General features: G+C 40.7%; 2 protein-coding genes and 1 long non-coding RNA gene across 8 annotated transcripts in view; 1 reads left to right on the forward strand and 2 right to left on the reverse strand.

Annotated features, from left to right (window-relative positions):
• Positions 1-47,421, reverse strand: part of POU6F2 (POU class 6 homeobox 2) — a 399,971-nt gene extending 352,550 nt beyond the window's left edge. For 2 of the 3 annotated variants that reach the window (XM_075921735.1, XM_075921733.1), the window contains exon 1: positions 47,320-47,421. The gene's annotated coding sequence lies outside the window, so the exon portion shown is untranslated. Of the gene's footprint in view, positions 1-28,106; positions 28,149-47,319 lie in introns of those variants that run through there. The other variant, XM_075921734.1, reaches the window with a different exon arrangement.
• A 37,338-nt stretch (positions 47,422-84,759) lies between these two features.
• LOC142827265 (uncharacterized) lies at positions 84,760-86,641 on the reverse strand. 2 transcript variants are annotated; one of them, XR_012901873.1, is made up of 3 exons: positions 86,521-86,606; positions 86,080-86,245; positions 84,760-84,988 (listed from the first exon to the last, which is right to left on the reverse strand). It is a non-coding gene; the product is annotated as an uncharacterized LOC142827265 (long non-coding RNA). The 2 variants fall into 2 exon arrangements; XR_012901872.1 differs by lacking the exon at positions 86,080-86,245 and having other exon boundaries at positions 86,521-86,641.
• On the forward strand, positions 86,074-237,972 carry VPS41 (VPS41 subunit of HOPS complex). Of its 3 annotated transcripts, XM_025185171.2 has the most exons (30): positions 86,130-86,165; positions 97,638-97,676; positions 116,680-116,724; positions 117,126-117,233; positions 119,760-119,837; positions 141,854-141,928; positions 151,554-151,616; positions 152,312-152,377; positions 167,171-167,290; positions 172,913-173,059; positions 174,171-174,237; positions 178,685-178,782; positions 180,360-180,489; positions 186,490-186,605; positions 190,161-190,217; positions 192,414-192,475; positions 194,375-194,456; positions 201,557-201,649; positions 203,643-203,770; positions 205,030-205,174; positions 206,645-206,686; positions 206,804-206,854; positions 208,153-208,290; positions 211,976-212,030; positions 214,147-214,287; positions 215,974-216,110; positions 233,216-233,315; positions 233,966-234,010; positions 235,287-235,366; positions 237,483-237,972. In XM_025185171.2, the coding sequence occupies exons 1-30, from the start codon at positions 86,145-86,147 to the stop codon at positions 237,561-237,563; spliced, it is 2,610 nt and encodes an 869-aa protein (XP_025040956.1). In that variant the 5' UTR covers positions 86,130-86,144; the 3' UTR covers positions 237,564-237,972. The 3 variants fall into 3 exon arrangements, with proteins under 3 accessions (XP_006124136.1, XP_025040956.1, XP_075777851.1); XM_006124074.4 differs by lacking the exon at positions 116,680-116,724 and having other exon boundaries at positions 86,074-86,165; XM_075921736.1 differs by lacking the exons at positions 178,685-178,782; positions 180,360-180,489.
• The last annotated feature ends 5,821 nt before the right edge of the window (positions 237,973-243,793 follow it).

Raw genomic sequence — 243,793 nt, forward strand, 5'->3', positions numbered from 1 at the left:
CCAGCCAATCAGGAGCTTGGGAAGACTATAAGAGAAGCTGCAGGAACAGATACAGCTCAATTGCAGCCCAGACCTGGAAGGAAGAAGGTCGGAGGGGGCGGGGGGTGGCTGGCAGAACCAGGGACAGTTTAGAGTGGGGAGCTGGTCAGGACACTGTCTCCTGGACGAGAAGCCCTGGAAGCACCACTCTTACGAGGTGGGGAAAGAGACTGGATTGGACTCAGACTCTAAAGAACGTACCAGCCTGGGCCTCTGTTAGGCTATGTCTAGACTGCAAGCCTCTTTCGAAAGAGAGCGTCTAGACTGCACGCGGAACTTTCGAAAAAGCAAGCCGCTTTTTCGAAAGAAAGCACCCAGTGAGTCTGGATGCTCTCTTTCGAAGAAGCCCTATTTACATTCAAGAACGCCTTCTTTCGAAAGAGCACTTTCGAAAGAAGGCGTTCTTCCTCGTGAAATGAGGTTTATCACTGTCGAAAGAAAAGCCGCGTTCTTTCGATTTAATTTCGAAAGAACGCGGCTGCAGTCTAGACGCAGGTGAAGTTTTTTCGAAAAAAGGCTACTTTTTTCGAAAAAACCCTTGAGTCTGGACACAGCCTTTGAGGAGTACCCCACAAGGGCATTGTGAATGCACACAAGGCTGTGACACTCAGCCAGAGGGCTGAGTAGCCATAAGATTTTTAAGACTAAGGCAGTGCAGGAACCCGCACTCAGCTGAATGGGGAGCAATCACAGGAGATGAATGCCCACCTTGTTACAAAAACATACATGAAATAAATTGAAGAGCATTTAAGGGGAATTAAGTGTTTCCAACTGAAGCCCTTTGAATCCAATAACAAGAGTGTCATGAACTCTAGAAATAAAAAAGGCTGACTATAAACTAAATGAAACTGACCCGCTTTATTTTGTTGACCAACCAACCACGGCTAAGATAGGCAGATAGCATAAAAGGGTAGCATGCAGCTCCTGACAGGAATTTATTTTCAATGCATAAGAGGTATGTGAAGAATGGCCTTGAAAATGAACACAGCATCATGCCGCACTTCCAAATTATTTTATGCAGAAGCCTGACAAATCTTTTTAACCTTTAGGGCCATGTTCCACCCCAGCTCCATACATGGGACTCCCATTAATATGAATGGGAAGTACACACAAAGAGCAGGAATAGAATACAGCCTTCAACATCTTTTAGTATTTTAAAAAAATGTCAATAAGTTTATTTAATCCATCAGTCTGGCAGACTCAGGCATTAGCTTCCATTATAGTGCTGTCAGTGCTTGGTCGAGCCTAAAAACCTTCAAGCTTAAGCAAGTCTTGACACACCATAGGAGAGGAAGCTCAAGACAGCCCACTGCACAAAGTAAATATTCGTTTAAAAACACGAAAGAAAAAACAATTACTCATCCTTGTAACTGTTGTTCTTCAAGATGTATTGCTCATATCTATTCCAACTGAGGTGTATGCACAACTGCTGGAAAGTTTTTACCCTAGCTGCTACATGTTGGGTCGGCATTGGAGCCCTCCAGAATGATGCTGGTGCAATGACCTATAGATGATCCTGCTCACCCAACAGCCTCTCAGTTCCTTGACTACTGCAACAGTGGGGAAGCAGGGTGGGTATGGAATAGATATAAGCAACAGGTCTTGAAGAACAGCAGTTACAAAGGCGAGTAACCGGTTTTTCTTCTTCGAGTGCTTGCTCATAGGTTTTCCAGTTGAGGCGATTCACAAGCCTTACCTAGGAGGAGGGGTCAGAGTCAATGTGTAGCTGATGCATGTACTGTGTCCCCAAAGACCGCATCATGTCTGGACTGTTACACAATAGTATAGTGAAATGTGGAAGATATGGACAAAGGACCCCATTGAAGCCCTGCAGATGAACATGAGCCAGAATAGCAGCCAAAGAGGCCTGTATCCATGTGGAGTGTGTCACGAGAGGCACTAGGTAGCAGTGGCAACAAGACCTTAGCAAGGTTATAGTGTAACTGCCACCAGGTGGATTTAAACCTGGGACCTCAGGAGCTTAGTATAGGAACCACTACAGTTTGAGCTATAAAGCCAGCTGGCTCTCAAGCTGGGCTGTAGAGATCTCTTGTTCTTACCTCTTGCTGAGCTCTAAGTGCCACTGCATGGGACAGTGAACCACACTATGTATGTGGGTGATAATAGCACATGAGGCTGCACACGGTGATCCATGAGGAGATGCACTGTGGGGAAACTGACAGACCCTTTCTCCAGTTCCTCACTGCCACGAATAGCTGTGACGATTTCTAAAAGGGCTTAGTTCTATCAATGCAGAATGTGAAAGCTCACCTGACGTCCAGGGAGTACAGCCTCTGCTGCTGTAGGCTTTGAGATTTGGGATATAAAAATCGGAAGGAAAATGTCCTGTCCTGTGTGGAAGGAAGAGAACACTTTTGGGAGTAAAGCTGGGTGAAGGCAAAGTTGAACCTCATCTTTATGGAGCACAGTATATGGAGGCGCTGACATGAAGGCATGGAGTTCTGACACCCATCTGGTGGAGGAAATGGTGATGAGAAAAGCCACCTGCCATTAAAGGCAGAGTAATATGCAAATCACTAGAGGCTCACAGGGAGGACTGGTGAGCGCTGAAAGGACCAGGTTGAGATCCCAAGCAGGGACTGGGTGCTGGACCAGCGAGTGGAGCTAATCATACCTTTGAGGAAGCACCTGACCAGGATGCTCATGAAGATGAAGTGACCAGCCTCTCCCAGGTGAGAGAGGCTAAAATAACTGCCAGGTGAACCTTTGACAAAGAGGCTGCCAGATCCTGGTGTTTCAAGGAGACCAGGTATTCCAACACAATAGGAATAAAAGCTGATAAGGGTGCCAGGTTATGTTGGCTGCACCAACAGGAAAATCACTTCCACTTTGCTAGGTATGTCAGCCAAATGGAAGGCTTCCTACTGCTAAGGAGGATGTGACAGACCTGCTTGGAGCAGGCTAGTTCGATGAGGTTCAGCCTCAGAGACACCATGCCATGAGCTGGAGAAAATGTAGGTCTGAATGGTAGAGGTGACCATGGTCCTGGATGATAAAGTCTGGGAGCAGAGGACATGGAATTGGCGGCCAAACCAACAGGCTCACAAGGGTGGGGTACCAATGTTGGCATGCCCAAGCTGGAGCAACCATAAGGACATTCACCCTGTCCCTGTGAATCTAGAGGAGCACCTTGTGGACCAGCAGGAATGCAGGGAAGGCGTGCAGCAATCCAGTCCACCAGAGGATCAGGAATGGATCCACTAAGGACCTCAGGCTGAAGCCTCTAATGAGCAGAACTGTGGGTATTTCAGATTGTCCCAGGTGGTAAATAGATCTATCTCAGGAAATGCCTATGCTTGGAAAAGTGCAGAAGACATCAGGCCCAACTGACTACTCAGCTAGGAAGTGTCTGCTGAGGCGGTGGTCCACCAGATGATTTTGAACCCCCAGAAAAAAAAAAGACACCTCCAAGTGAATAGAGTGGACTATGCACAAGTCCCACAGATAAAGGGCTTTTTTGCAAAAAGGGGAGACAACCTCATTCCACCCTGTTTGTTGTTGTAATACATGGAGATCAAGCTGTCCATCATGACTGCTACACATCAACTCTGAAGGTGAGGGAGGAGGGCCAGACACGAAGCAAACTGCCTGAAGTCTGTGTATTTTTATATGGAGGGACAACTCATCTGCCCACATTCCTTGAGTGGTGAGGTCCCCAAGGTGAGCACCACAGCCCAGAGAGGACACATCCATGACCAGGGATATTGTGAGCTGAGGGACTAGAAATGGAATGTTGATCAGTTCTGACGAATGACTGAGCCACCAGCCAAGAGCGTGAGTGACTTGGCGAGGTGCTGTGAGCACCATATCTATACGGTCCTGCCCCGGGCAATATGTGGAAGCCAGCCAAGACTGGAACAGCCGCAGATGGATCCTGGTGAATGGGGTGGGATACCTGGCTGGTCGAGGAGGTGACACAGGCTGTTCCTGGTCCAGAAGCAGAGGTTGACTGTCCATCACCTTGGGGACCCTGGACTGAGAAGGGATGGAGGCAGTGGAGGCACTGTGCCCTCATCCTGGTGAAATGTCCATGGGATCCAAAACTGTGGCAGCCACAGCTGAGCACACAGATCTCCAGGTAGGCTACTACCTGTATGTTGTTGAGCGGTCCAAAGCCACCAAGGCTCCCCTCTAGGAAGGTGAGGGTGAGCCCAAACGGGACATCCATAGTGGAGCCGTGCCAGGTCACACTAGGTGGTTGGGGGAATAACCATGAATGGTGCTGACTGCGAGGAGGTAGCCTACTGCGAGAGCAAGACTGGTGCCAGGAATATCCTGTCGAGGGCCAGTGCCAAGATGAAGATGCACGCTCCAAGGAGTGGCAACGAGACAAGGATCCACACTCCGTGGGATGGTGCCAGACCTCTGTGTGGTGCCAAGAAGAACCCCTTTATGATGGAGAATAGTGCCGAGACAAGAGTCAATGTCAGCGGTGCCCAGATGAGACAGAACTTTAGAGACAACTCTACCTTTCAGAAACAGGTAGTGAACAGTGATCCCTCTATGGTGTGCGGCAACACAGCTTCACAGGTGATTAATCAGTCTCGCCTAGTCAGAGGTTCAGGACTCTGTGCATGGAGCTGACTGACTGGGCGGGGCTGATTAATCACCTGTGAAGTTGTGCTGCTTCACACCTTTGAGGGAACATGGCTAGCAAAGCACATTTTGTTGGTGGGGGACCCTTCTGTAAATATCAATGCTTGCTCCAATGGCTCAGGCACCAGTTTTCATGGAAATATAATCTCTGGAAGGTAAGTAGGGAATTATAAAGGTGCCTCTCCACTGCAATTACTACCTACTGCTCATGCTCTGTGCCTTTCCTTAGCAGTTTGGCCATCTGTTCCTTTTGTCAGTGTGGGCGTAAACTGTGCTTTAAGAAGGTCATTTATATTGGTGGGGTTTCATTTTTCCAAGCTATTATGGAAGAACCCAATCCTGCAATGTGCTGGGCATCCTCAATTTCCACTAAGGTTGCAGTAAGAGCTCAACATCTTTCAAGACCATGAGTTTATTTTTTCCTGGATTAGGGTACTAGACCAGTAGATTAGGACCAGAAACAATATCTGAGCCTACAAACCTCTGAGCCATATCAAAGTGACCCATCTAATTCAATTCTGCACACCCCTGCTGCACACCCACACTTCTTTTTATTTTAATATGATGCTACAGATGTTCAATTAAACAACTTTCATGAGGAAAGTCTACAGGATTAAGTTAATCTATGGGCAAAGAAAGATATTTTCCTGATATCCATATTGTGTGTCTGCAGAAAATTCTTAGTTAGCTACCCTTCACTCATGAGGCAGTATAAGCTGCTTATGATAATCCTACAGTTATTTCTTTAAGTTAAATCTTTAGACTTTGCGGACTGCTCTGGGGCTGGGGGGAGGAGGGGAAGGAAATGCACAAACAACGCAACCTGAGTACACAAATTAAGGACAAAAATTGATAGTACATGTAAAGTGCAACTAGAACTCCTACAGCACACCCAGGGTATGTCTACACTACCCCGCTGGTTCGAACTAGCGGGGTAATGTATGCATACCGCACTTGCAAATGAAGCCCAGGATTTGAATTTCCCGGGCTTCATTTGCATAAGTCGGCCGTACGAGGCGTACAGACAGTGCGGAATGGCTTGCTAGTTCGAACTATCTAACCCGTGCCGCGTGTAGCCGCGCGGCACGGGGTTCGAACAAGCCGGCATTTAAAAATGGCGCCAGCCGGTTTATGCAAATGAAGCCCGGGAAATTCAAATCCCGGGCTTCATTTGCAAGTGCGGTATGCCTACATTACCACCCTAGTTCGAACTAGGGTGGTGGTGTAGACATACCCCCACAGAGTTCAGTTGTAAAAAGAATGAAATTATGCCTTGACCTCTGCAAGGATATAAAATTGGTATCCTCAACCACACAAATGATCCACAGGTATCCATATCTACATCTGCAGCTGCACCTGCAGATATAAAGTGGATGTCCAGAAATTTGCAAGGTTCTAGATAAAAAATTTGTATCCACATCCACATCTGTATCTGCAAAAATGACCCATGGATATCCACAGATTTGCAGGGCTCTAATTATGCCAAGTAGATACTTCTTTGCCTTCACTTACATCACAGTCACTTGTTTTACAATTTGAACTAACACAGTTGCAAACTAAAGATGCTTATATGACAGCTTTTGTCAATTGCACAATGCTTAGTAATATATGTGCCGAAATAAAAAAATCCATTAACACCATATACTCAGGGACCAAATTAATTTTGCATCTGGTAAGTTAGGTTCAGAGAAGAGGGAAATACCAGTCACTCCAGATAAAAAATACTCTACTGATATTTGGTAACACAAAACATCTAGTTTTTAGAGAACAGTAAAGGTGGCAAAGAGATTTCGCTACTGGTGGGGAAATTTATAATAATTTTAAAATAAACAAAATCAAAACAAAAACAGGATGTGCCCAAAAGAACGACAGGCCTAGAGAAGAATATGTTTTTTGAAGGTGGCACATGAAATGACAGGAAAGGGAACTGTGGTATGATGAAGCAGAATTTGGGCTGGAGTTCTGTTTATCCTCTCCCATGGAGCCAATCAAAGAAACAAGACTTTAGAGCCCAGTTCTGTATGATTTTGCATATTCAAACTTCCTACAGACTCCAAAAGGTGTTGTGGGTTCAAAAAGGTGCAAGATTGGGGCCTGCAGCTGACCGTTTCTTCGTGATTTTTTTCCCTGCAGTTTAGATACTAATTAGGCAACAACCTGTTATAATTGTTTCCCTGTGTTCCTGTCACTCTTGGAGAATAAATAAATGTTAATTAGATTGAGGACCACTCTTTTTAGCAACTCCTCATTTGGTGCTTGATCCCTAAGGGTATGTCTACACAGCAAAGTTATTTTGAAATAACAGCCGTTATTTCAAAATAACTATACTAGCATCTACACAGCGCTTATTTCGAATTTGGTAAACCTCATTCCACGACGAATAATGCCAAATTTGAAATAGCTATTTTGAAAAAAGTGCGGTGTAGAACTTATATCAAAATAGGGGGCTTCGAGCCTTCAGGGTGCTCTGGTGGCCACTCCAGCCTCAACCAAGAACACTTTTCTCCCTCCCGCTCCCTGGAGCCCTTAAAGGTGTAGACTCTGGCCACAGTGCCTGTGCCAGCTCCAAGCCTGCCAGTAGTCACTGCCCCGACCCAAAACATGAGCCAGCAAGCCACTGGCAGCCAGCCCCCCACCGCTCCCCAGGAGCAGTCTGCCAGCTCCCAGGAGCCTGCCACGGCTCAGAGAAGGCGGGTGCCTTCCTGGTCCAGGGTGGAGATCATGGACCTGTTTCAGGTTTGGGGGGGGGGGGATGCTCCCAACGTCCATGATCTCCACACTAGAAGGAGGAATGCAGCCGTCTATGGCAGGATAACTTCCAGCCTGGCCACCAAAGGCAACATGCAAACCCAGGAGCAGGTCTGCAAGAAAATCAAGTTGGTCTGGCAAGACCCCCCAACCCTGAACCCTGAACTTCCCCTCCTCCTCCTTCCCCTTGCTTCCCCCTGCCAGCTCCCTCCTCCCAGATTTCGCTCTCCCATCCTTTCTCTTCCCCCTCCCACCTCCTTTCCCCAGTCTCACCAGAGTTTCATTCCCTCCCCCACAGTTTTGTTAAATAAAGAGAGTTTGTGTTCATGAAAATGTGTATTTTATTTGACATCAGGAAGGAGGGTTAGGGAGGGATAAGTGGGGCACCCAGTGGGGCACACCAGGGAGGCTCTTAGTGCTCCTCAGGTTCTCCTGGATACTGACAGCCCCCCAACGGACTTCCCGGATGGCAGCCTGCAGAAAGTGCAGCCAGGCTCCATATTGCAGAGGGCTGTGGTGTCCTGACTGAAGGTAACCAGAGCACGCAGAGACAAAATGCTTTGCTGTTTCTCATCGAGATAGGCAAGCAAGCAGGGAGACCTGAGAACTGGCTGTCCAGGGTAGGAGTGAGGGGTCCCTTTAAGCACAGGCCTCAGATAGCCTCAGGCAGCAGCCACACAAAGTAACTCCTGACCTGATGCCCTGCTGGACCTAGTTCCGTCCTGCCTTAAATGCGATTCTGCATCCACTCAGTGTGGATGTGCTATTTTGAAATAGTAAAATGCTATTTTGAAATGCATTGTGTGTAGACGTGTTATTTCGAAATAACTTATTTTGAATTAACTATTTTGAAATAAGATATTTTGAAATAAAACTGTAGTGTAGACATACCCTAACTGTGAGAGAATCAGGCCAATTATTTCAGAATACAGGCATGATGTCCTGTAAAGAAAATAATATTCTTCCGATGTTTTTATGAATGGTTAAAGCTACCTCTGAATGAAAATTCATATGCTGGGATAAAAAGCAATGTAGTGATGCTATTCTCCCATTTTCACACAGTAAAACTGTGATTACCTCTTTTTCTCTTCATGAAATAAAATACTACTACACTAGGGTCAATGTACAGTAGCTTTAGCATATACAAGTGAAACTGGGCGAATAATTCAACTCCCATAATAACATTCAAAATAAAATACATCTAGACAAAAGGCCTAGTTTTCCTACTGATTTGTGCTATGGTGGAAAACAGTTGTCTGCTACATTAGTGAGAAATAACAACTTCAGACAGTCAGACACATGCTGAAATGTTTCAGTTGAAATCAAACTCTGAGAAATTTTTAAATGTTTTCAACACATCAGCATGGAGCATCGACCTAGTTGGAATCACTTAGATCTAAAGCAAATGCACTGATTGTTTTCACAGCATGCTTTTCTTCTTCAAGCTGCAACAGGCAGACTGGCAACTGCTGTTCCAAAAGGTTTTCAGCCCCCTGCCTTGGTTTGCTGTAGCCTGTGACACGATCAATACCAGGGTTAGATGGCAGAGGAAGCTAAGGAAAGATTATGAAGATGAGGCGAGTGACAGAATTATCTTACGGGATTTGTTCTCTCTCTCTCACCTTGAAACTCAGTCGCAGACAAAGATGGAAAACCATCAGAGCACAAAAATCAAGAGAGGTGGGGGAAGGTCTTTGTGTCATCTGTACAGATGGCATTTAACAATGTATTTTAAGTATGCAATGTTAATCAGACATTTGCAGGAAAGGAAGCAAATCTGGCAGGCATATGGGTGTTGAAACAGCTTTTCTGTCATTGTTTAGAATTAGCATATGTAGGGGGAAAGTTCACAATGAAAAAACTGGAGATTTCATTTGTAATCCTTTAACTTCACAGGCTGGGCATCCATTTTTAGGCATCTATGCTACCACCTATCCTGTGGATTAGCAGGAAGCTTCAAAATCAGGGCAACCTCTCACCCTCCCATAGTAGTAACGCATAATATCAGAAAGTTGCCAATTGTTGTGATTAATATATCACTGCATTGAATGCTGTAAATTAGATTATGGTGTTATAAAGCTCTTAACAATATTCAGCTAATTAGGTATCACTTCAATAACTAAACATTTTAACTGTAACCCTGCCAATTTAAACATTGGACATCCTATGGCAACAAGTCAGGTTCCAGGACCCTGCATGGAAGTATGATGCTATTTTTTGGCTTTAAACCAGCACTGATTTACAAGTCCCTTAGAGTATGTCTACACTACAGCGCTAATTCGAACTTAGTTCTAATTAGTTAATTCAAACTAAGCTAATTCGAAATAGCGCAGCTAGACTTAAAAACTAGTTCGAATTAGCGTTTTGCTAATTCGAACTAGCATGTCCACACAGAGTGGACCCTGAACAGAGGTTAAGGATGGCCGGAAGCAGTGCTGGCAGGGCATCAGATGAGGACTTAGAGCGTGGAGATGCTGTCTCAGGCTAGCCGAGGGCTGTGCTTAAAGGAACCCGACCCCCACCCCGGACAGACAGTTTTCAGGGTTCCCCGCTTGCAAAGCAGTCCTGGCTTGGAGTGCCCTGAGTGCCCACACGCAGAACATCACAGCACTCGGCCATCAGCCCGGCTGCACTTGCCACAGGCTGCCATCCAGGGGGAGGGGGCAATCGGGGGGCTGCAGGAGAGCTTCCACCCCCAGAAGCCCATAGAGCCAGCCCAGTCCTCCCCATCGGGGGCACGTACCCCATTCCTCCCTCACCTCCTTCCACTTACCCTTCCCTAGCCCCCCTTCCTGATGTACAAAATAAAGAAAATGTGTGTTCAAAAATAGAATCGCTCTTTATTGAACAAAACTGGGGGAGACTGGGAAAAGGAGGTGGGAGAGGGGAAGAGAGAGGGTGGGAGAGGGGAAGTCAACTAAAATGATCAGAGGTTTGGAACAGGTCCCATATGAAGAGAGGCTAAAGAGACTGGGACTTCAGCTTAGAAAAGAAGAGACTGAGGGGGGAGATGACAGAGGTCTATAAAAGCGTCAGTGGTGTGGAGAGGGTGCATACAGAAAAGTTCTTAATTAGTTCCCATAATAAAAGGGCTAGAGGACACCAAAGGAAATGAATGGGTAGCAGGCTTCAAACTAATAACAGAAAGTTGTTCTTCACAAAGCAAAGAGTCAACCTGTGGAACTCCTTGCTGCAGGAGGCTGTGAAGGCTAGAACTAGAACAGAGTTTAAAGGGAACTTAGAGAAAGTCATGGAAGTTGGGTCCATGGAGTGCTATTAGCCAGGGGGTAGGAATGGTGTCCCAGGCCAAAGTTTGTGGAAGGCTGGAGAGGGATGGCACGAGACAAATGGCTTGGTCACTGTTTTTGGTCCTTCCAAAGTGTTGGCCGCTGTTGGCAGACAGGCTACTGGGCTAGATGGGCCTTTGGTCTGACCCAGTACAGCCATTCTAAGCTCAGGGCTCAGGGTCGGGGGTCTCACTGGACCACCTTGATTTTCATGCAAACCTGCTCCTGGGTGGCCAGGCTGGCAGCTCTCCTGCCCTAGACGGCCACTTTCCTGTGCCTAGTGCAGATGTCCACGACAAGGTCCACGATGTCTGCACTGGACCAGGCGGGTGCCTGCCTCTTGTGGACCAGGGCAGGATCCCGGGAGCCGCCAGCCTGGTCCCAGGAAGGGGGGAGGACTGGGGTGTATCGGGTGGCTGGCTCGAGCCGTGCCAGGTGGAGAGTCTGCTGGCTGGGTGCTGGCAGGCTTGCACCTGGCATGGGCACCATAGCCAGCCCGTGCCCCTCTAAGGGGTCCGGGGCCGGGAGGGGGGCAGTAGAGTTTTCCTGCTGTTGGCCAGAGTGGCCACCAGGGAAAGCTGGGGAGGGCTAGCCTCCCACTAGCTCGAATTAAGGGGCTACACACCCCTTAATTCGAACTAGTAAGTTCGAACTAGGCTTAGTCCTCGTGGAATGAGGTTTACCTAGTTTGAACTAAGTGCTCCGCTAGTTCGAATTAAGTTCGAACTAGCAAAGCGCTAGTGTAGCGCCTATCAAAGTTCATTCAAACTAACATCTGTTAGTTCAAATTAACTTTGTAGTGTAGACATACCCTTAGACTCAGTTCATATTTCTGTTTTAGCATGGGATAAAATAGAAGATTAATTTGAGAACAAAACTTTTTGCTTTTTTAATAACACTATACTGTTATCTCAGGTTATGTCTACACTTCAGTGTTATTTTGAAAGATTTAATTTTGAAATAGTTATTTCAAAATAGCTTATTTTGAAATAATGCGTTTTCACACAAAATGCATTTTGAAATAGCTTTTTGCTATTTCAAAATAGCGTGTCCACACTGGATGGATGCTGAATCGCATTTAAGGCTGGCTGGAACCAGGTCCGGCAGGGCAACAGGTCAGGAGTTACTTTATGTGGCTGCTTCCTGAGGCTGAGGCCTGCGCTTAAAGGGACCCCCCCTGGACAGCCAATTTTCAGGTTTCCCTGCTTGCTTGCCTACCTTGATGAGGGACAGCAAAGCATTTTGTCCCTGTGTGCTCTGGTTGCCCTCACTCGGGACACCACAGCCCTCTGCAACATGGAGTCAGAGCTGCCCCTGGGCACTCTGGTGTTTCTCTTGGACATCATTCCACTTACCCCTTCCTAACCCCCCCTTCCTGATGTCAAATAAAATACATGTATTTTCATGAACACAAACTCTCTTTATTTAACAAAACTGGGCGGGGGGGTGGTACCAACTTGATTTGGTCTTGCTAGACCAACTTGATTTTCATGGGAACCTGCTCCAGGGTTCACATGTGGCCTTTGGTGGCCAAGTTGGCAGCTATCCTGCCATAGATGGCCACGTTCCTCCATCTAGTGCGGAGATCATGAACATTGGGAGCATCCCCCCCAAACCTGAATAAGGTCCATGATCTCCACCCTGAACCAGGAAGGTGCCCGCCTGCTCCGAGCCCTGGCAGGTTCCTGGGAGCTGGCAGACTGCTCCTGGGGAGCGGTGGAGGGCTGGCTGCCAGTGGCTTGCTGGCTCATGTTTTGGGGCCACTGGGTCAGGGGCAGTGACTGCTGGCTCTGGGCCCGCAGGCTTGGAGCTGGTACAGGCACTGTGGCCAGAGTCTACCCCTTTAAGGGCTCCGGGAAGGCGGGGAGGTAGACAGGGAGAGGAGAGTTCTTTGTTGAGGCCAGAGTGGCCATCAGGGCACCCTGGGAAGGCTGGAGGCCCTCTATTTCGAAATAATTGTCTACACAGCACTTATTTTGAAATAGCAATTTCAAAATTGGCATTATTCCTCATGGAATGACGTTTACCAATTTCAAAATAACTCCTCTGCTATTTTGATTTAATTTCAAAATAACGGAATGGCTGTGAAGACGCTAGGATAGTTATTTCGAAATAATGACTGTTATTTCAAAATTATTTTGCTGTGTAGACATACCCTCAGTGCTCAGCAGCACTAGTATCTAGTTTCCTGTAGAAACCAGAAGTAAGAGGAGGACAGAATGCTTAGTCTTCTCTAAGTGGCCTGTTCACAAGACATGCCCTAGTAGTCACAAAATTAATACCAGAGTTCACATTACGGGCATTTCTTTACTAAATGCTTAACCTTTCATGTACTATATACAAATTTGACTTTTTTTTTTTTAATTGGAGGTATAATTAATGACGGGGGACCAATTCTCCACTTCATTATCACTGCTATAGCCATTTACCTTTAGTCAAGGAGGTGTAATGTGCTATCAATTCAGAATAGGGGGGCTGCAGGTGTACAGGACAACCATCTGCGTAGTAATATCTTACAGTTGTTTCCATTCCAATGGACTCCGGAATTTTAGTAGTAGCTATTGAAGTCAGAGAACACTGATCCCAACCATAATCTTTGATAACTCTGACCAGCAAGTTAGTCGCTTACCACCCTACTTCTGAGATTCATCCAGGTTGTACCAAACCGAGCATTTGAAGGATGGAAAAACAGCACATTTAAACTCTTTTGGGGTGCATTTACACAGCACAATTATTTCAAGATAACTAGTGTTATTTTGGAATAACAATGAGAGCATCTACGCAGCCATTCCATTATTCTGAAATAATGGGCAGCTTATTCCGAAATCTGTAAACCTCATTCTACAAGGAATAACGTCTATTCTGAAATAGCCATTTTGAAATAAGGTGTGTGTAGACACTCCACTGCTACTATTTTGAAATAGCCCCTCACCAGCCCCTCATCAGGGCCATTCTAAGTTATTCCTCCCCATTGCCTCCTGGAGGTCTAAATTGAGATAGCACAGCACAGCACAGCACATCTACATTAGGGAAGCCTGTCTTGGACTATTTTTGAGGCTTCCCTCTAGTGTAGATGTGCTACTTCGAAATAAGCTATTTTGGAATAACTATTCCAGAATAGCTTATTTCCAAATAAGCGTTCAGTGTAGATGTACCCTTGATGTTCAGTATTAAGAGAGGAAGTGAAGATAATTAAAGCAGCTGGGAGAATTTAGGTAAGAAAACCATAGTTACTTTTAAATTAAAAATTCACTAACCTGTCTGTTAAGAAAAAGTGACGGATTTTTTTAAATGACCACAAGTGATCAAAATTTCAGTTTTCTGTCTCTCCAGAAAACAGCACCGCCATCAGCACCATGTAACATAGACCCATTCTGGTATCTCAGCTCAATGTTGACTTGAGGGGAAGAGTGCAAATTAACTTCCACCACTTCCTGCAGCTGTTGAGCGTTCCTTAGAAGTAACCAGTCCATGGAAAGCACTGATCAAACACAACCCTGTCTTGCTTGAGAGATGCAATAATTCAACATTATATGACTGTATTTAGTCAATTACTTGTTATTTCTAACAGTAAAGCAATTATTCAAAACACATATTACCATGTGTTAACGGACCGAGTTCCGTCCCTACCCTCAAGCTGAGTGAACAATGTGACTGCAGAAGCAAATAGCATTTTATTTTTGGCTTGGTGTGTTGCTATGGTAGGAAGAGATTAGCTAGATGGAAAGAGTGGTGGAGGGCCCTGGCCGTCTTGATGGGAGAGGCATGAGAGGTTGAAGCAAACAAACGGTCAGTCATCACAGGCAAGTATATTCAGAGTGAAAATTGCAAAGAAAGCAGATTGACGGCATCAAGCAGTCCCTACTTCATCTGCCTTCTGCATCTGCTGTGCCAGCTTCAGTCTTTGACTCTCCTCTCTGCAGTTTCTCCCCACCGTTGCCAACTCCCCCCCCCCCCCCCCAATTGCCTCATGGCTGAGGAAGGATAGAACCACAGGTGCCCTAGCATCCTCCTAGAGATAAGTCTGCCCCACACAATTTTAGACCCAGGAGTGCTGGGAAGATGGTGGCCCCAGTCAGTCTCCATTTTGCCTCCTCTCCAGTTGAGCCATATCTGCTTGAACTAATCTCTACAGCTGCTAAACCAACTTCAAATGCCTCCTAGGTTTTGGCTTCTCAAAAGCAACAGCACAATTCAAATCTCAACCTAAAGTACGATTTCCCTGAGCCTGGCTGCTCCTAAGATTTCCTCTGTTAGGCCATCTTTTACCCACTTTTCATCCTAGCTGGAGCTAAATAAATCCATCTAGCATCATGACTTGACAGTAATTATGTGAATTTTGAATGTTTGGTTTTAGCACCTGAACCTAAAAACTAAAACCATCTACCCCTTCCCAGCATCTTAGCATCTGCCATACTCCTACGCTGCCATATTTGAAATGAACCACAATGAGGGTTTAAAATGCTATTCTCTGTACACTAATTATTCTCATTTGCAAAACACTCAGAAAATCACCCAACATTCTGCCTTTTGTCTTATATTTACAGATCATCTGGCTGCTAGAGGCCTGTTGTCAAATTGCCATCCGCACTTCAAAATGCTCCTGATGTGAGACAGAAAACACAAAATATTTATTCAACTCATGGTTTTGAGGGCTTTTCTTTTGGGGAGGAAGTACCCTACAGACTAGTCTGTCACTTGACAGTATTGTTCATGATCTGGCAATATGTTTGGTAATTGTGTCAAACTGACACTTGAGATTTCAATTAATCCCTTCTCAAAGTAAGAAGCAAGTTTCACACATGCCAGAGCCTTTTCTTTCTTAAATTGCACTTAGATGTTTTGAGATATTTTTATAAAAACCACCATTTTTTTAAATCCACAATGTAGCATGTAGATGACAGACTCAAGCTGAAATTTATGCTAACATTTAAAGACATCTGAGTACCACTTTACATGAGATTGATATATAAAAACAACATACTGAGAACATGAAATCACATTGTCATGTAAGAAATAAACATGTCTATATTCAGTACAGTACTCCTTTGCTATGCAGCACGTTCAGATACCAGACACAAAATACATAGTCCATGAAGGGACACCGAGTGAAATCCAATCCTGTGCAAAGAACGAGCACAAGACCTATGAACCACTTGAGTCCTGCTGAAGGCCTCAAAATGTGACCGGGGGCTTTAGTGATATATTGTCCCACTGCACAGGGAAGAATTTCACCCTCAATAATCAAGAATAAAGGTTATAATGTATTGTTCAGCTGTTTCTAACCTGATTATGACTACGGTCTAAGTATTGTTTGCAATTACACAAAGTCAATACACTTTAAGCAGTCCATTGTAAAATAGTGAAATCCATACAATAACTTGACCAGTAAGAGACAATACCTGAAGAGAATTATAAATAGAACACTTTAGTTAATATTTTGTCCTTCCTTTTACCACTCTGAAGAGATTTATTAAATTGATAAACTGTGTCTAATTTTTGTCACCATCTCTATCTTTAAATATGTTATTTTTGTCCTCAGTCTGCTTGTTATGAATCATTACACATCCTAGCAAACCCGGTATCAGAAAATCAACACCTTCAATTTCACACTGCAGCTTTTGCCTAAAAGTATGAACAGCAAAATATATAATAGCATCTGCTTTTGGCAACTGATAAAAACAAAGAAACTTTCTAGAAAATGTGCTGCGTCTGCCTTCAGTACTCTTTCAGCTGAAGAACTCTTGTTTAAAAAAAAAAGGGGGGGGGGTATTTTCCATTTCCCAGGGTAAAACTTTGGAAATTAACTTAGCGGTTTCTACTCTAGGGCCAAGATTTTGAAAAGTGGCTGGTAATTTTGGGAGTTTAAAGTTGAGTGCCCTACTCCAGACCCTTTAAAAACTGTGTTTTGGAGGTGAGGCATTCATCACATTCTGAAAATCGGGTCTCAGCACACGAAAATGAAGACACTTTAAACACTAGTCATGGCTGGGAAAATCTTGGCCCAAATCTATAATCTTTCCTCAGTCTTGCTAGCATTGTAGGAAAAACAGGGTGAACTTCATTCTCAAGTATGGCAGTGGGATTATTTGCAACATACCCCAGTAATATTCAGCTCTCACAAGAGACAACATAGATTAGGCCATGAAAAAAAAAACAATTTAAATGACAATGACATCTTCTGTAAGGCTTTGTCTGCCCTGCAGGGTTTTTGCACAAGAAGCTTTTTGCAGAAGAGATTTCAGCAAAAACTGCATCCATACCTCAAAAGCAAATCGCAAAAGCAATGTGGACACTCTTGTACAAGAAAGCTCTGATGGCCATTCTGTTAATGGCCGTCATCAGAGCACCTATGCTTTTTCTGATAGGCTCTTTTTGCGCAAGAAAACTCTGCAGAGCGTCCACACATGCCTTTTTGTGCAAAAATGAATTATTCCTCGTGGGGAGAGGAATAACTCTACCGGCAAAAGTCCTCTGTCCTGTCGATGTACTGTATTTTTCTTGCGTAAAAACGTGCTTGAGGTATGGATGCTCCGATGCTTTTTGCGCAAAAGCCTTGTAGCGTAGACAGTCTCAGTGCTTAGGGTGGGGAGCTTCCAAAGGAGGTGGGAGGAGTTAAGGGATCTTTAATCCCTTCTCTTCACACAATGCACGGCCAATCTGAGGAACTTTTTGCCAAGAGTGAAGCCTAAGGGTGTGTCTAGACTACATGCCTCCTTCGACGGAGGCATGTAGATTAGCCAGATCGGAAGAGGGAAATGAAGCCGCGATTAAAATAATCGCGGCTTCATTTAAATTTAAATGGCTGCCCCGATCTGCCGATCAGCTGTTTGTCGGCAGATCGGGGCAGTCTGGACACCTGGTTTCACGAGGCTTACCTGTGCCGATGAAGAAAGGCTTCTTTGTCGGCGCATCGCGTCCAGACTGCCCCGATCTGCCGACAAACAGCTGATCGGCAGATCGGGGCAGCCATTTAAATTTAAATGAAGCCGCGATTATTTTAATCGCGGCTTCATTTCCCTCTTCCGATCTGGCTAATCTACATGCCTCCGTCGAAGGAGGCATGTAGTCTAGACACACCCTAAGACTATAACAGGGTCAGAAAAGGTTCATTCATGAAGGATAGCTCCATCCCCGGCTATTGGCCATGATGGACAAGGATGGTGTCCCTTGCATCTGTTTGTCAGAGGCTGGAAATGGGTGATAGGGGATGGATCACTTGATGATTCCCTCTTCTGTTCATTCCCTCTGAGGACCTGGCATTGGTCACTGTCAGGATACTGGGATAGATGGATCTTTGGTCTGACCCAGTATGTTGTTATCTTACCATCTATTCATCTTATGGACATAATATGGTGCTAAAGCATTTGTATTTTGTTAATTTAATGTGAGTTAAGTATTTTAAGGAAGACTTCAACATACCTTTTATCATGTCATTATGAATGTTTAAAGCAAAATATTAATGGTCAAGAAAATCAGGGATATAAGAAATATTAGTGATTATTTTCCTAGAAAAGGCACAGGTCTGCCTTTTGGCTCTGCCTTACTAGAAGTACTGATCCTAGCTTCTTCAATTTGTGTTGTTCTAAAGGAAGCTATAGTACGTAGTGTACAGAATTATTGAACACGGGCAACTTTTAGGATCACTTGTCTGGATGCAGTGCCTGCAGAGAGCAAGTTTTCAGAGAGACAATGCTGTTTTTTTTTCTTAAAAAAGAACCTTGAATACATGTAACACAAAGTTCATTGGAATACACATTATTTTGGAGTGTTCAGGAATTTTATTTTGGGGGCAAATTTCAAAGGCAAGATATTTTCTACCGAAACGCTAGTGAATACTTTTCATTCCTTGATAGAACTATCTAAATCTAAGACTTGAACTTCAAATTTAGTCATTTCTCAAAGTTAGAAGATTTAAATATAGTATGTTGGTTGGTACTGTCTCTTTATTTGTGCCAGTAAAGCCAAAATAAGATGTGTTGAGACCTCATTTAGACTTTTATAGTAATTGACATTTGTCTTCTAGAGTTTCATAGGAAGCTTTTTTACAAATTTCTCTGTTAACTCCTACTACCATGACCAAAAATGTAGCAGTAGACAATATATATGTACAGATAAGAATGATCCTGGTATAATTACAAGTCTGTTTGGTGAAAATTACCTCTTAAATCATAGGAGATGATTTCTAAAATCTCAGTGCATCTAGTGCATGCTTGCTGAACAACTGAGTCAAGCAAAATTGCTCTTTATGATTTCAGAAGTATGAGAGGGAACTTGTGAAGTGAACTTAATCTAGTACCATAGTCACTGCACAATGTTAGATCATTCTCTACTTAAGATTTGAAAAATGAATTTAAAACTCAGTTTAATTTTTTTTTTAATCGAGTTAAAAATTATTTGCTCAGATAAAACTTCTTCAGCTAACTCAATGCACCAATACTTATGACTTGGGATAAAGGTCATTCTCCATCTCTGCAACAACAATGAAAAAAATTACAAAATATATATTCAAAGCTAGCTAAACCTCAGCTGAAAAAAAAAGTCTGGCTTTTCTGAGTCCTTTGTGTCTTGAGAGGTGTGACTTAGAGGCTATAAGCACCAATAAAGTTTGTCTGTCTTCCTCTCTCGAGACTTATATACTGACAGAATCTCAGCATCTCAGATGGTACATATAATGTCTTTTGACTTGTCTGGCTGGTCCTACAGGACTAACTAGAGTAAACTCATGTATATCTGTTGCATCTTCCATTGAAATGAGTGTGCTATATCTGTTTATTCCAATAAACATTTATATTTATTAGCGTTACCCATTCCATTGTGCCAGTAGATTTACACTCAGGTTGACCTGGTCTGGTTCCTGACAGCTACTTCATTTACCATGAGGCAGGGGGTTGGGGAGAGGGAAGAGAGGAAGGCTACATGAATATGTGGTGGATTCTGGGGGGGAGGGCTCCCCACTTATGGGGCTTGATTCTGTAACCTGTAGGGGGCAAAGGGAGCAAGTGAGCAGAAAGCAACATCAAACCCCATAAGCGGGGAGTCCCTCCCCATAATTCCCCCCCACACACAGTCTTCATCCTCACACACTAGGGCGTCTTTGCCACCTACAACAGCAGTACCCACTGAGTGCATGCACAAAAAGAACACAAGCCCTAGGAATAGGTGCTAGCGCATGAGCAACGATATTAGTCCTAAAAGGCATCGCCCCTTTCACATGCACAGTGAGAATGAGAGGGGCTGCAGTGCATACTTATTGGTTGGTGACCTACAAGGTTTTTTTTAAGGGTGGAGTCTCCAATAGGTATATTTTCCCCGCCTCCTGCACACTGGGAGGACTCCACCCAGGCGTCCTTGCCGTCCGAGGGAAGGAAAATGTTTAAGTACATTAAAAGCAGGAAGCCAAGTAAACAAAACAGTGGGTCCCCTAGACGAATGAGATACAAAAGAAGCAATCAAGGACGATAAAGCCATTGCGGAGAAACTAAATGATTTCTTTGCTTCAGTCTTCACGGCTGAGGATGTTAGGGAGATTCCCAAATCTGCACCGTCCTTTGTGGATAATGAATCTGAGGAGCTGTCCTGGACTGAAGTGTCATTAGAGGAGGTTTTGAAACAAATAGAAAAACTTAATGTTAACAAAATCACCAGGACCGGATGGCATTCATCCAAAGGTTCTAAAAGAACTCAAATGGGAAATTGCAGAACTATTATCTGTGGTTTGTAACCTATCCTTTAAATCGGCTTCCGTTCCTAATGACTGGAAGATAGCAAACTTGATACCAATATTTTAAAAGGGCTCTAAAGGTGATCCTGGCAATTACAGACCAGTAAGTCTAACTTCAGTATCGGGCAAATTAGTCAAAACAATAGTAAAGAATAAAATTGTCAGGCATGTAGAAGAACATAATTTATTGGACAAAAGCCAACATGGTTTCTGTAAAGGAAAATCATGTCTTACTAATCTATTAGACTACGTCTAGACTGGCATGATTTTCCGTAAATGCTTTTAATGGAAAAGTTTTTCCGTTAAAAGCATTTGCGGAAAAGAGCATCTAGATTGGCCTGGACGCTTTTGCGCAAAAGCACTTTTTTGCGGAAAAGCGCCCGTGCCAATCTAGACGCGGTTTTGCTCAAGAAAGCCCCGATCGCCATTTTTGCCATCGGGGCTTTTTTGCACAAAACAGTTTTTAGATGTCTACACTGGCCCTCTTGCGCAAATACATGCTTTTGCGGAAAAACTTGCCAGTCTAAACGGAGCCTCAGAGTTCTTTGAAGGGGTTAACAAACATGCAGACAAGGGGGATCCAGTAGATATAGTATACTTAGATTTTCAGAAAGCCTTTGACAAGGTCCCTTACCAAAGGCTCTTGTGTAAATTACATTGTCATAAGATAAGAAGGAAGGTCCTTTCATAGATTGTTTCCTATCTTTTAACGAGTTCTCAAAGGGTAGGAATAAATGGTAAATTTTCAGAATGGAGAGGGGTAACTAGTGGTGTCCCCCAAGGGTCAGTCCTGGGAGCAATCCTGTTCAACTTATTCATAAATCATCTTGAGAAAGGGGTAAGCAGTGAGGTGGTAAAGTTTGCAGATTATATTAAACTGTTTAAGATAGTCAAGACAGAAGCAAACTGTGAAGAACTTCAAAAAGATCTCACCAAACTGCGCGACTGGGGAACAAAATGGCAAATGAAATTTAATGTGGATAAGTGTAGCCAGACAGGAACCCCCCTTGGAACATCCATTTTTGCTTGCCTGGAGCATACAGGGCACACAGAGCAGAAGGCCCAGGCTGTGTGACCGTGAATGGCTGTAAACAGAGATATGCCAATTGCAGACCAAGAGGCTGCCGAGGAGTGCCCTTGACTTAATTCCATATTGATACAAAAACACAGCCATCCGCGGGGGGAGGAATCTCTCGCCCAGTAAAAAATGTCTAGTACTCACAATTTAGTTCTTTCTCTTGCAAGTGTAAATTAACTTGAAACTTGCTTGTAAGAACTGGCGCCACAAAACGGACCAGTACAATTTGGCATCTTAAGATAAGAAAGAAGATACGGGCTCCCAGGGGTATAAAGATGGGTCCAGAAGCACATTTACTCTGAGCGTCAATCTACCATCTATCTGCTGGTCGGGTTAGGTGTTTGATCTCCCGAGGTTCCAAGGGGACGCCCACCTTGTATTCATCTTTCCTAGGAATTGAGAGACCGGCCCTGGCCTGACACGCTGGAGTTGAGAAGCGCAAAAGGGGGTAAAAATTGTACCTGGATGTGGTCCTTTGTCTTAAGTGTACACATAGACTTAGAGCTCTTTAAAGATTAAGCTGTCACTTGGTACCATTATTTCTATTTTCTATCTTTATTTTCTTTGTAACTATTTTTTTTTTAAATCTATATTTGCTAGCAGTTAAGAAAGAGAGCAATAGCCATTGTAACCATATGCTTTTATAAGTCTTTTTAATAAACCTGTAACTGTTTAAGTTTTTAACCTGACTCCTTCAGTTGCTGTAACAGAACCAAGCACAATTTAAAAGAACTTCAGCCGGTCATAAGGGACAGGTATAGGAAGAGCTTGGGTGTTTGGATTTGTGTCACTCCCAGGTGACAGATCCGTTGGGACATCTCTCAGTCTTTCCCAGACTGCCCACTGAGAAGGGATTCTGCATCCTAGCAGCTAAAATCTGAGGTGTAATAAGCTCTTCCTATAAAGGGGCGTCTGTTGGCCTGCTGGCTACCCTCTGCGACGGGACCCCAGTCCTAGCAGTAAAGACACAGACGTTAAACCTTTTCTTGGAAACACACACACACACACACACACACACTTCCCTGACCATCAGCTGACAATAAGTATAAAGTAATGCACATTGGAAAAAATAACCCCAACTATACGTACAGTATAATGGGGGCTAATTTGGCTACAATAAATCAGGAAAGATCTTGGAGTTATTGTGGATAGTTCTCTGAAAACTTCCACACAGTGTGCAGTGGCAGTCAAAAAGGCAAATAGGATGTTAGGAATTATTAAGAATGGGATAGAAAATAAGACACAGAATATCTTACTCCCCCTGTATAAAACTATGGTACTCCCACATCTTGAATACTGTTTACAGATGTGGTCTCTTCACCTCAAAAAAGATATTTTGGCCTTGGAAAAGGTTCAGAAAAGGACAACTAAAATGATTAGGGGTTTGGGACTGGTCCCATATGAAGAGAGGCTAAAGCAACTGGGACTTTTCAGCTTAGAAAAGAGGAGACTGAGGGGGGATATGATAGAGGTCTATAAAATCATGAGTGGTGTGGAGAGGGTGAATAAAGAAAAGTTAGTAGTTCCCATAATAGAAGAACTAGAGGACACCAAATGAAATTAATGGGTAGCAGGTTTAAAACTAATAAAAGAAAGTTCTTCTTCACATAGCACGTAGTCAACCTGTGGAACTCCTTGCCAGAGGAGGCTGTGAAGGCTAGAACTATAACAGAGTTTAAAGAGAAGCTAGATAATTTCATGGAGGTTAGGTCCATAAAAAGCCAGGGAATAGAAATGGTGTCTCTGGCCTCTGTTTGTCAGAGGCTGGAGATGGATGGCACGAGACAAATTGTTTGATCATTGTCTTTGGTCCCTCCCCTCTGGGGCACCTGGTGCTGGCCACTGTCGGCAGACAGGCTACTGGGCTAGATGGACCTTTGGTCTGACCCAGTACGGCCATTCTTATGTTAAGGAACTTTCAATAAGCCTCGCCCCATGTTTAAATTACCTTGCTCCCCCCCTTTGGTGTTGCACGTACACAGTGTGCATCAGGTGGGGAGGTAAAGAACCAGTACTCATCGTGGATGCGCACTGTGGCTACCTTGCCCTGGGAGGCGTGGAGTTTCCCTTTGGCCCCGTCCTCCAACTATGCACCTCACACTCGGAAGCGCCTTCATAGTGACGCAAGCTTGAGTGGGGGCATGCACAGTCAGGATCCAGCCTACCAGGGTGAGCACTTGGGCTGCTGGAAAAGCAGGAGATATATATGGGAGGGCTGAGGGGAGGAGAGCCTGCTGGGAGGAGTAATAGGGCTGGGGGGTTGGAGGGAAGGGGCAATGGGGTATGGGGGACTGGCATCTGGCATTTCTAGAAACTTCTCAAGTCTTCCAGTATATTCTCAAATGTTCTCTGTGACAGATGGTGTAACGGACACCTCTCCTTTTTATAATAATTAAAATGTTAATCACATCTCAGATATTAGAATAACTAAAACACTGATCCCAACAAAGTGTTGTGTTCAAGCTGATAAGGAAAATTATGTACCTAGAGCCTGGAAAAAATGAAGGCAAGACTATTCTATGAAGTCCACTAGACTGCTGGGCCAGCTTAATTTCCCTGTTCACAGTTTAGCTTGTGGACTAGTCAAGTACTTGTATAAATTTAAATATATGAGCAATCCCACTGACATCTATGGATCTGCTCACATGCCCCAAAATTATCATGTGCTTAAATGCTTTGCTGGATTAGGCTTTGGGTACTATAGTAGTTATTGAAAAACATTAGATATCCCCAGTGAAACATCTACATAGATGTTCTTCATGCTCATAATGCATTATCTTCACGTGTTGAAACTTTTTCTCAAGCACAAGTTCCCGTCAAACAAGGGAAAGCTCACACTTTTCATAGAAAATACATACCTCAAATGTAAAACATATAATGCTCTGAACATCGGACCATTTTTCTAGTGACCGTTTAGATTTTTTTCCCCTTTTTATTTCCCCTTTTCTCTATTTCCCTCCCAATTTCAGTCAGAAACAGTGTAACCAATCGATATGTAACTGGTCAGGTGATTTTATTTTATGGGTTTTTAAACTAAAGAGAACTTCATTACAGAAAATGGTATTGTAAGGAAACATATTTGACAGCTGAAATCCACATAGTTTAGGACATTCAAAAGTGATGGTACTCACAACAACAAAAACTCACCCAATGCTGCGCACGCACATACAAATCAGCACAAAGATGAACTACATATTCAGTAGTTCAAAATGCTAGGTTTTTGCCCTGTCATGGGATTCTGACTTTTTAAAACATCGATAAGGATGGAGACAAAAATCAGAACTGCAGCCTTGAGATTTACAAGATCTTTTTCCAGGAATCCCCTACCACAAATTGCTATAAATTGGCCAGATAAATTTTTCTCTTTCATATGAAACAGGACTTCAAATGGATTGGTGTGGGGTTGGGGGGGGGGGGGGGGGGGGGAAGAAGAGTGTCCCCCAACTACTGTTTATCTAGAAAGTGTCCACAGGCCCTGTTGAATGCTGGAATGAATCACAGAATTTCCCTCTTCCCAAGATTCCCAGAATAAACCATGGAATCAGATGATGAAATCTGAAAAATGTTAATAGAAGATGCTATTGGGATCCAGTCTTATGTAAGGGCCTCTGAACCCCTTCAATATGGTAAATCAAATCTCTTTGAAGTTAGCCAATGTTCCTCTGGTGGAAGAATCCACATTTTTGTCTATTACTTTGTGGTAGTGGTAGTAGTAACTTTTCAATGTCACTAGATCCTAACATATATAAGTATCAATAAAACATAAATATTAAACAAATATTTAATTAACAGAGCTGGAACCAATATATCCAACAGTACAGGCGTATTAATGCCACAGTTAATGTAAAATATGTCTGTAAACCATAGCTGCTACAACATGAAAAGTGAAAGGGGACAAGAAAAAAACCCCACATGCTGTGGGAACTGAGCACCACAAATAATGAGTATCTTAGAAAATTCTGTTCTTTATGTTACACCATTTGGATTAATTAATATGCAGTTCTATGGAGTTGTAAAGTTCTCTATGGCTTTAATCCTACACTGAGATCCACTAGAGCAGATCCCCACAGAGCACCGCCCCCCTTGATAGCATAGAATTTCTACATTAGTACTTACTGTAGATTCTTTGGGTGAAATCCTGGCACCACTAAGTCAATGACAAAAATCCCATTGACTTCAGTGAGACCAGTATTTTACCCTTAGTTCAGAGCCTTAGGGAAAGGCTTACCTTAGTTTTCAGCTTGACAGCCCATTAGATTTGGATAAATGCACTGTAGTGTATTTATAGAAGTAAATTTCCAGTATGGTGTCCTTTTATACAGTAAGGTGGTATTTTACTCTGTTATTCATGTAACGCAGTCAGTTCAAATTTGTTTAAAAAGAGCAATGCATTATTTCTAGCTAGATGAAATCAGGACTTTTTTAGAACATTCAGAGACTCCAAGGAAACAGCTGAGTCTCTCAGATATAGCACAGGTAACTTGTGAATAAAACAGGCAGCTATTGCTAAAACAATAATTAATTAATTAACCAAGCACGGGCTTGATCCAAAATCCATTAAAACTCCCCGTGGACTTAAATAGTTTTGGATTACACCCAGGCTGTGTCTTGACTGGCCAGTTTTTCCAGAAAATCAGCCACTTTTCCGGAAAAACTTGCCAGCTGTCTACACTGGCCGCTTGAATTTCCACAAAAGCACTGACTTCCTACTGTAAGAAATCATTGCTTTTTGCAGAAATACTATGCTGCTCCCGTTTGGGCAAAAGTCCCTTTACACTGGTCCTTTTGCGCAAGACAGCTGAGATTTGTTTTGCGCAAAAAAGCCCCGATGGCAAAAATGCCCCGATCGCAAAAATGGCAATCGGGGCTTTTTTGCGCAAAAGTGTATCTAGATTGGCCACGGACGCTTTTCCACAAAAAGTGCTTTTGCGGAAAAGCTTCCATGCCAATCTAGACGCTCTTTTCCGAAAATGCTTTTAACGGAAAAGTTTTCCGTTAAAAGCATTTCCGGAAAATCATGCCAGTCTAGATGTAGCCCCATAATATTAATAGACTGTGTTCAGGGTAACAGTCTGTATTTGGGGGCAAAGTTTTCATATGATTAACAACAGTGAAATGTCAGACTGTCTATTAAATTTGTAATGATTGGTTTAATCACACCTTTCTTTTTAAATGTGATGGGCATGATTTGAATAAGTTAAAAAGATTACACACCACTTTTTACCCTAATATTGGCTTCTTTCATCAGCCATGATTTGTGAATACAGTAAGGTGAACTTTTCTACCATGAAAGTGTGATTTGCAGAATTTTTTTTTCCAAACTACAATGGGACTCCCATGTGAATTTCAAAATTAGGGTTGCTAGCTAGTACTGCTGTCTGAGTCAAATTCAAAGTTGGAATTGTCACACATAGTTTAAACCTTTGTTTCTAAGGTTTCCACCCATGTGTGGAATATTTTTTTGTGTGTGCTGAGGCATGTGTAAGTCACAGGTCATGTTCAGGGACCCCTTTATCCTGCCTCTCCCAGGGTGAGGGGAACTTGGGCCTGCCACCCTGCCACCCCAGGCCAGTGCCCTATCCCTTAGTCCACACCAAAACCTGCCCCAACACCTCACCTTCAGGGGACCCTTTATCCTGCCTTTCCCAGGGTGGGTGGGACTTAAATCTGCCACCCTACCATCCCCAGGTTAGTACCCTAGCCCATGCCAGAACCCACTGTAACTACCACTGGGTGGATTTGAACCTGGGACCTCTGGAGCTGAGTATAGGAGCCGCTACCCTCTGAGCTAAAAGCCAGTTAGCTCCCAGCCCCTGCTGTAGAGGTCTCTTGATCTTAACTGTTGCTGTGGTCTAGGTACTACTTGCATTGCTCAATACCCACACTAGGTGTGTGGTTTACACCACCTCAACTTCTGGGTGCCTTGGAAGCCAAAGATCAAGGATTTGACCCCTGCCCTCAACCACTGTGGACCTGGCAACCTTGAGACATTGGGGGGAGGGCAGAATGTAAGGAGGTTTTCAGGTTCCTCCAGTGGCACAGCAGATAAGTTACCTACCTTAGGAACCAGAGGTCACACATTTGAGCTCCAACCTCAACCAATGGTGGACCTGGCAACCTTGGGACAGAGAATGGATAATGGGGGGCCCAGAATGTAGTTGGATAAGGTATTCCTCACTTCTTGTCTTAGCCTATTGTGTAAAACTGCTGTGTGCTATCAAATGTTTGCATTGTTCCACCTCAGTGGTGGATGAAATGATCCTTGTATGTCATGATTGTAAAACACTTTGGAATACATATCTACAGTTAAAAGATGGAAAACATTACATCAATGGGTTATATCATTATCCAGATGATCTAAAAATGAGATTCTGATCAACAAGTAATGGCAATAGTTAAACTAACACATCTTATAGTCTATCTCTTCAGAATCCAGCCATATTGGCTGTGTGAGATTCAAACTACTTGATACAACTCAGTAAATTATGGATGAGATTTTCAAGAGCACTCAATGTTTGCCTAATTCTACTTCTATTGAAGTCAATGGGAATTTTGCAATTGACATCAGAGGAAGCAGAGTTAGGCCAGTGCTCAGTGCTTTTCAAAATCCTACCTTTCATCATCATTTCTTTTTATTTCAAAGTCTTCATGATGCTGTTGAGAAAAATAAAAAAAGATGAAGATTCCATTTTAGTACAATGTGGTACAGAAATTTCATTTTTTGTTCATCCTTTTATAAACAATTATATAAACAATGGTTTCATCTGTGGTACAATCTCCCCTTTACTCTAAAGGACCTCCAGATCCTATTCAAATGCAACATTGAAAATCTCCAGAGAAGTTTTTAAATTCTTCAGTGGAAAGACAGATCCATCTTTTGCCCTCCCCCACAAAAATACTTAAACTGCACCCTGTAGAACCATCTTCATATTTAACATGGATTTTGTGTATCAGATTTAGGAAACTACAACTGGAATCTCTCAAATCCAGGACTCTCTGGTCTGGCAACATCTGTGGTCTGGAACAGCCATGGATGTTACAGGTCCAAAGAGATCCGGAGGCTGGGAGTGGGAGCCAGCTAGGAGAATGCAGGGGCTGGGGAGTCCTGGCTGAGCCAACAGCAGCTGAGCTAGGGAACCCCCAGAAGGGTCAGGCAGCAGCAGGGGAGCCGCCAGTGTCAGCAGGGCTGGGCAGCCAGGAAGCCCTTGTGGCAGTGGGGCCTGCTGGTATTAGCAGCTAGCTGGTCCCAGACAGGAAACCTGGGAAACCCCAGGCAGCCGTGGGACTAGGCAGTGGCCAAGGAGCCCTGGCTCTGGCTGGGAAATGCCCGTTAGCAATGGGGCCCCAGCAGGGAATCCCCTAGTGGAAGAGGGGCCAGGGTGGATGGGAGGATGGGGGACGGAAGCAGGGTAGGCAGCAGGGGGAAGCCCTAGCTGGCCAACGTTGGGGGGCAGTGACAGGGCAGGGAGCCTGAGTGGAGCAGCCAGCATGGGAGAAATGACCTCCACTGGTCCACCAAATTCCCTGGTCTGGGACTGCTCAGGTCTCAGGGGTTCCAGACCAGAGAGGTCCAACCTGTAGCCACAGAGAAAAAACACACTCGAGTAATGGTGCAGATTCTGGCCCTAAAACTGTCACATCTTTAGAACTGAATATCTGATGGTTTTAATTTGTATCACACCCCGTACATTGCTTGCACTTCAGAATCAATTATTTCTCTTCTTCAAACATCACAACTTTAACCTTGTTTTCATGGGGCGTTCAGTATTTTCAGAATGTCCATTGTTTACTATATTAAATCAGAGTAGGAATCTCTCTGTCAATAAGGATCCTAGCTGCAAAATTAAATGCCATCACATCGTCTCTCTCTCACCTCATCATTTTTTTCAAAATATTAGAGATATTTTGTTCATTATTTTGTGTCTCCACTATGTATCATAATTAGCTAAGAGAGACACTGAATTGAGAACAGCAGGCATTGCAATTTATGTACTTCAAGAGTTAATTTCTTAATGTTAGTTGTGGCATTACATAGTTACAGTAAATCAACAAACATAGTAATCATGGCAGACCCATATTTTACAATAAACTCAGCATGGATGGACCCCTGCCTGCCACTACATTGCATCTAGGCCTTACAAATATTTACAGGGAAGACAGAATTGACAGTCTCCTTTCTGCTGAACTCTGCAGGATTTAAAAGGTCCCATCATCATGTTTGAGTTTTCAGATTAAATAGTGTCAATGAATAAACGTATAGGGCCAAATCCTACTAAAATCAATAAGAGTTTTACCACTGATTTCAACAGGACTGGGGTGTAGCCAATAATCTAATGTTAACTTTGAATATGATGGTAGTTGGTGGTAGATGTGCAGTATGTGGCACAAGTTCCTAGTTTCAAAAGGGTGGGAAAAGGGAACTCCCATGGCATTTGGTGAATACAATGCATAAAAGGCTCAATTTTTGTCTCCATTTGACATCTATAGTGGCTGCGCCTGAGCACTTGAGTAGAAACCTGAGCCTGCAGCATGTAAGTAATACAATTACATGAACCTTAATAGGACATCCATTCCTTCCACCTGCACTGAAGCAGGAGGTATATATGGGAGAGTGTTGCCTACACAACTCATTTTTCACATTCCACTTGTATTCATGGTGAGAAAAGAGATGTATTAAGTACATTTCAATATGGTTAAACAAATCACAAATCTTCTTCCCAGATCATTTTTTGAGGGACACACAAGTGGGTGGCTAGGAAAAATACGTAATCTCCCAACCTCTGTGAGGCTGTGTCCAGACTCAGGGGTTTTTTCGAAAAAGGTAGCCTTTTTTCGAAAAAACTTCCCCTGAGTCCAGACTCAAGCCGCGTTCTTTCGAAATTAATTCGAAAGAACGCGGCTTTTCTTTCGATGGCGGTAAACCTCAATTTACGAGGAAGAACGCCTTCTTTCGAAAGTTCCTCTTTCGAAAGAAGGCGTTCTTCAATGTAAATAGGGCTTCTTCGAAAGAGAGCATCCAGACTCACTGGATGCTTTCTTTCGAAAAAGCAAGCCGCTTTTTCAAAATTTCTCCGTGCAGTCCAGACGCTCTCTTTCGAAAGAGGCTCTTTCGAAAGAGTCTTGCAGTCTAGACATAGCCTGAGGGACTTGCCCAATGCAGTGAATACCTAAAATAATAAGCAGCCCTGCTCCACAAAGTCTGAGGCTGGGTCCCTCCCCTGGGGTATCCACCAGCCCTGCCCTGGGTGCTCCCTTCCTGGTGCTTTTCTGGACCCCTCTTGCTGTCTCAGATTTATTTAAAATATCCTGGGGATCCACAGCATCACCACTAGCAGTGCAGCAGGGCTAGAATGACTTTCTGCCACCAGCTCTGCATGGCTTCTAGTGTGTCCTTGTGTCCCTGCAAGAAAGGAGAAGGGAGTGTTTCCAGATGCTGCCTCCCACTGCAAGTGCCCCAGTGGACAACTGGAAACTGCAGTGGTGTTGCCTGCAGGCAGCTGCTCATGGAAACCTGTCTGCCTGCCTCCCATCTGGATGCTGCAGGTGAAGTGCCCCACACCTCCTCCCCCCATCCTTTCCCTCTGTAATGGGTCTAGGACAGCAACATAGCCTCCCGCTGACCCAGAAGAAGAAGGGCCCTCTAAGACCCGTTGGTGGGTGGGTCCAGCCTCACTTAGCCCTGCCCACAGGAAGCTGTTGGGTGGGACTAGGAGTATAAAATCTGAGAGCTCAGTCAGCGCCCAGCAGCCAAACAGTCCAGATGCTTGGTCCCAGCTCTTGCAGTGAAGGGCTCAGACACACTGCACCCAATAGAAGGACTGGGTTGAGCCACCAGGACCCCTGCTGGCCCCCGATGCCTGGCCTGCTGAGATTGCTGCCATGGCCTGGAGACACACTGAGTCCTTCGGTACTCCCACCAGGCCCCGAATACTGGACCGGTCCACCTGGGCCCCTGCCTGAGCTGGAATCTATGGACACCCTGCTAGCCCCTCTGTCGCCAGCTGCCCCTGAGGAGCAGCACCTGAGCCTGGTAGACCCCCCAGGGGGAACTGGGAAGCAGCCCAGTGACAGCCAACCCCGGGTGGCTGAGGAGATGAAGGTTGGATGGACACTGCTTGGATCTGCACTGATCCACAAACCTAGCAGCCCGGATCCCTGCCAACCCTGTAGCTGCAGTGCTGCCACTGTCAGGGCACTGAGCCGGGATGCAGTGGAGTGGGTGGGCCTGTGTCTTCCCCCCCCCCCCCCCACCACCTCTTTGCATGGGTGGCATGTTCCCCCTGTGAGGCAAAAAAAAAAACAAACCCTGTGCTTGTTTGCTCTCCGCCAGTGCTGAGACCCAACCTCGGCTTGGCTGGGACCCAGCCGAAGCTCTAAACTATTGAGCTGCTTGTGTAAAACACTTGTCCATCAGCCCTGCCGTGACCCAGGGCTGGGCCTTATAAACAAGTTACTGTGCAAACTTGTTGGCAACTGTGGCACTGCAAGTGCCCTCTGGTGGGGCACTCTAGGGAGTCAGTGTGGCTTCCCGCTGCCATTGGACCCTTTACAGCCTCTTTGCACATCTCAGTCCTTCAGAGACCCTGAACTTCTTCTTCCCCCCAAATTTCCCTGCATCTCTTTCAAGCCCCCAGACTTCCTAAATCCTTCCCCCAAACTCCTGTTACCAAACTCCATCCCAGAGCCTGTACCCCAGACCCCCACTCTCACATAAACTCCCTTCCCAGAGTCTACATTCCCATCTCCACCCAAACGCCATCCCAGATCCTGCGCCCTAACTCCTGCCCCAGTTCAGAACCTGTACCTAGCATACAAATTCCCTCCCAGAACCTGCATCCTCCCTCATCCAAACTTCATCCCAAAGCCTTAGAAGGGAGTTGGAGGGGTGGGGGGGGGGGGGGGGGAGTAAATGATACAGGCACCAGGCATTCTGGATACTCCCAAAATTTCTGCAAACCTACCAGCCCTAACTAAAATGGCTCTGACTAAGCGAAAGCAAGTGTCTTTTACTAAAGCAATTTCAAAAGACTCATTAAGTCACATCAGGAGGGGAATGAGTAACACAGCCAGCTATGCCTTTGCTAACAGAATAATTCTGGAAATAAGTCACCTTTAAGAACTGCTTACATAGAGTAAGTTATACAAAATTAAAAATATTTTAAATGGTAGCATCCCTGATTTCTGCCACCTGAAATGTTACACTGACCTATCATTTATTAAGGCAGAATAAAGGAATTTAAGAGATTAACATTTGGCACTGGCAGTCCTTAGAATTTTGCACAAAACAAAACTGAGGAAGAATGGTAAGAGCAAGTTCTGATGTTACACCTGCATTTCTGTTAGCTGTCATTCTTTACATAGCTCACAATTAGGCTAGGTGCTCTAGAGACACTTGTTAAGATAGATCCCTGTGACAAAATTTAACACTGACACTGAACAGACAAAGATGCAGAGAAAGGATATAACACATGTACATGTTTGTATAATCCTTAGCCCATTTCCCCTATTTTAGTCTCATCCAATCTTTCAAATCAGCCTAATCTTGATAGTTAGTCCCACTTTTTCTCCATCTTATGCCAGGCCAGCACCTGTTAAACACATAACTAATATGCTGTAATAAAACAATAGACGACTTTATTCCTTTAAAAAAAATCAACCTTCATACTTTCCAATTTTAGTTAAGGCACCCCTCCCCATGACTCACACTCCCGGCCTTTCTAATCACTCCTCCATTCACATAGCAAGTCTATCTCTATGCTGTCCTCTTCCCATTCCCTTTCAGTCAATTACTACCTTCCCTGTGCACACTTCTCCACCCCCCCCCCCCCCCAACTAAGCAGTACATGCTAGTAATCTGTTTGTTCCCTTTCAGTATCATGACATATTCCTATAAAATTATGCATAGATTAGAATTGCAATTGCAAATAACATTGGGTGGAGAAAGCTAAGTACGTTTCTTAGAAAATTACCCCCAAGAAAGTGGAAATTGGTAGAGTGTCAGAATAAAAGTGGCTTAGTGCTGTTGAAAGCAGCAATTATATCTGTAAAAAAAAAATCAACTGAAAATAATTCAATGTTTTTCTGCATAGCCTGAAACTTTCAACATTGCTCCTTACCTTCAAAGTAAAGTCAACATAAAGAGTGATACTATACTTGGAAAAATGAAGGACCTGGTCCTGAAACACTTTTGCAACTGCATAAATAACTATGCAAAAGCCACGGCAGTGAAGAATCAAGCCATCAATCCTTACTCATGCAAACTCTTACTGAAATAGATTAAAGTTTTCTGATGAAGGACTGAATAATGACTGTTACTTTCAGTATACAATGGTCACTCTTATAAACTCCCCAGTTCCCTTAGATACCATGGTAAGGGATCACATTAGAAGACAGATAAAATACAGAGAGTTACCTAAGTGTTGGCAAATACTTGAGTCTTATCTATTCATGTAAGCAAAAGTGGAAAAGTTTTGAGGTCAACCACTGGAGCAAAAACAGAGTATCTAACAAGCGCATTTGAAAACCACTGATACAATGCCATAATATTCTCTTTCCTATTACACATAAAAACTAATGAAATGCTACCTTTAACATTGCTTATGCAGCCTTCCATAGGAATCCTATTTCATTCAGCTCACTCAAGCAACTGTGCTCCCACGATCAACAATTCAATATTTTGTTTTCTCTTCATTGTTCAACATGGGGCCACATATCTGGTTTGTTGCCCACTGTCCAAATGCTGCTCTAAAACCATGGGCTTTTCCAAGGGGCTCAACACTAGTATCTGAGCACTTCATAAATATTAATAAATTAATATTCACATCGTCCCTGTAAGACAAGGGTGTATTCTTATTCAAATTTTACAGATTTGGAGCTGAGGCAGTTAAGAGGAGAAGAGTCAGAGAAGCAGAGGAGTTAAGGCTGGGTGCCCAACTTGAGATGCCTAGGACTTGATTTTATACTGTACTTCGCAATACATATGTTCAAAGCAAAGTTGCTACTCAGTCTGCCAGTTGCAATGTGCCCTGCAGCTAATAATCAGAGAACTCCAGTTCCTGAGTTCCTCAGAGATGTCTCACTATAGTGCCCAGTCCCTCTCTCTGGACATTCACAGAAATTGCTAAATTTGCTGCCTCCAGAGAGAGGGCATACACCAGCCTGCTAGGTTAGCGGAGGATTCACTCTTTCCTTGAATAGAATAGTACTTACTACACTTCTGCAAATCAGGCCTCATATCATGCACTTAGAAAATGAGGCACACCCAATTAATGATCACCTGTGAAAAGTATGATTTAAGTGACTTGCCCAGAATCCCATAAGAATTATGTGGCACAGACAGATGGAATCTAGTTCCCCAGGGCAACCTTCAGTTGCTTTAACCATGAAACTCTTCTTTCTCTTCCTGCAATGCATGTCCTCATTCAGTATACACACTTCAAATTCTATGACAAATTGGAGCAGGGATCCTACAGACAACAGTATCCTTAACTACACAACCTTGATTCATCCCCAAAGGAATAAAACAGGATTCAGGTGGGAAAAAATGTGAACCTGTATTAAAAGAATATATCAGAAGGCTCATTCAGAAAATGGTTATAGAAACAGTGGGCTGGAGTGTCAATCTTGAGATGGAGCAGGTTCAGAGTGGATGGAATCTTCAGGGAATTTAGCTACTAAATCTAAGAGGTCTCTACTGAGCATGCGCAAAACCCATTTTTCAAAGGCTTATAATTTGTCCAAATTTTGGTGGATTGTGACAAGCTAAAGATACATCCCTGACAAAAGGAGACCATTCTTCCAATTATGAAGTTCCTACTCCAAAGAATGGGGATGTTAAAAAGTCACCAGAATTTTTTAATATGGGCAAAACAATCTATTTTCCTTCTATCTTTTGGTTTTGAAATTTTCCAAAATAATTCAATTTGGGGCAGATACTTTGCCAAATTTTAACGGCCTGCACTGATGTATTACATGCCAAGTTATATGGAACTGAAAACAAGATCTTATAATGGGAAATATCAGGCAACCTGAATACTAGGTGGTGCTAGATGCCTGTAATTTTCTTCCAGGCTGCAGAGAACATGAGCACTGTGAAGGCAGTGTACTCAAAATGCCAAAGAGATTTTCATAGCACTCTGTAGAAACCCTTAAGCCTCATATAAGCAGAAGCACTCAATAGTTCCAGAGGGAGCCATGCCTGTTGGAAAGAGGTTTATCATAACAGAGAAAGAAGGATATGTAGGGAGCTTTTAAAAGTTTCAAAAACATGCAACCCTAAAAAATTAGATACTTCAATACTTTTTCTAACTTTTTCTAACTTGTGTCTGAATTTTAAAATATTAACATTCTCAAAGGGGTAACCATGTTAAGTTGTAACTTCAAAACCAATGAGTAGTCTTGTGGCACCTTAGGGTATGTCTACACTTGCACCCTAGTTCAAATTAGGGATGCAAATATAGGCAGTCGAAATCAATGAAGCGGGGATTTAAATATCCTGTGCTTCATTAGCATGATCTCGCTGGCACGTTACTCCAAGCAACAGCTGTTTCGAAACGCTGACATAGCCTCTGGGTATGTCTACATTCGCGGCTTCTTGCACGAGTAATATGCAAATGAGGCTAAGCGTGGAATATCGCTGAGCCTCATTTGCATACCTGATGAGCCACCATTTTTTTCAGAAGAGGCTCTTGCGCAAGAAGGAGCATCTACACTGCCCCTTCTTGTGTAAGACAAACCCTCTTGCGCAATGCCGTTACACCTATTACTTTTCAGGAAGAACGGCATTGCGCAAGAGGGTTTTTCTTGCGCAAGAAGGGGCAGTGTAGATGCTCCTTCTTGCACAAGAGCCTCTTCTGAAAAAAATGGCGGCTCATCAGGTATGCAAATGAGGCTCAGCGATATTCCACGCTTAGCCTCATTTGTATATTACTCGCGCAAGAAGCCGCGAGTGTAGACATAGCCCAAGGCTGCGTCTAGACTGGCAGGTTTTTCTGCAAAAGCAGCTGCTTTTGCGGAAAAACTTGCCAGCTGTCTACACTGGCCGCTTGAATTTCTGCAAGAACACCGATGATCTCATGTAAGATTGTCAGTGTTCTTGCAGAAATACTATGCTGCTCCCGTTCGGGCAAAAGCCCTCTTACGCAAATGCTGTTGTGCAAGAGGGCCAGTGTAGACAACGCAGTATTGTTTTGCGCAAAAATGTCCCGATCGCAAAAATGGCGATTGGGGCTTTCTTGTGCAAAACCGCGTCTAGATTGGCACGGAAGCTTTTCCACAAAAAGTGCTTTTGCGGAAAAGTGTCCATGCCAATCTAGACGCTCTTTTCCGCAAATGCTTTTAACGGAAAAACTTTTCCGTTAAAAGCATTTGCGGAAAATCATGCCAGTCTAGATGTAGCCTTAGAGCTTAACAAAAATATATAGCATCATGAGCTTTTGAGGGTAAAACACACTTCTTCAGATGAGCTGGAGTGGAAACAACAGAAGGCTAGTTATTTATAACATAAAAAAGTGCCTGTCAATTGTAGGACCAGTGCTAATGAGGCTAATTAAGTGGGCTGGAAGTGTCCCATTCTTAGCTTTTGATGTAAAAATGCAGTGTTAAAGGCAGGGGAGAAAATCTGAACATTAACAGAATAATGCACTTGTAACATAGACTTTCATCTATTCTCTTAGTCTTTGTCTACACAGCAGCATTATTTTGGAGTAACTGACGTTATTCTGAAACAACAAAGTGGGTTTACACAGCAAGCCTGTTATTTTGAAATAATTTCGAAATAGTGGGCTTCTTACTCTGACTCTTGTACCCCTCATTTTGAGTGAAAGAAGAGTGTTCTTCAACTTCCTGCTGTGTAGACAGAGCCAAAATCTAAATTAAGCTATTTCAACTTTAGCTACACAATTGACGTAGCTCAAGTTGCGGAGCTTAATTCTACTTTCGCCCTACTGTGTAGACGTGCCCTTAGGGAACAACACTGAAGTCTGAGGGTTAAAAAAATGTAACCAATTACATCATTGGAATCTCAGTAGGCAGCTCAAAAACATACTAGTTTTACAATCCAAATGCATTTGATTGAGAATTATCAAACTGTTAAATTTAATGAATGGGTATAGCACTTCACGCACTTCTTCCTTCTTGCTGGGCTGTTTGTGGGTCATATCCTCCAGTCCATAATAAATTAGTCCTCTGGGCTTCTTGCCTGAGGGCTTGTCTACACAGAGGGGCAATGCATATGACAGGGGTGTGATTTTTTGGAACACAGTAACTGGTCCATGTAGATCCTGTTGGTGCTTACTAAAGTGCCTTCTAATGTTAAAATGAACTAGGGAAATCACACTCCTGTAATGAGCATTGACTGACTTATGTAGACAAGCCATAAGTAAGGACTGCAGAATTTGACCCTGTTAGTGTAAAGATTAGTATTGGTCATGTTTACACCAGTGTAACTCAATTAACTTCAATGGAGTTACTCCTTATTTACATCAGCAAAACTGGGATCAGAAACAGACCCTTAAAATATACTTCCATCATATACTTTATAAAAAAAACTGTCCTTCATTTTTCCTTTTCTCTTGGAAAATGAAAAACAAAACAAAACCTGTCTTTTGTTTTATTAACTCCCAAAGTAAAAATCTAGGTACATAGTCTAATAAACTTCCAGTAATTTCTGTAGTGAAGGACGTCATGGTGTATAGTAAATCAACAAATTCTCTCAACGCACTCAGTGCACTTCTTAATTTAATAGAAGAGATCATGTGGCTCCATAAAAAGAGAAAGAAATGCTACAGTGGCCTTTTATGAAAGAGTCAAAGTATGCCTCATAATACAATCTATAGCTGGATATAACATTTTAAATAAATAAAAGATTATTTAAAGATTTAGAAAACACTTGATTACAGAGTGTAAAAGCTGAGATCGAATATGGTATCAGATCCTGAACAGAAGAGAACAAAGGTTTTCAGCAGATTCATAGTGCTTATTCTCACTGTTAGTTGAAGTGTCTTATAAAGCAATAATTCCCTAATTCTGCAACTACCTTTTCTCAGAATCCATTGTGAGTTTAATAGTAAGCTGGGAGAAATGATTGCAGGGATGACCTTTGAATCTTTTAATTTTCGTATTTGTGCACTTAAAATCTAGATGTTATATTTTTGGAACATCAAAAATAAATTATCCCAAACTCTATGCCGAATTGCACTAGGTTTGAAGACCACATTGTGCACCCAGTTGTGTGTGTGCATATTCGACTGAGGCAAATTTGGCTCCCAGGCCTCAGTCACGCACTGTATGGCTTTACTCATGTGAGAAATCCCCTGATGCCATTGCAATTGTTTGTGGGACTAGGGTGTGTCTACACTGCACCGTTTTTCTGGAATAACGGCTGTTATTCCGGAAAAACAATACTAGTGTCCACACTGCAACTGTGTTATTTTGACAAAGTCGAAAGAACGGATGGCTGTTTCCGACGGCAGTAAACCTCATTCCATGAGGATTAAGCCCTTTTCCGAAAAAGCTTTTTTGGAAGAGGGGGGCTGTGTCTACAGTGGCCCCTATTCCGTAATAGGGATGCAAATGTAGCACTTTGCAATAGGCAAATCCGTGGGGGATTTAAATATCCTCTGCGGCATTTGCATTAACATGGCTGCCGCTTTTTTCCGGCTTGTAGATAAGCCGGAGAAAAGCGCCAGTCTGGACGCGATCCTCCAGAAAATAAGCTCTTTTCCGGAGGATCAAGTAGGAATAAGAGATCCTCCGGAAAAGAGCTTATTTTCCGGAGGATCGCGTCCAGACTGGCGCTTTTCTCCGGCTTATCTACAAGCCGGAAAAAAGCGGCAGCCATGTTAATGCAAATGCCGCGGGGGATATTTAAATCCCCCGCGGATTTGCCTATTGCAAAGTGCTACATTTGCATCCCTATTATGGAATAGGGGCCAATGTAGACACAGCTGGGGTGTGTAGACGGTCCACTGCTGCTATGTCAAAACAGCTCTTCACCATGGCCATTCTAAAGTTATTCCTTCCCAGCGCCTCCTGAGGCTCTAAGTTGAGAGCACATCCACATTAGGGAAGCCTGCCTCGGTCTAATTTTGAAGCTTCCCAGCAGTGTGGATGCTTTATTTTAATATAAGTTTTTCCAGAAGATATCTTCCAGAAAAGCTTATTCTGAAAGAAGCTTTCAATGTAGACGTATCCTTACACACATGAATAAGTATGTGCAGGATCATCGCCTAAATAAGTAGCATCACAGAAAGCAACAGCCAACTTACTGATTAGAAAACAGAATATACTGCTTATGAACTCATTCTAAAGTATATTTCTTTGTGCACAGTGAAATGTTTGCAGGGTTGAGCAATGTTCAAAGGTTTCAGATCCAGGCTGAAGATCTAAAATCAGCACTGCTGATATTTTTTGTGCACAAAGAAATTCTTGCTTTTTTTGGTAGGTGTATGGGGCAGGTAAATCCTGCATTCAACCCTGGTGGAAAAAACCCTGTTACCTTTTTTCATGTGTGACCTTGGGCATTATACCCCACAAACCATCATTTCTGCCTACCATTCAACCAGCATCTTGTCAAATCTGGCTGCAAGATTAAGTTTCCTGATTCTGAATTCAATATTGCAACCCTAAGGATATAAGAACCAAGCTGGAACATTCTGTTTTTTTAAAAAATGGATAAAATTGTTTCAGCTCTGAGACCACAGTTTGCCCTGACTATAATGATAAATCATCATGAACGACACTAAGTGAAATGAGTTTGATGTTCTCTGCTTTAGTCATCTATGTTAGAAGCCATTTTTACATTTGCCACAACTTTCAACCTTTACTCCAAAGAACTGAAGGAGTCTTGTTTGCAGGCATTATTTCTGCTTTGTATAATCCACCTGAAGAATGTGAAGCATGTTTTGTGTGTAGAGCAGGATGGACGTACCATGGAGAAGGTAAAACATTTTGCAGTACTTGTGTTTCCCCTACAGCAGCTTAATATTCAAGTACTAACCACGCCTCTTTTTGAGAGGGTTTCCTTTAAGTACAAAAAACATTTGAAATGTGTAATCCAAAATGTATTTGATGGAAGCAGTGAATGAAATAGTATGTGGTTGGTTTTTAATTTTTTTTCCCCATCTTTTGTTTAAGGACTTGTCTCTTTTTGGAATACCACTTGCTGGTGTGATCTATTCCTGCAGTTACAAGTGGACAGTATTGGGTAGGTAGTACAAGTGCCATCAACAGGACCAATCACATGATTCAAATTATACAAATTTGCCAGATCAAGACTTTTTACTTCCAAACTGACTGCAGATGGCTTTAGTGAAGCAAAAGAAAAGCTATCATTGATATTAACAGGAGCAGGACTTCATAGTAAATCCTCTCTCGCAGGAGCAACTCACATGAGTTTGCAGTACAGCAATGGGTCTGCTCATGTGAGTAAGGGTTTGCAATATATAGCTGTAAAGCCCCAACCCTGCAAACATGCACATGTTTCATGCTATGCCCAGGAGTAGTCCCAATGGAGTCAATGAGTTTACTCATGAGAGTAAAATTAAGACAGTGCCTAAGGGCTTGCAGGTTCAAGACTTAATTTAGGAAAGAAACTGTATAAAATACATGAATAGTGCCTATATCTTTAATAAGCAATTTCACATAAAGTTCATTGCACTAAGAAGATTCATGTATACCAATGGACTGAAAAAAGAGTGTTTTGAGGCATAAAGCTTTCCCTCCCCCTGCCACTGTCACTTTCAAAATAGCGAGGAATTTAGAACAGTCTCTTGATCTTCAAAATTTTCTTTTGATCTCACAGTTAGATAAAACTCTCCTATGCAACAGCATTACCAGTCAGAGTATCAGTAGCAAATATCAACAGCTAATCTCTCTCTTTTGAAGACACAGTCCTACATATCACAGAGGTTTCAAAGCCAGCGATAAAACAAAAAGCCTGAAGCTATAGTCCATTTACCTGTAACCCTGACATTCATAAAAAATAGAAATGTTCAAGAGCCTTAAATTACTTTCTTTAATCCTAATAGTCACCTCTAATTATACATCAGTTTGTACTGTAATTATTTAGCTGACATTTAAATCAGACTTCCCTTAATTTATGAACAATGACAATAGATAGCCAGGGCTTTCTTCTGCATACTGTTATTCTTGTGAGTACAACCACTGTTGCATAGAATTAGTTTAACAAATATGGATTACTCACATATGTAAGGATGTGGGTCCCAACACAGCAGCACATATAAACACATTTTTAACTTAAAGCATGTGTTGAATTCCCATTGACTTCAATGAGAGCTATGCTCATTCGTAAGCCAAATCAAAACCCCTCAGGGTATGTCTACACATAGGGTTGACAGATGTCCTGTATTCACTGAGACAATCTGGTATTCTCATCCCCCATCCAGTTAAAAAAAAAAAAAACAGAAAATACCGGACATGTAAAATGTCCAGTATTTCCTATTTCCCTCGGATGGAAGCTCGGTGGGGACAATTTTCCCCTGCCGCATCTGGCCATTTAAAGGCACAGCACTTTTTTTTCCCCCCCTCTCAACAACTTTGGTCTCCCCCCCCCCCACAGAACTTTTTCCCCGGTGTGTGTTTGGTTTTTTTGGGTGGGAGGGAGGGTGTTTGATATTTTTGGTTAAACCATCTGGCAATCCTATCCATACAGCAGCGTTATTTCAGAATAACGCCAGTTATTCCAAAACAACAAAGAGCATGTCTACACCAATGTTTCTCAACTAGTGGTACAAGTACCCTTAGGGGTACTCGAGAGAAGTGTGGGGGGAGGGGGTACGTCAACACAACTGAAATTTAGAGAACTGAATTTTTGTTTTAAGTTTTACAGTGCTGTATTTTTGTACTTTTTAATACCCAAAAATTTCATCACCCGCCTGGCTACAATTAAGTTGTTTAAACAAATGTGTTGCAATGGTAGAAAAAATTGTCTGAAAACTGTAGGTACTGGGGGTGTATGTGTATGTACACACACACACACACACACACACACACACAAATATAATTTTATTAAAAAAAAGGTTGAGAAACACTGGTCTCAAGCCTTTATTTCAAAATAACGTGGAGCTGGACGACTTCTTACTCCAATTCATGGTAACCCTTATTTTATGAGGAGTAAGGGAAGTCGAGGGAAGAGTGTTTTTCCTTCAACTTACTGCTGTGTAGACAGTGCCAAAAGCCGAATTAAGCTATTTCAACTTAAGCTATACAGTTGACATAGGTGAAGTTGTGTAGCTTAATTCAACTTTAGCCCTGCTGTGTAGATGTACCCTCAGAGTGAGACCCCCAGAACTGATAGGGAAAAACAGCTGTTGTAATTATAAAGTAATAAGTGTTACAAACAGGCACCAACTAGAGAAGTACTTTACCAGCACAAAGTTATTTACCATGCCCTTCTGTTGGTTTGGAAATGCTATAGACATTTGTCTTCAACTGTCTTATTTCCTTCAATTTGGGTTTCAGTCCAGATCAGAGGCAAAAAAATAAATGCCTTGTTATAGCTACAGGTCATTGAAAGATAAGAGGCTCAACACAGTCACTTACATGTACTATACATAGGAAAAGTGGCCCAGACTGGTATTTAGTTTATCAGGCTAGAATCAAGGAACCACAGCAAAGGTACTTGAATGTAAATGCATTGCCAGAAGATAAACATCTATACAACTGAAGGATTGTAGCACGCCCAGCAATTTAAAGGTCATATCCTGTGCATTATTTTTCTTTGCATTTAAAATAATGGTGAATGTGTGCACTTTAAATCACTGCTCTTTAAACATTTGACTTCCTACATGGGTTCAATCTCCAAGTAATAGGCTAGACACCACAACACAAGATGAAAAGTAGAGAAAAAGAAATGCACAATGAGAAAAAATTCTAAGAACAGCTCTAGAGAGCTGATATTAATTAAAAAGCTGATTTTGGTGTGAAAGTAGGAAAATTTTCAACATGAAAATTATAAAAATCCATCTTTTGTACTGTAAAAGGAAAAGTCAACAGTGAAACGCATTCTTTTGCTGGAATCCAGGACGTGGACCAAAGAATTTACATATATAAAATTAACTAGATCTGAACTCCTCTACAACAAATATTTATACTGTAAAATATTAGAGCCACATTCCGCCATCTCCTTACAATAATAATTCTTAAGGACACAATGTACTGGAGAGCATATAAAAGTGTGTGTTTCTGTGGAGATGTAATGCTTCATTATCACAGTACCGGGCTGTTAATAAATATTAAAAATATGTTTGTAGACATGATTCCTTCTGTTTACATTGTTTTCAGCATTACTGATTTAATGTCTGCATGTCCATAAGCGTCTTACTTGCTCTCTCTCCAACTACAGAACTCAGCTTCTGATAGCCATATAGGACAAGGAGGTCTCACTCCTGTAAGCAGACAGTAGGTCAAATAGTTTACTCATGCAAATAGTCCAATGGGACTAAATTTGCTCGAGGGAATAAGATTTAGTCCAAAATGTTAAAAAGAGGACTTAATTCCTAAAATGTATTTAATATAAGTTTATAATGCTTAAATGTATAAGATAACTTTATTAATCCAAATAAAATTGAGTCCTTCAGATTAGAAATTGGCATGTGCATTTCAACAGCAACAGCTTCTATGTAAGAGTGCTCAAGGAACTGTTTAAGGCATGTTCAAGACAAACTAAAAAAAACACATATCCTCTTCACTGGTTAAAAATTAGCCTGTGGGAACACTAAAACCAAACCTCACTAAGTTGGACACTTAGATCAATCTTGTAAAAAAGTGAGTCACTGAAAGGAGTGACTTCTTTTCCACGGTACCTATAAAGTAATTACAAACAAACTGAAAAGCCAAAGAAGACTCAGCTATGCTGTACAATGTACGAGATATTAACTTCATAAATTGGTCTTCTGAGCTAAAGTCTCCATGGAAAAAGAGCATATGTTTACTCTTGTATAATCAACATTTTGTTAGATTATGAGACCATATGGGAGGATATAACTGAAATATATAAACATGGTTGATGTAAGGCAACCCAAACCTACTAATAATATTGACAAGCTCTTGCCTATTTGAAGAAGGTTTTCACCTAATTTACTTCATCTGCTTTTATTACCATCTAATTTCATATCCCTCTGTTCTACTATCTTTCAAAAAAAGGGGGGGGGGGAATAGAAATGTGCAGCCAGCCTGGGCCCTCAGGCCTCTGGATCAAGATGGCAGGCTGGCCTTCGTTCCCCTGGGGACAGCAAAGCCAGAAGGGTGATTGGACACTGTGACCTGTCTGCATGAGATGAGACAAAAACAGGAGGGCTGTAATGCTGATGAACTAACCTGTCATTCACAGGCTCAGGTCTGCAACAACAACAAAAGGTGCTGTGAACGCACAATGTAGATAGATTTAGCATAACTAATTAAATGATGACACAGTTAGTAACCAGTTTCAGTTCTCTCAGAGTAAAGGGAGGGGGGACAAGGCTGGTTCAGAATATACTTAAATGAACATGTAAAAGCACATACTTTTAAATTGCTACTATGGTTCAGCATGTGAAGAAGATAGCTGTCAAAGATCAGGGTTTGATTCCTAGCACTCCAGTTATGAATCAAAATCACAATGAGCAATGAGCTTCTAGATCTTGACATACTAGGCAAGGAGGTTGTTCTTCAGAGTACCTGCCTGTTTAATTGCTTGCTTGGGGGAGGAAAAATCCAGAGGGAAGGAATATGAGCAATTTTAGGAGCCAGTACACCCAGCTACAGATAATGATTAGCACTGCAATATTATGCCTAAAATTGCCATTACCAGTGGGAGCCACAGTGGGCACTGGAGCTTGGAGATAGAAGAAATCAAGATAAATAAAGTGGGAATGCATTTAATAATAACTAGCACTCCTTGCAGTCCACAGACTTGTACTCGAAGTATAAATTAGTGTTTCTCATCTGTATTTGTGTAGAGATGTACACACAGATTGCATTCTTAATTATGGGTGTTCACACTCCATAAGTAGCAATTAAGAAGGTATTTAAAACTAGAGCTGCCAAAACAGAATTTGATTCTCAAAGCTAGAGAGAAATATTGTTCCAAAATGAAAAGATGTAATGCTAAACATGTCTTTAAAGTTATAATTTTGGGGCCTTGAAAGTTAACAAGAACAACTTTTTCCAGCACTATGGTGGCAGCAAATGAAAGGGTGTGTGTGTTTAAATACTGGTATGTATAGAATATTCATAGCTTTATTATTTATTTATAATAAAGGCTATACATGAAATTTGGGAGAGATTTTATCAAATCTAGGGCATGTCATTTGCTAGTTATTTTCTCTTATCAGCTGAATGTTTTAAACCCAAGGGAAAATTATTTCTATTTTCTTTAGTATGAACTAATTATGATTTTTGAGCCCTAATTATCAAATAAACATTTTTTAACAAACTGATTCAGCATTTTTAATCAAAGGGTAAATCTTTTTAAATATTTAGCAGTTTATTTCACATTAACATGTAGTTGTTCATAAAACATTGAAGAAAAGAACAACTAAAATATACTTGGAATACTGTATGTATATGTACACACAAGTGTATATACGTATATATGTGTGTCTATGACATACATCTACACATACATATTCAAAAATGCTTGAAAAACATAACTCACACATAAGCTGTATAAGTAACTCGATTCACAATACTCTTGAATTAACAAAAAAAAGGAAGCTTGTTCCTAAAATTGTACAATATATTATTCTTTTAAGTGCATGCTTTCGTTATTGATTTATGGGAACTGACATACAAACTACACCATAAATATTTTTTCAGGCATTTGCCTAACTTTGTTTTTAATTGAGGAAAATTGAACGTTACAGACAAAATAAACAGGATCATAATCATTCCATTGTCAAAAATTACTTTCAAATATATAGTAAGCATTAAATAAAATATAGCTAACTTATACCTGAAAAAAGTTACATTAAAGACGATACTGCAGCTATAACAAGCTTTGCTATTCAAGCTTTCATGTTACATTTTCTGTCAAGTACATATGTAAATCCTTATTGTTACATTTACTTTAATACCATAAAATATATGCATTTAACACTGAACAAGTTGTCATAAAAAGGTGGCTAACTCTCTCCAAAATATATTTTTTCAGGCAAATTTATGCTACCAAAAATGTCACTTTTTAAGTGCCTAATAGAAAGCTGTTAATGTTTGGGAGGATTTTTAATAAAAAATGTATCTCTTTTTAAAATATTTAAAGCAATATGAGACTCTAGTATACATGGTATTAAGTAGCTGACATTTTCCATCTAAAAACACATTACTGCATACAATGGTATTAATAAGCCATATGATTTGAGAGACTTCAGGGCTTTGCTGAAATTTAGTTGAAAATAGTGAAATGTGTGTTTTTTCCACCACTGTATTAATATAGAGGGAACACAAATATTATGTCATCACTTTAGTAGCATGTGTTCCTTTTACTGAAACATATGCAAAAAAACCCCAAACTTTTTAGAGTTAATAAATAGCCTTTACAAGAGACTGATTTATAAGTCAATGGTTAATGAGAAAGTGTTGAGTACTTAAAATTGTTAGCAAAAAATCAGACACCCTTTTTCCACTCATATTGCACTCCTAGGGAAACAGCCCTTCCTATGCCACTATAATTTCTTTCACCACCACTTCAGATTATTTATTGGAAAGCAAATGAAAAGACAATGATTCTTCTCTCTTCTGTTTAAGCTCAAAACCCACCATTTAAAACACACACATAAAACTACAGACTTATCAGAAATCACAAAACAGAAAGAGAAGGACTCACTGACCCATTTGGAAGACAAAGACGACAAAACGGAAAAGCTCTAAAAATCAGCTTGTGAGGCCTCAGAGAGATATTCTTCTGGCATTTCATCACAGCAGCCCCAGACCAGTTCACTTCCCTGGATACAGGGAGGGTGAACTAAATAGAGCTGTTTATTAAAGCTGTTGTGCTGGATTGCATTAGGAAGCATGAGCAGACCACCTGGACCTTTCAGATTGTGGCAGTGTTTAATTTGCAGGCTGCCCCTCTGCAGCAGCAAAGACTACTACATTTACCAAGCTCAATCACACATTATCTGGGTTAGGAGTAAAAGCAAAAAAAAAAAAAAAAAAAAAAAAAAAAAATCCACAGCTTCCAATACAAAAATACAGAACATATAGAAATAATGAATAGCATTAGACATATGAAGCAACTCCTTAGTAAATATAACACTTTCACACTTCACTTCTACTTCAGCATATTTAGACAAAATACAAAGGTAAATTAATAAATAAATATTGGCAAAGCTCAGACTAAATTATAAACTGGGATTATTAAAGCAAAGCATGACATTTTTAGGTTTAACTACTGATTCCCTGGCCAGATTAATAAGGTTTGTTGCCTTTCTCACTTTCAGCACTGCACTTGCTGGTAGCTGAAGATACAGATAGAAAGATGGTACTGTAAATATGAATTATGTGAATCATATGGTTAGACCCTTGTGGAAAAAAAATAAAAGGGGAGTTGAGAAATGGCTGACTCCATACCTGACCAATTACAGCTTGCATGGTCCCTGTGTCCTGCTGAGCTGAAAGATCGCAATCCATCATATGTAGTCTTTGAAAAGGAGAATGGGGGTTTCTGGCATGCATCTGTCAATCAACTTCTGCACTCACAACCATCACCAAAAGCAAAGGAAAAAAGTCAAGCTGCTCCACCAAATAGGATGAAATAGTCATGTGACCTTCAGCACACTCACACACATACATACTTCCATATAACGTATGAATTTTCTGCAGATATGAAATGACATTGACAAATACCCAATACCAAGTAAATAAAGTGAGACAAACAGCTACTCACCAAAGACAAAACACTTGCTGTAATCTTCTGCCTAAAGATTTGATAAACCTAAGAGGTATTTTAAACTGATGCTTTCTTTTTAAGCCTAAACTTTCCAGATAATGTGATATAATTTTATATAGGCATACAGTGGTCAGAACTTTAACCCTTTGAGTTCTCTCTCTCTTTTTTATTTCTCTCTCCCTTCCTCTTATGTGGAGTTGACTGATTTCCTGATTTCTTTAAGTTTCTTTTTTGTCAAAGTGAACAGTCTTGCTGTGTCTCTTATGTCCATATATAAGTAATCTGAAACCCCTAAAAATGAGAAGAAGAAGAAAGGGGGGCTGTGAAACTACTGCCCTTAACTAAAAGCTTAAAATAGTCCTCATTGCATCCTACCATAACCCATTGAACATTTGCTGATTGGAAATACATATTTAAGTATGTTTGTGTGAACTGTGATGAGCACTAAAAATATAAAATATTCAAAGTATGTAAATCCTACTCACAGAATCCTTTCCATTTTGAAGGTTAGCAGAGTTTTGGTTCATTCACTGCTCCACTGAACTGACATAAAATGTTGTTACTTATGATGGCAAACATTACCATTTTTTCTAATGGAAGCAGTTTGTTTCATATATCTTCCCTTCTAAGTTAAGATTTGCAAGAATTTCCAAGACTGTTTTTTTTTCTTGTCAAAATATATCAGGCACTTGTCTCCAAAAGCTGAGTGTTATGAACAACACGTTACAGCATTGATTGCTGATGTATTATTGGCCAGTGATTGCTGAAGGGTGACATTAATGTAACCCAGTAGCAGTTTAACCCTTTGTTAATCAATACAAACATCTGGGATTATATTAAAATAACAGTCCTTACGTATTTTTGCAGTATTACCATTCAACATAAATATTAGCTTCATCTTTTTGTCCTCTTTCTAAAATTCCAGTTACATTGCTAGCATAAATATGCTCATTTTGAATAACTGTCAGAGTAAAAAGCAGTACCAACACCCGCACCTAATATTTGATTCATACTTTTTCTAATTTAAAGAAGATTCTTACTTGTTTTTTGGAAATAAATGTTTATTTTTCAAAATGTTGACCTAAGCATTACTAATGTCACTTATGCCTTTAAGGGAAATCACTTGGAAATTTACAAAGTAAAGTTGCTATCAAAAACCACACATATGATCATGAAAGATGAAAATGGCATAAATAGCACACTTTTTTCTTGCTTTTTGCTGAATTTGCTGGTCTAATTATTTAAACAATTTAAAATTGAAACTCCATCCACCAGGAATGCTTAAAACTAAATAGCATGTCAGTTTTGAAGATTTATGAAAAGGTAGAGGGTGGGAGACAGAAGAAACCAATGTCAATTTGATTTCACATTTTCCAGTTTCTCTATTACAGTTAATTTTAAATTATTCAATAAAAATTTAAGAAAAGTTTTGCTGCATATTTCAAAGAAAATGTCAAAGACACAAACAAAAAAGAATGTCCACTTTGGTACACAAAAAGTCAAAAAATGCAGCTACGACAACAAAAATATGGGACAAAAACGTCTTCCGATCAAAGACTATAAGATACGTGCAATATTTAACATGGAAACTTCCCTCCTTGGAACTGGTAAGGAGCACTTGAAATGGTAATTTCAATATCTGCTCTGCATTTCATTTCTAAACGTAATTAAAATGCACTATTTGCATTTTAATCTTATCTCTTCTTTATCCATTGAAGAAAACTCATAAATTAATACCCTGGGTTGCCTTTCAGTCTAGAATTTACCACTGTTTCATTCTTCAGGATGATTCTTTACAAATAATTATTGTTGTAAAGGGCATAATCATCATCAATATAATCCAGGTAAATAAAACATGCCACGTGTCCACTCTGATACCTCCATTGCACTCATTCTTACAGCTTCACTGTGCACCTACAGGCCCTGCCCTGGTCATGCCCAGACACTTGTAGAAGGCATTTCCCCCTCTTCTTCTTGTTTATGGAGGGAAGGGGAATAGTTTCTCCCCAACTGCAATTCTCTTTTCTTCTCAACATAGTAACATAACTCTATGCTACAGATCAAACTGAAGCAAAAAAACAAGTGAGGGAATAAGGTAGTTCATGGTGTAGTACAAATTTTAACTGAGGAGCAAAACTTAAGGTGGTATTAGCTGCCCAAGAATGATTTAAGACACCCATCTTTGCAAAAAAAATTTTTTTGAAGGACAAAAATGACAAGCACTGCAATGCTGTGATATGATACCACTACCTGTTGTGTTGTTTATATAAGGGTAAATTCTATTCCCCTTTATAACTTTTTAATGACGCTGATATCAGTGGAATTCCCAGGGTATAACTGAGAAAACAATTTGTTTCCTTATAGTATGATGACAATGCATTATTTACGTATTTGTACTGCACCTGACATGAAGGCAACCCAACCTGGATTGGCACTTTTGCAATATAAACAATTAACACATAAATAATAGTAATGACTCACACAGGGGACATATTCCTTTACATTAATATAATTCAAAAAGCAAAATCCTGCTGTCAGTTATACAGGTGTAAATCCAACGTGACCATTCACTTTCCTTACATCAGTGTAACTGAAAGCAGAATTTAGCCCATCAGATTTTTCAGCACAGACTCTATGTACACGATAGAGCCATGAAATCTAGGGCAAGCAGTACCTCCCCCAAGGTACAGTTATAATTGACTTTATTTTTCTTCTTTCAAAGTTTATTTCCTTTTGTCTTCTTGTAAATTTCCTTCTCTTATTCAGGTGAAACAATCAGAAAATTTAAAAATTATTTAAAATGAGCAGTAATGCTGCTATTGAATATCTACTAGACAAATGTTTCTGAGTATATATCCTGAACTCATTGACACCTATTCATGACTGACACAGCATTGATCTAACACTATACCTTCTTCCACATGAACAGATGTGAATACAAATACAAATTAAAAAGATACAGCAGTAGAATGCCACTTTTCTTAAAATGACCAAAATACATTAGAGGCAAATGTATTTCTACTGTTCAAAAGTTATTATTGTTTCCCCTGCCCTCCCTTGAAATGGGAACTGCTAGTGGGAATGGGAATGGGAATAGCTAATGGGAATAGCTACACAGACTGAAAAGTTGTCTAGTTTCACTGTAGTCTCTTTAAGCCTCTACTGAAATGCTAACTCAGAACTTCTTACAGAAGTTCTCCTTAGAGAATCAAAATAGTAGATACCTCATGCTTCTTACAGCAGCAGTACACTAGGGGAACTATTTTCTCTCTGTCTGCCATTATGGAGCTCAACATTGTCAAAAAACACTGTGCTGCCATTAGAACACTAGGCCTTTACTCACCAGAGCTAATAGGTTAAATACATAGAGCTCAGTTTGGCACTGTTGAAAGTAAACCTGATTAATGCTAAATTTTCAGTGGATCTCAGTATAGCCTGGGATGCAAAACTTATACTGTAGCTTGCGTTTGGCCTTTCATGGATCTGTATTTGTAGATGTAGCTGCTCTTATTTAAATTTAATCTTCATATTTGCAGGGGCTCAGAGTAGACTTTTTATCTGCATCTGTCAGTTTGGTACCCTTTCTTTGTGCTACTTCACCATGCCTCATTTTCCCTTTTTACAGTTGTGTGTATTTCTGATTAATCCACATAGCACCTCTCCCTGACCAGTACTGGGGGTAGGCGGAACTCCCAGCACAAGAAAGAAAATACTTGTCCCCTTTAAGTATTGTAACTCCACCCCTCCTTGTGGGAACTCAGCCTATTTGTGGGTACAAGGAAGAGAAGAGGGGGCTTTGTGGACTGACTGAACAGAAAGGTGAGACGTAAGACTATTGGCCCCTGCATGCCACAGGGAAAGCATAGGGAAGAAAATTCTCCAGCTCCTTTGGAGTTTTTGGGCTTTGCTATTGGCATCATGCCACAGGTCGAACCTTTCTAGTCGCATTCTCTGGTCCAGCAACATCCATGGTCCAGCATGATTTTGTTAGCTGAATATCGGCTTATCATGGGTGTGGCAAGCTTCCTGCAGTCCCATAAAGTTCGTTTACAGCCACCAGTCCTGGCTCTCAGTGTTCTGTGCTGTTATTTTGCTCTAATTTACCCCTAAATGTCTTCTCAGGACCCAGTAAGCAGTGGAAGTGTTGGTAATGCTGCTAGACCAGTAGTTCCCAAACTTTCTGGCATCAAGACCCCCTTTTTGATTTTTGAAAAACCCTCCCTTCCCCCCCCCCCCCTCCAAATAGCAGCAAAACCTGTTGAGCAAAAAAAAAAAAGGAAAAAAGGAACTGAACAGGGCAGCAAAACTTGATGGGGGGGAGGCTGGGTCGCTTCATGCCGCTCCCCCCACCCCCCCGGGGAGTTCTTCATACGCCCCTCCAGTTTGGGAACCCATGTGTTAGACCTTCCACGGTCTGGCAAATTCTCTGGTTCAGCACTGGTGAGCTCCAGAGGGTGTCGGACTAAAGAGGTTTAACTTGTAATAGCCTTTTGGGGACTAAGACTTCTTAGACTGGGCTGGGCAGAATAGGGTTTTTGCCTTCTTTTCAGCATATCAAACTAATGGACAGATTAGGCTGTTAAACTTATTTTTTTCAGCTTGGCAAGTGCACATTGCAGGTGTTCACTGAATTACAGGCTCTGTTCCCTGATAAACTGGAATTGAAAGCAAATTAGGAGATGACATCCCATAAGGAAGACAAGGGCTCGTGGTAGGATAGAGTGACCAGATTTCCCAATTTATATAGGCACCTGTTCCCCTCCAGCACCATCCTAATTTTTCAGACTTGCTATTTGGTCACGCTAATGATGGGATCCTGAAGCCTCCTTCAGCGAGAAGACATACCCTTCTCCTCCAGCCCCTTATCCTGAGAAGAGAGCAATAGATCTTAAACAAAAGTAGTGGGACCAGGCGATGGGGGCTGACAATAGCCTTCCACCTGGTGGAACAGGCTGCAAAGGAAGGATCACCTGCATTGGATGAGTTATTGCTGGTTTGTTCCCAGGTATGTTACTTAACCCATATTCCAGGCATCTTGCTTTTCTTCCTGTTGTGTTTGGGACAATGCTCCTTTTAGCCCTTTCTTTACTTGAAATAATAAAGACCACAAAAGAAAACACGATTTACATTGTATGAGGAATTAGCAACACGTGGCTGAAACAACAGGTTGACTGAAACAACAGGACTCAAGCAACTCAGCCAACCTATGAACAAGCAAAAATGATTCCTATTGTTCATATAATGATTCCTGATATTAGTTTTATAAATGAATTTGTGACTGATATAATCACCTGACCAATATTTACTGTACTAATTTTGTAGAAACAGTTCCCATTCTGTACTCTCCCAAAACCATGAGAGGGGACTGGAAATCTTTTGCTAAAAAGGAAAATAGTAATAACTGTCAAACATAGACATCTCTGTCTCTAACTTTCTCCTAATGGACATAATGTTGTGATTATATCAATGCACATATGGGGAAGTAGATGTGGTTTTGCAGTGTGCTTGACTGGAATAATCAAGAATAATATAAAAAAACCCACACCTCATATAGTTACAAATTGGCAACCCATGACATTAGAGTATTTTATCTCACAACAGACAAGTGCTTCCTGGATAGTTAAATTACATAGTTTGCTCATACACTTTAAATCCTACTAAATATCCACTATGTATTATGCAACATCAGGTCTGAGCAGCTGACAAGTTAGACAAGTTAAACTAAAGCTATGTTAATATATTGAAATATGAATTCTGTAATATAACTAATTGTTTTGGTATCATTTGTCAGTGGGGTGACCTGTAGATTATATACCTTTGCACCTAGTGAGGTGTTTCATAGAATCATAGAACTGGAAGGAAGCTCAAGAGGTCATCAAGTCCAGTCCCCTGCACTAACGGCAGGACCAAGCACCATCTAGATCAGAGGTCTCTGACTCCCACCCCACCAGCCATTCCTGGCCAGAGCAGTTGTGCAATCCAGCCTGGGAGCTCCAGTGGGCTGAGGAGCAGCGGGAGGGATGCCTGTTTCCATTCCCCAAGTTCCACCCTTTTCCTCTGGCATTTATCCGTATTTTACCTCAAGCCATTTCTCCAGTTTGTCCAGATCATTTTGAATTATAATCCTGCTAGAAGACTTACTCGGCATTGCTTGGGTCCTTCAGGGCAAGTGGCTAGAGGTGTGGGGGGTGAAGGAGTCAGGACATGGACTTAGAGATATGGGGGGGGGGCTCAGGGCAGGAGGGTTGGAGTGTGGTAGTGTAGAAGTCAGGGTTGAAGGCTGAGGAGGGGCTCAAGGTAGGGTGGAGGTGCAGAAGACAGGGCAGGGGGTTGGGAAGTGGGGGCAGGGCTTACCCACTGGCTTCTCCTTGGGGGAGGATCATACAGCTTGACTACCAGCTTATCCCTGGGATCAGCCCAGAGTTGCTGGGGAAGCTGAACAGCCTGCCCACTGGCTTCTCCCCAGGGCCAGGGTCACATGGCCTGCCCACCAGCACTTCCCTGGAGACAGCCCTGAGTGGTAGGGCCAACACAGCCCACCTGCCAGCTGCTTCCCAGGGCCAGTTCAGGCCGGCCTGGGCCATGCTGCCAGCCAGCAGCTGCTTGGTATTTGCTGCCTCCCTATGGTCATTCAGAAGTATAACCGTCTTCTGTGCTTGCTGACCCCTGTGGTCATTCAGGATTATCATTGTCACTGCTATCACACCCCTCCCTTGCCATTTGATGGGAAACAGTCACATTTCATGCACATCCAATTGGCCTGGTACAACCAAACCCAGACCTTGCCTTAAGTTAGGATCAGAGGAGGCTGCATACTGAATTTGGTGGTCCTACCTCTTACCATTTAGGAGGAGTTCTGGAACAAACGGACTCATAGATGGACATACAGACAGGTGCACAATGTCTCTCCAATATATAATAGATCCTTACAAGCTCTTGCAACCCCTCCTGGCTTGGCATCATCCACAAACTTCATAAGTCTGCTCTGTATGCTATTATCTGAATCCCATGTGATAATGTATCAGATGCCTCACTAAAGTCAAGATACGCCACATCTGTTGCTTCCCCCTTATCTACAATGCTTGTTTACCCTGTCAAAGAAAGCTACCAGGGTGGTTTGACATGATTTGCTCTTGAAAAATCCATGCTGACTGTTACTTATCACCTTATATCTCCTAGATGTTTGCAAATTGATTCCTTAATTATTTGCTTAATTATCCTTTCTAGTACAGAAGTTAAGCTGATTGGACAATAATTTCCTGGGTTGTCCCTTTTTACAGATGGGCACTATACTTTCCCATTCCCAATCTTGTAACTCTCTCTTATATATCCCACAACTTTTCAAAAATTATAGCTAATGGTTCAAATATCTCCTCAGTCAGTTCCTTGAGTATTCTAGCATGTATTTCATCAGCTCCTGGTAAACAGAAGACATCTAAATTGATTAAGTAATTTTTAACTTATTCTTTCAACATTTCCACTTTTGAACCTCCCACATTTCACTGGCATTCACTGTGTTAGGTTTCCAGTCATCACCAGCTTTCTTGGGCTATGTCTAGACTGCAAGCCTCTTTCAAAAGAGGCTCTTTCGAAAGATACTTTCGAAAGAGCCTCTTTCGAAAGAGAGCGTCTAGACTGCACGCGGAACTTTCGAAAGAGCAAGCCGCTTTTTCGAAAGAAAGCACCCAGTGAGTCTGGATACTTTCTTTCGAAGAAGCCCTATTTACATTCAAGAACACCTTCTTTCGAAAGAAACACTTTCGAAAGAAGGTGTTCTTCCTCGTGAAATTAGGTTTACCGCCGTCGAAAGAAAAGCTGCGTTCTTTCGATTTAATTTTGAAAGAACGCGGCTGCAGTCTAGACGCAGGTGAAGTTTTTTCGGAAAAAGGCTACTTTTCCCGAAAAAAACCCCTGAGTCTGGACACAGCCTTGGTGAAAACTGAAACAAAGAAGTCACTAAGCACCTTTGCCATTTCCGCATTTTCTGTCATCGTTTTTCCCTCTTTACTGGAATAACAGGTTTACCTTCTCCTTTCCCTTCCTCTTTCTTCTAATATATTTGTGGAAAGTTATTAGTATTCTGCATGTTTCTGTGCTTTTAAAAATGTATAAATATAAAGAATATTGATCTTAATGTCTGTCATTGTTGGAGTACTCTTCGGAAGGTCACAGTGAGGTAGCGACATCACACTATCTAGCCTCCAGTAAACCTATAATAAATTAACCTACAATAAATAACAAAGGTGACTTAGCAACTTTCCTGCAGACCTAGCCATCATAAGAACGGCCAAACTGGGTCAGACCAAAGGTCCATCTAGCCCAGTATCCTGTCTTCCAACAGTGGCCATTGCCAGATGCCCCAGAGGGAGTGAAAAGAAGAGGGAATCATCAAGCAATCCCTCTCCTATCACCCATTCCCAGCCTCTGATGGAGGCTAACACCACCATTTCTATCCATCCTAGCTAATAGTCCCTGATGGACATAACCTCTATGAATTTATCTAGTTCTTTCTTGAATTTATCTAGTTCTGGTCTTCACAACCTCCTCTGGGAAGTAGTTCCACAGGCCAACCATGCGCTGTGTGAAGAAAAACTTCCTTTTGTTTGTTTTAAACCTGCTACCCATTAATTTCATTTGGTGACCCCTAGTTCTTACGTTATGGGAACAAGTAAATAACTTTTCCTTATTCACTTTTTCCACATTAGTCATGATATTTTAGACCTCTACCATATCCCCCCTTAGTCTCTTCTTTTCTAAGATGAAAAGTCCCAGTCTTTTTAATCTCTCTTTCTATGACACCCGTTTCAAACCCTTAATCATTTTTGTTGCCCTTTTCGGAACCTTTTCCAACCTTTTGAGACGAGCTAATCACATCTGTACACAGTATTCAAGATGTGGGCGTACTATGGTTTTATATAGAGGCAATAAGATGTTCTCTGTCTTATTCTCCATCTTTTTTTTAATGATTCCTAACATTCTGTTTGCTTGACTGCTGCTGCACATTGAGTGGATGTTTTCATCCACTATCCACAATGACTCCAAGATCACTCTTGAGTAGTTATAGCTAAATTAGTCCCCATAAAATTGTATGTATAGTTGGGATTTTTTTTCCAATGTCTATTACTTTACATTTATCAACATTAAATTTCGTTTGCAATTTTGTTGCCCAATCACTTAGTTTGGTGAGATCTTTTTGAAGCTCTTCACAGTCTGCTTTGGTCTTAACTATCTTGAGCAGTTTTGTATCATCTTCGAATTTTGCCACCTCATTGATCACCCCTTTCTCTAGATCATTGATAAATAAGTTAAATAGGATCGGTCTCAGTATGGACCCTTGGAGGACACCACTAGTTACTTCTCTCCATTCTGAGAACTGACCATTTATTCCTACCCCTTGTTTCCTGTCGTTTAACCAGGTATCAATCCATGAGAGGACCTTCCCTCTTATCCCATGAAAACTAACTTTACTTAAGAGCCTTTGGTGAGGGACCTTGTCAGTTGGCCCATCCATACGGCAGTTTGTGGCAACTGCTTTGAGCCCCATGCATTGGGGAACCCTGTGAGGCCTCGGGCGGCCTCCCCCACCACCCAACACCAATGGTGTCAGGAGCCATGGGAAAGTGGTGGAAGGATGGAGCAGGGGTGGGGCTTGGTGAAGGGGTACAATGGGGTGGGTGAAGGGCAGAAGCAGGGTGTCCTGGGCCCCACTCCCTCCTAGGAATGGCCCTGAGCCCAGGAATGAATAGGACTCCTCCCTGAACTACAGTACATTCAATTAAGATGGTTGAACCAAAGCCAAACAGATTTACATCTTTTCAACAGAATTACTAGTAGTCTGCTAAATCATTGTTTATTAAGGACCAGGCCTTTGTTCCTTCCACTCAACCTGAATAAACAGACAATCCTCTGTAATACTTGGCAGAAACTGAAAATGCATCTGGGAACACAATAATAATGCAAACTAACAATACTACAAACTCTTCATAACCACTCTTGGTCACCTCTGTGCTACCATTACATAAGCTAGTAGATCTATATAACTGCAGTTTCTCTGCATATATCCCTATCTTATCAAAGAGTCACACATATCAATCCCAATCCTCTGTATGACTTTATCTAGTTCTTCCCCTGTGCAATAAGCACCTACCACAGATACTTCAGACAAAACAATAACAATTGTGCATTGTTAACCATCTGAAGTAATAGAAATAAAATGTCTGAAGCAGAATGCAGACACAAGATAAATACCCCCAGATTTTTAAAAAACCTAATGTTACAACTCTAACCTATTTACATCAAAGTGTTTTCACTGGTGGGATACTGAAAGTTTCAAAGGTGTTGTCCTATATAACATCAAACCCTATTACTATTCAGCAAGGGAGAAGCTTTTTTCTTAAAATCAGGGGACTTTTTAAGAAGTGCCTGAAGAAAAAGGCTAATGTTTTGTGCACAAGCAGACGAAAAAATATCTCGGAGGAAAATGTTAGCCTCAAATTAATTTCTGTCAGATTTGATTGAAAATTCACACATATCTGTCCATTTGAGGTTTGTGACCTGACTATGCTTGAATGAGATTTGGTAATCAAATTGAGAGTCCTATATCACATTATATCCATTTCACTTTAGGTAGGAGATAGCAGTACAAATGCATAACAAATAAGAATGCAATAAGAACAAATAGATTTGGTAATATGTGTTTCTACATACATAAATACACACACACACACACACACACACACACACACACACACACACACACACATATATTACTGTGCAGCTTTAATTGTTTAACTGATTGACATAATGTCTATATTTACCAATAAAAATAAAAATAACTCAAAGATAAATGTTTTGCTAAGGTCATACAGGTTGTTCCACTGTTAACATGTATCAGAATGTATTCCCCACTACAAACTATCAAAACTAGAACACAGAGCCCAATTCTTCATTTCTTGTGCACCAGTTTTAAAAGTTTTAGGAACCTAGCTAATGCAGGATCAGTCCCCAGATCTCTTATTCGGTTTAACTAAATACTATTATATATCTGTCAGTTTAGAAAACAAGTGGAAATTCATGTTTTTCATTATACCTGCCCCCAGAAAAACAAAACAATTTCAAGGGTATTTTCTCCATTAAAAAAGCTCCCCAAACCCTACTTCTTACATTGGAAATATGGAGTGAGCAGCTTCAAATATGGAGTGAGCAGCTTTAAAACACCTCATATTTTAGAATCAAGTACCCCATCACTGAGGCAATAGGGGAAGGAGAAGAACGGCACCTGTTTCGTACTGATAGCTCAGAAAAGCCCTACTACCAACCTCCAACCAGTTATTAAACCTTCCTTGATTTTCCCCTTATCCTCATACAGACCTCTGCTCTCTTCCTGGATAGTTTCCTAACCCTCTCTAATTTTCTCTGCTCCTTAGTTCACTCAGTGTAAAAAGTTTGGTATTTGTCACATTTTCCAATCATAACTAGTAACAAGTCATCTTCCTGCTCTACTCCAGGGCTGCATCTAGACTGACAAGTTTTTCCACAAAGGCAACTACTTTTGCGGAAAAACCTGCCAGCTGTCTACTTTGGCCACTTGAATTTCCTCAAGAACACTGACGATCTCATGTAAAATTGTCAGTGTTCTTGTGGAAATACTATGCTGCTCCCGTTCGGGCAAAAGCCCTCTTCCGCAAATGCTTTTGCACAAGAGGGCCAGTGTAGACAATGCAGTATTGTTTTGCGCAAAAAAGCCCCGATCGCGAAAATGGCGATCGGGACTTTCTTGTGCAAAACTGCATCTAGATTGGCACGGATGCTTTTCCGCAAAAAGTGCTTTTGTGGAAAAGCATCCCTGCCAATCTAGATGCTCTTTTCCGCAAATGCTTTTAATGCAAAAACTTTTCCATTAAAAGCATTTGTGGAAAATCATGCCAGTCTAGATTTAGCCCAGAAGTCCTGATTATGGAAATCTGCCTGAGACCTCCACACACCTGACTATACAGGGCTCAACAAAATCCACAGCTGCCCTGGAAGATCTAATTAAAACTGCAAAAACCTAGCTCCTTAGCTCTGGGGGAGGCATAAGGATCTTGTGCAAAAAAAGGTTTTTGCGCAAAACAGCCATGGCCATACGGCCACACGGCATGTTTTTGTGCAAATGATGCATGACAAAATGCTAATCAGCACTTCATTTGCATTGCCTCTTCCATTAAAAGCTATAATGTAGACAAAGCCCTTGTGAAATGAGGGTTTCAGGAGTTGGAGGAAGAAGTCCTCCAGCTTGACATTATTTCAAAATAAAGGCTTGTAGTGTAGACGCACACTATGTTATTCCGGAATAATGCTGCTGTGCAGACGTGCCCTAGGGTTATTTTTATACTGCATTTAAAAATCTGTGGCTGGTCAGTGCCCCTGACTCAGGCTCCTGGGGCTTGCACTAAGTGGTTGTTTAATTATAGTGCAGATGTTCATGTTCAGCCTGAAGCTCAGACTCTAAGACCCTGCAGGTGGAATGGACCCAGAACTCAGTGCAGCTTAAGCCCTAATGTCTGCTCTATAATTAAACAAGTGTGTCTAAGTGCAGTGTAGACATACCCCAAGTGAAAAATCAGTGGAGATTTGGAAGCTGTGAAATCCATGCATGCTATCAATCATTCAAAGCAAGATTGTTATTATTACTTACTATGGCATGTGTATTATAGTAGTACCTACAGGCCCCATTTAGAACTCTTTCTTCATTGTATTAGATGCTGTGGAAACTTATAGTAGGACACAATGACTGACCCACAGAACTCATAAGTAAAAGAGACAACAAACAGGCAAAGGAGGAGTGGAGAGGACATGGCAAACAAGCCATGGGTGGTCATCAGCATGTCATGTTAGCTGGACGCACTTTTGTCACATTTGCTTTTTTGTGTTATTAATATCCAAAAATTAGTTATAGCATTTTTTGAAGAGGGGAAAGGCTCTGGGTTAAAGTGGGAGTAGAGAAATGGCCCGTTGGAGTTGGTCAATGGGAAAAGAAATGGAAGAGGAGGGAATGAGAAAAGGAAGAGCAGCCAGAGGATAGAGGAAGACTGAGAAACAATATAGCGAGCATTGTGAGGCTGGGCAACTGAAGGGTTGTGCTGCTGAGGGAGGGGCAAGATGGAGAGGCACTATCATCTATTGGTAATTTAGCAAGTGAAAGGGAAATGTCCCATGCATAAGGTTTTGTCACACTACAAGTTAAGGTTGAATATATTAAGGCTGATTTTTTAACATCTGATTTTGTAAAGTCAAAGGTGCATGTCCGCACTGTGTGAAAGAGTTTGACATAGTACATCCCCAGTGGGGGACAAGGCCTAAGGGTCAGAGTTAAGCTGGTAATATTCTCAGGAGGCTTCTTCCATTTTTCCTTATTTGGAGTGGAGAAGAGTAATCTTCTGGGCCCAATGGGTGCGTCCAGTGTGGGGTGAGCCACAGGAGCAGCGACAGGGAAGAACTAGAATGCTCAGACTCCAGTTGGGTTGCTCCAGTAACCTCAGCTGTAGCCATTTTAGGGAAAGAGTTGAGAGGTCTGGAGGTTTCCCTGGTTTGTCCTCTGGGAACTCTTCTGAATGATCTCCTCCAAACTTACATGCACTTGTAAAGCGAGAACAAACTGATATAAATAAAAGATCTCCTGTGAGTCTATGAACCTCTGCTGCCAAAATGGAATTTCCTGTGAACACAGCTCTACAGTGGCTGTTAGGCCTGGCTACTGCTCTCCCTGTGTTCTATTGTGCCCTTCTCCTGTCTACTATGGCAGGGTGAAGAAAAGGGAGAGCCACTTCCATCGGCCTGTCTGATGCATTGGCATATTAAATTAAATTTTTAAAAAATAAATGAAAAGCACGTAGTAACAGCAACTACAACTCAGCACATAAATCTGATGGAGCACGAGCCTTGCTGAAAGTGTTGGGTAAGTTCTCCATTGCACTACAACTTGTGCAGTCATTTACATCTGCACAAAATGAAAGCAAAGGTGGCACAACATTTTGAGTTCACAGCATTTTTCCACCTGTGTTGGACGTAAGAATAGTTAGAGAGCTAGTGGTGGATTCTCATTCTTCTGAGGTAAGTGACTGGATTCAAGAGAGTCTACCAAGGTAGTTATGCTGCCACTGGCTATCCCCTTGGTACTTAGCATTACTCTCATCCTCCCCTCCCACTGAAAAGTTTAAAAAAAAAAAAAAAAAAGAACAGATGGGGAATCACTCAGGGCTCAGGATGTTCTGAAAAGTAGTTCCCAACTGCACTCCTTCAGACCTGGTCCCCTCCAAAGCTGCAGAGTTCTAAAACACATGCAGTTGGTGTGAAGTGACTTCTGGGGAAGTGTGGATCATACAGCTGGGGCAGCTATACAACACCTATGTTTAGCTGCAGTATCTTCTCGTAGGAACCGTACACCAATGACATAACTTACAGCAGTGGGTAGGCTGTTCTAATTCATGCCAAGGATTGCACAAACTACCTTTTAGGATCAGCGAATTGTAACTGGTTGCCTGATGGCCCTTTCCTTTTTTGTGCCCATTAGAGCATTGATGCATTGGAAAATCTGGCTCCCAGACCTTTATTTTAATTAAGTACAGACTGTTATGACACAGTATAACATATTGATGTTGATTTATCTCTGAATAGTACTTCTAGGTGTGTTGGAAGACACACTGTCAAGGTTTGGAGGAAAATCCTATGACATATATGTGCCACCCCAGTGTTGAGCATATGTGTGGTGCAGAGGGGAAGCAAAGGTGGAGTAACTAATGATTTTATCAAAGATTTCAAAAGAAGTGGTATTTCCATCTCATGGAAATCATCTTGTTACATGAAACTCTCACCTTTCATTTGGAAAAAAAAAAGTTTCTTTATATTCCTCATGGCTGCAGAGGAAAAAGCTTGACACTGTGACCCAAAAGCAACCTAAAGGCTCCAAATCCAGAAGGCAAATAAAAGAATCCAATATGTAGTTCTTTCATTATGATTAAGTCAGTCTCAAGTTGTTATGTCCTGATTCATGTTTTTTGAAAACTTGAATTTGGAAATAGATGCTTCACACTTAAAAATACAGTGGCTGTTTATTATGATGTTTTGCTCGGTACAGAAAATTATAAAGTGTATTTCCATCTGTTAAAGTACAAGTAGAAAATATCCTGTTCTTACTCTCAGAATCCTAAGATTAACTTTATTGATTTTCTAATTATGGAATCTATCCTACAAGACTCTGAGCACCCACAACTCCCAACAAACTCAGAATTTGCTTAGATCTAGTTCAGTAACCTTATTTAGATGACGTATAATTATCCTTATTTTCCCATCCTGTCTTGATTATCTCTAACCTAATAACTGTTTGGAAAAGAAATACATATGTATTCAAATTTTGAGCAGAAATGTACAGCTATTCATTCATAAATTGTAAAGGCAGATTTATTGTGGAGGAATCAGTTGTTTCTGCAACAGAATTTGTACTCAATGTTGACATCACTGTTACCATCAGTCAGCTGAGTGACAAGCAGCTAATGATTGGCTTTCCAAAACAACAGCCTTGGAATTCGGCTTTAGATAAAGTGCACTCTGCTAGGGTTCAGAAAAGTTTCAGTGGGCTAGTTTTTCATTTAACTAGTGAAGTGCTTTAAGTTTAAAGTGTACCTACTTTGCCTTGCTTTCAACCAGGAGATATTTGCATCATTTGAATAACATGAAGATATGACGCATCTCCTGAATATTTTGCTGGTCATTTAAAAATATGATGATCCACCACTTGAGGAAAAGAAAAACTAATTACATGACAGTTTCCAAAGTTACTGTGCCAGCAACTCAGTGGATTTCCCTGAAGTGTTTTGAATGAATCAGCAGCTGTTTGGTTTACTTATCATTTGAGACATCCAAAGTGAGAGGTAGGACTGTCAATGCTGAAGTTGACCTGCAGGTTCTAAAACTTCTCAGTAGGAATGCAGTGGCCAGGAATGGATTTTATTAACAGTAAAAAGACAGAGCTGACTTCACACTACACCAAGACATTAAAATGATCATGTGTCTTTATCCTGATGCCAACCATGGCAATATCTGAACACCTACCATGTAAAGTTGATACTCATAGGAAAGTCTCAACTGGGCTATATGTAGCATGAAAAGTCAACTGCAAAGTCAAATAATTTTGGAAGAACATTTTGCCATTTTTATGCCTATTACCAAGGCTACATCTACACTGCAATGCTATTTTGGGATACTGGAATATCCTGAAATAACTCTCGCATCTTCACAGCAAGCCTGTTATTTTGGGCTCACTATTCCGACATCCCTGTAAATCTAATTCTATGAGGAGTAAGGGATGTTTTGTAATAGTGCTTTATTTCGAAATTTGACACTGTGCAGACAGCGCCAAATGACTAAATAAGCTATTTCAAAATAGCATTGAAATGAAATACTCAATTTATGTATCTTATTTCAAGTTACAGTGCAGTGTAGATGTACCCCAATTGTGCTGTGATGGCCAGAAAGCCACCTGAAAAAAGTTTAAAAGACAAAAGAGTATGACTGAAATTAAAAATAAGATTTAAATGAAATGGGACCTGGTTCTTCAGCACTTAGCAGTATCAGTCAAGATTGCAGGATCTGGTGTGTATTGGGGTGCGTGTGGGAGAGGAGGTGCTGTTTTATTTATTTAGTCATTCTTTTTAATTACTTGCTCTGAGTTGACTTTTTTCAGGAATTTTTAAGGAAACAGGCTGCTATTCTCGTAAGATAGAGTAATTATATTTGTTAACCAGAGCATAGTAGATTGGAATTTAAATATTTCTTCTACTGCGAACACAGACTGGCATGTCTCACATTTCTACTTCCCATAGCTATAACAGCATAACTGCAAGACTCACAATTATTTTAGGCTTTTTGAACTGGAGTATTTGGTTAAAGGTTGTAGAAAACACCATTATCTGTGGTGCACCAGTTCTGCATTTAATACAGTTTGTACTGTGTACAGAGGGAAAAGAGGATTATAAAGAGGGTGTCTAAAGTCAAATTGTAAACTGCTAGAAAGTTTCTGTATTGTCACTTCAAAAGAAGAATTATGACCTTTCCTGTCTTGTGGACAATAGCCATCTTTAGACCTAAGAGAGTCCTAGATTCTAGTGACTGTATTATACTGTTTTCATAATAACTGTGACTTTCGTATTGTCACTTTACTTTTTAGAAGCAGAATTTTTTCTGCTTCAGTCCACTGAGTTTGAGTGCCTCATTGTCTACATGACTGTCTGAAGACATACTAAGAACTGTTGCATCTCCCTTTTCTAAATGCTAAAAGGTCCAAAGTAGTAAGTACAAGCCCAGAAAAAAGATTAATTAACAGAATGTTCAACTTAAAAATCCCTATCCTTTAATCCCCAACCCCAACCACCAAGAGAAAGATGGTTTAAGTTAAATCAGAAAAAGGTACTCTTATTTCAGAATGAGGATATCTACATGGGCTTATTCTGAAATAAGTATTCCAGAAAAGGTATTTCAGTAAATTTCCAAGTGTAGGTAGTCCCTAAACATATCTTCTTTTTGGAACCACTCCTATGAGCTACTGATGGCCCTTAACAGCTCAGGCCATGTTTTCACTTGCCACATCAGAGATCGATATTTTGGCGTTCGATTTAGTGGGTCTAGTGAAGGTGTACCTCAATCCAACCTTCCAGGACTAGTGCAGATCTTGCATCAGTGTATCATGAAAGCAGGTCCCTACTGTGGATCTTCTTTGTTCAGTCTTAATTAATGTACCACAAAGACACACACATCACACAATTCCTGCGAAGCCTAGACAACTTCTAGGTACAGAAGCTTCCTGTGTTGGTTGTTCAAAGGGAAAGTTGTAGGTTAGTGTCATATCTCATTCTCTAGTGCAGAGGTGTCCAACCTGTGGCTCTCAAGCTGCATGCAGCTTTTTGATTAAAGAAATGCGGCTCTTGCTAGTTCTGAGCTGTGCACCTGGACTACTCATGGCCGCTGCTCTGTGCGCCTGGAAGGAAAAGCGCATGGCGCATGGCGGTGGCAGCTCCAGGACCCAGGCATTGGGTTTGATCCAGGGGGAGGAGGGATCTGGGAGTGCTTGGATCTGGGGCAGGAGAGGATTGGGTTAGACCAGGGAGTGGGGGGCTGGGGGTGTCTGACTCTGGGGGAAAGAGAGGGCATTGGTTTAGAGTGGGGGAGGTAGGCCTGGGGGTGCCCGGCTCTGCAGGAGGGGGAGGGCATTGGGTTAGAGCAAAGGGGCTGAAGCACCTTAAACTCAAAGCCTTCATGGATGCAGAATAAGGCAGCCAACACAGATGTCATATTTAAATTCCAGAGCAAAAAAAGAATCAGCATGTATCTGATTTACACTGTGTTTCTTTAAAGAAAATTCAAAGGCTATTGTTTGCCAGGCTGAAGGGTCATCGAGTCCAGTCCCCTTCCCTCATAGTAGGACCCAATACTGTCTAGACCATCCCTGATAGACATTTATCTAACCTACTCTTAAATATCTCCGGAGACGGAGATTCCACAACCTCCCCAGGCAATTTATTCCAGCGTTTAACCATCCTGACAGTTAGGAACTTTTTCCTAATGTCCAACCTAAACCTCCCTTGCTGCAGTTTAAGCCCACTGCTTCTTGTTCTATCCTCAGAGGCCAAGAAGAACAATTTTTCTCCCTCCTCCTTGTGACACCCTTTTAGATACCTGAAAACGGCTATCATTTTCCCCCTCAATCTTCTCTTTTCCAAACTAAACATGCCCAGTTCTTTCAGTCTTCCTTCATAGGTCATGTTCTCTAGACCTTTAATCATTCTTGTTGCTCTTTTCTGGACCTTCTCCAATTTCGCCACATCTTTCTTGAAATGTGGTGCCCAAAACTGGACACAATACTCCAACTGAGGCCTAATCAGTGCAGAGTAGAGTGAAAGAATGACTTCTCATGTTTTGCTCACAACACACCTGTTAATGGATCCTAGAATCATGTTTCCTTTTTTTGCAACAGCGTCACACTGCTGACTCATATTCAGCTTGTGGTCCACTATAACCCCTAAACCCGTTTCTGCCATACTCCTTCCTAGACAGTCGCTTCCCATTCTGTATGCGTGAAACTGATTGTTCCTTCCTAAGTGGAACACTTTGCATTTGTCCTTATTAAACTTCATCCTGTTTACCTGAGACCATTTCTCCAATTTGTCCAGATCATTTTGAATTATGACCCTATCCTCCAAAGGAGTTGCAACTCCTCCCAGCTTGGTATCATCTGCAAACTTAATAAATATACTCTCTATGCCAATATCTAAATCGTTGATGAAGATATTGAACAGAAATATATAAATATATGGCTCTTTGCACTCTATCCACACCTATTTTGGCTCTTCATCTCTAACTGGTTGGCCAGCCCTGCTTTAGCGTGTGCTTCTATCAGTTATCTCTTAGGGTATGGCTACACTGTCTTTTTTTTTTCCCGGAAGAGGTATGCAAACAGTTCTTGCATTTGCATACCTTCTTCCTTTTTTTTCCCCAGAGGAGGCTTTTCTGCCATTTGGTCACATCTACATGCGTCCAAATGTTGGGGGAAAAAACCCTCTTTTGAAAGTCCCCTGTAAACCTCGTTTTACAAGGAAGAAGGGGGCTTTCAAAAGAGGGTTTTTTCTGACATTTGGCCCCGTGTAGATGGGGACAAATGGCAGAAAAGCCTCTTCCGGGGGAAAAAAAGGAAGAAGGTATGCAAATGCAAAAAAAAATGACAGTGTAGCCGTACACTTATACCACTGCCAGTGGGAGATTTCCTGAAGTTGAACTTGATCTTAGAAGGTACATCATACACTATCCTGCTTAGAAGAAAGGTTTTAAAAGAGCACAAAGATACTAACCATAACGCCCGTATCCCACACACTTCCAATTTGGGGAAAGTTCTACTCCTCCAGAGAGTAAATCTAAATAATTGATACAGAGTAAATAGGATGCCTTGAGGGGAAAAAGTGGGAAAAGAAAATGACTAGGATTTATTATCATTATTATTACTACTAGGCTACGTCTACACTGGCCCGTTCTTTGGAATAGCCATGCTAATTTAGAACTTTGGAATAGGGAAATGCGCGGGGGATTTAAATATCCCCCGCAGGATTTAAATAAAGATGGCCGCCGCTTTTTTTCCGGCTTGGGGAAAAGCCGGAAAAGAGCATCCAGACTGGCGCGATCCTTCGGAATAAAGCCCTATTCCGGAGGATCTCTTATTCCTACTTTCAATTCCGGAGGATCTCTTATTCCTACTTTTTATTCCGGAGGATCGCGCCAGTCTGGACGCTCTTTTCCGGCTTTTCCCCAAGCCGGAAAAAAAGCGGCAGCCATCTTTATTTAAATCCCGCGGGGGATATTTAAATCCCCCGCACATTTCCCTATTCCAAAGTTCTAAATTAGCATGGTTATTCCGAAGAACGGGCCAGTGTAGACACAGCCCTATAGTACTACCTTTTGACAAGATACAAGCACCGACAGACTGTGAAAGAAAGGGCAAATAGGGGACTACAGAGAGAGTGTCCCTTCTCCTATCATGTCTGGCTGGCATTGGAAAAGCCACAGAGGAGCATTACATAGTGTTTTTCAGTTGATTTTGTTTTGGGACCATTTTGTGTATAATAAAGAAAGTCCTCTGGTCAAGGCCTTAAAACAACTAATACTTGGAGCATTATCTCCATTCCTTATCTAGTGAACCCATCAATCAGCACCCATGTGCTAGAGAGAGAGACCCTGACTGTGAACAGATCTCTAGTGTGCTAAATACTGTACATATATGTAGTGAGAAATAATCACTGATCCAAAAAGCTTACAGTTTAAAGAAGATAGTTACATGGTGGGAAAAAGGAAGTATTACCCTTATAAACATTTTTTCCCAACATCAGACAGAAGAAAATCTTGTTTATGAGATTGCTAGTTTTTCCAACAGGTATAATTTTAACTCTACCCATGTTTTTGAATGTTGTGAACTTCATTGTCTAGTGCATAGGAGCTGCTTTGCAATACTCCTGCAGTGTAAACCGACACTAAAACTTGATCAGTCACCTGAGGATTACTCCTGCATAGATAAGGTCCTTGGGTAGCATGAAGCTACCATAGCAGCTCCTACATGACTCCACCTAGTGAGGGAAAAGGAGGCACTTCTGAGGCTCTTATAAACTTATAAAAAGGAATTCACACATTGAAAAGATGTGGAAAACTTGTGGATAGTAGGTTATCTGAACAAGTGAGCCAATTAAAAGTTGTATAAGCTTGATTGAATTATATTTCTCAACAGTGTCAAAGCTGTTCAAGTTTTCCATAACAAGATAGATGACAAACATACAAAAGGGAGTGATCGTGAATTGCCATTTATTATAAAGTCTTTCCTTTAGCTTGGTAATCAAGTACAAAAGATAGCAAGAGATATTTTGTAGTATGTTTTTTTCAGCAACATCAGCAATTTCAAACACCATGTTCATCATTCTGTATTGGCCAGTGCACAAGAAATAATAAAACATCAAAGGCTCTATTTTGATATACAGTTTCCAGCTGATTAAAGGGTGTACATTCAGGACTGAATGAGCAGTATGGGAGATGGAGGAGGACTGTTCCAAAAGAGACATTGCTGGGTCAAGTCCCTTTAGTTCTTTAACCAGCAAAGCTCAAATCAATAGAATTTTTGCTCCAATAAGGATTACAGAATTACCTCTTTAGTATTCTCTAAAGGTACATCTTGGATGAAAGATAGATTTGAAAGAGTCACTGTAATGGGCAATATTAGTATGGAGATAATTATTTAGAACTTCTACAGATTTACTGTGCTAAAGGTGAAAAAGCTAAACAGCTGATTTATTTTCTATTACCAGAAAATTTTAAACTAGGTGATTGGGCAAAAAAATGGCTAATGAATATTAATGTTGTTAAATGAAAAGTAATGCACATTGGAAAAAAATAATCCCAACTATACATACAAAATTATGGAGACTAATTTATCTATAACTACTCAAGAAAGAGATCTTGGAGTCATTGTGGATAGGTCTCTGGAAACATCCACTCAATGTGCAGCAGCTATCATAAAAGCAAACAAAATGTTAGGAGTCATTTAAAAAGGGATAGAGAATAAGACAGAGAATATCTTATTGCCTTTATATAAATCCATGGTGTTGAGGGGCATGCCCCCTCTGTAAATCCGGTAGGCTCCATTAACACCTTGGTGCAGGGTTCAGGGTTGCCCACATTCTCCACCAAGTTGTCAAGGGGCATGCCCCCTTGACACTACGGGAATTCCCCAATGTCTGTTGCAAGCCCCCTTTCCCTAGAGCCCACATGACCCACAGGCTCTGTCTTCACTAGTGCCCCTCTCACTGCATATTTACGGCCATATGGCTGAACCAAAAGTACCGGCCCCTTTAGTGGGGTATTTACGGCCCTATGGCCCAGTCAAATGTATAGGTCCCTCTATAAGGGTATTTACGGCCCCCTGGCGTAGTCAAAAGTACAGGTCCCTTCAGCAGGGTATTTACAACCCTGAGGCCTAGACTCCCCAAAGTCTAGGAAGTTGCCTGGTCAGATGTGGGTGTGGGGGAGGTAGAGGGACCCGGGCCCTGTAGGCAGAGGCAAGTGCTGCTGCCTGCTCAGTGGGGATTCCTGCTGATACACACTGAGCTTCCCGGAGTTTAAGTTTCCACCCTGGGCTACTTCCTACCAGTCTGTGGGTTGTTCAACCTGTTGGACTCCCGGGAGCGGCCCCCTGGGTTGGGGCTGTTGCTGGGGCTGCATCTGCAGGCACCACTCCTCAGATGGCTGCAGCTGCTGGGGCGACTCCTCAGGTGGCTGTGGCTGCTGATGGAGGAATGTCAGGAGCTCTGGCCCAAGCTCTTTCCCCATTAGCGGTCCACCCCAACTGAAGGGCTCCCTGAGCTTTTATACCCTGCCTCTCCAGGGAGCATGCCCAGCAGGGCTGTAGGGGTAGGGCCTTTTCAGCCAGCTGGGCCCGGGCAACTCCCTGGCTTCAGTGCGGAGCAGGTATGCCCTCTCACACATGCTATGCCCACATTTTGAATACTGCGTACAGATGTGGTTGCCTCATCTCAAAAAAGACACCTAGGTATCAGGAAAGGTTCAGAAAGAGGCAACACAAATGTTTAGGGGTTTGGAACAGGTCCCATATGAAGAGAGTTTAAAAAGACTTGGACTTTTCAATTTAGAAAAGAGGAGAATAAGGGGGGGGCATGATAGAGGTCTATAAAATTATGACAGGTATGGAGAAAATGAATAAAGAATAAGTTATTTACTTGTTCCCATAACATAAGAACTAGGGGTCACCAAAGGAAATTATTAGGTAGCAGTTTTAAAACAAACAGTGCACACACAACATGTGGAACTCCTTCCCAGAGGATGTTGTGAGGAGCAGGACTTTAACAGGGTTCAAAAAAGAACTAGATAAAATCATGGAAGTTAGTTCCATCAATACTTATTAGCCAGGATGGGTAGAAATGGAGTTGCTAGCCTCTGTTTGTCAGAGGTTGGAAATGGATGACAGGAGAGGGATCATTTGACGATTACCTGTTCTGTTCACTAGGGCATCTGGCATTGCCTACTGTCAGAAGACAGGATACTGGGCTAGATGGACCTTTGGTCTGATACAGTATGGCTGGTCTTATGTTCTTCACATTTAGCAGTTACATGGCATCTGCCTTGTGTATCTAAAAATGCTTTAGAAAAATAGTTAAGTGATTTTGTGTTATTAGCCCCTTTTCACAGATGAGGATGCTGAGGCACAAGGAGTGTAAGTGATTTGCACAAGATCATACAGGAAATCTGTGAAACAGGCAGCAGGAACAGAATGCACATCTCCTGGCTCCTATTCTTTTGCTTTAACCATTAGTCCATAATACATGTGACTATTTTGCCAATGGCTTATTCCCTCCTCTCCCAATTATATTTAAACACACATTTATAGTGCTTGATGTCTAACTGCAAAGCATGCTGAAGACAAACATTTCCCAACCACAGTAAATAACGTGAAAAATTTAATGTAAACAATAGTGTACGTCTGTTCTGCAGATTTCTCATAAACTACATAGACCAATTTAGGGAACAAAATAAAATAAAAAGTGCCTTTGAGGAAGTAATAACCTAGAGGTTTAAAAAATATTGATTAGGAAAAAATATTATCTTAATAAAAAATATGTCTTTTAGCAAAAAGAGGCTGTATAATCTCAAGCAAAAGAAAATGAAGTGTGTTCTGAAGATACACCTTTCATTTGTTGTGATGTTTGTTGAATAATGAACAGAACTGTCATTCGTCTTACAAGCCTCTCTCATCTTACACTTCACAATGAAAGGTTTTAGAATTCTATAGAAAAGTCAATGTAACTTCATTTATTAGCCCGAACAAAAAATTAAGACTTTTAAATACATTTGGAAAACAGTGTAACTAAATACCTTTGGTCCCTAATATTTTCTTAGAAGACACAACCTCAAATTTAGTATGCATTGCTACAATCTATATTTACTGCTAATGAGACATAGTAACTCCTGATCTTTTTCATCTATCTTCAGAGAAAAGAGACTTAAAAAAAAAAAAAAAAAAAAAAAAAAAGCTTGTTTCTGTCATAGTTTGTTCTTTGGTGTTAAGGAAACATGCTGGGATTTTTCTTCTCTATCATCTAAGTTTTCACCTTGATCTTGTAAAACATTACAAATAATCAGACAAAATAGACATGCATATATTGTATTGCTATTTTGTAAATTCAAACTGCAATCTTATCATCAGTCTTAGATAATGGCAATGATCATAATTTAGGGACAGAGTTTGCTACACTGGCTCATGTCAAGTACTTTATTACTCCTTCTGAAATCCCATTGAAATCAATGGGGTGACTTGAAAAGAAAGTCAGCAGGTAAAGAGAGACGAATCAGGGCCTTTTCATTGATTTCAGAAGGCTTTGGTTACTGGTCTCGTTCACACAAAGGAGGGTATAGAAGTACTTCCATTATACAGATGTGGAAACTGAGGGACAAAATGGTTAAGTGATTTATTCCTCCTCACATAGCAAGTCTAAAGAATAGACTCCAGATCTCTTGACATGCATTCAGTATCTACTTGAACATGAGGTCTGTTAATTGGATATACTCATGTCATTTTGTCCCAATCTTCAAAATTAGCAGAATATATTGAGGAATACATATTCCCTTGAGTGTACATATTCTATAAATCGAATGCTGGTTTTTTTCAGGGCTAATACAAGATATATTAGTAATTCTCCAGTCTTCCTATATGCTCTGCATCACCTCCAGCTCTCATTACGGAGGCTACTTTATACCTTTATCTCCCCCGGGATGCTCCCCATTCCTTACTTCAAGGAATTATGAGGAATTCAAATTAGATACTATGTTGATTTAGAAAGGTTTTTTTTTTTTCAGACAGGAACTGTGTCCTCTCATATGTGTTTGGAAGGCACCTAACACACAGTGGTCACCATCACAAACTAAGAAAACAATTATAATAAGGAGTAGGATATTTTAAAAAAAAAGCAAGTTACAAAATCTCTAGCATACCAGTCCTGTTTCTTCTGAAGTGCATTGAGTATATATTTTTTAAAATGTTGAAGGCTAGAAAATCTGCTTGATGTTAAATAATTAAAGAAAAATCTGTCACTTTTTCACAGAGAAACATTTTTAATAGACCCTGTTTAACACATATCAAAAATCTATCAATATATTTTAGAAATGTGGATCTGTGTATCTGTCTATGAGTCCATTTGTTCAGGAACTCCTCCCAAACAGTAAGACTTAGGACCATCAAATTTGGTATAAACCTTCCTCTTATTATAATCTAAAGCAAGAAAAAGGTCTGGTTGTGTGGGAGTGAGGGGGCATTGAAGGCCCCCTGCAATTTGTATAGGGATGCATAAAACCATACAGAAAAGAGACAGAATCTCCAGGCAGGTGAAAGGGGCTGGCTGGTGGCTTGCTCCCCATCCAAGACTGTCCCAGCAGCAATGCCGGGTCAATCTTCTAGCAAACAAATAAAAATGTTCTCAGTGCCTCCACTGGAAAAGCAAAGGAAAGTAACTAATAAATACTATTCCGACAGGGTCCACAAATAATGAAATAACCCAAAAAGAGCCATGTTAATTTCTGTTCCATTTTCAAGCAGGGGAGGGAAATCAATATTTGCTTAATGGAAAAAGATAAAACCAGAGGAAACAAGGGTTGAAGCATAGGGTTGAGAGTCAGGAGAACCCTGGTTTTGCCATTGCTCCACCATAGATTTCTGGTGTCAATTTGTGCTAGTTCCACAATGGCACTGTGCCTCAGTTTTCTTATCTGTAAAATGGGGCACAGTGAGGCTAAAATACATTACTATTTGTCAAATGCTTTGGTGCCCCTCTGAATAGTAGTAAGGATTTTGGGGAGAAGAGCTGCTGGTAGCCTTGCCTACAAGCAGCATGGAAATCCCTGTAGGCACATGTAAAATTGAGACTGCCTCTCTGCATTTTATTAAAATCTACTGAATGATGCACAGCTGGCCTTTCTTAGCAAAGTAAATCCCAGGTTTCATTTTGTTGTGGGGTGAATAATGACATCTTGCCACTGCTTTGAACACTTGGCATGCAATGATTGCACAGTCCCTCAGTATCTGACCCATGGGTTCAGGAAAGCCTGATTATCCTCAAAATGCCTGCTTTTAGTCTAAAGAATGAAAAGAATGGAAACAGCATATTGCAAATTTTTTTTAAAAAAAGCTCTTTGGAGTGTTAGTCGCAGTGTTTCCTTGCAGCAGCTGTATTTATCCATATCTATTGTGGATAGCAATCATCTCATTAACATTTTTATACTCTAACCATATGCTGGAGGAATGATGTGTATTCATGTAAAAGCTGTATTGTCTTGTGTCTGCAAAATACTCATATCTTTTGAAGTCTTTGAAGGTGAATCACTTCCTTAGTAGGGACCGCTGACTTCAACATGACTGTTTACCTTTCATTAGTTGTACTTCTATGGTAGAGATGGGAAGATGATACAATATTTTTTTAAGTCAGGAGCATTTGCATACCATAATATGGATAGTCTTATATTTTAAATTGCTTAAATCTACAAATATATTACTTGCATTTGATAGTGTTCCAGATCAAAATGGAATTCCTTGAAAATGCATTTCACTGAAAGATATTTCACTGGAAGGATGGACAGAGGCAAGAGGAAGTACTTAAGTAATCTGTATATTACCTCAGGCACCACTTAAAGGCACTACCCTGTACACCAGGGACCTGGATTTTGACTCTGACATTGCTTCATAATCAAGGATTGTCCTGGGGTGAACTGTAAGACTTCAGCTATGTGGTCTAGGGTCAAATCCTGAGGGGATGTAAGAGGAGGGGGAAAGATAGGTTTTCCTTCGTATTTGTAAGAGGTAGAGGAAAAAATTGATACAAGTAGGAAAAGATGTAATGAAGGAAGCAGTCGTTTTTATGAGAATTTTTTTAAAGCAAGGCTATGATTAGAGTCTCAGAAAACACAAAGCTCAGCGAGGATTGTACTTTCAGTAAATGGAAAGTGGGTCTCATAGGTGTGGGAATTTATGACTAAGGGAGAAAAATTAGAAACTCAGGGCCTAATTCTCATTTAAAGGGCCTCTTTCCACTACTCTGGTAGTGTAAAGGGGCCTTAAAGAGGCCTTTATACCCTTAAAGAGGGTATAAATATAATTTTTCCCACATTAAATTCCCTTTTCCCTACCAGAGCAGGGAAGAGGACTGTTATTGTAAATAAAAATCAAGCCCTCAATGTGCTGACACGCAGCAACTGCAAATATTGTACATTTTCTAGAAATGTAAATAATTTTGTACATGTCTGTCATACTCAGATAGTGGTCTCAAAAGAGATGGTATCTGAGGTAACTAAATAATACTACAACTGGAGAGTACAACGAAAAAGTGAATTCACTGAGACACACTGGGGTAGCTACTAATGGCCAGGCTAGATTTTGCAACATTCATGTTATATAATCTCAGTTAATTCAATGGAGTTAGGACTTCAGTTCCGATCAAAGATACTGGGACTACTCATGGAAGAAAGCACTAGTCTATAAGAATGAAGGTATCAGAATCTAACCCTATGACTCTGAAAAAAGAAATAGTAAACAATTTTGTGTATTTTGTTATATAGGTTTCTGTTCTTTTCATAAGAAAGGACTAGATTCTCCCACTGTTATTCAAGCTGGGTAGCACCATATTACAATGCAAATAGTGCCACTAAATTAATGGGACCTCTCATGTTGATTGCATCCTGTAGGTTGTGCCAATATGCTACAGCTTACACCACTTTAATTCACTTTAGCCCACATCATGAAATTAATTGACCTACTTAGGACTGTCTACACCACAAGTTAATACATCATAAGCCAAGGTATAAATCTAAACCAAATGAGGTTGCTGCACATTAATGTCCTGCACAGATATTGCTACAATACAATGATAGTCCTAGAGTGTAGCTCAGCAGGGTGAATATGGTGCTTATGAAGGCAGTTATATTGCAATCTCTGAGAATGAAGTCACCTGTAGAGCCACAGAAGAGCTTCTCCACACTAGTCAGCTCTGTTCCTCAACTTTGATTTGGAGGAACATCTTCTACAGGCAAGGGATAGTGTCATTTTAATATCCATTCAATGTTGTTAATGGTCATATAATCAGAAAATGAAGCATCTAGGATTCTTCAGGTAAAACCTTAGCCTCACTGAGGTCGATGCCAAAATTGTGATCAGCTAGGATTTCATCCTGAATCTTAAGATGTGTAATATACTAACCTATTTGAGAAAGGGGTATTGCTGGGCCTTAAGTAATCAATATATATTGCTTCTTAACCCATCCTTTTCCTTTTTGTTCCTTAGTCTTCAGTTTTCTTTCACTCTGAATCTCATTTAAGCATGACTATATAAAAGCTAGCAATTAAGTGTAATAAAAATACGATAAAGGTTGAAAATTTACTCTGTTTTAAAATACTAGAGTAAGATTGTCCAACCCTATAACCCCAATATTATGAGCTTCAAGAGTGCAATACTTCTCAAGGTAGGGACTTTGATAACCTCATCAATCATTTTCTGTGTGGAAAAATAAGAATCTGTACGTACAATAGATGGGAAAGTGGAAAGCTAAGTACTGTTCCTTGAGGTTATGTGTTTGTCAAAAAAAGAAATCAAATGTTTCTCATTGAAAATTACAGATATTGTTTCCCTATGGTCTATTTAACATTAAGATCAATATAATTAACAATTTTTAATAGCAGAATATGCCAGGAAATACCAGGAAAAAATAGAAACAATACTTACAAAGGGAAAAGAACAGAAAAAGTGCCACCAACAATGATCTGATCCCCAAGGGATGAAGACAAGAGAAAAAACAACCAGAAGCAAAATGAAATTAAGTGTAATCAAAGAAAGTGAAAGAGATACAAATAGATACTGCCCATGCCTCAGTCAGAAAGGATTTCCAAGCAAAATTATGAACATTTAACTACAAAAAAGATGCGATACAAATGTAGAGATTTACCAGGACTTGGGGTATGTCTACACTACAGAGTTTTGTGTGAAAAACAGCTGTTTTTCTGATAAAACTTGGTGAACGTCCACACTTCAATTGCGTTCTTCAGCAAGAATATATATAAAAAAAAAAAGAGGGTTTTTTCCAGCACTGGTAATCCTTATTCTACAAGGAAGAACCCTTTCTGCGAAAGAGCTCTTTTGCAAAAAGGCATGTGTGGATGGGGAAGAGGGAGTTCTTTCAGAAGAAGAGGAAAGAGAAAAAAGCACAGGTGCCCTGGTGACCATTCCGTCCATAGTAATCACAGCTGAAATGTGAGATAGCGTCCATTTGGTCGGGATGATCTCTTTCAAAAAAGCAGATCGCTTTTTTGATGCACTTTTGCAGTGTGGACGCTCTCTTTTGGAAAAAGTTTTTCGGAAGATCTCTTCCAAAAAAATTTTCTTCTGAAAGAAGCCTGTAGTTTAGACATTGCCTTGGAAAGGAAGTAAGTAGCTCCAAGTCATAATAAGAGAATCTTCAGATCTCCGTGATGGCTCATCTGTCCACTATATAAATCAACATATGATAGTCCATATCTTCTCTGGATTTGAATCTGGTGAAAACAGCTCTGTTTTGGAAACTGACTCCCTCACTGAAGTCAATGGGAGTTTTATCTGACTTATGGCTGCACAACTTGGCTCTTTTGGTGAACATTTATCATGAAAGAATACTTGTCATAGGTAAAATTCAAACTAGAAAGAAGAAAGGGAATACATACAATGCTGTTATCACTGGAGAGAAATTAGTGGTCTGCTAGTAATTTCTAGTCTATAAGGCTGCAATCTCAATAGTGAGGAGGCAATCTTATTGTCTTTTCCCTCTATATAAGAAGACTAAATATCTGGAGTAGTGTATAATTTCTTCCAGGGAAAGCCCATGGGGCATGATTCAGGAAAGCACTTAAGTGTGTGCTTAATTCAATGCAATTCAAGCATGTGTATTTTTAAGCACACGCTAAGTGCTTTGTTGAATGGGGGATCGGTGCACACTATATTGAAGAGTAATTGAGTTGGAGGTTCATCACTCAAATTTGATTTTATTCAGTAGAAGTAGGTGTTACATGTCCTTGAAAACAGCCAAGGAATAAGCCTAGACAAAGGGTGAACTAGAGCAGCACTGAGGATTGTTTATTGGTATAGATTTTTACAGCAATACTTACACACACATCACAGTCATGGTGGCAGTTTGGAGGCAAGCTGTAAGTGCAGCAAGAGTTAGTTTCAATTTCACAAGTGTCTGAGGCTGGCCAGGCTACAGCTTCCTGGAGATCGGCCATGAGGCGACGAGAGTCCCTGGAGTCCCTTCGGATCTAGAGCAGAAGAGCTCTACTGCTTCCGGTCCAGTCCTGAGCTTAGTGTGCTGTTGCATCTTTTCTGAGGAGAATCCCCATCAGGCTACCATCAATTTATGCACTTTGCAGGATCCTTCCTCATAGCCATAAAAGGTAACATATGTGGTACTGCCTTATGATTGACAGTTTCTTATTCACACTTCCTCATGCACTTCATACACTTCATACACTTCAACCATTTGACAGATTACATATTCATAAGCATGAATACAATTGATTCTATTAAAGCAATGTGGTTTTAGCAAGCCTCTAACATTATTGGGGAGTTCCGCTACTCGCATAACAGAAAACTGATCAAACTGCAGCTGAAAAAGCAAATGCGGGGGAGGGGAGATGTGTCTGGCTATGGTAGGCATTAAAATGTCACATATAAAAAGGTGTTTATGTATATTTATATCTGTACATTGACTCCAATAGGACTTAACCACATGATTCAAGTTGAGCATGTACTTAAGTGCTAACCTAAATAGGGATGCTTTCCTGAATTGGGACTTTCCACTGGTGTAAATCAGTGAAGTGGACTGAGTTACACCAGTGTAAAACCATTGCAGGGGAAAGGAGATTGAGGCCTTGAATGTGCTTTACCTGTCTGGAGAACTGTCAACACTTTCCTCAATTACACTGTTGCCATTAAAAAGTTAAAATATATCAACAATCAATACAAGGTGATATTTAAGATGTTCCAGTTATTCTAGCATGAACTTATTTTAGAGACAAATGATAGTGCCTCACATATGACTATATGGTTATTGTGTGTAAGTGGTGGATGCTGCTGCCCAGGAAATACTGTAATAGCTTTCACCCAGTCAAAATGTCCATTAAGGCTCAAAATATCTAATCATTGTCATATTGGTTCATAGATTGTATATACATTACTTACAAATAGGTCAGATGTAAGCATAGCCTATTTATAAAGAAGATTTCCTTTTACACATATGCAGGCAGGTTCACTATTTACATGCACAGCTTAACTGAGATGAGACACAACTGGAACCACTTTTCTGAATCCCTTTCACAAATAAGGAATTTTGGAAATCAGAGAAAACCAGGCTGTGTTGGACCCATCCAATTATACAAAAGGCAAGGTTTTGCAAACCAGAAAAATATTTGTTTTTTGATTATTAATTTGTATTTGAAATAGACACTGATTCAACCTGAAACCATTTGTCCCCTCACTAAATGTTTGAGACACTGAACTGAATCGTTCTGGGTTTTACAAAATGAAAACATGGGCAATAAAAATTTAATAAATCCAAAAGGAAGATCTTTCCCATTTTTGCCTGTTTCTTCCCAACATTCAGAATTAAATCTTGATTCTCTATAAAAAGTGTTAGGGAACAACTTTTAAACAGGGAACCAAATAAACCAATGCAGAGAGAGGAAGTAGGGCATCTATCTTCTGGAATTTGATAGTTATATATTCCATGGGCTGAGAGCTTCATCTATGGGCTGCTGTTACAACCGGTCTACAATGGACTGGTGGTTATTAGTTCTTGAATCCACTAACTATATCCTCCATCAGTCCTCAGGCTTGTCAACAAATCCCTGCTCTGTGGTCCCTTGGAAAAACCACCAGGTCCTCAGATCCATGAGCCTGAGGGATTTCAGAGTTTCCCTGTAAGGACTCTTCATTTCCATTACATAACACAACTGTTGTGGCTCTGCTGGTTTTGGGACCTGGCTGTCACTGTCCATCTGTTTCTCATATATATTTGTTTCTTACCTTGTGAGACAAGAATCATCTCTCCTTCTTAAGCTTACCCTCTGCTCCTTTCTGTTTTTAAAGTGTTAGGTTTTTAAGAGGACTCAGAGTGCCCCTTTCAGCTTAGCCCTCATTTACCTTTAATAAATAGATAATTGTACTGGCTTTATGTCATTTACTGTTCTTCATACTTTTTCATTTTCTATATAAATTTATTCTGATAATCGTAAAACAAAAAATAGATTGGGGGAGGGAATTGATGAAAAAAAAAATTCCCCTAATTTTCCTTGAGTATTTGAAGACAATTCAGAATACTTTTGAGAAAACTTAACTGCAGAGCACATAAATCAATGGGTTTAAAGTATAAGTAACAGAAATCATGCTCTTATCCATGCCCTTCTCTTTTGCAGTAAATGTTGATTAACAATTTAATGAAATTATTAAGTACCATGTAATGGTAGAACATGTGTATCATAAATGCTCCCACTTTTTACCTCGTCTTTTTTAAATGGTATGATTACTTTGAAATCTGTTTAAAGAACACAATTAGTATAGCATTCACACACTGTATTTTATTCAATTTAACACACATGCATATATACACCTGTGATGCCAACAGTACTAAAGTGAAAGTCAATGGGACCTTGGTCTACTATGTCACTTAGATCCGTTTGAAAATGTTATCCTAGAACATTAACTCTGAGAGAAATTGTTAAGTTTTTTAGTATAAAAGTCATGGGATCATATGGCACTTTGTGATTATAATGTAATGGCTATGTGCAACATTAGATGGTGATTCTGTAAAGACTTACATATAGACTTAGCGTAACACATATGAGTAGTCACATTGAAACTTAACTGCTTAAAGTACACAAAGTTAAGCATGTGCATAAATCTTTACAGGATCAGGGATTTCCCTAGGGCCAGACTGTGATAGCCTCATTCCCACTGCATTGCATATTATCCCGTAAGTACTCCCATTACAGTCAATGGGAGCAATTGTAAATGAAGGTGCTACTGAGCCACAATCAGTATTTCACAATCTAACCCCTAATCATAAAAGAATATGTGCATAATATTTCTCATTTGTAATGTAAAGGGTTATCACATCCTTTGTGAAATAATTTTTTTTAATCTCATAAAACATATATTAAAGTGAACTAAAAAGTATTAAAAGAGGATGGTAGGTGGGTGGTATTTCAAAACAATATAATGCTACCATGTGAAATACAAACATTTTATGAAGCATGCAATTTTGTAAGAAGCTCAAGGTTAACTTCATAGAAGCTAGGGTTCAATTTGAGAATAGACTCACAAAAATAATTCTTTGATGGTATGCGATAAAGAAAAAGACTTTGCAAGCTTCTTTGTAAAATCCAAACATACACCAAAAAAAAAAAAAAAAAAAGAGAGAAAAGCCTTTGAACTTCTATTCTTTTGATGACAGTATTAGCTTCGTTTTATCAGGCTTAAGTGTTTTTAAATGCTATTAAGTCATAGACATTTCTTAACAATGTGAGTGGTGGTGGGGGTCGAGGGAGATAACTCAGCTGAAGTTTGTTTTATTTGAATCAGTCCTACTTGAAACAGACTAAGTGCTCTTAGCACCAGAGACACATCAATATCTAGGAAGTGGTACGGATACTTGCAATTACCATGTTTCAAGGCAGAGAAAAGGAAAGCAAAAACCCAAGATCTGCATTCTGGTGGTGTTTGGAATTTGAACATGGATCAAGACCTATATTGCAATGACAAATCCGATCTTTATAAAAGGATAAATAAAAAAAACTAGACAAAAATTCATCTGTACATTGGAACATTTGAAATCCAGCTTTGTAATTGAATACTTGGTAGACAGCACATGATCTGCATTCTTTTAGGTGACCACTAAGGAACTCCATGGAACTGGAAGTTCTGTATTACAAGAGATAGTACAAACTTTAAAAAAATCCAATTGTGATAATGTTAAAACCCATATTTGAGTATCTTATGAAAACTGTGCGCTTTTTTTTTTTTTTTTTTTTTTTTTTGCTACTAGCAGTACTGCCAGAGTATTACTCTGATTCTAAAAACATGCTTAAACCAAAACTTGATGTGTTTGGAATCTGAACCTGCATCCCAAATGGCCCATATTTGTCTAACTGGCTGACCCAAACCTTCACACCCTCACTTTTGTAAGCATAGTGTCCCCAGCACCATGAAGGAAATGTATGCAATGGTAATTTCTGTTGCATGTTTTAACAGGATACAACATTTGCCCTGTACAGCATTGCCTTTCTATTTACACTAAAATGTAGGTAATAGGAATGTGGGTGAGTGAGCCTTACTGAGTGAGGCTTACCAGTTCCAGTTAACCAGTTAGGACTGGAGCAGCTCCCCACCTGCCATAGGAAAGGAGCTGCCCCGGCAGCCCCTGTCCACCCTTTTGCCCACTTCTTCTTTAATTGGTTTATGGGTTGAACATTACATTTAAACATAAAGTTTGACCAGTTAACCAATTAAATGGGATTTTACATCCTTACTAAGTATTTTCTTTCTAAATGTTGATTGAGAATGAAAGATGCTCTGTAAAGGCCTAAGTCTGACAGATGCTGAATGCCTCAGGTGCTGAAGACATTCAAATCTCATTGATGACCTTACAAGCGAATAGTTCTCAGCATCTCCCAAGAGGCAGAATCAGGTGTTAAAATATTAAATTTGCCTGATACAATAAACACTTGTAATTATGGTAGATTGAATTCATACCTTAAGTATGAACAAACAAAAATTAGTTTTGTGCTTTTCTGCCAAAAATAAGAACGAAGAACATTGTAAGTAAATTACATTGTTTATACCACTTATTCTATGTTTGGTCAAAATAAGAACAGCTGTTATTTAACTGCTTTCTCTGTGACAAACATATTCTTTTATGTGTTAAAGAACCAAAATTTGCCAGGTCTTTGTCATTTTCATAGCAAACATTTAGCTTTAGGCATTTATAAATCAGTTAATAGTATTTATTTACTTTAAAATGCCACATACTTTCAGAGAGTATGAAAGCTTATCCATTAGATATTTGATGAAATCTCTGGCCCCAAAGAAGGCAATGAGCAATTTGCCATTGATTTTAATAGGGCTAGGATTTCACTGTGTATTCCCAGATTTTAGTAGATGTAATTGATTGGTTTAAAATCTACACAAGAAAAAAGACCCTCTTGGTATTAAAACAACAAGAAAAGATGGTATATATTAAAATACTGACATATGTTAGGGAGAATATTTTCTGATACTCTAAAGCCAGAGTATGCAACTATTATGTGGACATGCATCCCTTAGAAGCATATGAACACTTTTGTGCAGGCTCCAGCCCTTAGTCCGAATTGGTTTATTTCAGTTAAATATATGCCATAATGGAGATTAGGTAAATGGCCTGAGTTATGCCCCAGAATCTCATGCAAGGGAAATCACATATGTGTATCACACCAACCCAAAAAAGAAGGGTTTAAACTATAAAATGTCAGCTTGGCACACAGTATTAAAGACAATTAAAAATATAAAGCTACTTGTGAAAAGTAGCAGGGTTATTCCTGATCAGTTGTTGAAAGACTCTCTCTTTTCCTTTATGAGATTTTAAATATTTTAAAATTGCTTCTACTGTAGACCTGTATTGTAGTCAACTTGCTCATGCTTTTGCTCCATCTTCCATTATACATTAACAGAACTGTAAAACTATGCATTATAGATCGACACAGGTAATAGAGAGACTCCTTTAATAAGTGGTAAGAGCTTATGTTTTATGAGAAAAAAAGAGAGTATTCTTCCTACAGTAGCTCTGACTGGTCACTATGCCCCAAAGCGGTGGGCAAGTGAGTGAGACAGCTATTAGAGGGGGTCTTCCCGCAGGCAGAGCTCAAATTTGCTGGAGACTGGGAGCTTTACTTCTTTTTACTGGCCTCTTGCTCTAGCCCAATCAAAATCCTATCACCTGTAAAATAAAATAAATAAAATAAAATAATAAAATAATAATAATAGGAATTGGCAATACTGGAAGAAGGTGATTTTGGTCCCCGCTTCAAGACCTCTGATTAGTGAAACCAACTGAGAGCTGGGTCTCAATGTGCTAGACTCTCTTCAAACATGTAGACCATGTCTACCTAGCCGGGCAAAAGTCAAATTAAAATACACAACTTCAGCTGTGTCAATTGCGTAGCTGAAATAAAAATAGCTTGAATCGGCTTTTAGAGCTATCTACACAGCAGAAAGTTGAAGGAAAAATACTCTTTGTTCGACTTCCCTTACTCTTCATGAAATGAGGGTTACAAGAGTCGGAGTAAGTAGTCCTCCACATCGACATTATTTTGAGATAATGGCTTGCTGCGTAGACGTGCATTTTGTTATTTTGAAATAACGTCAGTTATTCCAAAATAACAGTTCGGTATAGACATAGCCATAGTAACAATTTTCCCTAAACTGAAGAACTTGCAATTCAATGCAAAGCACGGTGGTGGGTTTGAGAAATGGGATCTGTAACTTCTCAACATCATTTTATGTGGGGCTACTAAACTTTCATTAGTTAGCAACAGCTTTTAATTCCTATGGAACTGACCAAGATTCCAACTCTCTCCATTATATTTTAAGTCTCCTAACTGGTATTTTTCGTTAAAGCCCCAGCTTCTGGAATCATGTCAATTCATCAGGCTTTCAAACTTTCATTTTTAAAGAGGAGGCACTCATGGTTGAGGCAAAAAGCATGAAAATGCCAAGTTCAAATTGCTCAATATTTTTAAGACGGGGGGGGGGGGGGTTTCTAGCTGCTAATTTTTTCAGTGGTTGGGGCTGGCAATGCTCTGTCACTATTATTGTATGGTAATGATGCACAGTACGAAGAGCTGGTTTTGCCTGTCCTTAAGGCAAGCACAAACATTAAACTCCCTTATTAGTTTGTAAATGTGCTTAATTCCCTCCCCTTCCCGCCTCCCAGCAAGGGCATGGCAACACAGGTGCAGATGCCCGCCCGCCCGCGCTTTGCCAGCTCTAAGCCCAGCAGAGGCAGAGGAAGTAGAAAAACTACGTTACCCAAACTGCCTCCGCCGCCCTCTGACTTTCAGGGGCCTCTCACATGACTGTCAGGCGGCTGCACCATGGCGGAAGCAGAAGCGAAGGTAAAGGCTGGGCCAGAGCAGGGAGCACTGAGAGCTGCACAGGGGGAGTCCTGGTGTTTGCTCCACGCGGAGGAATTAATCTAGGGGAGCGGAGAGGCCCATGCGCTTGCTCACTGACAGAGAGGAAGCGAGAGCTTGATGGGGGGCGGCAGCAGGGGACGGGAAAGTGGGGAGAGTGTTGTGCGGGGCACGGGCAGCAGGAGGGGGTGGAGATTGGGGAGGACGCTGAGGGTGCAGCAGTAGGATAGGTCAGGTATTGTAAGGGACAGCAGCAAAACAGGCAGGAACTGGGGGGGAGAGAGGCGCCGAGAATGGGGGAGCTGATTCTGTATCCCCTATTTGTAAAGACACCAACCTTGTGTAGGCGCGAAGCCATTTAAAACTGAGCTGGAACTCTGCTTCTCTCCGTCGAAGGTTCAGAGTCGTCACGTTCTCTTTCACCTGTGTGTACACAATAGCGTAACCCCCGAATGAAAGAGCACGGAATCACACGTCACACTACTTGGACATTGATTAAGATATTGGCTATTAAATACCACTCGTGTATTAGGTGGTTTTTTTTGTATCAAATTCCTACTGATTTTGGTGGCTATAATTTGTCACTTTAACTGTTTAGTAATGTGTCCGATCAGTTACTGGTATCAATCAGTTGTGGATTATGAGAAGACAGTATTAGCATTTCTTATATTGTTTTAAAAACAAGATTATTGGTGACTTGTGGGTTGGACCTATTTTATATAATATATATATATACACCAAATAAATATTATTTGGTGTGTGTGTGTGTGTGTGTATACACCCCAACTATTTGCTTTAAGTTATATTTATAATGCCTCATATTATACTATATGGGGACAGTCCTCTTTTTGAGAACAGTATTGTATAGGGAAGTGTGTAGAATTTGTCCATAATTTAAAGTCTTTCATAGCCATTCCATGGTATAGGTCAGAACTATGCTTTAAATCAGGGTTGGGAAACCTTAGGCCTAGGGGCCAGATGCAGCCCCCACCTTGCTTGCATCTAGCCCTTCAAGGCGTGTTCTCCCACTTCCCCCCCATTGGGGACCCTGTGCTTGCACTCCAGTCCCCCTGCTGCCCCATCGCAGAGCTGGAGCACACAAAATCTAGATGGGCCTCTCTAGGCTCTGGTGTGCAAGGAGAATGTGGGGAGTGTCTTTTTTTTCTTCTCAGTCAGGGTGCCATGTCAGTGAGGTGGGTTTTTTTGGGTTTTTTTTCTGCTTCTCACTTGTTTGTGGTCCCCCACTCTTGCTTTAAATTTTTTATCTTTTAAAAACAACTTTTTTATAGTCTGACATCAAAGAAGAGGGTTTAAATCTTTGCAAGACCAAACCAATGTTTGATATTCATTATTATGTGTATCACAGGACTATCAAGTGTCATCTTCATTGATAATTTCTGTTTCTTGAAAGGGATACTAAATTTGTAATGCCTTAGGATTTAGGGCAGAGGTGGGCAATACATTTTTAAAAGGGGGCCACTTCATAAATGGTTGAAGTGGCCCTGGGCTGCCCCAGAAGGGGCAGGAGACTTCTCCCACAGACCCTGATTGGCCTGGGGGTGGGGAAGCTCATGAAGTCATGTCCTCCCCCCCAACCCCTTGCTTAGAGAAAATTGCCAGCTGTTTTAGAACAGCTGGCATTTCTTTTTAAGCTCTGCAGTGGGAGGAGACCTCGCACACTCTCCCTAGCCCCAGACCAATAAGGACCTGGGGCTGGGGGGAGTGCGGGAAGTCTATTGCCCCCTGCCTTGCCAGATGTGTACGACAGCTAGAGAGAAATGCTGTCTGTTTTTAAAATAGCATTTCTAGCTGCCGTGCACCCTTTGCGAAGGTTAGGAGGAGGAGACTTCATGTGCTCCCTCATCTCCAGGCCTGGAGTGGCTTGGCAGCGGGGGAGTGGCAGGGCAGCCACTGGCTGGGTCCTGTGGTGGTCCCTTTTTCCACCCTTGATTTAAGGCAATCTCTTAACTATTGCACATCAGGGTGAAACCCAGTGAGGTGTGGAGGTGGTCTTGTAGTTTATCCCATTTCTGCCTGCTGCTGGGTTCTTTCCCCTAGAATTATATAGTAGTGGAATGCTGAACTACATGAATCCACTATGGTGATTCCTGTGCATGACTGAAGCACATTTGAAGTGAATCCAGGAGTCAGCCTGTGCAACATTTGTGCTGCAGAGCCAAATTCTGCTGGTCTCTGCGTGCAGCAGTTTTAGAATGGGGCCTTGTCAATTGGTAAAAGTACATGACTCTGGAAGCGAGTATTACTGTAATAACCTTACAAATAGTGTAATCATATATATAGTAGCCCAGTGTCTGAGAGTCTGTAATGCTGAAATGCTGGCTGTTCCCTCTGGGCAGCCTGTGCTGCTTGCTCCCTGCGGCGGCCCGGCTGAGCAGTGCAGAAGTCAACCTAGCGCCACGGCGGGAGGGGAAGAGGGGCAGGGCAGTGACATACATGGCCGGGGGCGGGGCCTGGCCATGTACGTCACCGCCCCGCCCACCTTCGCCTCCCGCCATGGCTCTCGGCTGACTTCTGCGCCACTCAGCTGGGCTGCCATGGGGGAACCTAAACGGACGCTTGCTCCCCTGTAGCGGCCTGGCTGAGCGGCGCAGAAGTCAGCCAAGCGCCATGGTGGGAGGCAAAGGGGGGGGCGAGGTGGTGATGTGCGGCATGACAGCGGCTCCAGGCCCTGCCCCTTGGCCGTGAACGTCACCACCCCACCCCACCCTCCTTCGCCTTCTGCCGTGGCGCACAGCTGACTTCTATGCTGCTCAGCCAGGCTGCTGCGTCCCCCGAGTGAGAGGCAGGAGGGGGAGGAGAAGGAGAAGAGAGAGACAGGAGGCGGAGGAGAACTGGAGGGGGGGCGGAAAGGAGGAGTACATGCACGTGCACACACACACACAGAGACAGACAGACCAGAGGCTCAGGAGAGAAGACTGACATGGAGGAGAGACCTGAAAATCCCATCTTATGACGGGCTAATTGGCTAGTGGGTAATATTATGTATTTATGGTCCAATCCTGTCAACACTGTATAGTCAGTGGGCTCGTCTACACTGGCCCCTTTTCCGAAAGGGGCATGCTAATTTCACAGGTCGTAATAGGGAAATCCGCGGGGGATTTAAATATCCCCCGCGGCATTTAAATAAAAATGTCCGCCGCTTTTTTCTGGCTTTTAGAAAAGCCGGAAAAGAGCGTCTACACTGGCCCCGATCCTCCGGAAAAAAAGCCCTTTTCCAGAGGATCTTATTCCTACTTTGAAAAAAGTAGCGGACATTTTTATTTAAAAATGCGGAAAAAAGCGGCGGACATTTTTATTTAAATCCCCCGCGGATTTCCCTATTACGACCTGTGAAATTAGCATGCCCCTTTCGGAAAAGGGGCCAATGTAGACGTAGCCAGTGGGATTACTCCTGTGCAGTGTGTTACACACTTAAATGTGGGCAGCGTTGAGACCTAGTTTTAATGTATTTTACAATAAACTTTGGGAGATAGGATTTAATGTCAGGGTAGCAGGTGTCAGCACACAGCTAATTGCTATGTGCAGGCTGCTTCACTTCAGAAGATGAAGAATGCAGAGGTGGAAGAAAGAAATGAGCCCATCTGAATTGGTTGGAGAGATTTCCTGCTGGAAGCTGAGGAATGAGTACAGGGTAGGATGGGATATATGCTGGGAGTCAGCTGAAATTTTGGTTGTTCTAGGCCCTCAAGTCCTCTTTTAATGTATGTGTTACTTCTAAGATGGAATGTTCTACACATATTCGCTCTATAGTATTCGCTCTATTCTTTTAGCATTTATGTGGTTCCCTTATGTGAGACAAGAATAAAATAGATTTAAGAAAAGTTTCCTAGCTCAAGTGTAGCAGTTTCATATGCTATAAGTATAATTTGTTTAAAGCCTTCAGAAAATTGGCTTTTCCATATCTACTCCACTGACACACACATACTTTTTGACAGACTATTGGTGGGTGGGTGTGTGTGTGTGTGTTTTAAAGGGTTGGAGGGGCATAAGAGAGCTTAGGAGAACTGTTTTCCCAGGATTGTATACCTAAACATGCAGAAGTTTAAGTTCTCTGGAGGAGGCCGATCCTAATGTTGGTATTTATAGGCTGTACCCCTTCTGCAATGTTAAGGATTTTACCGGTTGAGACTGTTTCTCTTGTGTTCTCTCCATTGTCTGTTACTAAAACCAATAATTAGTGGATATTAAAAAGAAACAGTCAAATATAAAAGTATCATTAAAATGCTTATGGTCTATTAACAAACACCTTTGGTTATTAAACCAGTCTAAATTAATTGTTTGCACTTCTCTCCCTTTCAGCTGTTATATGAGAGTGGTCTTTTCACTTTTACATGTAGTGACCGGTGTTTGAGTTTCCATGCATGGGAGAAAAACTATAAATAGTGTGTGTATGCAGGTGGACTTTCACTGGAATTTAAGCTTTTTGATTCTCCTTCCCTACATATCTAAGATATGGGCCTTAAGTCAGTTAATGGCAACTGTTTTTAATATAAAGGAAAAACCCTCCCACAATGTAGATCAGGCCTGGGCAAAATACGGCCCGCCAAGCCACCGGATCTAGCCCGGGGATGCGGCAGGCAGCCCTAGGCATTCTTTGCCCCACCCTCACACTCAGAAAGGCAGCTGCTGGGAGGTTTCACTTTAAAATCTGTGAGCCTGAAGGGGAGGAAGGAAGGCTTTAGGAAACTGGCCAGAAGCACCGTGCCCCCTTCCCTCCGAGGCTCCTAGTTATTCACAGAGGACATGGCTGCAGCCTGTGTGGAGACAGGGCAGGCAGAGAGGCTGCTTCAGGAAAGTGCTGGGCTACTGACTGGTAAGTCTCCTGGCCAGAGCCTGCCTCTGGCATCCCGGTCTCTCCCTCCCCCAACCCTCTGCCCCCCCCCCCCCCCCCCCACTCCTGTCCTCTACTCCATATACCCAAATTCTCTGCCCCCCTGCTGCATGCATATCCCCTCCCAGATCTGGTACCCCAGTCCTCTGCCTCAGATCACTCCCCTCCTGCCCTAGTTTACAACCCAACCCCTTGCACCTCCTCCTGTACCCCAGTTCCTTGCCCTAAGTCACAGTCCAACCCCCTGCACTCAGTCCAGTGCCCCAGGTCACTACAGCCTCATTCACCAAAACTTCTTCCCTTACTCCAAGCTCCCTTCTGCACCCAACCTCCGTCTCAGACCTCGCACCTTCTCCATTAATATCATGGAAGAGTGCCGCCCTCAACCACTTTCCAAAATCTTGGAGTTGTCCCCCCATCAAAAATTATTGCCAACTCCTGATGTAGATGGGAAACTGCATTAGGTGAGATAAATACATTGTTAAATCTGCCAGCTCAGAGATTAACTATATTGGTAAATTTTCCCAGTTTTCTCATCTGTGCGTCATTTCTCTGTTCTTGGGCTTCTTGAAAACCAGCATCTGCCAAGTGGCTTTATTATACATCAACACCACCACTGATTCCCCACCTGCTTCCACTCTAGAGTGTGATGGGCCTGCCAATGACAGTGATTAGTTCACTGTTTTGGATTCTGGTCACTTACTAGTCACTCATCAGGGATTTTCTGTTCACAGTTAGGAGACTATTTTAAAAATAAAAAATGGAATTCGGGATAATCCTCTTGGTTCATACATTTAAAAAAAATCCACCCACCGAAACCCCATTGTAGTCATGACTGCAGTTACTGTTCCAATTTTACCTGTGGGAATGGGAGAAGTCAGGCAGAAAGCTTTTCAGAATAACTCTCTTGTATTGTGAGCATAGTGCCTGTCAATTCGAAACACCCAAAAACACTGGTAGCGTTGTGTCTGGTGATGCAGAATCTGTTGATTAGCTTTCCAAATCAAGATTTCCCTTTTAATTTTTTGCTCAGCATTTCCTATAAAACTGTCAGAGCTGTACATTTTAGAAATAATATTGCACTCCTCCATTGTAAAACATGTTTGTATAGCTTTCCCCCCCATGTGTATGTGCAATCTATTAGGTTGCAATCTATTAGGTTGTTAACAGCACCCATCACAATGGTATCTGAATGCCTGTCTAAGTTAAAAACAAGAGGAGTCAATTACAAGAAGTAATTTTTTCCTTTAGGTATTCTCGCCGCCTTATCACTGTTGGTAGTAAGCCACATCCACCCTGACTAAATTAATACTGATATAACACTCCCATCACTGTATCTCTGCCATCTGATCTTTCACTTCATGTATCTGATGAAGTGGATTGCTACAAGGGATATAAGCGACTAGTCAAGTTGACTACTCGCATTCCCCCCTTGCTGCTTCTATATCAGAGGCAGCAAGGGGGGATCAGGAGGCGGTGCTGGGGGGAGCTGGCTTAAAAGTTGGTTTTCCCACAGCATTGTCTCCGCAGTGCCGCCTGCACCCACCTCCTCCTGTGCTGCTCCCTCTGCCCCCTCCCCGATAGAGAAGGCTGCCAAAAAGCAGCCTCTGCCCTTGGTGGGCCCAGGCTCGCTGCGAGCAGAGGCTATTCCACATCCATGGAGCAGCCCGTCTGCAGTGAGTCCCAGCGGGGAACGGGGACTCCCTGCAGATAGGGGCTGCTGCTGGAGCAGACGCTGTTCACAGCCAGCCTCAGCTCCCAAAGACAAGGGCTGCTTTGGGGCAGCAGCCCCTGAGCATGCTTGGCTTAATCCCTGCTCGTGCCAGGTCTGGGAGCTATGCTTGCTGCAGCTCTGCATTTTAAATGTAGAAATAGCCAGGCAGTTCTTACTATATTTAAAATGCAGAGCAATAACGGTTCTGGATCCAGCACAAGCCGGTACTGAGCAGTCTTAGCTAAGGTTGCCAGGTGTCTGGTATTGACCTGGACAGTCTGGTATTTTCGCCTCCTGTCCGGTAAAAAAAAATAAATCAGAAAGTACTGGACACCTAAAATATCCGGTATTTTCTGTCCCCCCCCCCCCCCCCCCCCCTTGCCAGGAGACGAAACTACCGGACACCTGGCAACCCTATAAACACTCAGCCACCGGGCCCAGCCCGCCCCCTTCTCTCTCCCCACTTACTTGGTTCCGCAGGGGAGCTGTCTTCTGTCTCTGACCAAGAAAACAAGATGGCCATGGGGAAAAAAGCCTCAAAGGCATTTCTTAAAGGGGCCATGCTGTTTGTTTTATTTTTTTTTATTATTATTTTTTGCTCAATAACTCTTAGGGCAGGGGTGTCCAAACTTTTTTCAAAGAGGGCCGGATTTGATGAAGTGAACATGCGTGAGGGCCGACCATTTTGTCTGACATTCTTTGAACCATTAAAATTAAATGCAAATTAACTATTTTATGCAAAGTTTATTGCAAACGGCATACTTTTCATTTCGTCACATAGATGACAAATCTAAACAGGTGTTAAATCACTCTGCCTTTCATATCTGAAGGCCAGATGAAAAAAAAAAAATCCAGGAAGCTGAAATATATGTCAGGAACATTGTAAAGTACATTACATATTATTGGTAATAAAGGTTGTCTGTCAACTTTTAAGTTAAAAAAATATGAACAGGAACATAACACCAAGTATACATGTTGTGTCCAAATATATTTATAACTGATTTAGACCAACTGACATTAACTGAGATTTTACAATGTATTCATCTCAATACATATGGATTCGTTGGGGGCCATAAAAGATAGATATTGCCAAATTACCTGGGGGTCCGTATTAAACCGGAACACGGGCCGCAATTGGCCCGCGGGCCGGACTTTGGACATGCCTGGCTTAGGGTCTTTTTTTTCCCCTCAACTTTGGTCTCCCCCCTTTTTTTTTCACAACAGAATTTTTTCCCTGGTGTGGTTTTTTTTGGGGGGGGGAGGGAGGGGGGCGGGTGTTCGGTATTTTTGGTTAAACCATCTGGCAACCCTAGTCCTAGCTTGTGTCGGGTCCGGGACTGCTGCAGCTCTGCATTTTAAACATAGTAATAGCTGCCCAGATATTACTACATTTAAAATACAAAGCTACAGCTGGGGTAGGTCCTGGCCCCGGCCCGGGCATGAGCCGGGACTGAGTATGCCGTGCGCAGTCCCGGCTTGTGCTGGGTCTGGGACCTATCCACCTTGCAGCTCTGCATTTTAATGTAGCTCCTGGACCCAGTGCAAGTCAGAACAGAGCACCTTCCCTTATTATGATTAGCCAATTACCCACCTCTTAGCATCCCTAATTGTTACTCATGAAAGCTTATGCCCTAATAAAATTGTTAGTCTTTAGTCTTGTTGTTTTTGCTAAAATAGACTAACATGGCTACATCTCTGAAACCTGTAAGTAAAGTAACTTTTTTGGCATTTATATAGATAAGTGATTTGAATTAGCTTCTGAAGTCTTAGGTGATGTAGAACAATATGTTGATATTTTTGCTCAGATCCTGGAAGCTGTGCTGTGCAGGTAGATTTCTGGGTCTTTGTGGAATCTCATTGACTTAAATGAGACTCCATGAGGCCATAAGGGCCTGCCCATGTGGAACAGCTTATGTGCCTGGGGCTGTAATTACTCCCATTCATATAGTCACATCCGTTCATTTTTATTGTACTATTATCTTCTTCTGTTTATAAGCTCTGTTGTTGGAAGAGGGAAATCTTTTGGGAATACTGAGATTATCAAAACTGTAGATCTCATTGTTTCTTTTATTAATTACTGATGATGTGCTTGGTGCTGTGCATGAAACAAAGGCATCCTCCCTCCCCCATTTCTAAATCTAATAACATACTGTATGTTGAGTATAAATTCTGTGTTGCACTTTGTGCTGGACAATGGTTCAGCTCGTGTCATTTGTTTAGTGCCCTGTATGCCAAAATAATTTACTGCTATATTTGTAGGACTTATAAGAAACTCCATTTAACTAAAAATTTAATTTCTTTGAGATAGTAACTGTAAACTTGCAAAATGCTTTCAATAAAAGTTGTGATTAGAATTTGTGCTCTTTAGACTGAGCTTTTTGAACTACATCCAAAAGTGAGACTGTAGTCAAAAAAAAGTTTCAAATGTCCACTTGAAGGAATGTCAGGATTTTCCTCCTTCCTTATCACCTTTACACCCATTTTATCACCTTTACACCCAAGTTTAATACAGTAAACTTCCGATAATCCGGCACCTTTAGAACCCAGGGGGTGCCGGATTATCAGATTTGCCGGACTATCAGAAGGGGGGGCTATGAGCGGTCTGTGGTGGGGTGGGGAGGGATGCCACCTCAGACCCCTCATAGCCCCCCCTTCAGATAGTCCGGCTCTGCCCCAGGCGTCCCTGATTCAGCTGCTGCTGGTCAGTTTCAGCAGCAGCTGAATAGGGACGCCTGCGGCAGAGCAGCTGGGGTGCTGTCGGGTTGGTCCCCTAGCGCCGCCCCTCAGCACTGCGAGACCAACCCGGCAGCACCCCAGCTGCTCGTGGGGACGCCTGGGACAGAGCAGCTAGGGTGCTGCTGGGTTGGTCCCGCAATGCCGAGGGGTGGCGCTAGGGGACCAACCGAGCAGCACCCCAGCTGCTCTGCCCCAGGCGTCCCTATTCAGCTGCTGCTGAAACTGACCAGCGGCAGATTCCGGGAAGCCCGGGGCAGAGCAGCTCTGCCCCAGGCTTCCTGGAGTCAGCCGCTGATCAGTTTCAGCAGCGGCTGAATAGGGATGCCTAGAGCAGAGGAGCCGGAGTGCTGCCAGGTTGGTCCCGCAGCGCCGAGGGGCGGTGCTACGGGACCAACCGGGCAGCACCCCAGCTGTTCTGCCCCCGGCTTCCCCGATTCAGCTGCTGGTCAGTTTCAGCAGTTGCTGAATCGTGGAAGCCGGGTGCAGAGCAGCTCCAATTGTCCGGCTACCCCCAGCACTTCCGGGTTCCTGGTGGTGCCAGACCATCAGGAGTGCTAGAGCATTGGATGCCAGACTAATGGAGTTTTACTGTACATTGTACTTGCCCTTCCCCAAACTGTGACATGAAAGGAGAATAAACAGTTGCATGACACATAAAGACAGTATTTTAGAGATGGGCCTGGCTGTAGTGAATAAAGCTTGAAAAGGCAGACAACTGTAAACATAATAAGGCCTTGTATGGAGTAACTAAGAGTAAATGGAAATGTGACTTATTTTTTCCCTCTCTAATCTGCTTCGCTTGGTTACTAAAAGCGATCTTCAATCGCGCAGAGAAGGCATTTACTATGTGCTTAGAGGTTACAATAAGCACATTTTTTTTTTATAGCATGAAAATAAATAAATGGGACCAACAAACGCAAAATGAAATGCTGGCAATCATCAGTATTAGATTTTCTTTCCCTTTCATCTCTTTTTCTCATTGTCTGTAACTTTGTCTCTCATGAAATACTGTACCTAAATATCTTATTGTCAAAATATTACTTCATAGTATTTGAAATACTACTTCTCTCTTTGTTGGTTCTTTGTTTAAATCATGGGCTGTTGTTAAAATGCTTACGTTCACTGTCAGCATATTAGTTGTAACCTTTTATTGCTATTGATAACTATAAATACGTTAAGTAAATCTTCATTTTGCTGACCTCTTTGAGGAGGCATGGCATCAGCAGATTTCAGTAGTGGACAGGTGAGAGATTAGCAAGAGTAGGCTCTTCTCTTTTTTTGTAGGATGCTAAGATTCATTGTCTTGAAAGGCAGATGTTTTAAAGGCACAGTTTCTTTGTGGGTTTGAGCAAGGCACTCTGTGAATTGTGCGTAAGTCGAAGAGTTATTATTTAATTTCCATCCTCATTAGAATTCTTTGGGAAACTGTGAAAGTAGGAATGTGAAAGTTTAAGCTGTAAGCATCACCCTTAATGAGTGATCTTTACAGTCTTGGCTGCCGCAACTCCCCACCTAATGCTGGCAGAGGGTGTTCCAGCCCTTTCGGGGCCATCATGGACAGGGGCTGATTTCCTGCCCATCATGTTTAACTGGTTAACTATTTAAACAGGATTTTACATCCTTAAATAAAAGACTTAGGCTGTTCAAGATAAGTCAGTGAATGAATGGCCAAATAGTAGCTAAATTGAGAAGCTGGCCTGTGACTCCCTTGAGCATGTAGTTCTGTCTTGTGGGCCAAGCTGCTGGAGATTGCTTTGCAAGATTGATTGTCCATTGCTGGTGAGGGAAAACCTTTCACAAGCACTTGACTGTTGCTTAGAGCCTTAGATGATGCACATTGCTAGAATGATGTGGTTGGTATTAGTTGCTGTCTGCTTTAGGGTAGTGAACAGTATCATCTCAGCCAAACAGTGCCACTGAGTGTCAGTGTGGCACCAGGTTAGGAGTCCTAAACAGAGTGGGTATGGATAAACAAGCAAAACAGAAAAGATAATCATTCATCTGTAACACATTCAGAGTCACTTGAAATTCTGTTTACCTTTTGTTTTTAATGAAAAGGCTTGTAAGATTAAATAAAGAAAAATAATCATTTGTTTTGCACGGATGTTGAATTTTTTTTCTTCATGCTTTTTTTTTATATTATTACTTTCAGGAAACCAGGTCTAATGAAGAATCTACTGATGATTCTGAGGTAAGGCGGTGTACAAAGACCTCGTGGCTGTAATGTTTAAACTGCATTTTTTGGTCAATATGCAGTAGAAACACAGGACTTTTTGTTTCTGTTTTGGCAGCTGCTTATTTACAACAGATGCTGTGCTTGTGCTGTAACAGGTGATTTGAGCTATTGGCAAGTTAATAGCAAATGTGCATCCTTAAAATATACTACTTGATATTGAAGCCTGTGATCACAAGATTTTAATAAAGTAAATCATAGATAACAGTTAGGTTCATGCATTCTGCTTTGAACAAATGAAAATGTGATTTGCCATGTAATTTCTATATAATATCTTATTAAAGAAATGCAATTTATATTTAATGATTTCACAGCCTAAACTTAATCTTAGTTTGTTCAGCATGTGTTTTCCAGATTATATTTTGAAACAAGATTGGTCTATCAACTTGAAATGTTTTCACTTTAAAAAAAATTAAGTATAGATACAGTAGTATTGGGTGAGCAGAAGAATCATAGAAGATTAGAATTGGAAGGCTACGTCTACATTGCAACGCTATTTTGGGACGCCAGAGTATCCCAAAATAGCTTTCCCGTGTTTTAAAAGCAAACTTGTTATTTCGGGTTCACTATTCTGACATCCCTGTAAATCTCATTCCATAAGGAGTAAGGAACGTTTCGGAATAGCGGGTTACTTTGAAAGTTGGTGCTGTGTAGACAGTGCCAAATTACAAAATAAGGTATTTCAAAATAAGATCCAAATAAGAATGTGAATAATTCAAATTGTGTATCTTATTTCAAACTACGGTGCAGTGTAGTCTTAGTGAAAGAGACCTCAGAAAGTCATTTAATACGACTCCCTGCTTGAAGCAGGGCCAACCCTAACTAAATCATCCCAACCAGGGCTTTGGCGAGCTGGACCTTATAAACCTCTAAGGATGGAGATTCCACCATGTCCCTAGGCAACCCATTCCAGTGATTCAGTGAAATAGTTTTTCCTAGACCTTCCCCAGTACAACCACTGCTCCTTGTTCTGTCACCACTGAGACCAGCCTGTGCTGGATTGAACTCTCCTTTCTATGGTGGCTGTGTTTAACCTGGGTTGGATTTTTCTCCTTCATTCCTGGCTGCAGGGGATACTATGGTATTTTTGACTGTTTGGCCTCAGCAACCTCATACCTCCTCTTGCTGTACCATCCCATCTGCCTGCAAGAAGACAACTCCAGCTTGCAGCTACTGAAGCACCCACCTCAGCCAGGGCTTTCATGACACAGTCTTGGGAAGCAACACTCTGGAACTTTGTCATCCATGGGTCTGATTGGCTCATGATGATGACGGGGATAGGGATGCCTGGGGTGTAGCTCAGAGATGTGCTGATGCAATCTGTTATGTACAATCATAACCTGCTCTCAATTTCGTGTATGTGAACTGTTAGCCTGTGGTTTTATTTGTTTTTGTTTTACAGTTCTTTGGGGAAGAGAATCACATCTTTCTACTTTTCTAAAGCACCATGTATGTTTACAGCACTCCTATAAATAATTTAAGGCTAAATTTTTGTCTGGGATATTTTTAGTAAGTCATGGACCCGTCACTGGCAGTAAACAAAAAGTCACAGAAGCCCTGACTTTCACTAAAAATATCCCTGACAAAATGGGGAGATGGGTTCAACGGCTTGCTGTGATCAATGGGAGCCTGCTACTGTGGGGAGTAGGATGTACGTGGCCTGGCTGCTGCGAGGTCCCCTTGCCTTGGGGTGCCCGCACCAGTGTGGGGGCTGGGCACTGCAGGGGGTGGGGAGCTGGCTGGGAACTCAGCCCAGGGGCCGAAAATATCAAGGAGGTCAATGGAAGTCATGGATTTTGTGACTTTTCTCACCTCGATGACATAATTGTAACCTTAATTATTGAAGGTGAATCTGGGGGAGAAAAATGGAGGTTCAAATTTTGTCAATGCTTTCAGTTTTTCCCTTAATTTTTGGACCAGATTTAACTATCAGTTGCAGCTTTAGTCAGTTGAAGTTGTTCATGTCAAAAATTTTTAACTGGGTTATGGCAGTGCACTTTTATGTTAGTCCATAAATACATAGTTATACTTGCCCAATATAGGACTGAAAAATAGGTGAATATGACAGCACCTAAAGCAGTGGTTCTCAAACTTTTCAGCATCACTCTCCCTTTTTGATTTTTGAGAAATCCTCACACCCTCCCCCAATATCAGCAAAACTTATTGAGCAAAAAAAAAAAAAAAGAAACTGACTGGGGCTGAAAAACAGTCGCAGCCCCTTCAATTCCTGGGACCAGTGTTTTTTTTTTAAAAAAAAAAAAAAAAAACCACAACAAAACACAACCCCACAACACGGTGCTGGTACTCTAGGGGAAAAGTTGTTGACCAAAAAAAAAAGTTGCCATTTTAAGAGCAGAGCAGGCATTGGCCTTTTAAGGCAATCATTTTGAAGTCTGCCCGGGACGCTCCATCCTCCCCACCCCACTCCACCCCAGCCAGCCTGAGCTGCGCATGTTCCGGCGAACGCCCGAGCCAGGAGAAACAGAAAATACTGGATGTTTTACATGGTGTTTTCTGATTTTTTTTTTTTTTTTATTTTTTTTTTAAACCAGACGGACCAGCCTCTTTCTTGGGGGGTAGGGGAGGGTGCTGGTCCGGCAACATCAGGAACCCGGAAGTACTGGGGCAGCCGGACCGGCTTCCCTCATTCAGCTGCTGCTGAAACTGACCAGCAGCTGAATCGGGGAAGCCGGGAGCAGAGCAGCTGGGATGCTGCCGGGTTGGTCCCGCAGCTCCGAGGGGCGGCGCTATGGGACCAACCCGGCAGCACCCCAGCTGCTTTGCCCCAGGTGTCTGGATTCAGCCACTGCTGAAACTGACCAGCAGGCTGAATCCAGACGCCTGGGGCAGAGCAGCTGGGGTGCTGCGGGGTTGGTCTCGTAGCACCGCCCCTCGGCGCTGCGGGACCAACCCGGCAGGACCCCAGCTGCTCTGCCCCAGGGGTCCCCAAGTCAGCCGCTGCTGAAACAGATCAGCGGCTGATTCCAGGAAGCTCCGGGCAGAACAGCTCTGCCCCGGGCTTCCTGGAATCAGCCACTGATCTGTTTCAGCAGTGGTTGAATCGGGGACCCCTGGGGCAGAGCAGCTGGGGTCCTGCCAGGTTGGTCCCTCAGCGCTGTCCTTTGGCGCTGTGGGACCAACTGGGCAGTTCCCCAGCTGCTCTGTCCCAGGTGTCCCCAAGAGTAGCTGGGGTGCTGCTGGGTTGATGCCGTAGCGCCGCCCCTTGGCACTGCCGGACCAACCCGGCAGCACCCCAGCTGCTCTATTGCAGGCATCCCCGATTCAGCTGCTGCTGAAACTGGCCAGCAGTAGCTGAATCAGGGACGCCTGGGGCAGAGCCGGACTATCTGAAGGGGGGGCTATGAGGGGTCTGGAGTGGCATCCCCTCCCACCCCACTTCAGACCCCTCATAGCCCCCCCCTTCTGATAGTCCTAAAGGTGCCGGATTATCGGAAGTGGTTACCTGAATGGTTTGCTTTGAGTTGTGTGTTCCTTAATGAATGTCAAAATGCTCTTTGTATAGAATCCTACAGAGCATCACAATGGATCTCAGGTGTGTGAAGTTTTGCAAAAATGATTGTTTTGCCTATGTGATGTCATACTGCTCGTCTATGCACATTTGGTTTTCCCTGATCTTTTAATTTAAAGTCCTGAGGCCATTTTAAATATTTTTAATGTTTAAATTAGAATCTCTAAAGCACATAGGTATAAATTAGTAGAGGCAGTGCATATCTTCATATGTTCAGCAAACCTTTCAGTGAAGAAGGTGGTAGTTATTTGTGTCAACATTATGCAATTGTAGAAGATCTTTCTTTGTAACTACACACAATTTACTCTTTTATTTCATGTCTTTGTATACGATATGGGGTATTATGTGCTTTTACTTATCATGTAGACCGGTTACTATTTATTCTACCATGTTGTGGTGAGCAAACAATATATCTAAAATGGTATTTTAATTCTCAGGAGAAAAAAGTGTTTTAGCTGCAAAGTATTTTCACTGCAATCTTGAAGCACTAACATCTTTTTTTTTTAAATTTCTATCATTTTTAAAATAATACTTCATTTTCTCCCAACCCATAAAACAGTCCAGTGTGCTACATTTTTGATCAAACAGGTTTGTTTCACAGAAAAGTTCTAGAGATGACTCTACTTCATTGGCATATTTGACATTATTTTACAGTACCTGGAGTTGCATATTAGGACTGTCCTATTTGATGGGGCATTGGAAAAAAAGAGTAAACTGACTGTAAATTGTGGAGGAAAAAATGTGAATAAATGATGTATAGAATGAAGGGAAATTTCTCAGTTTTAATATCGCTCTTCCTTTCTGTAGTCCACCTATTTAAGTAGTGATAGAAATGTAGCCGTGTTAGTCTGGGGTAGTTGAAGCAAAATGCAGGACAATGTAGCACTTTAAAGACTAACAAGATGGTTTATTAGATGATGAGCTTTCGTGGGCCAGACCCACTTCCTCAGATCAAATAGTGGAAGAAAGTAGTCACAACCATATATACCAAAGGATACAATTAAAAAAAATGAACAAATATGAAAAGGACAAATCACATTGCAGAACAGAAGGGGGATGCGGGGGGGTGGGAAGGGGGAGGAAGGAAGGTAAGTGTCTGTGAATTGCTGATATTAAAGGTAGGGAGAGTGGGATGTTTGTGAGTTAATGGTATTACAGGTGATAATTGGGGAAACTGTCTTGGTAATGGGTGAGAAAGTTCAAAGACTTGTTAAGTCCTTGTTGGTAAGTGTCCAATTTTAACATGAATGACAGTTCTGCAATGTGATTTGTCCTTTTCATATTTGTTCATTTTTTTTAATTGTATCCTTTGGTATATATGGTTGTGACTACTTTCTTCCACTATTTGATCTGAGGAAGTGGGTCTGGCCCACGAAAGCTCATCATCTAATAAACCATCTTGTTAGTCTTTAAAGTGCTACATTGTCCTCCTATTTAAGTAGTTACTCTTACAACTGAGTGTGTTTTCCCAACCAAATTTTGATCAGATTTTGCTCTCTAATTGCAAGAAATCTTCTCACGTGTTTGTTAGCTTTATATTGATGCTTCTTAATGGACTTGTTGTACAGAGTAGTTGTGATGCAAATGTACATTTTCCTTGACTTTGTGAGTTGAGTGTAATATTCAGGTCATGCCTTGGCTTTGCAGAGAGAGAGAGATGGTGTTACTGCACCAGTTCCCCTCGATAGTTTATATTGCAGAACCCACACATAGATCTCTTTTGGATCTTCTCTTCTGAGTAGAACAAAAGGAGAAATACGTGACACTTTAAAGACTAACAAGATAGTTTATAGGTGATAAGCTTTCATGGGGCAGACCCACTTCTTCAGATCATATTCTGAAAGTGAATTGGCATGACCATATATAACCTATATGGTCATGCCATATATAACATGGTCATGCCAGTTCACTTTCAGAATATGATCTGAAGAAGTGGGTTTGCCCCACAAAAGCTTATCACCTAATAAACTATCTTGTTAGTCTTTAAAGTGTTGTGTTTTTTCTTTTTGTTTTACCAAGATCAGACTAACACTGCTACCTCTCTATTACTCTTCTGAGTAGAGTCTTTTTACATCTGCTTTTGGAATAGTGCAAGAGAAAGCTTTTGACAATGTGCCTTGAACTTTGTTCATATTCAGTTTTTGCCATTTAGCCCTCTGGTCCTCATTGCTGTTTTGCATTTTGTTGCTATAGCCAACCAGTAACAAGGCTTGAATTCCTTCAGCCCTGGTGTACACTAGGGATGTAAGCGACTAATTGACTATCTGATAATCAAACCTTATCAGAGAGTCGAGTAGTGACTCGACTAGTTGCTTCCTCCCCTCCACCCCCCGGTTGCTGTCTCTGTCAGAGTCGGGGGGGGGGGGGGGGAGGCAGGAGCTGGTGCTGGGGGGGGGGCTGTCTTAAAAGCCAGTTCCCCCCAGCACTGTCTCTGTGGGGGACAGGGGAAGCAGAGGCACAGCGGGGACTGACTCACTGCAGTCGGAACAGATTTACCCTGTGTTTCCTGCTGCTCCTCTGCCTTTTAAATGTAGTAAGAGCTGCGGGTGGTAGTGTGGATGCCTCACTGCTGCTATTTTGAAATAACTACTCTCCAGAGTCATTCAATGTAATTACTCCCCAGTGCTTCATGGGGCTCTTAATTTGAGATAGCATCCACATTAGGGAGTGTGCCCTGGGCTAATTTCGAGGCTTCCCTTTAGTGTGAACATGCTGTTTCGAAATAGTTATTCAGGAGTTATTTTGAAATAACTCACTTCTAAATAATTTCCTAGTGTAGACATGCCCTCATAGTACACTTAAACCTCTTTAATCTGGCAACCCTGAGAAATAGGATATGCCGGATTAAGGAATTTTTTTTTGCGGAGTGTGCTGGGGCGAGAGTAGGGTAGGAGGGAGTTGCGTGCTTATTGTCACCCTGCTCTCAGGGATGTATGTGGATCTGTGCCCTCCTACCCCTGCCACTCCTAGGCACTGCCCCGTGCTATTCTGGGAGTGTCAGGGGAAAAATCTCTAGGAACTCACTTTTCTGCACTGCCATTCCTCCAGCCGGGAGGTGGGGGAGCAGCAGTGCGCAGAGCCACATTCTCCTTTTCCTGCCAGGGTCTGAACCACCTGTATTCCCTGATTAGGGACACCTGGAGTAAGAGGTTCAGGTGTATCTGCGCAGTGTGACATAGTTTGAGTCTGCCTGTGGCATAGTTGTGCAATCTTGTGAGTGAATGTGGATGTCTGCCAGCATTGTTCATGTGGTGCACAAAATATTTAGACTTATCCACAAACTTGCATGTATTTTTTCCACCAACATAGATCGCCACTGGTCTGCAAAAGGATCATCACTGGTCTGCAAAAGGAAGTACAGTAGCGGGTTTGTCAGTTAACTTGATGATGTATACATTGTAGAGTGAGAAGAATGATTTGGAGCAATGTACTGGAGCTCAAGAGGCCTTCAGTTCTTTTCTTAACCGCAGACATTGTCTGTGACCTTGGGCAAGCATTTCAACTGCTTTCTGTCTCAGCTCCCTTCTGTAAAATGAGAATAATAATTCCCAGCCTTACAAGGATGTTGTAAGGATTAAAAAAAAATAATAATTCTGTGATCATTGTGAGATGCTCAGATACTGTTGTGATTGAAGCTCATATAAATACTTCAGTATCTGAGACTTGAAGCTTTGTGGTTTTTGGCCTGTTGAAGTTTAGTTATATTAAAAAAACCAAACAAATCATATTCAGACTTGTATCTGATCTTATTGTTATTGCTAGGGCTTGGCAAACCGCGGCAAAATCTACTCGCCAGACCCGGATTGCGCATGTGCGCACCACCGGTGAACGGGGCGACCGGCTGAAATCTACTCACCATGGGCGAGTAGGTACACTGATTTGTCAAGCCCTGGTTATTGCGATAGTGCTATAAAACTTTGTGATAGAGTTGGACATCGTACCCAAAGGACTGAAAGTGAATAACTCATTAAGATCAACATACTGTACTGACTACAGTGAGAGACTCTGCTTCACACTATCCAAAAAATTAAGAAACCACCTGATTACCATCTTATACAAGAAACAGACCCAAGAAAACCAACAATAGAACACAACTTGTCATCACCTATAGCCCTCAACTTAAACCCGTCCAACGCATTATCAATAAACTACAACCTATACTGGAACAGGATATTATCCTCCGAGAGGCTCTGGGAGACAGACCCATAGTCTGCTATAGACAACCACCTAACCTCAGGATGATTCTTACCAACAACCACAGGACATACCACACTAATACCAACCCTGGAACTTTCCCTTGCAACAAACCCCAGTGCCAGCTGTGTCCTCATATTTACTCTGCCAACACCATTATTGGACCTAAGCATGCCAGTTACAAGATCAAGAACACATATTCCTGTTCATCCAGAAATATAATTTATGCCATCGTGTGCCTGAAGTGTCCATCTGCTATGTATATTAGACAAACTTCTCAGACACTTTGCCAAAGAATCAATGCATATAAAACAGACATCAGGCTTGTTCACAGAGAGAAAACTGTTGCTTGCCATTTTAACCAGACTGACCATTCTCTCAAAGACCTTAAAACACGCATGTTGCGTCAGAGATTTTAACTCCAGATTTCAAAGAGAAGCCTCAGAACTGTCATTCATGCTTAAATTTGACACTTTATGTATGTGTCTTAACAAAGATGCTAATTATCTCACCCATTACAAGATAGCTTCCCCAATTATCACCCCCTAATATCATTACCTCACAGACACTAACCTTCCCCCCTCACCTCCCATCTGTTCTAAAACCTGATTTGTCAATTTTATGTGTTCACTTTTTTTCGATTGTATCACTTTGGTATATAGGGTCATGCCAATTTTCTTCCACAAATTGATCTGAGGAAGTGGGTCTGGCCCACAAAAGCTCATCACCTAATAAACCGTCTTGTTAGTCTTTAAAGTGCTGCATAGTCCTGTCTTTTGATAAAGCTTTGTGTTCTGTGCATACAAATCCTGTGCAAATTAAATTCCTGTTTAATTAGTTAATCGGTTAATCAATTAAATAGGGGAGGGGAGGATGAACAGCCCCTTGCTGTGGGCCGGGGCTGTTCCAACTGGGCTGGAGCACCACTGCCTATGGTGCACCTGGGCGGAGACTGCTTTGGCTGGGCTGGAGCACCCCAGCTTGTGCACTGGGCCAGGCCCACCGTGTATGGGGGCTGTTCTAGCCCCCACCAGTTAACCATTCACATCTCTGCTTAAACTCAGAATATGGGCAGCTAGTGAGGGCTGTTAATGTACCTCCGTTCTCAACTCTTCAGTATCCTAGATTACGGTGAACTGATCTGGACCTATTTACAAATGTTTCAAGTAAACACAGTATTTTTTTTTAAGGTTTCCTAACCCTGCTGTGTTCCCCATCTGCCTTTTAATACATAGCATCAAAGCACAGACAAAAAATGACAAAAAAAAAGAATTAAAATTAGATTCAGAAACTACATCAGCTCTTGAATGTATCTTTGCCACTTTGTGTATTTCTTTCTGAAAATTTACTATGTCCTCTTTGGCAATCCACTTCAACCCTCCACACCTCTCCTACTCCATCTGTAAAAGGGGGCTATATTAGTTTGTTGTTTTTTCCTCCCCCAGTGCTTTGAGATCTAAAAATGAAAAAAGTACTGCACATGAACTTCTTTAAAAGTTTTATATATCTTTTCTTTTTCACATGCTCACTAGCCAGAGAGCTCGCTTCTCCCTGCATACATGTGAAGTGAAACCATCCTTCTAAATAGGGTGCAGAGAAAGGGAAGTTATGCAATAAAAAAACCCTCTGTTAATGAGAAAATGTATCATGCAAATAATTTATCAATTTGAGTCAGTGGGATGAGCGTTGTAAATAATGTATTGAAGTTTAAATGGAATCTTTTCGTACATTAATTTTAAAAACAAGTTTGCAATGACTAGTGACTAAGATTATAATATGCAACATTATAGGATTGACTTCCAAGAAAAATGGGTTAGTGGTTTTACTGCTATATTCTTCTAATATCTGCTGTTCTTGTGTGAAAATTAGATACTTCGCTTAATGAGCTATTAATATTAAACAGAAGTGCCAGTTTGCCTGTCTGTGTGTTGTGGAATATATAAAAAGCAAAAATACTGCCTTGCATGTTACATAAATTAAATGCAATTGAAAAGCTACTGTGTCAACAGTGTGTGCAGATGTGGCCTCCCCAAAATACTAATTCATTGATGTGGATGGAGCAACACTGAATTTTCTTTTTCAATAATTTCCTAACCAGTTTCACATTTCAGTGAGTTGTTGATAAAAGAAACTTCAAAAACTACTGTTTCTAAAATTGCGTGGTAGGGTATTTGTATGCAGTAGATCACAAGATGGCTACAGTTAGTGCCCAAATAATGTTCATAAGGGAAACGAATGGTTCTGCTCAAGTTCCTTACTCAGCAAAGGGACATGCAAGTAGAAAGTGTAGTTTTCGTACAGATTTGAATTGTCTTCAGGCTTTTCCTTCCCTGTTGAAACTTGTATTTTTGGGAACCTGTACAACAAACTCACTTATGTTGCTCTTAAGTAATTAAGGGTATGTCTAGACTACATGGCTCCGTTGACGGAGCCATGTAGATGAGTTTACTAGACCTAGGAAAATGAAGCGGTGATTTAAATAATTGCTGCTTCATTTACATAAAAATGGCTGCTGTGCTGTGCCAATCAGCTGTTTGGTGGAACAGCGGGGCAGTCTGGACACGCCGCGGTCGACAAGGGAAGCCTTTGTCGATCGCTCCATTATGCCTTGTGAAATGATTTAAATCGCCGCTTCATTTTCCTATGTCTAGTAAACTCATGTACAATGTGCTTCATTAGCAACTTCGGTATGCTTTATTTGCCTCCCTAGTTTGAACTAGGGGGCAAGTGTAGAGATACTCTGAGGTTCAAGTGGTTTTATGATTCCCAGTAGGTTGGTGTACCCAAACTTCGAGTGGAAAAAAACAAATACAGTTGAAGTGTAATCAAATACTATTATGGATTATATTTTTCACATGTTACTTATGAAGATTGTTCATGTGTAGTATGTCTTCTATATTTTAATTTTGCTTCTGGTCTATATCCACACTTGTAGGCGTGAGTCTGGAATTGGTGTTCCACACAGTGTGTGAGACTTTCTTCGTACCATAGCAGTCCTGAAAAGAAATAAAAATGCGTGCTTTTTACTTTCATCTCTATATTGGTTACATTCCAAGGATGAAATATTTTAATATTTATTCATAGGCAGCCATATCACACTAATTCCTTGCTTTAGTATACCTGCATTTTCCCAAAGAAGCCAAAAGATTAAATAAATCCACAGCAGAAAACACATCAGAAGAAAAGATTTCTCACACCAATTTTCCTGACAGCCTAATCCATATTTGCCAAAGATTGGCATGTTTTTGGTAATTTAGCTTATGAAGAATTATACTGCCTTTGCACAGGTGGTTATTCACTTAATTTCCTCACTCAGAAAAGCAGGGTATTTTTCACCATAAAACTTATAAAGATCAGTATTTTGGCAGCATAAAATAAGCGTGACTTCATGGATTGGTAACCTCAGTCTGAGTCCCTCCATTCTATTGTATAACCATATTAATGCAAGGGTTTTTAATTTTTTTTTCAAATTCATTTTTAACTAGATTAGTCATCATGGAAAAAAGTGCTATGTTGTCAGCACTGGAGAGAGAGAAAGCTGTCCTTTCTTTGCCTATCGAGTCGGTATAACACAATCTTATCATTGATACTCAACTCTTGCCTAAATAATCCCTTTTTCTGTTAAGAGGGTGGCTTACTCTTCAGGTACACTCACTCCTTTGTATCTTTGCTGGAGTTGCAATCCAGATTGTTAGTTGTTGTGGAGTTATTCTGTGAGGTAGCCCTCTGTCCGCTAGGTGCTGGTCTGATACCACAAATTCATTTTGGTAAGTCTCCCAACAACCATTAGATGGTGGTAATTTTTTGCCAGCATCAGCCTGATCTCAATTTGTAGTGAGGCCTCAGATGAAAGTTGCTGTATCTCTTGCTAATCCCTTAAATTATCCATTCATTCTTTCCCGGATTTTTTTTTTTAACAGTTCTCAGCAGTATCTTTTTTTTTCCTCTTCGCCCCCACTTTTGAGCAGAAGGATTTATTTCTTTTTGTTTTGAAAGACGTTTACCAGTGTGAATGGGTTTTGCATAGTCCCATATCAGGGTTACTCCCCAATGTATCTATAGGCTGGCCCCCCACTACCTCTCAACATTTTCACTTCTACTGGGTGAGTGAGGCTATGTCTAGACTACATCCCTCTTTCGAAAGAGGAATGAAAATTAGACATATCAAAATTGTAAATGAAGCTGGGATTTCTGTGCTTGACTTTTCTGTGCTTTATTTGCATAATCGCATCACGGCGTTTTTTCGAAAAATGCTATTTCGAAAGTGAAACCGTGGTCTAGATGCTGTTATTTCGAAAAGAAAAGCCTTTTTTGAAAGATCCTGTAAACCACATTTTTTGAGGAGTACAGGATCTTTTGAAAAAGGCTTTTCTTTTCCAAAGAACTGCGTCTAGACTGCGGTTTCACTTTCGAAACAGCATTTTTTGAAAACACCGTGATGCGATTATGCAAATGAAGCATGGGAAATTCAAATCTCGGCTTCATTTGCAATTTTGAGATGTCTAATTTGCATCCCTCTTTTGATAGAGGGATGTAGTTTAGACGTACCCTAATTGAATAGCTTGATTTAGAGCTTTTTCTAGTTTGTTGTTTGCCAGTCCAGCAAATTAAGGTTCTGAATGTGAAAGGCCACTAAATGTCTATTTTTCCTGACCAACATCCTTTTTTTTCCATTGATGAATATTATAGGAATATTTCTGTGACTGCACTGAAAAAAATTGATATCACGATTCTAATCGTGGATAGGGACATAATTCAAGGATAGGGACATAAATCGAGGATAGGGACATAATTCAAAATGACCTTAGCAAGTTAGAGAAATGGTCAGAGGTAAACAGGATGAGGTTTAATAAAGAGAAATGCAAAGTGCTCCACTTAGGAAGGAACAATCAGTTCCATACATACAAGATGGGAAGCGACTGTCTAGGAAGGAGCATGGCGGAAAGGGATCTAGGGGTCATAGTGGACCACAAGTTGAATATGAGTCAACAGTGTGATGCTGTTGCAAAAAAAGCAAATATGATTCTAGGTTGTATCAACAGGTGTGTTGTAAGCAAAACTCGTGAAGTCATTCTGCCGCTCTATTCTGCACTAGTTAGGCCTCAGCTGGAGTACTGTGTCCAGTTCTGGGCGCCACATTTCAAGAAAGATGTGGAGAAATTGGAAAGGGTACAGAGAAGAGCGACAAGAATGATTAAAGGTCTAGAGAACATGACCTATGAAGCCAGGCTTCATGAACTGGGCTTGTTTAGTTTGGAAAAAAGAAGATTAAGGGGGGACATGATAGCGGTTTTCAAATATCTAAAAGGGTGTCACAAGGAGGAAGGCGAAAATTTGTTCCTCTTGGTTTCTGAGGACAGGACAAGGAGTAATGGGCTTAAAGTGCAGCAGGGGAGGTTTAGATTGGACATTAGGAAAAAATTCCTAACTGTCAGGGTGGTCAAATATTGGAATAAATTGCCAAGGGAGGTGGTGGAATCTCCCTCTCTGGAGATATTTAAGAACAGGTTAGATAGACATCTGTCAGGGATGGTGTAGACGGAGCTTGATCCTGCCTTGAGGGCGGGGGGCTGGACTCGATGACCTCTCGAGGTCCCTTCCAGTCCTATTATTCTATGATTCTATACCTTAATCCTTCATAAGCAGAGAAAGCCCTTCAGTCTTTTGGACAGGAAAAAAATCTAGAAACTTTATTCTAATAAAGGACAGAAGATGAAAGGGTGACACGTAGTGATGCAGCTAGTGAATATGCATCTTCCCGTGCTGGAAATCTTACTTCCAGCTTGAAGTGTCAGTGTACCCTGGCTTGCAGAGAAGCTCAAAATCATGTTGCATGTCCTAGTGCTGCTTTTCAGGTGATCACTTGTGATAGCATTATACCTAGCAGTTGGTTTCCAAACCCCTTTATAAACATTTAACCTTTGCATAATCAAGTGCCACATAATAACATAAATAAGTGTGGGATCCCCTCACCTCTGGTCAGTTTGGTTCAGTTTTTTAATTCAGTAGCCCGGCTGCCAATTTCTAAAGCGGGAACAGGTACAGTACCCTGACAGTCTGATTCCTTTCTGTCGGAGTAAAAGTGCCATTTGTCACAATCTCCTCTGTTCTTGGACATGGGTACCAGCCTTACCTCACTCTGTGGCATGTATGTGGGAAACAGATCCTGATAGACTCTTCAGTTGCCAACTGTCAGTATTGCTGAGCACCCACAGTTCATATCAGTGTCTTGTTGCCTCTATATGTGGGTTTGTCAGGACTGTGGCTGAGCCTCTTCCTTTGCTGACTGACCACTGTGACCTTTCGCCATAAGAAATATCCTTAATAGTATGAGATGCAGTATGGTCTTCTAGACTGAGAGCAATGGAATTATCTCATTTCTGTTACTGACTCCCTCAGTGGTATAATCAAGATGTACTCTGGTGTTTTCAAGTCTGATAGATACCTACATGTAGTGGTGATTGCACAGAATTCTTTGTCTAGTCCTCAGTTTGCTGCCACAAGAGTGGCCAAGAGTCATTTAAAGTTTCAGGGTAAAAATATTGTTTTGCAGGCTTATCTCCCCTAGGTGAAGGCAAGATATTAAGTGTTGCAGAGCTGCTATCTAAATTCCTATGAATGTTGCTCCTATAAGTGGTGCATGTGATTATAGCTCCTTATTCCTTTCAGATCAGATGTGGGATTTTTTTTTCTAAGACCCATGCAAATTTAATGCATAATTTCTCTTGAAGTAAGCATAGAGAAATTATCTATAGTGGTGACTATTCAAACTAATAGCCTGATATGGGACCTCGAGCTGACCAAAAAGGAATAGATTGCCTAAGATAAATTTAGATGAACTTAGTGCTTCCATATAGAGAGGAAGGCGAGTAATTCTTCTTGGATACTGTGTAATCCAGGAAGGTTTGTAATCTATCTTTATTTGTTGAATTCTTGTGACTAGTGAAGCTACTCTGGGCCAGCTCACAAAGGATATCTTTTATGCACTCGGCATAACCATAAGAAGCTCTGTGAACTTTTATGCTAGACTGAGAACAAGTGGGGAGAATAATTGGAGGTGGTAATTTTCCACTGGCTTCACTTAGAATTTTTGTGCCTCTTTAAACTTGTATAGCCAGAAATGTAAGCACAAACACTGTCAATAGAACAGCTGGCTAGCTCAAATTTCTTTCTCAGTGGTACAGTGCTCACTATTAAAAAGTAGAGATGTGACTGGTTAACAGGTAAGCATCACCCTTATTGGGTGAAGCTTACTGGTTACAGTTAGCCAGTAGGCTGCAGCAGTCTCTCTGCCTGCCATGGGCAGGAGTACTGCAGCTTGGCTGATGCGGACCCATTTAACCAAGTAATAGGTTAACCAGAGAACTAATTTACTGGGATTTTAGAATCCTATTGGAAAGATCCGTAAAGAAGTTCCGGAGTCTTTTATTCCTTTTTTCAATGTTGTCCTCTTTTTTTTAAAAAAAAAATTAATCAATTGTACTGCATGAAATCTTTTGTATGAAATTATTTTATTACTTAGCTAACTAGTAAAATTTCAAAAGTTTCACAAGTTTCTTATTTGCTTGTGAAATCCGAAGTTATCTGAAAGATGGTTTTGGTGAGAGTTGGTGGTGAAAGTATACTTTTTTTTTTTTTTTCCCTCATCAGAAGTACCCTGCCAAACAACATGGGTTGCAGCAAAGCCTTTCATTAAGTATTTTTAAACATATGTGTTGTCAGATTGTAGTCACTTCAGTGGGATGTTTCATGTTTAGTTAGGCATGTGTTTAAATGCATTGCTGGATCGCAGCCTAGAATCGCAAGCGCCGCTGTTCTAGTTGAGCTTCATTAGAAGCTATTCAGCAAAGACAAACTTAATCAGCATCTCTTATTCCCATAAGAGGCTTTATTTGCAACATGCTAGGTAAGCTTTAAAACTCATAATGACAAATCATGCAGGAAGGATGACACTTCTTTGTCACTGTCCATAACACAATTAAAGTATCTCTAATCAGTAGAGCATATAGTTCATGTGACAGATATTCTGTGGGCAAAGCTTATTATGTTATGGCATGGCTGTTCCAGCGTTTTTTATTATACTTAAACTGAGACCTAAATATCTCATTTGCAGAGAACTTCATCAATTTTTTTCTATATAGTACATATATTTTTGTACTGTCTAACTTTGGATCTTTTCAAGTGCTGTTTGAAAAATACTAAACATCCAAACTAAGTGTTACAAAGCATTAGTTCTCTAGGTAACAAAAATGTGAAAAACATGTTAAGCTGCAGTACAAGTAATAGTGATATAAAATTTATTTGCAAACGTTTGAGAATCTGAGGATGATTTAAAGGACTTGTCTTTTTAATTAAAAGTGCCATACATTTAGTAAAAATCCATGTTAGTTGAGAAATTGATTTTTTTTTTTTTTTTTTTTTTTTTTGAAAGCTGAGTTTTCTTGTATGGGGTAAATGTCACTCTGTTCATATCTTAGCTTTGCTGCAAGTCAGGACATGTACTATTCCACCAGGTTGTCATAGAAACACAGCTAACTGTCATCTCAACTCAGGCTGCTGATGGTTTTATTTGTAGGTTTGCAGGATTATTAAAATTTAACAAAAATTATTGATTTGCTTTTTATTAATGCTGGCTTGTGTTTACCTTTAGAAGTTCAGGCTCCATAAAAGCTTTTCCTGATTGGAAAATATTTGTAAGATGTTAAGCTCAGGTACATTAAATGTGTTGATGTTTTCTCTCTTACTTAGGATGTGATGTGATGTGATAGTCTGAAGCAACAGAGTAAACTTGTATTGTTTTACCAATCATCTTTCATTTCCTTTGTATAGTGAGGCAAAAATTTCTCAAATTCACCTTTTACCTGACTTTTACTTTATATAAAAGATACCTGTCAGAAAAGCATGAAGTGAGTACATCATTGTGGCTAATATTTGAAGTTTTCATTTTATTTATATTTTCTTGAAGCCTTCCAGAATGCTTCAGTGCGCTGAGTTTTGAAAATATATATATTTTTGTATGTGCATATGCAGGAGAAATTTAGTTTTCACTCACAAATAAGACAGGCAAAACTTATTTACAATAACTCTAACGGCCCGTGGATGAATGCTTTTATGCAAATTACTTGAGAGACTAGAATTAACTTTCCACATGTTGCTGAAGTCTGGATATCATATGTGCAACCAATGTGAAATCTTATGGAGGTTAGACTTGATTTTTTACATTACACATTTATGTCAAAATACACAGATCACTGATGCCTTTCAAGTATAATCTTTGTAGTGATGTAAGAAATACAATAATGCATTAATTGCTGTAAAATATATAAATAAAAAGCACTACTTTGGAAGGACAGGTAACCTAGCTGACTTCTTTTTTATTTTTTTTTATATAGCACTCTAATTTGACATTGTCATTCTGACTGGTAACAACTTTGTTCAATGTTGGATTTACTGAATAAAATTGTTCCTTGCAGGACATTTTGACATTTCACTTCAGACAACTGTGTCATGGTTGTTGACATCCCTATATTAATTCCTTTTGTATATGGCCATAAAACTCTCTAACAATTGTTTTGAAGAATCTTTTATTCTAGCATGTATACAGTAAGTTGTGTGGTATGAAATGCTGAATTTCTATCACAGTTTCATATTTCTATTGTGTTTTCTGGAAAAGAGCATATATCATGATAATATGGGACATAATTTGTTTAAACCGTCTCAGTAGTTTAATACATTATGTGTTCATACTGATTTTTTAGACAGAAAAAGACTAGCTTGTTTTGCCCTTCAAGAAAAGCTTAAATAAAATATGGCTGTCGGTTTTTTGTTGTTGTTTGTTTTCTCCATTGGGAGTTCTATAGCCTTTATCCTCATTAGACATGAGAAAATAACACATTTTATCTGAAGTTCTCATTATGCTTTATGAATATTAATTGAACCTTCTACACCCCTTTTTAAAGTCCGTATTAGAATCATTTCACCCATCAGTGGGGTGGAACACCAGAGCTGTTTTAACAGTGCACAGCAATGATGCACATCAATTTTAGGGTAAAAAGTGATGTGCACAGCAATGATGCACATCAATTTTAGGGTAAAAAGTGAAAAAGAATGTTATATCCAGTAAGTATATACTAAATTCTTTCTTTTGATAGTGGTACTCTCATTCTAATTGAAAATAGGGGGATGGTATTGTAGCTATATTACATTATAGTGAGGGATGTGTTGAAACTTATAGTATCAAATGAGGCTATTAAATATATAAAATGTATCTGTCTGAAATATATATATTTCTTATAACAGTACGGCATTTTGGTATAGATAAACACCTATGCACAGTATTGCACCTTAAGAATTCATGATCTAAACCACGCCACTTGTTTCAGCTTTCCTTGGCTGGACATGACAAACTGGAGCCAATGGGAGCTGCAGGTATCCATAGCTACAGAGCCTTTAAGTAAACAAACTGGCATGGGCATGCTACCGGCTTTTCTAAAGCAGGCCCCTGGATCAGCTAGCTTTCTTTCTTTCCTTCTTTCCCACCATTCACCTTTTGTGTCACTTTGGGTGTGTCTAGACTACATGCCTCCTTCGACGGAGGCATGTAGATTAGCCAGATCGGAAGAGGGAAATGAAGCCGCGATTAAAATAATCGCGGCTTCATTTAAATTTAAATGGCTGCCCCGATCTGCCGATCAGCTGTTTGTCGGCAGATCGGGGCAGTCTGGACGCGATGCGCCAACAAAGAAGCCTTTCTTCATCGGCACAGGTAAGCCTCGTGAAACCAGGTTTACCTGTGCCGATGAAGAAAGGCTTCTTTGTCGGCGCATCGCGTCCAGACTGCCCCGATCTGCCGACAAACAGCTGATCGGCAGATCGGGGCAGCCATTTAAATTTAAATGAAGCCGCGATTATTTTAATCGCGGCTTCATTTCCCTCTTCCGATCTGGCTAATCTACATGCCTCCGTCGAAGGAGGCATGTAGTCTAGACACACCCTTTGTGCCTTACTCAGTCCTGAATGGTGATTGGATGACTATATAGCTTCTTTAAAGGGTAACAACAGGGCAGTTGAGAGGTCCTAAAAACATGCTAGATAACACATGAAATGTACTGTGTTCAGATCTGTTTATTGCACAGTTTTGCAGCAACACTTCTACTTTTTGTTCGTTTGGACATAAAACCCATTGGCATGTCTTATACAGGTAACATATTCCTAGTAGATATTTTTTTTTATTTACAGCATTTTGTGTCTGTCCTACCTACTGAGGTGCAGCATCTTGTAAAGGTTTTCAAGTTTCTTGTACCATGCATGCTTCAACTCGGAGCTAAAAGTGGCTACAGCTGCATACTTTATTTTTTTATCTTCAACTTTGCCATGTCCATACTTTATTTTTTTCTTAATTGGGAATGAATAACTTTATTTAACCAAGTACCATATACATTTCTCCTGCTTGTTACAAATCAACTAAGTGCCTCTTACAATTTAACTGGATCAGTTTACTTACGTACAGTACTTAGTTGCATCCAGAACTCTGGTAGAAGTAATTGGAATGTATAGTGGCTGTTGTTGAGAGATCATAGGGAATCATCTATGGCTGTTGCTGTGTGATAGTATTTGGGAATCTCTAAGTATTTAAATTTAATTAAAAAAATTATCTTTCCCTTTTCCCAAACTTTTAATAACAGGAAGATGAGAGTGAAGAAGAACCCAAGCTGAAGTATGAAAGGCTTTCTAATGGAGTGACTGAAATTCTCCAAAAGGATGCAGCCAGCTGCATGACAGTGCATGAAAAGGTACTGTTTCTTTTTCTGGATGAGGATATGAAATAACTGTTTGGGTTTTAAAAAATATTTACCTTCTTATATGTTACTCGAAGGTTTTATTCGGTGTTGCTCGGGTCCTTAACTCACAGCTCTCTCTCACTGTAGCAGCTTGGGGCCAAGTGAGAAATGCCTGTACATGGCTGCTGCATCTGCAGGAGGCACAGTTGCGGGAGGGATGCACGTCCCCTGGTTGGGAGGGAGACACACACACACACAGACAAACAAACTCTCTAAGTATATAGTAGATAGGTGTCTCTTTGTCCACCTCTGCCCCCTGCTGGCCCAGTGTGGTTATAGCTGTCTGGGTCCCCATCTCTGGCCCCTCGTCTCCCCCCTGTGGGCATTCTACAGTATAACTTCCTCCTACCAAACCCCTCCCTTTCCATTTTGAGAAACTATTGAGTTGCAGGCACTTATCATTGTCTTGAGACCGCCAAACCCTTACCCTACTTTAAGCTATGATAAGAGGAAGTTGCATATTAAATTTGGTGGTCCTAGCTCTTACCACTTAGGAGTTTTAATTTATAGTGGTTCCTTACCAGCTACCATTAGGGTATCTGCCATATGTTGTTTCATTATACATTGAAGATTAAGACTTGTACTGTGTGCTTGTTTACTTAGAATACTGTTGCGGTTGCTCAAGAGGTGCATTTTAGGATGTTTTAAATTTAAGAGCTTTTAACTGTATGAATGAAAATCTGTGTGTGTCTTTTTTTAATTAATAAAAATGAAAATAAAACATTTTGAAAATTGGAAAGAAACTACTCCTGGTCTGGGATTCTTTTTTCAGTCTTACGTGCATTTCTAAAGCCAACTGATATATAGAATTTTATATATGGAAATTTCCAGAATATCAACCTTAATTATAGGGTGACAAAGAGCGATACAACAGTAAAGCTGTTTTAAGTATCCAAACACTCGTGCATTTCTAGCAAACTGGATACACTATTTATGAGGAAGATCAATAATATTAGAAGCTAGGGGATTGGTCTTTTGGGAATTGGTCTGTTACAACACAGGGCCTAAAAGCAAAGGTGGAGAGTAAGCTATCTCACCCCACCCCCCTCCAGGGGCACGTTAAGGAAAAGCATATAAAAGAATTGGCACAAATGAAATTAGTCTTGTTACGCACATGCTTTAACTTCAATAATTTGGCTTTTTGGGGTGTTCCAAAGTCTGGCTTTTATAATCATACTAATTTCTCCCCAGAATTATTTTTCTTTCAATGCCATAGCATCATATTTTCACCAGGCTTGCTGTCTGCACTGGATGACTAATCGTCCTGGCACCTGGTGCATTCAAGCAGGCCTGTGCAGTGGAATAGTCATACCTAGTTATGTCTGCACACCTGATGTTTTATTAACCAGTATTGATTTTTTTACCCGGGGGACTTTTTTCTTCCTGAAAAAAGGCAACCTTGCAGGAGTGAAAGGCATTGCAGGGGATGAATTTCTAATGAACCCCTTCTTTCCCTTTTTTTGACTCCTCTTTAATGTAGCTTCATATTTTAAGTGCCCGAACTGAAATTTCATTTTAAGCAATTCCATTTTGATAAATCCTTTTAAACCTTGACTTTCTGTAAGGTTATTTTTTAAAGATTGTGCTGCTTGACTGACACGCTTAGTAGTGCTTGTAAATTTGAGCATTTCATTATTGGTTGCAATGAAGCATGCTCACATGCAGTGAAATACAGAGAATTTAGGATCCTAGACCATTTGAGTAATGCTAAATAAAGGGTGGGGGAAAAAAGAAAAAACTTCTGCTGTATATGAAATAGTATTGAAGTTTATGTGTGTTTGTTTAGGGTTAGTTCACGCAATTCAGCTAACAGTGGGTGTCTTGAAAATCATTTACATTTTTACATTTATCAAATGTATAGTTCTGTTATATGTGTTTTTTGAGAAATAATTTGTCAGAATTAGACTATTATAGTATCAAATAGGGAAAGTGAATGCATCATTAAATGTTGAAATACCATAGTGTCTAAGAAAATAAAGAATCAGGATAATATCAAGTGCATTATATCTTTAAATAGCTTTCCATGTTATGGTATTCTGTGTAATAAGGGGCTAATGGTAGCTTTTTTTTTTTTAATGTTTGGCAAAAGAAGAATTAAAAGTATATAGCTTCTTAATCATTTCCATAGCTTTATTTTGAAGCATGTGTTACCCTTGCTTTCACACTGCATTTTTAATTTGCTGCCACAGTCTATCAGGCAATATGTACAGAGTGCAGACACACCATTAGTTGTCAGTAGATGAGGGTCCCCATGACTCATTCTGACAGCTAACTTGCACGATCACAATAATATGGGTTTCGAGCCCTGTTTTATTCTTTAGCTGCCTCCAAAATAAGCTTCATCCATAGAATAATTTTTAACAGCAACCTAAAAGAAAATAATCTACTGAACATCTTGGAGTTCTTTCCCTGATAGGTTGTTATTTAAAAGCTGTAATGTGTTTATTTAATCAGTCTCTCTCTTTTTTCTTAACACAGTTTCTGGCACTTGGAACACATTATGGCAAGGTTTATTTACTTGATGTCCAAGGGAACATCACCCAAAAGGTTGACATAGTAAGTACAAAATATTTGAGAAAATAATTGTGGTACAAAATATTGTGATATGCCAAATAAAGTTATTGCTCTCAATACACCTGAAATTTTAAAAATGTTTCCAAAACTCCTCCTGGTATGAGATGATGAATACAAAACATGGAAAAGACATTGTAGCACATTATCTTATGTGGACACATCTCAGGTTGTGTGTAGGATGCGTTCATCATTATTACAGAAAAGGAAATACATATTTGTGATTTTAATTAACAGTAATCATCTACCTACTCTAGAGGCTCCTGACTTCCTTAAGGTATTAGCAGACTTATTAGATGACTATTGTTGATTGTTAGTGTGTGTGTGCTATCATCTTATCAAGATGCCAAAAGTAATTGAAAATTGATTGATTGCCTTGCTAGTTCAGTTTATCTACTGCAAATATATAAAGCTAATATTTTATGTGAATGTTTTGAAGCTTAGACTCTTAAGGGATTGTATTGATTTGAGAGAGAAGAGGCAGACTTTTTTTATTGTTTCTGGAATCATTGAGAATGAATGAAATGTTGAATTTAAAGCTATATTCTAAAGGTATAAAATGCACATTTAAAAGTATAAATGGTTTGAGAGTGCAGTTTTATTAAAATAAAACAAAGAGAAGAAGAAGCAATATTTTTTTTTTCCCTAGCATTGTCACTAATTCTGGTAAGCAGCTATCACTTTTTCAAAAGCAGTGTCCGCTCTTGTCAAATTATCTCTCTCAAGATCTCGACATATTTGCAAAATAGGGCACATGTTTTGAAGCTGACACAGCTAGCTGCACAAGAAAGGTGAAAGGTTATATTTTTATATTTGAAAAATCTAATTACAGAATTGTTTAAAAAAAATCCACAAAAATCTCTTAAGAACAGCCTTTGAAGGAAATTTTATATATTGTAGTGATCAGATTGACAGTGACCTTACTTGAGATTAGTGAAAGTCAAGTTAACTTTATGAGCTCCATCAGCCCAACAGAGTAGATGCTTATTGCATTTAATGCATTCATAGATTCCAAGACCAGAAGAGACCATTGTGATCATCTGGTGTATAAAAGAAGCCATACAACTTCCCTAAAATATTTTAAAGGGAAGAAGGGGTGTGATCGGCTACTTTCCATGTTCTGATTACTTTACACATGTGCTATTTGCCAGAGACACACACTTGTAATTTTAATACAGTCCAATTTATTTGAGGAAGAGCAGAGTTTTATCTAGAACCTAATTTCTTCATTTCTAAGATTTACATTAAGGGACTCATTCAAAGCATATTAAAATTGATTAATGTCTTTTCCCCTATGTTCAGGTCAGAAATTCATCTGCCTGATGGTTACATTTACCCCACAGATACTCTTGTGTATTACATGGATGAAACATTTTCTCTTGTTGCAAATCTCTCCTCCTCCTCCACCATTCTAAAACTAGTGATCACTAATGGCCCAATCTTGGAAGATAATTCCCATGCCTGCCCAAAGCCCTGTTGATTTCTGTAGGGCACGCTGCATGGACATAAGGTTTCATCTTCACAGATCCCACACAGGGTCAGAATTTAAGAATGAGACGGCTCCCATATTAGGAATCAAGCAGCTACTCCCCCAAAGTGTGTGTGTGTGTGTGTGTGTGTGTGTGTGTGGTTTACTTTATTACTTTATAACATAGAATGCTAGTAACAGCTACGGTTTTGTATTTCTTCAGGTAGGTTACTTAAGCATTTCTATTCTAAAGTCCCTTTTTCACTTCCTTAATGTTTGCCTAAAATTTTACTAATCCAGGTTGAAGTTTTCTAGGTCTTGTTTATTTGTAAGGATGCTTTTTGTTAAGATTGAGTGCAAAAATGATTCTGTTGCAGATGAAATTGAGTGTGTGTCAGGAAAATAACCCTTTCCTGTTCCCTTTTAATACCTGATGTTTTTTCCAAAAATTGTCAGCAGCTGTAATGCAACAGTAGTTTAGAATAGAAAGCTGAAGTTAAGTAAATTTTAGGGAGAAAAGGTGCCTTGTAAGATTCTGATGAAATTGTTTTTGTTTTGACAGTGTTATCAGGATTCAAAATTGCCATGTATTATAATGCATTTTATTAGTCACTAACATTCTAAAGTAAAGAGGGTAGATGTGTGTGAACTGGTGCAGCTCTGAAGTACCTTTCCCAAGCTTAGTGTACAGTTCTTTGAATTCAGTTCCCCAAGATAACAGCCATAGTGGATCAGACCAACGGTCCATCTAACCTAGTATCCTGTCTTCCGACAGTAGTCAATACCAAGTGCCCAAGAAGAAATGAACAGAACAGGTAATCATAAGGTGATTCATCCCCTGTTGCTCATTCCCAGCTTCTGGCTAACAGAGGCTAAGGAGGCCATCCCTACCCATCCTGTGATGGACCTATTCTCCATGAATTGAACTCTGATGGAGATGGAAAGCTGCATGCTAGGAAGGAGAGAGTCATAAATTATTCTCCAGTCATACCCTTTAAAGGCCTAAGATTTGTTTTTAAAATGTTCTGCAGTGAATTAGTTAACATGGGGTCTTGCTAGGGTCTGTGTCCACACGGTAAACAGGCTGATGGAATGCTATAATGAATGCTGGAAATTATTATTTAAAGAACACGATTATTCAGGTAAATAGAACAAGGTTTCTCATTAAGAAAATGTTACTTCAGACTATTGAAATCTTGGAATCATTTGCAGCCATGGCAAATTAAGAACTTCAAGGCTAACGTTTTCACACTTCTTTAAAAAGTTACGTTTAAGCGTAGCTTTAGCTTTCTCCTATTTGTAGGTGTCCTTTTTAACTATACTATTTAAAATTTGTCTCTTTACAAGAAACAAATTAAGTAATGTCAAGTGCTATCCATGATCTTGAGAGTGTCTGCCATTTTTGTAGTTTTACAGCCAAGTTTTACTGTATCTTAAAAATATTTTCCTTTCCCTCTCAGTGTGGAAAACTGGGAAAACAAAGAAAAAAAAAACAGATTATCATGTGAAAATTATTTCACAAAAATATTGTCAAATAAAAAAAAAACTGGAAAAAAATACAAACTCTCATCTGTCTTGTGTCTACATTAAAGTAATAGGTTTTTTAAAAAATGGGATCAATTGTTGTCAGTGAAAGTGACAAGATCACTTTAACTAAGAGTAATGTATAATCTTAGGTGTTGATGGTGATGATAGTCTGAAATATCTTTATCAACTGAGTCTTGACTATATTTCTTTAGGACCAAACCCCTTTAGGCTAACCACTTCTAGAAAAACTCATTCCCAGCTTCAAAGAAGGAAAAAAATAGTGTAGAGTGTTGCTACTCACACTCCTCTAGAAACTGTCAGGTAACTTATGTGATTTTTATGGAAAAGTAAATGAGGTGTTTTCCTCACCGTTTTTTCTTGGTATTCTCCATCCCATTATTCTCCTTTCTCTCCTTCCCAACCACAGGAATATGCACATACAGGAGCCTAATGATCGATATTATGCCTTTCTGTTCATAATGATTAAAATTGATCCAAAATGTGAAGCTAATTTTTCAAACACTGGACTCTTGCAATACAATTTATTTTGTTTGTTTAGCTTTGTCCATCTTGCATGAGCTGTGGAAGGTACCTTTGCAGAATCTCTTGAACTAATGTTGGTTACTTCAGTTTTCAACAGAAAGCAAATAATTTGGAGCCTTCCTAAAATACTTTGCAAAATTGAAACCAGGCAGCTGTAGAAAGTAGCTGAGCTTTTCTTCCTTTGTGCTTTAACTCCTTATGCAATCCAAAGTCATAGGTGTTTAGTGGGGAAGAAACTTCCTTCTGGCCAGTTATTCCATAATTGTGAATTTTGGCACTCATTCTGTAGAGACAAAAATATATACTGTACCTTTTGCTCTGTGAGTAATCTCATGGAAGTCCATGGGAATACTAAAGGCATGTCTTCACTATGGGCCAGATCAATCCAGTGGGAGTCGATTTATCACATCCAGTATCGACATGATAAATCAGCCACTGATCACTTTCCCATTGACTTTGTGATAGAAATGTAGCTGTGTTAATCTGGTGTAGCTGAAACAAAATACAGGACTATGTAGCACTTGAAACCATCTTGTTAGTCTTTAAAGTGCTACATAGTCCTGTATTTTGTTTCAGCCATTGACTTTGGCACTCCACTGGAATGAAAAGAATAAGGGGAGTTGATGAGAGTTGTTTCTGTCAACCCAGCATGATGTGGACCCCACAGTAAGTAGAACTAAGCTACATCAATTTCAGCTACACTACTAACATAACTCAGATTGTATAGCTTAGATCGACCTGTCCCATTAATGTAGGCCTGCACTTACAGTGTGCAATTTTTGAGCATACGTATAATAATTTTTACAGGATTGGGCTGGAGCTTTCTGTACTGGCTTCCTGAAGCATTTGGCACTAGCAACTGTGAACTGGTAGGCTGTTGCAATTTTCAATGCCTCTGATCCCAGAATGGAGTAGAGGGGAATTTCCTGACTCCTGACAAGTTTGGAGGCCTTCAGGCAGGGGGAATTACACCAGAGGTGTTTCCTTAGTTTAGGCCCTGCATTTGATGACTTGACAGTTTCTATGTTAATATCCTGGTATGGACCCTTTCTCCTCATCTAGAATCCCTTTGCTTTTACCAGCATTGTTGTTTTTGTTGGTGACAACCACTTAAGATTAACTGATACACATCCTCAAATCACATGCATTTGACAAACTGGTGTTTTCTTGTGTTAAGGTTCAGTGCATTGAGTGAAATGAAATGTGTCAACCACTTTGAAAATTATGACTAAAAGGGTGGAGAAAAGCCTGATAATTCCACTGACAAAGGAATGGTGTAGAAGTGATTTACAACATGTTAATTCCAAATGCCTCTACGTCTTTGTTTTTTGTCTTAGACTGTCTACAATTGATTAATGTAATTATTGCTTCAGCTGACATCTTGTGGGTTAAGGACTTGTAGCTATGAGGAAAGCCTTACAAACATTTAGTGAAGTAACCATTCAAAAACCCTTTCAGGGGAAAGAACAAATGCCCCCTTCCCCAGGTGTTATAATAAACATCATGTCTAAAACAAATACGGTAACTAGTCTTGGCTTATACCAGTGGAGTCCTGTGCTTAGCTTATATTTCCCCCTCTGAGAGCCATTTTATAAGTAGGGTTGGTTTTTAATATTTGATGTTTCAAAGGTGATGCATGAGTGCAGAAAACAAATTTAAATAATGTTTTCAGGCAGCCCTTTGGTAGGAAGAAATTGAAATCTTTTTAGCGTGTAACATTTCTGAGGCCATCAAGACTGGAAGAATTTTTTTTTTTAAAGTATGAAATATTTAAGAGTCACCCCTTTTGTTGTAGAATTTTTAAAATGCATGTTTTACATCACTTCCAGGCTGGGTGTTTTTTTAAAAAAAATGTTTTACAGAGATTACGTAAAATATTTTTTTTCTTTAATCAGTGTGGCAGAACAGAATAGTCAGCAGGTTGTCTCTTGCAATATTGAAAATCACCATGCTGAATCTTAAGATGGGGGTTTATTTGGCTTGCTGGGGGGAAGAAGAGAGTGATTCTTGATGGTTTGGAGGAGGAGGAGGAGAAGTAAAACTGCTGGAAAGGAGCCCAGTGTGGTGGCTGACTCATCACCCAGGAATGACAGGTTTTCAAGGTCAGCCTGTGCTGGTTAAACCCATGTCCAATGTCTCCTCTCCTTTCAGCATAGCCAGACGATTCAAAGGTGATTTGTTTAAATTAGTGAGTAGTTGTGCTTAGTCCTCCTAAAATTTAAGTATCTCCTGGCCAATAGCTGGTTGTCCTGTTTGCTTTAAGGTAAGTCAAATGTCCTTCCAACACACCTGATGCCTCAGTAAGTTGTGAATGAATGCTCACAAGGCTTTGGAGGATGACCTGAGGCTTTAGTTGTCTACCACTGTTTCTCAACCTTTTTTTGCTCATGGCCCCCTTCTGAGCCTTGTTTACCTTTTGTGGCCCTCCTCATAGACGCTGTTAGTTGGAAAAAAGGTACACAATTTACCTAATGTTCCGTTTTTTCCATGTGGCCCCCCTAGAGGTAGGGTGTGGCCCCGGGGAGCCATATGGCCCACGGTTGAGAACCATTGGTCTAGACACTGCTTTGAAAATACTTCCTATCAACAGAGAACCCAGCTTCATCAGTGAAGCAGTGGCATTTGTTGTATTCTAGATGCAATTGCTAAGGATGAAATAGTACCCTGCTAATGTCTTTTAAGAGACTTGATGCAGCATTCTTCTCAAAGAAAGATAACTTTTTAACATTTGATTGTATAATCATAAAATTGTAGGACTGGAAGGGATTTTGAGAGGTCATCAAGTTTAGTTCCCTGCACTCATGTCAGAAAGAAATATTATCTAGACCATAGGGATGGTCTAACATGCTATTAAAAATCTCCAATAATAGCAGTTCTACAACCTCCTTGGGCAGTTTATTCCAGTGCTTTACTACCTTGACAGTCAGGTAGTTTTTCCTAGTGTCCAACCTAAACCACCCTGGCTACAATTTAAGCCCAAAGCTTCGTGTTCTAGCCTCAAAGGTAAGGAGAACCTTCTCCCCCCCCCCCCCATAAACTTTTATGTGCTTGAAAATAGATATCATGCCCCCCCCCTGCTTTAGTCTTCTCCAGACAAAAACCCATTATCAATTGTGGGTCATGACCCTTGGTGGGTTATAACCCCATGTTCCTGCAGTCACCAGTGCTGGTGGTAGGCTAGCTGGGACCCAGCCCTGAACCTCAAACTCTACCGCTTAGGGCTGAAGCACAAGGGCTTCAGCCATGGACACTAGGGCTCTGGTTACAGGTTCCCTGCCAACATCTTAGGCTTCCCTCCCACACACACCTCACTCGGGGCAGTGGAGCTCAGGTGGACTCTGGCTTCGGTCCCTCCTTCTGGGAATATGTGATAATGTTTGTTGTCATAAGTAGGTTGCAGTGCAAGGATGTTTGAGAAACTCCTGTGTTGTACAAATACAGAACTAAAAGATGATCCTTGGCCCAGATGTGAACATTATATTATTGGTGAACTAGAGTATTTTCAGTGATCTGGCGAGCAGTTGAAACTTCTTGATGTTCAAGTGATGATTCTTCCGGATAGTTCTGCCCTAGAAGAATTCTGCAGTGGGCCTAAGTTATGACTCTCCCCCTGCCCTTTTCACATTACTAGGTAGAAGGTGGGTCTTGGCTAGATAAGTCAAAACATTTACCTGCCATTAGACTATTCTAGCATTTGAAGATACTCTTTTGACCAGTGAAGTTAAAAACAAAAGAATATTTATGGGCATTCTGCATATCATCTTCATGTCAATTCGCTTGTACTTTTGGAGTTAATGTTGGCAGTAGGAGAAGCAAAGAGATTATACTAACACGGGGGTGATTAGTCCATGGGAAGGATTTATTATAGATGTAAAAATCTTATGCACAAGAAAAGGAGGTAAACTTTACCAATGCTAAAAAAGTTGCAACATTGGCATCAGAGAGGCTTTCCTTTTTTCATCCATGATTGATTGATTGAAGCACCAATCAGGACAGGACTCAGAGCATGTGGAGATAGTTGCTCTAGGCAAGGTTTTAAATTAGAATTGGCAAAGGAACTGTTCCTTGAGAGTCTGTCTGATTTAAGTTGTGGTCCACAATGTAAAAAAGAGTCAGAACCACAGTTTTATGTCCGTTATAATTTGAAGCCAAAGGTCTATCATTTGGTTACTGCTCAAACATACGTTATCTCTCCCTTCTTCTGACACTGTGTCACTTTTCTAGAGCTCTAATCTTACAAAGTCATGACTCTCACTTTTTTTGTTTTTTAAACTGGATCTGTTTGTTGTGTTGGCTGCATAGCTATTTTTCGGTCCAGTCTGAGGTGCTCTGTATTATATCTGCATACCATGCAGCTCAGTGGGGTTTAATAGGACTGACAGGGGAACTTGCTAATGCCACGTCTTAATAAGTTGACAGCTCCCACTCAGCTTTTATTGAATTTGGCTGTCTGCTTAGCAGTATAGGGGAGCTCTGGGTGGTGTTGGTGAAAAATTAAATCCAGTTTCATAGGTAAGGACTACCTCAGAAATACAGTTAATTCTGATATTATGAGAGAATGCTACATTATAAATAGATTAGAAATGCTATCTTTAATAAAGGTTTGTTAAAAAATTAGAAGGAAACTCTTCCTCCTCCTCCCCCCCATGTGCTCGCAATGCACATAGAAAATGTTAAATCCAATAGGAGACTTTCCTACTGTTCTACTAAGTAAATGACCTATTTTCTTTTCAACCTCTTTGATTGTTCCTTTCCTTAGAACAAAAACAACAGTGACAAGTCATATGCAAAGCACAATAACCATCAGACCTATTTGTTAGTACAGTAAACTTCCAATAATCCGGCACCTTTAGGACCCAAGGGGTGCCGGATTATCATATATGCCGGACTATCAGAAGGGGAGGCTATGAGGGGTCTGGAGTGGGGTGGGAGGGGATGCCACCCCAGACCCCTAATAGCCCCCCCTTACGGTAGTCCGGCTCTACCCCAGGTGTCCCTGATTCAGCTGCTGCTGGTCAGTTTCAGCAGCAGCTGAATCGGGGATGCCTGCAATAGAGCAGCTGGGGTGCTGCCGGGTTGGTCCCGCAGTGCCAAGGGGCGGCGCTACGGCACCAACCCAGCAGCACTCCAGCTGCTCTTGGGGATGCCTGGGACAGAGCAGCTGGGGTATTGCCCGGTTGGTCCCATAGCGCTGCCCCTCGGGGCTGCGGGACCAACCCGGCAGCACCCCAGCTGCTCTTGGGGACGCCTGGGGCAAAGCAGCTGGAGTGCTGACGGGTTGGTCCCGCAGCGCCAAAGGACGGCGCTGCGGGACCAACCCGGCAGGACCCCAGCTGCTCTGCCCCAGGGGGTCCCCGATTCAGCCGCTGCTGAAACAGATCAGCGGCTGATTCCAGGAAGCCCGGGGCAGAGCTGCTCTGCCCGGGGCTTCCTGGAATCAGCCGCTGATCTGTTTCAGCAGCGGCTGACTTGGGGACCCTTGGGGCAGAGCAGCTGGGGTCCTGCCGGGTTGGTCCCGCAGCGCCGAGGGGCGGCGCTATGAGACCAACACGGCAGCACCCCAGCTGCTCTGCCCCAGGCGTCGGGATTCAGCCTGCTGGTGAAACTGACGCTGCTGGTCAGTTTCAGCAGCAGCTGAATCCCGACGCCTGGGGCAAAGCAGCTGGGGTGCTGCCCGGTTGGTCCCACAATGCCTAGGGGCGGCGCTGCGGGACCAACCCGGCAGCGCTCCAGCTGCTCTGCCCCAGGCGTCCCCAAGAGCAGCTGGGGTGCTGCCGGGTTGGTCCCGCAGCCCCGAGGGGCAGCGCTACGAGACCAACCCGGCAGCACCCCAGCTGCTCTGCTCCCGGCTTCCCCGATTCAGCTGCTGGTCAGTTTCAGCAGCAGCTGAATGGGGGAAGCCTGTCCGGCTGCTCCAGCACTTCCGGGTTCCTGATGGTGCCGGACCATCAGGAGTCCCAGAGCATTGGAGGCCGGACTAATGGTGTTTTACTGTACTATTTTTTTTTTTTTTTTGTCACCCTATAGGTTCGCTGCATATGTTCCCTGGGTTTATGCCACATCCTGTGATGCTTTGAAAATACTGTACTTACCTTTAATTATTAAAATGATAGGCAGTTATTCCAGAGACCAACTGCCAAATACATTTTTCAATAATAGGATAAAATTAAGTTTGGAATTCTAAAAGTTACTAATTTATAAGAATATTTGTAATTTTTTCAATACTTTATTTTGCCTTTTCTTTGTGTTTTGTTTTTAGAAGGAAAAGTATTTCCAAAGGGTAGTAGTCTAGCTTTTTGAAATATTTTTATTTAAAGTACATTGACAAATAACAAGCTATTATTTTAAGGTAAAAAATAACTTTTTACTCTTTCTTATGCTTTTTAATAATTTCGGTTCCCCAAAATAAGACGCTGATAGATTGATGTACATCTTTCCTGTGTTAATATTTGAGACCACCACTTCCCAGCATAACTCCCTTTTACCAGCTAATTCTTACATTTAAAAAGAAGTTGTTTATTAATGAGTGACCATCTCCTCTCCCTGCTCCTGTTCAAACTTCCCTGGCTGAGCTCCATCTATGTGCTGCTGGACTACTGGGCCATTGGAATGGTACAGCTACAGCATTCCTAGAGTAAGAATTCAGTGGTGTTAGGATTTGCAGAGAGAATACTTATTACGTAATTGTGTATTTTCTAAATCCTGACAAACTTTAAAAGCATAGGAAGGATTGGCTAGGATTGATTCTTAAGATCCTAGTGTATTGCTGATTCCCCAAACTGTTTTCCTTTTGTTAAACTGCACCGTATACTAGAGACAGCCATTTTCCTGCCTAGACAAGGCAAAGTTCTGTGTGCATATACACCAAAATAATAACTGTTTCCTTGACAGAATTATTCAGAGTGCTGGCATTAGTAAAATATTATTTGCATTATAAAATTTTTTTCTAATTAGAAAGTAAAAATCAACTGAATCCTTCCTGCAGAGCAGTGCTTGCTGTACAGTATAAGGTAATACTAATGATGGGGCTACAAAAAAAGTTGTTCTTCTATGAATAAAAAAAATGGCATAACACGATGAACAAAACATGAAGGATAAACTAAAATTTAATTCCCATGATGGTTAGGTATTGTTGTTCATGAACTTTGTACGTCTAATACAGTTTCCCTTCTGGAAGATGACTGACTTATTTAAAAAAGACGTGACATGACAGGGCGTATGGTTGTTTTTTATTCTACTCCTGCTCGAATGCTAAACTCAAACAATTCAAATTGGTTTTGGGTGTTAGTGCCCCAAACATGACTTGTATAGCAACAGTAGTTACTTTTCAGTTGGTCTTTGACTATGGCACCCTGGAGAAGGCTAAGTCCGCGCCCCTCTACCCACTCCTGTGTTCCATAGGGAAATAGAGGAGAGCACAGTTTGGAATTCTGTATCTTCACATTTCAGTACTAAGAAATGCAATTCTTTGTCTTGAAACTACAGACCAGTTGATATAGATTATGAAAAGTAAGAGGCATTGTGTGACACTGGAGTTCTGAAGATAGAAAGATAGATGATACATATGTGGAGTGGAGAGAGGACTGGGGGGAGAGAGAAATGGAGTTTTTGCACTTTGTCCATGCTAAATAAAGCATAGTGAAGATCCTTTCCTTACTATACCTGATATTGAAATAGAACCTCTTTATATGTAAATGTACTGGAGAAATTGTTTGGGATCAATTCAGCTTTACATTTAATTTTCCCTGTCACTGTTAAGATACTGCCTATGATATGCCACATACAGTAGGCTACAGTGCGTTTTATGATTCAGAGTTTCTTCTCATGTGAGTGTTCTCTTATTCTTCATCACCTCTTTGGTTTGCAAATGCAGCTTAGGAGCCTGCTGAGAATGAGAAATGTAGGCTGATCATCGCTTAGAATCTCTCTGCCAGATACGGTGTGTGTTTTTTCAGGTATGACTGAAAACAAAGGAAACTCCAGAATTGGCCCTCTGGCAACCAAACAATGTACAATTCCTATGAACTCCAGAAGCAGGAAGCTTGACATTTGTTTTCACGTTTCCTTTTTAATGCTCAGTTTGTGCAAATGTCTATCTGAAAATATACACAGGAGCTTTCAAGTTGGATTGCCCCAATGCCTGGATATTTATTTTGAAGTACTTCAGGAGAATTTTTATTTGCCTTTCAGGTAAGAGCAAGACCTCATTCCTGTATATTAGAACTGCCATTGCCTGATCCATTGACTGGGCATTGTAGCAGGATTCTAATCTACAGTTTGGCTTTAGAAAATGACTTGGATGTTTTTCTTTAAACCTATCTTCCTTCATTTTAATGGTTACATTAGAGATTTTGTTTATTTCTTTTCTGGGTCTCAAAACTTTTTTTTTTTCTTATCGAAGATCTTGGAGATCTTTGTACCCCCTCTTATACCCAGTTCAAACATCATTAAAACTTGGAAAATCTAAGCTAGCTAAACTAAAAGTAACTCTGATTTCCATCTGTTCCTGTGAGGTGCAGAACATCCTCAGGTCCTACTGAAGGTGGTTAGGTTTGAGGGCACTCAATAGTTCACAGGAGATGCTTGGCTTTTCAGGCTCCAGCTAGAATTCTCCATGGGTAACTCTACTGAAGCAAAATATTCCTTGCTTTCCAGTGACTTCATTTTTTTAAAGAGGTGAGTGCTAAAACTTTTATTGTTTTTGGTGTTTCTTCTGAAAGTAACCAGTCCTCTTGCTTTGGTACAGTTTTATAACCTGATCAGTAAAAGTGCTGCGTGCTCCTGGCAGGGCAGAGGAAACTTTGCATACTCCTCCCGCCCCCTGGTCAATCTGGGCTTGAGTGCGGAGGAGCAAGAGAAGTCTCCTCTTGCCCTGCCAGGAACGCACAAGACTTCAAAGTTATATGTGCTCCTGGCAGGGCGGAGGAAAGTTCACACACTTCCCACGCCCTCGGGCCCTAATTGGCCTTGGGGTGGGGGAGCATGCAAAGCCTCTTCTCTTCCTGACAGGGGCATGGGTGCTTAGTGGGAAGGGGAGGCAAAGGGTCTGCCCCACCCAGAGACCAATCCTGGTCTGTGGGTGGGGAAGCATCCTGGCCCCGCCCCTTCCGTTTTAGGCCCTGCCCCTTCTGGACCTAAATTTTTGAAGTGGCTCCTGGCCAAAAATTATTGTCCACCCTTGTTGTAGTTGATGATTGGATCCAGAAATGGTAATCACCATGCATTGTAGAAAGAGCTATGAATACCTTTTCTTCTGGAAGTGTTTACATAGTACTGAACCTTGGGTTAAGTTCTGTTTTTGTTAATGGCTTAAGAAAAGACTGAAGCTGTTTTTAAAGACCAAATAGAAATGATGCTTATCTCTGGTGTATTATCAATGAGAGCCTCTTAAAGCTCATTTTACTGTACTATAAGTATGATCGAACGCTAGATTGCTTTTCACACCCATAATGTGTGTATTGCTTGCTCACTAACCATAGCTAAAAGGCATAAAGTCACAGACAACTATTAAAATGTTTAGATTCTCGCTTGTAGATATTGCATGTCTCACAGAATTCAAGTGAAATCCAGTCTTATGTTTCTTATTCATTCCACTTCATATCCATGGGGATGCAGCATTTGTGAAAGAATCAATTATCCATTTGTTAGTCAGAGGAGCTTTACAAATTATACATTAGCAGATTGATTTCTCAGGTTTGCCATTGGGGGACTGATAGTATAAGGTGGGATAGTGATGAGTGTCAAGGGAGAAGGAGTTGCCACAAAGAACACAATTAAAAGAGGCTTTCTGAATTACCATGAATTTATTCCTAATTGAAGAGCTGACATAATCCATTGTAAGTGTGTTTTATTTGAGGCATTTTACATTAGGTAATTTGATTATCACATGAAAAACATGTATTGGTAGTTGACTTCCTTTCTTTCAAATTTAGAGTTTGCAAAAGCTTGTATTATATAGAAGATGCCTTCTGGCCTTTTTTCCTTTCCCTAAACTTTTTTCCCCATTAAGGTAACATTTTTTTGTTCCTCAGTGTCAGCTTGATGTTATTGATTTTTTTGAACAGTCAAACTTACTTACATTGTCCAGCATTCCAAACATGTCTCCATCAGAAATAAAACTGCAGCTAATGGAAATTCAGCTGAAGACTCTTCCTCTACCCATACTACGGCTACCGCGCTTTCTTTATGAAATTCTGATTTTGTTCACAGGTTAATCATTTCAGTCAAGTCCTTCACAACTGAAGAGTATCCTCCTTCCTACCAGAGTTTTAACACATTGCTTTTGTTTTCATGGTTTTAGATACTTGCTATAATATTATTTGTATAATACCATAAGTGTGCTTGATGCTTTACAAACAAATAAGACATGGTTCCTATCTCAAAGGCTTTACAACCGAAGGACTTCATTATATAAGTACTTAGTGAGCAGTATGTCAACAGTGTCACGTGTATTGTCATTGACGCTTTTTACCCACATCAGAAGCATAGGTGCTCAGTAACTGTGTTTTGTGGCATAGTATCCAACCATCAGCATTATTATTCACTGGATAATATTGGTGTTACTATTTCATGGATTTGAACTTTGTTTCCATTGCTCATAATGGTTGAATTTATTAAAATAAGAAGCAGCTCATAGATTACTTTTTTTGTTTGTTTGTTTCAAAGGAGAGAGAAAAAAGTAATCGTAGTCTGGTTAGTCTAATCTTTCTTTCAGATTTTAATAAATGTTTGCTTCCTACCACTGACTAGCTCCTCTTTAACCTTTATGTTGAGTAAAGGTGACAGATTCTGTATAGGGAGTTTGTTCCCTTTCTAATTTAAAAACCTGTCATGAATGCTAAACAAAACTGTTGCATGCACCAATTAAAATCAGGGTTAAAAAAATAAAGTATAGCAGCTGTACTTGCATGGTGAGGGCTGAGTTATTAGTAAACAAAGATATGCATATAGTGTTTTTATTTTATTTCATGGCCTTTTACCTTTGTGACTTCTTTACATCACTATCAAATTTAATGAACAAACTTAGGAACAAGTGGGGAAAATATACAACTTTCTGCATTTCTTGTTTGCTGAAAGTCAATATTTTCTACAAACTGACAGAATATGAATATGGCTATATGCAAAGCAAGCCTTGGTAGATTGATACATTAATACAGTTTATAAGGCTTGTGATTTAAAAAAAAATGAGTTGGCGCTATTTTCAGAAGTGCGTCAATTTAGATAACTAGCTTATCGATGTCTATAGTCTGAATTGTGCAAGGGCTCGGTTGACAAGAAGAACATAACTATGGTAAGTACAGCCTTCATTGTTATTTGGCTCTGGACTCACAAGATGCTTTTATGTTTTGTGCAGATATCTTTTTTTAAACTTATGGGTAATTGTTTTAAGAAGAAAAACTTAAAAAACCAACAAATAGTATAGTAGCACCTTAAAGACTAACAAAACATGTAGATAGTATCATAAGCTTTCGTTGGCATAGCCCACTTCTTCAGATGACCGGAGTGGTGGAAGTCCAGCTCCAAGAATAAGTGGGGAGGGCGGGGGGGAAGGAAAAAAAAGATAGTGAGTAGATGAGCTTCAAAGGGATACCCAAGTTAGTCTGTAACAGGAAAGACTTAAACAACAAATAGTCTAGTAGCACCTTAAAGACTAAATAATTACAAGAGGCTGATCATGAAAGCTCATGATACCATCTACATGTTTTGTTAGTCTTTAAGGTGCTACTAGACTATTTGTTAGTCTGTACAGGATAAACTTAAAAAATAACTCGGCCACCCCTCTGAAGCTTTTGAACATGCAAGGCACTGCATTCAGCTGTATGGAGTGGAAATCCATCAACTACACAAAGAAACTCGCACAGATCCAAACAGATGGTGAAAGGGTTTAATGGTGAAAACTCTACTACAATCTACGTATCCCATGGACTACAGCCAGAGATTATGCCCCACACTTTCAAAAAAACTCCGTAATCACTGTATCAGAATCCTATACAACAAACAGGAAAAAAAGCAAAAAGGAGCGCGCAACATTAGAAACTATCCTAAAAAATCAAGCCTCCACATACACTTAATCTTTTCCAGTCTTTACTACAATTCAACAAACCACCTACAAGGACCACTTTATCTCCCTTCAAAAGAAAAAGGACAATAAACTAGCCAAACTGCTATATGCCTCAGGATCTCCCTCCAGATACTTTCAACTCACCTAGCAACATTGTCAACCTATTCTAACCACTTTCTCAGCCAGGACAGATTCCTTTGCTGATCTCGAGGACTCTCCTTCTGCCCCACTACCTGTATGAATATGATTTAGTTTTGTGGAGATCTGGAATCCTATTTTCGCTGCCTCCTCCTGAGGGAATATTTCCAACACACGGATGTACAACGCACTGACCTTGCTGCTCACCCCCGCTGATACTACAAGAGGAAGGCTTCTTTTTGGACCCTTACTAACCATCGCTATGAGAGCCTTGATTTCTACATCAACTGCTTCCACGAACATGCTTGAGCTGACATTGTCAGCAAACAATAACATATAACCTGAGCCATGCGGAATGCAATGCTATACACAACCTCAAAAACAATCCTAACATCATAATCAAAGAGGCTGACAAAGGGGGTGCTGTATTCATCATGAACAGAACAGATGATGAACAGGAGGCGACCAGACAACTCACCAACACCAGATTCTACAAGCCTCTCCTGTGATCCCACTAAAGAATACCCCCCCCCCCCAAAAAACCCCTGACATGACTGCTCATGAAGCTCCCTGATGCTGCTCAGGAACAAATTTATGCTAACCCTCCCCCCTTAATCCCTGACCAGCTTTCTATCTGCTACTCAATACAGGCAGTCCCCGGGTTACATGGATCCGACTTACATTGGATCCTTACTTACAAACGGGGTGAGGCAACCCCGCACTAGCTGCTTCCCCCAGCAGACCAGGGAGATGCAATGCTAGCGCCTCCCCTCCCCCAGCAGACCAGGGAGACGCGGAGCAGTTTTTCTCAGCAGACACCTCAGCTTGAGAATAAAGGACTGAGGGAAGTGAGGTGTGGGAGAATAAAACTGAGCTCTGGAGAAATGTTTGGCTAGAGTTTCCCCTACAATATGTACCAGTTCCGACTTGCATACAAATTCAACTTAAGAACAAACCTACAGTCCCTATCTTGTACGTAACCCAGGGACTGCCTGTATACACAAACCTGGAAATCCTGGACGACTCATCTCAAGCATTGGCACACTTATAACAGGATTATCTGGCTATATCTTTATGGCAGACCTTGAGCAATGTTTTTCAGCTCTTGCCACCATTACTCTACTTATGCTACATCAATGACATCTTCATGTTATGAAAGCACGGAAAAGAGACTCTTGAAGAATTTCACAAAGATTTCAATAACTTCTACCCCACCATCAACTGCAGCCTGGACCAGTTCACATGAGAAATCCACTTCCTTGACACTACAATACAATTCAATTATGGACAAATTTCCAACACCGTATACCAGAAACCTACCGACTGCTACACTTACCTTCATGCCTCCAGCTTCCATCCCAGATACATTTCTCAATTTACTGTATACAGCCATACCCTAAGATATAACCAGATTTGCTCAGAGATTCCACAGACAGACACAAGCACTTACAGGATAGCAACACTCCTCCTGACATCTAAAGAAATGGGCTGTGCCCACAAAAGCTCATTGACACCATCTACGTGTTTTGTTAGTCTTTAAAGTGCTACCAGGCTATTTGTTGTTTTTAAAGTTTATCCTGTACAAACTAACTTGGCTACCCCCTGAAGCTTTTGAACATTTTGAACATGTTCATCACTGCTCAATGACCTTGAGGTTATAGTTGCTGAGATTGTGAGGAGAAATTTCCAATAGCCAGCACCTCAAGTTTAACTTGATCTTTGAAAAAATCAGTCCACGTTCTTTCTGCTTTGTGCATCATTGCCAGTGATGTTGTTTCTGCAGTTGAAACATAGCTGCCAGTTTGGGTGACAAGCAGACAGTATATCTGATTTTGATTACATCTACTTTGATCTTCTGTAGCTGTAGTCTCTCTGAAGTGCAAATAACAACAATAACTTTTCAGGAAACCAAAGTGATAATAAAAGAGACACAAAGCAGGCATATTGAGTAATAAGATGCTGGATTTACACAATAGCATCTTTAACCATAACCTCAGTGTTATATTAAAATGTTAATGGCTGTCAGCCGATGGTCAGGGCAGTGTGTGTGTGTGTGTGTGAGTGTGTGTGTGTCTGTGTGTGTTATACACCCGAGTCTTCAACTGTTGGAACTCAAGGTTCCATCGCAGCAGCTGGCCTAGGGAAAGCCGACAGGCACCCCAAAAGTTTTACATCCATGTCTTTGACTGCTAGGACCGGGGTCCCTTCGTGGCGGGCAGCCAACAGGCTGACAGATGCCCCAGAGTTTACAGGGAGAGCTTATTACACCTCAGACGTTAACTGCTAGGACACATGATCCCTTTGCAGCGGGCAGCATAGGGAAGCTGAGAGGTGCCCCATGGATCTGTCCTCTGGAGGCAACACGATCCAAACGCTCAGCTCCGCCTGTGTCTGCTCTCTATGACTGGATGAAGTGCTTTTAAATTGTGCTTGGTTCTGTTACAGCAACTGAAGGAGTCAGGTTAAAGCTTAAACAGTTACAGGTTTATTAAAGAAGCTTATAAATCATATGGTTACAATGTCTATTGCTCTATTTCTTAACTGCTAGCAAATATAGATCTTAAAAATGGTTACACAGAAAATAAAGATAGAAAATAGAAATAATGGTACCAAGTGACAGCTTAATCTTTAAAGAGCTCTAAGTCTATGTGTACACTTAAGACAAAGGACACATCCAGGTACAATTTTTATCCCCTTTTGTGCCTCTCAACTCCAGCGTATCAGGCCAAGGCCGGTCCCTCAATTCCTAGGAAAGACGAATACGAGCTGGATGTCCCCGTGGAGCCTCGGGAGGCCAGTCACCTAACCGGACCAGCAGATAGATGGTAGATTGACACTCAGAGTGAGTGTGCTGCTGGACCCATCTTTATAATCATAGGGGCCCGTATCCTCTTTCTTGTGTAAGATGCCAAATTGTGTTGGTCAGTCTTTGTGACGCCAGTTCTTACAAGGGAGTTTCAACTTAATTTATACTTGCAAGAGAGATACTAAATTGTAAGTACTGGACATTCTTTACTGGGCGGGAGATTCCTCCCCCCTCCCCATGGACAAGTGTGTGATCGTATCAATATAGGTGTCAGCCAAGGCAGATCTCACAGCCTCGAGGTCAACAATTGGCGTATCTCTGTTTACAGCGATCTAGGGTCACTGTGAGCTAGCATATCCGGGCCTCCTGTCGAGGCTTCAAAGACTATACTGATTTTACTGCTCTGTGTGTGCCCTCTGTGCTCCAGGCATCTCAGGGAGGGGCAAGCAAGATGGATGTTACATGTGGGGGTTCCTGTCTGGCTACAATGGCTCCAAAGTAGAGTGTAAAAAATGTGAAGATATGAAGAATGTGGCTAACTGAAGACGAGTCTAAATGCTGCAAAGTAACCTTGCAAACTCTACTCACGCCGCGCCCTATCTGTGTTAAAGATATTTGGCTTGCTAGCTGCCTAGTTGGTGCCCTCTAAGCCTGCTTGTGAAAGCATGCCTTGCATCCATGTAAATGTGTCAAGTGTTTTTAGCTACCTTTTTGCTTTGATCTAAGCTAACTATTCAGTGCTACTCTGCCATACCACTTTACACTAGTGCTTCATTCATGTGGGTAGAAATTAGTGATGCCATAGCTGTGCACAGAATTGTTTCCTTACTATTCAACAATGCACTTGCCACTGCTTACTTAACTTTTTTGGTCTTCTGTCTGTGCTGCAAAGAGAAGATACATACCTGTACAAATGGAACTGTAGACACTCTGGTGCTCAGTCACGTGCTGTTTTCATATAGCCAGATGACTCTGATTCTGTTGGTATCATATCCCAGAAAAGGCCATGTGTGCTACCTGCTGTCCTGAGGCTCATATGTGGGCATCATTGGCAACGTAGGAAGATGAGGAGATACTGGGACAGCTGAATTTGTTCATTACAGTTTAGATCTTGACCAGTTGCCAGACAGTGGCAAATGTGGGTATGCTAGCATCACTGAGAGAAAGGATTGAGGGTCCTTTGTAAGGAAGTTGTAGTAAAAACAATAGTAGGTCCAGTTCAGGACAAAAAATGTTTCCCTTTCATGACCCATTAGACTGAACCTTCAGTATGCACGTCCAAAAAAGCCCAAGATGTTTCTGGGTAGCACAGAAGATGGAGACCACAAAGTCTGAAGTGGCATTTATTTTTATAGGACTTGTCTTTAAACAGAGGTGAAGATGACTGCTCTCCTCTTGCTGGTTGCGGAGAGAGATTAATTTAGAAAAGCAGTCTCAAGACTTTTCCCTTGTGAAGGTGCTAGGTACCAAGATCAGCAGTTGACGGAATTTGTCCCAGTGCAGCATGTTCAGAACCACTGTAGCAGTCAGCTCTGTGTGATACCGGAGGATAACTTTTACCAGTTGAGCACTGCTGAGTAGAGATGAAATTTCTGGTTGCCTGAGCTGACAGTTGAGAGCACTCCCCTGAATGACCATGTTAGTCATGAATGTAGCAATTATCTTACTTGTTGAACACATATGAAACCATGTACACGTAGGAGTGAGGAGGCAAAGGGGCTGGCAGGAGCCTATGCGTAGCTGCATGGATAAGCTATTGTATCTGAGGCTATGACTACACTGCCGTTTTTTTCCGCTTGTGGGTGGTGGGTTTTTTTTTTAAGGGGCTTTTCCAACATTTGGCCTGTCTACACAGGGCCAAATGTTGGAGAAACCTCTTCTTTCAGAAGCTCCCTTATTCTCATAAAATGAGGAATGCAGGGATGCTGAAAGAACATGCCTGCTTTTTCGGAAACTGTTCTGAAAAAGCGGGCGCACGTTCCCTGGACGAAGCAGAGTTTTTCTGATGCCTCTGGTATCCCGGAAAAACTCTGCCATCTAGACATAGCCTGAGGCTATGATTACTTAGTTCAGCATTCCTGTTGTAGGCTGTTCTAACCAGAAATACTCAGTGCAAGCGTTTTCAAAGCAATGATGGAGAATTGGTGATGGGGTAGTGAACTGAATGTTACAGACTTTGATTCCTTTTCCTTGCAATTCCTTTAAGCTTTCCAAAAGGCCTTAAGGTATCTCTTGTAGTTTGCTGAGCCAGGAACTGTGATAAAAAGACAGTGTAATTGTAACCGCTAGTGTGGACACACAACACTGTATCTGAAATAGCATGACTGGTATTAGATACACTATATTACTGTTGTCCTGGTAGTTCAGTTACAGATGGTTCCCTAATTTAGTATAGGCACTGCTAAGAAGTAGGTTATTTTTTCTTTTCTTTTCACAAGTGAGTACAATATACAATTCCTTTTTTCATCAGGTTCAGCATTATACTAAGTGTCGAGTGAATGTGTTACATGTGGGTTGTTTAAATTTTCATGATAATTTTGCAAAGTTTTTTAAAATGTGTAAGTTTCTTGAAAATGGTGAGTGACGATCCTTGAGTGACAAGAGAAGAAATGAGACATTTGTTTTATTTGGCAGTATGTGGGATTGCCATTGACATAGTGCACAAGCAAGCTTTGGAAACTTGAGTGTAGTCAGATCTGCTCTTGCTTGTTGGATTGAAATACTCTGGAGCATATGTATGGTATTAAATATTTGTGCTCAAATGATGTAACACGTACTCCTGCTATTTAAGGGAAAAGCAGATGCTTCTGTTAAATTACATACAAAGTGGTGCTGTGTAATCTCGTGGGCTGCAGATAACCATTTTGCTCTATCTTAAATGAATAGTGAGGATAACATTACTATAAATGATTTAACCTGACAGCCTCTTCTGAAAGTATTTGGTAATGTCAAGGTTTCGGTTATGTAGTTTTGTGATGTTTTGCTTAAATACATTCTTTTGAAGATAGTATGAAAGGTAGAACTGAAAAAATTAGAACAGATATTTGTAGGGAGAAAATAATTGCTATTATCACCATAGACCAAAATGGAACAACTGAAAATTCTTGCAGTGTAGCATTCTTCACATGTTCTTTACAATCGGCTTGATGCCAAGAGGAGACTCATAATGAGTATGTTATACAGGTTCAAAACTGAGTTATACAGGTATGGCATTTTACATATATCTTCAAGTCTCTGCAGTAGGTAATTAGGAAAAATGTCAGGTTTCTGGGTTAGGCACAAGGTTAGAAACAAAGGTGTATTTTAGCATTGGTATAGAAAGACCTTTTTTATATTTATTGAACTTGTGTAGCTAAACACTAGAGAGATTTTACTGCTTAAATTCTTGAGGTGAAAAGCAAGGAATTTGGTCATTGATGCAACTTTTTTTTCTTAAAGTTTTCATTTTCTTTTTATAGAGCCCAGTGAAGATAAATCAGATCAGCATGGATGAAAGTGGAGAACATATGGGCATATGCTCAGAAGATGGCAAGGTACAACTAAACCACTTACATATTTAAAGAGGCAATAAGCATAGTTTTTATACTAAACTTTAGATCCACATGATCTCTCTGTAGTAAATGCCTGCTAGAAGTAATTTGATCTTCCATTTCAGGAATTGGGCTCACCTATGAATGCTCATAATTAAAGTCAAATATATTTTGCACAAATGTGCCTTAGGAAAAGTAATTACAAGAATGTCAATAATGTAGCTGGTATTAAGCTGATTAACAGCTGTTGCAGGAGGACATGTCACCTTAATCATTACTGCTGTGCCAGTTATACTTCAGTGACTAGTCTGCTGCTCCTGCAAGACAGTAGTTTAATGCCTTTCTGCTATAAATCCACAAAATTGGATTTTGTGGGAATCATTTCTGTGGGTTGCTAGTTTTCATTTTCACAGGTTATGAATGTTTCTCTTGAATTATAGAATCTTTTGATAAGCAATCATAGTTTATCAGAAGAATAAAGTGTCTTACAATGGCCACATTAAATAAATGCAAAATCAATATATGTACAGTCCTAAAAAACTGGCACCTACTTCCTTGACTGTGAACATATATCATTTGTACAGTGTATAACTAACAATTATCAGTGCTTCCCTGGAATGGTGAGCTGTGATTTTTAGTGATTGATTTTCCACTTATAAGAATGTCTTTTTTGTTTTTTAAGTCAGTGGCAGCCTCTTCTAATGTTGGCATACAGTGATAAAATTCTAACGTACATGGTATATTTAAACTTCTTGAAAATAATACTGCTTGTAGACACAGTGCATTAAAAACCAGTTCTTAATATCTGTCTCACTTCCTGAGTATAACATGGCTTTCCCTAATCTAATTTGGCAGGGTTGGTGATCCTAATCCACCGATCCATTAAGGATCAGTAAATTAAAACTAATGTTGGCTCTTGAGATCGGAGGGAGAAAGAGGAAACAAACCTATGTAATTTCTGTTTACTTAAAAAAAAAATGAGTTTTGCGTCTCATGCATGGAGCCAGCTTATATATACAGGCTTAGTGTTTCTCAGAGAGATCTTGATGTTAGTATTTTGACCCAGTAATTGGGATACTACTGCCTATCAAAAAAGGTTGTGAAATTTACAGCCTGTATAAAACTCCGCAGGGTGATATAATCCAAGCAAGTTAATGGTAGAGTCTGTAATTGTTTAAAGGTAATTGTGTTGTGCTGCTTTTGTTGGGTTTCAGTGTTTATGACTGTGGATTAGAGTTGAAATAAGGAGTCCAACAGAATGCAGCCTCAAGTCGTACAAATGTTTTACTATATTAATTTCAATTACTGTAAATTTTAGGAATCTGCAAAAATGCACGTATGGTTGTCCAAATATTGTGTAAACAATTTTTTTCTAACAAGCTTTGTAACATGACATTTAGAAAACGTTTTTACTTTGGAATACAAGTTATATTTTAACCGGGAATCTAGGTCAAGCTTTTGTTCCTATGACTCCAAATGGTCATCCAAATTGGCAGATCCTGTCTTTTAAGTGTTACATAACTGTAAGTGCCTGACACTCAGTCCAGTTGGGCTTCTGGCATGTTTCTAGTTAAGCATAGATATGTGTATGATATATCAGAACACTCTTCTTCTTGAAGACCTGGAACATTCTATCTCCCCACACTGAGTAGTGAGAGAGAATCATAGAACACTAGAACTGGAAGGGACCTTGAGAGATCATAGAGTCCATTCCCCTACCCACACGGCAGGACCAAGCACTGTCTAGACCATCCCTGATAGATGTCCATCTGGAGACTTCCAAGCTTAGGGAACTTCAGAAATCAAAGTGTTTTGAGTTTTTTCCCAAAAGAGTTATTGGTCCATAAAGGAATCCAAAGAATATCAGGGTGAATAATGCAATGTGCTCAGGAAAAAAAAAATCAAACCACAGACAATCTCTGCAACTTGTTTCCTGTTTCTCACCATTTTACTTCATACTACAGTTCTTCTGCACTAAGGCAGTATGCAAAATATGCCTTCAACTGTATTAATATTTTATTTTTATAACAGTAGCTTTTAGAATCCTCAGTCAAGGTTAGTTACTGTTCTTACACATAGCAGAAGATAATCCCTTCCGAGAAGACTTTCCTGTCTAAGGTCTTGATCCTACGAAGAGTTAGGCAAATGCTTTAACTTTACATACTGGACAGTTTTATTGACTTCAGTGGGACTACTGTTGTGCAAAATTAAGCAGATCATAGATAAGTAGACCAGATAAAAGGGTATCCACATTGCCTGTTACATAAAGATCTTCAAGGTGGGGTCTTTTTTTGTTTCTTGTTTGGTACAATGCTTGTCATAGTGAAAACCTGGTCCATCACTGGAGCTCCACATTACATTTATTTAATGTGGATAAGTGTAAAGTAATGCACATCGGGGAAAATAACCCCAACTATACGTACAGTATGATGGGGGCTAATTTGGCTATGACAAATCAGGAAAGAGATTTTGGAGTTATCGTGGATAGTTCTCTGAAAACTTCCACACAGTGAGCAGCGGCAGTCAAAAGGCAAATAGGAGGCTAGGAATTATTAAGAAAGGGATGGAAAATAAGATACAGAATATCTTACTGCCCATGTATAAAACTATGGTACGCCCACATCTTGAATACTGTGTACAGATGTGATCTCCTCACCTCAAAAAAGATATTTTGGCCTTGGTTAGGGTTCAGAAAAGGGCAACTAAAATGATTAGGGGTTTGGAACGGGTCCCATATGAAGAGAGGTTTAAACGACCGGGACTTTTCAGTTTAGAAAAGAGAAGACTGAGGGGGGATATGATAGATGTATATAAAATCATGAGTGGTGTGGAGAGGGCGCATAAAGAAAAGTTATGTATTAGTTCCCTAAATAGAAGAACTAGAGGACGCCAAATGAAATTAATGGGTAGCAGGTTTAAAACTAATAAAAGAAAGTTATTCTTCACACAGCGTGTAGTCAACCTGTGGAACTCCTTGCCAGAGGAGGCTGTGAGGGCTAGGACTATAACAGAGTTTAAAGAGAAGCTAGATAATTTTTTGGAGGTTAGGTCCATAAAAGGCTATTAGCCAGGGGATAGAAATGGTGTCCCTGGCCTCTGATTGTCAGAGGCTGGAGAGGGATGGCAGGAGACAAATTGCTTGATCATTGTCTTCGGTCCACTGTCGGCAGACAGGCTATTGGGCTAGATGGACCTTTGGTCTGACCCAGTACAGCCGTTCTTACGTTCTCCTAGGTGCAATCCCAGTAACAATTAATAATAATTTTCTGTATTTCATATATGGAGAACTGAGGCAGAGAGAGATGAAGTGATTTGCCCAAGCACACACAGGACGTCTGAAGTAGAACTGGAGATTTATTTTAGTTTTCCTGAGTCTTAATTTTGTGCCTTTTTACTGTACAGCCAAGCTTCTGGTAGTTTTTCATAGTACCAGCTTTTACTGGAGAGCAGTGTATAGTGCTCTACCTTCTCCTGATTGCTAATTGTGAAGTTCCAAACATGTGCAGATGATAAAATCAATAAATATATTTATGAAAAAAATCTGTTTAATCAGCTTCTGCTATAAAATGGAATTCGACAAAGAACAATCTCTAGATTTTTTTGAACCAGCTATAGTGCCTCATGTATTCGTTATGCATTAATGAAAAGGTATAGTCTGATAAGCTGTACTTGGTCAACCTTTGCCCAAGGTATAGTATGTATTTTTTGCCCTCCAGACATGCATCAGGCTGCACAGTGATGAGAGATGATTCATCTTCTGAAAAAAGACTTTGAGATGAGCTGCTTTGTCACTTCTGATTACACTCTTTATTTTTACTTATTACACTCTTTATTTTTCTTCATTATTTTGCCTTCTTACTTCTACCATCCTCAACTTGCCATTGGGCCAGCCTTTGTGCCTAAGGAAGAATACTGGTCCTGAGTTAGTTATAGAAGTTGGGGGGAAGCAATTTCCAGGCCCATCTGACCTGGTATCAATGAGCATTCTAGAACTAGCCTTTCAGCTTGAAAAGCATAAAGCAACGAAACAACTAATTCTGGAAAACCAGGTTGTCAATCCAATCCCTTTTGCCACTTTAAGTATAAGGCACAGAATAAGGGTGTAAAATCAGAGATAGGGATACCATATGTGTATACAGTATAGATACAGAGAATTTGTAAAACAGAATGGCTTCCCATTGTGGGATGCTTTTTAGACTACCTAAATATGTAATAAATGAGGGGAGACAGAAGGTAGAACTGGGTAAATCCAGCATAGCTTTGTAATTTGAATAGTGCACTGACTTGGAAACACTGCAAGGGAACAGGAGACAAGCTGGGTAGAGAAAGGATGAAGTACAATCAGATCAGGAACAACTTTGCTCCTCAGCCAGCGACTGGTTCTATGGCACTGTGTTCAACCCATCTTGCAGTTACTTAAAGCACAGTTGACTACATATAGATACACAAGTCCAATATTGCTGAGTTAACGTCCCTGGTAGTACTAATACTCAGACCCAATGTACTGAGCACGGTGTAGACACTCGTGTTCTATTTCCAGGTACTCTCTTGGGTCCTCATCCCTGTAATGTTTGAGGCTATGTCTACACTGCAAGCCAGGGGTGTAATACCCCTGCTTGAGCACATATGCTTGCACTAGCTTTTAGTAGTATAGTACAAGTATAAATAGCATCATATCTGCAATCTCACAAGTAGCAGTAGCAGAGGCATGGGTGAGGCATGTCAAGTACAACCCCTCCTGAAATTGGTGGGTATGTACAGGTACTTGGCATGGCTTGGCTGTGCCTCTGCTGCGGCTATCTATACCATCACAACTTAGCTGTTATTTATATTCATGCTATCTTAATGAGAGCTAGTGCTCGTGTGTGTACATGAGTGGGGGGACTCACACCTCTAGCTCATACTGTTATCTTATAGATTTAGTATGTTACCAGGAAGCTCTACTCAAGTTTCTTTGTTTCTGTGACTGGTGGCTGCCCAATTTTATCCTAAAGATCCTATTACTTTTTTCTGAAATACCTGTATTGGGCAAATCTAACTATACATTTTAGAAATGTGCAAAACAATGGGATGTGCCCAGAATTAAATTTTTCTCATAAAATGGAAATGGAAGGGTGTGATAGGAGGGAGTTACACTGCATATGAGGTTTTTTTACAGCATGTTCAAGGCTTTTTCCATCTCTGTCCTTTCTGACTGTCCTGAACAGGGGATGCATCAATGGGCCAGAGATAAGGACCGGGACATCTGTAACTCTATTGGGGTGCAGCAGGGGTGGAGAAAGGGACAGCTATTTACTATATATTTCAAAAGTGTTTGTTTGTCCCCCAGATGGGGGACATGCATCTCCTCCCCCCGCTGTATGTTCACTGTAGCTGCAGCGACCATGCATGGGCATTTCTCATTTGGACCAAGCTACTGCAGTGAAAGAGGGTTGGGGTTGGGGTCGGGGTTGGGGTCGCCCTCTCTCCCGAGGCAGCCTGCATAGTGAAGCCCTCAGCCCCACCCCAAAGCAATGATTTAAATGAAGAAAAACAAAACTTTATTTGAGATAAGGACCCAAGCAACACTGGTTAAATCTTCTAGTACAGTCATAAAGGGCAGAGATGGAAAAGGCCAGTGAGATAAGTGAGATAGAGTCCATTCCCTTGAATGTGCAGAATAAAATCTGCTTATAGGGTTGCATGTCTTAGAAAGCATGGGTCTGATATCAAGTGTGTATGTACACCATTTCTGCTGCATTGTCTACACAGTGATTGTTAAATATTACTGTTGTTTGCTCCCTGTTACAGGATAACCACACCCAGAGCTAAATAAATTTGGGCTAAGTTAATTAACCACAAACAGTCCATAAGATCATTTCTTTAACATACTGGTGCAAATTACTGAAGATCTAAGACTCATTCCATTGTTTAGCATATGTGTCCTGAGTGTCTCCTTCATTCCTCTCCTGGAAATGCATGGATGTCTCAAGTGTCTGTGATGCTTATTAGAAGTGAGTCAGTTACAGTTTCTGACCTCAGAACTATAGAGTCTAAATAACTATTTGCAAATACATATATACCCTTTTGCTCTGTCTCTAGCCAGGCAGGGTAGCGCTGTTTACAAGAAATTAAGATAATGTTTTTTGAAATGTTTTCTTTTTCCATTTATTCTGTTTTATGTTGTTTTATCCACATTTTTCCAGGAATATTTTTCACCTTCCGTTCACTTGGTCATTGACACCATTATTTAGATAAATCTTTTATCTTTCTGTTTTGTTTTTTCTTCATTGGAAAACTCATTTCTGTTGCATTTATGGCTTGATTATTCTCTTCTATTTAAAAAGAAGAAAACAATTTTCTGTTCTTAAAACCTATTAAGAATCTTTACTGTCATGATGATAGTTTTGTTTGCTGAAGCTCTTTTTAGTGTGGTTGGCTTTGATTGAAAGAGAACATCTATTTTAGATAGTCACCACCATGGTTGCAACTATTAAATAGCAGTTACCAACATTTACTTCAATGCACTAGCAGAGGAGAGGGAACTTTTCACAGAAGGAATTCCTGAGTGTAAAGAGAAAAAGCATAGTGCAGCTGGATGCTTGTAGGATAGGTCATAAAAATTATGATGCTTAGGGCATGCCTACACTAAACAATTAGTTGACTTAAGTTAGGTCAACCTACAAACAACACACAATTGTTTGTTTCTATGCTGCCCTTCTCTTGATAGAGCACATCCTCTCCATAGGAACATAAGAATGGCCATACGGGGGTCAGTATCTTTTGTCAGTGGCCAATGTCAGATGCCCTAGAGGGAATGAACAGAACAGGGAATCATCAAGTGATCCATCCTCTGTCTCCCATTCCCAACTTCTGAAAAAACTGAAACTAGGGACACTATCGTCCATGAATTTATCTAGTTCTTTTCTGAACCATGTTAAAGTCCTGGTCTTCACAACATCTTCTGGCAAGGAGTCCCACAGGTTGACTGTGCGGTGTATGAAGAAATACTTCATTTTGTTTGTTTTAGACCTGCTATCTCTTAATTTTGTTTGGTGACCCCTTGTTCTTGTGTTTTGAGAACAAGTACATAACTTTTCCTTATTTTCTCTACAAGAGACTTGATTTTATAGACCTGTATTGTAGTCGTCTTCTCTTTTCTAAGATGAAAACTCCTAGTTTTATTAAATTCTCCTCATATGGCAGCTGTTTGATCCCCCTTAATCTTTTTTATTGCCATTTTCTGAACTTTTTCCAATGCCAAGATATATTTTTGAGACGAGCTGGTCACACCTGTATGCAGTATTCAAAATGTGGGCATCCTCTGGTTTTATATAGAGGTAATACTCTGTCTTACCCTCTACCCTTTTTTAAACGATTCCTAACATTCTGTTAGATTTTTAGACTACTGCTGCACATTGAGTGAATGTTTTGGTAGAACTCTGCACAATGACTCCAAGATCTCTCTCTTGAGTGATAGTAGCTAAAGTAGTCCTCATCATTTTGTGTATATAGTTGGCATTATGTTTTCCAATATGCATTACTTTGCATATATCAACATTAAAATTTGTTTGCCATTTTGTTGCCCAGTCACCTAGTTTTGTGAGAACCTTTTGAAGCTCTTCACCGTCTGCTTTGAACTGAATTATCTTGAGGAGTTTAGTATCATCTGCATATTTTGCCACTTCACTGTTTACCCCATTCTCCAGATGATTTAGGAATATGCTCAATAGAAGTGGTCACAGTACAGACCTCTGTGGGATGCCACTACCTCTCCATTCTGAAAACTGACCATTTATTCCTACCTTTTTGTTTTCTGTCTTTTAACAACCTCTCAATCCATGAGAGAAACTTCCCTCTTATCCCATGACAACTTACTTTACTTAAGAGCCTTTGGTAAGGGACCTTGTCCTAAATGCATTATATCCACATGCTTGTTGACCCCCTCAAATAACTCTAGTAGATTAGTAAGGTGTGATTTCTCTTTGAAACCATGTTGACTTTATGGTTCATCTCTGACTTAATGTTTATCTCTGTGTCTAACAATTCTGTTCTTTACTACAGTTTCATTCACTGTGCCCAGTACTGAAGTTAGACTTACTGGTGTGTAATTGCCAGGATCACCTCTTGAGCTGTTTTTGGAAATTGGTGTCAAATTCCCATCATTTAAGACAGAAAATGATGTAAAGGATAGGTTACAAACCATAGTTAGTAGTTCTGCAGTTTCACATTTGAGTTCTGTCAGAACTCATGGGTGAATGCCATCTGGTCCTAGTGACTTGTTACTGTTAAGTTTACCAATTTATTCCAAAACCTCCTCTAGTGACACCTCAATCAGGGACCATTCCTCACATTTGTCAGCTAAAAAGAATGGCTCAGGTTTGGAAACCTCCCTAATATTCTCAGCTGTGAAGACTGAAGCAAAATAATTTAGTTTCTCCACAGTGACCTTATTGTCCTTGAGTACTCCTTGAGCATCTCAATTGTCCAGGAGTGCGCGCACTGATTTTAGTAGGGCATCAGGGGAGGTGACTGCCTGAGCAGTCAGCCAGATCCCTGCCACTCTAGACTGACTCATGTATCGGTCTGCCCTTCTGCTCCAAGATGACGCCCAGGACCCCAGTGCCCAGCCTGGCAGTTCTGGTTGCTAACGGCAGCAACAGGCCATCTATGCGATTGCTGTGGTACCCTAAATACCTCAATCTAAGTGATAACTCTCTTTGTGGAGGAGGCATGATTAGGTTGGTGTACACATTGTAAGTACTTTCAGAGTTAGGTTGATGTAAGTTGCTGAATGTTAACTAGGGATGTTAAAGTGTAACAGACTAATCTAAGCTGATTGGTTAATGCTGTTGGCTAAACTCAGTTGGCTCCTGGGAGGAAGCTTTGCTGAAACAGGGTCCATAAAGCCTCCTCCCCAGGAGCTGGGCAGGCCACTCTCAGGGAGGAGGTTTTGCTGCCACTACTCCTGAGGAGCACCTGCTGGCCTGGCTCCCGGGAAGGAGGTGTCTATGTGGCAACCTCACTCCTGGGGAGGCTTCACTGCAGGCTCTGCAATAGAAAGCTTATTTAAGCTGTATGCTGCAGAGCCCACAGCTTGTAACCCTGTAACCATTGAGATTTTCAGCAGTTACGTGGGTACCTATTTAACTGATTTTTAACATCCCTAATGTCAACTGAACTCTCTGGTGAGGCCAAGTGTTAGGTTTTGTGCTAGTTCTGCTTTCTAGTCCAGAGACTTTTTGAAGACCTGAAGGAGTATAAGAAGCATCCGTGAAGCTGAGTTTTAACCTTAAAAAGAAGCACATAGCTTTTCAGAGACATTTTTTAATATTTGTTTCATTGAGTTGATTAAGAATATGTGAATACTTTTCATATCTACTAGAAAGCATCTGTTTCAACCGAGGTGATCAGCCTACCACCAAAGGAACTCCTTATTTTTTGTGGTGTTTGAAAACCTAATTGCAAAGAAGCACTCGGATACTCTTTAATTTCATGAGATTCCATAAGGGAATCCAAGGACATTTCAGATAATTTAGAATTAAGTGTATTATGCTGTTTTAATAAGCATGTTGGACAAATTAGCATTTTCATTCACCTCCCAATATTTGTCAAACTGTGATTGTGATTTGATTTTACCTGTCTCTAGGTACAGGTATTTGGATTGTATTCAGGAGAAGAATTTCATGAGACATTTGACTGCCCTATCAAAGTAAGTACATATCTAATTCTTAACAACTATTTTATTATTGTTCTTAATAAAATACAGGTCATACTGATTCTGTAGCTAAAAAATACTAGTTCTTTGCCCTAATGTTATTTTAAATCTCTCCAAGATAGTCATCTATAGCAGTCCAAAAGCTTTTGAACTGCTTAGCTCAGGGAAAAGCTGATCTGAATTTTGCATAGTGTGAGTGTTGAGCTTTTAAAATACAAAAATCAAAGTGTGTGTGTGTGGGGGGGGGGAATTCTCAAGTTTCAGTTATTTCCTTTCTTAACCTATCCCTTTCTTTGTCAATCTGTGATTATGAATTTTGATTCTTAAGTGTTAGGTCAATGTTTTTGAATTGATTAGAATCTTAAATCTACCCTGGGATGTAATCTTAGCTGTTGATGTCCCAGAAGTGATGCTCTCCATAGTGAGGGTAAACACCAGTTGGGCTCCTCTTATCACAGAGGAACTGGCTGTAATTAGAAGGCAGAAAGAGTTGAGTTGTTAGAAGAGCCAGGTGTGTGTTTTCTTAGCAGACAAAAGGGCAATTGTTTTGATGCAAGATTTTGTTTTATGGAAGAGAACTATAATAGCATTTATGGAAGAGAACTGTAATAGCACTTGATATGGTCATCAATGTTGCAATCTAACAAATACTTCAGCAATTATATTTTTTTCTCCCCCTTTAAATGCAGATTGTTGCTGTCCACCCTCAGTTTGTAAGATCCCACTGCAAACAGTTTGTAACAGGAGGAAAAAAGGTAATCTTACTTTAATATTGTAGATCTAACATATTCTCTTCCTTTTACATTTATAGATTCCTCTGTTAAAATAAATATATATGGATATAAAAATTGTATTACATGTATCTATTCGGAAAAGTAGAAAAAAGAATCTTTTTTTTTTTTTTTTTTTTTTTTTGTGCTTTCTCTTTAGCCAGTCTTCAACAAACAAACAAATAAGCCATGAAGTTAAGTCTTGGTGGGAGAAATGAGTCCCTTTTTGAAAATGTGGATGTTAATTATTTAAAAGACAGGACCAAGAAATAATAAAAGTAATTTTGTGTTCTGACAAAATGTTGATGAAAATAATTGGACTTCATGAGTCAATTTTGCTTCATGCCACCAACTCTTTGATGTAAAACCAGAATTTGTTTCATAGAGAGATCCTCTGTGGTATGTTTTTATTTTCTGGTGTTGTCCCTTTCCTGTAGGAATAAAAACAAGGTATGCCAAACTGGGTCATAGAACTTTTGTCCTTTAAGTCAGTCATGGCTTTTTTTATTTTTATGATTTAATGGAGGATGTAATCACTTGTGAGAGAATTTAGGACCCTTACTTGTAAACTTCTTTGGGTGTCAAAGATTGACTTTTTTTGTCCATTTATTTCCACAAGGCACTTGGTCTTTCTAAAGCTAATACTAACATGTTCCTTTCTTCACCTACCAAATAATGTAATTTGACCCCTAACATCATTGTCTATAAGTTCCAGAATTGATCCTATATCATTCAGTGTACATTTTAGGGTAAAATGGCGAGGGGAAAAAAAAGATTAAAACAGTGCAACTTGAGATGATTTCTTAAAAAATCATGTAGCCATTTATTATGACCCTTTCTTTTGCATTAAAATTGAACATTTACTGTTGTAGATTCATCAAACTGAATGACCTGTGTTATGCTTATAAGAAGCACACAGGATCTTTTTCAGGGGGATAAGGCAACACGCCGCATTTATTGACAATATAACAAAGTAGAGTGCACATGAGCGTGCACACACACACACACACGATGGAATAGTTACCAGTCTGTTACTCGGCCCAACCTCTTGGCCAGATAGGTCAGGTGCAAGGTAGGAGCCAGGTTCATGTCAGTCCGGACTGATGCCCCTCCTGGTCTTGATCTTAGAAGGACAGAACCCAAAGAATTATACAAGACACCCCGTCCTTTATAGGGCTTTCCTTTCATGCAAGTCTATGTATTTTGACTCGTCAGGCCTTTGTCAGTCATTCCGCATCACAATCAGTCTTCCTATGACATGTGCTTCTTGGGAAGAAGTTGTTCTCACAGTCATTTGACATCAGTATGCTGACGACCGACCCCTTGGGGGTGTTGTCTTTCTGCCAAAAGTTGTGATTGGTTTCCTATCAAGGGGTGCTTGCCTCTAGCTTCAGGGTTCGTCAGTCTGCCCAGGTAGTCTGCGTCTTCAGTATGCTTTGGTTGTTGTTTTATGCTTCTGAGTCTCCAGCCCCTCCTCTGACCATTTGAGCATGCAGTGGACTTCACACTTATCTCTCCTAAAACATTCTCTCTCTCATTCAGAGAAACAGTACATTTACAGAATTGCAGCATGGAACAAAGGAGTACTTCCAAGTCACTTTTAACAAAGTTACAAACATTCAACATTAAACGTCCTTCTATCTACTAGAAGGCCTTACTAACACTAACATCACTATGTATTACAATATTCCATCTCTTCACTTTAACATGTTAACATCAAACCGAGTTGGAGTTAAGTTAACAAAGCTGCCTGGCCCTGTGTGAGGCCTACATCTTGTATTTAAGTTTAATCCAATCCTTTTGCTATAACATACATTTATTACAACTGACTTATTAGTTACAAAATTCCATTCCAGAGCTACAACTGGATCTTCCCTTCTAGGTGACACACAACTCCTAGTTCTACTAATAATCACTTTTTCTTCAGCAGTTCAGTTTATTACTACTATTCCTGTTCCATGCAGATGAGCCTGGCTCCCCACAGAGGGCATTGCAGCTTGGCACATGGGGTCACAGCAGGTTTTACCTGGCTATCTCTAAAAGCCAAGTTCAGGTGGTCGGTGCTGCAGCCCTGTGCACTCTTATCACAACACCCTAGCAGAGTGCCAGACTGAACCCAACAGGGCAAGCATGAGGTGGGCTTGGCCTGCATTCTTCTCCTCCCCTGCCACCTCCGAGGCCATCCTCCATCCTGAGCCTATAAATCATTTAGAACCTTCACGTGCTCTACTGCTAGTTCACAACTAGCCATTTAGGAATCACTGCTTCAGATAATGCATATCAGTGGATATCTGTCCCAACAACAAAGTTGTCAAGCCTTTGAGTGGCAGTAATGGTGAAGAGAAACTGGGAATTCATAGACTGAGGAAGCTGTCGGGTGGTAAAATAACTTGGATTCACCCGATGCTGAATGGGGGAAAAAAACAGCATCAGGGCCCTTTAACTCATCTCTTTAGTTATCTTTGATTACTTGACAGGTTGTTTTGTATTCTGCCCTCTGGGAGATGGTATACTGATTCCTAATGCATGCCCATTTCCCCTCTCCATTTTTTTTGCTGAGAGAAAAATTTCCTGAAGATTTTTTTTTAACTGACATGTTAGCACACGATTTTTAATCTTCTAATAAAATGTAGCCCTAGAAATGTTAATATTTTATATTAATTTTGTAAACCTGTAATTAAGCTTAATTTTTTGCAAATCCTACACAAACCTGAAATGATCTCTGAACAGACAGGCCCCTACACAACTGGATCTTAACCTGTGGCAGATTTGGGTAGAATAGAGAGGGCATGCAATATTAAAATAAACTTTCTTTTACCTCCTTCCCCCCCTTTCATCCCCCGAAAAACCAACCAACCAACCCCTACCTTTCAAATTTGAAGAAAACTGTTTTAATGTGACCAACTGTGACGCTACTTGTTTGATTAGTATATAGGAATAATAATTTTGAAAAACATGACCTGTCCCCACTGCAGGATTTTAACTCTAGTGCCTATTAGTAGATGCTAACATTTTTAATTCTTTCACTCTGATATTGAAGGAGAACTTTCACTGGAGTATTCCCCCGTGATTCTTTCTCGTCTAGTTAGTATACACTGGCTTTTAAGGATTAGATTTACAGATAAAAATGTTGATAAATGTTATTTTCACCACAGACGTGAGCTGAAAAATGTCCATAGACAGTTGAAATTTAGGGTTCTCCAGCATAAAGTTTCTTACTTTGCATATTAGAATTTGATTTATTGCTATATACCTATACTTTGAATATTTTTGACTTTCAATGTGTATAGTTTGTATCTTTTTTTAACTTTTTTGAATGTCAGGGTCTACTGTTTTATATAATCCCCTACCCATTGACTGAAACCTCATAATTTCCTTCAACTGTGAAAATTTAAATAGACGAACACGAAAAAAATGCTTAAAACACATATTGCACAGCTGTGAAATTTAAATGGATAACAATACAAATATGCCTAATAACATTAATATTATAAAAATTTAATTCTGCCAAGCTTGATTATTCATACAGTCACTTCAAGAAGAGTAAAGGATGTTTACAGTTAGAACAGACATGTATGAGCATTCAGTCTTAAGGCGTCTGCATGCAAATGTGTCCAAGCCAGATTTCTTTTTCCCATAATCCTGTTCGTGGGGCAGAGCGTGTTTGTGGCCCATGACACAATTTTACTGTTGCCCATGCACAGGGTTGCCAGATTCTGTTGTTTTTTGTCTGTATAGTTTTTTTTTTCTTACTGGTGTTACAAAAATGACACACTTAAAGCAAGGGTATGTGAAGTGAGGTGCATGCTGCTTGCACACAACATTGTAAAAGCCAGGTGCTCCCTCTGCATCCAGTCAAAGTGCAGCTACAGTTCAATCAGTACATCCTGCAGATTCTACGTACACAAGCACAGTTATGTCTTGGGTTATGATAATCTTGAGGCCTACGAAGATAGAGGGCCACTCATGCAGTCCACTTGCTAAAGTTAGGTTGTCCCTCACTGTTTTCAGCTCTGTTCTGAATGTAAGAAATCTGCCAGTCAGTGAGCCTCACACCTGCTCCTTTAATCGTCTGCAGAAGTAGAGGTAGGGGGAGTTAAGACAAGGACTAAGAAATGGAAGGACATTGGATTTTCACATATCCTAATGAAGGCAGTTTGATATCTTGGCACCTAACTGTCGTATGCATGGATTCAGACTCTACTCCATCTCTTAGCGATTTGGTGACGTCTCTGTTTTGGTGATAAGATACTGTTCTAGGTCTTGGTTAACACACAAACAGCAGAAGAAATCGGACTTTTCAACTTTTTCTAAGCAGAAAGAGACCATCTTTGAGTGCTAAGTTCCTGATTGAGTCATACAAGGAGGTTGACACCAAAGTCTTCACAAAGTGCATGTCAGCAATTGTTGTGCATCTCAGGTCTGTTGATCACCACCAAGGTAAGGTCTAAGACCTTCTCTTTTCTGTGCAGAGATCTGACTTCATAGGTGTGGTTCTCAATTGGCACAGTGAGACTGTATGTATTTAACTGAGGCCAGCTTTCAGGTGATAGTCAACTGTAGGTCTTCAAGTGTTATCCTTCTAGAACAGCAAGAAATTGTGAGAGACGTCTAGGCGCCTTTTGAGTATGTGATTTCAGCATGCAAAACCTTACCTCCAAGTCAAGGCCAGGTAGTTCAAGTTGATCATCTTGTGGCCATGCCAGTAAGTGTGGTGATGTTGCTGGATGGATGTCTTGGACATGCCAAAGTAAACAACAGGGTTCCCTTCGTCCCATCTACTTGGCCTGTCAGTTTTCTTCTCCCCATCAGAGATTGTACTGTACAGTACTCGTGGTAGTACAACACTGTCACTGTGTTCCATTTGAAAAAGCAGGCAGGTGCCAAATCAAAACCCTTTGTCAAGAAGCATTGAACCATTGGACTTTCTGCATCAAGAATACAATTATACTTGCTTCTTAGATGTCCAAAACGGTCTGGCAGATTATCTCAGTAGAACATTTGGCAGAGATCATGGGGAATGCCAGAAATAGACCTGCTCACCTCCTGAGAGAACAGGTTGCCTTTTCAGTTTGCAGGTAGGTCATAGCTTGAGATCACGGACAGATGGTGTGTTCCTCTCCCAGAGGGAGAACTTTTTATTTGCTTCTTCCCATTCTGTCAGTAGCAAGAGTTTTCTATACAAACGCAGACAGGATCACACATTCTAATTTTTATAGCACCGGGTTGGACTTGTTGGCTTTGGTGTTCCAAACACTTGAATCTCTCAGCTTGAAAATTCGTAATTCATTAGGTCTCAAACAGTTTTGCAGAGCCAGGGCCGGACACTGCATCCCAGCCTTCTTAGCCTACACCTTGATTAGCTACCCAGGAGGCTAACTGTTGAAACTTAAAGTTCAGAATGTTCTCTTAACTAGCATGAATACTTAACCTCCTCCATTTTCTAAGCTATTTATATGATCACAACAGAAAAGTACTTCTCCTTTGCAAGCTCCCATATAGTACATTTTGGGATTACCTGCATCACCTAATGGGGGGGAAAAAAAAGAACTCTGTTGGGGCACATCTGCATAGCAGGGCTAAAGCCAAAATAAGCTATGCCACTTGAGCAACGTCAGTTGTGTAGCTTAAATCAAGACAGCTTTTGGCACTGTCTAAGAAGCAGGAAGTCTGAGTAAGAACACTCTTCCTCTAAGTTCCCTTACTCCTCATAAAATGAGGGTTACAGGAGTCAGAGTAAGAAGTCCTCCAGCTCGACATAATTTTGACATGTCAAAATATTTGCTTGTAGTGTAGATGTGGATTATGTTATTTTGGAATAATGTCAATTATTCCAAAATAACACTACTGTGTAGAAGAAACAAAATACAAGACTATGTAGCACTTTAAAGACTAACAAGATGGTTTATTAGATGATGATCTGAGGAAGTGGGCCAGACCCACTTCCTCAGATCATCATCTAATAAACCATCTTGTTAGTCTTTAAAGTGCTACATAGTCCTGTATTTTGTTTCAGCTACACCAGACTAACACGGCTACATTTCTATCACTATACTACTGTGTATATGTACCCTAAGTTCCCTGAAAGTTCATTTGGCTGCTTTCTCATTGCTTCCTCCTGGAACGTCTTTTTTTTTTTTCCCAACCTTGCAATTGTTAGATTCTTAAAGGATTGGGTAGGCGTTTCCCCACCCATTTAAAAAAACAAAAACCTTTTGTATAATCATGGGATCTAAATATGATACAGGTTGAACCTCCTAAGTCCAGGACACACTACTCTGGCAATATCTGTGGTGTGGCAGGATCACGGATGTTGCTGGACCAGAGACCTCTGGTGCCTGGGAGTAAGAGCCAGTTGGTAGCCCAGCAGCAGGGAACCCCACCATCAGGAACAGCAAGCCCCGTGCCCGGGAAGCCCTGTCCAGGTGGGACAGAAGCGGGGCTGCAGCGGCTGGGGAGCTCTGTCTCCGGAGAGTCTCATCTCTTGCAGCAGCAGGCCAAAACAAAACCCAAGCTCTGTAGCAGCAGAGTCAGCTGGAGAGAGGGGCAGTGTCCTGGGAGGCCAGTGACTTGGGACCATCCCGTATCTGGCAAATTCGCTCACTTGGGACGAGTCAGGTCCTGAGGGTGCTGGACTAGGGAGATCCAACCTTTACTGGAGTTTTAATAGGACCTCTTTTTTAAGCCATAGTTGTGTTCAATATTGTTCATCTCTCAAAGATGGTGACATTGCTCAGTGGCTACTAACTGCCAGGAGCAGTAGAACTTCCCGCTATGATTGTGTGTATATGGGTTTTAAAATAAAATTAGTTAGCTTGTGTTCACCCTACATTTCTCACTAACGCAGTGTTAGACTGATAGGGATGAAAAGCCAGTCTACTTACTAAACGTTTTTGGGTTTTTTTGGTTTTTTTTTCAAAACCTCACTGTCATAAAGATGAGTAAAAACTCCACATGTTGGACTTCCAAAGGGCATTCATCTTTTCACAAATCTCAGGATTAAGCAGTTTAGAGCGTATCTGCAATTATTTGTCTCATTCGCTGGCAGGATGAAGGGACAACTGATCACTTTGTGGCAGCTCTCTCCCTGGTTCCCTTCCTATATCCATCTGTGTTATGATCTTTCTAAGGTTCTAAAGACTCATCACAAAGTTTTAGCACACTCTTTGAGAGCACAAACAGCTTTAACTTCTTTCTTAATATTCATTAGTGACGTTTGCAGGGCTCAGACTTATTTGCTCAAACCTTTACCCTGGCTATATTTTGTCTCAGGCCTCAAGGGATAATGCCAGATTTGGGAGAGTAATCCTTGTTTTATGTAGGCTGATACCTTCCTCCATGTAGAACTGTGTGAGAGTCACCTGATGTGGCATGGACGCGTGCAAGCACTCAAGGGGAAAAACAGGGTTTTTTTTGATACCTGATAACTGTTGTGCTTTGAGATGTTGCATGACCCCTCCTTCCCCTCTATGCTGGACTCTCCAGAAATACAGGCTGTTGGTGTGAAGGAAATGGAGGGCTGGGTCAAGGTGCTGCCACCCCTTTATACCCTTAGCAACCAGCACAATGTACACGGGGTGCATGTGCTGCCCTAACAGATACTGCTTTGAGAAAAAGATTCTCTGGCATATGCACACCTGAAGTAGAATGGGCGTATGCAACATATCTCAAAGAGCAACCATTACTCAACAAATGTATATAATTATAAAATCTTGATACCAGCACTAAGTGCATCTTCAGAAGTTTTAGGATTCATTGTGCTGAGGGTAAGCATATTATAAGAACACCATTGTACTCAATAAACAACAATGCTTCTTTTAGGAACCATTAAAGTAATTAGACATTGAAAAAAGTTTTATTTATGTTGAACAAGCTCTGCAAAGCTACTAAACTTAGTATGTGCTGTAGATGCTTCGGTGCGCACTCTCTCTTGTTCTCTTTTTTTTTTTTTTAAATTGTGCCGTGGTCAAATAAAAATGCAAAACCAATATTTTACTTCCACAAGCTGTAAGATACAGATATGTCTTGCACTTTCAAGCCTATTTGAATAAGCAATGCAAATATGGATTGAAAATTTGGATAAAATAATTGCCTCTCATTGTTGACTAAGAACAGCATTTTAGAGGTGCATGTTTTTTATTCCTGAAAAGCGTAGGTGTATTATTGAAGTGTTGATATGATCTTAGCTAGGGGGAATAGATATAGTGCTAAATGTATTTTTCTTTCTTAATTCTGCAATTAGGTACAGTATCATTTTCAATAGAGCATTTGGCAGATGATGGTAACCCTGAAATAATAATACATTGTAAATAACAAGGCATCCCTAGCCATGCCAGGTAATAGAACTTTGAGGTAAGGGGAAGAGACCAATACTGTGCTATTGAAGTCAGTAAGCTTCTGCCTGTAAAAAAAAGGTTCTAATCTTAAAAAACAACAGGCTGAAAGATAGCTAATGAGGGCGGTAAATCTGAAATAAGTATTCTTCACTTAACCCTTAGAATACCCAATTATTAACTTGTTGGTGAAGTGAATAGTATAGAACAATACAAGTATCTCCTGTATTAGAGAGTTAGAGACAAAATGAACAGAGAAGGAAGACTGAAAGATATGTAAGTTCCAAAATCAACTTATTAGGTACTTAGCTCTTGTTCAGAGATGCTTTAAATTGTCCTGCTCTTCTGATCTGTCTCACTTGGTAAAGTGATAAGACTTTGATAAGACTTTACACTTTGTGCTTTGACCAGTATCAAAAAGAGTGAAGGCACTTTTGGGGATATTGCTGGCTATTGATCAGTTACTGTTGCCTTCCACTGCTACCTATACTGAACCAGTCTGTTAATTAAGATTTTCTGAGCCTGTCTTACTCAGTGGAGTGGACAAAGCATATTCCAGGTGATGCGCAAATCCTATTGAAGTCAGAGATAAGTGTTCATCACATCCTGAAATTAGGCATTTAATACGAGGACCTACATCTTTCAGAGCAACTAGTGATTTTGGGTGTCCAATATGAAACACATTTAAAGGAAGTGTAAATTTTAGGGTGATGGTGCTAAGATCTTTCTTGGAAATCATGTCCCTTTAAGATGTCTCAAGTTGGACTTCAGTTGCTATTCAGGTTTTTAAAAATTAGGCATAGAGTTCTGTTAGGCAGGAGGTACAAGAAATAACTTTCAAACGAGGATGCCTCCAGTACATCTTGTAAGCATAACTTTTTTTTGAAAGAAACCCTTTGTCTTACATGTCATAACAATAGAGAACAATCATTTGTGGGAGGTGAGGGGGTAAAGGCCTGAGATTAGTTTAAACATCGAAAATAATATTTCAGTGCTAGAATTTCTGGCTGGCATACATAGGCTAGATGTCACTGCTTGACACATCAAAAACAAAGTTATTCTAATTCTGTTTTAATTCCAATTTATGGGGAATTCTCACAAATGTAATAAAGATATTGAAGAATTTGAAAACAAGAAGAAGACAGAATTTTTCTCATCTGCTACTGCTGTTATTAGCATAGCAGTGACATTTGTTTATTAAAGTCAAGTCTGCCAGGGAATGTCTCTGATTTTTTATTTTTTATTTTTAATTGTCTGTCTGATTTTTTTAAGTGTCAGCAGATACACTATAACTTTGCTTTGTGAGTGAGCAGATGACCTTTACCTCTGAACCCTGCGATATGTACTTCATAATAGCTGGTTGGACCACTTTGACAAATTATTAAATTGTCAGGATGCTGTTTGCAGCATAGTCCATTTTTAGAAACCAGATAGTCAGCTGTTTGATATTGCGTTGTGTAGAAGAAGAGTACCAGACAAGAAAGGCAGATTGCTTTGTAAGCTGTAAAATGTCAGTCAGTAAATACTAAGAGGTCCAGTTTAAGTGAAGTAAGAGCAAATACTATGGCAGGCTGTGTTCAGGCATTGGGTAATTTACCTTAAACAGGGGTACAGGCTGAAACATCCACCAGGCCAAATTTGTAGCTATGAGTTGTTCACAAGGATGTAGGATGTTTTGAACATACTTAAGATATATGTAGTGATAGTCATTTAATAGTAGTGGTGTCCTCTTCACTTAGTAAGCAGATATTAGAATATATGTAAGTTGATGGGCTTTTCCTCTAGTCAACACAATATGTGTCTTGTCAGACAGAAAGAGAGAGAATTAGAATTCACTTGTGTGTTATATGGCAGTAAATTGCATGTAAAATCCATGTATTTGTAACTATAAACGTACAGTGTATGTATATAAAAATATTTAATAGCTCTACATGGGATTCTAGACACAAAGTTTCAAAATACGTGAAGTATGGAAAGATACACATGGCATTTTATACCAAATAATTAACTCCGTGGTATGGAAAGTTTGGATTTCAGGTTAAATCATGCTATTGGCAGTTGGTTTGCTGGTGATAAGTAGGCTGTCAGTTAAAGCAATTAAGACTTAATCCAGTAGAAATAGCCTCCCTGAATCATCCTGGGTTTGAAGCTATGGAATTTATTCATAGTTATGTTATTAGATATAGTTTGGAAGAAAAAGTCCACTTTTTATTGACCAAGTTTCTATTGCCTTCTTGAACCCACCCAGTGTATTGCCATTTATAACAGAAGTGTTTATTTGTACTTGCTCTTGCTCGCATTCACTCTCTCTTTCTCTGTTGCTCCCCTACACTGCTGTAGTTGTGTCAAATGTGCAATTTTTTTGTAAAACTTTTTACTAGTTCAAGAAGAAATGACATAAGTTCAACATGGTATTTTTACATGACATAGATGCATGTAAAATGTGGAAAATTACCTGTGTAAATCAGCTGTAAAGAACAATTTGTTCCCTTTTGAAACATTTGTTTTTCATTTCATTGTTGTGACCGTAGTATTTGGTAGCTGGAAAAAAATCTGTTTACATTTCATCTCATTGCCATTACTGTTGCTATAGTCTTTGGTATCTGTATTCAGATGATTGAGGATTACTATGCATAATTTAAAGACTAGGATTACATGTAATTAGGGTTAATGCATGACAGGCTTTAATAAGTCAAAATACCAGTCTGTTCTCTTTAGTGGCTGCATTCTACGTGAGCTCTCTCCAAAAAGGCTGATATATTAATAGTACAACATACATAGAGTGGTATTCAATAATCTAGTTGAATTACACTGATTCAGTTTTAACATCAAAAAGTCCTTTACTTAACCCCGCGTTTCTCAAACTGTTGGTCACGAGCAACTTTTAACAAGATACCAACAAGTACATTTCTGCAAACTTCTTCTGTTGCAACTGCTAGCAGCTCGGTGGTTCAACACAGATATCTGGGTTGTGTCTACATTGGTACGATCTTGAGCCAAAGCGGCCCTTTTGTGCAAAAACATGCTGCCTGTCTACACTGGTAGGGAGTTCTTGCGCAAGAACACTAACGTTCTAATGTGTGAAATCAGTACTTCTTGCGCAAGAACTATGATGCTCCCGTTCAGGACTAAGCCCTCTTGCGCAAGAGGCCAGTGTAGACTGGTAACATGAATTTCTTGCGCAAGAGAGCATCTGCACTGGCACGGACGCTCTTGCGCAAAAGCACATGGCAGTGTAGACATTCTGTTGCGCAAATACTTTAACGCAAGAACTCTTGCGTTAAAGAGTATTTGCACAAAATCATGCCAATGTAGACGTAGCCATGGTCATTAAAATACCATAAAACAACTAAAGTGATGAGAAATCAAGAAAACTTTAGTGGGACAAAGCTTTGTATACCCCTTCTCTGTAATAGTGAGGAAATGAGGGTCAAGTCCAGTTTCTGGTGTGATGCTGTCAGAGCAGGTTTAGCTTGTTGGTTTGTATTGCACTCATATTATAATGTGTCTATATATAGGAGATGTTGGGATATGCATCTTAAAAACTGCTGCATTGTAACAAAGAGCTGAGGAGACATACCAGAACAAAACAGAGAGAAGAATGAAGGATATTTCAAAGAATGCAAGGAAGTGATTTTGCTGCTGCTATTGAAAAATAAGTACTGAGAATGCTGGCTGCCAGAGAGTGGATTTATGGGAATTAAAGCCCTAAAATGCCTTCCCCAACCAAAAAAAGGGGGGGGGGCTATCTTGGAAACATTTGTTTTTCTCTCTACATACACAGCTCCTATTGGGTTTAAATTGTTCTTGGTTTTGCGATAATGATAATTCAATACTATAGCTGTGTGGAAGATGAACTAAATAAATTAGCGAAGTGCTTTTAAGAGAAATATGCTCAATAGATTACAAACTCCTAAAATGCTTTGTAGAACATTCATGTTCAGTGAGTCTCAAGGTGGCTGTAGTGTGAGGAAAAAGAGAAATAGATTTTATTAAATGTCAGTAAAATAGCGTATATGGTTTTATTGCAGTTAAATGAGGAACACATTTTTGAGAGAAGAATATTGTCTTATTGAAGCCACTGGATTAGGAGTTCTTGCTCTTGGCACCAGTATTTGCTCCTCTTGCACTGTTCAAAATGGAAGAGTGACCTTGTAAATGGGACACTGCGTTGCAATTCAGGAGAATGGGTTCAGCTCACTCCTCTGCAACAGATTTCCCATGTGACATGGAACATGTCACTTAATCTCTGACCCCACTTCAGGGAGATGCATGCACATTTGCTTACTTCTAAGCACTTGTATAAGTGCTGTCCTGCATAAGGATGTTTTCCTGAGTGGGATCTCTGTTTCTTGATTTGCAAAACGGGGGTAGCTATTCTTTTCTCCTGGACTTTTCGCTCTGATCCTGCAAACATCAGTTTTGCACTTAATGGGCGGATTATGTACATAAAGGTACGCACATGTGTGTTTGGGGTTAAGACTATGAATTATTCATGGTTAAGTGTTGTGTGGGGGAGAGATGTCAAACCAGGCTTTCCATGGTGCAATACGTAGATGTTCCTTCTACTTCCTCTCCCCACAAACAGTATTTTTAACTATCGGCAGATGGATTTAATTAGGTATTAAGAAACCATAAAGGACATTGCCTGCCATAGTATAGCAATTCTAAATTGGTGCGTATTTGGGTCTAAATAATGTAACATTGTCAACTCTTTCCTAAAGCATGGTACAGAATAGGCAAATTCAGATAGCACTTAGTTGTCTGTCAAATCCATCTTTAATATTTTGGCTTCTGAATTTATATTGTGGACAAAAGATTAGCGCCATTTTAATGAACTACAGACCTTAAACCAATTTTCACATTTATTTTGGAAGTCTTATTTTTTTAAGTGTATTATGTTTAAGGTTTACTTTCCAGAGGTACTGGGCATCCACAATTCTCTTGGAGGCTTGGAGCTGAAGGTTCTCAGAACCTCTGGAAATCATTGGTTTTAATTGTCATAACTTCTTTTCTGTTTTGTTTTAATTCCTTGTTTTAATTTTTTTTCCAGTTTGGCTAAGCATATGGGACAAAACAACGGGATATACGTTTAGAGGCCTGTGTGGATCCAAAATTGGTATCTACGTCGGCATTGGCAAAAATGGTCTGCGGACATACACATCCGCGGATGTGGATACCTGCGGATGTCAAGCAGCCATCCCTCCAATTTGTAGGGTTCTGTTCTTAAACTCTGATGTGTGAATATTTTTGTAAATATATTCAGTTTACTCTTATTTGGCAGCTTGGATTTGTGAAGATCATTCAATTTAAAAGTTCCAGGAAATTATCCTGAAAGAATAAACTAGTTTATTGTTAATTGTTCATGCTGTCTGTTCTTAAAAATGTGTCATCCACTCTGGGTGGCTCATGAACCAAATAGGTTCAGGTAAAAGTGTTCTTCCAAGGGAACTCAGTGACTACTTATAAATAGCAAATATATTTTCAATAATCACAGTCTGTTTGCAAATAGAAAAGGGTTCAATCTGCAATCAATATTATTCCCTATAAATGTAGCCACTTTTAAAGTACCTTTATTACTTACACCATTATTAACTTACAACAATTAAAGCAAATGCTTGAAGAATATTTTTTTCCCATCGAGCCTTCTTTTAATATTATGTAAAATAGCACAAATCCGTTCCAATTGTATGTAGCCACCAACAGGAGCTATTTCTGAGTTCCATGTATTAAAGTTCTCTTGTCATTATTTTTTACTTCAGTTTAACATTACATAAAAGCAACTAAGCCAAATGATTCATGCCACTTTGTTTGTAACTTACTCACAGATTATATGAACAAAGGAACAATTATCCATAGACATTGACAGGTGTCACTGCTCTGTATGCTGTGTTAGTAAAATAATCTCATTTTGATGGGGGAGAAATTGCAAAGCATGTATTCAGTTAGTATGTGCTCTCTGCAGTGCATCTGACATGTAAAAGTTGCTGGTATAACTTGTATTTTCTGTCTCAAATTAAATTTTCTGGGAATATCTGTCTTTTGGTGCCATCTTGTGGTTATACAAGAGACAGGCATCTGTAGAACTATCCTTTGAAATCCTTGTTATAATAAAAGTGAGTATCATTTCTGGTCACCAAATCACTTGTTAATTCAGAGTAAAACATGTTCAATCTGTAGGCAGAATTGTCTGTAATGGTTTCTTACATTTTAAATGTTTCCTTGTTATCTTAGTTTGTTGAATGAGTTCTCAATACATGCGTAAGTAGGGACACCATGCGGAAAGGGAGCTGCTGATGGTTGGGGCTTCAGGCCTCTTGTATGGAGGAGGGGAGACACCGGGGCTCCAATTCAAATGCAAAGATTAGAAACACGAATCAAAAATAAGTTTCATTATATATAACATTGCTTCACAAAACTATGTGTTTGTTACACTTCTTCACAGTTGCTGTTATATGAGAAGACTTGGATGAACAGATGGAAGCCTTCTGTTTTACATGAAGGAGAAGGAAATATAAGAAGTGTAAAATGGAGAGGGCACTTAATTGCTTGGGCCAATAACATGGTATGTATTTACTGCTGCATCTGCCATCTCTGGCCACTGACTGTGTACTGTTAGCTGGTATTGTTGCATCAAATTTAGCCAATATTTGAAGCATTTTAAAGCGTCAGTTTGCCAGAATGCTCCTTTTATAAAATACTTTGCTATGTTAAAACATTTGTCCCTAGTAGTCAGAATATATTACTCTCAAGTACTGGGAAGAATGTGGTTGAGGTGTGGTGTTCTCTCTCTCTCTCTCTCTCTCTCTCTCTCTTGCTCTTCAGTATGCTCACTACTACTGTATTCTTTTGAAGAACTGTAGAGTTACCCCTGTGCAAAGCCCTTTTCGAGATGCACCCTGCCCTTATGGAAAACCAGAGTTGACAACAGCGCTGCTTGAAATGAATTGTTATTGTGAGCCCTACTTCAGACAGGTTAATGGTGTCTATGTTGAGGTTTGCACCTGTAATAACATCAGTGTAGTTCCATGGGTGTAAACTTTTAAAAATATTACTAATTTGGATAGGTCTTTGGGAGTCCTGGTTGGAAAATGCTTAGCAGAAAATTGCCCTTTTTCACGAAATGGATTAAGGTTTAAAGGGACCATGGTCATAATCTAGTCTGACTTTCTAGATTAATGCACACCATGGGCTTTCTCCCACATTTGCAGATCAAACTACAAGGTCAGGCCTAAACATTCCAAAGCCTTATATGACGTGTAGCATTTTCAAAAACATCTAAATCTTATTTTCAAATGTGACTTAGGAACCCAGGTCACCTATGAAAATGGGAGCTTTGCCCTTTTGTCCATGTTCTTCTTTTCTATTCAGTAAAGTTTAAGTTGTCAAAGGCTATTTTTAGTTGTTCTGATCAAGTTTTAGGATTAATTTATATGTAATCAACAGGCATTGCCTGCAACATGAACATGCTTCTTTTCAACAATTATGCCATTGGAATGCATCTTCACATGCTGCTTCATCATCTTCCTGGCATGACCACTGGTGATGGCTTATTCTTTTCAGAGCCATGCAATTAAAATATTTATTCTATGAAACTCTTCTGGGAGTAAATGTAACAGTTGAAGAAAGGCATCTCTAGAGAATGTACCTCATAGCAACATGGAATATTAGAGGGTGTACCTCATAGAAGCATGGAATCCTAATAACATGCTGAAAGCTGTCTGCCAGACACAAAAAGTCACAGCTAGACTTTTCCTCATATGGAAAGTGAAATGATGTTTGCCCTTCAGAAGTTTAATATAGTTGACCCTTGGTTTTTCCCTTAACCTTTTTAATGACCAAGATACTCCTTATCCAGGGCAGTTAGGGTATGTCTACACTACATGGCTCCGTTGACAGAGCCATGTAGATGAGCTTTGTAGACATAGCAAAATGAAGCGGCGATTTAAATAATCGCCGCTTCATTTACATCAAAATGGCCGCCACGCTGTGCCAATCAGCTGTTTGGTGGCACAGCGCGGTAGTCTGGACACTTGGCGGTTGACATCAAAAGCCTTTCTCAGGTTATGCCTCGTGGGATGAGGTTTACCGGGGGTGGTCGACAAATGCTTTTGATGTCGATTCCCGAGCGTCCAGACTACCACATTGTGCCGCCAAACAGCAGATCGGCACAGCGCGCAGCCATGTAGTGTCGATGGAGCCATGTAGTGTAGACATACCCTTCGTGTTCCATGCTGATGAAACCACTGTAAAGAATGCCTTTTGTGCCCTCCTAAGATTCAGTATGTTACCATTTAGTTATGTTGGTCGTATTCTGACATGTTGTGTACAAATAATTTGGATCTCACATTTTTTTGAAATAGCCACCAGACTGAATCCATAGTCGTAAAGCCTAATTCTGCCATCAGACACCTTCATTGTATGTAAAATGTTCCCCTCTGTACATGAACTACCGACAGCATGAACTAATTACAGGGTTTATAGTTATGGTAACCCAGTATATATCTACTGGGAACCTCCAGAGCTAAAAGCATGAACCTTTTTTGGCTTGAGCTAAAGGACCATAGTCTTTAGGTCCATAAATGGCTATGAGCCAGGATGGGCAGATGTGATGTCCCTAGCCTTTGTCAGTCAGAAGCTGGGAATGAGCGACATGGGATGGATCACTTGATGATTACCTGTTGTGTTCATTCTGTCTGGGAACCTTGGCATTGGCCATTGTTGGAAGACCGGGTGCTGAGCTAAATGGACTTTTGATCTGATCTAGTATGGCCTTTCTTATATTCTTATGTCTACACAGTGCTTTAATTTGCACCAAATGGGTTTAAATGTTAGCCTACATTAGTATGTGGTGCGTTAACTGACCATGTTCAAACAGTGCTATGTTAACACATTTTGGAGAACTTTTAATGTCCACTAGGACAGCTCAGCAAGATTTTGAAGGTTGGACTAGGTCTCAGATTTTGGAGCAGGGACTTAGCTGTCCTTTGTGGTATCATCTTCTGTTCTGCTTGTAGGTAAACCCAAAGAGATCTCACTGAGGCCATGTCTACACTAAGACATTATTTCAAAATTAGTTAATTCGACTTAACTCCAGATTTTAACACATTAGAACTAGTTTGAATTAGTCCAAAATAGTATCTCCACATTTAATACAACCTGCCTGAGACTTAGAGCCCCTGGAAGCACTCTGGGGAGGGCACCAGGAGAGCAGATACTTCCTGTGGCTGTTTGGTCTGGCAAGGTGCAACGTACAGTTACAGGGGCTCCTCTCTATGATCACAGCTCACAAGCCACTCCTCCACTGCCTTCCCCCTCATGGGGCAGAAAAGGGATGCAGCGGGCACATACTTTCTTATGCTCTGCTTGCCCATGCAGATGCCACAGTACTCACACCATGGAGCCAGAGCTGCTGCAAAGCCGTGCTAGGCTTACAGGCCTCGTGCTGCTCTTCATGGTGCAGTACTTCCAAACTGCCCATGTGTTGCATCAGCAGAACGAGGACGAACCCCAGCGTGGCCCACAGGCCTTGCTCACTCAGGTCCTGGTGCTCCTGCTGCTGCACATGCCCCTCAATCCCCTGGACACTGTGGAATGCTGTTCCTGGTGGAGGGAGACAAGCTCAGACTGGTGGGACCGCATCGTCCCGCAGGGATGGGATTATCAGCAGTGGCTGAAGAACTTCCACATGTGGAAGGCCACCTTCCTGGAGCTCTGCAAGTGGCTTACCCCTGCCCTGAGGTAACAGAATACCTTTGAGACCTGCCATCCCCCTGCAGAAGCATGTGACCATCACCTTCTGGAAGCTCACCACACTGGACAGCTACCTCTCAGTCGGGAACCAGTTTGGCATGGGGAAATTCACAGTCGGGGCCATGCCTGTGTACCTAGCCAAGGCCATCAACCACATCCTGCTATAGAGGGTTGTCACTCTAGGAAACGTGGACACCATTGTTGATGGTTTTACCGTCGTCAGCTTCCCCAGCTGCGGGGGAAGCCATCGATGGCACGCACATCCCCATCCTGGGCCCTGACTACCATGATTCGGAGTTTATCAACTGAAAGGGGTACTTCTCCATGGTGCTGTGGCCCCTCTTGCGTCACAAGGGATGCTTCACCAACATTCAACGTTAGATGGTTGGGAAAGGTGCACAACGCCCGCATCTTCCGGCACTCCTGCCTCATTCACAAGTTGCACAATGGCATTTTGTTTCCCAACTGCACCATCAGAGTCAGAGAGGCGGACATGCCCATCGTGATACTGGGCAATGCAGCCTACCCCTGGCTCCCTTGGCTCATGAAGCCCTACATGGGCAGATTGGAGGAGTTCTACACCAGTCTGGGCAAGTGCTGAATGGTCATAGAATGTGTGTTTGGGTGTTAAAAGGGAGGTTCGGGAGTCTCCTCACCCATCTGGACCTCAGCAAGTGCAATATCCCCTTCGTGGCAGCGGCCTGTTGCGTGCCCTGCAACCTGTGCAAAAGTAAGGGGGAAATTTTCCTGCTAGGGTAGGGGGCTGACACTGAATGTCTGACCAGGGAATTTGAGCAGCCAGACACCAGTGCCATCAGGAAAGCACAGAAAAGGGGCTGTGCTCATCAGAGAGGCCTCGAAGAAGAGTTTCATGCAAGGCCAGTTCTGAGACTCTCCCCCGTGCCTCTCCACAAGGGCCCCTGCATTCCCTGTGTGTGCTTTTCATCCCCCACTCCTCACATCCGCTGCACTCCTTTCCTACCTTCCCTTCCTCCCCTGCAGAGCAAACAATAAGGACATCTTTTTTTGAAAAAACAGGATTCTTTATTCAGAGGAACCTACAATAGGGGAGGGAATGGGAAAAGAAACTGGAATGGCAAAGCAGGGCTCAGGGACAGGACTGAAAGTGGTGCCTGCCTCCAGGTGGTCTGAAGGCTCTGGCTGCCCTAGAGGACCCACTGCCCCATGTTCTGGGGCCCCATAGCCCCAGGGAAGCCATGGGGTATATGGGCAGGGAGCTGGTGCCCTCTTCCATGCACGACACCATCCGCTCCATCTCCATGTTGAGGGTGGAGAACATAGCGTCATGCTGCTGCCCCAGCTCATCCCAAGTGCCTTTCTTTCCTCCTGGTCAGCCCGGTTTTTCTCCTGGTTGGCGGCCTACTTCTGGCACTCTTGCTTGAGTCCCTGGGTAAGGGACTGCAGGTAGGCTATCTGCCAACTCATGAATTCCTCCTAGGTGTATTTCCACGTGTGGCTCACGCTCAGTCACATAGATGGAGTGGGAGGTGGGGGACGCACCAAGCTCGCAGCTGGCTTAGCGGTGAAGAAAAGTTACAAGGGCAGTCATCACAGGAGATCCTTTGAATTAAACCTAGCCCTCGTCCCTGAACCGACACTGAAGGTCTCGGTGCAGATGATGGTGCTGTGCTTCGAGCAAGGCCTAGACAGCGGGCCCTTTCCTGCAGAGAGACAGATGTTCCAGGGGAGCATCGCAATACCCACGGCCCAGGGACAAGCAGGCATGGGAAAGTGCTGGCCTGCCCAGGAGCCTGCGGGTGGGAGAGGGGCTCCAACAGGCACCAGCAGCCTAGCTCAGTCCTGGCTTGTGCCGCGTCCGGGACCTACCCCTGCTGCAGATCTGTGTTTAAAGTATATTAGGAGCTGGGAAGGTAGGCAGCCCAGCTCAGTTCCAGCTTGTGCTGGGGCTGGGAGGTCAGACATCTCCCGCCCTCCTCCCTCCGAACAGTGGCTGGTGTATCAGAGGCAAAAGCACGGGGTGACAGGCAGCTGGTCTGTGAGGGGAACTGGTTTTTATACTGGTTCCCCTCTCAATCCCCTCACCCCATGCTGCTGCGTCTGATACCAAGGGGCTTGTCAGGAGTGGGGCCAGAATGCTCTGGCTGTCAGCCCCGCCCCCCGGGGACTATAGAATACTTGAATAACTGATAAGCATTCACGAGGTTAATCAACTATTCAGTTAACCGATATTTAACATCCCTAGCTCGTACCTCTTTATTTTCTCCTCTTGTGGTTTATATTGGTCAGAATATTGAACATTTACATTTTTCTACTATGCTTTCTTTTGACACAGTTGTGTGCTGTAACGTACACCATAGACTGAACACACTGTAATATATCACAACATGTTTTGAGATGTCGTTTGTAGAAGAGATGGCATATTTGATAAGACTGTATTGTATTTAACTTCCAGGGTGTGAAGATACTTGACATGATCTCCAAGCAAAGAATTACCAATGTGCCTCGTGATGATATAAGCCTTCGCCCAGATATGTATCCCTGCAGCCTTTGCTGGAAAGATAATTTAACACTGATTATTGGCTGGGGAACTTCAGTAAAGGTACAATTACCTGTCCTTATAAATAAATGCTTGCTGTTATCACAGACAAAAAACTAAGGATTAGTTTTGAAAAGCAAAGACAATTGAAAAGAATGGAATTTGGTTTGACTACTGTGTGCAGAACTCCTGCTGCCATAGAAATATCATTGGGCTGACCCTCATGAGGAGTAATGACAGACACCCAGTGGTCAGACAGATTTCTCTGCACATACGGTGTGTGTAATCCCTGGGGACATTTTTCATTTCTGTGCCTTCAAGAGATTACCTCTTTTGAAAGCTCCTGTAGAGTTGTCGAATTCATTTATTTTTATTAGCATAAGCAGGAACAGCTTGTCATGAGGTGTGTGTTTTCTGACTGCTTAGATGGACACACAATTTCTTTCAACCATGCAAGAGGAGACGAATGTTTCTTTCAGTCCCATTTTAGCAGGAAACTAGCATTTTAAACACATGCTTTGGAAAAGTGTATGACTTTTTTTGGAGACTCTCACTGAGTTTGTTACATGAACATTAGGTGTTTTCTAGTAAGAGACTGCTGTATTGAGACATTTTTATATGGCTGGTATATGAGCAAATGGAAAGGAAGGGGTGAAGTAAAACAGGAAACAAAATAAAAGATCTTTTTTGTGACATTAAAATCTTGGAAGAGTATAATATATGGTGAGGTTTAGTAAGTGTTGCATCTGTTTTACATATTTGCAATCTGTTTCATAACATTAATGCACCTAGAGCGAGAGAGTGTTTTATAAATCACTAAACAAATGTACAGGGCCTGGTTCTGCCATACTTATTCTGGTTGTACAATACTTTGTTCCACTGAAGAAGACTTAAGGGGTCACTCAGTAGAAGGAGGAGGTGTGAAAATCAAGTTCATAGTTATTGAGTCATTTTTCCTTCCTTCTCCAACCTTTATTTGTGTAGTACTTTCTTGCAGCTTCATCAGTTTTTAATCATCTCCTTCTAAATAATAATGGTAAATAGTAATTGCCCAGCTTGCAACAGTGCAAAGCCCAAGTTGTATTAAAGCTCTAATAATGCATATACTTCAAAGTACTTCAGAATGCAAAATAGTTTGACACAAACAGTACTGAATAAAATCTTTGTTTTCTAGATATGTTCGGTAAAGGAGCGGCATGCAAGTGAAATGCGAGACCTGCCAAGCCGCTATGTAGAAATAAGTAAGATCCCACAAACTCTGTCTACTTTTAAAAAATAACAAAAGGTTTTCACAGATAACATTTCAGTGTTGCATAATTTTGCAAGGCCTGGATTCTAACTTCAGTATGAATAACTGTAGTAACAGACAAGTTCTGTATGGCACATTCAGTGTTAGTGATTTGTTTTTAATCTGTGAAATTTACCTATATCTATTTTGGAAAGTTCTATAACGCTGTGAGTCGAAACTTCTTTGTGTTCTGGCCCCCTTCTTAAAACAGAAATTGTCTCATGCCATAGCACTAAACTTCCCAATCCCACATCTTCTCAGTAGCAGCTGTGTATGCTGCTTGATTACCTTGCTCACCACCTCCTTTCCATTTTCTTGCTTTTAGATGTTGTATTGTGCAGCCTCTACTGCTCCAGTGTCCTCAGTTTGCTTTATAGTTTGATTCTGTCCTCCTGGTTTTTGCTACCCCTTCTATGCTGGTCATACGTGTAATTAAAATACGAGAACCCAGAGGGACAACAAAACCTACTAAAAACATCTCGAGGCGGAACACACCCACCCACCTACCCGCCCACAAGTAAAAGCACAAGTAAAAAGGGTAGTTTTAGCATGACACCAAAACAGTGCCAGTACCGGTGCCATGTGTTTCTAACAGTACAAACTACATTGGCATCAAGAGAGTGCAAACATTTTACAGTGGCGTACAGCTTGGTGAGTAGGAAACTAAACTGTTTCTGCTCTATACCGGAAAGCAAAGGTGCCAATATTATAAAGCAATTCTCTCTTGCCATCTCATTCTGGGATGGTTTGTTTCCTGATGGTAGTACAGTCAGGAAATAAATGTGGCATCGATCTTGCTTTTAAACCAGGCTGTCCTATACCATGAAAGAAAAATTATACTAAATTGTTCTAACTGTACTTCTTTTACAATGTTGATGCCTTTTTATACCTATAGAGTTTTTTTTTCGGGAAAAAAAACGGAAGAACTGAGAGGTTTTTCTGACATTGGTAAACTTCTTTCTTTGAGGAAGAAGCCTTTTTCTGGAAGAGCTCTTTTGGGGAAAAAAGTGTGTGTGGATGGGGAAGAGAGAGTTCTTTCTCAAGAAGAGGAAAAAGCAGGTGCCTGGTGGCCATACCACCCATAGTAATCACAGCTTACATGCGAAATAGTGTCCATTCAGTGTGGACTCTATCTTTTGAAAAAGCAGATGGCTTTTTCGATGCGCGTTTGCAGTGTGTAAGCTCTCTTTCAGAAGAAATTTTTTCGGAAGATCTCTTCCGGAAAAGCTTCTTCCGAAAGAAGCCTGCAGTCTAGACATAGCCTAAGAGAAATTAAGTTAAACATCTGGACAGGTTTCAGATGTTAAGGCATCTGTTGCTATAATAACTTGTCATCTTTCACTCTACTGGCAATGATGATGTAATAATTTTAACTTTTGTCCCTTCCTTTATATACTACAATTCACTGCTTGTCTGGTTCTTAGATAAACTCCACAAATGTTGCTGCCTGGGTAATAGTTTGTTAGATGAGCTGATTGTGTCAGTTCAGCTCTTCCAGCTACCACATATGTACCCAAGTTGGTAGGTAGTCACTTTATTGATTTGAAAGTATTGGTATTGAATTTCAAGCTTAACTTGCACTAAATACCATTGTGATTTTTTTTAAAGATTTTTTTATCTCTCTGCCTACTCCCTCTGATTTCAGAGCTCTTGCTGTTCTGTTGTACTGCACTAAACCATTCCTGTTGCTTGTTACTTATTTTAATTTAAAAAACTTTAAAGGTAATTTTGATATTGTAGTTTATCCAGGAAAACATAGCTTGATCTGTGTGCTAGCTGCATGAGACAGGAAGTGGTTCATAAGCCTTTTGCTGGCCCCTCTATATAAGGGTGAATTACACACTGTGATTTTTATTTTCCGTTGGATGTCATTGCATGCTATGAAAATAGCTCAGATCAACTAGTGATATTTTTGACCTATTTTGTATTGCTTAAACTGTGCTAATAGTTGAAGACCATCTTAAAATCTGTAATGTAGGAAAAAGTGGAGATATTCTGTACCCTCATATGTCAGTTCCACCCAACATAAAGATATGGAATGGATCGGTTTCAAATGAATTCACTATGCCGGTTTCCTGCTTTCTCATCTCAAAAGATGATGGTGAAATTCTGACTCTCTTGAAACCAATGGCAAAAATCTCACTGACTTTTAGAGGTCTGGATTTTATCCAATATATTTGTACCATAAAAAGGGAGACTATAGGCAATTAAATAAGTGAAACAAGCATTTTGTTTTTAGTTTTGTCTAAAGCATTGTTGTGCATCTTTAAAATGTGAAATACTAACATTGTGCACTTAAATCAGTTTGATGTAATTTAGTAAAAGATGTAAAATACAGTACCTTGACATTTTATTGGTTTTTGGCTTATTTTTTTAAATGAACAAGATCAAGAATTTCAGCGTGGGTTTTTTTTGTGTTTTTGAGGGATTTTTTTTGACAGATGAACATAACGACAGAATTGATCTGAATCTTGCATCTTGTTCCCTGTAAGCCTTAATCATAAATGTGGCCTTGTAATGCAAATAGATGCTAGTTTTGGTTTAATAGTTTCATGATCCAGTTGAAATTCATTTCAATTATTGAATAGCTTATTTGGTAGTTCTGTCTTGTAACAAACCACCTGTAACTATTAGGCTGGCTACTTACCTTGTGTTCTGTATGGCTATAACGTTTATAATCTGTTCAGTAAAAGCCTTTGGATTAGCTGTATCAAAACCTTTTATTAGATAAACAAGAAGCATTTGTCTTAGATGTTCTTTGGTCAAGGTCATAATGAGAGAACTACAGCATTGTATTTCAACAAAGTCTCTTGAGAAGGATGAGCTATAGAAAATCTGAACTTGGAACTAGAAAAATTGAGCATTGAGAAGAAATCTTATTGCAGCGTTCTATTTCATCTTTCCCAACAGCTATGTTGGATTATTGCAGCTTCACCACTAGGTGGACATATCGGGTAAAATTTTCATAAGTGCCTAATTGAGTTGCGAACAATCGTCCATTTGAAAAACAACAAAATTTAAATTTATGTAACATGTTTTACTCGTGCTCTTTCTAAAGATGTCACTAAATGCCTTGTTCTCTTACACCGAACTTGAATACCCAGCTCTTTTTAAAAATGTCTCTTGAGAAGTAGACATCTTCTTTAGCCCCAACTTGATAACATTATAATCAATGTTTTTGGTTTTATCCATTTTATTTTGTGTACAAGTTTTCCCTCTCTACTTTAAGTATTTCTTTCAGACCTTAAATGTTAAATTGTATGTCAGGAGCAAAATATATTATGCAGATAATGTTTCTGACCTCAGCTGTTCTAAAATGAGTACTCAAAATGTCATATATTTCAAACAGTCTTGTTAAATCTTGCAGCACAAAACAATTGCATAGAGGATTAAAAATTTCAGTGTATTCTCCCCAAGGATATTGTTGTTTGAATGTTTAACCTTATGTGATGCATTCATCCCACAATGATGTCACAGTTTCTGTGTTAATGGTTTTAATATATGTACTTACTTCTTTAAGAGTCAAATTTTACTTTTAACTCTTATTTCATAGGTGTATTTCTTACTTAATGGACAATTTCACCTCTTTCTTCCCCATTTATTTTATTTCTTTAGCTTTCTTTATTTTATCTTTCAAGATTACAAATGTAAACTGGGCAGGAAAAAATTTGTGATTTATTTCCATTTTGGGTAAAATATATTTGTTGTTTGTGATTCAGTGTATACTGAAATTAAACTTTGTTGTTTTTTTTTAAATCAGTTGTTTCTTGCAGTCCCATCCAGCAGCACAGTTACAGTCAGTATTTAAATCCCCTGGGTTCAAGAGTGATCTTGGAAATTGAATTTCTGCATTACTAATCAGTTCAAAGAAAAGTATCTGTTAACATTTTCTTTAAAAAAAAAATCTTGAGTCTATTTATAAAAATCATAATGAAGCATACGTTTATAATAAAATAATAATCTTAGAATTCCCATTTATCACACCAGTAGCTTTAAGGGGACTACTAAGTCAGTTTCTACAATTTAATGAACGTAGGAAATTTTTCTTAATACTTTGTGTAAACTGCACTAGCTCTGCCTCAAGCTCTGAGTCCTATTGTTATGTGATCCGCTACTGAAAATCCACATGACCCCTCTTATTTCAAGTGTCTTACTGATAGCCTGTGATGGAGCCTAAGAATGTTTTTTCGCTAACCCTTAATTTAGTTTCATTTGCAAGTTGCAATCTTCTGTCACCCAGTGAGTCTAACAAGGAGTACTGTAGTGCTTTTATATACCTTGGGCCTGATTTGTCTGTGATGCTGAGTATGCACAGCTGGACACCCCTAAAATCAGATCCATGTTTTTCTTGGAGAGAGGATCGTGCTCTCATATAAATCTGTGTATTTCCTGTGTTGCAGTTTTCCAGTTTGATACTGAATTCTACATCAGTGGACTTGCACCTCTCTGCGACCAGCTTGTTGTACTTTCATATGTAAAGGAGGTTTCTGAGAAAACGGTAATTATTTTAGTGTTACAGTTGCACATCAATCTTCTCAGGTTTTAAATTGTATACAATGATAATCTATGAAATTATTCTTCATTAGTTTAATCTGTAGTGAACAATGGATCCAACTTCCTTGACCTGTAACATAAGGGCAACAAAGGTTATGTTGAAGACGAGTGTATTTACCTTACAGAGGCTCTGCAGTCAGGTCTCTTTTGTTCCATGGGGGGGAAACAAAGAAAGCCTCTTTGTGTCTTTTCTGGGCTTTGTGCATGAGAAGGAATGAAGGATACATCAAGCTGAAAGGAGGGGCAACTTGCTGACAGTGTGCATTTTCAGGAAAGAGAGAGTGAAGTTAATCAGCTCCAACAATAGGAGTCAGAGTGGTCTGGGCAGTGGAAATTATTGGAAGAGCAGTTGATTGTTTCCTTCACCTCCAAGACATCTGTTTTGTGCACTGGATATGTTTGGAAATGTATAGCGCTTGGAATTAACATCACTAACCAGAAGGGAAATAATCGTGCCTGCCTCATATATTTATTTCAAAATACACAGTAAAAAGTGGGGAAAGGAAAGCCCTTGAAGCCCCAATATAAGAGTGGCAGATGTTCTTGATCATCTCTTTGATAGTGTGCCTGCGTTAGACAGTCATCACTATAGTAACCTTAAGCAACTGGGTGCACATGTTGCTAGGCAATGAAATGCTGTAGGCTCAAACTAATGCTCAAAACTATGGAAATCAATAGGGCTAGCTTCTAGCCCTATTGCAGGATGTCAGGTTATTATTTTTATTTATTTATTTTAAGGGGGGGGAAATGCCACAGCAGCTTTTCCCAAGAGAGCTAACACAGTGTAATTCCTTTGGTGTGAGAGAGAGAGAGAGAGACTTTTGAAAGAAAGCGAGGTAACAAATGAAAAGGGAAATGGCAGGGTGAAATGCTAGTGAGCAAGGAAATTGGAAGTCGTTGTTAATGAAAAAGTAGTATTGTAAAAGAGCTGGGATAAAGCATGAGGTAAATGGGAAAAGTGAAAGAAATTTTGACTGCTTCAGGTAACAAGGAGGGAAAAAGAATTTCAGGTCAAGCAGTGGTAGATCATAGTAGTGAGATGTGTTTACATTGGGGATTTTTTTAAACACATGAACAATGCCAAGCTGTTCAAATTGATACCCTCTAATTGTCCGAAGCAAATGTGTAGCTGCTGTGAAGGGTTCCACTCGCTGTCCTGCCTATATACCTCTGCTTTCAAATCTGAGTATTAGTGGGAAAGTTTTTCTCTCCCCTTTCCGCCCTGTTCTCTATGCATAGTGTTCACTCTTCTCAGATTGTGATGATATTCTATAAAGTCACTAAAACAGTGAAGGAAGATTTCAGTTGTGTTTCTTGTGGTGATAATCACTTCATAGCTACAGAGAACTGGGAAGTTAAGTCTGGTGCTGATAATTTGGGTGTGTCCATTGTCCTCAACAGGTATCATTCTGGAAAACTCAGTGGCAGAAGTTTGTATTTAAACCTTGTTCTCTGGTGAGCATCAGTTGATATAAAGATGACAGATAACATTTATTGTGGTTGATTTTTCCCCCCCCCCAGGAAATGGAATGTTGTGCAAGACCTAGACTGGATATTATCCAACCTCTACCTGAATCTTGTGAAGAGATCTCTTCTGATGCTCTGACTGTTAGAGGGTTCCAAGAAAACGAATGTAGAGATTATCATTTAGGTGAGACATTTCAGTAACTCATTGTAGGTTTCTGTTTTGGATTTTTAGTAACCAACAGCTTCGACTAATTACTCTTGTAGCAGTCAGACCATTAAATTGCTACCATATCCTCTGTCAGTATCTTTCTGTGGCACTTACTGCCACCTGTTCTGCTAGGTTGCTAGGTTAAAATTACAGAACGTCAAGATATTTAAAAAAATTAAAGTTCCAGAATAACACTTACTTGACTGTATTGCATTTGCTTGGTTGCTTTGGGTCTCCTGTAGGTATTGTATGTTGAGAATATTTAATTAGTAGATTACATATATTAAGTTACATATTTAACCACAAAATAATCTCATATATACTAATGGAGCAAATAATGTTTTTCCTTGACATCTGAGTTAACCTTTATTAACAACTTTTGTCAAATAATTGCCCTTCTATGTTTGTATTGAGCCTAGCATAAGGGACTCCTGTTCCATGACTAGGGCTTCTAGTCTATTCTTGATATGAGATGCCATCAACGAAGCATTAAAGGAGGGTAACATACCATAAAATCTCGAGTATAATGCGCCCCCTGAGTTTAGACTCTTAAAATCATGAAAAAACCAAACTCCTGTGTATAATGCGCACCCATTATATAAGAGAACAGGAGGGAAGGAATGGGAAGGAAAGCTGCCCCCCACCCAGCTGCCTGTGTGCTGAGCTCGCGCCTGCCGAGGCGGCCTCCCTTGCCCAGCTGCCCGCGTGCTGAGCTCGTGTCTGCCGGCGGGGGCCTCCCCAACCCAGCTGCCTGCGCACTGAGCTTGCGCTTGCCACGGGGGCCTCCCTCGCCCAGCTGCCGGCGTGCCGAGTTCATGCCTGCCGGCCCCTCCTTTCCTCCTCAGCTTGTGCCTGCCCCTCCTCCCTCCGCCCAGCTCGTGCCTGCCGAGGGTGAGTTTAAAACTTTTAAAAAAAACCTCCCATGGATAATGTGCACCCCGACTTTGATGCTAAAAAAACCCAGGAAAAAAGTGCGCATTATATTCGTGATTTTACGGTAATTAATGCTGATCAGCAGGCTTCATAAAATAATAGGACTTGTCATACAGCTTGATATGGTTATTGATGAGATTACACATTTGGTTTATGAACAGTAACTGCACTAAGGGCATGTCTACACTAGGAAATTATTTCGAAATAACTAAATTTGAAATAATAACTCAAAAAATAACAATCAAAATAGTATGTCCCACCTGCAGGGGAGCCTCAAAATTAAAGTCCAAAGCAAGCTCCATTATTATGGATGCACTTAGAGCCCCAGGAAACACTGGAGAGTAATTACTTCAAATTAGTCTGAGGAGGTGTTATTTTGAAATAGCAGCAGTGGACTATTTTGAAATAAGTGTTATTCCCTGAGGAAATCAGGAGTACGGATTTTGAAATAACCAGCCCTTATTTCAAAATAAAAGGATTGGTAGTGTGGATGCTTCGCTTATTATTTCGAAATAGGAGGGATATTTTGAAATAATTCCCTAGTGTAGACCAGAGCTAACAGTTTACTTATGTTTTTTTAAGGGCATTTGGCTTCATAAGCAACTTATTTTCTGGCTATCCGTGACATTTCTATGATCCTCGTTACCATAGTATCTGTTTGTCTCATAGTTTTTAATGTGGATTGATTTAATCAAAGCAATTTAAATCTCCTATTTTAATAATGATTTAGATCAAGAAGCAGGAATGCTTGATTTAAATAATTTATTTAATTAAATCTTAATTTTGTTTTGTGTAGGTCCTTTTGAGTTATATGAATCAACCTTTCTTTAATGAAAATAAGTTGGTAACTATTAAAATGTGTTTATTTGCAACTAAATACAGTCTTTACCTTAAATTTGGTGTTTCTTCTTACTAACCAGGAGGATACACTATATGTATGCAGATTGATATAGCTTAATTTACCTTTATTCTCATTTATAATTTTTTTTTATTTTAGAAAACGGTGAATGATATGTCAAGCTTTGTGTGACTGGAAACTCAAATTCAATTAAAATACACTAAAATGGCATTTTAATTTTTTATTAAATAAAATTGCCTTTAAAAGAGCTGGATACATCCAAAAAACAAATACACTTATCAAGTGTATCAAATATGATTTGCATTTAAAGCTAACTGATTTACTTTAACAAAGGAAGTATTCGTTGTCACGACTGTATTCACTGTCACCATATTCTTCTGGATTTTAGAACTGGCAGAACTCACCCTCTTGCACCTATTTTTTTTCTTAGAGATTGGAAGAGGGAAAATAAGCTTTCCTGCTTTTTCAGTTCCCAGTTGGTTCCTTAGCACACGGTTGCCACCAAGTTCACACTGCTGAACTGGTAGAAATCACCAGCTAAGCACCTGGAAGCAGAGTTTGTTGAAGTACTATACTGACTTTTGACAGCAGCAGCCCTTTAACAAGTGCACAGACAACGTTTTCTCTTATTTCAGTTTATTCAAGTGGTTAGATTCGATAATTAGTTGATTCACAGCCAATATTTTTTATTTAATTTTGAGCTATTTACATTTCTTCAGTAGATAATAGTAAGTTTAGGATTTAATGTAGGTTCTTCTTTGAGTGATTGCCCATATATGTTCCACTTCACAGGTGGAACCAGATGGCCTAGTGCACCAGAGCCAGAGAAGATATTTTTCCTTTAGCAGGCCCATCAGTGCTGTGAATTTGCCTTTACCATACTGGTGCAACTGGTTGCTCACTTCCTTCAGTGACTGGGTAGTTTGAGCACATGGACTTGTTTATTGAAGTTTTTCCCACTAACATTGGTTTTCTGTATCATTAGTGTCTTTTGTTTAGTGGTATTTGTTCTTCTAGTTTAGTTTGACCATTTTCTTTCTTTTTCTTGGGTTTTATGGTGTCAAGTACTTCTTAGTAGTCACGTGCCAACACTAGGTTTCCAGCATGCCTTAGCCCCTGGATTTTAAGCCCTTTTGCTGGTTGCACGAAATCTGTGGGAACAAGGGAGCTGACAGCCTTGTGTACCACCAGGAGTGCTGGGCCTCCTCCCAGCCTTTAGACCCACATAGAGTGTGCAGCGATTTAAAGGGGCCAGGACTCCAGGCTGCAGCTGCAACTGTGGCAGCACCAGTGGCTGGGAGTCAAGGGCTTTTTGAATCACCAGGCCTCGGGACAACTATCTTCTTTGTCCCTGGTGCTATGTTCCTATGGAGGCTGCCTTGCAACCACCTTTGGAGCCTTTCCAGTCAGAATGGATGTCAAATAATTCTCAGAACTGCTCCTTCCAAATAGTGCTGTCTTTTCTCCAAAGAAGGTAGTCAGAAGGAAGGCACCAGTCCCTTCACCAGTGCCGAGGAAATGTCCAGGAGATCCAGTGAGCAACATACCTCTGTGATACAGACAGATCTGCACCTGACAAGAATTCAAGATTTCCCAGTGCCATGGGTAGAGGGGAGACACCGCTCCTTTCTATGTGCCTCTGTTGCATCCCTGGGAGGCTCTTTGACTCCAGCTCCAGTTTTGGAGATGTCAAGGCTGACTCCTACTGTAGTGTACATTCTCTGAGTGCAGCAACTGCCAGGCTAAAGAGCTCTCTTGGTGCCAACCGCATCTAAGGCTTACACAGCAGCAAGAGACTTGTTCTACCTCTTGCTGCAAGGTTGCGCAGGGGAGCAGATCTACTGGTACTGGTCCTTTTGCAGACTCAGATGTTTTCCTGTGCTACTTCGAGGTGGGGAAAGCAGATCACAGGACCATTGATGGTCAGGTCAGCAGTGCATCCAACTTTCTTGTCCGATCCAGCCCAGCTGAATACTTAATATAATGTTCCCAGTACTAGCATTATCTGGCAAACATATTTGGTCTCTGACAGAGTGGCACAGCATGCTTGTAGACTTGGGACTATTCCGGATCATCCTTTAAATCCAATGTTGTCTCCAGTGCACCACCCTCCTGGGACAGGAAGCTGTTTCAGTCATTGCCACCATCAGGAAGGATCCCAGTTCCCATCTGACTTTGGAAGATGTTCCAGAGACCAAGACCCATAGAACAGTTATGGCTGGGCCGTATGCCACCCCCAGCTTTTTAAAAAAAAAAAATCCCTGTGCTGTATCTTCCATTTCACAGTCTTTTATTGTTTCTCCTGCCTCAAAGTCACTTAGTGGGCTCTGAGTGAGGTCGTATAAAGAGGGATAGCTCAGTGGTTTGAGCATTGACCTGCTAAACCCAGGGTTGTGAGTTCAATCCTTGATGGTGTCATTTAAGGATCTGGGGCAAATCTGTCAGGGATGGTACTTGGTCTGGGCAGGAGACGAGACTCTGTGATCTCTCAAGGTCCCTTCCAGTTTTATGAGATAGGTATATCTCCATATATTAAGACTCCTCTCTCCACATTTCTCCCACCAACAAGAGGGCGAGTATGTGTTTTCAACCTGTCGCCATTAGGCCCTTAAGGAATTTCATCAGTCTGTATACCTTGAATAGCAGACCACTTGCCATTCCAGGACATACGCTTGGTACTGGCAGTGCAGATAGGTCCTCCTTGTGAGTCAATGACCATCGCTTTCTTTGTTTCATCTGTCTATTAAGGTATCATTCTTGGTGACCAGCACCTCCGTGAAGAGAGTGGAAGAGTAACTTGCCCTTGTTGCTGACTCTCCATAGAAGTGTTTCATAGGGACAAAGTATATTATTTTTTCATTTAAAGTCCCTCATAACTAGTCTCAGATTTCCACTTTTAATCATGCCATACACTTACCACCCTCTTCATTTTTAGGAATGATAGCATAAGGGAAAAAAAAAGATGCTTCATACCTTGGATGTCGGACGGACTCTAGTATTTTACTTGGACAGCACTGGATCTTTTAGAAGCTTTCTTTCAGATATAGGTTGGATGGAAGGTCTCCCAGTTTGTGAAAAGGGCATCATGGTAGATTTCATCCTGCATAAGGCTATGTCTACACTGTGGTGCTTTTCTGGGATACCAGAGTTATCCTGGAAAAGCTATGCCATGTCCAAGGAATGCGTCTGCTATTTTGGAACAGTTTCCGAAAAAGCAGACACGTACTTTTGGCAGCCCTGTATTCCTCATTTTATGATGAAGGGATGTTCTGAAAGAGGAGGTTTTTCTGAAACTTGGTCCCGTGTAGATGGGCCAAATTTCAGAAAAGCCTCTTCTGGAGGGAAAAAAAAGCGGAAAAAGATACCAAAATTCTGTCAGCCCTCCTGAGTACATCTGCTGCCAGTTTCCATGCCATTCTATTCCCATCAAGAGAATAGGTATACTCTCTACCTTTACTCAAATATAGACCTGATCCCTACTATAAAGCTCCAGTGTTCTGTGAATATTCTAATTCATCTGCTGTGTATACATTTTTAATGGCATAGAATATGCTGTGTACTATACATAGCTTTGTCTGTGTGAGAAATTTTATCTCTGTACCTACAAAATGTAGAGAGAGATTTTTTTTTCCAGGCTTTGGGGAAAGAAATGCTCTTTTGAGCAGTCCTCTTCTGTACAAGATCTTGCCTTTGTGTGAATTGTTACTTCAGGATTAATTAAACTAAGGGTTTATACTGTTGGTGAATCCCTTGTGTTTATGTAACTTTAAGTTACAGAATTGCAAATGCATTGCTGTAATGATTTATCAAGCCCCAAGAATATATGGCATCCATAAGTTATGGTTTTGGTGGCCTTGATCTTGATGGGGAGGATGCATTTATTGCAAGCAAGGTAGTATAATAGCCCTCTCAAAGTATAACCACGTGTTCCCAACCATCATACAGTTTGCACCTAGAGGATGAATCAGAATTTTTCAATAAGCTGTGGTGAGTTTTGAAAGCTATTTTGCTATTGATACCAGTTTTATGTTGTTGAAACACACAGCAGCCAAAGTTGTCATATTCTGCATCTTTCTGTCTTGCTTGCTTCTTTTTTGTTTTTTGTCCCCAAAGATGATCTAAAGCTCAAGGCTTAACTTAAGGAAAATAAAATTTAAAAATAATAAATTTTCCTGTGTTTGCAGAGCATTCCGAGGGTGAATCGCTATTTTACATTATTAGTCCAAGAGATATTGTTGTGGCTAAAGAGCGGGACCAAGATGACCACATTGACTGGCTTCTTGAAAAGAAGAAATATGAGGTAATTTTTACCACACTATCTCTAATTGCTTATGTTTGAAAGTCTTGTTCTCCTTAGTAAACATTGCCATCATGTGAATGGGAAGACCCTCTTTTAAATTTAGTTCCCAATCCTGCCATCACATGAGCATGCGTATAACTTTATTCACATGTGGTCCCATTGTGTAAATCTTGGCGAGACTGGAGCCTGAATGTGTAATAGATAGAAAAAGTGTGACCATGTCAAGTTTGCATTGTTACTAATTTTAGTGACATTTAACACTATTTAGCTCTGAATAAATGTATTGGGACACATATTCTTTCTGTGTTTTGGGACCATCCAAACTTGATTAAAGAAAAGACATCCAAACTGATTAAAGAAATACACAACACACAGCTCCAGCTAAGATGTAGTTTATTTCATACGTGGCACAGTTTTCGAAATATTATATAATTTAGGACAAAATAGAACATTTGCAGTGCCAGACTTGAAAATTGCTGAATACTGGTAGAGATAAGTAACTACACTAGGAGCCTAAGATGCTCAGTTTCTTAGAAATATCCTGTCATTTATTTAGATGCCTAAATGCTTATTTTTAGGCACCTAGTATTGGTTCCAGAATTTGCAGTGTGTCTTTAAGTTGAGCATAGGGGCAATGTTAATGGAATCCCCGAATTTTCTGGTTTCTATTTTCTAATAGTGAATCAATTAGAGGACTTTTTAGACTGTTTTAAAAAAAATTGCAAAGGTTAATTTAAATGTACTTATGAGCTGAATGCAAGTGTTTTAAAGCCAAATTCAAAACAGATGTCTAGGAAGGAATATAGGATCTCATCCCCATTTAGCACATATTTCTGTGGTTAATCTGCACTGGGGATATCATAATTTAGTTATCTCATAAACATCTATGGGGATTTGTTTTTCATAACAAATAAATTCAAAATTGTGAATGTAGTTATGCAGGTGTTCCACAAAGCTCAAGCACATTTCAACGATAGCCGTGTCTGTCTTAGGCCTAGTCTAAGCTGGGAGTTGAGGTCGAACTTAGCCACATTAGGTAAAATTTGTAAGCAATGTTCCACTATTCCATTGACTTTGGGGGACATTAAAGTCAATTTCAGTACTGCTTTTCACGAAGAATAATGCTAAAATACAATCTTGTATGATCGACTTTACAGCAGTGCAGACGTATCGCTGTGAAAGTCGAAGTTCTTGGCCTCTGGGAGGTGTCCTGCAGTGACTGCTCTAGCCAGGACTTTCAACTCTACTGCTCTCCAGATGCACAGGACAAGCCCTGTGAAAATTCCCCACTCTGAATTGATTACCAGCTGACTGGTAGCTGTTTGGTGTTGCAGGCTTCCAAAAGACAATTGCCATTTGCTTCTCCACTGTCAGAGCAGGTCTCATTCTGGTATTCTTGCACTTCAGGCAGGTGGGGGGAAGCAATTCACAAAATTCCATGAGAGCAGCCTTATGCGAAAGATTTGCAGCCACTGCTGATCGTCCCATATGGGCATAACTATGTGTTTCTGTTATGCTTAAAAGAAGCACATGGGATCGTTTTCAGGGGTATAAGGCAACACACCGCATTTATTGATGATATAATAAAGTAGCATATGTGCGCACGCACGCGCGCGCTGCTGGAATAGTTACTAGTCTGTTGCTTGGCCCAGCCTATTGGCCAGATAGGTTGGGTGTGAGGAAGAAGCCAGGTTCTTGTCAGCCCGGATGGATGCTTCATAGTCTTAGCAGGGTGAGAACCTGAGGAACCATACAAAATACCCCACATCCTTTATAGGATTTTTCTTCCATGCAAGTCTATGCATTTTACCTTCTCAGGCCTTAATCTGTCTTTCAGCATTACAATCAATCTTCCTATGACATATGCTTAGTGGCAAGCTTCTTTCCGATAACTTCAGGGTTCGCCAATCTGCCCCAGAAGTCTGTGTCTTCAGTGTGCTTTCACTTAGTTGAGAATTATTTGGTGCTTTTGAGTCTCCGGCTCCTCCTCTGACCATTTGAGCATGCAGTGGCCTTTACGCTTATCTCTTCTAAAACATTCTCTCTCTCATTCACACAAGCAATACATTTACACAATTGCAACGTGGAACAAAAGGGTACTTCTAGTCACTTTAATGAAAGGCTTTGTAACTTTAACATTAAACTTCTTTCTATTACAAGGCCTTACATAATATTAACATCACTATGTATTACAATATTCCATCCCTTCACTTTAACATCAGAATATGCAAACATCAAACAGAGCTGGAGCTAAGTTAACAAAGCTACCTGGCCTGTCTGAGACCTACATCTTGTGTTTAAATTTAATCCAAACCTTTTGCTATAACATGCATTCATTATTCCTAACTGACTTATTACTTACACAATTACAAGGCTATGTTGTTACCATCTGTGCTTGTCTGAAGGCACCAGAACTAGCATTTCTCTGTGTCCAGGGAATCGAATGCTTGTGATATTTGCTAGTCGCTCAACTCAAGTGCTTTGCAAAAGAGGGATGTTCATGGCCCTCCAAGATTCTTCCTTGTTCCAGTGGACCCTCTATATGCTCTGGATATACTCCAGCATAAAGCACACCCTGGATAATATGATTTCCATAATGCTTTGATGCTCAATGGGATCCATGATGGGATTCATGCTTATGTTATTATGGCATCTTCGTGGATAACAAGGGGAAAAAGAGTATGAAGAGACTGTTTGCTGTTGCTGTCAACCAAAGGGGAGGGGGAAGATTATTGCATTATGGGGCGTTGACGACATGCACCCAGCATGTATGCATTGCGGTCCCTGCATGCATTGAGAGCATAACCCAGAAAGCAAAGGGGCACAGGAATTGTGGGATAGCTACCCACAGTGTATCACTCTCAAAGTCGATGGTGGCCACCATATGGGCGTGCTATTTCGAACTGCATTGAATTTTTGTGTACAGTGGGGACTTCACAAAATTGGGTACAAAAAATCGATCTTCATAAATTTGACCTTATCTCATAGTGTAGACATGGCCTTAGGGAAAGCCCTCTGAGGCTAATATTCAATGAATGGCTTGTGTTGTAATCTAAATTAAGCTTTCACTTGGCTTATAAAAAGCCAGATCTGTTTTTGTACACTTGAAATAAAGGAAGAACTACTATTTACATTTATTGAAAAAAATCATTCTAACTGGACACAATATTTTGTTGAGTATAGCAAAAACAAACAAAAAAAACCCAATCTTTTTTCCTCAAACAGATTTTTCACATAGCTTTTTCTAGCAGAGGATTTTTGTCTGAACATTAACCAATGGTACTGCATTATATATTGTGCCATAGTCTTGAAATTTGATCCTAATATACTAATGTGGAGTGAACCCAGATGGAAACAAAAGTAGTTTTCTTTTTGGCTGACTGCTTTTGTTTGAGTGTGAATTCTAAGCTGTTCATCCAACCATGGCATTAAAAATTGCAGTGCTTCAAACACAAGACACAATAAAAAGGATTTGATTTATGCAGTTCTAGAGCTTTCTGTATAGAAGTTTTGTATATCTGGTTTGTATGTCACTTTTCTATCGTATGAACATAGGAGGCTTTGATGGCTGCTGAGATCAGTCAGAAGACCATAAAAAAACACAGGATTTTGGTAAGTTTTAAAAACTTCAAAATAAACATATATATTTTTTCTCTTTAGAACACTGCATTGTGCTTTACATTCATCCTAGGAATCTTGGTTATTATATTTGTTTGTCCATATTATTTCAGACAATAATTACACACTTTCCAATTAGCATTCCGTTTTCTGATGTCAGTCCCAAAGCAGGGCATGGATGTTCAGAGTTTACAAGAATGATGAACTTTAAAAAAAAGTCATAAGTGTAATTTTTATCTACTATTATTTTTGGTAATACCTAATATTATAATACCTGAAAGTCATTAGAGAAAAGCTAATTTCTTTTTCAGTTTTACTTTCTGTGTAAGATAACACATTGTCTAGAATTATTAAAGGGGTCTAAGGACACCTAAATCCTGTTGAAAATCAGTGGGAAATGGGCAGTGATTCCTATAAACTATTTTAAAAATCCCTGCCTTTTACATTGTAATTATTGTTTACCTCTGCATGGTTATTTTCCCTGTTGCTTGTTTGGTCTTATACAAAACAATAAGATGAACATAGATATTTTGTAATATAGAAAAATATTATGAATCCTCAGAAAACCAGCACCACTTTCAACTCCTGTTTTTTAATTGACCGTGATGTTAAGTTGATGACTTTTCTTTTAAAAGTAGAATGTGGTATTTAAAGAATAAGCACAAAGCATTGATTGAAAATTTTAATTCATAGTTAAATTGCAAATGTACCCTGACATTTACACATTTTTATTTTAGAAGTAGGTTAATAGGTGTTTTACTTTTCCCAGCATGAGTTGATGGCATCACCAGAATATAACACCCAGAGAGTTCAGTTCTGTGCATGCTTTGCCTATGGCCCTTTCAGAAGAAATAAACCCGAAAGCAGGCCCTGGTCAGAAAATAAAAGAAGAAATGCTCTACTAATATTTTACTTATAAAATGAGGTTAGAATGAAATCCAATTAATGTACATATAGCCACAATTATTCACTAGTTAGGTATAACTTAATCCCACTAAAAGCAATGGAAGAACTCTAGTTGACTTCACTGGGCTTTAGATCCAGCCCACAGCAGGTGAAGTCCACTGGGAATGAGTAGCAAAACATATTCAACATATACATTTAAGCAGAGTGACAGGGTCATGTCACAGTGTGCTCCTCCCAAGGATTCTGTATGTTGTCATAATGGCCACGACCTTTGAGCATCACTTACACAGAATGCTAGGGCCACCTGATCTGCATAAAAATCCAATTCCCATACTATTTGCCAACCCAATCAAACAATGGCTATAGTAGAATTCCTTACATAGGGCCCTCAGCCCCTTTCAGTGATATTGCTTGAAATAAGTTGTTCAGTGAGCCTTGTGTAGTGCAATCAACTTTATCTGTGAAAAGCTATGATGATACTGTTTCTGAGCATTGATGTGATCACCTCAGATAACAAATGGGCACTTTTTAAATGGCCGAAGTACCAAATAGTGTCTCAACTGAATCACAGCTTATTAATGAGGTAATCTTGAGACAGGATTTATTATGTAAATGCAGACAGATCTCTGCCTTTGTACCTCTGCATTTTGCTGTGCAGTACCTTGAAGAGCACTGGTGTCATTTAGTGCCTTTTAGATAATAAAGCCTGTAGCGTATTTTCCTTTCCCTACTTCTGTGTAATAAAATGAACAGCTTGTTAAATTATCGGTATTTCCTCTCCTGTATGGAGCACTTCTTGGAGTATGTTCTCAGCAGATGTGCTGGTATTCTTTCCCCCAGTCACTGAACCCTTCTTGTCATTGATGCAAAAAGTGTCCCATGTCAGAGTCAACATATTCTCAACCTTGATCTTCGTGTCTCAAATGCTGACTATCTAGATACATATTTTGAGCCCCACTCACAATTTAGGAAGTAGTATATTCTTCTCAGTATTGGAGAAGTCATCATAAATTATTTAATAGTGTCATATGTTCAAGAGATGAGATTTTTAAAATGAATATTTCACTGTGATTTATGTACATGTGCTCACTTCTAAGTGGGAACAGGGGCTTAGGTCAGTCATTGCTTATTTTTCAGGGATATCTCCACCTAACAAGCCACTGAATGCAACCTGAAAGGTTTATTACAGCAGTGTTGTTAAACATTTGACTTTTCAAGAAGAATTGACGTGGGAACTTTTATAGCTTCTTTTAACTTTTTTTACATTTTTTCTCTTTATTATAGGACATAGGCTTAGCCTATATAAATCATCTAATGGAGAAAGGAGAGTATGACTTGGCTGCCAGGTAATATATTTAGAAATGTCTTTGCTGTGCATATGATTATGTATAATGCATGGATGAAATAGATAAAGCAATCCTTGTTTCGTAGGAATCCAGTGATTTGTTTTACTTTTATCCTTTAATTTGTAAAGACAGAAACATTTGCAAGCTTGCTATTGTGACTTATCTTTCTAGTCACTTTAGTTGTTAGAAATATACTACACATTTTAAGAGAGAGATTTAATTCTTTTAGACCACATTATGTCTATTTACACTGTCATTTGAATCCACTTGATTATCAATGTTCAGTATTCACAATAATAATTATACTTTATACTAAAAATTTCAAAGCTGACTATTGGAAGTGAGGTGCTTAAGCCCATATTTAAGCAGTTAAATCATTCTGATTTTTAGAACTGATGACCACCAGCAAATTGAAATGAAAGGAAGGTGCAGTGGCTCAAAATCTTTTCTAATTGGGAACTTATCCCTGTATAAGAGATGCAAAAGATAGCATGTTAATGGGAGATCATCAAACAGCAAATTTGTTACCTAAACTGATGACACTAAAATAATGGAATACAGTAGCAGAATAACTTTGCAGGTTTTTTGGGGGGGTTTGTTTGATTTTTTTTAAATAATGTGGGAAATAGAATTAAGGTCCTGGCTCAGCACCAGGTAGAACTATAGCTGAGATGGCATATTTTGCTGCTGGAAAAAAAGGTGTGATTATCATACCAGTTACTCTAATGATCCTTTCTAGATTCCAAAGGAGTAGTGTTGGTATGCTTTGAAGAAAGCAGTGTCATTTTTGGACATGGTTGAATAAGGACTGCCTGAGCCGAGGGCCATGAAACGTGCCTGGTTTGGGAAGGAGGAGTATGTTGAGGGAACATAACCAATATGCTTGTGTTTTTGTTGGTCCATACATGTTGAAAATTACTTAGGCACGTTAGATGTCTTCAAATCACCAGGGCCTGATTAAATGCATCTTAAAATACTCAAGGAGCTGACTAAGGAGATATCAATAGCTAATGTCCCAGTCTTTGAAAAGTTGTAGAAGACAGGAGATATTTCAGAAGACTGGAAAGGGGCAAATATAGTGCCCATCTATGAAAAGAGAAATAAAACAGCAAAGGGAATTACAGACCAGACACCTTAACTTCTGTTCCAGGAAAGATAATGAAGCAAATAATTAAAGAATCAGTTTGCAAACATCTAGACCAAAAATAAGGTGCTAAATAACAATAAGCATGGATTTGTCAAGAAAAATCTTGTAATAAGCCTGGGGGGGTAGGGAGTGGTACATGTAGTATATCTAGACTTTAGTAAAGTTTTTAATAAAGTCTCACATGACCTTCTCATTAACAAACAGGAAAATACAACCTAGGAGGGGATACTACAAGTTGGGTGCCTAACTGGTTGGATAACTGTTCTCAGAGAGTAGTTATCAGTGGTTCACAGTCATGCTGGAATGGTGTAACAAGTGGGGTTCTACAGGGATCCTTTCCATATCTTCTGATTTAGATAATGGCATAGAGAGTACGCTTATAATGTTTGTGGATGATACCAAGCTGGGAGGGGTTGCAAGTGCTTTGGAAGATAAGATGGAAATTCAACATGATTTGGTGAAATGGTATCAGGTAAACAGAATGAAATTCAATGAGAACAAATTTAAAGTATTTTACCTAAGTTTATGTTGGACATTAGGAGAAACTTCCTAATAGTCATGGTGTTTAAACACTGGAATAAGTTGCCTAGGAAAATTGTGGAATTGCTATCATTGGAGATTTTTAAGAGCGGGTTAGACAAACACCTATCAGATGGTGCTTGGTCCTGCCACGAGGGCAGGGTCCTCTCAAAGTCCCTTCCAGTTCCATGATTGTCTAAATGTATTTGTAATTGCTGTCATTTTGCCCTCAGAAAATGTCAAAGAATACTTGGAAAGAACACAGAACTCTGGGAGTTTGAAGTTTATAAATTTAAAGAAATAGGACAACTTAAGGTAGGTTAATTCATATTTCTTAACTGACCTGTTTGTATGGAGTGATCCATGTTTAATCTATGGGGCTGAAGTTGACCAAATATATGTGACATTAACTGAACTAGAATTCTATATATGTATCTAATACACAACTATGCACATCTGAGATGCAGAAGCCTGCTGCAAATTGGTTCTTAAAGTCAAAATTAATCTATGAACAACAGGTCAGCACTTGTATGATTCTCATACAGGTTAATATGTATTTTTGAAGCAAAGTTTGAAGTAGAATACAACTGTGTACCCACCTAAATATTTATAATTTTCTACCCCCTTTGCCCATCCACCACACACAATGGGTATTTATTTATTGAGGGTAGGATTTCCAAATGTGTTCTAGGTTGGTTATTCAGTTCCCATTGATTTTTATTTTCAAATATCCATAAAGATCTTTTGAAAATGGAATTCCTTTTCCAGCATGCATTTCTGGATTTAATGGCCCCTTCACAAAATTCTAAACCCCCTGTGTAGAGCATCAGTTTTGCTTAATGGTCACAGCACTAGAGAATAATTTAAGTTGTAAGTAACCAATTTCCTCTCTCTTGGACACTGAAAGTGGGGAGCTTCTTGTGTCTTGCTAATACTAGCATTGCAAACTACTGTAAGAGTCCACATTCCCAGTCAGATACTCAGTTAATAAATTGTCCACAATGTAAGGCTAAAGTGCAGTCACTCCCAAATGAGTAGAAAACATTAAGTACCCTCCCTTTGATAACACATACACATTTATTTCTGAATGTTATGTCTTTCTATTCAAGTTCAATGAGCCAAAAAGGACATATTATTAAGATCTCACAGCATGTGGTCCCTTGCTTGTTTTGAACTGGTTAGTTCAGAGTGAAGGAAATGCCCGGCTTTTTTTATTATTATTTCTTTTCTTTTGTAGAGTCTCACTAATAAGAGAATAGGACTGTCTTTATATGAGTTGTTAGTGGTTCGATGCACACTTAGCCACATTGGAAAATGAAATCTCTTGTTTGTCTCTCTGTATTTCAATACAATAAGAGACCCAAATGCTTGTACAGGTGAAATTGTGATATACTGTCCCCCTCTTTGGTTTGATTTTTTTGGGAGATGGGCAGGAGATATGAGTGTCTAGAATGAATGTTTTCTTGTCTACACTTATGTCATCCAGCAGACTGTAAAATATAAAAATATTTGCAGGTTTACTGCAAAAACCTCTTTGTTAAATTACTGCCTTTCTAAACAGTTGGCTGTTTTCACCCTTCTGAAAGCAGACTGTAAAAGAATATAAGCTACAAACCACACTTCCAGCATAATCTTTTTTTCATTTCCGATTACAATCATATATGATCTTCTTCAGGGCTTTTATGATACCTGACTGCTACAAATGGTTAATGACCAATCCTAAACTGGTCTTTTTCCTGAAGTGGGTTTTGAATTCTCTTGTCTCATTGAAATATTTATTAATTTCATTCAGCATTTAAATATGGTAATCCATAATTCTGTGTAAATTGATAGAATAAAATTGCTGTTCCAAAATTTAACTATTTCTAATTTATTTTAGGGAGTTAGGATTGTGGATTGAGATTAAGGTGCTTTGTAACACTAAATGGGGAATAAAATCATTTTAGAACAGGGGTGCGTAATAATTTTCACGGGGGGGGACACTTAATGAATTTTGCAACGTGGTCACAGGCTGGCTCCACCCCCCAGAAGGGAGTGGGGGCCTGGGGCAGAAGGTGCATGGTTCAGGACTAGTCTCCCCCCAGATTTCTCTAGGTCAGAGGTTTTGAACTAAAAACACAGAAAAGGACTCTCATCTCCCAGTCCTGCCGCTACCGCATTGCCTAGCAGCCACCGGCGGTTGCTGCAGCTATTTAAAAGGCTCGTGGCTCCGGCCCCTGCGAAGGTAGCTCCATGAGCAGGAGTCATGAGCCATTTAAATAGGATCTTGCTGCCTGAGGAAATTAGGGGATAAAGTGTCATAATCATGAGGGTTAGCCAGCAGCCTGGGGACTAAGGGGTTAACAGGTAAATTAACCCCTTACTTAACAGGTAAATTCAGGCAATAGGAATGTAGGTAGGAATTTCAAACTGGGACAAAGGAATTTTGGGGGTTTTCCCTCTTTTGTCCTGAGGAGTTCTTCTCCAGCTACTGAGAGAGACAGACATGTCTCTCTCTCTCTCCAAGAAACCATTCTTCACTTTCTGTAAGTAGGGTAAAGTTTAGAGAAATCCATTCGGTTTTATTGTTTTATGGTTTGGGAAATGGAATCTGATGTCTCTGCATTTAAAAATGGGTTTTGCTTTCCTTTGTAACAGTTCCTGGCCCATGGTAAATTTCTCCTCCATGAGTATATTGTTACTTTTCCATCTAGCCATTATGCTTGCAACAGGAATATTGTGGTGATAATAAAAGTTCTTCTCTTTCCTTTTCCTTTACCTGGTAGTGGTTAATGGTTGTGTCCTGATTTGTATTTTAGGAGTGAGATTTCCCAATTTTTGTATCAGTACTTGGGTGGTGGCAGCGGAGATTTTATTCCCAAAATCTAGGTTAAGATTTGGGGGGAAGTTTTATACCATGCCTGGTAGATAAGGTTTTGGGGTATTTTTGCTGGTCCCCACTTCTGCATTTATCATGCCAGAGTGAGGAAGGAGCCATGACACACAGGCAGCAGAATATAAATAGAAACTGGCCAGATACAGTCTGTGAGCCTTATCAAAGTGTTAGGCAGGCTGGATCTGGCCCCTGGGCTGCATTTTGCCCAACCCTGAGAAGATGTTGGGATCTAAGCTCTGAATTATGTACATGGTCTCCTGTCATGATAGATTTACTAATTTTAAAAATAGTATCTTTTAAAAATAAAATACGTCCATGTATAAGATGTTGTCTCAAGTATAAAATTGTTCCAAATCTATGTAATATGAAAATGAGCAAAGTGGTATTGTAACTGAGATTCTTGGATTCCTCAACAATGAAAGGTCTGTATATCCCAATCCTGGGGTATTGAAGTCAGACACTTCACTAGAGATAAGGGCCCTTAGTTCACAAGCCACTCAATTTCTAATGGAGTCCTGTCAGACCACCCTTAATGTTTTAGCTGGCAATCTGTTTAACTAACAGCTAATGCTGTTGTCCAGACAATTGGTCTGATCACAGGGGGCTTTAAGAATTTGTAGAATTGGACTTTATATGCTGATTGTCTCATTGTGCCTTTTTGGTGATGTCATAGCCATATACTGACCTATGGCTGGGATGACCTCATGCACATGCAAAAAGTCTTTATACCCATTACTTATTATTTGAAATCATGTTTAAAAGAGGAAATAAGGGGAGTAAGAATGTTTGTGTATTTTCCCCTTTTCACTAACTCCATTGTGGTGCAGGACTTGGCTACTAAGGCATCTAATTCTTTCCAGCCACAAGTCCTTTACATACCCCTAAATTCCCCCACCTTAACTAGGGATCTTAAACAAAATATGACATTAGGAACTTTTAACTACAGCTTTACTTCAGCATCTTAGGTGCATCTTTCTCTCCCAAACTGCAGAAGAGAACAGCTTTCCATTTGAAGCTCCTTTGCTAACAGTGAGACTTCAAAGGGGAAAATAGCACTTTTTCCCTGGCAGCTGAGAGGAGAGCACAATGCAATTATGAGATGAGCAGTTAAAGAAGCTGGATTGAGGAAGGGGATCGGGAGGGGAGGAGATGATTTTGTCAGGCTACTTCCAGATCCCTTTTCTATTACAAGGGGTCTCTGTCACAGAATAGGGACTTAATTGTATAGGGCAGCTTGCAGGATGGAAACCCAGTTTTTTGTACTTCATATTCCCAATTTACATTTTCCAAGCAAAAGTGGAAGTTCACACTGGCCACTGGGTAAAGTTCATTTGGAAGAGCAGCCAGACTCAAGAAAAATAGGAGGAGGAGGAATCTTCTGAGAGCAGGGAATATACTTTTTTTAAAAATCCATAGAAGTGATTTTTACAAAAAAATGTAGTCCAAGCTGTAGACAGAAGATGCTCTGGTTTTTGGTTTTGGTTTGTTTTTTAAATCTCATCGTTGCACTATAGACTACTTTTTGAGGGAGAAGTTGACTCTGCTTAAACTTCTTCAGTATGTTTAGTGTTAGCAAAACCCATTGACTTTAGGCTGAGATGAGACTCTCATGGTCATCTAACCTGCAGTGGGCAGCATGTCAGCCCACAGAACCTCACCCACCTTCTCCTGTAATAGACCCCTAATCTTTGGCTGAGTGACTGAAATCCTCAAATCATTATTTAAAAATGTCAAGTTAAAGGAAGTCCACCATTTACGCTACAGGTTGTACCTCCAGAATCCTGCACTCTCTGGTCTGGCAACATCTGTGTTCTGGCAGGACCATGGATACTTCCGGACCAGAGAGCCCAGGAGCCTAAGGGCAGGAGGACATAGCTGGGCAGGGCATCAGAGTTCGCAGCCCAGCTGGGGGCAGCACAGGATCAGGGTAGGAGTCCTGCAGCAGCCTCCAGGAGAAGAGTGTGGCGCTGAGGTCGGAGCCCCACAGCAGTGCAGGACCGGAGTCCCCCAGGAATGCCAGAACCCCGCGGATTCCCCTGTCTGCGCAGGGTCGGGTCTGGAGCTATGAAAGGCTTGGGCTGGAGCCCAGTAGCTTCCTCCAGCTGCACAGGGCCGGGGCTACACAGGGCCAGGGCTGAAGCCCCATAGCAGGAGCTATATCATAGACTCATAGACTTTAAGGTCAGAAGGGACCATTATGATCATCTAGTCTGACCCCCTACACAATGCAGGCCACAGAATCTCACCCACCCCCTTCTAGAATAATCCTCTCACCTATATCTCAGATATTGAAGCCTTCAAATAGTTTGAAGACCCCAAGATGCAGAGAATCCTCCAGCTGTGATCTGTGCCCCATGCTACAGAGGAAGGCGAAATTCCTCCAGGGCCTCTGCCAGTCTACCCTGGAGGAAAATTCTTTCCCAACCCCAGATATGGCAATCAGCTAAACCCTGAGCATGTGGGCAAGACTCACCAGCCAGACACCCAGAAAGTTCTCTATAGTAACTCCTAACATCCCTCCATTGACCTATTTACCACTGATAATGAATGGTCAATTAGTTACCAAGATCATGTTATCTCATCAAATCATCCCCTTCATAAACCCATCTAGTTTAATTTTGAAGCCAACTAGATCTTTTGCCCCCACTACTTCCCTTGGAAGGCCGTTCCAGAACCTCACTCCTCTAATGGTTAGAAACCTTCGTCTGATCTCAAGTCTAAACTTCCTACTAGCCAGCTTATATCCATTTGTTCTTGTGTCCACATTGGTATTAAGCTTAAATAAATACCAGGGAGGGAGAGGAATTATCCCTCTAATATATTTAAAGAGTGCAATCATGTCTCCCCTCAGCCTTCTTTTGGTTAAGGTAAACAAGCCGAGCTCCTCAAGTCTCCTTTCATAAGGCAGGTTTTCCATTCCTCGGATCATCCTAATGGCCCTTCATTGTACCCGTTCCAGTTTGAATTCATCCTTCTTAAACATGGGAGACCAGAACTGCACACAGTATTCCAAATGGGGTCTCACCAATGCCTTGTATAATGGCACTAACACCTCCTTATCCCTACTGGAAATACCTCGCCTAATACATCTCAAGACCGTATTAGCAATAGCTGAGCAAGCAGCCCAGCCATATTCAGGGATTCAGGGTTACCTGCTGGGGCAGCCTGCCAGCTGTGGGTGATGGGCTTGGAAGCCAGTGGCAGGAGACCTTCCCTGGTCCGGCAAATTCTCTTGTTTGGGACAGGTCAGGTCCTGACAATGCTGGTTGTTTAAACCTGTACCCAGCACTTGAGAGGAAAGTGATAAACCCCAAGGATTTCTGCTAATCTGACCAGAGGGAAAATTCCTTCCCGACACCAAATATGGTGATCAGACTCTGAGCATGTGGGCAAGACCCACACCTGGGAAAGAATTCTCTGTGGTAACACAGAGCTTTTCCCCACCTATTGACCCATCAACTCAAAATAAGCGTTAGTGCTGTTCGGAGAATTGCAACAAAAATGAAGTTTGGATGCAAAATTGCAATTAAAAAATGTCCCTGATTGTCCCATTTTCTGACCTGAACTGAGAAGATTGTAGATGAACTTTTCTGGTGACTTGGGGGAACATGGCTTTCAGCGATGGGAAACTGATGATCTGCTAAAGTAAACCCTATTGCTAGAATAATATTTCATATTTAGATGGAAAATATGTGTGTAATAATATGCTGTGCCATCAGTGTATGATATAAACTGATTTAATTCTTGGAACATGCTCCTGTTTCTTTCTTGCTTAGACTATAATTTTTGTGTGTCTTTATAGGACATCAGATCAAACCATTCTAACCAGTGCTTGATGGAAAGACCATTTTGAAATTAAAACTTAATTTTTCAGGTTGTTTGGTGCTGGTTGTTTTTACTTATTCCCAGTTTAGATTTTGTTTACATGGATGAGATGATCTTATGAGAAGTAAGTTTGCTTTATTGTGCAAGATGTGTACCTTGATACCCTTTCAAAAAATATGGCCGTGCATTTAGTCAATTAGATTTTAAGGTGCTAGCTCATAACTTGGATGTATAGGATTTTCTTTTAAAATTGCTGAAGCCAGCGTAGTTGAACTAAATGGCTTCTGCACCCAAAAGTTATAAAACAATGTGCAGATCTTCCTTGGTACTAACTCAATAGTTAGATGCTTCTGTGACACACTGCCCTCTTGCAACATGAAGAAACGCCTGGTGACATGGTCAGATTCCGAATCTCAGCTACATCTTTTCTCAACAAAGTTCTTTCAGGTAAGTAATGTAACTCCGATTTGGGCTATTTTAAAATAAACTACTTTGTCAGATACTACTTAAAAATCTGATTTTACTTTTAATGTTTACCATGGGCTATTCTTGCTATTGTAGTAGCAAGAATGGCTGTTGGTAAACATTAAAACTTCTCGCAAATTCACTAGATGGTAGATTGCTAGGAAAGAATGCATGTTGTATATCCTGTCTCCAAAGGTATTTAAGCACAATAATTTATTTTAACCCCCTACTAATCTGGTTCCTCCTATAGGCAATTAGCCGTTATTTGCCAAGACGGGATCCAGTTCTGAAGCCTCTCATCTATGAAATGGTCCTGCATGAGTTTTTGGAGAGTGACTATGAGGTACTGTATTCTGGCACATCCACAGTCATCGCCCATACTAGGATACCTTTAAAGAGCAATTAGAAAAATTGGTAGCAAACTCTATTGTTGTGAAATGGAGAACTGATGCTAGGTTTAAGAAAGCAAAAATGGAGAACTGATGCTAGGTTTAAGAAAGCAAAAATGAACACCAGTAATATTTACAATAAACAATGAAATACTTATCGGTGGATCAGAGACCCATGTGTTGAGTGTGGTCAATTGTAATAATTTTTAGCGCACAGCATAGGAGTCTGCTAGGTGCCTTAGAAAATATATAGAGCCCCAAAGAGGTTACTGTCTAGCAATTCTAGAGCAGATCTAGAGAAGTGATTATTCCCCTTTATTTAGCACTGGTGAGGCCACATCTGAAATATTGCATCCAATTCTGCCCTCCCCTCCCATTATAGAAGGGATAGGGACACATTGGAGAAAGTCCAGTGAAGGGCAATACAAGTTATTAGGGGGCTGGAGCACGTGATTTACGAGGAGAGGCTGAGGAATGTGGGCTTATTTAGTCTACAAAAGAGAAGAGTGAGGGAGGGATTTGATAACAGTCTTCAGCTACCTGAAGGGGGGTTCAGAGAGAATGGAGAGAGACTGTTCTCAGTAGTGAGAGAACGAGGAGAATGGTCTCAAGTTGCAGTGGGGGAGGTCTAGGTTGGATATTAAGAAAAACTATTTTATTAGGAGGGTGGTGAAGCACTGGAATGGGCTACCTAGGGACGTGGTGGAATCTCTATCCCTAGAGGTTTTTAAGTTCCGGCTTGACAAAGCCCTGGCTGGGATGATTTAGTTGGGGTTGGTCCTGCTTTGGGCAGGGGGTTGGACTTCTGAGGTCTCTTCCAATTCTGTGATAATGGCATGATATGATTTAGACAGACAAGAAAAACAAAGTTGTTAGAAAAGGATGAATGGAGGACAAGATGAAGATGCTAAAGGACCCACAGATTGTGATTTTTTTGTGTTTTACCTGTTATATATCCTGAAGTATGGAAGCAATCTAAATATCCCTTCAGTCTTAGTCCAGAGAGTTTGGTGATTCTGAAATGTATCAATTTAGCAACAGTTAATTATTTAAAATTATATTCGTACTCATGGTATTTTGTTTTGGGACTAGGTCTGGAGAGGAGCTGACTGTCTTCATGTCTGGGTACTCAGTTCCTCACAAAAGGCACTCAGCACCTTATTAGATCAGACCTTCACATCTCAGTCCTGCAACTTATTATGGGGTGTGGAACACTGTGGCCATGTGGAGTCCCACTGAGACCAAGGGAGAGGGCTCCCGGCAGAATCAGCAATCCACTTGTGTATAACAAACTATACAGTAGAGGCATTATAAGCAGCCTGGGTCAGGGAATGTTTTATGACATTGTTTGGACTATGTTTTCAGAGAATTGCATGTTCGCAAACCCCAGTGGAACTGGACATAAATATGAATATTGTTTTTTCAGGGCACACCTTCAGTGGATGTATGCACACACTATGGCCATAAAAATGTGGACTTGGTGTCACTGTCAATAAGAACCACATCTGTGTCTGACCATTTATCCTTATATTTCTGGTTATTTCAACTATTTAAAGAAAAGTCTTTAGAAGATCAGTATTAAAATGTTCAGAACATTGTAGACATGCATTTAAAAGCAATGCTCATTACTTAAATTCATCTGTTTTGTCCTAAGTAGACTATCTCCTCATGGGAAATTCTGTTTTGACATACTAGTGGTGTAACAGTCTGTGTCTCATCCTACAAAGTCTTACGTGCATTAATTTAAATATGTGCACAAGTTTATGGAGAATCAGGATCTAAGAAAGCAAAACTTGTGCCCTCGATTTCATATTTTTGTGGGTGCCAAAAATATAACTGAAAATTGGCTGATGCAGTTTTAGACCACAAGCTGTGACTTTGATGCTTTGAAGTATTATTTAGACAGTTCTTTCTATTCTTTTAATCAATGATCTCTTCCACTTTTAGGGTTTCGCTACACTGATCAAAGAGTGGCCTGGAGATCTCTATAACAACACGATCATAGTTCAAGTAGTAGTGGATCACCTGAAGAAAGATCCACAGAATAGAACCTTGCTCAGCACTCTTGCAGAATTGTGAGTGCATTTTAAACTCCCTTACACAAACCCAACCGTTTTGAGATTTTATCTTTATTAAAATAGTCTGTTAGTATTTGACTGCCTCCCTTTGTTGAAATTACCATAATCCATTCTTTAGAATATCAGCCACTTTCATTTCCAGCTTTTCTGTGTAGATGTATTGATTGCAATTCTTAGCAATTCTTAACTCATTTCATCTAATGAAAAGGAAGTATAGATTGAACTTCTCTGGTCCGGCATGATTTTAGTTAGCCAGATGTTCACTTATCATGGGTGTGGCTAAGTTTTCCACACTCCCATAAAGTTTGTTTACAGCCAGCAGTCCTGGCTCCCAGTGTTCTGTGCTGTTATTTAGCTCTAATTTACCCCTAAATATTTTCTAAGAGCCCAATAAGCAGTGGAAGTGTGGGTAATGCTGCTAGACACTATTGACCTCCCATGGTTCAGCAAATTCTCTGACTCTGCACTGGTCAGATCCCAAGGGTGCTTGTCTAGAGAAGTTCATCCTGCATTAAAGAATGAAGTTAAGGAATTCTGGTGCAAGATTGAATTTACCAGTTCCATTGCCAAAACAAATCTCTCCCATCTCTCTTCATTTTATTAGAGCAAGCATCTTTTGTGAGTGGTGTGGGGCTTTTTTGAAAAAAGAAAAATCAGGGAAATTTCTTTGTCTGTGAACGCTATCTTTGAAATGTATGACTGGAAATTCTGCTTTAACTTGATCTGGTTTAGTGGCAGGGGTCTGCCTTCCTGATTAAAGGTGTTGCACAAGTAGCCTCTGATGTAGTAAGTTTAGCTTATAGCTCAATGATGAACCCTCCCAGCCTTATAAGGTGTATCGCTGATGGCCTCTGCAGTGAGTTCTGTTTAGTTGTCCTTAGCCAAAAAGGACAGGGCCTCTCTTATGAGGCTTTGGAGCAGGGGTGGTACACAAATGAGAAGCAAAAAAAAAAAAAAAAGCCGGAGGCCACATCTGGGCCTTAGGTTTTCCACCCCTGCTTTGTGGAGACTGAGAGAGGGATGGGAGAATCAGAGGCTTTTCTGGATGGAGGGTAGCAATGGGATGGAACAAAAATCCCATTTGTCTACTAATTTAATAAACAATTGAAAATCATAACACCTGGTTTTTCTTAGCTCATTATTTAATCTATAATTTTGTTCCTCAAAACAAGTAACGTATTTGGTTTCTATGGTAGTGCATGATTTTCTTAAATGCAAATGTGTATGGCTTTGTCTTATAATGTTATCTCTTTCAGATACACTTATGACCAACGCTATGGCAAAGCCCTTGAAATTTACCTAACCCTGAGGCATAAAGATGTGTTCCAGTTGATCCATAAACATAATCTTTTCAGTTCTATCAGAGACAAAATTGTTCTCCTCATGGATTTTGATTCAGAGGTATGATTTTTAATGATACTTCATCATTTTCTGAGCCATTAATATTTCTACAAGTGAGAAGTGAATATCTGTTCAACAGAATGCTTTATAAGCAGAATGGTATTCTATGACTAAACACATTTAGAGGTGACGTGAAGGCACTTAGTAAATATATTCGCATCCTCTGAGTCGAGAGAACCAAATTATCATCACACAACCCTGAGGGCAAAATCCTTCCCTCAAAACACCATAATGGATATGGGCTTTGGTATTCTGTTTTTTTCCTTCAGCCTCTCCTGTTGAGCATCTCCAAGGGTCTTGACTGCCGTAAGATTTTTGCTACATTTCTAATGAAATTAAGAAGGTTAATGAGCCAAAAAAAGTAATACACAGTTGGGGAAAGATAACTTCACATACATTTTGGATAGTCTCACCACTTTTCTCTCTGCAGATGACTGACTTGCTTACAGAAATACACAGTGATTGACCTAAATCTCCCCTCTCCCCCACCCTCCACACCAAAAAAAAGACGTTTGTGCATTGGGAAAAAGTCAGTATTCTTTACTCCGAACCAGATAAAATTCAGACAGATGAGCTTTCGTGGAATGATACGAGTTCTAGGGGATGGAATTTAGCCCACCTGTGGGTTGAGCCTGCAGCCCTGCTGTTGCTACACTGTTGAAGTTAAAACAGGGGCTTTCAAATGCTTAGTATCTTTCTTGGTATGCTGTCTTTACAAGTATGTAAGTACTGTGGGTCTGTAATTTCACTTGAAAGGTACAGTAGGTTATATTGTATGTGAAGATCAGGATTTTGACATGAGATTTGTATTTTTTTCTATCTTCCAACACTGGGCCCATTTGGTCTCACCCCTGATGCATTCATACCTTCCCCTGCATTGGTCTATATGAAGTTATGCTGTTAATATGTGCCAAGACCTCTTGACCTGGCAATTCATAGTCCTGGCACCCCTGGGTTTGCTGCATCAGCTATGAATGTTGAATACAAAGAAAAATTGCTTGAGCCTAGGCACCTAATTGCCTGAGTCCCAGCACTTCTTTCATTACAAATTAAGTGCTGCCTGGAGTCCCCCTGCATGACATGCTGAGGTGTGGATTTCCTGTACATACCTTATCCATAGCCAACCTGTCCCTTTGCAGTGTTATTATAGTGGTTCTGCTGCATGGGGTGCAATCTTGTGTAGCCCTTGATTTGATGGGCAAACTTGAAATGCATCATAGTAGTTGCTTGTAACACTGACTTCCATTCAATGCAGGAACTTATAAAAAGTAGTGAGCAGAATATTTGACAAATTTCATTTGAAGTAAATTAATTTATCTCTTTAAACACTTGCATTTTGCAGATTGGTGTCCAAATTAATGCAAATGAAAATTGTGTGTCTATCCAGGGGGTCAGTAAGCGTCTTGCTAGATATCATATGCTTCTTTTGCTTACTCATTCTTAGCTATGCTCCTTTTACTTTGGTTTCAGAAAGCAGTGGACATGCTATTGGATAACGAAGATAAAATTTCAGTGAGTATAAACACTTCATTGTGTTGTCTGCACTATACATGTCTTCCTTTCAGTTCTGTAGGTGAGAGAACTCTCTCAGGGTTCCTAACCCATGTGTTTACTTTTTTATTTCTTTAGATTGACAAAGTTGTAGAAGAATTAGAAAACAGGCCTGAATTACAACATGTGGTAAATATTAACATTTGCTGTTAGTTTATTTTTGAGTTGAACAAGCTTTCTGTTGGAGCTCTCTTGGAATACATTTATAAATACAGGTTAGTTATTGCAGATCTATCTCCTACTGCAATAGCTGGGAATAAAGATGAGCAGCATTGAAGTCTTTTAGCCATTGGTCAGCTACACGAGTGGATGAAAAGCAGGTTGTCTCTTCCTGCCATTCTACTTCAATTTTGACCTAAAGACATTTGGAGAATAGTAAAATTATTTTTAATGATTCTTCTGTGCTCTTGATGACATACTGAGAGCTACCACCTATGGTTCTGGACTGTAAAGCAGTCCTGTTTTTCTGTCAGTTAATTTCCCCATTGCATCCATTCTCTCATTCCTTACAGTAGAAATTTTGCCTAGGGTGATGCTTTCCTTTTAGCTAATACAGGGGAGTATGGGTGTAACTTATAGTTGCAATCTTCCGCTTGATAGAAGAAGAGAACCATTTGGATTTCCAGAGCAATAACTTCCATGAAGCATATGACTCTTTCATTCATTCAGAACTACAGTCAACCCTAAACTGTATTAGGGAGGGATACTTATGCTGTTTAGCATCCATTGCTGATGTAGATAGTAGAGGGTCAAAGCTTTAACGGTATTGGGGTCAATTAAGTTGTATAATGGAGATGTAATTGTAGCAGACACACGTACTAAACATAGTCTGGTCTTATAAAGCAAAGAGGATTAACTGTATGTGCAACAGCTCTGTGTGTGCATCGGTTTCAAAGTGTTATATATGCTTCCCTTTGAATAAAAATTACCTTTAAAGGAATTCTCTTTAATTCCATAAATAAGGGGAGGAGCTTCACACATGCTATCTGTAGTTAATTTATAGTCTGCAATGCCTAATTTAATGCAGCTATTACTGGCATGCTGTGTTTTTCATTTGATTTGTTTTTCATCAATCAATTGAGCTAATTCAGAAAAATAGAAAGTTTCCCATAATGTTTTTTCTTCTAAATGTTTGGTGAAATAGGAAAATGCAATATTTTATGAACTGAAGAGTAACAAAAATATAACACCTATCTCAAAGTCCTGACAGAAATAGTTGCTTAGCAGAGCTGGCCTTGGATATTGCCATCATGGTGTACAGTAGGAAAAACCTGAAGCAGTGTTCTAATAATAAAGATTTGTATTCTATCCTACAATGTGCTTTTGGGGTTCAGTCTCAAGGAAGTTATCAGTAAGGTTAGTTTATGGTAAAAGTTGCACAGTGCAACCATTATTTTATCAATGCTTGATACTTTTTGTTCTTTCAGTATTTGCATAAGCTTTTCAAAAGAGATCATCATAAAGGACAGAGGTACCATGAGAAACAGATCAGTCTGTACGCTGAATATGATCGTCCAAATCTGCTGCCATTTCTCAGAGACAGCACACATTGTCCCTTAGAGAAGGTAAGCCAGAGATCTAAGAGTTGTCTGTCTTGAACTGATATGTCAGCTGCTTGCTGTTTTGCAAATTTGTTAATGTGTGTACCGCTGCCCTCTACTGGGTCAAAAGAACTGCTCAAGATACTGACAGCTAACAGATTTCTCAAAAAACAACGCATAGTCTTGCAGCACTTTAAAGACTGACAAAACATGTAGATGGTATCATGAGCTTTTGTGGACACAACCCACTTCTTCCATTACTCAAGAATCAGGAGTTTTTGTGTTTCTGAAGCAAAGAGTCCTAAGTTTGTTTTTTCCATGCTGCCTATGTATAGTTTAGCTATTGGCCATGGTGATTATGTAGTTCTGGCTTGCAGTAAGAAATCAAGACAAATATCACAAAGTTTAGGGCTTAGTTTTATTGTTTGAAAGCAGAGCACATACATATGTAGTTTTAGAAAGTTAGTTGCACACATTTAGTTATCTATTATAAACATGAAAAACTTTAGGTCTATTTAACATCCCATTAGGAAGAGGGGAATGGCATTAATAAACAAAAAGTTCACTTCGGTGTTTAAACTGGTATTCAGTTTGTGATTTCACTGCCTCCCTCGCACCACAGTCAGCCCCAGTTTTCACTTCTGATTGACCAGAGGCAGGGAGAAAACTGACAGTCACAGTTTATTGGGTTGTTGGACTTTCATTGATTGAAGATGGGCATTGTGGAATGTTATTTGCTTGAGCTTTAGTTCTCAACTTCCTCAAAAGAGATGCAATCACTCTGTGACCTATCAAATTCCACAGTTCTTTTTCCACAAAGAATCATAGGAGTTGTCACAGGAAGAAATTTTTGGAGGTGTGGAGGCCTGGGGTGCTGTAGGTTGGTGCTGCAAACTGCCTCACCTAACTTGATTGTCCCTCAGATTTGTGTGTTGTGTTTTGTTTTGTTTTTTAAAAAAGGTTCATGTGGCTTCTTAAAAATAATATGGCTCATGATTACATCAAGAGAGTAGGAGACAGGATTTTCTGTTTCCAAATTACTTTGGCCCTGCAAACTTGCGTGAACTCTACTTTGCGTACCTCAAAAGTTTCATTTATTTTAATGATACTCCTCAAAGGAATAAAGTTGCTCATATGTGTAACTGCTTGCAGGATCAGGGCCTTTGTGGCATCAGATATCATCTCTCTCTTGGCTGATTTGTAAAACAAGTTCAGTACAGGCAGTCCCCGAGTTACGCGGCTCCGACTTATGTTACGAACGGGGCCCTCCCTCTCCCTGGTCTCCAGCAGACCAGGGAGAGGAAGCAAAGCGGCGGAACACGCGGGCAGCGGACAGGGCTGCCCGCGTGCTCCGCGGCTTTGCTCTGCTTTGCTCCCCGTCCCCCTGGTCTGCAGACCAGGGGGACGGGGAGCAAAGCGGCGGAGCCTGGGGTTCTTAAGTTGAATCTGTATGTAAGTCAGAACTGGCGTCCAGATTCAGCCGCTGTTGAAACTGATCAGTTTCAGCAGCGGCTGAATCTGGACGCCAGTTCTGACTTACATACAGATTCAACTTAAGAACAAACCTACAGTCCCTATCTTGTACGTAACCCGGGGACTGCCTGTACTTGTCTACTGGATACAGATAGTAGAATTTGAAAGTCCATGCTGTCACAGGATATAATTCATAATGTTCATTAAAAAATGCCCCAATTGCTGATAATTTAAGAAATTGAATGGTGAAAGAATGCAAGTCCCAGTGATTTCTCTGGTAATTTTTCTAAACAAAAGAGCTTTTGACCAAGCTCATAGCTGTGTCCATTGATTCACACTGATTCAACAGAGTGATATTTGGAGTTTCTGCATGTGCTGATTATGGTGTTTTATATATGCGTTGTGTTGTGCTGGGAGTTATATGGATTTGTGCAGCAGTAAATGAGGGAGGTGTGCTGCAGCTGAGGCTGGAGTCACAGCACGGGCTCCCCATGCCATGGTAGGAGGGGCAGGGCTTAGCTCCTGCCCCATGTGCCACAGGATATCAGCTCGTGTGCCGCTTATGGCATGTGTGGCAGGGCAGTTGCCAACACCTACTCTAGCCCTTCACGTGGCTGATAAATAATGAGAGGAACAAATATTTACAATGTACCAATGTTTTCCACGCCAATTAACCAGGCATCCTGTATAAATTCTATATAATCACATTAAAGATGCATAAATCTATTCTCTCCCTCTCTGTCAATGATAAACTTGACAAGAAGAAATTATTTTCTTACTAAAGAAAAGCACAACCTTTCTGAGAGAGGGGGGGAAAAACACTGTTGTTCACAGCGCAGACATCCTTATATCAGAGAAACTGCAAGAGAAGAATGTGTGTTCTCTGCTTCCCTCTACAGGGAACATTCTAGTGTATAAACCTGCCAGATGCAGTAATTGTAGAAGACTGTCTATTTTTACCTTCATTACACAGTGTAAAAAGACTGGCCAGCTGTGGTTTTACTGTTACTCACTTACTTGTTTTGGGTTTTTGCCGTGTGAAGAACTTCCCAGTCTGACTTTGTGCGCAACAGGAGAGGGGTGTTTTTTTTCCTCTCTGTTCTTTCAGTCCATTCATCCATCTATGTGAGAGGGGAAGGGAGACTTAATCCACCCTTGTATCTGACTTTAATCTAATATTCTCCTTTTGATCTCCATGAGTCACATTCTTTACTAGTATAAATTGGCATCGCTCCATTGACATTGCTGTACCAGTGTACCCCTGCAGAGATGTTGACTTTCATACTCTGATTTTACTGATGTCTGAATGAACTCTTATTAATATCTCTTCTAACATTTGTCCTACTTTCCATGGATGGCTGGAAGAAAACCTTGTTTTCAAAAACTTGACTCTTGCACTGGGTTAGCCTGTTAATACATATCAATTCATATGTTTCTTCTTTTTGCCTTCTTGTCCCTTTCTCTTTGTACTGTATGTATCTTCTTTAGAATACCTGCAAATGTTGGTCTCTTCATTTAGCCTGCTGACTAGCTTCAGGGTGACTTTTTCTAGTACTGGATATGGAAGAGGAGGAACTACTTTCTCTGTTCTGGCCAGAGGACACTCACAGAAAGCCCTCTTCCTGGCCAGTTTTCTTCCCAGAGGCTAGAGGTTCCCAAATTTGGAACACTGATGGTCTGTGGAGAATTTGCTGGTCACATGGTACAGAATCTCCTACTTCTCCAGCTGCTAAATCACATCAAAGCAGCTAAAATATTTTTAATATTACTTTTCCATGTAAGCCTTTACTTTAGTTGCCTTTAGGAGGTTACGTGATTGGAAGGGGGAGAAGGTCTGAGAGACAAACCCTCTATGAGCATGTGTCCATGCTAGGGTAAAAACCATGAGATTCCCCACTATAGTTTATTTTCTGAGTTCCTTGCTTGCCTCAGGAATGTGAACTCTGAGGATATTCCTCAGTTTGAGTCTTTGATATAACCTAAACTGTAGCATTAAGAACCCTACCCCACCTTTAGATAAATGAAAACAAATCAGGGGCAAGGATGTGCCAAAAAAAATCTCTTTTCTCAATTCATTCTGAAGTCTCTGCCTATATGTATTAATGGAGCTGTCCTCTTGTCCAGTTGAGTAATACACCTTTATAGAAAAATATCTTTTGGCCTTTCTAACATTTGTTGATGAGAAATGTTATGGCATGGTTCCTCATATTCTTTTTTTTCCCCTCTGAAATTTAAGGCTCTTGAAATCTGCCAACAAAGGTACTTTGTAGAAGAGACGGTCTATCTTCTGAGTAAGTAACTTTCTTTGTAATAAATTGCAACATAATTTTAATCTTGTCATAAAGTTGGTGCTGTGAAATATGCATGAAGCGTTAAGTCCTGTCATGTAACACATTTGTTCTCCCAGAAACAAGTTGGTCTGTAGTCAAAACTACTTTACATATCCATCCCTTCCCAGGAGACAGGCAATTTTGTATTTAATCTGAAGTGGAGCACAAGATCAGGTCCAAGAGGTGAATATAATGGAGCCTTTGGATAATAATGAAAAAAATGTTGTTAAACTTTACATCTTTGTAAGAGAGAATATGCCAAAGAAACCCACCACAGAAGCATTTAACTTCAAAAAGGGAAACTACAGAAAAGTGAGGAAGCTATTTAAGCAGAAATTAAAAGAAAGAGTTACTAGACTGAAATGTCTGCAAGATGGAAGACATTTAAAAAAATTATCTGAGACTCAAACTAAATGTATGCCCTCAATAAAAAAAGGACCAGAAGAAAAAATAGTGCCACCATAGCTAAAAAACCAAGTAAGAAAGTAAGCTAGAGGCAAAAAAGTACCCTTTAATAATTGGAAGTCAAATCATATAAAGAAAAATAGAAAGGAACATAAACTGTGGTAAGAAAAGTGTAAAAGTATAATTAGGCAGGCCAAAATGGCATTTGAGGAGCAATTAACAAAAGACACAAAAACAAACAGCACATTTATTTATAAATAAACAAAAACTTACTTTTATTACTTGGCAGGCTTTAAATAACAAATAGCGAGTTTTCAAAATGGAGAGAAGTAAGCACAGGTTGAACCTCTGGTCTGACAACATCTGTGGTCTGGCATTATTTTAGTTAGATGGATGTCCACTTTTCATGGGTGTGGCCAATTTTCCCGTAGTCCCATAAAGTTTGTTTACAGCCACCAGTCCTGGTGCTCCGTATTCTGTGCAGTTATTTATCACTAAATTACCACTAAATGTCTTCTAAGAACACAGTAAGCAGTGGAAGTGTCAGTAATGCTGCTAAACAATGTTGGCCTAACATGGCTCAGCAAATTCTCTGGTTTGGCACCAGGGCCGGCTTTACTAAGTGCGGGGCCCGATTCACGGGGGTGGGGCCATGCGCCCGGGAGCGGGACCCTCTGAGGTGCGGGGCCCCCCTCTTAGGCACTGGGCCCGATTCGGCCAAATTGGCCTAAAGCCGGCCCTGTTTGGCATGAGTCAGGACCTGAGGGTCCCAGACAAGAGAGGTTCAAACTGTAAAAAGTTTACATGATACAAGCCATGGTTCATTCCACTGTAATCCAAGTACTTTTATAGCCATTGTTGTTTAGTATTATTTAGTGATCTGAAAATTTTAATTGCTGGCTTCTTTTCAAGAAGGGAGAAGCAATGAAAAAAGGATGGAGAGTGTGAATGGGGGAAGACAACTTGTGCACGCCCTCTGCAGTTTGTTGCCCCTGTTAAAATCACTAGTAGACAGCAAAAGGTGTTCCATGGAATTAAATTAGATAATGTCAGCCATGGTAAATCTGTGGCAATGTACGGGTTTAAAACACCTGATTGTCATTCACAGACCTTTCACAATTCTTGTTAGCCAGAGTTGCTGAGGGTCCAATTTTCAGAGTAGTGGAGTACCCAGAACAACATGTGAAATTAGGGGAGGAAGGGGAGCTATGAATGTTCAACATATTTGGATGGGCCATTTAAACGTACGTGTGTGTGTGTGTGTGTGTGTGTGTGTGTGTGTGATTTAAAATTAACTTCTTCTGCTTCAGATGTACCTGCAGTGCAGGAGAGAAAGAACTAACATCACTTTTCTTTACCTCCCTCTGTGTAATAACAAAAAGCTCCGATTCATTAAAACATGCCATAATCCTAGTGAATGTAATGGGATTTGAGCAGAGGCTTTAATTAAGTACATGCGTAAATGCATTGTTGAATAATGAGGAACTTGAGCATTTGTTTAAAGTGAGGCCCCTGCTTAAATGCTTGGCTGAATTGGGATCTAAGACTTCATCCTGTTGTTGTTCGAGGAACAGTATAAGCAGCACGGACACTTATCACAGGGTGCTTTCAGTACATATTTCTTTTGTGTTTTTATAATTCCTTTTTTTTATAAATACCTTTTTTCTTCTAGGCAGAATGGGTAATAGCCGGAGTGCACTGAAGATGATAATGGAAGAATTGCATGATGTAGATAAGGCTATTGAATTTGCCAAGGAACAAGATGATGGAGAACTATGGGAAGATCTCATTTTATATTCTATCGACAAACCACGTAAGCAGAATAAGCTTCAGGCTGTGTGTGTGTGTGTGTGTGTGTGTGTGTGTGTGAGAGATGTAGTAAGCTGGGAGATTGGAGGGCCATTAAAATTATCCTTGTGGCTGGCAAAAAGAATATGTTCCGATTCTTTTATGGACCCATGCCAGATTACCTAGGGCAAAAGGTTGTATTGCAGTGTAAACATTTTTAATATTAGCATATTGTTGAGGAAAAAATCCTCTAGTGTTGCAGCATTGGAGGGTGAGAAAGGGCAAGTATTCAAGAAACCGATGCTGGCATACAACTGTTAATAAGTATGTTGTTACCTACAGAAATTCAAATATATTATCTTTTAGGTTGATTTGAAGTGGTGATGTATTTTTATACCTTCTGAAAAGTTGGTCTTCAGTCTACATTGATGGAAAGTCAATTGCCAACCTATTGTATATGTTTTCCTACAGTGTATGGGTCACTTTGCAAATTTCTGAAAATCAACCTCAAGCTAGATCTTTCTACCTTTTCACCAGATTAAATGTATTAAATTATTTACTTTGTCTGGTGAAAACAAAAGCTCTTTAATATTGGTTGGTGTCGGTGTGTTTTTCCCATTTGCCCTAGTCTTAGCATCTGCTCTAGGTTTACAGCTCAGCTTGGTTGCTGTGAGAATGTCAACACAATAGCATTTTTTATTAGAGAGCGGATTCAAAAAAGATTATATCATTGGGAATTTAAATTATTTGGGGAATCTTTAAAGCTGCCTACAGTATATGACTGTATCTTCTTTTGGATTTTTTTAAGCCAGGCCTATAAAACTATTTTTGTTAGGCCCCTCTTTTCCCAGGTACTGAATGGCTCATGGGATTACTGTTGGGATACACAGCTTTTCACCACTTGGATACTAATTCAGATCAGAACCAGGTAACCAGGAATCATTACCATTTCCTAACCTGAGAGAGATGAGTTTTTTGTGTATTCAAGTCCAATAGTTAGTGGGCAGGAAACCATCACCAAGCATTTTACTAATTAGCCCCATTACTGAGGAGTGAAGGTTTTTTAATGTTCAGGAGTTAAACACATGAGCAAATGGAGAAAGCGGCCCCACACAACCTTGAGAATTCTACCAGCCCCCTTTGCCTGTGTATGCAGCCATTCCAGTGAACCTGCTCGATTCCTGGACAGAGGGAAGATGCTGGATCTTGAGTTGGTTTCCTCCTGAGAGCTCAATGTGGGAGCAAAAGGCCCTACTCAGCACAGCATGAAATAGCATTTCACTTCCATGGGGAAAAGCCTACCTGAGGTTCGCAGACATGCTTAAAATATTTAATTCTTTATCACATGCTACCAAAGTAATCATGCACTGAAATGAACCTTCTGGTTCAATGTGTTCAGTGCCCCAAAACAGTCAACACTGGCACACTACAATTTCAAATTTGGAGGGTGGTGGTCTTTTTTGAAGACTTGGCCCATTACTACTCTGATTTCCTTTTCAGAGGCTCAAAGACTTCTGTGTTATTCTGCCACTTACAGTATGTCTCTTGTTTTCTCCCTCAAGAGAGAGATATGAATGTGACTTAACCTTGCCTCTTAAGGAAGGAGCTGCCATAAAATCAGCAGAAGGCTACTGGCTGTTACTAGCACTCTTATATTGGGCATCTTACTGGAGCATCATCTTACAAGTTTTTTACATCTTTCTTTCTACAGCTTTTATTACTGGCTTGTTAAACAACATTGGAACCCATGTTGACCCCATTCTTCTGATTCACCGCATTAAGGAAGGCATGGAAATTCCTAATCTGAGAGATTCACTAGTGAAAATTCTCCAGGACTACAATTTGCAGGTAAGTGCAGTTCACATGCGCTCTTTATCTCTACCCCTGTGGTATTCATCCTCAAAAGAACTGAAAAACCACTTTGTCACTGAACAGCCAGTGACGGCCACAGAGTAAATTGGGCAATCGTGATTTATGATACTGAGAGGTTGGGGTTGTGGCACTGCGTTATTTTGACTCAACAATGTCTACACTATGAGCCAAGAGTGGGTTCTCCTTCTCATGTACACGTACTCACCTTAGTTCTCACATTGGTAGCGTGATTATAAATACCATTGTGGCCACCGTAGCACTGGTAACAGGAATAGAAGCATGGAGTAGAAACTTACTTGGCATCATTGAGTATGTAATCAACGAGGCTTAGCCATGCCTCCACTGCCGTTTCTCATATTACCGCAGCTACACCACTATTGAATAGGCATACCCGAGCAAGTGAATCACATCCCTGGCTCATAGCATAGACACAGCCTCCATGTTGCCATGTATTGATGCAAAATCTTGACCAAAAATATTAGAAATGAATGTCTGGACTTCACTCAGCCACAATTTTTGTTGCTGTTTGCAGTTCTGATTCTCTTCTCCTCTTTTGCTTCCTGACCGCTAAGCAGAATTTGGACAGAGGCTTTGAACTGTTTTATATAATACTCTTCATTACATTATGTCTAGGGAGTCCTGTGACCACCATTTATTTTGCTTGGCCCAACACAAGATGGAGCATGGGGCATGTTAGCAAGACCTCTGCTATGTTTGAATGGTACCTATTAAGTATCATGTGCTTATGTAAAAGGAAGCAAATTATGCAAACCAAGTCAGTTTCCCTGGGTGTCGTGAGCCATATGCATACTATTGTGGGATAAGGAAATTCAGGTACACTCAAACATATTTGCACTCACCTACATAAGTAACCGTTCGATTGATTAGATTGCTGTATATAATAGCCAAAAAAGTGCCCATCCAGAAATCTTTGTCATTGTTTAAAATAACTGTAACAAAAACAAAGTTCTATAAATACTATGTCCCAAACATAACGCAGTAGGCAGGTTATACCTGTCACTCCTATCGCTCCCATCTTCCCTTGCCCTCTTTGGACACCTAGGCAGACAGATGGTTCCTATAGGGTTTCATGATAGTCATCTGCGTAGTTCCCCATAAGCTGCATGGCCAAACAGCTTCCCATTAAGCCCTGTGCACAGGCTCAGGGCTGCAGTGGGAAAAGATTTCTCCCCAAGCCCTGAAGTTGCCAGGGCCAACAGGAAGGAGCCCCACCCCACTGGCCCCAGCAGGGAGCAGCCATGGCTGGTGGAGGGGACCCCAATAGGGAGCCATAGTAAGCCTGAGCCTCAAGCCCTTGCCTTACCTTCAGCCCTTCCCAGCCCTTTACACCCTAAAGCCCTCATCTCCGGCCCCACCCCAAAGACCACACCCCCAGCACAGAGCCTTTACCTCCTCCTGCACCCTAACCCTCAACTCTGGGAGCCTCCCCTCCATCCTTTCTTCCCAAACTCCTCAGGCCCAGCTCCGCCTCAGAGCCTGTACCCTGAGCCAGACCCCTTACACTCCAACCTTCTGTCCCAGCCCTGAGCCCCTCAACTCCAACCCCATCCTAGAGCCCAGCTGGAGCCCTCACACTCCTGTATCCCAACCCTGTTCCCCAGCCCTGAGTCGTCTCCATGCTCAGAACCTCTTGGCCCCACCCTCTGCCCCATTAATTTTGTTATATGCACCAATATTAAACTGGTGAGTCACACTCCGCCTCCATGTTGCATATCACCTCCAAATTAGTGCACATAAAATCCATTCCATACAGGGGATGGAAAACCTTAGAGGGAGCGCTGGTCATCAGTCCCTGGTATTTCAGTCCAAGGCTTGTTCTGCTGACCTGTCAAGAAGCTTTTACCATGAGACTCTTTTCAGGTAAATCAAAAAGGGATCCAGCTTGAGTATTTTTGCTGATTGCACACATGGTAAAATGGTCTGGGGAGAGGCATCTTTCACATAGGGAGGCTCTAAGTCTATAAAAGCTCCTCCTTGTTTTCCTTAAGCATTTTAGTTAATGATTTTAGAAAATATAGGAGCTTTTTAAGTAGTGGATTCTTTCTGCGCTTTCAGCATATGTTTATGTAGTTAATTATATAGTCACTTGTGGTCTGTAGTGATTTGCATTGATCTCATCAGATATAATTGCTTTTTAAGTAAATAGCTTCTTAAATATTACATTACATACAAGAGTCATGTAGTAACTTCTTCGCTGCTAATTCGACTCCTTCCTTGCTACCTGCACTGCTGATTCTGTAGTTACAGTGGTCTCTTGAAACACAGTGAACTAAGATGGCCTGACCGATAGGAAAAATAACACAAAAGATGCATTGTGCATAATATGTCTGGCATGTTAAGAGGCAGTTATGTGGCTTAAACAAAAGCTCATTTAATAGGCTATAAATGTTGAGTCTATTTTAAAAAAAGAATTTGCTCTTTTCATTTTTGTCTTTAAATAAATTATTTTAGGATAAAAGCAATCTATTATAAACTATGCAAATGGATATCTAAAATAATCTATTAGCCTTGAAATGCATTGTGGTTTTTAAGTGGCTTCATTTTAAATAGATCCAGATAGCTTTAGGGCTAAACTATATATCTAATAGCACTAACAAAAGTTAGAAGGCTTAATAAAATGTCTGTTGGGCTTGCTAATACAGTAGTGTAGAAAAAGAAAAACAAAACAAGGACTGGTTCTCCTTGCAAAAGAATCTATAAGCAACTGTTTGAAATAAGACTACTGCTAAATTGTCATTGATGGTGTAAAATTCACCTTTGCCAGTGGGGTCTGAATTCAGTGTGTTCATATTTTCCATGGGCGTAAAATGATGCATCACCATTGATTTCAATTAAATTATATAACTGAGGAGTATTTGACTGTTAATTTGTGCAGCAAACCAAAATTATCTGTTTGCCAGACCTTATTAATAATAATGCTTTTTTTGCCATTTTTCATCCTTTCATTTGAAAGCACTTTAATGGTGTTTACTCACAATTATATCTCGTTTTCCAAAAAAGGAAACTGAAAACAGAGATGAAATATCTTATACAAATGCCACACAAGAAGTAACTAGTGTAGCGAAAAATAGAACCCATTCTCCTGACTTCCAGGCCCTGGAGCCCACACTGGCTCTGACAAAATCTTCTCTGGAGTCCAAAAAGGGAAAACTGTTATACTCCTTGTGACAGGGTCAGAGCAGACGGCTAAAGTAGGGAGTGGGGGGAGATCTATAAGCCTCAGACTGAGGAGAACTCTGTTCCAAAAGTAATAGCGAGGGGCTGGTTTAGAACCAGCAGAGGCAATAAGGGGCAGAGGAACACCTGGGCTACTTGACCAGGCCTGCAGAGTCAGGCCACCCTTGACTAATTAGGACACCTGTGGGGTAATTAAGAAAACCAGTTCAGACTGGCTATAAAAGAAGCTTTGCCTACAGTTGGGGTGCGTGTGTAGTTGAGAGGACAGAGGAGGTGCCGCTGGGAGTAGGAGGAAAGGAGATGACGACAACTGAACACTAGGAGGACGAACTAGAGAGAAGGAAGGTGTGGGGACGTAGCCCAGGGGTCTTGGAGCTGTGCTATAGCAGGTGTTGGGGACTCACATAGGCAGCTGCTATTACAGGGCCCTGGGCTAGAACCCAGAGTAGAGGGTAGGCTCAGGTTCCCCCCCAACACCCACCTCCCCGTTTCCACTTGGAGTTTATTCTCTGTTTTACCATATACTGGCCGATGATGAAAAGAGCTCTACAAACAGCAAACTAAAGCCCTAGGCATGGTGCCTAAAATTATGGGCTGCTGTGAGCCTCTGGTGCAAACAAATCCATCAGGAAGTGCAGAATCTACCGAGTTTTTGTAGGAGCTTTGTTAAATCCTATATTATTCATCTGTATGATATTAACTAAATGGTCTCCTTATTTTCTAACCCTAAGAAGACTCTTGGGATCAAAAAGGGAGTGAATTTTCTGCACTTGTGGGAGCGTGTGCCATAAGCATAAAATACCAATCCTCATTCTTTTAGACTTCTCTAACTTCTCTATCTTGCTAGCCCTAGAACCTACCAACACAGTCTTGAAATTGGGGGATAGCTAGATGTTATAACCCATCAGTTTCAGCTGACAAAGAGCATTTCCAACTTGAGAAGATGACCAGCTAATGGGGCCAAAATTGGTCCTATTACAGCCAAGCTATCAGATGGTTTCCTGTTCCGAACTACCTAAAGCATTAGAGCGTGACATCTCACTCCTTCTGTGAGCTGATGAAGAAAGGCAGCTTGTCAAGTGATTGGCAGTGGCCTCAGTGGTAGGGTTTCAGCCCTTCAAGCATTATCCTTAGATCAGGGAGGATATGTTTATGGCAGCTGGAGCTGAAGAAAAAACAAAGCTTCAATTTGGGTGTTCAAAGACATTTGTTGAGAGTGAAAGTGAAGGCTGACTAGGTTTGACTTCAAAAAGTCATCGTCTCTTATGAAAGATATGGGATTATGATGGTTGAATTTACAGTGTCTTCCAGGTAAGGTGGCACCAGCTTGTTCGGTAAAATGAATCAGGGTGGCAGCATTGGCCAGAATCTGCAGGATCAGTTGCCTCAATGGAAAGATCACTGCAAGATGCTTTTCACTTGTCCACTGCTTGCAGTCCTCCTTCCACTTGCGGGGCAGGAAATTCCAGTAGAGCCACCTTCTTCAACCAAAAAGACTGAGATTTCTCTCTCTATCATCTGAAGTCTGGGAAGGCACCAAGGTTTTGTAGCATTACTCCTACGTGTCTGAATACAGGTGACAGTATTGTACTGTAACTTCACAGTCCGTCCCAGACCACTAGGCATACTAATAATATTCCCAATGACTGGAAGAAGGGGGGTTATTCTGCCTCTATTCAGAAGGATAATGAGGCTGAATGTAGCAGCTATAGAAGTTGTGGCAGGGTGCTGGTTGACAAGCTCTTAATCAGCTCCTGCCACTCCAGTCCCGATCAAGGGGAATGGATTGGGACTGTGTGAATAGCCCAATACCTGCCTGGTAATTGGCTGTGCCTGCCAATCTTATCAGCCTGGATCTGTAAAGACTGGTGGGAACTGGAGAAGGGAAAAAAGAAAGGTCAGATACAGAAGGAGGTTGGGAGCCTCTTAGTCTGTTTCTGGGCAGGCCTGTTGTAGGCAAGGTAGCTGTGAAGCCTGTATATAGTTAGGAACATCATTTTGAGAAGAAAGCTGCATTCAATAAGTCATGTTTGCTTCTATCTATAGGCATCCATAAGAACTTTGGTTCATCGGGTTGAGCAAGCTTCTGGGATTCAAAGAGACATTTCAGTATCCCTAGGAAGGTAGTTCTTGAATATACCAATGACAGTCTCATGGGCTCACCTTGGTGAATTGCCTCAATTGATGGCTGATATAGTCTGGCAAGAAGCAGCATGCATGGATCTGGTTATTAGTCCTGATTAAAACTAAATCTCTGGCCATTACCATCAAACCATCCAGATTAAAACCAATAATAATCTGCCTGGATAAGAAATCAAGCAGGTGGCAGGTGTCTAATATTTGGGCAATGTCCGAGACAGTGCTGGAGGATGCTAAAAAGATGCTCCTACAGGAGCAACTGTTGCCATGTTTCACACCCTTCAGCAACTTGTATGAAGAATGTTGTGACATCAACCTTGTTTTAAAACTGCAAATCTTGTAGAACTAAGGTTATAGCAATTCTGTGGCATGAAGTGAGACATGGGTACTGATGAACACCATATTGAGGTTTAAGTTCTTGTTGTGTCAGCAGCTCCATATGAAGTGGCAGGAAGAGAAAAGGAAATGCCCATATCCAAAGCCAAACCTAGGAACTACTTCTACCAGCATTTTCTTGTTATGGACACATGAGAATGAATGGCTAATAAATTCCAAAATCTGTATACCAACGAATGTCACCCTGCTGCTGGCAAACCCATAAGCACCAAAAGCTTCAATAACACACCAACATTGCCAGTGATGGACATGAATGGAATGTTTTAGCCCACCTGAAGCACCTTGCCAGATATCGGTCCAAGTGGCACTTGATTTGTACAGAGGCCACACACATTTGGGATTTGCCATATTGATATAAGTGATAAGCATCAGGTTTGACCAGATGTGTCTGTTTGGAAACAGTCACGTCTCAACATGATCAACAGCCCTTCGTTATTAAAAGATGTGGAGGACAAGTTGAATGCCAGGCAGTTCACTATGTTACAGTCAAGAGCACAACTTTGGGGCCCAACATATTTATATCATATTGTTATTTGATGATAGAATGAATAGTCATTTTTTCTGTAGTCTTCTTCATGAATAACTTAAGATCTGTGTTACATGTAGGTGTCTCTCTAGAGCAAGTGTGCGGCGTATGTGTGTGCAAGTGCATACACACTAAAACATATGGAAAGAAGTAATATCTGAGGACTATATCCATAATTAAGTTCTTTGTTAATCAACATAATATTTTGCAAGTGTTGAAGTAGAAAAATCTTCTGTATTGGAGTATGCATGGTGCTTGTAACAATGGAGATAGGCTAATACAGAGTCCTGTTACCCTCAAAAATACTAAAAGATGCAAAGGATTATCTGTAACAAGTAACTCAAATTAACCTAAGTGCCAAAAACAAAAGGTAAATTACACCTTTGTGGAAGTGTTGAGTTTGAAGTTATTTAATTTCCTTTGCATTCTCATCCCCCATTTAATTCCTTGTCCTCTAGCATTTTCAGAATCTCTTCCAATTTTTCCTCCTTAGCCATATTTTGTATCTTCTAACTCCATTTTTGCTTTTTCCTTCTGTCAACGTCTGTTTCTTTATGCTCAATGCCACTTCGTTTCAGTATGACATAGTCTTTGTCCTCCTTCCATTCTGTCCATCTTAGGGTGTGTCTAAACTACTGGGTTTTGTCAACAAAAGTGGACTTTTGTCAACAAAACTATACTTGCATCTACACTACTACTGAGTTCTGTCGACATAACGTCGAAAGAACTCGGCAGTTTTGTCAATGGTGGTAAACCTCATTCGACGAGGAATAACGCCTTTTGTCGATAGAGTTCTGTCAACAGAAGGTGTTATTGCATCTACGCTGTCCTTTGCATCAACAGTATCTGTCGACAAAAGCCTGTAGTCTAGGCGTACCCTTAGTCATCTAAAAGTGAGGGACTATCTCCCCCACTTCCAGAAAGAATAACGAAGAATAATAATGCTGACTTCTCTCCTCTTTCTCCCCTCCAGCATAAGAGAGAGGATGTTTGCTTCAGCTACAATAAAGCCTTGTCTGATAGGATCTTGCTCCCAAATTTTCCCACCCTTCTTACCACTAGTTAGCTCCACCCATGGGAATGATATGTGCATTGATGTAAAGACATCACAGGTGGCCTTTGTACTTTAAGGACAACGATGGTATAAACCAGTGGTTCTCAACCTGCAGTCCAGTCAGCATAGAGCTGTGGCCCATGTGACATACTCAGGGCCATACAGGTAAGTGGTAAATATGTTGAGAACCACTGGTGTAGATGTAGCCTGAACAGCTTTAAATGTATACTGGGAAGATGAGTGGCCACTCCCATTGCTGCTATCTTGGGTAAAGGTGAACCAGTGATAATTTACAGCAGGATTTATTTATTTAGCTCAGGTTTTAGAGGTTTAAATGACTCTCTCCTACCTCATGGTCTCCACCACCAGCTGTGTTCAGTCCTCCAGTACCTATCTTTAAGTATTTTTAGGTAATAAATTCATGTTCCATTAGGTATGTTAAATCTTGGTTTTATCTGCTAGTTAGTACTTTAGAGAGGCAAGGTAAATGAGGTAATATCTTTTATCGAACCAACATCTCGGAGAGAGAGACAAGTCTTCGAGCTTTCTGCAGGGCTGCTTTTGAGGTTCTTCTAGAAGTATAAATTGAATAAAATGTAGACTAAAGCCACAATTTGAATGTTCTTACATTTTATGTCTTTTTAAAAATCTAACTCTTCAACGAGCTGAATATTAAATCATAAATTAAGTAAGCCACTGACAAGTACATTTTAATTTATATAGCCATAAAATAGTGCATTCTCTTAAAAGTGGGTCCACTCATCCATTAAAAGTGAGAGGCCTAGGAGCACTGTTTTATCTAGCAGAGAATAAATTGCTATTTTGCTGAAAGCATTTGTAATATTATTAAGTCACGGTCAAAACTCTGGCCAGCACACCAAATTGCACCAGGTTACATTGAAAGTCTGATGATAAAGCAATAATTTACTGTTTTTTAATTTTTTTAATTTTTTAAATTTAATTGTTAAAATTTTGTCTTTATCTGTTCTGGAACATTCAGTTCTTTTTGGAAAACAGACAAACAATCTTTTTAGTTTTGAAGACTAAAGGTAGAATAAAGACATTCTATCAAAATTAATAACTAATTTATGTTTGCATCATAAAGGATTTCCCTGCCAAGCAACCAACAGTCATTTATTATATTGCAGCACCCCTTACTTTAAATTAGAATACCAATGCCAAGTGTTTTTACTACTGAATCAAACATTTCATTTCAGTTAAAACCTTGAGTACACTGTACATTCCCAGTCCTACACATCATTAAACTAGAGAGCATGTAAGAACTATAAAAATACAACAACTTTTTTTTGTTAAAAATACTCTGTTTAGAACGCAGGACATTCAGAGTTAAGGTTACTCTTTGAAGAGGTTCAAACATTTGAAAATATGGTCCTGTACAGCTGATGCAACCACATAACTTTTCACTCTACATGCATAGAAGAGAGGCTCTTGACTCAAAATTCTGAAACTTCAGTCTGTTGCTTCCCTAGTAATAATGACAGTGGACGATACAAGTAACTACATGTAACTTGGTGCCTAACTTTAAACACATATATCTGAAAATTTTGGCCTAAATTTTGTAGGCCTATCTTTAGAATGTGCAGAATATGTTTAAGATGCTATCTTTCTGATTTAAAAAAATAAATTTTAATTCATGCATTTTTTTCACTGCTAGTGAAGGATAATGCAAAAGAGCCTTTAATCTAAGATCTTTTTTGTTTATATTAAATATATAATCGATTTTAGTTAATATTTTAATATCTGTGACTATTCAGTTATTAAATTATAAAATTACTCACATGATATGAACTTTTTTCTAATTTATGTTGACTGAACCTATCTTATCTGTCATGACTGGTTGAATACTGATTAAAAATCCATCTGAAAAATTTATGTTGAATGTTTTCTGTTTAATGTAGTCTACCTCATTCTTCATTTGTCCTAAATACAATGTAAGCTGCTGGTTCAGTAAGAGACCAGTAGGGGGCATATCACAACTTATACTGCCTACCTGTGCCTATTGATAACAATATCTACATGAAGTGGGTTTTGTTACAACAGATCTTTTTCATTCAGAAATTTAAACTCATTTAGGCCCCGTTTCAGGAGAGAATTTAAGCATGTGCTCATGATTTTTTTTTTTCATGGCATTTAAGCATGCCCTTAAATGTAGGCATCTGCTTAAGTACTGTCCTGAATAGGGATGACTTGAGAATATGCTTGTATTATGCAGAATCATGCCTTTAATAATTTAATTACAGTGTGTGTGGCTGGCAATCAAATTATGCAATAGCATCTGCCCTAATGCAGTGTAATGTGATCTAAACAGAGGATGAAATTTTTATTACTTGCAAAGGGCTTCGTTCATGAGGTTTTGTTAAATAAAATGAAAGGTACTGTATGAACTTGACACTTTTCCAGTTCTTTCATTTTTCTGATTTTTCTTTTGTAATAATATCATTCTTTTTTAGAAAATAGGTTAGTTTTCCTGGAATATTTTCTACAGAGAAACAATCCTTTTTTGTATTCCAAGAGAATTTGATCTTGCAGCATTTCAGGGTTTTTGTTTTTTCCTTTTTCCCCTGTTTCACTGCTAGTGAGTGTAGCTCAGTCTTTTCTAGTGGGACTGTTAGACGGTCACGTACTCCCGGTCCTCACCCGGGCCTTTTCCCCGACCACCTATTTGCTCTCGCCCTATTTGGGGTTCCCGCCCAGGACAAGCCCTGCAGGGGAGGGCCCCCACGTGGGCTTCTTGTCGCTCCCAAGTGCTACCTATCACTCGCACCTGCTGCAGATGGGATCCAGACTGAATAGGGCGCATTCAGGTGGGAAAGGGAGACTTGGGCCCTCCCACTCTCCGAGTCTCAGCCCAGAACCCTAAAGACACAGAGACTCTCGGTCCCTGTCTCAACTGGAGGAGCCATTGCCCTCAACTCCCTAGCCCACAGGCTTGCGAGTTCTATGCGCATCCTGGGCTACTTCCTTCCCCCAGGTCGTTCACGTCAGATTCACCCTCGGCCGGCCCGATATCTGTCCTGTTTTTGCTCCCCTGCCTCCTCCCTTCTCCTCCTTCAGGGTCCTTGTCCCATTTCTCCTACACAATCTCCCCTTCTCTTTCCCCCACTTACTTCCCCTCCCCCCCCCCCCCCCGGCATTCTGAGGGCGACCTTTTGAGAGGCCCGCTCCTCCCTTTGCAGTGGCGTTGGGACGTTCCCTCATGCCCGACATGCCTCCTCCACTTCCAGCCTCAGCGTCCCCCACCACACATCCGAGCCCTGCCAGTTGTGGCCCCAGTTTTTCACCCGCGCCAATCCGGGCGCGAGTGCAGGGCTGTATCGCCCCATCACAGTGACCTATCTATTTGCCATTTTCATTCTAATAATGGCAATTGATTCTTGAAATATATTCAGTTTTCTACTGCTTTCTTTTCTGTACATGGATTTTAAATTATCCAGTCAATCTTTGAACTCCCTGAATCTGTCAGTGGAATTCTGACATAGGACCTTGTAACAGGCTCCGCCCTTCTTGTAAGCACCCCTTGGTGGCCGAGGGTAGTCTTGTAGTCTCTACCCGTCTGTCTGTGGGAGAGGAAGTGTCCAATATTTGGCCTGGGACCAGTATTTACCCCCTGTTGTGGCTGCTCGGAGGGACCCAGGCCCACCCATTCCTCTAGGTCCTGGACCAGGGACCCTATAAGTAGCACTTACCTGCTGAGTCTCAAAGTGATTGGTTGCTGTCACGTCCCTGGGCCACTTTACCAGGAAACTGCTCCATCCAGCCCTTTTTCTTGGGCCTTGTGGTCAAGTCCTCCCTGTCCAGAGCTCTGCAAGGGTTGCTGTTGGCTTCATGGTTAGTCTTCAGCCATGGGACCTGGTTCTGACCAGGTATGAAGTCCAGCTCCCACTTGGAGCTGTCCACAGTGCTGCTGTTCTCCCAGTCAGCCCATAGGTCTGCCTGGGTTGAGTTCCAGGAAAGAACTGCCATCCCCTGGCCTAGCAGCTTCTCTTATATCGGCCTGATTGGCTGCAGCAGAGGCTGCCACTCTCTTCTACTTGGAGGACCTCTCTTCTGCTCCAAGGCTTCCAGCAACCATATGAGGGCCTTGTCCACCCCATCACAGACCTCTTTACTTTTTCTTCTTGCCTATTCTATTCAGTTATTAGCAGAATAAGGTCTGACAAAGAGCCATTTGATGTGATATAAAGGCCAAATATTTCTTAGTTCTTAACAGATTCTCTCTGTTTGGCTTTGTACTGTTTGTTTTTTGGAGAGTCCACTTAGTCCTGTACAGGCTTTCCATGGCCAAAAATGTGTCTACTGGTGCATCTGTTCTAAGGCTTCTTTTTCTCAACACTCATATACTGCCTTCATGTTTAAGTATCAAATAGTTTGATTTTTTTTCCTCTGATTTTATATGTTTTACTCAATTTTATTACATAGACAAATAGCAGGAAATAAAAAGTTAGAGGTTACTATTTTTATCTTTTTATGTATTGTAGAACTGAATTCAATTAATTGTGCTTTGTGGTTGTATGATTTTTATAGCTTGTTATATTTAATACTGGAGGACATGACTGGTACCCACTGGCATGCTGAATATAAAATGTTCAGAGATGTCTTTAGACTTATAAAATGTATTTCAGATATATAATTATCTAATTTTTCAGCCAGTGAGTGTGCAACTTCAGGTTTGGGGAACTGTTCACTTAGTTGTAATTCGCCCTGCTGTGATATATTCTTTCAATTAGTTGTACAGCTGAGTGTTTCAGATTAGTTTATTCAGTGTTTGAGTACAGATAATCAGAAGAAATGGTGCAGTCATTCTCCTTGTATGGCACACTTTGTTTGTAGGATTGTCAAACTAAAAACCGTGATTGAGAGTGCCGTTTTTGAAAACAGATTTCATGGAAATTAATTATTTCAAACCACTCATGCAGTGTAGAAAAAATGGGAACTTAAGACTTATTCAGGACTGTTATATTTGCATAACCATGTTTCATGTAGCCGAAATTTAAATGGCCTTTCCTTGGTTCTGCATCATTAGGGACTGTGTAATAATATTGAATGTAATACAACACCATTCATTCCAGGCTTGAATTTTGCAGTATTTTGCTGAAAAGTGATGTTCATCTAATGAAATGAGTTAGAGAAATGTAGAGGGACTGGGACTTTCACTAATGAGAGATGAAAGCTAAAGCTTTGATTAATTTTCTTGGCACCCAATGCTTCTGAATAAATGACTTATCAGTGTGAAATCCATTTGAAACAAAAATAAACTGTGAAGGGTCTTGGTTGTCAGTGTTAGGAAATGTTTATTACAGGTAATGTGTTCCCAAGTGCCTTTTCTTGGGGGATGTAGAAGGAATCTTAGTAACAGGATGGTTCTCTTTTTCCCATTTTTTATTAGGAGGGGTTGTTTTGTATGTTGTTTTTTTATTTTTAAATAGAGGTACAAATTGGTAGGGAGTGAGGGAAATAAGATGACAAGGAAGCTACCCCTGCAAGGAGAAAGAGAGGAACTTGGGAAAGAGTGAAGGTAGGTGTAGGGCAAAAGATATAAGTGATTGAAAATGGTGTGGCACTGTAAAAAAAAAAAAATGCCTGTTAATCCCTCTTTATGGGGTTGAGATGTAAGGTGTGGGAGGAACACGGGAAATAATAATGGGAAGGCTACAGCTTTTTATGGTAATGTATTTTAAAAGAATTATCTTTATGGGAAAAAAGTAAAATCTTACTTGGTGATTGAAAAGTTGCCCCATGGTGCATTAGTTTTCTGGGGGCATGAAGACCTCAGGGAATGATCTTTGACCCATGAGAATATTTGGCTTCTGCTCTCACTTTTATAAAAGGCAGAGGAGTGAGAGAACTAGGCTTAGACAATGTGAAACTCTCCATTTGGTGAGGGTGATTGCTTCTAAGTGAGAGGTGTTCACTCATCTGTCTGAGTCAGCGCATGCCTGGACCTTCCCAATTTGAAATGGGATCAACAATATTTTTAAGAGATTGCTGAGCAGGGATAATAAATCAATTTTTTTTCTATGGAAATGAAGGGCCCATCTCTTGGCAATGCACTTAACTTAGATTTGGCTCAAAATTCTTCCACTGATTGTCCACATGGGTTCTATTCTCCAGGCACATGCACCCCATGCATACAAAGTTGGTTTGTTTTGGCTAATGGAATCTCCTGAGGCTGTGACTGCAGCCTAGATATCCTTGTACCCTCCCTTTCCATGGCAAGGGCATAATGGTATGAGCAGGTCCAACTATTCTTCTTACTCCCTGTGGCAATGAGACTGAACTCCTGCAGAGTCCACCTTCTTCCTGCACGCTGTGCTAATGTGCATCCGTTGGAACCACCATTACTGACCTACAGAGCTAAATGGAAAAGGTTTCTATTTTAGCCTCTCAGTACTAGCTTTCTGTCTTGTCATCACCAATTTGAGCAACATTGGGCTGTTTACTAGCCCTGAAACCAATTTGGGATTTCCAGCAGCTTCAGAAGGGTCCATTTTTAGGAGCAATATCTGCATGTCACTCTCCTATCTCGGGTCATGCAATTTCCCCCCCTCCCCTCCGCCTCTGGGGCTAGATTCCAGAGGGATGTTATTCATGATCTTCTTTTGGAGTGGGAGCCCCTTCCCTCTTCAGAAGCCTCAGTATGGATGTTAGCAAGGTAATGAGTCCTCCCATGGAAACTTTAACAACCTGTTCTTATACCACCTCTACTTGAAGATTGTTGTTAATGACTATAACATCAGCTTAAAGGGTAGGGAAGATCCAAAATACTCCTTATACCATTTCATAAGGACAGGGTCATACTCAGATCTCACCCCAAGTTTCTGCCCAGAGGTGTGTCAGACTTCCATATAAATTAGGGATGTAAGCTAGCAGTTGAGTAGTCTAGGCTTATTGGGTAGTCGAGTGGTACTTTTAAGTTGGCACCCCCCCAACTTATTGGGTAGTCGAGTGGTACTTTTAAGTTGGCACCCCCCCAGCACACACTAGGGATGTAAGCTAGCAGTTGAGTAGTCTAGGCTTAATTAGGGATGTAAGCTAGCAGTTGAGTAGTCTAGGCTTATTGGGTAGTCGAGTGGTACTTTTAAGTTGGCACCCCCCCCAACTTATTGGGTAGTCGAGTGGTACTTTTAAGTTGGCACCCCCCCAGCACACACTCCCTCCCTTGCTGCCTCTGATATGGAGGCAGCAACAAGGGGAAGGACCCCTTGTTGCTGCCTCCATATCAGAGGCAGCAAGGGAGGGAGTGTGTGCTGGGGGGGTGCCAACTTAAAAGCCAGTTCCCCTCAGCACCGTCTCCAGATACCTCCTGCCCACTCTCCCCACCCGTTATCAGAGGCGGAGGGGGGGAGTGGCCAGGTGGTACCTGGAGGTTTCTGTGAAGTAGCCCCTGCCTACCATAGGTCCAGGCTTACCATGGGCAGAGCCTGTTCCACATCCTCATGGGAAGTGTGTGCATCAAGAGGAGAATCCATGTGAACAAACATGCTGAAGAAATGTTTCCTTAATGATGAGTTGTCCTCTTACTGTACTTTTAGTACTTTAACTTGTGTGGCTCGCTTTGCCTGTCTTGCATGCTCGAAGAGCTGAATTACTAGATGATGAGGGCCAGAAGGAACCAATGTGATTCTAGAATCAGAGAAAAGTAGTATTGGAAAGAACCATGACAAGTCATATAGTCCACCCCACCTCTCACCTTGCTCCCACTGAGCTGAGGCAGAACCAAGTATATCTAGACCATTTCTGACTTGTTCTTTAAAACCTCCAACTTCCCTCTGAAGCCTATCCTAGTACGTAACTGCTTATGGGGAACAAGTTTTTTCCTAATATCTAATCCAAATCTCCCTTGCTGCAGATTAAGCCCTTTATTTTTGTTCTACCTTTTGTCAAACAATTGATCACCATCCTCTTTAGCACAACCTGATACAACCTTATTTGAAAACTGTTAGCAAGTCCCTCCTCAGTTTTCTTTTTTAAAGATTAAACAGTTTTTAAAATCATAGGTTTAGAAAACCTGATCTATCTTTTTGTAGCTCTCTTCTGGACTCTCTCCATTTTGTCTATATCTTTCCAAAAGTACCCCAAATTATCCATAGGTCTCCAGCTGAGATCTTACAATGTAGATTAGCATTTTTTTTATTTTTTCCTTTCTGGCTGTAGTACATTACATGTATCTGTCTTGACTTTGGTTTCAGACACATTCTCAAATTTATCAAGATGGTTTTGAGTTTTGATCCTGTCTTACAAAATGCTACAACCCCTCCCAACTTGGAGTCAATAACAGATTTTGTAAATGTCCTCCACTCCATAATCCAAATAATTAATGTAAATATTGAATAGTCCTGGTCCCAGGACACCCCCTGCAGGATCCCACTAATTCATTACTCCATATAGTGAATCATTAATAAACTACTCTCGGTACACTCATTCAGGGATTTTGCACTTCATAGTAATCTAATCTTGAGCACATTTTTGTAGTTTGCTTGTGAGAATGTCCTAAGGGACTGTCAGGTGTCTTACTAAAGCCAAGATAATATCACCAATACTGCTTCTATCCATTAGGCCAGTAGCTGTATCCAGAGATGAAAATTAGGTTGATTTGACATGATTTGTTATTAACAAATCTATATTCCTTATTACTTATAACCCTCTTATCCTTTAGGTACTTATAAATTGTTTAATAATTTGTTCCGATATCTTTCCAACTACTGAACTTAGACTGACTGATCCAATTTAATGATAAATTCTATGTTTGCTCTTCTTCAGTCCTCTGGCACCTTCCTACTCCTTCATTAGGTCTCAAGGATAATTGTTAATGGTTCCAACCAAAATTGTTTCAGCTAGTTCCTGAAGTACTTTAGGGTGAATTTCATCAGTTTTGCTAACTTGAATACATCTAACTTATATAATGAGTTGTGTTCTTGCATTCTTTCTCTCGTTTGCCTTTATTCCTTTTCACTTGCTTTTAATATTAATTGTGTTAAGTATCTGGTCACAATTTACATTTTTAAAGAAGGCTAAAGAAAAGTAAGCATTGAACTCCTCAACCTTCATGATATCCTCTATTAATAATTCTTCATCCATACTAAGTGAATGAATTATATTTTATTGGTCTTTCTCTTGCTTTTAATGTTTATGCAACCTTTTAATACATATCTAATACATTTTATGTTTCAGCCTTAATGATTTGATTCCTACATGTTGGCATGCTACTCTTTTATGCTCATCCTTAGAAATGTGTTCATATTTCTACTTTTTGTTGTTCAGGTCGTTAAAGAGTTCCTCATGCAGCCATAGTGGCTTCTTAGTAGTCTACCTATCTTTCCTTATGTTGGGATAGTTTGCTGTTGCATCTCTGAGAAATTACAAGCTCTCTTGAATTCTGATTTCCCTTAGATTTTTCTTCCATTGGAACCTTACCATAAGCAATTTCATCCATTGTATTAAATTGAACAGGTATCTAAAGTTTTTGACCCCTCCCTACTATCAGCTTAAGTTTGCCTTTGAAAGTTAATAACATTGCTAGTGGTTTGGTTAGGATGTTTTTCAAGAGAAGATAATGGAACATTTCTTAATTTTGCAGGGAATTCCCAGGTTCAGAATTTGCAAAGCAGTGATATAGGGAATGCTTCAAGTACTGAGTTGACATTTCTTATTAGTCAAATGAAAAAATGTTAAGGTTGGACATATCATAGATGGGAGGATTTGAGTGAATGTATTATCTTATCTGATTGTGTTCTTTCTTTGTGATAGATTTTGCTGCGTGAGGGATGCAAGAAGATACTTGTTGCAGACTCACTGTCCCTGTTGAAGAAAATGCACCGGACTCAAATGAAAGGCGTCCGTGTGGATGGTGGGTACAAACAAAATGCAATAGTCTTCGAAACTATTGAGCAGTATTCTTTGCTTTTAGACTACACTGTAAGCTTGCCGAGGGCTTAGGCCTCATACCTAATTTAGATAAATTGGAAGGGAATGCTGCAAGCCCTCATCTTTAATGAGGAATTGTTGCCTCCTGCAAACTACAGGTCTCCAGTGTCAATACTTAACTTAATTATAACACCAGAAATTGTGTAACTCCAAGGAAATGCAGTGATAATTCCAGCAGGAAAGAACCTGACCTTTGTGAGGGTAGAGGGTCAGAGCTTCTGAAACAGCATAGTGGACATAGAAAAAACAGACATCTTTCAAAGCTCTTTCTGAGGGTTTATAGCTCTGATCTGACTGTCAATCAAGGTACTTAAATGGTCCATTCGTCACAGAATTTGAGCACCTTGCTACATATTTTCAAACAGAAATAATGCCGGTTCTGTTTCATTCTTAAATTTTAATAGCCTGCATAGAGCATTATAAATAATTCCTCGCAATGAAGCATTGGATGCTGGACTTTCTATAGTAAAGACAGATCCCTACTCACTTGAGACACGATGATAACATAGTGTTCTTTGGAATTAATTTTTAAATGTGTTTTCTTTTTTTTTTTTTTTTTTTTTTTTTAAACAGAGGAGAATATCTGTGAATCATGTCTTTCCCCTATACTTCCTACAGGTAAGATGTTTGGTGGGAAAGAGACCTTATGAGAGAAAATCCTTTTATTGGGAAATATAAATATAAAATTATTGTTCGTGGAATAAACCTGTTACTAGTGAGCATTTGAAAACACATGGCTTCATTCAGTGCTAAGATATTTGCATTAATCATATAACAGATTGTAGTTTTACAACATTTTCTGAGGTTAGCCATGAAAATTAGAAATTCAGCAAAACATAGAGATACCTGTTTTGGAAAGGTGCTATATCACTAATATGTATGCTGGTGCTTGTTTTCTTCACTTGTTCCTTAGCATAAGAAAGTTACATCTTGATTCAATATAGTAAGCTGGCCTGAGCCCTCCAAATGAGAATGCTTATGATTAAGCATTTGAATAAGATTACTTTCTAATGTGAAAAAGCCAGATACTGAGCAATGGCATAGAGCATTAAAGGAAGCATTTTCATTTCAGTTTTGTTCCTCCACCCCATCTTTTGCAAAATTAATGTTGATGTGGCATAGAGGAGGAAAGTAGAACTGAAATAGGGTGTTTGGTCAAACCATCAGCTAGATTCACAAAGTGACACTACTATGTTCACCAACATCAAGCTTAGCACAAGCCTATGATGTTAGAAAATCTGGCAAAAGAGAATGTTCCATTGATAATTGGTTACCTGTTCTTAATGTATTATACTTCTGAGGTAGCTGCATATTAATGATAGTGAAATAATTTTTTTGTGAATTTATAGACACATTTATGTACCATAAGAGTTATTCGGATGCTTAACGGTTGCCCAAATTTTCATGTGGGCCTCAAAAAGCATATCCCCAACTTCAGAACAACCCTTTGACAAATTTAAAGTCTTTTCTTGAAACTATGGAGGTGCTTCTTAAATAACAGTTGTAGAAAAATATTTAACCTGGGCAAAACAATATATTTTCCTGAACCTTTTTCACAGAAATGATTTAAACTGTTTTAACTGACATTGCCATCAGCAGCAGTACCACCAAAAAATCATCAAATCTCAGACAGAAATGCAGTATAGAAATTTCATCCCATATGGATTGAGTTTATCAGTTAAAAGCATTAGAAAATTATTTTTAATGATGGAACATATTGGGCAGTATTAACTGTGGTGCTACTTGTGCTGAAGGGTGCTACTTAAATGTTACTAGTATTCTGCACAGATAATGGAATATGTTGATTTCTTTTGCATAGATAAGGTACATTTATTATAACCATCATCTCATTCTTTCACTATTTCATTGTAATATGTTTATTTTCCCTCCCCAGATGCATCCAAATCCTTCAGTGTGACAGTGTTCCATTGCAGACATATGTTTCACAAAGAGTGCCTCACCGTACCTAGCACAGTAAGCAACAAACTTAATTTCTGTGGATATGAGAGATCACCTTCCTCAAAGACAAAAGGACAAATGATTTGCTTTTGCCATCCACAGAGAAGGGCACATGTTTGTCAGGGATTATAAAATGATTATTGTAATTATTCCTGATTATATCTCAGTATGTGTCCAGAAGAAAGGTGGTTAACTCAACTGCAACCAAAATACATATAATTTAATTGAAAAATGCTGCTTTCAGATGAGACAAATATTTTGACTTTCTCCAATCTGAATATGTAATGCGTTTTAGAGATTTTATGAATGAGTCATTTTATTTTTTTAAACTTGTCCACGCACCTCTGTAAGATCTGTTTTAATTTAATTAAATTCCAGAATAAAATACTTTAAGGCACTTATATTCACTGATTTGTTCTGGAGAGGAAAGTGTCTTCATAGTTTAGTGAATTAAATTAAATAACTTTTGTTTATATTCACTTTTCTGCTGAGAATTTTTTCTTTTAAATTGAATTATTTGTCAGTAAAGTGAAAATATAATAACTATAACTATATATTATAAATTGGACAGTGATTTAGAAATAAGTGTCAAAGTTAATAAAAGGAAAATCAGTTGGTATTTATGATATTTTTTTACTTAAGTCTGTTTTGTGGTAAAGTCAAGTCATTGTCTAAAGAACTACTCCCTCTAGTAAATGTAGGCATCTCCATATTCGCACACCAAAAATTATATATTTAAATATTTATCACATACATCTTTATTTTATTAGCATGTTTCTATAATAATAATAATAAAGCCTCTTAAATATTTTACTTAAAAGCTGTTGTTTGTTAGAAATTTGTTTGACCAAACAATATTTACTAGCAATAATTACTATGAATAGGATTATCTGAATAGTCCAATTTTGTCTAAAAGACCACAATACCAAAAGCCAGACTGAAGTGGTGTTCCTAGATGGAAAGGACTAGATAATATTTACAAGGATTTGTTTTCAAAAGCTGACTTTTATTGTAATTGATACTATAGGAGTCTTAATATTCTTGCATTTAGTTGTTGGTCCTCAGAGTTTCTGCTGACCAGTTGCTGTTTGGTGCGGTACCAGTTACAGATATAGGAAACCTGTTTGATGCATATGGGCATAGTAGGGCATATTGGAGGTAGAAGAATGCAAAAGTAAAGAACATAGTTAAAAAATGTTTGATTTGAATAGCAAAACAGAGACGTTGGCCCAGATCCTGAGCTAGTGCAGATCAGCATAGCTCCCTTGAAATTCATGAAGCTGTGCCAATATATACCATCTGGGGATGTGGCTCAGAAATCCACCCACAGCCAGATCCACCAGCACAAAGCTTCCAAAGAGCCAGGACAGTCTGCCAAGAAATTTATGCTGCTTTTGTTCCACATAGGTATTTGTATAAGTATTTAATCCTCACAAGGGCAGAATTTGGCTTCATTATACATTTGTTGTATACATATACTTCCTTCTGAAGGGTGTCTGTTAAAGCACTTCCAAAGACAATGAGGAATATACTGCTTCTTGGCTCCATGCACAATATAGTCTGTTACACAGGTTGACCCTCTCTGATCTGGCAACCTAAGGACCTGACTGTTCCTGGCTGAGGGAGATTGATGCACCAGGGGAGGATGATTCCAGCCCCTCTGCTGCCAGCCTCTGGGCTCTCCTAGGGAGGCCGCCAGCCCCAGCTCTTAGTCTCTCCTCATGGCCAGAGGGCTCCACTCCCGGCCTTGACTACTGGGCTCCCCGCCCCTGCTCTGCCAGCTTGGCTCCACTGTTAGCCATGGCCAGGAACCTAGCCATTGACCCCTGGTCACCAGACAGGCTCCACCCTGGCTGTGGCCAGTCTCCCAGTCATCTCTCACCCCCAGCAGGACCCTGGATGTTGCTGGACCCAGAGTCCTAGTCAAGAGGTTTAACCTGTACTGCTTTCCTATGTGTATTTGTATGCGTGAACCTACACAGGAGATAGCTTTTTACTGACTGCATGTGGAATTCCTGAGGTGACTTACATTTGCCTTCCCAAATTCTTAGATACATTTTCATATGACCACTGTTTCGCTACAAAATAGAGTAGTATTCCACTAATGCGCACCTCTCTTTTACATTTTCAGATGTCCCCATTGCCCTTCTGCAACATCTGCAGTGCTAAGCACAGAGGACCAGGCAGTGCCATCTTGGAGATGAAAAAATAGCATTCTTCATATACTCTCATGCATGTCTGACACAACCATTCTGTGGCACTAAGCAGTGCCATTGCTGATGATGATGTTATAAAACTGTATGTAATTCTGAGTGTGGTTTAAAACGCATTTCTATAAATTATCCAATTTACTGAAATTTTCTTGTATATGCCCAGAAAGAAAAAGTGGCAAAAACAATATGTATTCACCTGGTACATCTTTGTTACGCAATACAGATTTTTACTAGTCATGTCCTTGTTGCCCAAATCTGAAACTACAGTTAGATATTTATATGCAATTTCAGCATGTATAGTTCTCATTGATTTCAGTGGAACTGTTCAAATATGTAGGAACAGTTAGGATGTTAATGCCTTTCTGAATTGATACTGAAATAAATGAGTTGTTAATGTCTAATTAGAAACTAGTTATTTTGTGTCATTTTCAGAAATGACCAATGCTGCTTTTGTTTGTATAGATGTTTACTGTTTTTGTTTTAGATCGTGTTTTTTGGTTTGTTTGGGTTTTTTTACTGGAAAGTTTTTAAATGTTACCAGTGAGCATCTTTAATCTGTTGCTTACCAACTATAATGACAGTATTTCTCTTGAGTTGCTGAAATATTAAAAAAAAAGTCTGGGCTTGACAAGAAAACATATCCAAGAGTTTCCTGTGAAACAATAAGTCAAAAGAAAAAAGATCAAATAATTGTAATTTATGATATCAACAAAAATGCAGGGAATTTTTTCCCCCAGCTGTTCTTTTATTATTATTATTGTTGACATATAAGTTAGAGATCTGGGGGGAGGAGGATCAGTCTTCAAAAGATTTAGTGGTGAAAACCTCTCTCATTTTCTTTGACAAAAAATTTAGATAGACACCACCACTTCAGAATTATTGCTGCTTTTCTAGTATATATACAATGTAAAATATGTGTGCAGTGTATATGAGCTCTTCAACTGATCTCTCTGGTCTACACTCCACCTTCATAAGCAACTGTCAGTCAGCTCCACAGCTGGTGCCAATTGGCATCACTCTGTTGAGATCAATGGAGCAATGCTAATTTACATAATCTGAGGCTATGGTGCAGAGTATTTAACAGATCAGTGTTTGATTCTTTTTTGTCCTGTTTATGCTCCACAAGTACATTATAAATGGGCTTTGTTATCTCTCACGACAGTAATACTGTACAGCAGTTAATGTTGGAAATACAACTCTGAGTGTTACATTAGAAAGAAACATCCTATTAAAGCTAATGTTTCAAATAAAATTCATGGTCCATAAGTTAAAGGAAGGTGCTGTACATCTGGGCTCAAGCTTCGGTTATGAGAAGTTCCAAGCATCTGTTTACAACTTTACCCCGTTAGCGAGATACATCATTGGCATTGTCCCAGATTGAGGTGTGTGAGGTTTTTAAAGCAGCAGAGAATAAATGGTCTCAGGAATACCACCCATAAAGGGTACAGTCTCTCTCTCTCTGGCAGTGAAGCACATAGGTGTACATCTTCAAAGAAGCCAAAGATGTAAGCAGTGGAAATGACCCTGTAAGTACATACTACGAGGAGGTGTCTCTCCAGGCAGAGCAAGCCTTGCAGCTGTATCTAGTTTGTGCTGGCCAAACCCAGAAGAGCTCATTATCTTCTTCCTTAAAGGTGAGAGGTGCCCTCTCACATACACCATGCTGGTTTGGAATCATTTTATTCTGAAAAACTTTTTAAATCTTACTAGGAGGCATCCCTGGTTAATGTCTGAAACAATAGTTTTCAGCCTGTAGTCTGCAGACTCCTAGGGGTCTACACACTCAGCCTAAAATTTCCAACAGGGTTTTCACATCCATTTGATGCTTTTGAGGAGTCTGCAAATGAGAGAGCCTTGAAAATCACTGGTCTAAAATATTCAGTTATCCAGGTGCTTTTCTTTTAAAGATCAGGTTTGGACTGGGAAGTAGCTGTAAAAAGTTATGTAACATTTCATCGGAGAATAGGATAATATTTATTGAAGATCCAGTGAAACTTGATGAACTGTCAATTAATTTATCAACCGGCCTGAGGTTGCCACTTCAACCCAAGCTAAGCTAACTTATCTTTATCTTTCAACAGTGGCCAATGCCAAGTGCTTCAGAGGAAGGTGTCTGACCTTGTAGTGCATCTTAATTTTTCAATAGTACAGCATTGGGAGATAGGGATGGCTGATCCTCTTTTAATCAAGTGGGTTGTTCAGGTAAAATTATTTCAAAACTGATCAGACTTCAGTTAATTGTCTCAGTCTTCCTGTTTTACTTTGGGAACCATGTGTTTGCTTTGGGATATCAGTGGCTTAAAAGCTTGCTCATCCTATCGGTTATGTGTAGACAGTTCCCATCGAAGTCAGTTATTGGACCTTGGGATGAAATCCTGGTCCCACCTGGGAGTACTATTGACCGCAAGATTTCACCCCAGACTTCAGTGTCACTAAAATGACATAGGAGGTTTCATATCTATTGTTATTTAAGTGTTTCCATATCAGACATGCTTTTACCATACAGAGATTTTGGTACTCACCATCCCTGGATTGTACAGCTGGTGTCTTTTCTTCCGTCATCACTAGAGGTAAAGGCTTGATGTTGTGCACTGCCTGATGCTTATTTTACTACACCATCAGTGATATCTGTTGAGTCCTGTTCTCAGTGTAGTATACAGGTGTAGTTATTTAGAACTTCACAGGCATTCTGTTCATACATGAAGAGCAGCAGAATTCAGCTCACTCTGCTGTTTTGGCTAAGAAGCAAAAGACATTTACTTGATGTGACTGAAGTCAGCAACTAGAACTCTAAGCACTAGGCAGTAAATAAATGTTCAACTTTTAGTCGATTTTCAGAGCAGACTCATACTTCAAAAGTACAAAAATGACAGTCCCTTCACAGCCATTTTGATGGCTATTCTGGTCATATTTGAAATAAATATCATGGATGCCCATTGCAAATTACTCTGGTTTACAAATTTATCAAGCAAATGAAGACACATAAGCAAGGTATGTTTTGTAATAAATATAAAATAATATGATACCTCTCTGCAACGTCTTCTGATGTCAATATTCAGTGCAGAGAAAATGGTGTGGGCCAGTGAGGTTCTCCACAAAGTTGATTATTCTCCAATAATCGTTTGTTCTCTGTGGGCATGTCTACGCTAGGAAATTATTTCAAAGTTACTAAAACTGAACTCCCAAAATAACAATCAAAATGGCATGTCCCATCTATGGGAGAGCATTGAAATTACTCAGAATTATTTCTACATAGCATTGTCCACACTGATTGGAGCCTGCCTCAAACTTAGAGCCCTCCGAAGCACTCTAGGTAGGGCACCAGGAGAGCTGTGGCTGCTTGGTCAGGCAAGCTGCAACACGTGTTTTCAGGGGCTCCTCTACTGCCTTCCCCTTGTGGACACCACAGCACTTACAACATTGAGCTTGCAGGCCTCGTGCTGTGCCTCATGGTGCAGTTTGTCCAGTCTGCCTACGTGCTGCTCTAGCAGGATGATAACCAGTCTGGACCAGAGGCCCTGATCACCCAGGTCCTGGCCTTCCTGCTGCTGCAAACGCCACTAAATCCTTTGGACACTGTGGAATGCAGCTTTTGGCAGAAAGAGATCAGTTCTGACTGGTGGGAACTCATCGTCCTGCAGCAATGGGATGACCAGCAGTGGCTACAGAACTTCCATATGCAGAAGGTCACTTTCCTCGAGCTCCGCGTGTGGCTCACCTATGGCCTCCAGCAACAGAGCACCTGACTAAAACCCGCCATCCATCCCTGTGCAGAAGTGTATCACCATTGCCCTGTGGAAGCTCGCCTTGCTGGACAGCTACTGTGTCATCAGTAACTAGTTCGGCATGGAGAAATCCACAGTCAGGGCCATGCTTCTGCAACTAGCCAAGGTCATCAACCAGGTGCTTCTACAGAGGATCATCACTCGGGTGAGCGTGGACAGCATCATTGATGGTTGTGCCAGCGTAGGCTTCCCCAAATGTGGGCGGGGCATAGACGGCACACACATCCCCAGCCTGTCCCCCAACCACTGTGCCTCAGACTACATCAACAAGAAGGGGTAGTTCTCCATGGTGCTACAAGCTCTCATGGATTACAGGGGACGCTTCACCAACATCAACGTCGGCTAGTCAGAGAAGGCACATGATGCCCACATCTTCTGGAACACATGCCAATTTTTTTCCCTGACCGTTTCATCAGAGTTGGGGATGGGGACAAGCCCATCCTGGGTGACATGGCCTATCCCTTGCTCCCCTGGCTCATGTGGGCTGCCTGGACCATACCAAGGAGCACTTAAACGCCAGGCTGAGCAGGTGCTGCATGGTGGAGGAGTGTGTATTCAGACACTTAAAGGGGAGATTCTGGAGTTTCCTCTGCCATCTGGATGCCAGCAAGTGCAACATCCCCTTTGTGGTGGAGGCCTGCTGTATGCTCTTCAACTTGTGTGAGAGCAAGCAGGAGACTTTCCTATCAGAATGAAGGGCAGAGGTTGAATGGCTGGCCAGGGCACACAAGCAGCTGGACACCAGTGCCGTCAGGAGAGCACATCAAGGGGCTGTGCTCATCTGGGAGGCCTTGAGGGAGAGTTTCAGCCAATGCCTCCTGTGAGACTCTTTCCCCGTGTCTTTCCATAAGGGACCCTTGAATTTCCTCTGTGTGCCTTTCCTCCCCCACCCCTCCCTTCTTCTGCCTTCCCTTTTTACCTTTTTTTCAGAGCAAATAAAAAAACTGCCTTTGTTGAAAAAAACAAGACTGTTTATTTGGGGGAATATACAACACAGGGGAGGGGCTAGGGAAAGAACATGGAATGCGGGAGGAGGTGGGGGGCTCAAGGATGGGGCTGGGAATGGCACCTGCCTTGGGTAGCTTGGGAGGCTTTGGCTGCTCAAGACGTCCTACTGTCACGTGTTCTGGGGCCCCGGTGACCCCGGGGGAGGAGGTTGGAGGGGAAGCCATGGAGTGGGTTGGTGGGGAGGTGTCTGTTGGAACGCTCTATGCACAAGGCCATACGCTCCATCACCAAGGCGAGGGAAGAGCACATAGCCTCGTGCTGGCACACCAGCTTGTCCCATATGGCCTTCCTCTGCTCCTGGTGCTCCTCCTTGGACCCCCAGATGACGGACTGGAGGCAGGTCATCTGGTCCTGCAACAGGTTTTCCTGGGTTCACTTCCAATGGTGGATCTCACAGAGTTGGGAAGATGGTGTGGGAGGTGGTGGACACAGCACAGTTGCAGCTGGCCCAGCTGTGAGGAAAAGTTACAAGGGAAGTTGTCCCAGGAGACACTGTGTATGAAGCCTAGCCTCAATCTCTGCACCGATACTGAAGGTATCAGTTTAGACAACGGTGATGTGCTTAGAGCAAGACCATATGTTGCCTAGATAGTGAGCACTTTCCTGCATGGACACATGTCCCAGGGGAGCATCACTATTTCCACAGCCTATGGATAAGCAGCATAGAAAGGTGCTGGTTCAGCTTTCTTCCGTGTCCTTCACATGCCAGTTCTGGCACTGATGGCGTCCCGTGGAGGGAGAATGTCTATCCCTGCCCGTTGAAGGGGGGAATGTTGGGCAATGTGTGTGTGAATGGCAGATGCTGCTTGCCAGAGAGAATGCTACTGGATCCCCCTCCTCTTCTCTCCCTGGCAGGTTCCCATGCATGAGATGAGTTTCCTTTGCATCACTGCACTTGATCAGAAGCTGTTGCTGCCCGATTCCAGGCATGAGCCTGTGCCATGGGTGGCACGATTCTCTGATTCCATGACCCAACCCTCCTTAACAGTGGCTTGTCATGGGAAGGTGTCCCACCACAGAGGCTGAAGTAAGGCAGGCCTCTCTAGGAAACTTGTGAAAAGGACTGAGAGGTTCTTATGTGAGAGCATCATGGGACTGAGTGCTCCAGACTGATGAACTACGTACTCCCACATGCACAGGCTGTTTTGCAACCGCAGGCTGAGTAGGCCGAGTGAGGAGTGCACAGCCCCTCGCAGCCCATCGCCTGCCCCCATGTGTAGATAGAGAAAGTTATAGAACTCACCTGCACGGTGCCTTCCCCAGGTTCGTTTGAAGCCTGGGTGACATCCTTGGAGGGAGGAGGTCTGGTTTCAGGTTAAGGAGCTGGTACTGGCTGGAAGGCATGGTCACCTGGCTGGCTGCCACCTCTTTCTCCTCTGCAACTCTGTCCTCATGGAGGCTAACCAGACTCGACAACAATGGAGGTGGAGAGAAAG

The sequence above is a fragment of the Pelodiscus sinensis genome, chromosome 2 (genome assembly GCF_049634645.1).
Source record: "Pelodiscus sinensis isolate JC-2024 chromosome 2, ASM4963464v1, whole genome shotgun sequence".
Classification (NCBI taxonomy): domain Eukaryota; kingdom Metazoa; phylum Chordata; order Testudines; family Trionychidae; genus Pelodiscus; species Pelodiscus sinensis.

What these genes read in the sequence shown, in the direction of transcription:
- VPS41 (XM_025185171.2), top strand. Translation starts at nt 86,145, where the DNA reads ATGGCGGAAGCAGAAGCGAAG. An exon ending in TCATGGATTTTGATTCAGAG is followed by an intron (nt 205,175 to 206,644) that starts GTATGATTTTTA and finishes CTTTGGTTTCAG; the next exon opens with AAAGCAGTGGACATGCTATT. An exon ending in CACATTGTCCCTTAGAGAAG is followed by an intron (nt 208,291 to 211,975) that starts GTAAGCCAGAGA and finishes CTGAAATTTAAG; the next exon opens with GCTCTTGAAATCTGCCAACA.